Source organism: Argiope bruennichi, chromosome 6 (genome assembly GCF_947563725.1).
Source record: "Argiope bruennichi chromosome 6, qqArgBrue1.1, whole genome shotgun sequence".
Taxonomy (NCBI): Eukaryota; Metazoa; Arthropoda; class Arachnida; order Araneae; family Araneidae; genus Argiope; species Argiope bruennichi.
Genome location: NC_079156.1, coordinates 36,691,940 through 36,980,297, shown reverse-complemented (window position 1 = coordinate 36,980,297; position 288,358 = coordinate 36,691,940). Strand labels below are relative to the sequence as shown.

Sequence of the window (288,358 nt, the reverse complement as noted above, 5' to 3'; positions counted from 1 at the left end):
ATATTCCATGTCGCTTAGTCTGAAGATAAAAGCATTTCTATTTTATCTCATGAATCAAACGAACTCTTTATGTTTATCTGCACCTCTCAATATTTAATTGCTATTTAATTGCTTGATTTGAAATAAAAGATTATTGAATTTAAGCAACGGCAACTCTGAGGTGAATAAATGAATAAATAATTCGAAACACTTTAAAACTAAAACAAAGGATTTCATTTCATGTCGACATGAGGGAATATATTGAAGATTGTTGCCATTTCTGACTTTTATATATGCACGGATACAAATTACGGTTACGGCTGAGATATACGGTTACAGCTAATATATGGTTATGAAAGGTTACAGTTGGAATGCTGGTAAATAAAAGGTGGATAGTCAATGAGATTCGAATCTGTAGACTCCCACAATTCTGTTTACATATCCTACCAGTTCTATATCATTTTATTTGCAGAAGAAACTTATCCACCATTTTCTTTTTACTCTCAGCAAAAATCGCCGTTTGGCATAAAATTCTGAATTGTGTATTGAGTTTATCCATGTGGTTTCTATTCATATGTCTAATTTATTGTAGAGCGAAGTAAAAATGCGTCAACTGAGCTAAGCTTTTGCTTTATAAACAAGCACGTTTTACTGTTTAACAATAAAAGCTTGGAGTTTTCCTTTTTGCTATTAATCACTATCATGGTTACGAACTGTTGGATTTCTTTATTATATATTTAGAATAAACGTTTCATAAATTCCTGTTTGACACAATCTCACTAAATTCTGGAATAAATGCATGTGCTTCACATTATATAGTGATTGGTAAAATGCGAAATGTAATCCAGTTGTAGTGGAATTTTATAGCAAAGTTCGGTGGGGTCCAGGAAAGGAAATCAAAGAATTAAAAAAAAATCATTACGAAAACTTAAAAGCATTATTTCAACTAAAAACTTAAGCAAATCAGCCAAAAATTTAATAAATGAAAAATTAACTCAGTTAAGCTGCTATTTATGTCCTATGAAGTACAAGACATATGCCTTAAATACATGATCATGCACAATTTGAAGACCAATCAAAAGCTTAGAGTATAGATTATGACCTTATGCCTCAAGGAGTAGAAGCAATTTCTTAATTTGCACTAAGTTGTGCCAATTAAATTGACACAACGCACTTGGCGTGAACAGAAATGAACCTCATTTATAAATTATTTTTTAATATTAAAATAATTTGTTAAGGTATGTTACAGATATTTTTCGAAATTTCTGCAAAATTAAAGGAATAGCTAAATTTAGAAAATGTAATATACCAGAAGGAATGATAAAAAAATTGCAGCAGAAAAATTAAAAATTATATGTTTAGATATCGCATTAATTTACCATACTAGTTTGGGAAATGAGATTCATTACTTCTCAGGAATAAATTGGATATGTATATATATTGGACCTTAGCGACACAAAATACAAAGGAAAGGTTTAACGGCTTGCGGTACAACGATAGCCATTAGGCACTGTACACAATTATCCTGAAGGATTGAAAAAAATTGATACTTTTGCTTAGAATATTCCCCAGACATCGGAGTAAAATCGAAATAATACCAGAGATAGTACACAGTACCCAATTACCATTAATACGCTCAATGGTGTGTTTATGCAACGTTATACTGAGCTGAAATCGGAACAATATTTGATTGTAATTTGAATAAATTCGTGTAAGTGCATAAACTTCTGTAAATCAAATGACAGCACAAAATTAAATTATGCTGAAATTACATTCAAAACAATTTGAGGTCTCAGTTTCCCCCAAAATTGCAAAGGTCTAAATCTACTCTGCTTGATTGATAATATGACCGTATGAAGGTATGATTCGCTGACAGTACAAAGGCAACACTATATTTTTTCCCTCTAACAACTAAAGAGTGAGATAATTAAGTTACATAGGCAAATCTGAATTAAAATTGTTTCGAATTTCCTCCATTTGTGAAGCTGTATGAATATTTAGAAGATAAATTGAAAATCATTTTCTTATTTGAAAGACTATAGAATATTTTCAACAAATCAAAAATGTCTAGTATTTGTTCTTCCCAAAGCTTATTTGAAATGATTATTAGATAATGAATTTATGAATTCAAGTAAGATTGTTACTTGGATATCTTCGAGTTTAATTCCAAAGTAGTAATAACCTATAGCATTTTGAAGAACTGAAACATCCAATCGTTAAATGTGACTAAGTCGTCTAAAGTCAAATATTTGTTTAAGTCAAAATTTCCACTCCATTTAAGAGCTTAAAATGTGCTTTACATTTAGAGTAGGGAATTGTTTTCGGCGATTTGAGAACGTTTTTAGCTCCGTCGTGATAAAATATAAGATAAAGGCAAATTTTTTTTTCGAAAGGACATTTTTGACTTGTATAGTGCGGAAAGTTGGAGAGTAGATTTTTTTTTTTTTTTTGGAGGATCATGAAATTGCTAAATATATACGTGGTCATTTGCCAACTAACAGATCAGTAAAAGATCAAATGCTCTTGACTTTTGCTTTGAAATAAATGAAAAAAGCAACAAATTTTTAAAAAATTAAGGATACACACTTAATAATATAATAAAAAGAATTTTTTTTAATTTTAATTATTCTCTTTCATTCAGTTTTTTTTTATTAACTATTACTATTATAAATGTGAAGAAATCTTGGTATCATGTATTTCTCTAATTCATTACCAGAAAAAACTTGTCTTACGAAGTCAAAATTTTTTTTTAGTTTTATCTGTATACTCATAATTAAGCTCTAAAAATTATCAAAATGGTGATTTAACAGGAAATTGACACAATTTCGAAATTCTAATGCATCTTAAAGTGAGAAAAAAAATCATTTACAAAAGGAAACCAATAATAATTTTTTAAAAATTTATACTTGAATTGTGAATTTTAGTAACAATGGAAAAATAACAAAGAGATAAACAAATAATTATACCATTTTTCTGTACACAGAAATAATGCTACAAAATTTATGCTCAAGTTTCGACTTCGTCATCTGACAAGAGCCTCCAAAAATAGTCCTAATGTTATTTCAAAACGGACGTTAAATAACTATAAAGGTAAATTTATATTAAACTGCCACCGTCAATCCAATGAAAAAATGGGACCTTGGTGGCCTGACGGTAGGGCCCCGACTTCGGAGCTGCATGGTTTCAATTTCGACACCCGGTACCACCAAAGAACCATCGTGTGAACGGATCTGGTGCTCACCAATTTCGTCGGAGCCAAATGCCCTCCCTCTGGTGTGATGCGGAAGCTTGGAGAGAGCGTGGCATATTAGGTGTCGTCCTCGTCTTCTGATAGCGGTTCAAAATTACGAGGCCCTACCAAAACATCCCCCGTATTGCTTTAAAACGGCACGTTAATATAACTAACGCAAACAAGTAAAAACATGTATGAGCAGAAACAAAAACACGAGAAAAAATTATATATAACAACAAAAGAAATAGAAGCAATTTAAAAACATAGCATGTAAAATTAATTTACTAACCGCGCATATTATCAAATGCCTATTTTAAGTAACAAAAGCGAAAGGGAAGATGTCAATAGTTATTTAATAATAGCATAACGAAGGACAAATAAACATGAATTTTTTAATTCAATAAACAGAGAGTAACTGTTCCGTTTCATTTCACTTTTAAAAATTGATTAAAATACGGAGAGATAATGTGTACAGAAATAGCGCTGATTTCATTAAAAAGTAGAATTTTATATTTTAATATGATGCAAAAAAGATTTTTGTGCTGTAATATGTTTCGAAGCTGTGGCGAGAAAATTTTAAAATGCTTTTCCTCTATTTCACTCCTTTCGGAAGACATGGCTACATTTTAATAGCGTAGTTAATTCTTCTAAATGCTAGGCGGTGGCAGAATTTCAGATTAAATAGTCAAGGTAGATGTCTAGAACTGCGAAGCCGAGAGGAGGCCACAAGTAGTTCGGTTTAAAAAAAGACACTGTTTTTTTAGATACCAAATAAGTAACAGAAATTTTATGAATGATAAAGTATTAGAATAATGTTAATATTTTATTGAATACAATTGCTAAGTTTCCGATGCACTTCATTACGTTAGCTGTTAAAATAATGATAAACCTGAGCATTTGCTTCAAAAATAATTCGTATGAACGCGGATATCGGCCGCCTGTGGTCATAATAAATAAATTTAATGAAATAAAAAATGTTAACTTAAAATAAATCAGTAACATGTTAAAAATGCTCTGAAATTTGAAACTAAATTGACCATTTTATTAAAAATATAGGCCTTATAATATGCACTGCATAGGTTTGTAAAATGCCTATATCCACCACTGATACTTAGGAAATATTTATCAAATTTTACTTCACTCTCCAGACTTAAATCCCTGTGATTTCTGGTTAAAAAGATTCCTGAATAATTGTACCTGTATAGATGCCATAAAACTATCCTGAATTGAAAGAAGGAATAATAGGCTTCTGCAGTTTCTCAAGAAATACTTCACACGGCTGTTAGAAATGCTATAACTCGCTTTGAACATTTAATTGACACAAATTAAATACATATTTTACAAATTATAAAATAAAGAAAAGTTCTGTGTTCCAAATTTGTGCTTTTTTTTTCCTATCCGCAGCCTTTATCTGATAGAGGTTTAAATTATTAAATTTCTTTCTCCTTCGATCTAGTTAACCTATATACCAAATAAAATAATAGAATAAAATACGTTAACCAAAATGGTCCCTAAATAAGTGTGAATAAGATCACTTTAACTGTAACTACCTTGTATATATCGTCCCTGGATTACAAGTTTTGAAAAATACAAGTTTTATATTTGAAATGCTAATCTTCAACATTGAATGCAATAATATGTGAAAAAAATTCTTAGTAAATAATAGAATAAAAATGATTTAATTAATCCATATTTATCACTATTAAAAATCCAATTTATTCTTAGCTTTTTAAATGAAAACATATTTTTCCCATAAATGCGTGAAAGTAGAAACATCTCCATGAAAATTAAGAAAGTAGGATATTTAAGCAAAAAACCTTAATGCATAAATCTCCGTAATTTCCTTAAAATCTAATCCGGTGGCTTAATTGTATTCTTCCGCGAATTCATTTCGGCGAAACATTCTTTCCTGTTACATTTCCCGCCAAAAAACTTGAGTTAATAAAACGAAAAAGAATTCCAACTTAACCACTCGTGCAAGTAAACATAAATGCAATAACTGTGGTTAAAAAAAGCAGTTCTTTTATTGTTTTGGAACTCTTTTAACACTCTTTGCTGAAATGAAATTTCCCTTCAATTACAAAATAGTAAGTAAAGGTAAATTTGCATGATTGTTTTTCGGTTCTTTCGCTTAGATTGGAAAAGATTACAACAACCGAAAGTGGCAACGCATTTGAATTGAAAGCTGATTTAGAGAAAATGGGATATGTTTTATCATTTTTAGCGTTTGGAAAATTGCAGTTTTTATAGTCAGAGAAGCTGTTAAATACATCTTTGAAGCTTTAGATATTTTTAGAAATAATTGATTGAATATCCGCTGATAATGGAAGTATGGATGATATGTAAATAAATTAGGGACGCTTGGAGCTTTTTATGCTGCCAATTAGATTTCAGGTTCGTTGGAAAGGAAAGGAGAAGTGTATGGTTTGTTTAAGCAAGATAACAAGTTAATGTAACAAATGGAAATGTCATTAATAATAAATGTAAAGCGATATAATTAATTTGAAACATAGCATATATATATATATATATATATATATATATATATATATATATATATATATATATATATATATATATATATATATATATATATATATATATATATATATATATATATATATATATATATATATATATATATATATATATATATATATATATATATATATATATATGCTTTTTTTGGAGCAAGAATTCCCAAATTATGGATTATGACAATATCTTAATTGTATGTTTATCATTTCAAGGTCTGCAAATGGATGATGTTGGCTTAAATTCTTCGTCTCGTTATGCATTAGATTTTTTTTTTTTTTTTGAAAATAATATTCAATAATAAGAGTGTTTTTTTTTTTTTTTATAAAACCTTGTTTTTTGGTCCATAAAATGTCTTTTGGAAAAAACTTGTGTTGTTCTTTTCTAAAAACAATCAATGCACCAAAGGTTGAAGCAGGTTCAAAAACTAAAGGTTGAAGTAGGTCCAATGTTTAAATGTTTTAGAATCTTACTTTAGAGTATAATATGTGTACAAAGAAATAACGTTTTCATTTTAACGGCTTATTTCTATGTATTGATAATTAATTTATATATAAATTGTAAGAATAACTTATAAACGTCAAAATTTATTTATATTTTAGGTAGAAAATTTAGTCATGAAAACTGCGATCACAGTTAAAATCAACTGAAAATGAAGACATTTAAGTATCACTACAGGCCGAAACAATTTAGGTAAGTAACATATCATAACGTACATTTAAATAATCTGAACTGTAATTTTAAAGAACTGGATGATAAATTACATATTTATACAGAATATTGTAATAAACATTGTTAATCGATATTTTGTGAAATGATGTTACTCTGTTTCAAATTAAAATCGTTTAATTTCATGGAAATCATTCTAAGATTTTCAAAAGCAAATATCATTTTATTTACTCAATCTCACTGTGGTAATTTGACAACTTTAGTTGAGACTAACTGTTAAACTCTTTAATAGACAAAAAAAATTAAAGCCAAACTTAGAAGCAATCGCTTGACACTTGATTAGAAATCATAAATTGAGGCTTACGAAAAAAGGAATTATATTTTTTCCTATTTTTTAATTCCTTTCTTTTTGTTTCTATATTACTCATAAGAATTACTAAACTCATTACTGAAAGTCGAATTTCAGCAAAAAAATGCGTCATATGCATAATCAGCTCAAAAATTAGACTACAAAAAAAAGTCAGGGGTATCATCATGATTTTTCATGACTCTTAAGACGCATTTCTTTTAACTTACGTATTTATTTAATATTAGTTTAATTATAATTACGTCCCTTTTTTAAAGTACACTGGACTATTTCGAGACTGATTTCATAATTTATAACCGCTGCCAAATAGCGAGGACGATACCTGAGCTGGCACATCCTCTCTTGATACAGTATCGAGAACACTCCTGCTGTTTTTTCTTCCATATATTTTGAAACAAATTATCCCTCTAACAGTTAAAAAATCCTTATCGAAAAATTAATCAATAATTCCAAACTACGATTCGAAAGCTTACTTCAAAGAATGTTATGGATTCGAGCGAAAAAAATATTTGAAAAATCATTTTCTTTCCTGAAGTGATGAGCTAAATTCAGCTTCCATCATTAAAAATCATTTAAAGAAGCATCTATCAGGTTCCAAAAAATGATAAATAGATCATCAATTATTCATTCTGTTTTCTGTCCGTCAGTCTGATCATTTCTGTCCTAATATGCTATATTTAAAGATCATATTTATGAAAATTATCATATTTAATGTTTTTAAATATGCGACCACATTTTAGCTTTTTTATTTTTTTGCAAGGAAAAGCTTCAAAATATTTTTTGGGAAAATATCGGTAGAAGTATTAGTGTCATAAAATCCTTCCTTCATAATTTCTTAGTTTACAGCAATTAAATTCTTTGAAGTAACGGAGAATTTCAAAATATTTTTCTACTTTCTTTTTGTTTTATAATTTTTATTTTAGAAAATCATCTTGTCTTAGACAAAAAAAAAAGTCGTGATTAACGATTCCGTTATTTTTCATACTTAGAATTCTTGAAAATAAGCGAGAAAGAAATGAAAGTTGTTGATGTATCTAAAAGATATGCAACAGTAATAAAAATGGACTTCAGAGAATTTTCATGGAATAAGCGCTTTTGTACTGCAGTTTATATAACAAATTTGAAAGAGAAACACTCATTTGTTACATTAAATTATAATTTAATAAAATAAAGATGAATTTAAATTTAATTGTATCATGTTTTAATCGTTATGTGGATTTTAAATAATTAATTTTGAATAGTTCAGTAATTCATTAAGAAAATTATCTGGTTAATATGTTTTAACTTGAAGAAAGGAAAAGTGTTTTAATAAAATATATTTTTATTTTAACAAAAGTATTAAAATTGGGAGTAATTTTTTCCGGCATTCTTTAAATGTCTTTACACAGATTTAAGTATTATATTTATAAAAATATGATAGAATATTTAATAAAAATAAATCCGACAGCTTAGTGTTAAATATGCAAATATTTTGTTCTAATAAATGTTCTTAAATTTCTGTCCTATTTATCTATTCTCGAAATTATATTCCATAGCTTTATTCATCTTTTTAAATATTAGAGGGACTGCTAGAAACGAAAATGAGTTTTTTTAGTGCAAAATACTTCTTAAGAAGAGAAATATAAACAAAAATATATTTACTTAAAAAAGCAGCATTATTTATTTCCATAATCAATCCTTAATTTCATCTTAACAGAATAATTTTTCATCCTAAAATGATATTTGATATAAAATTTTCATTTTTCTATTGAAATAATTATTAATTGAAACAACGGTCAGAAATTACTACTAAATATTAAAATTTTTCAAATTTGAAGCAATTTTTGTTTTTATACTTTTATTTTAGAACCTATTTATTCTTAAAATAGCAAAACATTGTTTCCAGAATTGTAGATAAAGTTTTTATCCGTTTCCCAAGAATATTATTTTTAATTCATTTGAAATTTTATTAACATAATTTTTTTCCAAATTGTTTACAATGCTATAAAGTTACTTACACGAGAAATGTTTCCATTGATACAAAATGCATCCAGGAAAAACATTTCTTTTTTTTAAAGATTTTTCTATAAAATATTTCTCAAATTTGTCCAAAATAATTACCATGTTCTCTTCTAATTTAAATAAGCTACATTTTAGAAGCTAATTATTTGTCCAGATTAAAAAGAAAAACACACATTTTTGTTATTCTGTTTATTTTTCACGCAAACGACTTTCTTGGAATTTTTCCGATTGTTAGCGTGATTCGATATGGCAACGTGCCAAGTGCTTTAGCTGAGAAAGAATGAGATATTTTCATTAATTTTATTTATTTCATTTTGAATAGCAGAAGTTGTTTAATTTAGAGAAAATAGATTAATTTTATGTTATTTTTTCTATTTTTTTTTCTAAATATTTTTTATTTTTAGTGTAAGACCTCGATTCAATAAATTAAACTAAAAAAAATCAAATTCTTTATTTAGAAATTACTGTCGATTTATTCTTTTTATTTTAACAATCAAAATAACAATATTATTTAAAAGAAATAACAAATTATTACGTGTTAATTGGTTTTTTCCTTTGAACATTTTTACCACAGTCTCAAATAATAGCATTCGTAAAGTGATTAAATTCACCACTGGCAAATAGTAAAAGAAAACAAATTTATTTCATCTTAATATTGCTTTCAGATAATTTTGCTCTCTTATTTTTTGCATCAGGGTTTGATGTGCTTTAGGAAAGTGATTTTTAAAGTTAAAAAACAACCAAATAAACATGTAAAAGAATAAATACAATTTTCACACAGTTTCTCAAAATAAATATTTCTTTGTTATCTATTCAATAAAATAAATTTTTTTTTCAAGCTCAAAATCAAAAATAATTTGGTAAGCTGTGAAAGATATTCGAACAGATATTATTCATTATTTCAACGGCCCATGCATAATCTATCATTAGTCACGTGATTGTTTAAAACCGGTTTAAACTGGTTTTTCACAAAAAAAATATTCTGGCCTCGAGAAAAAATTTTTAGAGCTCTATCGTTTTTGAGATGGTTAAAAAACCATCGCTTTTCTAAATGTTGATGATTGCGAAACATGAGTCATGTGTAAACATGATGTTTTCTGTCGGATCGATACCACGTGATTTAAAAAAATAATGTTCTCACATGATAACTTAAACTTTGAGATAGCAGCTTTCAATTTTATTTATTTATTATCATAGGGGGTTTAAAAGCTCGAAATCGCGTAGGCAATGAATAAAGCATAAATGGCAATTTTCATCTTCATCATTTAATCGCATATATTTTTTTACTTGCTTTTACCGGTATTGCTTTATTATTACGTATGCTTCTTTGTCAGCAGATGCGTTTTAAAAGGTTGACGTAGAACTAAGACATCATAACTGTTATTTCATCTCAAAATCGGTCGAGCTTCAAAACTTGTTTACTAGCTAGAAAAATTGAAAATGAAAATTTAAAAAAATTATCATTATATATATAGAGAGAGAGAGGGAGGGATAGACACCGATCTCGTGATTGTTTCAAACCGGTTTAAACTGGTTAATGACTTAAATTAATTAAGACAATTAATGATTTAAAAATAATAATGTTCCCACATGATAACTTGAAATTTGCGATCGTAGATTTCATTTTTTTTTTTTTTTTTTTTTTTTTGTAATTGCACTTTTTTTTTTTTTTTTTTTTTTTTTGCACATCTCTAAATATAATAAAGCTATTAGAATACATTTTACTTTCTATTAAACTGCTGCTTAACATAAATAAAATCTGTGCATTTTTAATTTTAAATAATTAATATCTTATATCTTAAAAATTGTAGAATAGATACTAGAAGAAAAATTTTGAAGCGAATCGAAAAAAATGAATAAATAAAACGTAACTTAAACACCGTTGTGTAAAATTGCAGCAATTTTCATTCAGTAGTTCCAAGAATATACAACAAATTTTTCTAAAGCTCTCTGAATAGACCATTTTCCCTCTTTACCAGGAGCCATCATAATTTAATTTGTATACTGTCTGGTGGGGAGGGGGGCATTGAGACGTAGGGAAGGAAGTTTCTATGGATGCAGCCTGTACAGAGAACCATTCTTGGAAAAACGATTGCTAGTTTTGTAACATCGGGCCTTTTTGTAATATAAAATATATCTAATTTAATTATATATTTTTTTTTATTTGAAAGATATAATGCTGTAATGGTTTAGTATTATTCCGTTGCCTTTATGGGGAGTGTTCAGTCATATTTATTTTGAACTTTGAGATGTTCAAACAAGCAACCAGCCCTGGTTGATCATTGTTTCGTCCTTGTCACAACTATCATTCCTCTCAAGCCATTTAATGCAACAAAACGATATTTTTAATCCAAATACTTTTATAATAAAGTCGGTGTGGCAACGCTTAGATATCGTCCGTTCAATCATATTTATCGACTACAAGGTAAAAAACTACAACTCAATCTTTGCATTTCCCTTATCTGCGTAAACATGAGGCAGGCATATTTATTGTTATTTAGGACCCTTCTGCAAGCGGACGGACAATATCTGTCCATCACATAGCCTAAATTGTTACTGCGCCTATTATACCTCATTATGATAAACATTTTGTTGTGTTACTATTTATAATTTAAAAATTAATCAGATTTAAGTAACGGAGAATATACATCTGTAAGATGGTGAAGACATTTTTATGCTATTTTATGGTACTTCTCCCTTTTATCGAATCATGCTTCTCTTTATCTTCTATAGTTATTTCGGTAAACAGAATTTTGAGTTTGTAAAATAAATGTGTCCATATTATATTATTCTCATTAGATACTATAATATGGAGAAAATATTGTGATTATAAAGGAAAAAATTGTGAGAATGCATTAAGTGCATTAAGTTTTCGAAAACCATACAATACTAATTAATAATTATCTCGGATCTACAACGAATCAAGTACTAGACTTTAGCTTAGCCATTTAGCCAATTGAAAAAAAAATGTAGCTAATAACATCAATTTTGATAATGCAATTTTAAAATTTATAGTAGAGAAAGAAAGAAGAGATTCTAAGTAACATATCGAAGTGTACTTAGTTGGATTAGAGCTTAGAGAACGAAACTTGCAATCAGTAGAGTTCTCTTAAAATTATAATAGTAATAAAATAATGGCAATAATGACTAGGTACTATCACTATGAAAAAGAATTACTCACTTGACAAATTAAATTGGCTTATAAATTAAAAAAAGTATTTAGCAATTGTTTTTACTTTCATAAAAATTAGCTTTCAAAATACTTAGCATTACGTCCTCTTTCAATTATCAGTCTACATAAAAAAAAACTCAATTTTTACTGAAAATTATAAAATTATCAAATATTTGATCTAAAAACTTGTTATTTTAAATTATGAAAACCATTTTTATTTTTTATTAAGGATAATCAGAAATGAAATTAAAGCGTGCTTCATGATAAAAATATTAGAATGCGAAAAATGACATTCTTTGAAAGCAGGCTTATTGCAGGAACCCGTTTAGCCGGAGCCATGATTGTGAAGATAGCAGAACCCACTGGACTCTCAAGTAGTAGCTATTGCGAAGACGTTGGTAAAGTTGAAATCAGAACCCACAGTTCTTTTCCAATAGACGAAAATATGATTCGAACACAATCAACCAAAATTGTGACGATGGAAAAGGGTCTCTACAGTACTTCAATGGACAGAAACATTTGACCAATGTTTTTCCCAAACAATCTCAGTCGAAACTATTCACAAAGAATGGCAGAGGATAGGTTTACATAATCGTCGGCCTTTGGGGAAACCTTTCATTTCTACCCGGAATGTCACAATTCATTTGCAAGTGTCTGGGAAACCGAACCTGGATGTCAGAAAACTGGAAGCTGGTTATGTGGTGAGATGAGTTGCATTATACCTTGCTTTGCACCGATGGAAGTTGTTGAGTTTCATGAGAACCCTATGATCTTGCCTTGTTCTCACTGTGCAAGTGTCTGAAGGAAATCATGGAAGTAGCATGTTTTGCTGGTATGAAAGTGGTCCTATAATGTAATTGAGGGTAAATATACAGTTGTGCAATACCTGGACATACTGATAAATCAAATGCCTCCTGCGTTTTTTTTTTTTTTTTTACTCTCAAAGTAACGGATACTCTATGGACGAAAATGCCGCTATGCATCGGATTATAATAATTAGAGAATGGTGCAGTGAATATCAATCTGACCTTCCTTAATAGTCTCAAAGCTCAGATTTTAATTCATAGAAAATGTTTGGGACATATTGGAAAGATGCATCTGAGAGCAATCTCCTTATCCGTCCAATATACAGGATCTTAAGGTATGTGTTGAATTGTTGATTTTCCCTGGACACACATGCACTCCTAAAGCTTGTAGAATCAATAACCACACAAATAAAGGATCTGACCTATAGGACCTATCTGTGCATCAATATTTTGAAAAAAGGTCTTCTAATGTACTTGGATATTTTAACCATCAAAATAAGAAAAAATTATTCCGTCAATAAATTTTATTTTACATTTTGTTGGGTATAAAAGTGACAAATTAAAAGTTCTCATCGGGTGTTATCATACCCTGCTATACCATTGTTGAGGGGGGGGGGTATAATTTTAAAATGAGACAAAAAGTAGATTTTTGGATATTTTAAACGAATAATTTGGTATTAATAATGGTATACTGTGTGATATCCCGACTTTGCCAGAGGCCATGCTGGAAACTTGATAGGATCACCGAAGAGCAACCCCACCAAGCACGAAGAAACAGACTACACTTGATGACCTGGACCCTTGAAAACAATAAAAAACTCTCAAGAGAAAACGCATATTGGTACGGAAAAAGAATGGGAAAAAAGCATAATATTTTACATTTCATATTAAGTTGTAAAACATTAAAAATGCATAAAATACATTAAATGAGTGTTAACCTTTTTACATTAGAAGACAAAGAAGACATACAAAAGAATTGACAAAATGAAGACATACAAAAGAATTGACAAAATGAAGACATACAAAAGAATTGACAAAATGAAGACATACAAAAGAATTGACAAAATGGAGACATACAAAAGAATTGACAAAATGTCCTTAATAGAAGATTTAATGACTGAAATTTATATGAGCTCTTCGATTACAAGAGACATCCAATTTCTTGGCCGTCTGAGTCTGTATTCTCGTCATAGTGCACAGGCTTTGATCACGTGATTTATAGATCCTTTTTTTAATTTTTCTAATCCAAGATAATTATAATATAAAAAGCAGAGCAAAAACGAACGATTCATTCAATAAACCTTTTCAATTTATTAGCAATTAATTAAAATTGCTTTTACAGAAAAAAATGTAATAAAATGGCATAAATGATTTTACTGAAGGGCGCACGAATGAAGATACGTATACAATAATCGAAGTAAACCAGTTGGTCTAAGAATGAGAATGGTTTTTATCGAAGAGTGTTTTAGAAAAAAAGAAAATACAGAAACGCAACCTGAATTTCAAATTTCTGTGCGTTTTCTAATTTAACAAAAGAGAAAAGTTGCGATTCTGCTAGTAAACATGACAAAACAGCATAGAAAAGATGGATGCATACAATTCTTGATAAATTATTTGCCCGTAGAAGAAAATATTCAGAAAATGATGGATGCGCTACAGATGCTGTTTTCCTTCTACTCCTATCTAGAATTCTAGGTAAAAGGCTCGCAGGGGTATCGTTGGAGATACTCGGGCACGACCGACGTAAAGGAAATAGAACAAAGTAATAGCATGTTTTCTACATTAGGGAAAGGTAGAAGCGTTAATGGCATATTTATGTATCTTAACGCACTTGAGTATGTCTGTTGCAGAATTAAGAGCAAAATCTCGAACTGGAAAGGAGTAGAAATAGTTTTTGCTCTTAGAGAAGAGTATAGGAATGAATACCATGATATTCTTTTAACAGTAGATCTGTCAAAATCTAAGAAAAATAAGATTACGTACTTTTGCTTTTATCCATTTTAGACTATTAATTTCGAAATTGTTGCTCTAATGAGAAAACATTTAATTTTCAATTAGGATATTAAAATTTCTCATTCAAAATATTGACTAATTTATTAAGGAATTCATTAACATTGAGAATAGTTGTGCTCAGTGAATACGTAAAAAAAACCGAAGATATATTTAATTATCAAAGAAGGCATTTACTAATAAAAATCACTTTACTGATGCGATCAGAGAATATCATTTTTTCACCTAGTTACACTTCCTTTCATCAAATGGTAAACAGCAATATTTTATTAAATGCGTTAAAGGAAAATTCAATTTTAAATACTCATTATACTTTTTATACATAATATCAAGATAATCATTTTATATCAATCAATGTGAATGCTGTGAAACAGCTGATGGCAATTTGTTGCTATGACATTTGTTGCTATTCTTTCGCGAAATAGCAGATGTTTATACTATGTTCCGTATGATATACAAAACAAAAGGAAACATTGTTAAAAAAATCAGCAGGAAAAATTTTTCCGAAAATTTGTAGAATATTCTCTGGTTAAAATTTTGTTCTCCTTTGTAGACAGTAGGTAAGGCAGTGAAGCCAACAGATTTAGGCAGTACTCAGATTTTTATTTTCTGGGGCCAGCACATAAGCGTTCTGTTATCGTAGTATACTTAAGAAAACAGAATTTGAATTTTAGATGCTTTTATTCAATCATTTGGAACTAAAATTAGCAAAAAAACTACAACTCTGACAGTATAATCATAAACCAAATTTCCTTATTTCAAGATGTCGTATCTTTGAGTTAATTAATTATGCATGCATGCGATGGGCAGAAACTAAGCGAAATCATCAGAGGATTTAATTCAAATTTAGATATTTAGCCACATTTTTCTATTTCAGCTTTCATGTACATTATACATGCATAAAAATTTCGGTTACGTAAGTTGGTGCATTTTTAGCTATCGAATTTACATACGTGCTAAAGTATAGACATACAGACGATCAATCTCTTATCGGATTTAGTTCTAAATTTGATAAGAATCTACGCATTAGATGTCTTAAAATGTATGCCAAGGTTTTTCTATCGTGTTCTCTGTGTTTTCTAGATATTATGTTCAATTATAGTCAGATAAGCAGACAGACGAATTTTTGCTGAATAGATTTCGTTCAAATCTGTCCGGCTATTTACAAATATTGCGCAAAGATGCCTACCAAATCTCCTCCATCTAGCCTAAAGCGGTTACGATTGTCGTATTCGCGTATGATGATGTCGTCGAACGGACAAGTATAATTATAAGATTCGTTTTTCGAACTCAGGACATTTTGGAACTTGGAGATTGTCCAAATCTCGAGTCGGAATTTTTATACGCTTACAATATTTTCTCTTCGAATATTTCGTATACTAGAAAGTAAGAAAAAAAATAATTTGAAAGGTTTCTTTTTTTTTACTTTCGAAAGATGTAAAAACTTATCCTGATAGTTCAAATTGTTATGTTTTATAATTGTTATATTTTTTGTGCGAATGGGAAGATCAAGAGATTAAAATCATTGCTTAATACCTATACTCAAAATAGATCTTAATGCTCTGCCTTATAGAAAACTCTTATGATTTTCACATAAATATTGATCCAGTAATCTAATTGTAATTCATATATAAAAAACGTAAGCCATTTACACATATCTCAGTTCTATAGTAATTTTTCTCCAATATTCTAAATGCAATTCACACATATATACAGACAGCAAGTACAAAAATTGAAAATGCAAACTTATGCAATAAAATTAATTCATTATTAGCTTTAATAGAAAATTGCAACTCATCGTAAGGCGCATTTTAAGTTTAGATTTGGAGAAGATCCAAGCCTTTAGTTGACAGATAAATGTTCCTAACCTCGCTGCAAATTTGAACCACATTTAAATTTCCCTAAATTATTCCAAACATAAGTAACACTCATAGTGTTCCGCGCGTGATAATCATTCACTTGAATTAACTAACATCATTTTTGTCAACACTTTTCGCTTCACTAAAAAGAACGCTTTCTTTTAATTATCGCGTCACGGTTCCTTTCTTTCCCTTGTTTAAAACTTTCACTAACTGCTTTTTATTTCTTGAGAATTCTTTTTTCATATCTTTTACAAAATACGTTTAACAAAGAAATGTCACTCTTGATGTAAATAAAAACTCTTCTTACTTCTCTTATCTATGCAAGCTTAGGAATTATATTTAAATACAATTCAGTTGTAGAGGTGCAAGGTTTCGTTGAATCAGCTGCGGAATTTCAAAAAATGGTCTAGTAATTTTTTTTTCTTTTTATGTATAAGCGGATTAATATTAACTAAAAATGCGATCAATGTTTCTTTTCAGCTGAAGAATTTTGAAAAAAAAATGAGAACAATTTTATCCAGCTCTGAATTCTAATAGAATTCTTTGACCTTTTACAGAATTCGTGACTGAAATTGAAATTCGTGACATTTGGATTTTATAGTACTAAAAATGTGCCTTGTTAGAATATTGCAATTTATTAAAATTCTTATAGACTTTTAACCAGGAACTGATAGCTAACGTAAATACAGTAACAGGAAAAATGTTGTCTTCTATTTAATCTGTCATGTTTTTTTCCTAAACAAACATTTAGAAAGAGAAAGTAAAAAGAAAGTGACAACTTCTTGACAGCTTAATCTGACAGCAGATGTCAAATGCGTAGCATTGACTTCCGTATCAAAACAAATTTAATTGGAAATGTCAACATTATTTCGGAAATAGCACGATATTTTATTTATCTGCTCCAGTTTTCCTGATTTTCTGTCTCTGAAAATCCTTAACAAGTTACCATGCATCATTAATGTAGGAGTTTTAAGGAAAATATAATATCAATGACTTATCCTTGCCTGGTCTGTTTTAATTTTGTAATCAAACTGCTGGAAACATGTTTATTTCCCTTTTTATGCAAGTAACATTTTTAAATATTGTAAAAACAATATTAACTGGTTTTTACCCTTTTTAAAGGATTTCCGTATCAAAATATAATTCAGATGAAAATGTCAACCATTAACTACGATATGGCACAATATCCATATGCCACAATTTTTTTTTACTTTATTTTATACGTAATATGGAGAAAGTATAGTGTGGCGGATTGGTATAAGCGAGGATAAAACCTGGGACCTTGTGGTTCGCAGCCTAGTAACATGACCACAATACAAAAGTAATTGTTCGTGCCTCGTACCTGTTAACTGGCTTATAAGCTTCGGAGGTGAGACAAACGATGTGGATATTGAGTGGAGGTGTATTTATTTAGCTGTTGATTTTAATGTGCCTGTCCCCTTTTGAGTTGCGCCAAGCATTATTGCGAGCGTGTGTGTGGTTGCGGTTGCTGCATCAAGTGAGTCTGACGACTTCGTTTGCTATGGGTAGATGACGCTGAAATAGATGTACGAAGGTCGAAGGTTCATATCATGTCCGGGTCACCAGTATGGCGGATTGGGATGAGCAAGGATAGAACCTGGGACCTTGCGGTTCGCAGCCCAGTAACATGACCACAATACGAGAGCAATTGCTCGTGTAACGTAGCTGTTAACTGGCTTATAAGCTTTCACCACAATAGTAATCGTCAAAAAATTCAAACTCGAAATTTTGACCAATCTCTATGTTTTAGACCTCTCTGAGTTCGAAAAATAAATTTTTGGAACATTTACGTCTGTCTGTTTGTCAGTCTGTGACGAAGGTAACTCAAAAACGCTTTGAGATAGATGATTAAAATTTGGTATACGTCTTTGTATCAAATTTGCCGATTTCTCTCCAATTTTGAGTACAATCTGGTCAGAGGACGCCCATCTGTCCGGCTCTTCGAATATAAGTTAAAACGATATCTATAAAACGAAGAGAATTAGATATATGAAATTAGATATTCAGATTCAACCTCTATAGAGCAGAGATCTGTTAAATTTTGAGCCAAATCAAACAAAGAGTTGCTTCTTTATCAGTCTATTCTTTCAGAAACATAAAAGCGATAATTCAAAAACTCTATGACTAAAATATATCAAATTTGATATTTGATTTTGTGAATACAAGTGTAGTTTTGAGTCAAATGTTTCTTTCGGCCGGTTGGAAAAAATATATTTAAAACCCAAATTCAATTTTTGTATGCTATTAAATGCATGCCGGGGATTAATTTCCAAATAAGTCTCCAAGGTTGACAATATAGACTCTGTAAAGATCAACCATTCAGTAAAAATGCTAAAGTCTGACTAAAATTTAAAACGTCCTAACTATTGTACACTTATGCATATTGTCACGTAGGTTCTTTAGTGTGGAACTCAATGACACATACAAGAAGTAGAGCTAAATCAATTTATTAACTCAACTCTGAACTGAGAACACAGTGACTGACAGATATTCTGCTTTTATACTAGCAGGAAAAGTTCCAGAATACTTTTCTGGAGACAGTAAAAAAAAGTCCAGAACACTTGTCTGGTAAACTAAAGAAATGTCCAGAATCTTCTGGAACATGAAATAAAGGAAAACATAAAATAAAGGAATTTAATATTTACACAGCCTGTGATCGCAGTGTCTCGAGTGGGATTCGAACTTACGATCTCTTGATTAAGAGACCAGTGCTATGACCATTCGGCCATGGAGAGTTGACTGCCTTTTTTCAATGCGGCAATATAAGGCGCCGCCTAGCATGGCACGTTTATTAGAGTATGCGAGAAAGTTCTGCGGAGACCTCTCCCACTGTTTTCATTTTTGAATTAACGATGACACACGCAAATGGATGACAAACAAATTTCCTGTTGATGGATTTCATTATAGTGATTTATAGTTTTGGTGTTATAAACACAAATCAAATTTGATCCACTGCATTTGAATTATTGTGTTAGACCGACTTTATTACAAAAATATTTTTTTCTGGCTGACAAAGGTCTAAAATGCACAGATTTGTCAGACATTCCGATTGAATTTATTGAGAATTGAAATATTTTTCTTTTGTACATTTTATATATTATGAAGTAAAACAAAAAAAGTAGTTTTTAAATTATTTAACTCATTTTTTTTTTCACTATCTGAAAAGACATACAGGGCATTTGCCCTGCTTACTTTAACTATAGTTATACCACCAAAGTAAACTGAAAATGAGCAGGATTTTGATGAGGGGCTCCTAAGGATAGGGGCCCATTTACGGGAAATTGATCCGATCGTCGGTCCTTCATTAGGAGGGGAATTACGAAATTCCATCATTACAAAGATGAAACAAGTGAAGCTAAAGATCAGTGTTTAAAAGTAATTACAATATAAGTCTAATGTCTATGTGTCTCTGTTAGAAATCGTCATGGTTAAACCAGTTAAATTAATAATGTCATTTCTTTATTGACTTTTTGTACTTACAGAATGTAATGATAATTTCAAACAATCAAAACTAAATTCTACTTTTCCTTTCGAATCTTTACTTCAAGTGTCTTAAGAAATTGCAGGTTAAATGTCTCTTCTAAAGTTAATGGAAGAGTAAAAAGGAAGTAGCGTTGACTTTCGCTCTTTAAAGATTTCTAGAAGAAAAGATGGGAAAACATTGATTTCTAGTATCACGACAAATAAAAATCAATAACGAAAAGACTTCGGAATTATTTTGCTTTATCAACAGCGGTTCTGACGTATTATTTGCTGTCTAAAAAGGGATTGTCGTACAAAGTTTATTTTGTACATTTCTAAAAAGCACTGTAAAAATGTTCTCTATTACCTCTAAAAAATAATAAAATTTGATTTAAACTTAGAATTTTCTTCCTGTTTCAGGCCTTTTTTAGAGCTCTAAAATAAAAGGAAGTAAAAATTATAGAAACTTTCAAAAATTCATTTTTTATTTTGAGGAATAAAAAGATTAAAAAGCAAAAGATTCATACATTATATAAAACGAAAATTTCTTACAAAATTCCGATTCATTTATTGTTTGATTATAAAATCTCATATTCATCTACACTAATGTATACAAATCCAATAATAAGAAATCCACGTATGAAAAATGCGAAAAAGTATAACTTTTATAAAAATAGTTTTTAAAGGTAAAATTTTATTAGTCTGCAACATTTTTTTATTCACTTTCTCATATGCTTAGTATAGAGAAAGTATAATAATCGTCAAAAAATTTGAACTCGCAATTTGGAAATTTATCAAAAAATTTATTTGCAGATTTTTATCAAAGAATGAGCGAAACCCATTCCGAAGAAATATGCCTATCTGTCTGCTCGAGTGCAAGTGAGCCTCAGATTTATATGAAAGAGCTAGACGAATAAGATTTGGTGGTACAGTTTCAACATCTAAAATACAGATCCGTTTCGTGTTTTAAAACCAATCTCTTAATAGTTTGACCTGCTATCTGTCCATATATGCGCTTGTATGCAAATGCCGTAACTAAAAAAAAACAGCACACATATACGCCCACAAACGAATTAATAAATGAAATTTGGCATGTGTCCTTACTGCTAAAATTGCCTGAAAGAAATTTTTATTTTAATCAGTGAAAAAAATGTGTATTAATTGCGTTCATTCTCATGCAATGAATCCTAAAACTCTCATGTGCAGGACTCTAAAACTAAAAATTGAATATTCGTGACTTTTGCGAATCTTGGCCACAATTTTAAGAGGAGGAAGAAGGTTGGAGATGAAATTTTTATTAGATAATATGAGAGTTGGTTTCAGGGAGACCTCTTGAATGTTTTAACTATCACAACTGAATGCTTTTTTTAAGTATTGACTGTTGTAAAATTGTGATTCAAAACAATATAAAACAAAATTACATTATTAAATAAAGGAATATGTAGCTGCGCAAGATTAAAAATGGAATTCATTTATTTAAGCCTGATTTACAAATCAATGAATTCTTACTTTGCTATGGGAAGCAGAGCAAAGCAATGCCATAACCAGGCGATTTTCTACCTTATATACAACAGAATAGTTTAGGAATATGCCTCTTTTGAATAAATAAACCAATTTCTCCAATCGCATTTTCTGCGTTTCTTGTTATGAGAGAGGCTTGCTTGGAAGTGAGTTTTCACTACTGGAATTTAATGACTTTGTTTCTCAAAGTATTGGAGATCTCATCAAGCTTCGCTCAAATATATAGAGCAACGGATTTGTGTTTGAAGAAAAATTATTAAGCAATCTGTTTTCTTTCTCTTGAAGGAAAGAATATTAATTCTGCATTGTAAGTTTACTGTATACCTAAATATTTATGGAGTAGTTCTATTTAAAAATGAGTATTAGAATTATGGATAAATGATTTTTAAAATAATTTTATTTTAATGTTTTTCTAAGAAATAATATAGTATCTTATACAAAAATTACTATTTAAATACACAAAAATTTATATATATATATAGTTCTGATTTTCCTTATATATATATATATATATATATATATATATAAGGAAAATCAGAACTTCACTAGTTTAGAAATATGAAGGCTAAAACACAATATTTTTTAAGGCATCTACTAGGTAAAAAACTTGAATTGGAGGAAAATTCGCAGGTTTTTGTGTGTGTGTGTAATTTTAAAAAGTAAGTACGTTTCTGTTTCTATTAATATCTTTATTTTGTCTCCATGTCAATTAGAAGCCAAGTTATAACAAACTATTAATACACAAGTGATGCTTGTTTATAAGCATTTAAAACATTTTAATGTATTTTCGGAAGAACGAGTTTTTTCTTAATTCTACTGCACGAGTATCGTCATATCTCGAAAAAAATCAATATATCTTAATGGAATTTATAATTAGAGCTTGTTATGTTATGCAAAATGTAATGAATTGCTGATTTGATGTTGAATACTATAGAAGTGGAATTATGATTGCTTAATGCTAATATTCTTGAAAAAAATTCCAAAGCCATAGATAATTTCATATATTATACACAAAAATTTTATTTTTCAATATAATTCTTAGAAATCGTTAGATACACTCTAAGATATGCTGCACATATAATGTTACAAAGAAGAACAGAAAAATTGTGAAAACGTTTTTTTCTGTTGAACAATCCTAGTTTTTGTAAATAAATGCTAAAATTTATCGAAATAGACTTTTTCTTCAAAAGCTACATATATATTTAAATAATTTTTTGTATTCATCATTTTATCCTTATATTAATAAAGGAACATCATATAAGCATTAAAATATTTTCTTTAGAAAGACCTTATGAAAGGATGAAGTGAAAGGATACCTTAATAACGTACTTCTGCGAAAAAGAAATGCAGCTGTAGATGGAAAAAGATAACTTTTTTCTCCATTAGAAATTGATAATGTTAAAATTTTATAAAAATCTTGCTTTTGTATAAATTTCAAATGAATCACAAAAAATATACACGATACGTGAAAAGAGCTTTACACAATGAAGGTTTAAAAAACTTCCGTTTTATCTGTTAAGCGGAAAAATATTTACTTATTCAACGACTTTTCAGGAAAGACGTTACGTGACACATATAATTTATTACAAACTAATAATTCATATTAAGAAGTCATGCATTAATTTCGCGGTAAATGAAATCACCTTTTATCTAGGTTTAACTGTGCTAGAATAAACATTTAAAAAATAAGAAAGAAAAAGAGAATGGAACATAATAAGTCTTTTTATTTTCGGCTGTTAAAACTGGCTCTTTGATTCTTAGCAATAACGATGATTCGAGATTTGCTTTATATCCTAAATTCTTTTATGGAAAGATTCTTTGACAGCTCTGATGTTTGTAATAATAAATCAAATATATCAAAACCCCATAACGAATTAATGGCTGTGATTATAAAGAATCATACTGGCGTCCTAGCATAGGGGTAGCGCGCCTTCTTCCTGATCTGGGCGTCCTGGGTTCGAGTCCCGGTTCAGACGTGGTTGTTCATCTCTTCTATCTGTGAGCTGTGTGAATGTGCCTCTCTGTAAAAAGGGCTGTGCAAACGAATGTGATGCGTCAGTAGCTAATTTTCTTGGTCCTAGTTGGCGCTACTACAAGCCGAGAGGCGTACCCTCGGCTTAAAATCGCTGACTTCGTCAGCGAACTTGTCCATAGCAAGTGCAATTAGAAACAACAACAATAAAGGATCATGAAAAATTTAATAATATCAGCATTGTGTATTGTAAGGGCATAAACAGTGGTTAACAGCTCTGTGACACGCAAGGGCAGTATATATTGTTTGATTCTAAACAAAATCAGGGATGAAGCAACATTTTTAGAAGATGGTTCTCATATTTTTCCTGAGAAAATGATTGATCAATAATACACTCTATTAGCTCGGACGCGACAAAAACCATTTTGTTCCACAAAGTCTTGAATCAGGAATTTTCATGAAAAGTAATTTGCAACCTTTCTCTCATAAGGAAAAGTCAATTCTTTTTCTGTTTCTAATTCTGTTTTCGTGTACGAAAACATTCTAGAGAGTTTTGACAGTGGCTGAATAGACAGATGCCTAGAACCGCTAAACTGAAAGGGGATCGCAAACAAGTCGCTTAAAACTTTATTAAATTTTATTTTTCTAATTACCAAATAAGTTTGTAAAAAAATACAATATCTACGAAATATAAAATATCAAGATAATATTAGCACTTGTCAAGTATTATGACTGGTCCAGTTTCTAAGTGTTTCATTACGTTCTCATAGTTATTAGAATAATCATTAACATCAAAAATGTGCTACAGTGTGTAAACATGGATAACGAGATTTTGTCGGACAAAAATTGAAGAGATATTTCATCTCAAAATTTGAATTAATTCCGTTTACGTGTGGTATATTTGCATAATCCCTATGTGCATGCGCATTACAACCTCTCTGGTCTTCCTGAGTATTTTTTTTTCAGATCATGTACCGATGTACAGATTCTACATTGTATGACGTGTTTAATTTACATATATTAATCTAACAACAAAATTCTCACTAATTAAGTCAGATCAAATTTTAAGACCAAATATTTTTGCAAAAGTCAAACGTTTTGTTCCCCAATTCTATGTTCGTTAGGATGCTCGTATATTTTTACTAAATACAACTATAGAGAAAGGGAACCATACAAAAAGTTAAATTTCATTGTGTGTGTGTGTGTGTGTGTGTGTGTGTGTGTGTGTGTGTGTGTGTGTGTGTGTGTGTGTGTGTGTGTGTGTGTGTGTGTGCTTATCTCAAGTTAAAAGTTTTTGTGGCAAGACGTATATGTCTGTAATTGACGGATGCGAAAATATAAACCGAATAAAAACTATTACAATAAGCAGCACAAAATTGGAATGTTGTAACCAGTTAGTCTGATTATCCATATCGAACCTCCTTCAAATCGAAACTTAATTCTGTTATCGTTCCCTTAGGCTCAATTTAATGTTTAAAACTATTTATGTGAATAGTCACTGTGATTACAAATAAATTTATTTGAGAAACCGGCCATTTAAATAAAACTAGTTCATAGTTATTAGTTAATTAATTGATATTTCCCATTATTTTTTTTCTCTCTGAAAGAAGAACATAGAGTTATAACAGGACTAATAATTTAAAAAAAAACTCTTTTGAGATTTTTACGTTTACAAAATGATACATATATTAATTCCCATTACAAATCTCACGGAAAATAATTCCGCAATGAATATATCAGGTTAAAAAACAGAGAACAAAATATTTAGATTTTTAGTCATTTTAAACTTTTATTCTTTTCTCTCAACTTTCTATCAATTTTAACGACGTATATATATATTTTTTAAAAAATGGGTGTTTCCATCTATTTAAAAGCAAAATAATGTTGATATTTAAAATTAAAGTAAAAATTAGTTCAGTCATAATTTCAGTAAAAAATATATTAGTTAAACAAAAAGTAAATTAGAAAATTGATTTTTATTATTACAGACATTTGCAATTTTCCTTTATTAATTATAAATCCGACATGAAAGGATTTAAGAACTAGACGCCTTGGCTCAATAGGAATATCGGTTATGTTTACTTTCATTTAAGTCGGTTATGCATATCTTAACATTAATCCAACAAGAAATTATTTTTATATATCAAACTATGACAGACATCAAAGTTGTATTATTTTAATAGACTAATATCTGTTCTATTCATTGCATATAAGAACCATCCTATCAGAGTCAAATCCTATGGCATCATAGTGCTATTAAACAAATTATTATTATACTATTACTAAATTATCTAACTTTAAATTTTTGTTGCACTGTAACATTACTTTTTTATTTCTTACTAGTCGTCTTTGACGACCAGCAGTTTCACCAGGGAAATTGGTTATGTTTAATTTCAGTTAAATTATTTAGACGTAATTTAATATCAATGATACCATCAAATTGTTGGATATTAAATGCATATTATTTTAATAATTATACGTATGCCCTGTTCATTGTGCTCATGAACTTTTACCTATTGGAAATCTATCCCATGACATTATTACGTTATTAAATTAAAAACGCAATTGTCCGGTTTCTCTTTCTTCGAACCTTCGAGATATTTCTAATTCCTTTTTTATTCACCTCGTAAACCATACAAATATTAAACAAAATCTTTCATCTTTAGTTTTAATAACGAAAAGAAAATCAGCTGTTTAGATATTGATTAAAATAATAAAAACAGAAATTTCAGGGCAATAGCGCAATCTATCCCTAGAAATTAAATAAAAGTTACTTTTAAAAATTGCCAAAATTCAGGAAAAAAAATTTGCACGATTAGTTTCGATGTCATTGAAATGATCATATTTTGAATTTTAAAATGACAAAAAAAAATCAATTTTTGTGTAACATTTTCGGGAGTTATGATGGAAAAAATTGAAAATTTTGCTTAAATTTTAATTAACCAAAATTTTAAATAGAATTTTAAAACAAACCGCTTCGAAGTGCCCATTTTCATCCACCAAAGCATAGACGTGCCACGTAACTCTAACTAACTTTGTTGGTAAGTCAAACGATCTGGCCTGTAGAGCGCTAATACATGCACATTTATCTTTATTAATAATAACTATTCTTGCTGGAAAATTGTACATAATAGGATAGTTGAATCGATTATATTTTTACCTTTATCAAATTAATATTGAAAAAATCAAAAGATAAAATTACTTTTTACATTTTTTATTTGAAAAGAGAGAAAAGTCTGTAAAAAAATGTATCTTCATAACGGAAACGCCATTAAAAGTTTAGTTCAATTTTGTTAATTAAACATTAAAATCAAATATTATATAATGAATAATGCTTCAGATAATTTTTGAAAAATTAAAAAGCAGGGAATATATAATTAAACAAGTTTTTTTCTTGCCTCATTCACTTTAGATTGAAGGGCACTGCCTTGACTTAATGGTACGTTCGGCATTGGTATCACGATTTCGCTATCTCTCTATGCATGGACCTGCTTTCATTCGGCGCGAAACATCTATTAGTATTTCCAGAGAGGATATTTTCTTTGTTATAAAGTTTTATTTCAAACTTTCAATGATTATTCTCAAATAAACCTAATGAAATTTCAAAACAAGAAGACCGTGTAGTAATTAACACATTATTCTTGATTTCCAGACTAAGTATCAAGCAAAAAATAAACATTTAACAAGTATATTATTATCACAAATACATATATTAAATATTATAAAATAGAGATCAGCTGTTTACACAAAATCGGTTGTTTAAACTTTCAATTATTTTTTAAAAATCTTCTTACTCAAAGTAAAAGAGCTAAACTTAGACATTCCGTGCCAAATATACAATGAATGTATGGACACATGATAGCATGAAAATTACTGTGAAAAACTCAAAGTTAATTCCAATCCCCTTATGTTGACACAGATAGTGTAAGTGGTTAAAAGCAAGTAACGGACGATCAAATCAGCCATGTATTAATATAAAAAGCTGATAGGCTGGAAATAAAAACGGAAGAGATTAGGGTGAAAATTTTCTCCTAATGTATCATTAAGAAATAAAATTGTTGCACTAAAAATGATTAATTTGGGAAGTCAGAAACTGTGCATTCAGTTAAAAATGTACAACTGAATAGAGTGTTTGACATGAACTACATATAATCGTAATATCACCTACAAGTAAGTAGTTAAATGTAAAACATGAATGCCCAATACGGACACGAGTTAATATAACATCCTTTCGCTGAATTGGAGCATCAGAGTACATGCTAAGCATGGGTTTTAAGGAATATAATATGTTGTTTCTTTGCAAACCCCACTATTGTTGCCCCATTTTGTAAATGTGTTTTTTGACGTAGCATAATCAAGCGTATTCTACACACAAATCAAAGATATTCAATTGGCATTTGTAAATTTATTGCAAAATAAATGCCTTTGGCAACAGGTTGGTTCGTTAGGAATAATATTTCACTTTAACTTCAGTTAAATCTATTTTGCATGATTTGGTATTCTCTGTTCATTCTACAATATGATTTAAACTCAGTTGAATTAGACATTTAAGTCGTCTTATTTTAGTAGTTTCATACTTGTTCTGTATCTCTCCGAAGACATCATGGTTTCGTGAATGATAAGATTCCATATAGGTAACTAGGTTCTTGTTTCTCATGTGAATTTAGCAATAGTGTGAGGGCGAGTTACCTCCCTTTCAATGATAGAACAAACCTCCTGCGGCAGTAGTATGACTGCGACCCATTTTCGATTTTGATCCTCAGTTATGGATGGCGATGGTCATTCTAACTGCACGCGATATCTAGAAACGTGGGATAACTCCCTCATGGTTATACTATTCAGTTTATTGAGTTCATGGACCTTTTTAACAAAGTCAAGTTAAATGATATCACAGTCCCATGAATAAATATCATTTAATTCCCCGTTGTCTTTTAACTTCATTTTTCTTCTTTTTTTTTATCTGTCTCTCTCATGCAAAATACTCATTAGATTTCATTAAAATGATGTTGGTGGTAGTAGTAGTAGTCAGTAGATTCCATTAAAATGACTAACTGGTTTAAGATGGATAAATAGACTACTCGTAAGGATGTAAGGCCCTTGAACTGATTAAGAGAGGGGTCGAATTTAACAGTCCAAATTACTCCACTCAGATTTTTATCCTCGAGAATGATAATATTTAAACAAAGAAAAATGCAGAATAACATTTAATAATGAACAATACACCATAACCGCATAATTTTAAATAGTGATAAAACCAATTCGAAATATTTCAATATAACTCCTATTTCGTCGAATAAAATAATGCTAAGTCAAGATAGTTTTATGCATACTTTTATGTACAGGTATGCCCATGCATATTTCGAGAAGCCATACTCTCAGAATGGATGTGTCTGTACTAATGGTTGTCACTGCAAAGAGCAGAAGAAAGGCATCAATACAGACAATTAATAATTGTTTTAAATTCGCTAATAAAATTAATATGGATGATGTAATGCCTTAACTTGTTTTCCCAACTTTCCCATTTTTGCCTAAAATAGTTTAAGTTGGCTCTATCCTTAGCTAATGAGTTTAGTTATAAGTCCCCAATTATATCCAGTCCTCATTGGTAAAATGTGTCAGCGTTATTAAAATTTATTTTGGTACAATTTGTTTAACACATTTTTTTTTTCAATAAATTTTCAGTAATCTAGATATATGCAAATTTTACACAAAATCTTACTGAAAAAATCCAGGAAGATAAAAAAAATCATTATTATTTTCAAATCAAATGAAAATTTAAAAGCAATTCGTTAGAATGAATATTTTTTAAACGCGAATTTCTGTTTTTAAGTTGTTAAATCCCCGATTATTTTTATCTCCATTTTTTTTCATTTCTGTAAGAAATTATTACCTTTATTTCATTCCCAATTTCATAATTTTACCGTTTCTTTAGATAATGGAGTAATATATAGAGAAATTGACAATTTTTTGTTATGTGATTTGAGACTTTGTCGTTATTCATCTTCACAATTAATAATTTATTCACTATTCAAAAATTTAGATTATAAAACATTAATATGTTTTGAACATAAATAAATATAATAAAATAATTTTGCTGATTTTATTAATCATTACATCAGCACATTGTTTTATTTCTTATGAATATATTTAAAACTAATTTTTAATAACTATATATAAGTATCTCGGAAAAATATGATGAGAAGATATTTCAAAATCATTATACAGTTTTTATGAACAATCTGAGAAAAAATATTCTAAATTTTATACAAAAAAATACAGTTTTCTTAAAATGTTTACTTTCAAAGAAAATAAATTTATAATAATATATAAATAGTTTACAATCTAATTTTTAAAAGAAAATAAAACTTTTTCAATTATATATGATAAATATAATAATCATTTTTATTTGAAAATATTTGAAATGTATTCTTAAAAGAAAACCAAATTTTATCCAGAGTTAAATCAAGAAGTTAGACTATATATAGGATGGAGGACATGAATTTTCATCATCTGGAACGAATCCCCCCCCCCTTCATCGTCGATTAAATGTCATCAACTTCTAATAAATATTGAAAATATATACATACATTTACCGTGTAATCCAAACAATTCAAAATATCATTCCGTTCTTAATATATCGTCTGTTTTAATCCAACATCAGACGATGTTCTAAGCGAATCCGGAAAATACTTCATCCCACATCCACACAAACCCTTTTCTTGTCAAAACAAGTGGGCGCTACATACTCTCGAGCGAGGCCCTCTCCCACCACCCTTTCCTTTTGCCGGACCGGAAGTCAAAATCCCGGTGGCGTTCTATGGAAATGAAAACGACCTACCTTTTTAATCGCCGGCGAAGATGAAAAGGGGTCGGTCCGGTTAATCTCAGACGATAATGACCATGCTCTCTCTCACAGAGCCCCTCGACCTCCCCAAACAGCAGCACTCTGCCTCCCTTGGAACAAAAAATCGCAGGCCGTGCCTCCCATCGTTTTCCAGGGGCTGCTCTTGATGGGGCGCAGCGGCCACGGCGCAGCTTTGCCAGGAACACGCGCGCCAGAGATCCGGTGGCGGCGAAATGACACGTCGGATTCATTATGGGTGACCTCTCTGCGGAGGGGTTGATCTTAGAAGAAGAGCTGCAACGTCTTTTGCGCCCTTCGCCCTCTTATCTGACCCTATCTACCTCTTTATAAAAAAAAATATTTCTACACAGCTGAGATTTTCCTCTACGATCAATTAAATATTCTTTTGCGTTCGTTAAAAATATTCTACGCCATCCTCTTATTTGGAAGAGGAAAAAATGCATTGTCTTTTTAATGCGAATCTTTGCTCAAATTGTAACCCATCATATGCTAATATGAGCTCAGGTGGGCATGTATTTGGATCAGGAATTTATTTATAATTCTTATAAATTCGCTGAAAAACTCTAAAAATCTAACTTATTGTAAAATGGTGGATTAAGTGGTTGTAGTCAAAATTATCAATGGGATTAATATGCATTGTAAATATAGCTATTCTCTATATTAAAGAGTCACTATACGATGCTACGAACAACTTGCAATGTTGAACGCAACATAGTCTCTTGCACCGTGTGGAAGGGATTTGATCTATAAGGCTCCACTGTTATGCGTTGAGCATTGCAATTGCAAGATGTTATGGTAGTGTCGGACTTTTACATACAAATCAAATAAAATCTCGCGCATTCATAGCTAGACATCGTTTGTATGGGCTAAGCTGCATGGCACAAGTCATTTTACCATCATTAATAAAGTAAATATTTACTTTTTGTCTTTTTTGTTAAAAAAAAAAATAACTAATTTGAACAAGACAATAACATTGTAGTAACAGCCACTGTAACATCTTCTGCTACTAATCATCCATTCTCAAATTGTCAAAAGCTTTATCGATTAATTAATATCGTTCTGATAGTAAAATGAATTTACGTAGTATATACGCGTACTTTTCATTCTCCGCTTTCGCAGATTTTGATAATCAAGTCAATAGTTGATCCTTTTTTTTTTCATTAGACCAAGTGCTCATAAATCTATGTGTGATACATTTGCGGATTTCGCAACAATACGAATAAAAGATATTGGATTGATTAAATGCAAAAGCAAATCGATAGTTTTTCGTAAATATTACAATGATTTTCGTTTCTCTTTATTTCTTATTTTCTTTGTGAGACGTCCTACTACAACTGTATTTCTTATATTTATAGAATTTCTTTTATATTCCCTAAAACAAATTTAGATATTTTTCTTCTCCTTTACAGAGACTAAAAGAGAAAATGTGGAATTGTCTGGATATGTCCAATTTTCCATTTTTCAGCATATAAATACTTCTTATACAAAATTCTGCATAGACCTCTGCATTCACTGATATATCTGAGACCATAAAATCTATACTTTTCTGGCTTTTTAGAGTTTTAAAGCATTATTTATAATTTCATTTACTATAAAAATTAAGCAACTGAAGAACTTTGCATTGAATTTCAAATCCTTTTATATTTTAAATTTAAACATCCTACCATAGAAATGATTACTCCTTTTTTGGATAAAATTTTGAATTAAAAAAACTCTAAATTTTCCAAGCTTTCTTTTAAATATAACTATTATATTTATTCTGACTTCAGATTTTCTGATATCATCGTTTTTACGAAATTCTTGTTTAACAGTATAAGTCAAATTCAAGAAAAAAAATCAGCTATTCTAAAATTACAAACGCAATTTTAAAATGAAAGAAAATCTCATAATATGAGACGATAAATTGATGTCTGGAAAAATAATGCTGAAAAAATGAACTTGTTTTAAACCAAACGATTGCTTATATATTCCACGAATACGTTCAAGAAATGTGTAAATAGCTTCCGTGGATCTTTGGAATATATTCATAGATGATTTGGTATTTATTAATTGTTTTTCTTTTCGAATTCAAACTTGTTATTTTTTCGAATACAATTCTATAACGTTGATATTACTTACAACTGTTAACTTATAAGAAAGTTTAACTTTTAAGAAATCGTTTAACTCTATATTTCGGATTAATCTAACAGTTTCACTGCTTGCAGTATCAAATTTAAGAAGAAATTGGCAATAAATCTGATTCAGTCAATCTTCCGAGTTGTTGATAGTGGTCAAAGGAAAAAATTACATTTTTTTATGTTTTTTTCGGATAGCTTCCTGTGACAAATTTGATAGTTTCCGCTTATTTTCTTGTCTCATATTATTAAATAATTTGTAAAAAATTATTTTATTCGATAAATCGATGAAGATATCAGGACGTAAATCAAAGAGATAAATCAGTCATCTAAAATTTTTGTGACAAACTCCAGATAATAAATTGTTTCAATAATTTCTATCATGAAATAAACGGTATTTCTCGTTTTCAAGAACAATTCCATCGTTGGAGATATTTTTCACCCTAGAAAACTTTTGTATAATTCCTAGAAAAATCGTCCTGGACGAAGGCGGTATTACTTCTTTCATCTAGAATATATTTCGATATTTTCAGAATTTTGACGCTTGATTTGAAAGCGCAAAGTTGCTCTGCCGAAGATATATGAATGAGTTTAAAAGAAGCCGCCCGGGTCACGTTTTCAGCTTGCGAAAAAAATAGGGGATATTATAGAAGGTTCTTGAATCCAATATTTCACTGGCAAAAGAAGGAAATTCCCAATAGGGATTAAAATGTTTTATATTTTCTATTTGAAGCGGAATATTTCTTTTAAACTGTTTCCATCAGAATAGAAGAGTTTCAATTTTGTAGTTAAAATTATGAAAAACAAAATAAAATTTCAATCTGCTGAAAAATTAATTTTATAATTAATTGGAAAATGAAGCAAAAATAATGAAATTAAAAAAAATATTTAAAATATTCTGACGAAACAAGTACACATAGAACCGTAGCAACGTGAAAAAAGTGACTAATTATGCCAATTAACACCTAATTGTCAAACAGTATTTTCCAATAGTCGTGGTTGTACACAGTGTAAGCAATAATTAATTCCACTGGTAATTTAAGCAGTTTTGGATTACTGTCTTCTTTAAAAGATAAGAAAAATAAAGATATTTTTTTGGATATATATCATTACAAATCTGTGATGCTTCCCACCATGGTTGGTTCAATCACTGGAAAGACCGTTTAACAATCAGCTCTGTTGGATGCTGATCGGATACAGCAATCTCAGGGCTTGGCGACAAACTTGTTGACCATTTAGTGATTGGCGACGAATTTGGCGAGAAAATAGATGATACTGGAATCTTCCTGAATTTTAGAAATTGAGCCAGTAGGAACCGAGAAAAGTTTGATTGGTCCAGAATCTTCTCTGCCAGCCTCCTGGAACTATAAAAGGCCGGCAGTCTCAAGTCGTGTATTGAGTCGTGGAAAGAGATGGCGAATAGTTGGACCAGTCCAGCAAAGCGTAATAAGCGTTGTGTGGAGTTCAAGCGTTTGCTGTGTTCCGAGTTCCTGGTGTTTATGGTTGGTGTTACCACCTGGATTTTTCCAGCCGAGCCCCCCAGGAGCTCAAGTGTTTGCTGAATTGAGCTGTGTGCCGACTCCTGGTATTTATTGTTTAAGCAGCATCGAGTCGTGTGTGGAATAGTCAGTCTTGTAGTAGTGAGTCAGCAGTTGGATACAGCTAAAGCGAGAAGACAGGAGACAGTGGAGAATTGGAGGCGTTTGGAGAGACCATAGAGTGAAACTACAAAGATTTCCTCCTCCTGCTGAATTCTGTCTGACCGCTTTGTGTGCTGTGGTTGTTATTAAAGGACTGTGTATTTCATCAATCAACAAATTGTGAAAGAACCCCGGAATTTCCGTATATATATATATATATATATATATATATATATATATATATATATATATATATATATATATATATATATATATATATATATATATATATATATATATATATATATATATATATATATATATATATATATATATATATATATATATATATATATATATATATATATATATATATATATATATATATATATATATATATATATATATATTGCTTTGTGTGCTTTTTAAGGCCAATTCTGCTTCAGAATACTACTTCTCGTTCGCTTTTGTATCAAAGTATGTAATAAACACTGCAACTTTTTTTTTCTTATACACTTAGGGAAAATTATAAACGGTTTCGAAAACGAAAAAAAACTGGGATCTACAAAATAGAAGTCAAAAAAATTCGCGAAAGTGGTCCGAAACAGTTGTTTTCAATGTAATCTGATACCTTAGATAAAAAAAATTCGTCCTTAAAAAAACTTTTCCGTTTATAAAAGAATAAATTTGAGAGAAAAAAAGTTTCAAAGAACCTTTGAAATGAGGTGTCGAACGTTGTAATAATAGCGCAATTAGCTAAAGTGTATATTTAAAAAAAAGCAAGTTTTGATTTTTTTAGCGGAAATTTTGGAATTCTTCTTAAATATTTATTATAAAGAAGGGAAATAATTGGGGGAAAAGTTTTTGACCGATATCTGCATATTTTTTGAAAGTCCAATTTTATTGGATAAAAAAGGCAACCTCGGCTGAAAATAAAGTATTTTTTATCAAACAGAATTTAAGACCGAATAAGGAACTTATTCTAAAATTGTACAATCTCTACAATCTCAAACAGTATCTCTACTCTACAATCTCAAACAGCATCATAATAGTCGATTTAAAGTAAAATTGTAAAAATTAAATTTTAACTCAACAGTTTGTTATATTTATCAATTCCTTTTCCGTTTACCACTTTGCTCATGATTGCAACTTTTTTATTACTTTTCTTGAAAGAATTGGTACCAAGTAGGGCTTTTTTCTTTTTTAAATGTGATTTTTAATTCAATCATTATGATAGCATTTGAGATCATAAAATAACTATCATTGGAAAATGTTTTCAGGTTTAGCAATCAGACAAATATTAGCTTTGAAACATGCTAGAACAGATTATGAAATAATTTAGGTAGATTACTCACTCGAGTCTCCAAAGTATCCAAATTTATTTTGCGATATTTCATTTCCAATATTATGTTTTCATTTGATTTACAAAGCTCATGTATTCGTATGTATACATGATTCAAATTAAAATCAAATATCGTTCAAATTTCAGAACATTATTCTTTACCTTTTATCTTTTTTTACGCCATTACTTTTTAAGAACTTTACCTTTTTTTTTTTTTTTTAATGCTTTCAAATCTTGTTACAGATATGTATGGTCTAAATCTTTCCCGTTGGCTGACTGACTGACAAATCAAGAAAACAACCCTAGTAAGCTTTGCATTTGGATATTTAAAATAAGGTAAAATGTTTTATTATTATTTTGCTATTTTGTTTAAAATTACTTTTAGATTTTTTTTCACGAACCAACACTCCAGCCAATCTGATTTTTTAAAGATTACAAGCAAATGATTATTTTGTTCCCACAATTTGCCATAGTATTGATTTCTTAGAAACTGCTTAGATAAATAATAAATTCAATTCAATAAAAGAATTGGTTTTTGGAGAATAAGGGGTATTACCAAAGGATCCCAAAGGCTTTATTTCAGAATCCTAACAAGACATAATCCATTCCGACAAACACGTAAAATTGTCTTTTGCTTTTCTGTGCTATTTGAAAACAGGAATAATATCGTATTTCTATCATTTATCACGAAATTCAAAAGAAATTTGTGATCACAAAAGGATCACTCAAAGATCACTAAATTCAAAAGAAAGAATTATTCATGTTTCAAATAGCACGGAACATAATCCGTTGCGGCAAACATGTAGAATTTAATTTTGTTTTTCTGTGCAGTTTGAAAACAGGGATAATACCTTATTTCTAATTTTTTATCACGAAATTCAAAAGAAATTTGTGATCACAAAAGGATCACTCAAAGATCACTAAATTCAAAAGAAAGAATTATTCGTCTTTCAAATAGCACGGAACATAATCCGTTCCGGCAAACACGTAGAATTATATTTTGCCTTTCTGTGCAATTTGAAAAAAGAGATAATACCTTATTTCTAATTATTTATCATAAAATTCAAAAGAAATTTGTGATCACAAAAGGATCATTCAATGATCACAAAATTCAAAAGAAGGAATTATTCGTGTTGCAAATAGAACAGAACATAATCCATTCCGGCAAACCCGTAGAATTATATTTGGCTTTTCTGTGCAGTTTGAAAACAGGGATAATAGCTCATTTCTAATTTTTTATCACAAAATTCAAAAGAAAACCATATCTTATCGATACGAATATAAGAGCAAAAACATCTTATTTCATGCATACTATGTGACACTCTCTGGAGTTTATTAATATACTGGGTAGTCATAAAAAATTTTTACGATTACAAACAATTATTACAAAAAAAAAACTTTTGAATATAATATGTATAGCTTTCACTACGGTATAACGATATTTTATAATTCTTTTAGTCCAAAATACAGCGCAACTAAAGCGAAAATAGTGATTTTAAATTCCATTATTATTAAAATAACGTTATTGGTGGGAAAGGGTTTATGCGTTCTTTAATCCCACGAGTTCGAATCGGCCATTACAATTCAATGTTGGCTTGGATTATATAAAGGACACAACTTTTGTAACGTCAGCTGAAAATATTGATACACTCAAAGTTAGGATCGCAGATACTGTGTCTAGATTGAAAACCAAGATTTCATGCAACACATGTCGAGAACTGGAATACCACCTTAACATTCTTCGAATTGCCTAAGATACTCGCATTGAAATTTATTTTCGTAATTGATTGTATTAAAAACTCTATAAACGTCTTATAATATATCGGAACATATCCCAAATTATAATCATTTTATTTCAATGAAGATTATTTTCCCTTTTTTAAGATATAAAACGATACGATGATGATCATGTAAAGCCACCCCCTTCCCAATGATATATAAATATTTGAATATGAGCTTAACGAGCTTTCCTTTAAATAGGTGTGGTTATTAAATCTCAAAAATATAATGGTATTTACCATTTTGCTTTGATAACCTTATCTCAGAATTTGCTCTCATGCTATGGAAAAAAATTGTTTTCTGTGAGTTCTCTTACATTTGAACAGCATCTGTAAAAATTTTTAAATCTAGATGATAAATTTTTTTTAAAAAATAACTCAAATTTTTTCCCAAATGCAATTAAATGATTCCTACGTTTTGTTCTCTGTGGTGCCCAGACTATTTGCTCTGCTTGCTTCACTCATCCTTTTTACGTTACCAGTCAGATGTCAATGACAGAACCATAATGGAAGAAAAGCGCATACAATTCACAACTTTAAAAAAGCTTGAAATCCGACCAGAAAATGAGAGAATTCCAAAGTTTCTATTTCTTTCATGCCTGAAGGACAAACGTCCGATGAACAAACGGCAATTTCTTTTGACAGACAAGCCCCTCACCTTTGTGGTACCTCCAGGCAGTTGACTATTCAATCAATTTTGCCTAAAATCGATACTAATAGGATCTATAAAGCGATATTTTTAATATAACTAACTTCAAAACCTTCAAAGCATTATAATAGTGAGAAAATGTATTTTACAGTGCAAATCATGTAGGTTATTATCTGTATGGATATTCTATGTTCCGTCATAATATCATACATACACGAAAGATTTCAAAGTCTTTTACATATCCTCCAATATTGGATTTTGATAATGTCTCTAGAATTTCAGTTACATCTAGACTACAATCGCCTTTAGAGTAGTAATATATTTAATTCAAAGTATAGCACGAGTTCCATAATTAAACAAATAATAATAGAAAAAACGGCTATTTTTGTATAAGATCCATAATAGGGTTTATACAAAAACCGACTTTTAGAAAAACCGGTTTTCGAATTCCCTATTTCCAAAAAAAAAACGGTTTTAGCCGGTTTTCGAATTTTTGTCAAAAAAATAGAATATGGAAAAATATTTTCTCTAAGTTATATAGGATAACAAAAAACGAAATCAATATCAAATTCAATGAAGTTAAAGATTACATATACATATTATTTACACAAAATAACGAAAACTTAAACAAAAATTTTGAATATTATTTGTATTGTTGTCACTAATTTTAATTTCTCGTAAGAAAATAGGATTTTAAAAAACATAAAATGTCGACTGACGGTGACTAAATTTTAAAGCTAAGTCTAATTTTGGACACAATATTTCCTGAAATTGAAAATACTCGTTCATTAACTACAGAGATCGGTTTTATGGTTTTCATGGCATCAAATAACAAATTTAAGATTTTTGTTCTTTTATTGGTTGCCTCAAATAATGAAAATTCAGCTTTCGGTGTCTTTGGACTTGCAGGTTTTGCTTCAGGGTCTTCAAGAAACCTATGAATTGATTTTTCCATGGCTTCTTTTAAAAAAGCATTACTCTGACGAATAGTTTCTAAGATTTTCTCTTTATCAGAATCGGTTTCCACATGAGAATTTGGAAAAAATCTAGAAAATATCTTTCCAGATAACTTAATAACTTTTGAAACTAAAGAAAGTACACTAGATTTCTCCGCTGAACTAGAAGTGTGCGAATACAGCTAAAAGAGTCGCTAATTCTACTTTCTTGAATTCGTTCTTCTAAAGCATATAATAATTTGAAACTTATTTCAGTGTTCAATTTTTTTAGTTCATTTAACAGAAATTCAAATATACCTACATTTGATAATAAATTCGCATTTCATCGCTTTAAGCCCCCAGCTGCTAGACAAATCAGTTCCAACCATTTTTTTTTTTTTTTTTTTTTTGAAAAATTGGAATATCCAGGCGTTCTGGAAAACCGGTTTTCTTACTTTATAAACCGGTTTTCGAATGTGACAAATTTACTTAAAAAACCGGTTTTTTTTAAAACCGGGTTTGAAAAACCGTCAAACCCTAATCCATAAGTTTAAAAATAAGCAATCTAGTTAGTAAACTACGGTTCAGATTCTCATTCACTGCTTGCAGCTCATTATATGCCTTCACAAAAAGGATGTTCAAGATTAACCCTTATCGTGGCAAGATTGCTTTTTTGAAGAAAAGCAAAAAAAACAATGTATATAGGTAGCTTCTTTAAGCTATAAAAAAACATCAAAAAATAAATTTTAAAAAAATCGCGTAATAAAAATCGTTTAATAAAACTAAGTTAATAATTATTTTATAGTGGTAGTATATTTTTATAAAGTTGTATGTATGGTATACTAGATAAAATGAACATAATGGTTTAGAAAAACTATGTTCTTTCCTATATTTAGTTTGAAATATGAATCATAACTTTTTAACCATTCTCATTTCGCATATTTGATGCTTGTATGAACGAAAATTTTTAGTCGCTTTTTCAGTCATTTTCTCATATAATAGTATTCTAAAATTTTGTATGTTCATGATCTCGCGATGAAATGTATTAATAATTTTATTTTTTTTCATTTAATATATTAATTTAATTAATTGCAGAAAGAGAGAACCACTTGGATATTAATTTGGGAAATGTCATTTTTAGATTTAATAATATTAAAGACCATGAGTTAGGAAATCTATTAAAAGCTAACAGAAAATAATAAAAAGAAAATAAAAAGGCTAATTCATATCGGTTTTCTTCAAAAATCAAACAATACTACAGAGAAAATAAAATATACTCATAAGAAAGAAATTCTTAAATATTCATTTTCATTTGAAATATAGATACGATTTTAATCTCAATCAGACCATTTCTATCAGAATTTCGTACTTTTATGAGCCAGCGTTCTGACCTAGGGATACCGCATCTTCCCTGTGATCTGTGCGGAGCGGGTTCGAGTCCCGAACATGGTTGTTCATCTGTGTTCTATCTGTCAGGTGTGTGAATGGTACCATTGTAAAAAAGGGGTTGTGCAAGCGAATGTGACGCATGAAGTAACTGAGTCGTACTCTTGGCCCTAAAACAAGAGACGCTCGCTCAGCTTAAATCGCTGACAGGTAACTGTCATCGGACTTATAAAATGCCAAAAGTCACAACAACATGCTTTTATGATTTTATTCTGACATTCATAATTTTAATAAAAAATTTATCGAGTTAAGAAGTTAAAAACATTATTAAAAAGGAACAAGATTGTGTAGATCAGTTATGAAATAATCTTTTTCTATAAATAAATTATATAATATTATTTACTTGGTTTATTCTCAACTTCATTTGACAGTGGAATAACATGCGAGATTATTAAGCATTACCTATAGCTTGGATGGATTGTATGAACCTATATTCTTTGAGAATTCTATGATTGATGTTTTTTACCTGAATTCATAAGAATGCGTTGAGCCATACCTTCAAGAGATATTTAAAAATCAAAAAAGAAATTTTCAAAATAGTGGGGCTCATTCGCGCCATTATTGTGTGTGGTGCTTATCTTAATCTTCTGATTCCCAACCGTCTCAAAATTATAAAAGGGAGAAAATTTCGTTTTAAAAGCAAGAGAAAAATACAAGCTGTCACTACAGGCAAAGACGTAGTGACAGCTAGAGCTCCTAAAAAATGAAGCTACCAAAAAACAGAAATTAACCTATAGTTCTTGTACAGATTTGTCTAATAACCATCTGCTAATCAAGAAAATGGGTTGCGCTCTTCTTTCTTTCGATATGCGTCATTCCGAAAAAAAATTCTTTTGAAATCAATATAAAATATATTTGATTTTGAAAGAGGAAAGATAGTTCCTGAATTTTCTTTTGACTAAGGGCCTTAATCCACCCTTATTTAGAATCATGTTAATATATATATATATATATATATATGAACATGCAATTTGGAGTCTCTGTTGTTTGAGCTAATTTAACTACTAGATGTTATTTAAGTTTAGAAAAATCTCTAAAGCTATACAAATCACCTTGAGAATAATCAAAGTACATATCGATATTCGTCAGTGCAATATTTTTTGTTTTAATAATCTCATGTCGGAGTCCAGGCCTAGGGGTAGCGCGTCTTCCCCGTGATCTGGACGTCCCGGATTCGAGTCCCGGTTCGGACATGGTTGTTCTTCACCCTATGTTCTATTTGTGAGGTGTATGAATGAGCCCCCCTGTGGAAAGGGGTTGTGCAAGCGAGTGTGTGAGTGTCATGTTCATATTACCTAGAAATCAGATTTCTATCCTTGGGTGCTCAGGATCTTTACCCTCAGAAGCTCTGCACCCCCCTCCCCTTTCCCTGGTAATGCGGACACGACATCATCATAATTTCGTTTAATATATATATGGTTTGTTCTGCCAAATAAAAATTCCAGTGTTAAGTTTTATGGACATTGAAAACAATATATGAATTGAGAACAAAATAGATTTGCTTTAAAGAAAAGAATTCTAATAAGAAATAGCTTCATATTTTAAAAAGTTTTTTTTTCAATTTAAAACGCCGGCGTCCTGGTTTAGGGGTAGCGCGTCTTCCCTGTGATCTGGGCGTCCCGGATTCGAATTCCGGTTCGGGAATGATTGTTCTTCAACCTGTGTTCTATCTGTGAGGTGTGTGAAAGAGTCCCCCCCGTAAAAAGGGGTTGTGCAAGCGAGTGTGTGAGTGTCATGTTCATATGAGCTAGAAGTCCGGTGCAGAAGCTACTGCACCCCCCCCCTTTCCCTGGTAACGTGAACACGACATTAATAATCTCATCATTTCTACATATTTAAATAAATCAAAGAGGTATATCTTATAACAGTTTTAATCAAGTGTTGCATAATGTTTTAGCAATTAAAATCAGAAATCTAGGCATTAATTATATCCTCCCCATCATGAAATTTGATTAATTATACTGAAATTCTGTTCTGTATACTGTTCTATTAGCAGTAACTTCAAAAGTGGAACTGTTTACACACGAATGAATAGCTTCAGTTTAATAATGCATCTTCAAATATCCAATTAGATGTTTGCAATAATCATGTTGGAATTAATAAAGGTTCTATCAGTGGATTACAATTTTGCATGCCATCTACACGAGCAATTAAATCCAATATAGGAAATTTCATCGTTTCAATGTTTAGGTTATTTCTGGTAGTAATTCTAATTTCTATTGAGTTCTAATGTAAAATTCCAGAGCAATATAAATTTGAATTAAATGAAAAGAATATTGATAAGAAAATGTGTCATATTATTTAACTGATATTCCTCTTCTAAGCATGCATTTAGACTTTATCAATAACATTTCGTCATTTGATTTATGTACTTGTATATGTATTTCGAAATTCATATTTTCATTAAACTGTAAAATATCTACCCTGCGCAATAAGTCTTCTAGTAAGAAAGAAAGTTTCAAAGATTGTTTTAACGTATATTGAATGGATATTAGGTCCTCGGCCTTGGCGACGAATTTGTCGACAAAAATGAAGACTCTCGAAACCATTTGAACCTTGACAATATCTTTATTACGACACTTGATTTAGAGCATTCGAGTCCTTGTTAAGGGAGCTATAAAAGCAGAGGTGCAGAGTTAGCAGTCGAGTTGATAAGTTCAACTCGAGCGAGTTCTCTCTTGCGGTTGTATAATAATGATTTGTTGTTTATGTATTCCTGATTTCTGTTTTCCATTCTTGTTTTCGTATAGAATATAATATTCTTATCTGTTATTGAGCCTGTTGAACTTTTCATTATATACCTATTGGATAGATTCTTTTCATAACAATGTATTTATCTAATTAACATTTATCAAAACAAAAACTTAACAATATCTTCCTTTTTTTCTTTCCATACTTTTTTTTTTCGCTTTCATTCTTTTCACACTTCATAGAGATCAAGACAAATGAGAAAAGAAAGAGATTTCTTTTCCATTTGAAAACATGGTGCTTAATATTTAAGTTTTTGAAGATATTCTTTCTGATTTAAAATTCTAGTTTGGATTTCTATACAAGCTGAATCAACGCCTATAAAGAAAGTAGATATCGGATCTCGATGGATAAGAAATTGAGGTGGAATTCTTGCATTCAGGCTAACATATCCGCCCCCATGACTCACAACTTTTATGCGGAACTTCTGTCTAAATTGATTACCGGTTTTGTACTATCCTTAGCTAGAAGAGGAAGTAGAGAAAGAGTGATCTAATTAGATAGTAGACGTGAATCACAGGTGTCAATAAAATGGTGTCAGTGGCAGCCATTGTGCTAAAAATAATTGATGGAAGCCTTGAACAGAGTGCGCAAAAAATAAGATAGCTGCAGATTATTTGAAGCATTTTATCCCTTTTTCATGCATCCATAAACTATGATAACTATGGTTTAGGTAGGTAATATGTATTTTTTAATAAAAAGCAAATATAGTAACTCCGATTCTATCAGTTCACTATAATTTTTTATATTTGCTTCAAATTAAGAAAATTCTCCGTATAGACTAGCTTTTACTTGTAAGTAAGTATTTCACATTCAAACAATTCAAATAAAGATAACCTTGCTTCTGACACATTTTATATAATTTTATTGTTTTTATGTGTACTGTTAAAAATTAAATTTTTTTTATTTATATTCATATATAAAATTTTATTACTCAGGAAAATCAAATTAACTTAAAACTTTTACAGACGTTTGGCGTCAGATGTTCCAAATTAGAGGATATAACTCATTTCTTTATTGTTTTTAAACATCGACCCCCCAACATATAGCGCCATAGAATAAGGATCCCATTTATCCCTCCCTATGTGTAGATCGCCATGGAAAATAAATATCAGAAATTTGTTTGCTTTTCCATTGATATCTTTTCTCTGAATATTGAATATTTCATTTCACGCGAAAATATAGGCCCCCACATAATATCCAAACACAAGCAATAAACCCCCAAATTGTAATGGGATTCAATCTGCCTTTGTTATTGTTTTTGAGCAGCGATAATTCTCTTCTCAAATTACCAATTAACAACTGAGTCTTCATTTTTCTGTATTTTCTGCAACATTTAATCAGAACAGAATAGAGTCGTAATAATGCATTATTCATGTTGTTAAATTACGATTGACATTCCTTATGAAGATGAAGCACAGTTACAACAGTTACAGTACCATATATTTGCTATCCATAATATTAGTTGGCATAAATAACTTATTTGCAGAGCATGATTATTCATTTTCTGAATGGCATCAAATTGTTTCTGTTCTTTCGCATTCTGCATACAAAAAGAGAAAATGCTTCTATTTTATTTCACCTGTTTCCCTAAAATAATCCCTAGGAACATGTGTTGAATTTTTAGCATGATTGTATTTATTGCCCGTCTTTAATAAAAATTCTAATGGAAATTGAGGTTGAGATATGTTATAAAATTATTAAATAAATGAATAAATGGAAGTTGTGGCATAATTTTCAAAAACATAAAAATAATTAATTTCAATAATAATAAAATATTTGCAACAAAATAATGCTTATCTGAAGTAATGTGTAATTAAATGGCAATTTAATATTTCGGATTTATTGTCACACTTTCAAAAAAACTGGACAAATTCGTTTAGATCAAACGTTGTGTCTCGTAATGCATGAATAACAGAAATAATACATTCTATTGTTAACAAAGATGTAATTGAATTAGTTTATTAAGCAAATGCTTGATATTCAAAAATGTTATCTGGGTTATTGGTTATACTTAATATTATTTAAATATAATTTCACGGCCATGCTTCCATCAAATTGTCTGACATTAAAGCCGTATTGTTTCAATTGACATTCCAATAAAACAAAATGATTCTGCTTATTTTGTACAGGAACTTTTAAAAACATAATTTTCTGACCGAGACATTTAAAACTCTCTTTTAAATGTCTCGGTTTTTCTAAACTTACTTTTTATTCGTTTTATAAACAACGCAAATATTAAATCCAATTCTTCCTCCTCAAAAAACATAGAAACTTTCTTCCTTAGCGCTCAACAATGGAAGAATATCACGTGATTAAATATTTGATGAAACAATGAAAACGGTTTGAATGTCACGTCAACAATGTAATCTATTGGAAATTATGCAAGATATTATTTTTAAAACTGCCAAAAATAAGGAAACTTTTCACAACTGCAAAATTGATATCATAAAAGATTGAATTTTTCATATTTTAAAAGGGTGTATAAAACTAGGTTTCGTTTTTTGAAACAGTATTTTCGGTAATTATCATTTTAAAGAATGTGTAAATTGTGCTTAATTTTTGATTAATTAAAATGAATTGAATTGATTGTTTAAAATTAATTGAATTGATTAAAATTAATTTAATTGAATTTATTAATGAAAATTCTAAGATGCCAAAGACATCATTCTGAGATGAGATTCCTCCCCCCTCAAAGTATTTATATGCCAAATTAAATAGCCGTAGGTCAAACGGCTGACCTGTAAAGCTTCAATACTTAAATACACAGATACACACATATTCATCTTTATTATTAGTAGAAATAGAGATGTTAGAGCTAAGCTATCCAAATCCAAATAGCACAAGACTCTTTAGAATATTGCTACGATATCTTAATGATATCATACACTGTGTAGAATATCGCAAAATACTATAAAAATACTGTATTCTTTGTATTAAAAGGGGAAACAACATCCTATTATATGAGGAAATCACGCATTATATTAATGTTACCATTTCATTACTGAAGAGGAAACTCGTTTAAATTTCCTTGCATGTTGCACATGTTCAAAGTGAGCTCTATTAGTAACTTTAAAAACATCCAAAAAATTTGACAAATATTCAGTAGCATTTGGGACTTTAAAAAATCCTCTTAATGCAGAAATACATTGTTTCAAATCTTCCAAACATTGAGTATTATATGTATTAATTTCTAGGAATATTTTAGTGAATCTTCAAATATTTAGTGTTATATGCATTAATTTCTAGAAATATTTTAATGAATGCCTAAATTGAAGTTCAGCGACGACATAACCTTACATATGTGAGGTCAGATTGTCGCCATGTGATGACTAAAAAAAGTGAATCGAACAGCTGTCGATAGAGCGAATACATATCTTGATAGAAAAATTTAAAAAGAAATAAAAAATAAACTCGGCGAAAACATTTTCTTGTCGTCTGCGTAGCTCTCTCATTGTCAGCCATATATGAATCTTACATCTAAACGAATACATTTTATTCGGACATGGTGCTTTAAGTTCATATAAGTTCATGGTGATATCAAGATAATTGCCGAGGATTTGTCATATGAATTCGCGTTTTGATAAAATGTGAGAAATTTGAATTAGTTTGCTATAATTGGGAAAAAATAAAGCGAGAAAATAAAAATCAATTTTTATGATGTTTGTTTCCCTACTTAAGTGACTTGAAACAAATATTGTATAAGTAGTAAATGATATAAAAAGTTCATAGCCATCACAAAGACTGCAACTAAGAATAACGTATAAAATATATTTTCCTTGAGGTTCTATTTGACTTTCTGAAGTAAAAATATTTCGTAAGATTCAAGCGAAACCATCGGGAAATCAGTGCAGAAACATTTCAACTCTGCTAGTCCATGTTATTGCCCTCTAGGGAGGTTTTTTTAGAGTAGGGGTAAGGACCATTGCTGGTCGGTGCATGCTGATATACGGAAAGATTTCCTTCGAATGGAAACGGAAACAGAACTGTAGAAATACAAATCATTCTAAGGAAATGCGTTCGTTTTTTATTTAAAAACATTTTTTTAGCTTTAATTTGTGTCTTTTTTATTTTTTTAGAAAATAAATACCAAACGAGTAACAGATTCCTTTCACTATTTCCCAGTATCTCTGAACAGTCCCAATTTCTTAAATTTAAAACTCATTTAGAACTATAAATTTCGATTGTTATTTATGTTGCAAATACATGAGCGTATTCTTTAATAATTTTTGTCACTGCTCTGATAGTAGTAAAGTTTGACAACATTAATGAAAACCCTAAAAAAATGAAAGTTCGGTTTGAATTTGACAGCATATTTGTTGACTATTGATAATTTCTTACCAGATTTTACTGTAATAGATGGTTTCAAGAAGCAATATCTTCTTTTTACTTTTTGCCGATAACTATAATAAAAGGGATTTTTATACAATAATTTCAGAACTATTTAGGCATGTATAACATTAGCAAGAAACTGGAAGAAAATTTTAGCTCATCTGCTAGCTGTCGGTTCAAGGACATAATGAATTTCCAATTCGTCATATTCAGAAATAATTTTTGGATAAATTCCAGGACATACTTTTATTGTAGCCATTACTATATTTTTTTTAAAAAAAAATTATATTAAACGTGTAACAGAATTTTCTACTATGTCATATTGAAAACATACTTTTTATTTAAAAAAAAATGTTTTAAACACATAATACTAGTTTTTTAATAATCTTCTTTTATCTAGTGCACAATATCAAGAGAGAAAAAAATATTACATTCCTGAAAATAACATCAAACATACAGAATATATTTTTCAGAAAATTAGTTTAATATTACATTCAGTATCGCTTAATTAATTTTTTAATGTTAATAGCTCTTTTTAAAAGTGTACATTTATTAATCTTCTTTCAAATTTTTTCAAAATTTTCATTTAAAAACTAATAATTTCCGAAAAATAATTTCTAATTATGAAGATCATACTTCTAAATGGATTTAAAAAAATTTTTAAAAATATTAATTGGCAACAGTTAAATAGGCTTAAAATAAATATTGCATGTAAATGAGAACACTTATATTTTACATGCGTTTTATTGTAAACAAACATATTTATACAAAAAGTTGTAAACAAAACATATTTATACAAAAAATTCTGAATGGATAACTTAATAAATAAACATTACCGGTGCATAAATAGATTGAAATCTGTTAATTTTGATAAAAAAATCAAGTTCATTTTCTAATTTTAAAATTGGCAGAATTTTTCTTGAGTTTACTTAAATATCATGCACGCATTAAAATAGTATTTAAATAATAAATGTCAGTTCGATGTGAAATTATTAAAACTATTATTAAATGCCAAGCTTAGTTGTAATCAAAATTCTATTAAGTTCCACAAATTCCTTTTTGATAAAAAAAAATTGCTTTGAAACAAATTTTGAATTTTGAAATAGTAGGAGTGAATTTCGAAGGATTTAATGAATTCAAAAAAAGCCTGTGTAATTGTAAAATGGTTTGTTTATAGTTTTTTATATTTCTCTGCTTTATTTATTTATTTATTTTTTGTAAGTTTTCAATACTTCATACCCTATACATTCCAAACTCCAAATGATTATTTATGTTTTTGTTTTCTTCTGCGTTTTGCTCTTGTGTAGATTACAGAATGATCACGTGTTTTTATACAGTCAATAATATTACATAAAAAAATCCAATCTTTTTAAAAATTTAAGTCAGTCTTATTAACGTGAAATTCTAACTGCAATAGGAAAATTTTGAAAAAAAAAGTAATAGAAAAATTTTATATTTTTTTAAAAGCATGCTATAAAAAGAAACGCCTATTCTTTACGGGAAAAATTTGAAACAAATATTCAAATCTTGACAATCAACAATGGAAAAAAAGTTCAATAAAATATCTACATAAACTTGATTTTTACTAAAAGTTGATGTAATACTTTATGAAAAATACTGTGTCAACTTTTCATAAAGTATTTTAAAACAATACTTTGTTTTAAAGTATTTAAAAATATTAATATAGTAATGTCTTAAAATTAGAGAAAAAAGTAAGGCAACTAAATTATTATCATTAAAGAAAGAGTGTTTTTGTATTTTATATGGGTTTATATAACATTCTACTAATCTTGCACTAGTCATTTAGAAATCCTCACGACAGTTTTAAAATTTTGCCTAATTTTTAATTACGTAAATTTTTTCTTAAAACTTGTCGAAAAATATCCAAGACGGACGTTTCTTTCTTCAAAGTATTTTCTCCTAAATTTGGTATATTTATGTTAAACGATTTGTTCAGCAGCGAACCAGCAGACTGACAGACATGATTTTGCATTTATTATTAGTACAGATTTTCTAGATTCCGTTATTCTACGGCACATTTTAATGTAAATTCTTTTCACATTTAACATTCATCATCTAGTTATTGATTTAGAATAGACATTGAGGAAACAGATTCAATATGAATTGTGACATTCATTTAAAGAAATCTTTTATTGCCTCTCTAAGCTGCTATCAAATAAAATAAAAAATAAAAAATCGGCCTCGGATCCTTTTTATTAGATATCTCATCAAACAAATCGAAGATCCTTCAAGAAAATTCTAGTAATTCCTTACAACCCAAAGAAAGAAAAATAAAAAAAAAATAACTGAATCAAAGGTTATGGTTAATAGATATCCCTAATACATTATTCTTTGAAAACTGCTTTTAATGGTCTAAAGAGAAACTCGTATTCTTCAGATGATGAATCGGAAAGAAAGAACATAATTGTACCAGAACAGAACAAATGTCTCGTATAGTTCGAATGAAAAGAAATACTTCAAAAGAAAGATGTACTACCTCGATATCGATAAAAATAATATTTGTAAGAGCAGAGAGAAGAAATTTGTTACAAATCTTTTATTTATCGAGACCCCATCAATTGCACTTTTACAATTAAAAAAATTAATTTCAATGGCATATGTATTGTTTGAATGTTTTAGTTTCTTTTTAATATGACGCTGTTTGTCAGCTTGCATTCTATTTGTAAATTAGAAAATCTTTATCTACCAAATGCATTCTTTATTTGAACCTAGAGTACCAGATTGAGTGGGTAGCTATCTACAGAATAAGAAGGGGTTTTCTTTCTTACTTGTAGTTAGATACTAAGTAATTAAAAATGGATTGAAATTTTAACGCTTTTTTTAACTAACGTCGGAGAACATTATAACGCAGATATCAACTTTACATTCCTTTAAAATTCACCAAATTCATTTCTATATACTATTTTTCTTCGATTTTAATCAATTTTTCAAAATTTATTTTAAGTGAGATTCATTTATATATAATATTTTTCTTCGATTTTAATCAATTATTCGAAATTCATTTTAAACTAAATTTGTAAAAACAGTTTTTATTGTTATAAGCAAATCAATTTTATTGTTTCGTTGAATCTTCAATTACGAAGTTTGTCAATGTTAACATTATAATAAAAAAAAAATTGATTTCTTTGAACATTAATTTTAAAGCAGAATTTTCACTTTCGCTTCTATGAAAATGATAATGCTTTTAATTTGGCATTATTTCTATTAATTACGTATTTGTTAAAACCGTTCACTCAGAAAGCAATGACTCATGCAATCAAGCCAGAGGAAGAAAAGGTAAATAAATCAAACCTTACATATTATCACGGTACGATGTTTTCGATTGAATTTCCGTTGGTTTTGCTGTATTTTTTAATCACTAGAATTATTGATGTTAATGCAAGCAATCCGGTTGAAATTATTCAAAAGTGATAAATAATAGAAAATCAAAAATGCCTTAAAAAAGATATATAACTAGAGATATATAGTTCAAACATGATTATTTTCTTCTTCCTTGTTATCTAAAATGTCATTTATCTATAAGACTTAAAGCTGAGGGATTGTAAATGTACATTTCTTTTTAATAAAAAATTCTTTCTAATCTTTTACAGCTAGTTCCAACTTTAAAATTTAATTTTTATGGGCGTCTTTTTGACAGAGGTTTTATAACATAAGAAAATCCATCGTCAAATAAAATCTGAATAATGGAGTTATTTATATGATTCAACAGAAATAAATTTGACCTTCATAGAACGCTTATATTGAAACTTTTTTTACAAAATCAAAAACATTTAAATCAGGAAGTTATACTATTTAAACTAATCGCAGTACTCGCGATTTCGCCTACGTCTATTCGTTCTATATGGATGTAAGAAAAATCTAATTACATCTAAGTTAATCTATGCAGATCTAAGTTAACGCACAGAAAAATTCCGCTGATTTCTTCAATTTTCATTCGTTGCAAAATTGGATTACTTTAAACCATCTCTCCTTTAGTAAATATTTATTTATTTAGAAATTTTCAGAAATCTTATTGGAAGTTGTGTAATGTTTAACGCAAGTACATGTAATCAATTTATATCGTATTAACTATAAGTGATGTAAATATGTTCTCCTTTATATACAAATAATTGTTTAAACTTATTATTTTGTTGCCAAAAAATCTTTAAAATAATTTTCATTTTATTCAAAAAGGAAAAATTTTCGGTAATTAATGATTATTTTTGGTAAGTTACATTTTTTTTATTTTCTTATATATTAAATAAAGAAAGAGAAAGTATTGCCATTGTTAAAAACAATTCTTAATCGGGAATTTAATAAATTTTAGCATTTTAAACCTCTCTGAGTCGGAAATACACATTTTTTTTTAATTATGCTTTTCTGTGAACACGATAAAACAAAAATGCTTTTAATCAGAAAGATGAAATTTGGTATGTGATCTATTTTTAGATTTATGATAAATTTTGAACGAAATTCATTTATAGTAAGTCTGTCTGTCTATTTGAGAACGAGTAAACACGATAGTTATAAAAAAATTGAGTTTGATCAAATTAAGATCGATAAAATGTAATATTGATTACTGATACACTGATACAATACACTGATTTAGTATTTAAATTATGAAATCGTAAAAATATTTCTAACCAAATCAATCGATGAATCGACCATGTGTCGATTTATGCATATAAATCCAAGAGCTCAATAACTTGGATAAATCAAATTTGGTACGTATTCATGTAACAAAAATAGAATTTTTGTGCCAAATTTTGGAATGAATCGGTTACAAAAATGTACTAAAATTCATATTCGGTTCTCTTCATTATATTACGAAGCACAAAATGCTCATAAAAAAAATCTGAGCACTCATGGGTTTTGACCGAAGCCCTTCCATCCTCCTTAAGTGCTTTCTCCAAAGTCCTTTCTTTTATGTAAGAGCTGAGGGAACGTAGAACTTTTATTAAGAAGTATGCGAGAAAGTTTCGGAAAGACTACTTCCGTTGGTTATTAATAAGTTTTTTCAAGTAGAATTAAATGTATATATCTTTCTTCGCACAGATTGTCATTTCTGAGAATACGTTCATACAGGAGATGGTTGTGAGGGCAGAATGTTGTTATTAAAATAAACAGTAAAAAATAGACAATTCACAAAAAGGTACAAAATTTATCCGTACCATTTTTCTTCGACACTATATCTCCTTGATTTCAAAAGCATATTTAGATTGGTAGTTAATACTTTATTAACGAAATCTAATTTGGTTGTTCTAACTCTTAACGTTTATAAAAGCCAAAAGTAATACAATTTATTTCCAAATGATCAGGAATATTGTGGGAAATTCTATATAGCCATACTGATAACATTCGGCCGCAATTATAGTGTTTTTGCCTAAGAATATCAGTAAATATAAAAGAACAAAACGATAGATATAAAAGAGAAATACTTTAAAACTGGCATCTAAAAAGTTAATGATGGGAATTTTACAATTTTCATTTGTCTTAATACTATTATAAATAGCTGAAATAGATTCCACAAACTTTCTTGCATATTCTCTAATAAAGATATTATCTCCCTTCCTCTCGCATAAAATTTTACTCAGATTTTGTGTCAGTAGTGCTCAGATTTTAATTCTCAAGAGTCCTACACATAAGAGCTGTATGTTTCTTAGTAGAGTAAAGAAAACCGGCACTTGGCATTGGTGAACAACAGTTACGAAAGATCGATCTTTAACTTGAGTCTGGTATATGATCTTTGGCATTTTTTTTTAATTTATAAGCAAAAACTTCGATTTTTAGGAAATATGAATATTATATTCATTTAAAACAGAATCGGTATTTTCTTTAAGCAGCAAATACTGTTTTGATGATGCCACAGAGATGGGCTTTTTTTCCGATAGTTAAACTATATTAATTAAATCATATATAAGCACGGGATCATATACATATCAGGACAAAATATCCAGTAAGATTTTTACGATATCTTCATGATATTGTTTAGTATTTAAAATAGAAAACAACCTTATGGATAAAATCTTACAAAATCTTATACTAAGAACTGTAATAATTCCATGATTTTATTCGCCATTCTGAATTTTGTACAATTTTATGAAAATATCGAAACAGTACAGACGGGCAGTTTATGCGAGTAGAGGTTCAACAAATATTTCGAAAAAATACTATTTCAGAAATAAAATTACATGGTCTTTTTTTGTAGTTCTTACACAATAATTAAATTTATCTATATGTCAATTACGCGTTAAATTAAATATCATTATGCCTTTCGATTTATGTCTTCATATTAAAATTCCCATTTAGGGAAAAATCTGGATAAAAATTTTGTCCCTATTTCTTCACCATATACCTGCAGATTTATAAAAAAATAGAATTTTGTAATTTGTTTTCCATTCACTTTCTAATGAGCTATATTTTTCCAAATTTTTAATACTTTTGTAGTTTATTAAATTTACAATATTGTTAAATAAAGATGAGTTTCAAATCACAATTTATCTCTATTAGAAAAGATAATACATAATATTTTCTCATTGTTGTTCGGTTTTTAGAAGATAAGAGAAGATAAGCAATTCGTAAAGATAGGGAACTACTGCAACAATCTTTCACAGCAACACAGATTTGATAAAAGCTAAACAAAGAGCAGTTTTCTAAAATTCCAAAACTCTTGTCCAAAACGTAGTTCCGTGATAATGTTTAAGACTTGATTCTCCTGTTTTGTCTCCGTATGGCTTGCCCGAATCTATTTTAACATCCTTCAGTTTTCAGAAAGAATGGTAGCTTAAAATTATTATCATTTTCATAAAATGAAAGGAAAAATTTCGAAGTTAATGCCAAAAGAAAATAATTCCTTTTTTTTATTACTATTCTTGGTATTCCTCGATTTGATTTTTAAAAAATGGCTAGAACTTCATTGTAGCAGTAAGTAGCAATATTACAAATTGTGTTTAAAATTTTGAAAAGTTTATTACATTTTTAAACAAGCAGAAGTGGTCTCCGCAAAACTTTCTCGCATACTCTCTAATAGTTGATATCCCAGAAAACATCTTGTGGAGCCTTGTCGTAAAAATATTTACAAAATATTAAATTTTGGCGGGAATTTAGCATTTTTACTGAATCTGTCGAGTCATCCTTGGCGAGATTTTTTGGCAATTAATTTCTGGTATGTAGTTAATAGCATCCGAAAACCGATTTTGTGTTTTAGGCATGTTTTCCTCAACCGATTAAAACAAATTTGGCACAAAACTACACTTTTAGTCACAAAATCTCATACCTGAATTAATATATTTAAGTCCTTGTTTTTTTGAATTATCGTACTTACGACATGTTTCTGAAAGTACAGAGAAACAGACAAATAACTGTTGTTGGATTTGGCATAAAATTTTACAGGTGTCTATACTATACGGAGATGTAAAATCCGTATACCGAATCTTATCCATTTAGCTCTCTTCTTTTTATAGTTATCCTGTTAATATATATTCGAACAGTTGGACAGACGAACTTCCTCTGAACAGATTTTATTCAAAATTTGATAGAAACTGCAGATTTGGTGTAATGTGCAATAGCTATGAAATATTAAACTTTGGCTTGGATTTAGCATTTTTACTGATTCTATCGTGCCATCCTTGGCGAGTTTTACGGCGATTTATCCCTGACAAGTGGTTAATAGTTAATAGTTGAGTTATCGTTTTTAGAAGTAGAAACCGATAGACAGTCAATCCTTGTTGAATTAGGTTCAAAATTTGATAGATATCTACAGTATAAATGTTAAATCTGTGTACATAATTTTATCTGCCTAACTCTCTTCGTTTTGTAATTATCGTGTTAACTTATATTCGAACAGTAGGACAGATGAACTTCTTCTGAACAGATTTTATTCAAAATTTGATAGAAACTGCAGACTTGGTGTAGAATATATCAAATTTTAACCATCTATTTCAAAGCGTTTTTGAATTATCTTTGTCACAGACAGATTGAAGGAAATTTTCCAAAATTCTGTTTTTCGAACTGAGGGAGATATGTCTAAGCGTGAAGATTCTTCAAAATCTCGAGTTTGAATTTTTGAAAGTTTAGAATGCTTTCTTTACTACATATACGATAAAGTAAAAATTATTTAGAAATGAAATTGTTGAATTTTAGAATGACGTGAAAATGATTTTAAATCTCGATTCTTTTTTTAATTACTTAGAAATTTAACTAAAATTTTTAAAATTCTTCTTTTACAAATGTAACTAACTACACACTAATTCTTGTAGCTCACTTCAATATAATATTGCAGTGGAATTGTACAAAATGATTTTATTACATCGCAATTTGCAGATAAAATGTCTCTCTACAAACGTTATTTTAAAATTACCAGTGAAAGGGGTTTCCCCATAACTTTCTCGCGTCTCTCTAACAAAGATGTTATCCCAATGAAAGCTTTGCATGGCGTTGACATACAAAAATTATGAAATATTGACCTTTGGTGTGAATTTACCACTTTTATTAATCTATAGTGCGATTCTTGGCGAGTGTTTTTTGGCGGTTAATCCCTGATATGAGATCAAAATTCGAATCTAATTTCGGTTTCAAACGTGTTCTTCCAAACCAAATGAAACAAATATTTGACATAAAATCGCGCTTAAAGAGACAACATCACTCACCAAATTCGATATATTTAGGTCAATGCGTTTTTCAGCTATCGCTTTTACTTATTTCAGAAAGTACAGACCGACAGACGGTCAACCCTTTCTTGGACTTCGCTCAAAACTTGACATACGTCTATACTTGTTTGTTGTTTGTTTGTTTCTTATGGCACTTGCCACTGACAAGCCCGCTGTTACGAAGACAGCGATTTAAGCCTGAGGAGGAACGTCTCTTATTTTTTATAGCAGCGCCAACTAGGGCCAAGAGTACGACTTTGCCACTCACGCATCATTCATTCGCTTGCACAACCCCTTTTTACAGGAGGGCACATTCACACATCTCACAGATAGAACAACAGAAGAACAACCATGCCCAAACCGGGACACGAACCCGGGACGCCCAGATCACGGGGAAGACGCGCTACCCCTATGCCATGACGCCGGCACGTCTATACTAAAGACTTTAAATCTCTGTACCGAATTTTATCTATCTAGCTCTCTTCGTTGTGTAGTTATCAGGTTAACGTAGGCGATCAGGCAGACAGACAGACTTCCTCTGATCGATTTTTGCTCAAAATTTGTCAAATATCTACAAATTTGGTCAGAAGATAGTATACCAAATTTCATCCGTCTAGCTCAAAGCATTTTTGAGTTATCTTTGTCACAGACTGACTGACGGACAATTTCCTAAAATTTCACGAACTCCGAGAAATCGTAAATGTGAAGATTCGTCAAAATCCCGAGTTCTAATTTTTTGCCGATTATTATACTTTCTATATATTTCGTATACGAGAGAGTAGAAAACTAAGAAATACAAAAAAATCAGTATATCATCACGATTAATTTTTCTAACTGCAAAAGGACTATTGCGCAGACGGTCGATAATCTAATAGATTTCTAACAATTTTCTTGCTCTGTTCTTATAAACTCATTTTATCAATATCGAGATAGTATATCTTTCTTTTGAAGTATATTTCTTTCAGGCGAAATATATGAGCAATTTGTTCTATTTTGGCGAAATTATGTTCTTTCTTTCCCCATTCATCATCTGGAGAATACGAGTTTCTCTTTAGACCATTAAGCAGTTTTCAGAGAATAATATATTAGAAATATCTATTAATAATAAGCTTTGATTCGCTTTTTTATCTTTTTATTTTAGTTATAAGAAATTCCTGGAACTTTCTTGAAAGGTCTTCGCTTTGTTTGATTAAATATCAAATAAAAAGGATAAGTAGTCTTTTTTTGTGATCACAGCATAATTGCGTAATAAAATATTTCATTAAATGAACATTGTAATTCATTCTGTTTCTTCAGTGGTCAACGTAATTAATTAATGGTACAAATATCGAAAAAGAACGTGATTAATTAATAGTATAATTCAAAAAAGAAAGTTATTAATTAATAGTATAAAAATCGAAAAAAGAACATGATTAGAAATCAATGACTAAATAATGAAGGTGAGAATTGAAAAGAATGGAAATATGCCGTAATATATAAAATCTATACTAATAATAGATGTGAAGACGTATCTGTTTACTGATATGCTGCAAAGAGATACGCCTAAGAGATACGTTGTAAATGAATACTTTAAGGAATAGAATGTGCATTTAGGAGAAATTTTTGTCCAATTTTAACAAAAATTTTAATTTAAAAAACTTTAATTGTTTACCATAATTTCCGAAAATTATAGTACCAAATAAGCCATTTAAAAAATTTTAAAAGATCATCTTATTACTGACACTAGTTTAGTTGCCTTATATTTTTTTCTTTGATTTTAATAATTTTTAAAATATTTTTTTTATATTTTACAACATATTATTCATTATTTTAATGAAATTCAAATAATAGTTATTACTGATATTGATATTTTATTCGATTTTTCTTCTATAGTTGTTGCCCAAGTTTTAAATTCGGCTCTTTTTCTCAAATAGGTTTCTTTGTTAAAAAATATGCTTTTAATAAAATTTTATTTATTTATTTATTTAATTTTGTAATAATTTTAGAAGCTTGAAGTAATCAGAAATGTAAAATTTTTAAAGTTAGCTATAGCCCAAATAGCCAAACATTTACTTTTATCGGTAATGTAATTGATTATGTAAAAAACATATACTCTTTAGCTTAAAATTCCTTTTTATTCTAGTACACTGAATTTTTATTTTATTTGAATAGATCAGATGTAAAAATTCTAAAATACTATGAGTTCGATGCCTTTTAAAAGTTTGAAAATTCTTTGCTGAAGAACGTCTAAAAAACTCTACACGAAAAAGATTGTTGACTCAGAAATTTTATTAGTTACTATATATTGTTCCATACAAGTATATATAATCAATATGTAATCAGTTTATGTCAAAGAACGTGTTAGCTATAAGAAATATAAGGATTTTCTCATTTACATATAATATTTGTTTCAAACCTATTCAGCTTTTGCCAACAGATATCTTTAAAACAATTCTCAATCCATTTAGAAGAAAGATTTTAATGATTACCGATCATTTTTCATAAGTTAAAAGGTTTTAAATGAAAACCGAAAAATCAAAATTAGATTTTTAAAAATATTTTCAGAATTAAAAAATGAAATATACTAATTTTGAGGATAAACATTTTTTCGTATGTATGATATTGTTTTGAGGTGCCTGGTGTTTTTGTCTTTTTTACTTTCTCGTATATGTAGTATAGAGAAAGTATAGTAATCATCAGAAAATTTGAATATCCATGTTTTAGACTTCCTTGAGCTCGAAAAATACATTTTTAGGAAATGTCTGTCTGTCTGTGACAAAGAAAACTCAAAAACGTTTTCAACTACATGGTTGAAATTTGGTATACAGTCTGTTACACGAAATTTGCAGATCTCTATCAGATTTTCAGCATTCAGAGAAAGTCCGTCTGTCCGACTGTTCCAATATAAGTTAACATGATAATTACAAAACGAAGAGAGCTAAATAGATAAAATTCCGTACACAGATTTAATATTTATACTGTAGATATCTATCAAATTTTGAACCTAATTCAACAAGGGTTAACTGTCTATCGGTTTCTACTTTCAGAAACGATAACTCAACTATTAACTGCTTGTCAGGGATAAATCGCCGTAAAACTCGCCAAGGATGGCACGAAAGAATCAGTAAAAACGCTAAATTCACGCCAAAGTTTAATACTGCATAGCTATTGCACATCAATGCATATGCCTGCAAAGCGTTCTCAGGAGTAACACATCTATCAGAGAGTTTGTGAGAAAGCTGTGAGGGACCTCTGCTTCTGCCTTGATTTACTGTAGTAAGCCGAAAATTGGAATTATGTACCTGAAATATGCTTTTCAGTGAGGCCTAACAAAAATTCTATTACTTATTACCTTATAAGTTCTCTTAATATTTAATAACATTTTTAAAGCAACGTGCATCGAAATTTATCTGAAAAATTATTGCTGAGTATGACGAATTCGAAATTCACTAGCTCTTTCATCAAACCAAAGTTTTCTCCAAATTTCTTGCCAATCATTATCATATAAAAATCCACCATTTTTTTATTATACAGTGCCCGAAAAAATTATAAGGACACGCGAAAAATCGCCAAATCTAGAAGCCTTGTTTACAGAATCGTATGCAAATTTTTGCAGCAAAAATAGAAGTAAAACTAAAATATTTTATGCTTAAAGTAATAAATTTTTTCAATTTTAAATCTGCTAAAATTTAAATTTTTATTTTTAAACCTAAATGAAAACGGAATAGACATTGCTTTTTCTCCAGTAATTATTTAAAAATTTGCATATTTGAAAGCATAAAATGACAATTCCGAGTTAAAAGATTCATTTGAGAAAAGAATTTCCCACTCGGAGACTTTCAGTGATAATTTTTAAACGATGCCCAAAGGAACTCAACTTTCTGACTCTGAAAAAGGAAAAATTGTTGCTTTTCGAGATTTTGTGGATGGGAAATTTCAAAAAGAATCAAGAGATCTAAAACGGTGATTTATAATTTTCTAAAAAATCCTGGGATGTATGGTATAAAAAAGCGAACTGGGAGACCAGAAATTCTCACTCGTCGACAAAAAAGAATGATTGTAAGGAGAGCTTGCGAGAAAAGAGAAACAGCAAATGAAGTTACACAAAATTTGAGTTTACCATGCTCAACAAGGACTGTTCAAAATGTTTTGAGTAAACATCCTCAAGTTTCTTATGGGAAATTAGTGTCACGCCCCCCTCTTACAAATCATCATAAGAAAAGAAGAGTTTACTTTGCCAAAAAATACATTTCTCTTGGTCAAAAGTGGGCTGATGTAATTTTTTCGGACGAAAAAAAGTTCAATCTTGATGGACCTGAAGGTTTTCGTTATTTTTGGTAGATCTGCGAAAGACCAAGGAAGTGTTTTCCAGCCGTCAATATGATGGTGGCTCGGTTATGGTATGGGGCGCTTTTGCGGCAAATGGAACCACTCCAATTGTATATATCAACCGTAAAATGAATTCGGACAGGTATGTTGATATGTTAGGAGAAAGTTTGTTACCTGAAGCTCCACTAATTACTTCAGGGGACTATATTTTCCAGCAGGATAATGCTTCGATACACGTTTCTACGAGTGCAAAACTCTGGTTTGAAGCTAATTCTGTAAATTTACTTGATTGGCAGGCGAGAAGTCCCGATCTTAATCCAATCGAAAACTTATGGGGACTTCTAGCCCGAGAAGTTTATAAAAACGGCACACAGTATCAATGTACACAAGATCTTGTCGTCGCTATCAAAGACGGTTGGGAAAAAATATCTGTGAACATTTTAAAAGATCTTTCAGGATCTATGACCTCTCGGCTTATTCAAGTGATTGAAAAAAAGGTAGTTTTCTTGATTATTGAAACATTTTTTTAAGTTATTTACAACATGTTCTTATATTTTTTTCCGTATTTCCTTTAATATTAAATTTTGTAAAATCAATATTTTGAAGCTAAATTATGTTTTTTATGTGGTATAAGTGTTATCACAAAATTATGCAGCAGAAGTAAGAAATATAAAAAGTTCATTTAGGTGAAATGGAAATAAAGCATATTTTCATGCAATTACATGTTGTCCTTACACTTTTTTCGCGCACTGTAGCTCTTAGACAGGAATAGAAAGATGACAACGATACTTGATGCCATCTATTACAGTAAAATTTTGTAAGAAATTGTCACTAGTCATCAAATATGTTGCCAAATTCGACTAAACCTCACTGAGGCTTTCATTAGCGTTGTCATAAATTTTACTATTACTATTATAAGGATAAAAAGTATTAAAGAATACGATCATTAATGTTCAACAGAAATAGCATTTGAAATTTATAGTATCAAGGAAACTTTAACCATTTCACTAATGACCCAGCCCAACCTGCATGCAAATTCTTTACTGGCGAACCAGTTTCTATTTTAAAAGAGGAGTACAGGATGTAAAAAAGCTATCAACGCGAATGTCCTCGTTTTACATCCCTGCAATTCTCATCTCAAACAGACAATGACCAGTCAGTCAAGAATTATCACGGTCGATTGGGCCAGGATAGTAATGAGAGGGTTAAATTTAAGAAATTGTAGTGTTAAGAGATACTGAAAAGTAGCGAAAAAATCTGTTATTCATCTGAAATTTGTTTTCTAAAAATTAACAGACTAAAAAAAATAAATCCAAGTTAAGAAGTATCTTTAAATAAAAAACAAGCGCATCCCTTTAGAACGCTTTGCATTTCTCGAGTTCCACTTTAATTTGAAGAAAATCTTTCCGTATGTCAGCCTGCTACAATCAAGCATAGCCCCCCAACCCCTATTCGTAATCCTCCAGAGAGCAATAATGTAGACTAGTAGAGTTGAAATGTTTCTGCACTGATTTCCCGACGGTTTCTCTTGGATCTTAGAAAATGTTTTTTACTTGAAAGAAGTCAAATAGAATGTTAAGTAGTATATATTTTACAAGTATTTCACAGCTGCATGTCTTTGTTCTTTTGAGGGTCCATGAACTTTTAATATCCTTCACTGAATATACAATATTTGTTTTAAATCACTTAAATAAGGGGAAAAAAGTCTAAATAGTTTTTTCTCTCTCCGTATTGTTCTTGATATTAGCAAATTATTTCAACTTTTCTGCATTGAATATCGAAAATAAATTCTTACGATAAATACTCTACAATTATTTTTATACTCTTGATATCTCCCTGAGATTATCTCTATTAATAATAAAGAAGTGCGTGTGTGTGTGTGTGTGTGTGTGTGTGTGTGTGTGTGTGTGTGTGTGTGTGTGTGTGTGTGTGTGTGTGTGTGTGCGTGTGTGTGTGTGCGTACGTGCGTGCGTGCGTGTTATCCTAAAGCTAACAAACTTGGCTCATATACGTTGGACAAAGGAAACATGTACCTCAAAGCGATTTTTTTTTATTTTAATTAGAATCTCAGTTAATTAAAAGTTAAGCGAAATATCGTTTTCCTTCCATAAATACTGGAAATATTGCAATACAAAATTGATTGTCACATCATCTTAAAATTCAAAATATTATCTTTTCAATTACATCAATTTTTCATTGTATTATTTTTTCAATTTTTAAAAATATTCTAAGCACATTTTACAACAATGAATTTTATTGTTAAAGTGAAATTCAAATCGTTTTCATTGTTGCTACTAAGATTTGAGGGAGAGAATAACACCATTATTGAAGAATATGCCAGGAAATTTTTGGAGACCTCTCCCGCTGTTTTTACGTTGTTGTACAACATTTTGCATCATGTATTATATCATCAAAATATCTTGGTGATATTCCAGATAGTATTTGTGAGATTTGGTTTATTTCTCCTGAATACCCTATATTTATAGCTTCTTAGTGGCATAATTAAATTACGCCCTCGTCATGGCTTATGGGTACCGCGTCTTCCACGTGATCTGGGTGTCCCGGGTTCGAGTCTCGGTTTGGGCATGATTAACTGTGAAGTGTGTAAAAGTGCCTCCTTATAGAAAGAGGTCGAGTAAGCGAATGCGTGAATGTCATTTTCTTATGAGCTAAAATCTGACTTCCGCCCTCGGGTGCTCAGGGGCCTTTACCTTTAGAGGCTACTGCACTCCCCTTTTCCCCGATCTCTTACTTGGTTTGAATTGGAGTTTAATAAAAGGAGGATAAGCAACAACAGCAATATAAATAAATCACATGTCGAATAATGAAACAATGAAAATTCTGATAACGTCAGGAGTTTATCTTCTATTGTTTGTTTCCTACAAGATACGCCGTTTGATCCAAAGTTAACACATTTTTTTAAAAAAGCTTTTCAATATATACCATTAAACTAGATTTTCAAAATTTTAAATTGAAATTTAGTTAATTATAATTTTAATATATTATAACAGATTTGTATTATTTTTGGAAATATTTTATTATTGTTGATATTTTCTTTCTTAAATGTATAACAACGTTGCGACAATTTCCAATTAATCTTTCAGAATAATATGAGGCCGAAATAATAAATCTTTAATTTTTTTTATATTATTATTATTTAAATTATTATATAAATTATAATTTTATTATAATTGAATTTTTTATTATTATTATTTAATGCATATTTATTTATTTATTATTATTAATTATTTTTCTTTAAATTAACATCTTAATCTCCTTTATATTATGATTTTTATTTAGAGATAAGCAGGAAATACATTCATAAGGAAATTAAATGCTGAAATATATTCCTAGAGATTATTTAATTTATTATTATTTAATTTATTAATATAAATTATAATTTTATTTTATTTATTATTATTTAATGTATATTTATTTATTATTATTATTTTATTTTATTTATTATTATCCTTTAATTTAAGATCTCAACCTCATTTCCATTATGATTTTTATTTCGAGATAAACCGGAAATACATTCATAATGAAAATACAGCTTAGGTATGTTCTTAGGGATTATTTTCGGAGACAAAAGAAACGTGAAATAAATCAGAAGCACAAACTCTTTTTGCGTGCAGAATAGAAAAGAACACAAATTAATTGATGCAGCTTGGAATATGAATAATTATGCTCTGCAAATAATTTATTTATGCTAACTCATATCATGGATGGCATACCTACGGTACTATAACTGTAACTGTGCTTCGTCTTCATAAACGATGTCATCCTAATTTAACAGCGTGATTAATGCATCGCTGCGGCTCTGCTTCGTTCTTGATTAAATACTGCAGGAAATAAAGAAAAACGAGAATTCATTTCCTAAATAGTAATCTGAGTAATAGGTGCTTAGAAAAAAAATGCAAAAGTAGATTGAATTACATTAAAATGGAGTCTCTTTTGTTTTTATTTTCGATATCCTGTGGAGGCAAGTTTTCCTTGCGATATAAAATATTCAAAATTAAGTAAAAAAATCATTTAATGAATTTTATTCCAGCGCTCTATATATTGAGGTAGATGTTGGAAGTGTATTAATATTTTTATTCATTTGTTTTTATAATGGCAACGTTATTTAAGAAATGTTTTTAAGCTGTCTCGTTTTGCTAATGGCAACTTGTAGTTCAATTTTAAGATGGAATAAATCAGTTGAATGTATTTCCGGTGGGAATTGTTTTTCTTTTTTAATTTCGAACGAAAGGAAACGATGATTTTCCTTAGGCAGCTTTAATATTAGGGCAAAAAGGAGGTCAGTACAAAAATATGAGGCAAATATTGAATTGTCCTCGCTAATTAGAAACGTTTGACAATGACAACGTTGACGTCAAATGACACTGAAGCCTTAGCGTTAAATTGATTTTCCTAAGTAATGGAATTGAGTTTTATACATGAATCATCCAATATAAATTAACAAACATTTCTGAAAATAAACACATGCTTTTTAGAGAACATTTAGTAATAAATTAAAAACTCAATTAAAATTTTTTAATGAATTTAATGCTTTTGAAATATTTATTCACAGGTAAAAACTAGTCAAACAGGGACATGTTCTTAATCAAGAGTATATAAAAATTTTGAAGAATTAATATTTATTAGTGATATTATATTTAGGTTTTAAGAAAAAGTATATATACCCGTCCAATCGTTCGAGAATTATCTCTGCTCTGAGGTTGGGTGTATGCTGTGGCGTTCTATCTGTGAAGAAGTGATGAAATGTTTCAAGTAATGTAAAGTAATTTCAGTAATGGATTCTATGTCCCAGGCAAGCATTTCTTTTCAAATCTTTTAATATTTAGGAAAAAGCCACAAAAAACGGTAAAAAATTTCTTTATAAAGATGAAATGTATTAAAAAGTACCAATTTGTATCGCTGCGCATGCATAATAACAAGAGCTTCCACTTCTCAATTTATTAAGCAATGAAGATATTTCTCCGAATGTAACATCTTCTTCCCTTTTAGAGATATTAAAAGTGGAATTTTTAAGATCTTTTTATGCTGCAAAAAGTTTTATTTATGTCTAAAATTTGAATATAAATTTAAAAAATGAAGTAATTATTAATATATAAAAATTGAATAGAAATATTATACTGCTAACGTTTTTCGTAAAAATACGAAAGTAACAACAATATTTGTATATTTATTTTAACCATACAGTTTAATTATATTTTTACTTTCTCCTATACGTAGTATAGAGAAAGTATAGAAGTCGTCTAAAATTTTGAATTCGAAATTTTGACGAATCTCCATGTTTTAGACCTCCCTGATTTCAAAAAATACATTTTAGGTAAATTTTCGTCTGTCCGTCTGTCTGTCAGTGGCAAATATAATTCAAAAACGCTTTGAGATAGACTGGTAAAATTTGGTATACGTCATTACACAAATGTGTAGATTTCTGTCAAATTTAGAACAAAATTCGTTCTGAGAAAGTCTGTCTGTCCAGCTGTTTGAACGTAAGCTAACACTACAAAGCTAGAACTAGAAAACAGATAAATGGATTAAATTCGCAGAATTCAACAAGGATTCAGATATATGGAAACACAAACAATACTTTTGATGCGTTGTGTAGGATTGTAGGCCAACTCATATGCCGCCCTCGTCATCTGACCACGGTTTAAAATTACAAGGTCCATCTCAAAATAGCCCTAGTGTTCCTTTAAACCAGTACGTTAATATAACTAAACTAAACTCTGTCAAAAATAAACATTTAAATGTAACCTTTGCTGTTTTTACTTTTCTCTTAAGCACAAAATGCTCATGCGTGGATTCTGAAGAAAATCAGATCTCTCTTGGAATTCACAATTTTTCCCAAGGGCAAAAGTTTTTGGCAGGGTGGTAACACAATTATTACAGAGAATGCGAAAAGATTTTGGGAGAGTCCTCCAGCTAGTTAACATAAAAAGAAATAATATTTTCTTTCAGTGTAGAAATTCTTTCATTTTCAAGATAGAATATACTTTTAGGCTCGGTCTATTTTGATCTATTTTAAAAAGAAACCTAAAGGTTAATACAATTAACAAAGTAACTCATTAAAAAAAAACCTTGAAAAACGGATGGACAAATTAATGTAATTCTAATAACGAATACAATCTAAATTAATATATTCCGAATATGCTTAAATATTTTTAACACACCAACTATTGTTGGCGCTATTTTACTCACGCATGTGATTCATACTGATTACCTCATTAGATGATCTCTTCTAATAAGAGACAATGCAGAACAGGTAGTCTAATTAGAGAGAAATCCGGCGTGAATTATGACAGCGAACATGTAATGCAAGAATCAAAACCTTACTTTTTATTCATGCATATCTGTGAATGCTTTTTTTTTATAATCTTTCTTTCAAACCAGCCTTCAGTTTTAAATCAAAAGAATATCTTTTTTCGTTCAGAAACTCGTATATTAACCATCATGCTTTTAAAGTTGAAAAATATATATCGTTACTTTTATATATATATTTCTTTTAGTCTCCATGGGATGTGGAAAAAAAGAAAACGGAGAAAGATTGCATAATGAACTAAAGAAAGGAAATGCTAACTTTCCATTTTTATGCATGTTAAAGAGGTAAGTAATTTGCATTTTGAGATACATATACAAATAGTCAAACCTTATGGCGAAATATTTTTAATAAAAACGATATACACTTTTAGGGAGGATTTCAAAACTTGATGATGAAATCGTGTCCGCGTTACAATGGAAAGGGGTTGCAGTAGCTCCTAAGAGTAAAGACCTCTGAGCACCCGAGGGCAGAGTTCTGACTTCGAGCTCATATGAGGATGACGACCCCATTTTATTGGGGGGGGGGGACTCTTTCACATACCTCACATATAGAACACAGAGGGAAGAACAACCATGCCTGAACCAGGACTCGAACCCGGGATACCTAGATCACAGGAAAGACGAGCTACCCCTAGGGCAGAACGCCGGCGTTTTAAATTTTTTTTAAAACTTTTTTTAAATATGAAACAATTTCTTATTAAAATTCTTTTCTTTAAAGCAAATTTTTTTTGTTCTTAATTCAAAACGAAGTAGAAAAAAAAATCTGATTGAAGCTACCGAATTATTAAAGGAAGTGAATTTCATATATTGGATTTAATTGAGTTTATATCTAACACGCAAAGCCGCAATATACTGACGGTACCTTTATAATTGCCTTTATTAATTCCACCATGATTAGTGCACACATCTAATTATATATACAAGGACGCATTATTAAATTGAAATTATCCATTCTCATATAATTAATTCCACCTTTGAAGTTGCAGTTAATTGACCTACCTACGGAATAGGCTAAGATTCTAGAATAATTAATCTAAACTCATGCCTAGATGACACGTGTACAGTAATTTCTAGCTTCATTCGATAAATAACTGGAAGACCGAATTTTGCTTGACAAGGTTTTGAGGGGGGGGATTGTGTTTTTCGGAGAAAATATTTAGATATTCATATGTTATCATATCACATACTGATTACATATGAATATTTTTCAGTCTTACCTACATATGAATTAGTCATTTAAATAAAAAAAATAATAATAATGAATACATTATTGCTATCGGATGTGAGTAGAACATATTCATATTCGGATAATGTCATACAGCGCCATCTCACAAAATGTTAAGGTACTAGTAGTTTATCATGCTATGGCAACATCGCAAGTACCACAAAAATTTACGAGATGGCGCTTTATGACATTGTCAACATGAGAGCAGATAGAAAAAGGCTCTAATAATCAGTTATAAGAAAGTTGGATTTTTTTTGTGTATAAAATCCCTTTTGTTCAGAAAAACACCTATATAGATAAACCTTATCTAAATATAAAAATTGATCCAAATCGTTAGAGCCGTTTCCGAGATACTTGGCTCTAAAATTGTTGAAAATACTATTCAAAATATGGGGAAGTACATTGCACGAAAAAAACAAAACTTAGTTCCAGAAACAACAATAGATGGCGCTGTACAACAAAAAATATGGAATTATCCAACTATTCCACCGTTAACTCGCTGTGCAGTTCTAAACCTCTCGACGATTGTCTTCAACTTAGACTGCCGGCCTTTCATAATTCCAGAAGCTGGGCAGAGAGGGTTCTGGAAAATCAGGCATATCTCGGTTCCCATTGGCTCTATCGCCATAATTTTGAAAGATTCCAGTATTATCTATTCTATCAATAAATTCGTGTCGTAAATGATCGTCAAACTCTGGGATCACTGATTCGGCATTCGATCAGCATCCGACAGAGCTCGCCGTAAAACGGTCTTTCCAGTGATTGAACTAACCATGTTGGGAAGCAACATTACAGATTTGAAACAATATGCTACCAGCAAAATATGAAATTTGGGATTCTATAGAATGCCTCGGCATTGTATATAATGCCTGAACCTAACCAGCAGTATATGAAACGATTCATATTTCACATATTTCCTAGCATTTTATAGAATGCCAAATGAAAAACCGTATGAATCGGAGAAGTATGAATTACATCTCCGATTCGTTTCTAAAATCGCATGGCAAGGCACGTGATTTTTAATGCTCACCTCAAGCATCTCCAATTGAAAGTAAAATACATTCCAAAATCCATCTGGAAATACAAACCAAAAATGGATGATGAATTCGGAAGAAAAAAAAATTCCCACTGTCTCTTTGGGACAGTGGGAAATTTCGTTGCCCCTTGGTCGTTGACAAGAGCGAAGTGATTCGCGCGATATATTGGAAGTTGTAATGAGTGTGACAGAGAATAGTTTCTACCGAACTTCTGAAGGAATTTTAAAACAAGTATATATGAGATCAAAATTCATTTTATACTCTAAAAACTTGCTTAGAATTGAAAATATTCCGGACCACGAAATTCCTCTTCGGCCAGTTACAATTGCTCAGTCCAGTGGAAGCAGCCGAGGGCTTGTCAAATGTACGTATAAAACAAAGTGCCAAAACATGAAATGTCTTTGCTTGAAAAATATAATTCAACATGTCATTCAAGCCTACTTTGTTACCACAAGTAGGTTAGTTTTAATTTCTTAATTATTTTATATGAAAATTTTGTTTTGTATAACTTTTATTTTTCTTTACGTATTGTGAATACAAAAAATTTTTAACGGTACCCTCAGTATTTTTTTTTTCAGAATAACATTTGTATTTTTGAGGAATGCATGCCATTTATATAGATTACCTTAACGGGACTTTTATATATATATATATATATATATATATATATATATATATATACACTTGCTTAAATATCATTTGTCATTCTATAAAATGCCTGAATATTATATCTAATACCTATAGAAAGTATGTAATCATTTTTCATATTTCATACTTTGCCTAAAAACGTCCCGCATTATATACAATGCCTAGGCATTCTATAGAATGATGGCGTTTCATTCTTTGCCAATAATATATCTAATATATAAAAATCTCATGTCACGGTGTTTGTGTTCGTACTCCTCCGAAACGGCTCGACCGATTTTCATGAAATTTTTTATGTGTATTTGGTAGGTATGAGAATAGATCGTAAAGTATATTTCATAACCATAGGTAATTAGGTGTTCCTATCCACGTTCACCGTACGTTGATGAGATCAACGCTTGCTTGAAATCATCGCCACTGTGACGTAACGTTGAAAAAGTCCAACTAAAAATAAACACGCGCGTCCAAATGCTACAAGATCCATTTGCTGACACATTCTCGCACCAATTGTTAGATATCGGAGAGGGAAAATTTGCTGCCTATGAAAATACTGGATGCATAAAATTGCCCACTAATTTCTGCACTGTCTTTGATTCGCAAAATGCTCTCATTGACCGCATATTTCCCGATGTACGCAAACAATACATAAATCATCCGTGGCTGGCAGAAAGAGCCATTTGGCAGCAAAAAATGTGGACGCCGATGGTTTAAACTTCAAGATACAGCAGTCGTTGCCAGGCGACTTGGTATCATACAAATTGATCGATACAGTTTGCGATGCTAATGAAGCTGTAAATTATCCAACAGTGTTTTTGAGCTCACTGGATTTGCCAGGCATGTCAGCACACCTTCTACGACTGAAAGTTGGATCTCCGGTCATTTTACTTCGGAATTTGAACTCCCCCCCCCCATGGCTGTGCAATGACACACGATTGGTCATTTAAAAATTGATGAAAAACGCTATCGAAGCCACCATTTTAAATGGCAAATTCCGAGCCGAAAATGTTTTGCTACCACGAATTCCAATGATTTTCACAGACGCGCCAATCGAATTCAAACGTTTTCAATTTCCTATTAGATTCGGATTCGCAGTGACATTCAATAAGTCGCAAGGCCAAACGATGTCTGTTTGCGGCTTAGTTTGGGCACATCATGTTTTTCACACGTGGCATGTTCTCGCGGGGGCAAACTATCGAGCTTATTTGTGTTGGCTAAAGACGGACTGAGAAAAAATATCGTACACTCAATTGCTCTTCGAAAGGAATATTGATTTTCTTTATTTCATTTTTATACTTAAGGACAAAAAATATATTTCTTTTTTCACTTTACGTTTAACTTTTAAGAGATCAAACAATGTATATGTTCGTTATGTTAATGAAATACATTGTATTGAGAAAATGAATGGTTGGTGTTTTTTGTTTTTATCGGCGATCATCGTCTACAGTGCTCCATTCCTCTTTCTGTCATAGATCCCATCCCCACACACTTACAATGCATTCGTTAACAACCAAAATATTCAATAGAAATAATTTATAAGGCAGAACAACGTTTGCCGGGTCAGCTAGTATATTATATAATATTTAAAGGCAAATCATCTTTAAGTGAACTGACTTCTTTATCTATGGTATCATAAAGTATAAATTTAAAAGTCCTTTTTTAAAAGTCCTTCAATCTATACATAGTATAAAATTAAATCTCCTGAAAGCGTCCGTATATTTAAAAGAGAGAAACTCGAGAAATACTTAACGGATATTGGAGATATTTGTACCATTTTGTAGGGCATTTATTGGGAAAGGTTTTAGTATATTGAAGTAATATCAAAACAAGAAAAAAAAGCTTTATAATTGCGATTTTAATTATTTTCCTATTACGATTTGCGCATGCGTAAAACAGCAGTATCTGTACTCTGCTGTTGTCCGCGCATATGCGAAAACCTCAAACTGCGCATGTGGAACTAGCAAGAGATGTGGTATACATATGCGATACATTTCTTTTTACAAACTTTTTATTTATAATCGAGTGCCATTACACTGCATCAGGAAGAAAAACAGCCAATTTAGATTATAAAGAAATATTACGAAGCAAGCTGAATTTTATTTTCATATCAGATTATACAGAGTTGGTAAACAAATGTGGAACAGTGGGTACAATGACTTATTTTTATATTTTTAAATTTTAAAACGCCTTTTCTATTGTATATTTTTAGTGAATTGTTTTGTCTATAAACATATCATATTTTTACCTTTTAAACAATCTAAATATTTCTAAATGTGTGATATAAAAAATTATTTTGTTGTTATTTTTGATGATTTCTACATATATTTTTATGTTGGTTTGATGTTACTTGACATGCCTATGTCATATCGGGTGGAGGCTGGACTTATGTTTAAACCTATTTTTTCCTCTTGGATTCCACAGGCAACTAGGGATGACGAATATTTTACGAGCAGTTATTACGTAACCAATATCATAAAGTCCCAAATACCAGTGATCAATACTTTTCAAAAAAGGGTGTGATTTAGAGATGCATAATCCACGATTTTTTGAATAACAAATTATTTTGCTATTCTTATTTTTAAATATGCGTTCCAAATATCTGTTATTTCAATCATATTATTAATTAAAAATTATTACTTAATATTAAATATAAAATTTATTAATTGTAATTAATACTTAATTTACTAATTTAAGTAACGTGTGATTGAATTAATTTATCTGTTTCAGCTTACTTCTTAAATTTTTTTTCAAAACTATTTATTTAATTTATTTATTAGAGTGAACCATTTTCTGGAAAAGGTGAGTTAAAAATATATGTCATTTCTTTAAAATGTTTACTTTAGTCCTATATTCTACCAACAGATGGCGCCATCAGCAAACAGAATACATGTAATCAAAGTCAATCCTGTCACGAGCAATTAAAAATGATCTGTATGGAATAGTACATCATCAAATACGAATATCGGTCACTCCCGTAAAGTGGAGCGGTGACTTCGCACTTTCCAGTGAAGCCTTGCACTTTCCGGTGAAATCACCGCTCCGATAAATTTCAGTGATATGCAATTCAATGATATGATACGATAATTCCAATAACCGGTCCGTTCACTTTTCAATCCAATCACAGATTTCTTTCGAGAGCTTCCATTGGACAGATCGTATCGATTGTTACTTTCTATCGTGATCCAAAACCTGTAATCGAAATATCATCAGTAAGATCGTATCAAGGATTGAATCACACTCCTCTTTGAAAAGTATTGATCACTTGTATTTGTGACTTTTTGATATTGGTTACGTAATAACCGCTCTTAAAATATTCGTCATCCCTAGTGTGATTCAAATCCTTGATACGATCTTACTGGTGATATTTCGATTACAGGTTTTGGATCACGATAGAAAGTAACAATCGATACGATCTGTCCAATGGATGCTCTCGAACAAAACAGAAAAAGAGAAATCTGTGAATGGGTTGAAAAGTGAACGGGACCGGTTATTCTTGGCATTATAGTATCAATGAATCGCATATCACTGAAATTTATCGGAGCGGAGACTTCACTGGAAAGTGTGAAGCCGCCGCTCCACTTCATGATAGCGACCTTGACTTTCCAATATTCGCATTTGATTATGCGCTATTCCATACAAATCATTTTTAATTGCTTGTGACATGACTTTGCATAAATTCTGTTTACTGCTGGCGCATTCCATTGGTAGAATATAGAACTAAAGTAAACATTTTAAAGAAATGACATATATATTTATTTCAAATTTTTCAGAAAATGGTTTACTCCAATAACGAAATCAAATAAATAATTTTGAAAAAAAATCAAATTTAAGAAGTTAGCTGAAATAGATAAATTAATTCAATCACACGTTACTTAAATTAGTAAATTAAGTATTAATTACAATTAATAAATTTTATATTTAATACTAAGTAATGATTTTTAATTAATAATATGATTGAAATAACAGATATTTGAAACAAATATTTAAAAATAACAATAGCAAAATTATTTGTTATTCAAAAAATCGTGGATTATGCATCTCTGCGGGCAACGCTGTGCGGGTACTGCTAGTTTGTAATAATATTTCTCATTTATACATTTCATATATCAAATTTTGTGCGGCAAAGATTAACTATTTTGGCTGTTGTCATTTTTTTATTCATTTTAATAATTATTAGCTTTTTATTTTTCCTTCATGTTTTTCTTCCAAACGATGAATTATAGTTTTCATTTTTCGCATCAATAAATCACATCACATGTTATATTATTGATAGTCTTCTAAGCTTTGTTCAATAAATGTCACCAAATTTAAACAAAAGGATAAAAAAATATAAAACGTTTTAACACATTTAAAATGTTTAAACACAAAGTGTACTAGCACTACTCACTTCTGAAATGATCAGCCATTAAAAAAAAAAAAAAATACACTCCACTGTCCTGCAGACGATGTGAAAGCTTGAAAATGAACTTCAAATACAAGGTGTTCATTAATTATTGTCGGGGTTTCCGTACTCATAACTTTCGAATAAAAAATATTACGCAAAAACCGATTACGTATTCGTAAATTACAACTCAAAGAATTTTATTAATGATATTAAAGTGTAAAGCTTGCACAATTTGCACTTTATAGGCATTCAGTTGAAGGCGATTATGTATTCGTAAATTACAATTCAAAGAATTATGAATACGTAAATTACAACTCAAAGAATTATATATTCGTAAATTACAACTCAAAGAATTATATATACGTAAATTACAACTCAAAGAATTATATATTCGTAAATTAAAACTCAAAGAATTATATATTCGTAAATTACAACTCAAAGAATTATGAATACGTAAATTACAACTCAAAGAATCGCCTTCAGCTGAATACCTACAAAGTGCACATTGTGCAAGCTTTACACTTTAACCCTCTAAGGGTTCCACACGTATTTCGACGTAGCCCCATAGATGTCTTTAAAGTGCACCGCACGGATTTTAACGTAGGGTAACGAACGATGCATATTCGTTTTACACTGAAAATCACGTAGGGGTGTTACTGCACCGCAGATGGTGTCGACGTATTTTAACGTATTTCTTTCCCCCTACCAGTTTCGACATCTTGATGAATTGGAGGGGAGACAACACAATGAAGTTTTACGGCCATTTAAGGAAGTCACAGGATCTGAGAGCCCGAAGATTCCTTTAGGCATAGGGCATTGTGATGGTGCCGGCGTTATGGAGGAATGAGGGGTGAAAAAGGAAAGGGCTCGCCCAAGAAAAGAGGAACAGGAATTTTTCCCCAATTGTGTCTCCCATAATGGCTCTATGTGGACTTAAATTTAAATTGCATTTTGTTTCAATAGTTTTTGTTTGATATCGATAGGGATAGGATTTCTTTGATCTAAGCGTTGCCTCAAAATTCCATTGAGTTATTTTTTTCTTAATGCAGTTTTATGCTTACTTGTGATTAAACATCACATTGAAGTACTAGCAACTCGAAAGGGATATATTTGAAAAATTGCCATCAATATATAGTTAAAATATTAAATATATTTTTCATTCTTAGCTCAACTGTTATTATGATTCAAATTTATATTTTTATGCTAATCTATACCTCCAATTATTTTTCACGAAGTAAACAGATGCAAATAATTTTGCGTTTTTAAGCAGTCTAAATTTCACAGAATATAATAAAATATATTATTATATTGTTTCTCTTATCTTGTAAAAATTTGGAATAATGTGTCGTTTTTTATAATGCGACTCCTTTTCAAAGTTTTTTTTTAAAGAACTGAATAGAATAATTTCATTCAAATTCATAAAAGAAACAAAAACATTTTTTTAAGAATTATGTCTATTCAGAAAATTATTAATATTTAGTCTTAATATACCTTGATGTAGATGAAAGCAAATAGTAAAATAAATTTAATTCAGGGTTTGATTTATTTTGTTAGGAATATTAAGAAACGAATCGCATTGTAAAAGTCTTAACATTGTAAACTATCTGAAGATATTTTTTCAACAGTTTATCAAAGAAGATATATTTCTTAGATAAAATTATAGATCTCTAAAACACTTCTAAAAAAATAAGTAGGTAGTTCAAAAATTCTGTTCTTATTTTACAGGTCTTTGAAGCAGTATTTTTTTTTTTTTTTTTGTAGATAAGTTAATGAGCATTCTTCAATATAGAATAAAATCTGAGTGGATAAATGAGATAACTTTTGGTGAATCTTGTGCTAAGTACAGAATGAGTTTTAACTATACGTTTTTAAGGATGTTCTAATACAAAATGGTGCAGATAAATTCCTGAATGGTGCATGGATAATAAATTATTTTTGAATATTCAAAAGCTTAGCATTCATAGTTATGCCTTGAAATCACAACCTCCTATTTTCTCCTATCAAATAAATGACTTTGCATTACTTTATTCAGATTTTGTTACTGATGCTGGTGTTACTTATGGAAGAAAACTTCATAAGCTGCACACTAATGCAGGATCGACCTTAAAGGTTGCTGGGCCAAACAGGAAAACAATTATTATTATTATTATTATTAAAAGCAATCCAAGGTTTACAATCAAGGTAAAGATCAATGGTAGCATCAGCATTCTTACTTTTTTCTATTCATCTGCTTATGCAGTGTAGCGCTATCCATATTTCTTAGCACATTTTGAATAGAATCAAGTATGAATTTGGTGCGTCTTCCTATCCTTTCAAACTGGAGCAAAAATTCGACACATTCGCAATAACGATATCAAACCAACTTACCAAACTTCATTTATCTATTTTGTATGTGTGCGTGTGATTTCAAATAATTATTTAAACACTCATGTGTAATAAATCCTTTGTCAGAATACATTTAAAAAAATTAATACAAATCTACATTTTGATAAAATTGCATGATACATTTAATTTATCTCGATGTTTCCGTTTTGGGATATCATGTACATGCATACATGACTTTTACATACAGATTTCTCATCAGTCAGTTTATCTAATATTTGAAGATAAGATTACATATAAATTAATTACAATTAATTATAGAAAGGTTGCTATATGTTGATTTACGATAAAGAAAGAAATCGTTTCTCAAATTCTTTGACTGGAATGATTCCTAGTGAATGTTCAGCCTTTTTAACCTAAGCTATTGAATGGGGAGGTTAAAAAAAAGTTAATAAAGGGTTTTAAAGGGTTGAAAAAAGGGATTAAGCCATATCCAGTATGCTATATTAAACTGAAATTTAAGAAACAATTGTTTATTTTTTAAACCAATTATATAAATAATATTGTCAATCATATATTAATTTTCCTTTTATATGAGGGCTAATGACTATTTATATATCATCAATGATCACCTATCATATATATATATATATATATATATATATATATATATATATATATATATATATATATATATATATATATATATATATATATATATATATATATATATATATATATATATATATATATATATATATATATATATATATATATATATATATATATATATATATATATATATATATATATATATATATATATATATATATATATATATATATATATATATATATATATATATATATATATATATAATATCTTCTCAGTATATTCAGTTGATACGTCTATGGCGGAATTACTTCCAAAACCTTTTGGTATTCTACTTGCCCCAGTCATTCGACCAAATCTGTCAATTTATATTTCATAATAAAACCATTGGCCATTAGATATATCATCAATGATCGTCTGCTCTATATAATTTTTCAATTTCGAAAGAAGAAAAAAACGCCTTTTTTTAATGTATTTTCATTTTGAAATAAATAATTTCTTTCCACTATTTGGCTGCATGATTCATCAACAATTCAATCAAGTTTATTAATTTTTTCTACCGCTTGGAGATATATTTGATAAATTATAAAAATAAAGTATCAAGCGTTGTGGATGGGTACAATTTGTTTCAAACATTTTTTTTTTTTTTTTTTTTTGTAACCATGTTTCTCTGCGCGCTGGGGAACGTGAATACAGAATTTCTGCGAAACATGCGAATAACTTTGTATAATAAATATTACGAAAACCAGTTCTGTGATACTTGAAGTTTATAAATATTTTACTGAAGCAGATATGTATTGTAATGCTTAAAACTAGTTAAATGAATATTATAATTCGGTATAACTATACTGCATAATATTTTAATTATTCTAATAATTTATATATTAAAAATTTTCTGTTCTTTATATAATATATATTATAAAGTGACGAAAGAAAGCGACAGGAATTTGAGGTTGAGTTTTGAGGTTGAAATGGATTTCTCTTCATGATTCCTCTATGAGCTTATACTGCGGCCATGAATTTATACTTTTGTTCCTTTTGCTTGGCTCCTTTTTAGTATTGGTTTCTATATATGTATTTCCTCTTAAAAAAATTAAAATTACTGAATTTGTGTATTTTAGTAATGCGTTTATTATTCTTGTTGTCACGTGAAGTATTTCCTTTTAAAATATTTTCATTCTATTACTTTTTTTAATGGATTTTGTCGTTGAATTCTGTTCATAATTATCCTTATTGTGCGGATATAGAAACAACGCAAGAATAAGCAACACATTGAAAATATTTAAAAAGTATATCAACTTTTTTTTATTGAAATGGCTGTTATTTAATTATATAATGTTTTTATAAAGTAAAATGCGTTTTCCTGTATTAAATCCAACATCCTACACAACTGTGAAAAAGATTTCAATTTTTGGTTAGTTCTTTTGGAAGTTATCAAGAAGTACAGTAAGTAAAATGTTCTGTTGAGTAAAATGTTCGGTCTGTAGAAAAACGGCGGCCCAAACTCATAGCGACACGGGTGGCATTTGAATCCGTATAGTGTGAGACGAGCCTTAGGGCCACGCGGATGGTTAATCGCGAGATGGTCTTTCTGATTTAAAGGGGGGGGGATCCATAAATCAATGGAATAGCTTACAAATTAGAAAGTAACTGCTTTATAAAGGCTTTTTTTTATCAAGATTTAATTTGATAAGTTTGTGAAATTAAGTCAGTAGATGTAATCGTTTAAACACTATTATTAATTTTCGACAAAAAATATCATTAAAAACTAAAATCAACTTTTGATAATATGACGTGATGTTCTAAGACTGGGCATATTTTGTAAGTATCAAATTTCGAGAATCTGTGAATTATTCTTTTCAATAAGGAAATACAAAGAGTGATTATTTAGTTATGGTAAAAGATAGCTTCATACTTAATGAACTAAGGTATGCGATTAATATATTCCTTCTAATATTGAATGTGTTTATTTACTAAATGCGATCTTCAGATTTATTTTGAATTGCTCTGAATAATCATATCATAAATCACCATAGCACTCATGACATAAATCATCATAAAACAGATTTCAAAACAAACATCATAATATTGATTTATTTAGAGGAAAGAACAGGAGATGTAAATGTTATTTATGATTTTCAGGTATGTTAATTGTTGTAATATAATTTAGAATACGGTTTATTAAGTTATAATCAAAATAAGAAGTGTTTACGTCCTACGCGAAACTACTAAACCTTTTTTTACTAATTAAAAAAAAAAGAAAGAAAAGAAAAAAACTTTATTTTTGTGTATTTCAAAACCGATTCAAGGCTAATGTCAATGATTCTGGATACAACAAGGCTACTTTCATAAATGAAAGTAATTGCTTACACCGGTAATTACTTCTAAATAAGGAACCAGTTACCTCTTACGCTGGTTTTCGAGAGTTTTCAAACTATGCTGTCAAATATTTGTAAAATTTATACATCCCAATTTCACTGAAATACGAATATCACTATTTCTTCACTAAATCCATTTACTTATACAGTTTGATAATTTTACAATGTCTATGGAGGTAATCAACAAAAGTAAAAACTTTTCTAGTAAGCAATTAAAACTTCCAAACTTTGTTTCAAATACAGTTCTAAGACATAAAATTTCTTAATTCAATTGTGGAATTGTTGCGGTTCCTACCAAAGCAAGACGCTTATTCTTTTATTGAATCCATCGTCATGAATTATTGTTAAAAAAAATGTTTTCGGTGATTGTTATCTTCACTCCTAGCGATCATTAGAAAGAGAAAGAAAATGGAATGTTGCAAAGATACGTTAATGCAACATATGCGTTACAAGTTTAATTTTACATATTTAAATCATCAATTACTTTTCCACAGTAAATTTTATAAAAATATGTAAGCACAATTGAAACTTTTGTCATTTAAATTTTTTTTGGATAAAACTAGCAGAAATAGCAATGAATAAATAGTGTTTTCTTTTTTAGAATGTACGAAAATTAGAAAATTATTACGTCCATTGTATTTTTTTAAACAACATCATAAATGTATCGAAATTTACGAGGAATGATATACTCCTGTATAATATTTTAAAAGAATCATTTGCTTGTTCCTTTGAATATTTTTGAAGATAGCAATTTCTTTGAATATGCACACAAAATAGTGACAAAAGGTGGGAAAAAATAGCAAAAAAAGTCGATAATTTTAATAAATTTCTAAAACATTTTAAAATCAATAGAACAGTCTATAATTTCAAAAATAAATTTTAAATAAGGTCATTTAATCTGCATTTACCCTGATATATTTGATGAGGTTTTAATTGAAATTTTCATTATTTTGAAACATTTAAAAGCGAATATGCCATTATTTTTCAATAAAAAAATGATTAAAAAAAGTATTGAATTTTAAAAAAATTGATGTGATATATTTTAGAGCCTGGGTCATTAATACATAAGTAGCAAATCATATGGCTCTAGATTTTTATATTTTTTAAGCTACTCAATCAATTTGCTGATTTGCATATTTTATTATAATAGAAGATAATGCTATTTTAATGATAAATCGGTTATATATTGTTATTTATACACATCTGATTGACATAACTATTTGTGATTAGTCCTAATTTTAGACAAATGCTATTCAAATATTGATTACTCAGTAAAAAATATTACAATGATTTATTTGAAAGAATAATAAAGGAATATGAATGGAATTTGAATCCTCATTAATTACTAATTTTATATATATATATATATATATATATAGTGAGACCGATGAGAGTTTCTGTGCTTAAAATACCTAGCAAAAATTAAGAGAAAACCCTTCTGTTTATATTTGCTCTGTACAACTTTTTACAGAGCGATATTATCTACTATCGGGGTTAAAAAGCAACAAAACTGGATCCCCATACACTATTCCTAGAAACCATCTGACTTTTCTAGCCATAAACGAAAGCTATAAGATCTGACATGAATGAGCGGTAATTTGCGTATACCCCAGGGTATGTAGACCACCCGTGAAGAAGAAGAGGGGAAAGAAAAAAGTGCTCGCGCTTGCTGTACATTTCTTTAGGAAAACCGAAACGATTGTGAGAGAGAATACTAGTCAAGTTTAGTTCCCTTTTTAGAGGTTTCAGACGTAGAATGAAAACGCTCAGAGGGTTAATATCATTAATAAAATTCTTTGAGTTGTAATTTACGAATACGTAATCGGTTTTTGCGTAATATTTTTTATTCGAAAGTTATGAGGTACGGAAATCCCGACAATAATTAATGAACACCCTGTATAATGTTCCGAAATGTAAATGAGATTTTAAATTAAATCTTAGTTACTGAATGATATTTTAAGGCAATTGAATGAAATGTGTATTAATAAATGCATGTCGTATTTAATGACGTCAATCAAATCAAACATTAAAGAACTTAAGGACATATTAAGATCATTCAATACATTTTACTATGAATTAGAAACAGATAATTGATTGATGTTTTCTATTGTTTAGTGATTTAGAAAGTAAATATTCTGTTTTTTTTAATAACGCATAATAACCAAGAAGCAGTAATTAGTAACAGTTTGTTTTAAATTATAAAACATTTTAGTTAAATAATTCATAAGCTTATAAGTATTATATATATTGTAAAGATTAAAATAATCTCTGCCAAATCAGTTTTGATAATAACACTTTTATAGCAGTCCCGCCCTCGTACATAGAACTAAATTCTTTAAGCTCAGAACAAAATTCCAAATTTAGAGCACGCAACTGTGGACAATTTTGCACAATCAATTTCACTGTGGAAATAGTTACTGCTGTCGTATTTAAATTCAAGCTGGTTATATTTGATAATTCACCATTTGAAATAATTGTCTGAAATATATCATTCAGAAATATATCAGTTATATTTGAAACGTCAAGCACTTTTAAACTGTGAGATCAATTTTGTATAATTTCAATACAGCATGAAAAGTTATATATTACTCCGAAAGAAGTATTAAGATTTTCTATAGGTGCATATTTAACAGAATGCAAACAACTGGTTTTTATAAATGCACACCTACTAATATCAAGTTTTTTTAATTTTTGAGAGTCAAAGATAATTAAATCAATAGGACAATGTACAAATAAATAATTTAAATGACTTAGATTTCTAAAAATTTCTAAGTTTTTAAAACCGGTACTTTTAACACCTAAATCACACCCAAAGTTACTTATAGTAACAGGAAATCGCAAACATAATATTCTCAATTTTGGACAGTTTGTCTGTATATGAGCAGTAGGAAATGATATTCTGTTAACGTGACTTATTTTCTCAAATTTTAATATTTCTAAATTTGGACATGAATAACCAATTGCCCAAAATAATTCTACAGTTGCTAGGAAATATATATTTGAGAAAACCGAACTCACTAAATCTGCTCCACGCACTTTTAAGAAATCTTTAAGCAATCTACACCTATGAATGGGCAAACAAACTATCTGCTGTCTTATTTTGTATTTATGCAACTTATCATTGAGGGCAATTTCCTGCAATTTTGGTCATTTGCTAGCTAATCATCAAAAAAATAATCTTCGCTTTTTATGCCCATGATATTTGAAAAATTTATAGAATTTCTTTGGGGCAAATTACCATACACTGTTTCTATATCTTGAGTAGTAGCAAAATTTCTCATTTTGCCAAATACAAGAGTTTTGCAATGTTTGAATATCCCCTTATCAAAATATTCTTTCCATACTTCAAATGGCAAAGTCCCATCGAATTCTTTCCACAATGAAGGCTCTTCACACAGTTTTTGCCAGTTTCTACAGACCTTTGATACACAATTGATAAAATCGCATGGCGTTTCCGTTTGTAAATATACTCGGAAAATTTCTAATAGAATATCTCCAGGAAGATGGCTAATATGGGCCATTGTTGAAACTTCAGAATTTTAATATTACTATCTTTTTATTTGAATTATAATTTTCCATTAGTACAGATTAATTAAAATAATGATTCGAAAATATACTAGCCTCATTTAACCTTATAGAATTCATTGGCGCTAAACCGTAAGCAAAACAAAACATCGCGTGCCGGGATAGCCTGGTTGGTAGGGCGCTCGATTCGCGTCCCTTGGGTTGCGAGATCGAACCCCGCCGACCGAAGACTCTCCGTGTGTGTAGTGGCTGGTGCACTTAAATCTGTCGTGGTCACAGAGCCTCTATGTCGAGAGTAATACCACTGGGGGTACTGGATAAGGAGTGATCGTTCTCTGATTCAGATCTAAATTACGATCTGTGAATGAAAGACATGAATGAAGTCCGCACCGTAAAAAGGGTTGTGACGTGGGTGTAGCTAAATCGTACTCTTGGCCCTAGATGGCGCTACGAAAAAAACAAGAGCTGCACCCTTGGATTATAAATCGCTGACTTCTAAAGTGAGTCAACAACAACAAAACATCGCCAATGGAGGTTCTATGAGTACAAATAATTATGTAAAGCAAAGTATTCGAAAGAAATCGAGTAATTCCAGAGACAAAAACATTATTCAAGTACTTTGATGTACCTAGATTCTTTATAATGAACAAATAAATGAAAGTTCAAGAAATTTATTTTACTTGAAGAATTGGGAATAAACATTAAAATAATTTTTTTTAATGATAGGGAATAAAGATAGTTCGTGCGAAGTAAGAGTTAAAAAATTCATTTTTTAATTGGTACTTTTTTTATATCTGAGATGAAAGCTTCAAAAACTATGAATTGAAATGACAAGAATCAAAGTATTTAAATTTAAAAAAAATGTCAGTACTTAAATGAATACTATATTATAGTATTTAATGTTTAAAAAAATGAAAATTCGTCTGAAAGTAGATCTGGATTTGTACGATTTGTTTTGAAATTTTTATGAATACATAGAAGTATAATATTTTAATTATTTGAATGCTTTAGTTAGAAAAATGCAAACTCCTTTCATATTTTTTCGACAAAATTACTCTTAATTTAAAATTAATTTGCTATGAACGGTGGTTTACCCTAATATTTTTTTCGATCTATTTGATGCCACAGAAAAAGTATTCAAGTGATCTTTTTTGACCAATAGGAAAGCACAAGTCATAGATACCTTGCTTTCTCTAGTGTAACTCGTGTTTATCAATAAACAAACATGGCTGGAATAGAAGCCGGTAATAGTGGATTTTTAGGTTATTTTGCTGATTTGCTAGGCGCTCCAGAGCCTGCTCTGAGATTATTATTTACTGTTCTTATTGGTGAGATTGTTTTCTTAATCATTAAATTTCTTAATGAGATTAAAATTTCCGTCTAAGCATTATCCTACCCGTGTCCTGAATTTTTATCATACTAGCAGTTGTATCTTTTAAAAGTATAATTTATGTCTGTTAGAATTTGATATAAATTATTTTCTCTACAGTGAACCTCTGTTTGTTGTATTTTTTAGGAAAATAATGTGAAATTTACTATCTTAGTTATTGTTTATCTTTTATAATGCATATTTAACGAAACTCATAATTTTATATTCTTTTCCAAAGTGATTTTAGTATTTACTATCGATTTCTGCAAAGGTGAGAAGTTTTGCCATAGAGTGCACCTCCATTATTATTTTGAAAATTTTGAAGGTTAAAACTTTTAAGTCATAAATTCGAAAACGGACTTTGGAATTTGCTAACCATTGATAAGGTTTTATTGCGTAGAACATTTATATTTTAAATTATTATATCATACGTTATTCCTTTTAGTTTGTTTGAAATATTATTTCTTATGTATTAATTTATAAGTCAATTTAATGAACTATCATTTTTTAGAAATCTTAACCAGTTTTCATTAATTTTTTGTGTGTGAATTGAAAGTGTAATTTTAGATTATATATTTGTCTTTAAATAGGACATCAGTGTTTACTAATCTTAATAATTTATCTAAATAAAAATTATTCACCATAAAAGATTTGTGAAATTACATATAACTTCATGTCAAAATCTTGCTTTTACATATTTTGACTTATGTCCCTGTAAAAGTATACCATTTTATATATCTGGATGATATTTTAAGATTTATTCCTGTCAATGTTCATTTGTAGCATTCAAGTGTCACATCAAAATAGGTATTCAAAATTTGTATAGTATTTTTATTGTTAAGTTTTATTATAAATTTTTTCTATCATTTACTATGATTTGTTGGTCCCCTTTGATTAAAGTGAATACTAAATATTTAAGTAATTAATGTAATTAGTTTCTTATCATTTATTTCTCTTCAATTTATACCATTATTTCTCTTATAGTGTAAAAAATATAGAAGTGGGATATCAGATATGCAATTATGAAGTGAACACTTTTTTTTTAATTTCAACAATAGATCCTCTAAATATTTTGACAAGAGAATGAACCTAAGATTAATTATTAGAAATCAGAACTTCTATGACTAGTGTACAATATCTGATTACTGTATCATAGGTAGTAATAATAGTATAAGACTAAACATTTTAAAAAGCTTTTACTATAAATTATTTATTAATAAAAGAATGTGTTTTTGAGGACTGAAACTTATAACTATTTTATCAGAGAAGAAACTTATAACTATGTTATGAAGAGAGAAAAAAATAAGTTTTAGTCTCATTTTATTTTGAGAGTAGCAGCCAAACGTTAAAAACTTTTAAACTTCATTTTTTCTTCTAACAGCAATATATCTAAATTATTTTTATATCTCTAGCATAAATTTTTATAAGAATTTGTATAAATCACCCTGAAAAGCATAGCAAAAAATTTTAAAAACAAATTTTCTCTCTCTTTGTTTTACTTGTTATATTTACATATAATAGGACTAATAAATATATATGTTTCTAAGAGGAAGGAAACTGCATACTTTTACACACACACACTTTTAGACCCCATATTATTGTGAGTTCTGTTCAGACTGGCATTTATAAAATTTAGATAACAATCATAAAAAATAATAAATCATGCAATTCTCAAAATATTATTCTAAAAACTGCTCTTGAAATGTATGTTAATTTTCATACATAACTTTTGACTTCCTTTTCACATTTTTTTTTTTTTTTTTTTTTTTTTCACCTAAAGAATTCCTTGTTGCTTCTTGCAATCTTATTTAACGCCACTGTTAAATTAGGTATAAATATATTAAAAATAAAAGAAAGGTTTTCTTTCATTATTACTCATCAAATAAATTATTTAGACAAATTATTATGTATATATTCATTTATGGTTTTTTTTTTTTTTTTTATTAGGATATCCACTAGCATTATTTCATCGGCATGTTCTTTTTGGAACAGCTCCTATTATACAACACTTATTCTTTATTATATCTGGAATAATATTAGGATTTTACAATTATGGTATGTATCTATTTAAATTTTCTAACTTGGAAATTAATTACAAATAGTATTTTTAAAAATATTTTTAATTACTTAAATAAAAGCTATTTTATTTTTACAAAATAAAAAATATATATATTTTTATTTAGATACGTTTGAAAATATTCTTATTGTATTTTCATAAAACCTTCAATATTCATTTTTATAGGTTTTGATATGTTTCATTCTATACTGTGTCTGTTTATTATGTACCTCATTCTTGTTACTATTGGAGGTAAATTCAGCTCAGTTGTCATATCTTTCCTTTTTTTCATGGCAAGTAGACTTTTTCCCACTTTTTTATAAATTTTTTATTGATAAGAATACAATTTTTGTAACATATTACTTATTAAAAGTACTGAAATGAGAAGTATAGATAACTGTAGTCTTCATTATTTGTTATGATTTTTTCATCGTATCATATTTCTTTTATTGTTTAATATGTAATTTACATTTTGTTTCTATAGATGGCCAGTGTGTTTATTTACAATTTTTTTAAATATATTTGTAACTTTTAATAATTTTACTATCCTTCAAAACAAATTTATAAACAAATTGGTTAAAATGCCAGTATCGCTCAAATGAAATTTTTGTAATTTTTTTACTATTCAAAAATTTACTTTATAATTAATGGAAACAAAATTTTTATTTAAATATAGTTTATACTTCATTGTATGCAAGTGAAATTTAGTTACATGTAAAAAAGTAACAATTTATTTTATATTAGCTCTTGAAAGAATCTCAATATGTCTGCAAGCAAATGCTTTTTAATAATTCAGTAAAAAAATTATATAAAGTATTATAGTACACAAAATCTTTCTGTTGGCCATATTTCAAGCATTACAATTATTTTAAAAACGTTAAAGAATGTTGCCAAAAATATTTAAAATAAAATAGAAATAACAAAAATAAAGGTAGATTAAGTTATTATTGTATGTAATACAATATTTATAAATTTCCTAATTTTAAACCTGTCTGTACCTATTTAAGTATTTATTAAATTTAATGCTTATAACAATAAAAGTTTTTAAACTTTAAAAAAATCATGTAAAGAAACTCGGTATTTTTTTTTTGGAGATAAAATTATGAATTTTAAAATGATATAAGAAGTTTTCTGGTGTAATTAATTTTTGCACTTTGAAAAGTAGACAGTATTCTTTCTCGTGTTTCAATAATAAATGAGCAAAGTTTGATTCATTCAATTCAGTTGTTTAGGAGAACATGTGAAACATTTATATCCAAAATTATTTTTATTAAGTTAAGATAAATATGTTTTGTATATAATATTATTAAATGGCTTCAATAATGTATGGGCCAAGAAAATATTTTCGAAAATTATTCCTATTTATGTTTTTTTATTTTTTTTTTTAAAAACAATTTCTACAATGCTTTGAACATTTATTTAAATTCTTTCAAATTATATCATAAGAAGTTAAAATATTTGTCAAATTAAATTTAACCAAGACCATTAATTGTCAGTATAAAATTATTAATTATATTACCATTTGTTTTTCTGTGTTTCCAGTAACAGTTGTATTATTTGATTGAATATTTTCCATTACATGATTTCAATCAAATTAAATTAAGGTAGTGATAGTTTGCTGTAAATTCCTTTTATGAATAAAAATTTGAACTTTATAACTGTATTGAAACTTTCAAACCATCAGGGTCCTCATTTTCATTGAAAGCTCAAAGGTAATGTCTTTTCTTAATGTATGATGTGTGCTTTATCTGTGTTCATGTAATGATTTTAATTATATGGTAGATTATATAATGCAAAAATCTCCTGATTTTTCCCTCCATGTAAATGTAGTTTCTGTGTAATTTATAATATTGGCTATCATCTAAAATTATATTGAGGAGCCATCTTTAATTATTAAAAAAAATATGTCTCATAGCAAATTAAAGCATTATAATAAATTTTTAAATTGTGCTTTGGTGCCAAAATGAAATATAAATTATTAGAAGATAAAACATTGCAAAGGAATTTGAAAATAATTTGAAAATCTTTTGGACTAATTATATTTTTATGCTATTTTAAAATATTTTTTAATGAATTGTACACATAAATTTCAGAAATTGAAGTAGTATTATCAGAAATTTAAATTTATGTCTGGTTTGCTTTGCTTATTATTTTGTTATTGAATAAAAATTTTAATTTTAATTATTAAGCTCTCATTATTTAAATTTCACAAATGTTAAAGAGAAAAATGTTAACATTATCATAGTTATCAAAAAAAATTTCGTATATTTTGAACATTAGTTCTCATAAGTTTTAAAATATTATTTAATGATTTTAATTATATAAATAAGTGAAATCAATTTTCTGTTTGTTGGATAATTAAAATTCATTCAAAGAAATGTAAACAATTGTAATACATTAATTTGCATTATGTTTTTATTCTCATTTTTAATTGCTTTAAATTTTATTATTAATAGCTTTTTTTATTGGTGTTTAATAAAGTTGAATTTTTCAATTTTATATAGGGATACCTTTTGATAGGATATTATTATACGGGTACTGATGAATATGATATAAAATGGACTATGCCACAATGTGTTTTAACTTTACGTTTAATAGGTATGTAAGATTGTATTTTTTATACATTCCATCATAATATTTTGCATGGTTTGTTTTTTATGTTTATATATATCTTGTAGGACTTGCTTGGGATGTTTACGACGGACAGAAATCAGAGGTGAGGTGACAACAAAATATTTAACTATTTAAGAACTATTTTTAAATGCTAATTTTGTTATGAATACATATATTCAGATTTCTTATTGAAATGGATTTTATTTCTTAATTATCACTAAATATTTGCCGCTGATTAAGATTAACTATGTATTTTTTAAAATAAAAATGCTAAGCTGTAATTCTTTTGAAAAAAATGTTTGTTTATAAAATAGTTTTTATCATACTGTTATGGAAAAATTTGTCCATTAGACATGAAAGCACAAAGCACAGGTAAGAAAACTTAGATGAAGGGTATGCAAAATAGTAATTGCAAAAATCAACTCCGTACAAGCAGTAAATCGTTATTAAACAATCACAAAGCACTCGGAGAGAACTTACAAGAGATCCACAGTTCAAAGATAGAATTTACTCAACTATTCACTTTCTTGATTCAACTTCTCCTCTCAACTGTATTCCTCTTCTTTTATAGCTCCCCTAATAGGGCATTAAATAAAGTGGAACTCTTGTCCTAAAAGAATTGACAAAATTTGGGAACCTTTATTTTTGCCACCATGGTGAGGGAGGGGGCATTAACCTGGCCTCCATGCAATAGCCATTAAAGTATCTATCAAACTCTTTTTTTTATCATGAAACCATCTGTGCAGGAAAACAATATTACAAATTCGTAATAATAGTATTATTACAAATATTTTTTTATTATTATTATTTATTTGCTTCATTAAAAATTACACACTGAATTCAATGGAAAAATAAATTTGAATTTCAACAGTCCAAAGATATTGGATATATTTAAAGAAAGTTTAAATAAAAGATATTTTGGATTGCAAACTTATCTGAAAATAAATTTTAAATATTAAAAATTAATTTGTTTATACATTTGAAATGAAAATCTAGAATATTAATTTCTATGTTACAAACTTTAATTTCATCGGAAATAGAATTGTATTATCTCTGGAATCATCCTATATTTATACTATTAATATTTTTGTTTTTGGCTAAATTCAAAAGAAAATATAACTTTGAACAGGAAAAAAATAATAAAATAACTTGTATAAAATATTATCCAAAGTAAAATAACACTCTGTAAATTAAATTGAAGTAGTAAGATTATTTTATTATTATTATTTATTTTTTTAATCTTCATAAAGTCATCTCTCCAATGAAATAACATTTTTTTAAAATTAAGTTGTTAGAAAATCAAAGTCACAATAGACAGTGCAAATTAATGGCACTGAAAAAAACAGTGAATAGCCTCATCTTTGATTAATTATCTAAATATATGTTTTTCTTTTGTCTTTTAGTCATAAAAAGACCAAAATAATATTGTAAAGAATTGTTAGAAAGGACTAATTCTAAAAATTGTTTCATTTTAAGTACAAAGTTTGATTAATTATAATCATATATTGCATAATTTACCATTTACTGTCAGTGAAATCATTTACTCTAATCAAAGCAGCAATTTGGAAAAAAAAAAGCAACAAATGTAAAAAAGAAACCTTCCGATTGTTTTATTTTATGTATTTATATCAAATGTGCTATTTTTGACACTTTTATTTTTTGCTGTTGGAAAAGGGACAAAAAGGTCTATAATTAAGTATTTCATTATCTTTTTATGAATGTTAAATTTTTATAAATGTAAAATTATTCTTTTAAAAGAAATTTTATGTTTCTTATTGTCAAAGGCACCCATATACATATTACTTTTATAAGAGCTTTAAATGTGTACTATTTTTGATGATTGACTGAAATGAAATCATCAAAATTGGCAGTATTTCAAAATTTACTCCATATCGTAAGCACTTCAATATTCAGTGATTCTGAATTGTATTGATATGTAATGTAGAGAACTTAAATTATGAAATTTAAATAACTCTGTTTTATTAATTAACTCCAGCTTTTAGAATCATCTATACAAAAACTGTTTCTGTAATATATTTAGAATTTTTGAATGATAAGTATATTTTTATGGCTTTAATTTGTCTTTTATCCACATCTTTTAATTTTTTATATAAATTTGAAAAGTTCAGTTGTTATATATGGAGAGTGGAGTTATTTAAGATTCTTGCTGTTTCTCTATATCTTTGTGTGTGTGAAATCGTTGGACTCCATCGTTTTGCTTGGTAGTTAGCTGTAAATTAAATGTAATATTACAGTTTATCTCAGATTTTGAGTTTTTTAGGAAAAATTGTCTGAAGAGCAAAAGAAAACTGCTCTAAAAAGGTGCCCCTCTTTGTTAGAAATTGGTGGACATATGTACTTCTTTGGTGGATTCATGGTTGGACCTCAGGTAACCATGGCTTTTTCTTTCTTTTTTTATATATATACTATTTTTGATGATTGATAAGATATTATATATATATATATATATAATATCCTGTTAAATTATTGAAATATTTTCCCATAATGTTACCAAAGCTTTAGCAGTCATTCAAATCAAAACAGCCATTAATATGGACTAGACATTCATCTTGATTGTTTGGGTTGATACCATTCTGTGCAATGAAATGTCTTTGAAAATAACTTTTGCCCCAAAACCAATAAATCTATTATATATACTCATGAATATTAAATAAATATATGGTTATATTTTATCGTCACAGATTCAGCGTCTTAATGACATTATTCGTTACTTGATTTAAATTGTTTAGTAATAATGTATGGATCATTGCATCATAAAGGTTATTATAAATACTTATTAAAAATAAATAATTTCTTATTGTAATTGATGAAATAAGCATCACTTGTATTAAATAGCATTAGGCAATTAGCAACAACAATAATTTTTGCAATAACTGTTCTCTTTAAAGTATATAAAATTATTTGTAAATACTTCTAGAAAGTTTTATCACTGAATTTCCTACCTATTTTATGTATGTATTACAAAGTTTTCTCAAGATATTTAATGAATATAATTTTTTTAAATTGTATATAGTAAAATTTAATAATTTATGAATAATATTATTATATTTTACTACATGGGATGTGTTGGATAATTTTTTTCTTATGCCTAAATCAATTCCTTTTCCAAAGAAATGTGTGATTAAAAATTTATGCCTGTAAAACATGTTCTTTATTTGATTAGAAATTGTATTATAGGTAGCCAATAAATATTCACAAATTGAATTTTAGATCTCTTGTATTTATAAATTAAATAAAACAACTAATTTGAAAACTGTTCTGTTTGATTCTTCATTTTTTACTAAACCTGAAAGTTCATCTCCCTCTCTCTTTCTCTAATATAAAGCATTTTTATTTATCTTCTATTTCATCCTAGTTTCCTATGAAGAGATATCTAAATTTTGTGGATGGAACATTCAAAGAAAAGATTTTTGATGGAAATCCATCATGGTAATTGTATTTTTCATATCCCTTCATTTAATATTAGATAAATATTTTCTGTTAAACATACAATTGCATAGAATAAACTTTAAAGATATGATAAATTATTTTAAGGTTTTTACTTTTTAAAATTTTCCTGTGTTTTCTAAATAAATTTTATGAATGCAAAAATATTTGACCTAAAAACACTTAGCAATTTTAATGTATTTTAGATATGAGGCACTAGAACATTACTGCAATTATAAAAATGTTTTATAAAATATGAAATGCCTTTCTTTATTAACAAGAGCATGAAATGAAAAAATGCAATTATTTTTTTTCATTGTGACTTTTATCTTTTATATGCAATATATAAACTATATTCAATGTAGTTTATATAACAGTTATTGAAAAGTAAGACTTCTTAAATCAAACTAAATTAAAGCCACAAATGATTTAATTTATTAATTTTTTTTCTAGACAGTAGAAATAAATTATTGCACAATGCAAATAAAATATTGTTTTAAGGCAGTTTTAATTTCTATTTTTTACCCCTAAAAAAGGAATTTAGTAAAATTATATATTGTTTTTGTGATATTTTTAAATTTTATTTTTTTATATTAATTTTTTGTAATTAATTTTAATTTGTGTATTATTTTTAATTTAATTTTAATTTTTAAAAAATATCCTTTTGCGTATTTTTAGTATTACTACTGGTCTAAAGAGCTTGTCTCAAGGTATTCTCATTTTATCTCTTCAACAATTAGGAAGCATTTTTGTTCCTGAAAAGATTTTCTTTACTGATGATTTTGTGGTAAATATTGTATTTCTTTATTGAGTTTCTTTATAAATTTTGAGAAATCTTATCAAATATTTCAAAGCTATTAAAATTTTTCTATTTGCACTGTTATTACTAATTGGTTTCTTTAAATATACTGTGAAAATACTGTGTAGAAAATCACATAAAGTAAATATATAGGTAGAAACAAAAAGTGAATTAAGGCTTTTGTTTCTACCAAATATTAATTATTCACTATTTGTCAGGTGATGAAATCATTGTAGACTATAAAAGAGTTATGGCAATTTGGGCTCTGAGTATTGAACAATTAAGTGAAAAGAATTGTATAAAGATATAAGATATTGCTAAGTTTTACCCTCTGTGCATTTATTAAGAGATTCTTATAGGGAATTCTTTGACATGTGTCAATTCAGGAAAGAGAATTTTAGACACCTTTTGAAGAAATGCTGTTGATGTTAAGGAATTTTATCTTTGCTCTTGCACTATGAGAACTTGTGATTTTTATCCTTGCTCTTGCACTGTATTGTCATAAACTTTTTAGAGTGTGTGTTAGAAATAGTCAAATAAAAAAGCGAGATTTGGATCAGGAAATGTGTGTAAATTTTAGAATTAAGTAATGGCTATTATTCATATGACAATGCATAATGAAAGCTTTTTATTTCATAATCAAAGCATGCAAAAATCCTTAAAAAGTTGCAAAAGATGTGTTTTTATAAAATTTTGTCCTTGCACCACCTCAAGATATACTCTAATATTTTTATAATTTTTACTTATCTATACCAAAAGGCATTTTTTCCTCGCTATTACAGATTAATAATCAAAAGTTGATTATTTCATTAAAAAAAACTTTAAAATGTAGCAAAAATTTCTATTTTATAAAATTTTAATGTCCTTGTGGCAATTTAAGACCCTCCAATATTTTTCATATTTATAATTTATTTTTTCTACATCAAAAGGCAACTTTTCCACACTATTACAAATTAAAAATCAAAAAATGATTTTTTTCATTCCACCCTAATGTACATTGTCATCAATACATTAAAGCTAATAAAATTGAATTCCAATTATTTTAAACAATGAATCACAATTTTTTTCCAATTGAACAACACTGTGAGGGTGTGTGTATTGTATCACAGGACATCTTATTGAGAATCGAAATTGTTTATATGATTATATTGTATTTTATAAATAAAAAAGAGCTATTCAATTGAATAAAACAAAGCCTAATATGGTTCATCTTTTTTTTTCATACCGCACATTAAATACTTTCTATTATTTATTTTATATTTGATAACTCATTACTAATAATTCATATTGGTTCTAAAGCATTTTAAACTTTATTACTTATAGTTTCTATTATTTTAAATCAACATCATTTAGAGTATCTGATTTATTTTCAGATTTTATCGATAACACAAATGAATATTGCTTCAAATACTTATTAAGTTTTACATGTAATGATTATTGTATTATTACCATTATAAATGTATTATTTATTTTATGTTTTACCAGGAATTTCCATATTGGAAAAAGCTTCTAATCATGGGTGTGTGGAGCAAGTTGGTTTTATACAAATATATTGCAATCTGGTTAATAGCAGTAAGTGGTAGAATTATATTTAAATCATTTTCAAAAAATCTTGCACATGTGCAGCTTATTTCACAGAACATTATGAAAAGATCATTCGTTAAGGGTGTTTTCTTCAACTTGTAGGAAGGCAGCTGTATTTTAACTGGCATGACTTACAATGGAACAGATAAAAATGGAAAAGATCTTTGGGATGGATGCACTAATGTGAAATTATGGTATTTCACTGTGACTACAACTTTCCAAGGAGGAATTAGGTCATTCAACCATAATACCAATTTGTGGCTAGGACAGTAAGTTTTATTCTCTCAAAAGTTAATTTTTAAATGGAAATTAATTGGTTAAAAATAAAATTTGTTAGAGATTCAATCTTTTAGACTGAAATATTGTGGCATGATAATAGTCCAGATTTGATTTCTGTATCTTATTTTAGTTTTTTAAATGTGTTCTTAAACACATGGAAATAATTTGTATGCAAAAATATATGTATGTGTGTGTGTTTAATATTGTGAAAGTGTATAAATAAAATAGTAATTAGTGTTAATCTAATTATTAATACATTAAAAAAATAATGTAAAACATTTTTTAAATGTTATTAAATTTAGCAGACATGACACATTTCTATAAAAATAGGAATTTCTGCATTTTTTAAAAAATTTATAAATTAATTATGCATTTTGTTAAATTATGAAGAATAAATTCTTCAATTATGCATGTTTATTTACTTAATATTTATTTCATCTTTGGTTCAGTTCATGATTCCTGAAGTTCAGGTTCTTTTCATTTCTAGCCACTGGCATGCTTGAATTAGGGGGAAAAAATATGGACATAAAATTGGCATCACTGAAAAGTTTTTATTTATTTATTTTAAAATGGTCTAAAAAAGAATGTTGTACAATAATATTCTGTGAAATTATTGAAGAAATATAGGGGAACTAGAGGGGTTGCTGAAGCTCATCTGCCCCTAGAGGATTGTATTACAATTCTCCAAGGTTTATTTACTATGCAAAAATTATTCATTTTATTCTAGAAAAATTACTCCTCATAAAGATGCTGCATCCTAGCATAGATATTCTTAAAAAAAATAAAGCTTATTCATATGCTTATAATGCCTTAATTCAAATGAGAATTGATTTAAATTTATTGGCCATGAAAAGGGTCTTTTTTTTTTTTCCCCTATTTTTGTACAGATTTATAGAAAAAGAATAAAATAACAATAAAAATTATGAAAGTGCAAAAGGTGGGAAATAAAAATTTCATCTAAAGAGTTCCTTAAAAAACCACATATTTAGATTTAACAATAAAGAACTTATTGTGCAACATCATATCATAATTATTTGGAAAAAAAAGACAATTTAGAGAATTACATACATTTTTTACTAAAACTAAATTTTAATTATTTCAAATTGCACAAACTGTTAAGATTAACTTTACGTGAATTATCATAAACTAAATCTATTTTCCAAAATTAATACTAGACAGTTATACATGTAATTGTTAGAAAGCTAAAATATTTATTCGGAGATTTTAAAAAGCAAAATATTTTTTTTTCCCTATCTTAATAAGCTGTATTTCATAAAAATTATACTGCCAACTGAGACAACCAAAAGTTAGCATTATATTAATAATTGCCAAAAACTGAGAATATTAATAATATTTATTTTTTCATGCCAATCAACCATGATGAATATATCTTTATCATAAAAAGATACTCTGTATTTAATGTATTTAAGAATAATGAAAAAGCATTGTAAGCGGTTAGCTTTAAAATGGTGAAATTAATTGGTAGCAAAAATTGATAACGCTTCTGTAGTTTGAAAATTTATTCTTTAAAATAAATTAATTTATTTCATTAATTGCAACTATATCTTATGAATGCATGCTTCTATAAGTACCTTCTGTGCAAGAAGTAATTGCATCCCAAGTTTGGTAGCTCTGAATCTGCTGCATTTATACTGTTTTCAATTATTTTTTCATCAACATATCATGTGATGCTATGTACCGATTGTAACATAACTTTAAATACTATCATATTAACATTATTTTCACGTATGGAAACTTGGAGATAACATATAATATTAAAAATAATAGTTATATTATCATATAACTTATTTTCTCTTTGGGAATTTTATCTATAAAGTTCGATAATTTGTTCATTTAGCAAAATATCACTATGGATGGTATTTCATCCAGTTGGGCTGCCGAACCCCTTGAAATTATTTCATAAGGATGTTGCCTCATTTTTAATTTTGTTCCTTTTTTTTTTTTTTTTTTTTTTCATTGACTGTGAAGCATGAAAATAAAATAAGCCTATAAGTTGGGGTTGCTTGAAAGTTAGCCTTAGAAAACATTAATATTTGAGTACAATGCAATAAATATGCATTAGCAGAAGATAAGAATCAATTATTCCAGAAGATAAGAATCAGTTATTCCAGAAGATAAGAATCAGTTATTCCAGAATATAAGAATCAGTTATTCCAGAAGATAAGAATCAATTATTCCAGAAGATAAGAATCAATTATTCCAGAAGATAAGAATCAATTATGCCCATTGTATTTGACAATGGTCAGCTGCTCTAATGGCATCTGAGGTTTGACACAAGATCGACTGTGTGTTACTTCTCCCTCTTCCCCTCAGCTCATTCCCACAAATGTTTTATCGTTGCTCTTGATTTGATTTTCTTCATTTTTTTCATTGGTTATTATTTCGTTCTGATTTCATCTTCATGTTTTTTCTACAAAAATTTATGTACTTTAATATAAATTTTTCTTTTATTGGATGTTGTTCATCAAAAAAGATGCATTGATAAATTTCTAAACTGTAATTAAATAAATTACAATTTTATGAGTAATTTTATTTTATAAATAAAGCTATTAAAAAATCCTATTTTTTTTTAAAAACATTTTTTGTAGCATTGCTAATTTTGGAACTAATGATCTACCACCGATTGCTACATACATTTCTTAATATATTTATATGCACAATGTGACTTTATATATATATATAATTTGCAAATATATCTTTTGTGTTATATAAAACATATGTTAAAAAACATTCATTATTCTTGAAAACAATATTCGGATATAATGTACTTGAATTTTGGAAAGTATTCCATATTTTAAACCTTATAAGTTTTTTCTTTGTTCTTACAAAAGGCAATTATGAACAAGGTGCTAAAAATGAATGTACATATTTTCTTTTATTGTTATTTAACTCTTTTTATTGTTTGTTCATAAAATTTTTTACTTTAAAACAGGAAAATAAAGTTTATTGTTGTCTGTTTCTTTTAATTTTCAAAGGTATGTGTACAAAAGATTGAAGTTCCTTGGTAATCGCTACATTTCACAAGCTGCAGCTCTTCTTTTCCTTGCAGCATGGCATGGTTTGCACTCAGGATATTATATATGTTTCTTGAACGAATTCATTGTTATGTACTTTGAAAAAGATGTAAGTCACTTCTTTAATTCAGTTTGATTTCAAATTTTTTGCTATTATATTTTTCATGAAAATCAGACTAAATGTTTTAAAGAGTTTCTTTTAATTTTTTCATTATAAAACTTGCTATTAAATAGGCAAATTAAAATCAGGAGCAAAAAGAAATGCATTCAATAAATTTAAAATGGGCTTAAGAATTATAAATAGTCCTGACTTAAGGGTAATGTCTATTAAAGCAATTAGCATCCAAAGTTAATTTTTTGGGAGCAATTCTGTAATAAATGCAATGACAACTTGACAACTTTTTATCTGCATGTCTTATTTTAAGAAAATACAATATTAGTGCACTAATTGTTAGCTTGGTATCTGTAAAACACAATCCATATGTTCTGAAGATTTACATAATAACTATATAATTTTCAGTAGATTTACATCTTTGCACCATGGACAAATGTGAATTATATGCTATTTATCTTTATTTCTATAAGAAGGCTGTAAAATTGAAATCAAAACTGGGAATTTTTTATCAATTTTATATAAATTTTTAAGTGGGAAAACTTACAATTAACAAATTTATATCTAAGGTTTAAATTCTTATGATTTTATTTACTTTTTATGTGCAAAATATTTTTTCTAAATATAGTGATTTAATGTTTATTCACTTTAATTGACTTGACCTGAAATAATTAATCAAATCTTTAATTTTTCTTCTTAGCTTGGTTGCCATATCAGCTATCATAACCTCATAATTTGAAAATACTTATTGCTTAACTGATAACTAAATTCACACTTTGATTTAATTTTATTTCGATTAAATGTTTGGATCAAGCCATAAATGAAATCAAAGATTTAGAAATTTTTATGATTCTGAGTCTTTCTTAAATTATGGTATTTTTAAACTAGCATTTTCTTTTCAAACTACTGTATTATACTGTCTCTAAAATAGTTGGCCCATGCTCTTGCTTAATGTGCATCAGAATACTTACCTAGTTAATCTTTAAATTGTACATGTAGAGTGATCAGGTAGCAGTTAATTTCTTGCCAATACGTAGTTATTTTTAAGACTTTCTGAAATTTATAAGTGCAACTGCAGAATAAAATAACTACCGATTATTGATTTAAGTTTGATTAAATATTCAGACACATTATATTTTTATTATAAAATTAAAATTCTGCTCAAAACTACAGCCCAAGAAATTTTTTAATAGGACTTAAAACACTGTAGTCATAGAAACTTTACATAAAGTATTTCGTTCTTTAAAAAAGGGGGAAAAAAAACTGCCAACTGATTATTTTTGAGAAAGTTGAATTTATGCATTTCAGTTTGAATCATTCCTTACTACTCGCTTCCCGAAAGTGAAAGAGATGTTGCTGCAAAGTGCCTTGAAGTATCCTGTGCGTATCTTCATGAAAGTTTACATGGATGTAATAATGGGTTGGTGCCTTGTGCCCTTCGTCTTCCTATCCTGGTCTCGTTACATGCAGGTATGATAATTTTTTTTATTTTTTTCTTTCTCTACACTTCTTCTCTTTGTTCCATTTTGTTATATTTTCATTTATTTTAACTCATTGCTGTACATCATAATTTTTTTATATTTCATTTAAAAATTTTAGTGTGTACTAATTATATTTCATTATTTTAAAATACATAAATTTTTAGGCCCACATACAAATAATGTTTAAATGTGAAATTAATTAATTTCAAATTATAAAACTTTTAAACCTCAAGGAGCCTTATATTTCCGAAGAAATATTCTAGAAATTTATCAAATAATTTCAGTATTATCTGATAAAGTTATTTTCATTATTACAATGACCAAGTAAAAAGAAAAATGAATTAATATGTCCTCATTGTTTTAGAATGTAATCTCTGAAAAAGTATTGCATATATTTTATGCTGATGTTATGTTGATGTTCTAGATTTATTCTCCTAATGAATTGACATTTTAAAACACCACGAATACATGAACTCAATTTTATTTTTTTATTTTATTTGTTCACTTTTATTTGTACACTGATGCTTGTGTTTAAAATGTTATTTAGATTCAAACTAATTTTCTGAAGCAATGTATTAAAACTCATATTAATTGTTACCTTTCATGTGGTCATTTCCTCAAGTGATATGAAAATTCTGGCAAAATTTTCTTCTCTGTTTTTATCTTTTGAAGGGGGAAGGGAGAAATTTTCACCAAATGCATTTTATTAAATCTGAATAAATAAATATATTGAGTTAAATTTTCTTTATATTATCATTAACTTATTCATTTTCAAATTTGGAGTTGAAAAAAAAAAATCAAAATGGGGTCAGGAGTTTAGGAAATCTTTTAGAGAAAAGCCATGTTTTGTTTGATGTAGTAGGGATATTATTATAAGCAGTATTAGTTTGTGCTTTTCTCTTCTATTCTTGGAATGTAAAAGTCAGAAAAGAACTTTTAAAGTGAGTTTTCAAACCTTTCCATGATTTAAATTGTACAATTATTTTAAGAATGAGAAGTATTTTGCTTGAAGAGTTATTTATTATTAAAATCTGTTTCTGCATATTTACAGGATTAAAATTTTATTGTGCTCATGAGAAAGCAATATTCAGTGTATTTTGCAAATATAATTGATAATTATGTAAAACTTAAAAGCAGATAAACCACAGTATGAGTCTCTGTATTTACATTTATAAATTTCTGCTAATATTCACAAACCTTTTCATAATTATTAGTATATTGTGTACAAAATGAGTGCATAACGATAAATTTTTCAACTTAAGAAACATATGTTAAGAAAACTGCTTACATATTTATTTAAATAAAAAAAAAAAAGCAAAATGATGGGATAAGAGTATAGAATTTGATTTTCTATATGAAAATATTTGGTTTATTTTAAAATTTAAAAGAAGTAAAAATTTAGTTTTTGAAATTTACATTTTGTTATATATTATTTCAAACCATCCCTAAATGTAAAATATAATTGCAAACTATGCTTTAACCATATTAGCATTTTTTTTTTTTTTTTTTTTTTTTTAGTCCTTAGTTTATCTTGTGCCTAATAATATGTCATGTTAAGGTTTTATAGTATGCCTTTCAGAGAAAACCATTGGAATATTTATTGCTTTATATATTATGTCCTGGTTTTGCTTTAAAATTGCATTATCATTAGCCAACAAGTTTTGTAAGAACTTATATCCAAAATTTAAAAAAAAAAAAAAAAAAAAAAAAATTATAATAAAATCTCTTGCATTTTTCAGGCATACAGATCAGTGTATTTCATTGGCTTCATTATATATTTTGGATGGCCTTTGGTGTCTCCAATTTTAAGAGCATTGATTCCAAAAGCAAAAGTTGAAAAGGCTGAATAATTAAGTATCTGATTAAAAGCTGATCCGGTGTAGTTGAGTATTAATTTTAAAATGAAAAAAAAAAAATGATTATATATGTATTTATTAAATTATTCTTTTCTTTGATATTAAGTTTTTAAAAAGTTTATTATGTTATGTACCATAATATTATTTCAGTATTATTTATTTAAATTCATGGGAAAATATTCCTTCTTGTTACTCTATAATTCTGAATTTTTATTTTATGTTATGTGATATAAAATTGTAAATATGTTGTAGCAACATATACCTCATCTTATTTGTTTATTTTGCCATTTTTATTTTTATTTTTTTAGTGATTATTGCGTTTGAACTATATTGTTAAATGCATAATTCACCTGTGAATGTTAAGCCTAATTTTCATGCCCTTGCATGAATTGCAAATCTTGATTGATGATTGCTTTTGTAACTTTCAGATGCAAATATATCAAAGTTAATATATTCTATTATTCAGATGCTGTGCTGAGTTCAAATTTAATCATGAGTACAAACACTATTTATTTCTGTAAGCTTCTATAATTTTATGTCCTTTCTATTTTAAACATAAGTATTTTAATGCCCATTAAAAGCAATAAAGCCTGTAGCAGAGAAAAAAAAAAGCACCCTAAAATTTTTCATAGCTTGCAGATTCTTTTTATCTGGATTTATAGAAAAAATTAATTTATTAAATATCCTTTTAGACATTCAAAAATGCCATAATAGTTGAATTCCTCTATTTGCTGGTTTTATAAGACTAACCCTGTAGAATATATTAATTTAGTCATATTTTTTCTAGAAATATTAAATCTTGCCTTATATATCTTTGGCAGAATTATATAAATAACTGCCAAAGATCGATAGATTAAATTTCTTTAGAAGCAATTTTGTAAAAAAAATTCGTTATTGAATAAATATTTCTTAATAGCAATAATTATACATAAATAGAATCTTACCATAATTGTCAGATAATAGCTAAAAATATCGGTGCATTACTTTGCTGATTAATCTAATAGATTATGATAATTTACTGTTTTGCAGTGTCAACATAGTAAACTTATAAAGATTTTATACTTGGAATTAGTATTCACAAATGAATATATATATCATGAATTTTTAATTGTTTGTTAATTTTAACTTTTAATGTAAAAACACAATTTCTTTTTCAAGTGCTGCCTAATGTCTATTGATATCTAGATTTTAATGTTTCATGAAATGCCACTTAATAGCTTCAGTTCTTAACGTTTTGACCTTACCCCATCCTATTGTATTACTAGACTTGATAATTTACATCATCAATGTTCAAGATTGATGTTCAGCATTCATAATTGACATTTAGATGAAGTGGACAGTTAATCTGATATACTGTCATGCTTTCAAGAAGATAAAAGTTGTCAAGAGAGGAAAGAGTATTATTTACATTGCATTGAAAAAATAATATACATTTAAGTTTCTGGCATTATTAAATATGTGATTGATGTTAATCTATTGTACCTTGATGGTTCAAAAAAATCAATGAAAGTGTTTCCTCTCTTTGTATATAGTTCTTAGGCAGAGAAATATTATGAAATTTTGAAGAAAGTTTTGGTTTTAAAATTACTAAGTTTAATGAAAACAGTTAGACCTCCTTCCCTCACCGACATACCTTGTTGAAATACTTATACTGAATTATCAAAATGAATATCTTTGGGTGTAAAATGTATTTTATTACTATCTAATTTATATTTGTAAGTTATTAATGCATTGTTTATTCTTAAACATTTTTCTATAGACAACAATAAACAAAAGACATTTACTTTATGGGCTTATTGTTTAAGCATTTTGGAGGGGGCAGGAGGGGATTTTATTTTATTATATTCACTAGCAAATAGATAAAAAAAAAACTTTTTAATTATAACTGGAAAAAAAAACTCAGTCTTAAAAATTAGTGGTGTAATTTAAAATAATAAGTAATTTAAGGTAAAAATGAAGTAGCAATTACAATTAATGACTCTCTTCTTTAGTATGATCAATATCTTTTACTAGCCATTACCAGTGTTTTAAACAGCATACTTGCAAAATTATATTACTAAGTACCATTTTGCTATAGTGTGTTTAAGTGGAGCTTGCCACTGACTAATATTTGTTATTATAAACACGATACCTAAATTTACCACCTGATTGCAATGAAATAATTTAAATGATAATTTCCTTGATTACTTTTTTTGAATAGCTAAGATTCACGTACTTTTGAATTGAACAAAAACAAATCTCATTAATCATGGCATATTTTCTAAATATTTTGCAACTTTATTTTTTTTTTACTCAACTTTTGAGATCTTAGATTTTTCTCTTTTTTTGTGTAAAAATAAAATATGCTTTTCTTGTAATTGTGACTCTGTCAAAACTGCAAATAGGGAATTTAAACTACTTGTTCTTCAATCCTGTCTAAGAGATACGAATAAATTTCAATTTTTTTTATTCAATTAATCTATTTAATTTTTTTTTCAGCTAATTTAGAATAATAGTGTATAAAGAGTAAAGAAATCTAATTTTCCTCAATGAGAAATTATTTTGAACTAATTAATATATCCATTATTATTTGGGATGAATGTATTTAAATATATTTTCCATGTAAAAAGCTTTATATTCTCATTATTTGAAACATTTTTAAAAAATTAAAATGAAAACATCCATTAACAAAAGCAATTTTTCAAAGCATTCAAAAGTAATTTTCTTCATTAATTATTAATAATTTGTAAAAAATATATAATTTAATTAATTGTCCTTTCCTGCATAGAATATCAATTTCTTAAAAAAAAATTTTAAAAACTGTACACCAGTTTATTGAGGATAAAATAAATTGTTGAACCCTGGGATTAAACAGAGAGTTTGCATCTTTATGTTGTCCCAATTAAGCTATTTTGGCATATTAGTGTTTTGTTCTCTTAGTAAGGTTTCATTGTGGGCAGAAAACATCAGATGACAGCAGTGTCATTGGATATTTTGATGGATAATTATATATTGATGTCTTGTTAATCAAAAAAAATTAAATATTTGTCATGAACCTTTATAAAAAGCTTCTCTATATTTCATAATATTTGTGCACAAAATTTGAAGAAAATCTATTAATTTAGTATCCTAGATCATATAAATTATTTATGCATTTCACTTTTTCTCATATAGATTATAAAAGGTTTAGGGTTTAATTTAAATGCTCTGAATGTAAAAAACTTGGAAACTTTGGTATGAACTTCAAAATAAATGTTATTGATAACAGATCTATTTATAATCATGCACACTTATGAATTAATGTTAATCCTTAACAAGTTTTGATGAGTCAAAATCATGTATTAAATTTCTGTATTTCTGCCTACAAACTAAAATTAAATTACTCATAGAAGTTATTAGCTAAATTATTTGGAATCCTAAGAGCTTTGAATATCTCGTAGATTCTTTACAGAATTAAATCAAAATATCAATATATTTCCTAAAAAAAGTGTTATCTAATTAGACAAGAAATAAAAATGAACTGTTAAAGTATTCGACTTCTTTAAAATTTATTTTTTAAAAGATGGCTCATTGTTCTGTGAAATATAAAAGGTGCTAAGATATTTAGTGCTGTAATGGAATGAGGCCTAACAGTACCTAGATTTTATTTGTTACGAAAAGGAAAGGCTTTGAATGGAATATATTTGTAATTCTCATTTAGCAATAATATTTTATAAAAAAAAAAAGTCATATGTGCTGTTTAGCATTTTTACCGTCCTCTGTACCATACTGTGTGCTAAATTTATTGATTATTGTATGCATTTTGTTTTCATAATTTCTTTTAATTTCAAGTTAACTCGTATTTTAAAATGTTCGTAAAATATTTATTATGTGTGACATGATTATCTACGTTACATTATCATTTTAATGCACGTGTATACTAAAGAATTATGTTCAAAGGGAAGATCTTATATTTATCGTTTATTGTATTAAACTGTTATTTCATGTTAAAATTCTTTAGCAACCAAGTTCTAAATGTTCATTTTTTTTCTCTTGCCAAATAATGTATTGTATATTTATGATATAAATATATCTCAACACCTGCTAGGTTGCATTAGATAGCTTATTTAAAATGTAAGATATCTTATTCGATTTCTATGAGGAAATTTAGTAATAGTATAATGAAATTAGTTATCTAATGTTACAATAGCTGATATTTAGTATGTTGCTGAATATTCCTTAAATTATGCTTTCTTTATGGCGATTTTAAAGATAAATAGGAGAGCATTTTAACATGCATTGCATTTTGAAATGATATTTTCATTCAGTGTTTGAAACAGCTGCAAGATTGAAGTAATATGTAAATATTTCATACTTAAGAAGATTTAAACTCTTTCGATGGTAGTTAACAACAAAGAAGAAAGATTTACTATATACTTTCTAGGTATTATGAAATTTGTAATTAAATATCATGCTAGACAGTTAGTTCCTCTATCAATAAAGAAAGAAGAGATATTGGGGGGGGGGGGGTTGAGAAAAAAACTTTTACATTTTAATGGTCAGACATACCAGATTGTAAAAGTGCATTAGATTTTAAATAAAATAGAGGAATGGTCCCATTATTGTTTTATTAATATATAATTCATATATAAGAAGATGAATTATATTAATTTTTTTAAAAAATTATCTTCAGAAGAATTTTTTCGAATTTTTACTTAGAAAGTGCAGATGATTCACTCATAAGAAGAAATAAAAATAAAATATTTGTTTCTTTTTATTAATTTGTATATATCAAATATGACACAGGCTTAGAACAAAACAAAAAAAAACTGAATTTTATAAAGTAATAAATTGTGCCAAACATAATCACTGAAATTTAAATAAGTATGATTAATTGAACAATAAAATTTTAAAAATTATCAAAAGTAATTAAGATATTGAAAGTATCTTAGAATTATTACATCAATAAATTAATCTCAAAAATGATGAAATTTGATTCCGAAAATGCTGGAATCTGAAGCAAAATAATTCCAGGAAAGAGAAAAAAGAAATTTAATTTCTGATTTCAACAGCCATTTACTGCTTTATATGAAAACTATTTTCTTCTTGTTAGAGAAAATAATTTATATATGATTGTAATTAAGTATTATTAGGATATAAAAGGCTAAATGAAATATTACATTAGCATCTTTGAATATAATTTAATGCAACCTTTTTATTTATTTAGCAGATAATTCCGACATTTCCGTCCATACATAGCAATCAATTAATACATTGCCAAGATCATTATTTTATGAGAGCACTCTAATCATGGCTCAGTAGCTAGTGTTAAACCATTAGAAACAGTATGTACTTCTAATTTAAAAAAAAAATATGTGTCTATAAATATACTGCCAAAAAAAATGTTTACATTTTTATGCAGCCTTTGATTCCATTTAGTTAAGTATAATGTACTCTCCTGGTATCCAGTCTAATGTGGCGGAAAGACAGGAGTTCTATAATCTCATTTCTTTGACCGCTAAAAACCGGAAGACAAAGTTTTTATACCAAAACGTAGTTATAATACCTATTTTCTCACCTCTTATTGAGTACTAAGCCCTCCGTTTACCTCAAGCCACATAGAATATGAATGCGACCTGGTGAATTATAGAAGCAGTTGCTGGTAATGTGTTCAGTTAAAATGAAAGGCTCTGCATATCTCTCTTATATGCTGCAATATACATTTCAAGAGTTTATTAGAGAAAAAGAAAGTTAAAGGATATAAACTGTTTACATTTTAACATAAGTTCTCTAATGCCTAACTTAATTGCAGGAAACGTAAACAAAACATTAATGTAAATCATAGGTCTAATTGTTCAAAAAAAAAATTGATTCAAACTGATTTTATTTTTTACTGATAAATGATTACACAGATATGAAAAAGCAACCCTAAGATTAGAGTCAAAACTTCCAGTTTTTAGTTCTTGAACAGTCCTTACTGCTACTGCATTTCAGCCCTCTTGCAATGCCTTGCCTTCCTCATTTAATTATGATAAAAGAATTATCTGCTTCATTGGCTGAGAAAGATCCGCCAATGAAGCAGGATAGTCGTGAATCAGATACTCGAGGGTATACTGTATTATCAGCACATTAACGTTTTACATAATGAAAATTGCACTCTTCTGGTATCAAAACTGATTAAATGATGAAATTTTAAATTTCTTTGTTTTAAACCAGTTACCTGCTGTTTCATTGGCAGGTCTTTGAAATTGCCTCGTAATAATTTTGCGAATTATAGTCAAATTTTTATATATGTGTTTAAAAGTATTTTACCAAAATTTTATCGACTCAAACAATATTAAAAAATTGTTTGCTTTGTTTAAAGCTCTTTCCCAATACATTTAGCTATTGGGCCATAATTAGAGTAGGCACCCTATATATTTGATTTTTCTGAAAATATAAATAAAGCTTGGAGTTTTAATATTCAGTCGGATGTTAAATTTAAATTAAAGGTATTTGCGAATAAAAAAAAACCTTGCCATTCATTCCAGTCCACATACAATATCCAGACTCAGGAAAGTTATAGTAAAAAAAGCAAAATCGTTTTGGTTTGAGCTCAATATATCATGGTGATGACATGAATTAAAATAATTTCGAAATGTAATGTGTTAAACGAAAGCATAATATCACTTGATCTCAATCTAAAGAATGGGTATTTTTGATAGTCCTTTGTAATGATTTTATAGAAAAGTATAGACATTTTTTTATATTTCAACCTGTTTGCTCATTACTTGTTATTGTTATTATAACTCTTGCATTGTTAGTATCTTTCTGCTTCTAAATTTCGCTCTGAATTTCTAGATTTTCAGACAATCGTATAATTCGGTATCTTCAAGAAATATTAACAGTATTGTAATTAAAATATATTTTTGTTGTTTAATAAAGTTATATGACAGCAAATGTTTTCCTTTCTTTTGTACCATCAAAATATGTTGCATAATTAGTTTTTCAAATAAATGATAAAATTGGAAGATTTATAAGAAATGATAAATTACATTATCATAGCATTATATTTTATGTATTCAAAATTATCTCATTGTGTAGAATATTTATTAAACGTTCAGTAAAATGTGTTCTACTGTCCATCAATGCACTCTCCATTACTTGATTGGAGGAGAAGGGAATCGTATTGCTTTCAAGCATTGAATTATTCTGGGTATTCCTTTAAAAAAAAAAAGTAACAATTATCCGTTTTCTTAAATATTGTAATTTCTATTTGTAAAGTTTCATCAAATAAGGTATCAAAATGCATGGAAATGCCTTAGCATCTTTAGAAAGTGATAAGAAGTTACAAAAATAAAATTTCTAAATGAATAAAGAGCAAAAAGTGTCAAATGAGAAAAATTTCTTACACTTATTTAATTAATTGAGCTAATGACTCTTTTGGATGTAAAAATTAAGATGACTGCATTTATTGTCATGGTAAGGGGAGGCTTTTAGGAGCCAGTTGAGATCTTGGTCATAAATTACTCTGCACTCAATCTAGAAGAATTAGATAGAAATTATTAACACACAATGTGAATTTCTAGCAGGTTCTTGCAAAAAAATGATTACCAAATTGTTTTTAAATACAAAAATAAAACTTCAAAACGTATTCTTCACGTTTATTTATAGAATGGCATTGTTGGTGTGATTGCAAACAAAACTTTCAATAGCAGTATTTTATTGTAATCAATTTATATATTTAAAAGGAAAAGAAACTTAAAGGGATTTTTTTTCAGAGGAATAGTTTATTTGTATAATACAAAGTGGTTCAACAGTCACAGTTATTTTACAAGACCAATAAATACTTTTTGATGATTCCAACTTCAATAAATAGTGTTTTATATGCAAAATATACAAGTAAAATGTTTAGCAACACCAGTTTTCAAGGTATATTTTTTAAAGATATCACAGACACAATGTTTCAATGTTTTAAATGCTTTCAGTAAATCCATTCATGCTTTTTGCTTGAAAATATTAACAGTAAATACAATTTCACAAAAAATAATCAGCAGTTAATTAGTATACATTAATTGTCATTTCAATTTCATAAACAGGTCATTTAATTGATACAAAGTTTCTAATAAATAACAAAATAGCTGAAAAGTATTATCACAGTAATTTTTTTAATTGTAAAAAAAAAAGTGCTATGATTCTTTGGTAAGCATGATCACATAGAAATTTTAACAGATATCTCAAAAAAAAAATTCAAGTTTTATATAAATTTTACTGGATAATTAAATGTATTTCAAATTTATACTTGCAGTGATGAAAAAATTATGCTAAAATATTTTATAAAATGTAATTTTACATCAGATTTTTTGTATTATTATTTTGTTACTACTACTACTACTACTACTACTACAACAACAACAATTGAATAAAAAATAATACAGTTAAAATGTAAAACATATATGACATGATACAGATTATAAATTGTTAAGTATTCTTCAGATAGCTTAAGGAGTTAGAGAATAGAAATTTAAAATTATAAATTTAATTTAAATATGCTGAAATGTATTTTAAAAATAGATTAATGTATATTCTTTTTAATACAAATTACTGACTGCATAAGCCATGCATTTTATCTTTGAAGCAATATTTTAACTAATAACAGTTTATTAACACAATAGCACTTAATATGTTCGGCTATTCATAAAATCAAAAGAATTTCAAACATTTCTGATTAATTTTTTATTGTAATTTTAAAATATTTGTATAGTTAAATAGTTTACAGTTATTGCATCATATATCTCAATAATTCATTATTAAAATATCCAAGTATCATGGCACTTTATTTTCAATATAACTTTCAATTATGTATTAAAACTTGGAGAGAAAATATTTTAAAACCAGCATTTCAATAATTAATTACTTTATGGACAAAATTACTTAAGCATAGTAGATTTACTATCTATCATTGGCACTAACAATAAAAAGTGTTTGGGGATGGTTTTAAATTATGAAAATCATTTGAGAAAATGTCTAAGTAGCACAAAGGGGGGGGGGTCTTTTTGTTGTTTGATTATTTTTTAAATCTACAACTACTACAGGGTTATTCTCTTTTTAAATAAGTGCAAATGATTTTGGTAATTTCCAAGAGAAATTGTTTCAGAACAAGAATACAATTATTCAAATGAAAACTCATGTCCATGTATGAATTTTACCGAAGTAAATGATTTAAGCAACACGTACTTTTTAAAAAGAATGGAAAAAATTTCATTTAACTGCTAAACTTGCAGAAAACTACAGAATATTTAAAAATTGTCATGAATGGATAATAAATTTAAAAAATCACCATCATAAACACATCAACATCTAAAAAAAAAAAAAAAAAAAAAAATCAAAGCCTAAGACATTAAGAACAATAAAAACATGTTCAACATTCTAAAATAACTAATTCACAGGGTCATAATTGAGATGAAATTTTTCAGCATCACAAACACAAAAAACATTAAGATACAGTTTTCAAGAAAATGAAACACTTTTTTTTTTTTCTTTTTTTACAAATAGAACATGGATGAAAGCCCATTGATGAGAAGTCTTCTCATATGAGCCGGGAGTTCTTGAGGTATTCAATGAGCACACTGTACACAAATTTGTACTGAGCCAAAGTCTGCACAGTCAGCATACGTTGGAAGCGGAGATGGGTCAAAGCTTTGGGCAAATCTACAGGCTAAAGAAATAGAAATAATATTTATTATTTCAGTATGTTTTACCACTCTAGAAAACTTACTAATTAAAAAGGATATGATTCTCTATTTCACATATCCTGAAAGCAGTCACAAAATGAAAACCGATAAAATTCCAAAAGATGCAAAATATAATTAAAATATATACACATAATTATGGATACATATTTCTAAAAAATTTAACAAAAAAATCTGTTTTTAAAACTTAAAAAAATTAGTTTTCACAACATCATTTCACAAAATTTATATCAATTAAAAAAATCAATCATCATTAATTACAGCAACAACAACATTTTCAAAAATTGATTGTGGCTGCTTGCTTATTTTGTAGGAATGAGATGCTCAAAATGGATACCCATATATTCTTCTTTCCTATCAATTAAGAGTTTAGTATTATTAATGATGCAACATAATAAAATAATGGCTTTTCACTTAGCCCTTCTAATATTAAATTAAAATCCCAAATATATATATTTAAAATGTTGCAGATGAGAAAAGAATAGTTCACTGCATGTAGATAATTTCATTTGGTAGCCAAATAATTCAATGAATTATCTTTAAAAGATTACCATCTTGCTAAAATTTACCAGAAAAAAAAAAAGCCATTAAAAATAATAAATATCTTCAGAAATAATAACCAAAATTAGGAATTCAATATTTGAAATTCTATCATAAAGAGGAACATTAATTGGCATAGGAGTAAGATTTGCTTTGTTGAAGATGATAATCAGATTGAAAAAATTGCTTAGTAAAAAATAGTTTGCATTATCTGTATGTTAGTTTGTCCATGACTTTCTTTTCTTTTATATGGTTACTTATTGCATCAAATCTTTTACCATAGCAAATAAAGTCACTTCAAAGAATACACAATACATTTCCACTGACATTAATTTCATAGCATATATGTTTTTTAATAGATAAATATTATATAATAGATATTATTTTTCACCCAAGCTAATTTTTTTTTTCTGCTCAGCGCACAGCATTTTTAATTTATTTATTCATTTTTATCAGTCTTACAATTTCGCTATCCTGATGCAAGGGGGCAAAACATATTAAGAATGAAATTGAAATAACTAACAAAAACATTAAATTAAAAAGATTCCAAAAATAAAAAACTTGTCTTCACTGAGATTTACCACTCATTTCTTTTATGTTCAAAATTGCTAGCAGTTGCATCCCTTCAAAGACAAGAAATAAAAGAATGCAGCCTTTAGGTATTCTTCACAATAATGAAATATGATCTCGAAATGGGATCAAACCCCCAAGTATCACTCAAACTCAGAATAGCTTTTGGCAGAACTGCAAAGCTATTCTTGCACTATATTCTACAAAATCAAAACTCATCTACTTTAGAAAATCTGTTTGCTTTGGGATTTTGAAAGTAATATTTTCACACAATTTAATTAAGCAGAGGGATGATATATAGTAAAATATCTATGCTTCTGAAATTATTTCTTAAGCCCTGTCCTTGATTTTTGTCCATTAATTGCATTCTTCCATCTCATCCCTATTTTGAGCAAAATAAACAGTAGGAGAGAGGAAATTCCATATCTGAGAATTAATAGTAAAATGTGCAAATAGCACATAGTTTTTGTACTCCTCTCAAACATATAACAAAAATTTAATTCAGATTTGCGTTGCTCACAATAATAATAAATTCTGATCCCGAAAAAATGAGAATTTGTGTTTTCATGGAAAAGTTTCATGTCTGATTAACATAAAGATTCTCCATCATTCCATAAAGAATTTCCCAAAGGAAATGTTGAAACTTTCAAAATCAATTATCAATAATTTAGTAAAAAGCAATGAATCATGGGTCATCTTTATTTATATAAAATTTCATGCTGGAAACATGCAATTAAATTTATTATATATTAAATTAATAGTATATATGCAATATTGCAGGAAATCAATTAAAAAACATTATATTCTATATTAATTAGTGTTTATAAAAATTTCACTACTTTATAGGAATACTATTATGCTAATGAACTAGATGGGGGGGGAATGTTATAAGGGGAGGTTAATATCTTTTTACATTTCATTATATTCATACAAATGGTACCATAGTACAGAACTCACCAGATTATGGTCTAAGCAAAACAGCATGATGTCAGTAAGAATGACAGCTCCTGAACGTCCTACCCCTGCACTGCAATGCACAACCACTGGAGACACTTCCTGGACACTCAGGCTGTGTCGACGGACGGCATCCACTTCATTCATGAAAGCTGCAATTTAACAAAAAGCAAATTAATAAAATATATCATAAATTCAAAATTCTTAAGAAATACTAATATACAAACTTTCAACAATTAATAAGTGCTTAACCCAAAAATATTTTAATTCAAAAATATTTCATTCAAATATTTTAATATTTTATATTATTTTAATTTTAGTTTCAAATATTTTAATATTTTATTTCACAAATATTTCAATGCAAGCATTTTGCATACTTATTTATTTCCTCATTTTAACAAAGCAACAATTAATTAATAATAATAATAGAAAAAAGTCACAGAAATAGAATATAAAAATACAAAATTATAATAATAAAAATACAAAAATTAAATGCAGATTTCCATAAATTAAAAAAAATCTTAAAATTGCATTTTTTCAAATTACTTCTCATAACTCTGTTTAATAAACATTTACACTTTCCACATAGAGAAACATCAAATTTACAAATATATTCATTTCATCAACAGCATAATGACTAAAACACACCTATAAAATTCTACATGACAATTGAAATATTAGTTATGATTGATTCTTAAATACATCAAAAAGTGTAAGAAAACCCGATATGAATAAATCTTGATTTGATCTTTAAATATGCTCTATATTCATGACAGATCTTCAGTATAATTTAGGCTCAAATGTGTTACTCTCTTAATCCTCAAGCAAAGACTTTACTGTAGCTTTAAAATGAAGAATTTCACAAATTAAAACAAATCATTTCATCAGAAGTTAAAAAATACTCACCAATAAACCCCTGAGTATCTTGTGGGCAGCTGTGATCAGGCCAATCAGTATACTGAATATGCCACAGAGAACGTTGTTGCTGGGAGGGGACATGGCATAAAGTCAGTGAACATGTAACATATGTGGCTGAGCTCATGCTGAAGTTACGTACAAGCTGGAACTAAAATAGAAAAATATAACTAATAATATGTATTTTAAATTATTTATAGATTTGTAGTAATTTATAAATTGATTTTTTGCTTTAATAATGTTAAATATCAAACAAATATATTGTTAATATCGCCAATTATGGCAACCATTCTTATGTATAGATTCTGTTTTTTGCTCTTTATGATTCTTGTTCGTCTCGTTGCGTGATTGGCATTCTATGGCGAGCGTTCAGTCATGAATAGTATTGAACAGTTAATTAAATATTGTTGATTACAAATTAGTTTCATCATTTAAGAAACGAACCATCACTCGTCGAAACTTTATAGAAAAAGTGATGCATACAGTCCATTTAGTAATCTACATTTAATATTCTACAAATAATATTGGTTATGGGGGGGGGGGGTGTAAAATGCATTTTGTAGTTTCTTTATTATTACATAGGTGTTTGTTTTACTAAATGTAAAAAATTATTAAATGTAAAAAAGAGGAGAAAAAAAAAGATATGTCTTTTTTCTTTATATACTTTATGTATACATACTCTGTATATGAGAAAATAAAAAGCAGTTGCTACAAATCAGTCATTTTAAAATAATATATCCTTATTTAATAGAAAATCTTCATTATTTTTCCAATGTTTTACAATGAAATTATAACACATTGATTCCAGTATAAAGGCTCCAAACATATCTTCACATATTTTTAAATGAGAATGAATAACGGTAATGTAAGTGAAAAAAAAATTACTTTTAACAAAGCATCCTAAATTTTAATAAGAAGTTCAAAAAGTATTAGAAAAATAAAAACTTACTTCTCCAATTTGCAATTTGCTTCCATTTTCCTGGGGCCAATATGGAAAACATTTGTCTCGCCCCTGTTCCTATACAAAGAATAAAGCATTTTTTTAAAATGATTTTTTTTAATGTATGCAAAAAAAGTATCAGTTTAACGATAAATGTTATAAATTATGTAGTACATAATAAAAATAACATTTTATTATCAAATAAGACAATTAGCTTAATAAATCATCTTTTTTATAAAGTCGATTTCCACTGGAATCTTTCTTTCTTTTTGGATTTAATATTATTTACATATTAAAAATAAAAAAATTACAATTAAAATAATATTTTTGAGAACATATATTATTCAAAAATAGTGCATATTTGAGTAATTACAAAGAAAAAAAAATAAGTAACTGAAAAATTTGTAAAAAAACTTGATCAACAAACTAAATTACAATGCACTATAATTCATATTTGCATCTCTATTACTGTGTTGGGCTTTTTTTTCCAATGAATATTAAATATTTCAAAGATTTTCCAGACAAATTATTACATATTTTTTAACTTGGAAAATAGAAAGCCTTAAAGCAAAGAAATTCCATTAAAAGATTAAATTTTTCATTTTTAATTTAAATTCAGAATTACAATTTTGATTATTTTTTCTTGAACTCTTCAAATCCATAAATATAGATTTACATAATAAAAACTAAAATGTAAAAACAAAGAAAGAAAGATGTAATGTAGAGTTAGAAATGATATCATGTAATGCAATATTATTAGGCTATTCATAGAGCAAGTATTCCATTTTAATAATAGATACCAGAATGTGAAAAGCAAAGGTGCATACTTTATACAGTTTGGAATATAATATACAAATATGTAACAATTTTCACTATATGATGCACAATACTATTGCACAGCCTTGCCTCAAAAAAAAAAAAAAAAAAAAAAAAAAAATGCTAGATTGTATTTCTTCTTCTACAGACAGTTTGATTAGATATGTGATAAAACATTTTGTACACTCAAACACAAAATCAAACACTTGGTATCAATGCTGATATTTCAGCAAAAATAATGAAAATCACATCAATATATAATGAAGCATTGATTTTTTTTTCCAGGGAAGAATGCAGAAGTTAGTATATATCCATTCATATAAACAACTTTTATTCTAGTTTCACTTATTTGACAAGTCTCTAATCAAAGATTATGAAAGAAGATTTTACTTTATTACTGGATTATTTTTATTTAAATTAGTGTTGCAATTCTAACATGTGTTATAAGTCTAAGTGTAGTAATTGAAGAAATATCTAGAATAAAACTTTGTTTTATGATGATAGGAAGTTGCTCCATTACATTAAGTTTGATCTTCCTCTAAATAATTGTTACTATCGACAATTATGGCGACTATCGTGGCTTTTCAGTAAACAAGCTAAAGCAATTACATATGAAACAAAACGGGAACTGGAATTTGCCATACAGAAGCCTGATGATTTTTATAAACTAATGAACCATGTAAACACAAATGATCAAGTTTAGACTATGGATTTTAAAATGTTCGTATTATGTTACCCGAGTATCTGCAGAAACTGCATTGAGATACCATAGTTTAGGCAGACAGATGCAAAGAAAGTTAGTAATAATAATAAAATTTTATTTTCTTTCATGAAAACAGCAAATCACTCTATTGCAATAGATTCTATCTTCTTTTAAATAACTGCTATATTCATGATTGCAATACTGTTTATGTAGCAAAAATTCATGTAGGGCAAAAAAATTAAGCAAAATGAATCGATGCCAATTTGATACATGAAAATCTCTTTGAAAGAAAGCGATATTGCTCTTTGATTTTCAGGTTACAGTTTGAATAATGAACTCATCAATTAAATATTGAAATTATGAAACTTCAATTAAATACTGATGGTTATGCAGAACAAAAGGCACAAGATGCACATTAGATGTTACAAATGCACTGCTGATCCATAAAATACCAATATGCAATTGATCTACAAAATCCAGGTAGGTTCTTAACCCTCCTGCCGGGGGCTTTCAGATTGCTATCCTTACCGAAAGCGGCACGCCGGAATAACAGGTTCAACCTTAAAAATGTCGCGGTTTGGTCAAAAGGATTGCTTTCCCCTTTTGCGGTCAGTTCAGCGCTGCAGGTGGGAAGTGATTAGCAAATTTCATGCTGTGAGTAGCTGGTGTTTCTTATCATAGTCTTTCGATTTCTAAGAGCATTTTTCTTTCAGTGCTTAGGAAGGGATTGACAATAACATCGATTGAAAATGCGAAAATGTGATTGGTTTTTTTAGAGGTTTTTCGATTATTTTATAAAACAATACATAAAATTTATGTTAGGAATAAGTTATTATCATGTTTATTTTGATACTAGTCTAGTTTTTATAAATTGAAAGTCCTCGTCTAATATTTTTTTCATTGCAATATGTTTCGCAAATTATTTAAATTATTTTATTCCGTAGTACTGTGAAATTATTTCTCGACATTACCTGCAAGTGATTTAATTTTTTAAAAAAACCATTTCAGCGCATTGCCAATTTATTTATAAATTGAAAGTCCTCGTCTAATATTTTTTTCATTGCAATATGTTTCGCAAATTATTTTATTCCGTAGTACTGTGAAATTATTTCTCGACATTACCTGCAAGTGAATTAATTTTTTAAAAAAGCCCTTTCAGCGCATTGCCAATTTATTTTAATATTTTAAAATGCGTGTTTAAAACATTAATTGCGATAAGTAACACTACGTTATAACTTTGTTTCTTCAGTATTCAAAAAAAATAATTGTGTAATTAGGGAATTTCATGTGATGTTTTACTTTCAAATATATCGATTTTCAGTATTTATCTGCATGATTAAAATTTAATAATTAAATATACTTTACAATATTTAATTGGCAAAGCTAATTGGCCAGTTATTCAGTAATGCTGAAATAACTGGTCGATGCGCCTTATGACTGCAACAAATAAAAATAATTGTCAAAATATTTCTTTGTAATATTCATGATACAAATTTGGCCTGGAAAAATGACTCAAATAATGCAGATTATTTAGACTCATAATTAACCATTTGCAACTGGAATTTTTTGAATACCTTCAAATCAAGTTCCTACAGAATATTAAGTACTGTTTTAAAATAAATTACAATTTTTGAAAAATCTCAGTTTTAAGTTTTTCGGGTTAGAATCAAAGCTCTTACTATTTTGCAATCGGATAATAACAAACCGTGGGGTAAACGAATCATTAAAAAGAAAAATCTGAATTTAAAAGCTTTGCAAATACAATTGCATTGATCTTTTTTACTTATTACTTTTACATTATTTATTGCTTTCGGTGATCAGCACATGTGTTACGTCGAGGTTACTAGCCAATATAAAATTTTTAATTAAATGTTTTCTTCAGCAAAACATCTTGAAATTTCAAATTTTGATAGTCATATAATTCATACTATTGCAGACTCATTGTACCATTCTGTATTGCAGATTTTTTGAATTTTCTGTCAGCTCCTTGACAGTAATTCTTTAATTTAAAACGGGAGTGAATAAACTTCAATTAATGCAAAACCTGTTTTGTTGAAACCAATCAGGCTTATTAAATTTCTAAATACAGGGAATAGAATCATTCAGCAATAAAGTTTTATGTATATACTGAATATTTCTTTTTAATTTTTGAAATGACTCAGATGATTTCTCATATCTCTTATTCAATAAAAATTTCCAAAAATTCCTTCTTATTCTGTAATAATATTGAAAGTTATGATGGAATACACTTCAAAATCTCATTTTATTTTTAATTCATAATTTTTAAAAATTTTCAGAAAAAAAAACATTTTACACATTTTTATTTTCTAAGATGCATATTCCATTAAGATATATATGGAAGCTCTAATAGACGCCACGCACAAACATTCGTCTAAGTTAATAATAAAGATGGACAAGTGTATGTGTCATTATTTGTCTGGTTGTATTGGTACTTTTCAGACCAGACAGTTTGAAATAGAATTACCAAAATCTGCACCTACATACTTTGGACAGTGGGAATCATTTCTTTAAAATTTTAATTAACCCTTTCAAGAGACAAGGGAAGTATGCTCATCACCAAATTCAACAATTTTTGAATAAAGTTATGTAAGTTGGCATAAATTCTTACGAATTTTTCAATAAGGTTTCAATTGTAGGTTAGAGGTTTCAATTGTTTATCTCAAATAAAATTAAGTGTCTTGATTTATTTCTTAGTTATTAATTGGAAAAATTAATTAATAAATCAGATTAAATTGATCTAATAAGCTGAATGAATTACTTTTCCTAGGCCAATCTTAATTTTAAAAACATTTTACTCCAACATGACTAGGAAAAAAAGGCCCTTTAAAGGGTTAATAAAAATTATTAAAATTTTAAAGTCCATTCAAAAATATCACAAGTAGAAAAATAATTTGTACATTAATTGTGAATTCAAATTTTTTTCCCACTTTTAATTAAATTAAAAATATTTTAGCATATTTTAAAAATATATTTTATTTTTGAATTGAAACTAAACGTTTTCATTGTTACCCTTATATTTCATTCCGGCTTTTTACCCATTGATGATGATTTGGTTAAAAGGTTAAAAAGATCTAAGCTAAAAGCAAAGGGGTAAAAATTTCTTTACTGAAATACAAATAAACCATGTGGCTGAAGAGAATGCTCCATAATTAGCATCTCAATAAATAAGACACTAAAAGTTCAAGATCTTAATTTTACCTCAAAGAATGAATTTTCTTGGTGATACATTCAAATGTATAAATGACACATTGTATAAATTATATTAGAATAATTTCGTATTTTATCGCTACTAAATGGTAAAAATTTAAATAATTTTTAATTAACAGAAGTTTTAATTAAAATTTTGAAAATTTCCTCTCGAGGTGAACATTAACAGTTTTCTAATTATTTAATGGCGAAGTGTGTTCACTCTAAGTCAAACAGTTTGATCTGGAGATCGCCAATACAAACATTCATATTCATTATAATTAGAGATATTCGCTACTTTAATAGAAATATTTGCAAGCGACCTTCATGTCTGACACCCTTGTTCAAACTAGTTCTGTTTTTAAAAAATGAAAATGTGAGGCTAAAGCTTATTAAGAATAAAGTATTTCAAATTACATGGAAGTGGGTGTTTCCGAATTTTTTTTACTCTCGTGATCAAAAATAAAATAAAACAAAGATCATATCCCGCCTTGTTTGTTAAAAATCACATCCAGTGAACTCGAACTGACCAAACAGGAGAAGAAAATAGTCTAAATGCCAGTTGTACGCATTAAAAAAATTTTAAATGCTAACATACGAGATAAAATTAGATCAAGGAGTTAAAATAATGGCAACAATTTTAAAATTATTAATTCTCACATTTAACTCACACATTCACTCACTTTCAAGTGGATTAAAATTCGTAGATTAAATTACTCAGCATTAAGAGTAAAAATGTCAATATAAACCAGTTTCATATAAACAGAATCGTGCGATGTATATATAAGATTGTACAGTGAAATAAGATTAATATTTCGATACAAAAAATAGAACTTTTAAAAACTGCGCTTATATTAACTTTGAAAATATTATTAAAAACCAGAGGAAAAATATAAAAACAATGAAACTTATACCTCTACAATGCTTACATTTTTGTTCGAATTCGTCAAAGAGTGTGAAATTCTATAAGGTTTAAAGAATGAAACAAATATTTAATTTTCATATATAGTTTATTACGTTATAAAAATAAGGATTTAATGTAACGAATACTAATCTTTCCGAAAAATCGCACTTTAATATGTTGGTTCTATATATCTCCCCGTTTTGAAATACACTTATTAATGAATACTAAAAAAAATAATTCATTAAAAGTTTAAAAGTTGCGTTTATTAAGTAAATTCTGTAAATAAGTTTAGTGTCTTATTTTCAAAAATAAGTTGCATAAGCAATGTCAATTCTAAAATCCTTAAATGAAAGCACGCTATAAAAAAGAAACTTGTCAAATTTTAATATTATATTTTTTATTTATTTTTTACATTAACTATTTTCTTATGCTAGAAAGCTTTAAAATCTTATGTTTTAAATTATTAATAATAATACGTTTATGTATGTATTCATTCCAGGTATATATTTTCATACGTTCAATTTTATTCTCGTTATTTAAATTTCATTTTCGATACGTAATTATTATCAAAATCTCAAAAGTAACGCCTCAGAATGTAAGCGAGATTTTAAAATGCTTAAAAGGGCGCGAGCAACAAGTCATCAATCATATCGTCCACTGATAACGATTCACTTTTCCTTATCTCACATTTCCTTCTCATTATCTCACAGCTTGGGATTGGGGGTAGGGAAAAACTGGAACCCGTAAAAATACGGGCAGTGACAGTTTTAAGGGAGTTTTTGTTTCCGTCTATAGACGGGTCCGCCGTTTTGAAGGGAGAAAAGATTCCGTCTTTTTCCGGGGTTGCCGCTTGGAGGGTTAATAAGGGGCCCTATAGCTCCCATCATGCTTTCAGTAATTAATGTTAACATCTCTCAAATAACTCTTTTAAATCAGCATCAGCAAGTAATGAAGAGGTGCTGATAGTTGTCATACATTAATTTCTATCCCAGGTGATAGGTTTCTGTGACATAAGAATAAGAAACTTGGTCTCAAATTTTGAGAAGTGCAATGGAACATATTTGGACGGACAACTCAAAAAAAAATGAACATGTTCAAACAAGTGTTCAGATTTCACAATGCACTCTTCTTTCTTATTCTGTTTACTGCTCAAGAGAAACTTACATACTGGATAACTTTTCATATATTAATTGTCATCAGATATTGTCTTATTACAGACAAGGGTTAAGAAAAAAGGCTCACCTGTACTTCCGTCAGCATGACAATAACCAATACATTATGTTCCCATATCATCTGCCAAAAACTATATAACGTGTTTGGAAGAGGTCCTTGAGCTGCAATGTAAAACCTCTGGCTGGTTCCCAAGGATATCTGGAAAGAAAAATTTGATTAGTAATTAATATTTTTATTATATATTATATTAGTAAAAAATAGTTGCAAGAATACTAACAGAATTGACAGCTAAAATCATATGAAATATCACTTTTAAATAATTTAGAGGTCACCAACTTTAAGGACTACAACCTCAACTAAGAAGTGAATGAAAAACCATGCTTTTTATAGAGTTGCTAGGGCACACATCCATACCTCGAGTGCTGCCAAACTAATGGGAAATTATTTTCTCCTCTTGCCAGAATGAATATAAATGGAAAGACATTCCTTATGCTTTATCAAAATACAGAGAGGTTTAAAATAGCTTCCATATTACAAAGGATACCTCACTTTTGGAGACTGATATGTAATAGATACTCTTGCAGGAAGAGGAATTTTACAATTTCTATATTCATTTATTAATACTTATATTTTTGCAGCAGCATAAAAAGTAAGATACATTAAAATTTCTTCAATCCTTGATTGATCTCGGTTTACATAAAAATATTTATTGCATGCAATCCCATCAGAGGTATCAAACAAAACAAACCTTACTTTTACAACTATTATGATTATGCATATATAGACACTTATAAATGCAGAAATATAACTTATGATTTGAAATAAATTACATCTTAATTTGTCTATTTTATTAAAAGAATCAAATGAAGCAATTTTTATTACATATTACTGTCCTCTTTATCAGTGCTCATACATTTAGTACTATCATTTGTAATAGGTATACATATTATAATATAAATTGTAAAATTTAGAAATAAATGTGACTTTCAACTATTGAAATTATTTTTAACACAATGATTACAGTAGAAATAATAAGAAATCATATTAGCTTTTTTTTAATTTACATTTTAAATAAAAATCTTTCAGAAAGTTTTAAATAATAATATAAAAAGATTTCAAAACAATTACTCTATTTATAAAATACTAAGAGAATAAGTACATTATAAGGTTTATTATTATTATAACAGAAAAGTAATTTCTGGTTCAGATATTTCCAAAATAATAACTATAGCTACAAAAAAAAATAGTTTTTATATGTAAACAAACACCTATTTTTATTAAAAATAAAGATTTTATAACAGTGCAGAGTGTCATTCACATTTATAAAATTTTGCTATCATAATCGAATATTTTTTTAATTTCAGATATTTAAATCAGGTAATATCAAAACATCAAATGACTCACACTGAGATGAGATGCATTTATATATCCAGTTCTGTTTTCTGAAGTAGGTGTCAGTCGAACTCTGTTTTCCTCATAGGGAAAGACATCTTTAAAGCGGTTGCGAGATGCATTTTCAGGTAGAAGGGCAGTAGAGAAATCTGCATTTGGCTTCCTCTTGGGTATTCTTTCAAACTCAAGAAACACTTGGCCCTCTGCCAACCGACTCTCCAGAGCATGGATCTGTCAATACGTAGAGAATTATTATTATCTAATATTCTACAGAAATAATTTCACAAGTGTCTTTTTTATGCCTACCATTGGAATAAGCAACATACATCCTCTGCTATCAAATAAAGTATTTTTATAAATTAATTAGTAATAGAAGTATGATCATTCATCTTATGCTCAATTCTGTCCTCAGACACAATGTCTTCATCAGTAGAAGTATTCATTATAATGAAGTTTTATTATAAACCATAAAGGAAACCTTCCCTTAAAACATTTCTGACTTTCAAGGTGAATAAGGAAATGGACTAAATATGTTACTAAGCTTGTTCTTACCTTTTTATCTGCTTATAAAATAGTCTAGCACTTGAATCAATATACATACCCTCTGATTCTTCATTAAGAATCTGTTATTTATATTCACTTGAATAGCTATAATTATTCAAACTCGATTTTTCTTCATTAATCCGGATTTGTGCTTTATGAAAAATGTAGTATTAACAGGAAACATGCAGTACCAAACTTGAATTGCATTAAACAAGTTGGAAAATAAAGTATTTCTGGTATGTGTGTATGCATGTATCTGCACATATTGCAGCTAAGATAAAGGACTGAGACAAAAATACTTTATTATTTGATATAATAATATATTAAAAATAGAAGGGATTATGTGTAAATGCCTATTAGTGCTTGACTTTACAGCTTGTTAAATTTAAAGATACCAAACATAGCTTGACTTCAGATCAAAAATAAGGTGATTTTTCCTTTTATTATATTTTTTTAAATTTTTTAAATTGAATATTCATTACAATTGCTAAGTATTTGAAGAAGAGTTCAGCATAAATTAGATGTGAAACGAATTTGTATGAATGATAAATTAGTTGGCTGATATCCATAATCATAAACAATAAAAATGTGTTACCATTCAAGTAAAAATTTTTAAGTTAATTAAAGATACAAGTAAGGATTTTAAATTTACTAAGTAAATATAACTAATTTATTTCATTTTTCTTCATTAAAATGTTTAAATGAATTTATAAAGAAATATGCATACTTGCACCATCTTAAAAAATAAATTATGTTTCAAATTTAATATTTTTCTGAATTTGTCAATTATTCATGACTATTATCATTTATTATTTATATTATCATCTATCATTCATATTTTATTATTATTTATATTTTAATTAATGCAGTTAATAAATATGTCAGATTAATAAACAAAACATTATATATGGCTTAAAAATTTGTCCTTACTCTAGTATCATTAGGAATCTGCGTCTCTTCTGCTTGTGTTGCAAATACACTCGGTCTGGACAAACTCAATCCATTCATGGCAGCTATCAACATAGGCCCCATCAGATGACTATCTTCTGACTTCTTGCTAATTAAAGCCTCTGCTTTAGATGAGAGTGATTCTGTTGGTGGAGAATGATACATTCCATGAGATAGGGCTACATTTGGCTCAACAGTGGGTTGTAGAGACTCTACAGGGGGAGATGAGTACATCACTGGGGGCAGGGGTTGGTTACCACCAATTGGATGCGAAGCTGCCAATAAAGGATTGTAATTTTCATAAGAGTGAGTTGGAAGGCTGGTATGGGAATGAACTCTTTGAGAAGAGGCAATAGTCTGATGTTGAATAGGATTGGAAGTTACAATCTTGGCACCACTGATGGGAACTGGCTCATATGAGATTGTGGGATTTATATCGGATTGTCTCCTAGGACTAGCAGCAGTTGAGGCTTGAGGATTGGCAGCCTAGTAAAAGAAATGGTTAAATATATTAAGGTAGCATAATTATTATTTATACAATTATCTTTGATATAAATACTATTTAGAATTAAAGTATTTCAATTAAAAAATGTAGAGGAGGGGGAGGCAGAGAAAAGTAGAATTAAAAAAGCATGTTTTAAACATACATATTTCAGAACAAAGAGAAATGAATAATATAAACATAAACAGAGCAAAACATTTATTAAAAATAGCTTTTTTTTAATTTTATATGTATTGATTAAATAACAAAATGTTATGATAATTACTAGCATATGTTACATCCTATACAACACACAATTCATTACTTAATATATAACAAAACTATGAAAATGGCTTATTCAAAAATGATGATAGAGCAATATTTACATCTTTACTATTATCTTTTATTATTTCTTTTTGGGATGTTTCATATTTCCTTCCCTATATTTTCAAATGCATGCTATAAAAAAAAAATTACACTTATAATATATTATTTTCCTTTCTTTTTTTTTTTGTCTAATTTATTTTTTGTCTCTTCTATTCTTAAAACAAATATTCACATTTTAACCATTTGTATTTATTCTTCCAATAGCTTCAAAAGAGAAAAACACAAAAAATCAACACCTTAATAACATATGTAAAGATTAAAAATTGCATTCAATAAAACAAATACTTGAAAATATTTATTACAAATCAACACACTAAAACTGTAGTTAATTACAATTTACTTCTACAATTAAAAATATTTATAGGTTTACAAAACATGAAAATTTCAAATTATATTATTTAAATTATTTCTATTAAGTTCAAGAATTTCAGCTATTTACAATCTACAAATAATTTCTGTTCAATAATTAATATTTCAACTTATAAAACTTTATGAGTCATAAGCTGCTTCAAGCAAAAGTTACATAAAAAAAAAAAAAAAGGATAGCATGAAAACAAACATATGGTTTTAAAACTAAAAAGGTCCTATCTCCTAAAATTTACTTATTAAGAATCTTACTTACAAAAATTTACTTATTATAATTCATTACATATCTGTTTAAAATTCCAAATTTAAGGAGCTATCATCAATTGACAACAACTGAGGAATTCAAAGAGATCATTAATTATGAAATTTATATATAATCACAAGAAAACTATATTGTCACTAGAAAAGTAGATTTTAAAGACTAAACTGCACAGAATAATTATGATTTGATAAAAAAAAAAAAAATCTTTCTGACACCCATACTTACACAGGAATTGCGTGTTAAATCTGGAGTACTGGAACTGGAACGTTGTTTATAAGGGTAAGGAGGGGGAGGCTTAAAATGATACAGCACCTGTTGCTCCACTACACCTCCAGTTGGGGAGTGTAAATCTGGGGTACTATATGTATGAACAAATTCAGGACATCTGCAATAATAATATTCTATAATGATATAGAAATAATATATTCCATAATACAATAATAACAGCTGAATCAAAATGCTGTAATGACCTATTTAATAGTCATGATTTTAACACTAAACATATCAACACTTAAAACATTTCTAACATAGCCAGTCAAATGACTGGACTTTATGTTTCTGATTGAGGCCCTGACAGAATGTATGAAATATGAATGTTACAAAGGAAATAAATCAACTTCATTATAATTGAACAAAATTGTATATTATCAATTTCTATGTATTACAAACACAAAGAATAAGAATTTTTAATTCATTATTGCTTGTTGCATTTCTTACATATAAAGAGTGTTTCAATTGTACATTTTCCACAAACATATTTTTCACATTTAGAACAAATTTTGATGGTTTTATTTTTGTTGCAATATCCTATTCAACATGTCTTAAGTTAATAAGAATATGTAATCGATTTAGGCATCAATCATTTTGTATTTGTTCTATATTTTCGCTCTCCATGGGCTTCTTGAAAATTGGAATGCAAGTTCTACTGCTAACAGGAGTAAAAAATCTTGTCAAGATATTTTCGTCTGCCATTTGCTTATACAAAATCCAGGCATTTATGACAGCTAAATCAGGAATATGGAAAAATACTTAGGGAGGCCATATGTAAGACTTATATTTTGTGGTATATTTCCTCGCCATTTGATCGGTCATGTCTACCCCAAATTTAGTTTTATTGTAATATGAAACGGTCTCAGGTAAAAGTTTATCATTTTTTTTTTCAATTTTTGCAAATTTATATTTTGAACTAAGTATTTTTTTTTTTGGTTTACTTTTATAAATTGTAAGAGTACAATTATTTGTTGTGAATATTTTCGATGAAAAGCATTCCACATCATATTTCTTTTGATTCGCAATTACTGGCAATTCTCTTTCATTTGAGCAAATAGATCCAACTACAGTAGTTTTTTTTTTTTTTTTTTTTTTTTTTGCTAGGAGTTGTGTTGCTAGGGATTTGCTTGTGAAAATGTTGTCTGTGGTTAATAAATTGTTCTCCCAGTCAAGTGACCGGTTGTGGTAGACAACGGCATACGACAAGTATTACTCAAAATAAACAAAATACAAATAAAAATAATAATAGAATATTAATTGTATATAGAATAGAATTCTAGAATATTAATAGAATATTCTTAGAAAAAGTCATGAAGTCAATTTGTGCAATAGCGATACGATGATATGCGCATTTGCAATGAAAAAGTTCACAATCGGTCATTTGACCGGTTATAGTATGTTTAGTGTTAAGACATTTGAATCAATATGTATTTTTAGAGAATTCAAGAATGATACACAGTTAATATTTCTACAATATATTAAACTCTTGTAATTTTTTTCAATGTGTAATAACACCTAAACATTCAAGAAATATTTCTCAAAGCTCAGAGAACATCTATACACAAAAAAACTAAAAATTTAAATAAAATGCTGAATCATGACAAATTATACTTATGTTATGACAATGTTTATACTTATTTTTAAGAAGTTTCAATCAATTTCAATAAAGAAAAAAATTATCAAAAAAGCAAAGGAAAAGAAAAATATGATAAATATCATCAGATGCAAAAAACCATACACATAGGTTAAGTAACAAATAATTTCTAATAATCAAAATTTGATTTTAAAAAAAAATATCTGTAATTTATAAATTGAAAAAATCCAAAAAAATTCTGAATTACTTAAAAAATATTTACTTTCATATAATAAATGTTTCCAAATATAAGTTTGATGAAATTTCACACAGCAATAAATCTGAAGATCAAATAAGATTACCTAAGTAAGATATTAGGATTGGCTACATTTTGATTAGTGCTTTCAAGATGGGAGAGGTCAGCATAGTTCTTGTACTGGCTATATGACTGGTGTTGGTCAGTAGGCATTTCTGCCTGACTTCCATTGCCAACAAGAGACTGAAGTAAATGACTAGTTGACATGTCTCCTGTACTGCAACTGAAAACAGAACATTGAAGAATTTAATGTATATTCAAAATAACTATATAATTTGAAAGTTAATTTGATAAGAAAATTTAATCAAACTATACTGAACAATAAATTTAATCAATAAAAAATTATACTCAGTCTTCATATTATCCTTAATAACTTGGACAGAAAAAATAACACCAGATATTTAATTTTTAAAAAATACAAATTATTTTCTAAAAGTTAATGGAATATGATATGTATGCATATATACAAATAATAAAACTATACAATAAATACTGTATAATATAGAGTTAAAGGTTGTTGTCAAGTCCAAAGAAGATGAAAAATTTTTAGGTATAATGGTTTTATTTTTATTTGCCTCACTTTTTAATTGGAAATTTTCCATGTCTATTTAAAGTATCTTTAAGATCTATCTACCAGCATTTTGAAATAGGGTGCAAAGTATATATATATAAGTCCTACCTCAACTGAAAATAAAAGAAGCAGAATCTTGCTCATAATGTATGAGAAAAAAACAATATAGAATAGAGCATTGAGTCTTATTTCTTTTAATCAACATATTCTCAGAAACAAATTACGATAGTCTTGCCAGAAAAATGCTAATTATGTAATATTATACAAAGGACAGATCCAGATAGAGTATCTATCATAACCATAAGGGAATATATTAGAGAATGCAAATTTCATTGCAGATGATTTCTGGTTAGTTGAACTGATTCTGAAACTGAATTAATGCCTTAAAATGAACTAAAACATGAACTAGAAGCAATTAGGGAAATGTTTCAAGATACTGTATATATGATATATGAAAAACTTGTAAAACAAACACCATAATCCTAAAATCTTCTCTTGTACAGCATGCATTATAAAATTTCTACATTAAAAAACTAAGTTACCCAAATGAATAGTGGACGTTGAATGAAAAGAGTATCTTTATTGGAAATCAAAAGAAATTATCATGGGCATTGTAATACAGATCCCAATGTTTATGTAGCAGGTCTATGTCTTTGCTTGAGAAAAATGGTGGTTGATTCTTGAGGAAGTCCTGCACAGCTTCCTTCACTTCGTCATCCAAACGGAAGCATGTCCGCTGTAATACTCTCTTAAATGGCCCAAAGATGTGGAAGTCACAGTGTGTGTTCCAACACTTCCCAACAGTTTTTTAAGGTTCACGAAAGACGTGTGGGCGGGCATTGTCATGGAGAAGGATCACTTGTTGTGTGAGAAGGCCTGGCCATTTGCTTTTGATTGCTTTCCATAGTTTCATTAAAGTACTGCAATAATGTGTAGAATTTATAGTGCTTTCTTGGGGCAGGAAATCAAACTAGAGTGATTCATGGCATTAAAAAAATCAGAAACCGTACTATCACGCATTGTTCCGATCTGGATGCATCCATGTATAGCATGACTTTACTTTCAATCAATTTCCTTTACCATGAACAGCTTTCAAAGTTGAATGCCCTAAGAATACACACCTCCCACCACCCAGTCATCTGATGCAATCACAAGAGTCCACTTTTCATTCAGGCAATCTGATATTATTTCCTTACCTTTGAATACCATATTTGAGCCTGACAGCTGTGTCGTAATCCGGAGCTTGTCTGTACATGGGCAACACAGCACCAATTGGCTTGGTGTCCTGACCTCCTCCCTCTTGCACACTAACTTGGCTCCTATGGAGGGAAGTGTCAGAAGAGGATGTGCGACGCAGCGATGGGACGGAAGTACAATCCTGTGCGAAAATTGGCTGGTTGAGCACATTTTGTGAAGAAGTGGAAATACATAAGTTGCTTGTGTGAGGGGAGGAAAGACTTGTAGAGGGGAGATCCTTCTGACTTCCCTCTAGCAACTGGCTGCCACTTCTTGGAGTTGTAATTCTCTCACTGTAACGACCATCAGTGTAATACACACCCAGGCCATCTATAAGAAAAAAAGATATTTGATACAATTTTGCTGATTCAGTATACCAACAAGTCAACAATAATAAAGAATCTATTGAAGAGATATTAGAATAACTCTTATTTAGAATACTTTTTTTTTTTCTTTCTTATTAACAACTAAATCCCCAGCTCCCTATTTCAGACTCTTATGCAATAAAACATATACTAATAGTCATTTTTGTAATTTATATAGTCTATGCACAACAGTGAGCATGTTATATTGAAGTTCAGAGAAAAAACTTGAAAGATAATTTGCTTGGTAAATAGGAAATAAATTCCTCAAAAATATATTCTTTATAATAACTTAATATGTGTGCAGTTGGTTCATCTTAACTAACTACCATCTCATTTAAAAAATTTGAAAGAGATACTTTAGGATCAAATTTATAATTTTGAATGTTAAATATAGATTATGCTCAATCTTAAGTTTTATTAAATTTAATTAGACTACACTCAAGCTGGTAACTTTCGTAAAACTTCAACACCACATCTGCAAGAGGGAATTCAATCCAATAAATTTAGCATATAGCCCATGTTCAGCCTTGCCTTAATGAGACTCTAAATGGCTTCAATATCAAGCTATTGCTGCATCAACTAAATCAGCAAATGTGAAAATTCATTTTCTCTTACCTAATGAATCCTGGCTTTCTTGCATAGTATGCTGGGATCTTGTTTCCATCTAAAGACCAAAAATACAGTAAATTCAAAAGAATTTTTTAAAAAATAAAAAATTAACAATATATATGTAAAGACACTTACTTTAGCTACAGATGGTTTGCGAGGGGGCACATTTGGAGTTCTGTAAAATATTACAAATAAATTAAAATATATAAAAATTATACTTAACAAAAATAATTGATACTACACGTAGATGAAAGAAAGAAAAGGAAAAATATACTTACAAATTTGGAGGTCTGGTCTCAGGTAATTGTTCTGGAGATGAACTAGAATTGAATCATATTTCATTGTATTTTAATATTCCATGTAAGTTTTTACATTTAAATACAAATGTTAGTAAAAATATGTTAAACAATATGGAATTAAAATGCATTTTCAAAAGAGAAAATATCTTTGACTTTTGTTTAAAAGATTATTATTTTGGCAACTTAATATTACAAAATAATATCCAAAGTAACATACAAGTAATTCTATTTTCCAAGTCCAAAAAAAAAAAAAAATAACCACTTGTAATTAAATAATCTAACTATTCAAACTTATACAAAAAATAAAAATGTTTGGAAAAAATTTAAATTCAGTATAACAAAAATATTTTTGAACAATTTTTACATCTACAGGGTCTAATTGAACTGAACACAGAATTCAAAGTCGGTGGTGATTTTAAAGATATTAAAGAGAGAGAGAAAGAAAGAAATGGGCAAACAAAAAAATCAATGAAATTTACTTGCATACCTTATGAGACCTTCATTCTTTGTATAGAAACTGTGCTGCTGAATGCATGTTTTCCAAACATATTTTGCAAGATGGGCATCTTCCTGAAAGAAACCCATTCATTAATATAAAAGAAAATAAACAGTAATTTATTTTATGAGTTACTAAAACTTATATAGAAAGGATCAAGGCAATTTCAAAAATAACCAGTGGGAATGGTCGCCCTAAAACTTTCTTGCATATTCTCTAATACAGATGCTTGTTCAATAACTGCAAATGATAGTTTTAAAACTAAACTACTGTTACTGCATTAGTTACAAAATAACACTTATTGCAATTAACAAACAAGTTGCAAAAGGTCACTTTTTACTGTCTATCTAGCAATTTTACTGAAACTAGCACGTCATTTTGTGTAATACTGCAATAATATCTCATTATCCACACTAAATGTAGTGTGAAAATAGTGATTTTTCATCCATTTTAATACTTTCCCTATTTTCAAGAAAAAAAGGAAGTCATCAAATAAAACTAAATCTGGTGAATAGAATGGAAATGGAATAACTACTTATTGCTCACAGAACAAGACTTGGGGGACTAGGATCCAGAGGCATTTGATAAATAGTCTGTTTCAAACCAATGCAGACATTTATGTTAATAATCTGGCTCTAATGATAAATTTGCTGTTAAAAAAGAATTGAAAATTTGTTGAACATAATCTCTTAATGTTTTTGCAGAACTGAAATACTGCATATCACTAATCAGCAAAACCTGTTCAATATCTCTGTGTCTAGTTTAAGGAAAATTTCTATTTCATTCAATGTCTACTTAAGATCATATCATTATCATAAACTACCACAGATTCAAGATCATACATATATAACAAAAAAAAATGCTACTATACTAACTCCCAATGTTAATCTAAAAGATCACTTTGGGGCTGCTTAATCCAGTGCTACTGCAATTATTACTGTTCTAAACAGGATTCTCAGAGTTAACTTTCTACAGAATTAGTATAGCAGCTTTTTGATATACCTATATATACTTATCTCAAATGTAGAAACATGATTTTAAAAAACTAACAGTATTCTACAACCACTACTTCCATTTGCTTATACTTAAATGCTATAAAAATTATCTTGAAAGACAGTCATGCTTGTAGATAGTTAATCATGTTAGGATAACAAGATACTAAATATGTATACAACATGTATTTTGTAAATAACTATAGATAAAATGCATAAATGACATAGTGGTGGAGTCCCAAGAATAGAATAGTTATAACATTTATGAGTAGGTTAATGCTGAAATTCTCAACATAAAATATAGTTTGATGAAAATAAGGTCAATTTAGTACCTTCGGAAAAAGATATATTAACTAATCTCATAGATGGCAGTTCATATAAAATTCATGAATATCTGGAATATTCAACTAGAGCTACAGATTAAGAAAAAAGTTTTTATTCATCGACAATTGAAATGATTTGAATTTCTAATCTTTTCACAGGAATGTGAAGTTTTATACACTTATTGTATAGGAAACAATGTATAGTTGAAGTCAGAATACATGAAGAGAAAAAACTATTATATTTACTAATTGTGACTGTAAAACTTTTCTGCTGTTCCTGTGTTCTATTCCAAAATATCGCTTATGGTGCACCAAGTTAAGAATTTGATCCCAACTAAAAAGAGTACAATGCAAGTAAGTAAATCAAAAAAAATAATTTAAGCTTCATAATCATTTTACACTTGTGAAAAAAATAAGAGATATTCAATAATTCTATCCTGAGTTTGGAAAGAATATAGTTGGAAAAAAAGCTAAGATGAATATAACAAATAATTTAAAATCTAATATTAATTCTTGTAATACTTGTCTCAAAACATTAAAAACTAAAGCTATTTACAACAAATTTCATAAGAGAATCATTAATAAAAATCGCTTATGTAATAAATTCATTAATAAAATCTTAACACAAATTTTGGACATGATAGGAAATTCTTCTGTATTTGCTGTAGCTTCCTAACACTGTTTTAAAGAAGCTAAATTAATTCTTCTCAAACATAAGATGAAATTTCATAAAATAATACGATTTTTAAGACAAAATTATCAAATACTTAAAAATAAAAATCAAAAAGTTCTGAAAATGCATAATGCAAAATTTTTAAAGACAAAAAAAAATATCCCAGCAACATTCAGAAACAGAAAAGGAAACTGTCTGAAAATGTTGCAGGTGAATTCATTATGAAAAATAAAAATATACTTACAGCTAAATACACAATACTTACGGAAAATAAACGACTGGCTGATTGTTTAAATACCATATATAGATTCCCATTAATGACACACCAAGAATGATTGCACTGCCAGAACTGTCCTGAATAAAACAAATAAATCAAATGATTAAGACTTTACAAAAGAAGATAAGTAATTATAAACACTTAATTTGTTAGATTGCAGAATGCTCTGTTAATTTGAACACATTAGATAAAAATGCTGATATAATTGTAAGAAATGAAGAATTACATCATAACTTCGAATGCTTTTTTCAATATGTTAACTAGTTGTACTTTCAGTATTTAAACTTGTTAATGCTTAATATTTAATTTCATTTAAATAACCCAAATGTATTCCATAGTTGTTGCTTTCCCCCCCCCCTTTGTTTTGTCTATAAAATCAATAAGCATCTGCGAACTCTTAACAAATTTCCAAATGGTAAATGCAGTTATTAGTCAGATTTTAAAGCCAAAGCACTTTTTTTTTGCTTCATTTTTGTGCTAATGTAAAAAGTCCAAAAAATAATCATTATGTTTAAAATGCAATCCTAAATTCTTTCATTAAAATAAGCAGATAGAGTGTACCTAAAATACAGGCTTCTGGAAAATAAGCCTACTTAAAATAGAGGCACTATTCTTGCTCAAGTAAAGGATTAACATTTTAGAAATTTTTAAATGTTAAACTCATGATCAGGAATTTCAGAAATATATATACCAAACACAGCAAACTGGAAGACAGACAAAGAAACAATATGAAAGCATTTGATTTATATACATCAAAGGTGGGCATTTTACTGAAATCTAGCTGAATAAGCATTTATTTTTAAAAAAATGATTTTTACATGATATTGACCGAATGATCCAATGATAAACTATTAAAGTTACAGAAATTAGACTGTGAGAAGAGAAGGAAAATCAGAACTCAGTAGTTGAATTCAAGCTTTGCTTCAATATAATTGATGTAAGTTTGAATTCAAATAGTTAGAAAATAATTATTTTTGAAACATGGATAAACTGAATTTATTACATATACATAATATTTTTTAAATTTTAAACTCGCTTCTTAATTTATTTTTTTTAATTCAGAATTTAATTTTACTACCTAATAATATTAATGTTTCAAACACAATTTAAAAGAAATTTGCTGAAATCTATACTTTAAGTTTACAATTATCAAATTAATACTATAAAAATTACATTACATGGATTAAATATAAATATAGCACCAATCAGTTTTAACAAAAATGAAAACATTTTCATCAGAATTTGTATATTAAGAATACAAAGTAACTTCATTTCCATACATAAAATTAATAGTAATGAAAATATGAAATTTAGAAAAAAGAAAATTACAATTTATGCAAAAAAAACAAAAACATTATAATTAAAATAAGTAAATAATAAACATCTCAAGTGCATACAAAAACAAACTCAGATAGTCTGTTTTGATTAGAAGTTCATTTTGATTAGAATATGCTGAACATATTAATTGTAATATGATGATCAGTATAAATGAACATAATTATTAAATCTATTGTTTATGTCCAACAGAAAAGTACTCCTTTTAAGAACTATTTTATCAGTATTCATAATAGGGTTAGAAATAATTCTAGATAATCATTAAAAAAATAAAACAGTAATGTATATTCAAAAATTTTTATTCAATCTTATAATATTAGAAATAATTTTAAATTCTTTGCATAATGAATTAAAATGTCATTTGTTAATTAAAATGTCACTTACAGATAAATGCTAACCTACCTTTGCAGCAAAACATTCGAGTCCATATCCGTTAAGTTTTTGTGCTTCCATGATATAGTATACTTCTGCTAACGATTGGGACATGCCCTGCAAACTGCGATGGCTATGAATCACACGTTCCAGAATGGCCTCTTGGTTTTCTTTACCTTGAACCATTGCCTACAAATATAATATTTGACATCATTATTCAATACTAAATACACTACTATGCCATCACAATCAATCACTTCCTTTAAATATAGAGGTTCATTTAATATTATCTTCCAGTTACTTTAATGATACTTTCTATTTCGTTAGATTCTGCAAGCCATCTGACATTATCCAACAAGTTCGTATTAATGGGTTTCTCTATATTTAGATCCTAGTTCATATCCAAAGACAATATTATTCATTTCTATCAGCAAAGTATATCTTGTTTATTATTATGAGTCAGTTCATTATATGTTTAATATACTTCTATTTAATAAAATACTATGTATATGGTGTACCCTGGTTTTTCAAGAAAGTTAAAAAAAAAAAAAAAATGCCTAAATACATGAACCCAAAACAAGGATTGTGTATTTTAAAATATTTCTTAAGCTGTCATTATTACACATCAAAAAAGAAATTGGAATATATTAGAAGTAAAAAATTATAGTCTGTAAATTTTTAACATAAGAAAATAAAACAAAATATACTTTTATTGTTTTTTTTCCCAAAGCTTTAGATCCTTTGCAGAAATTAAAGACTTAAGGTATGATTTTTTTTTCAATATTTTTTGATTGATTACTATATTAACACACAATTTTATGCCATATTGAAATTTGATACAGCCATATTGAAATTTGATACACACACAAAAATCTTTACATCATCCTAATGTATATAGAAACTTTTTGACAATAAAAGATAATACCATAAGAAATAATATGCTGATGCCATATAGCAAGCTTTCAATAGAATAATAAAAAATATATCATTAAAAATAAATTTGAGAAAAGTCTATAAACACATGAATACATAACAATTACATAAATCATGAATACAAAACAATTACACAAATCAGGCTGACCAAGTAATTAATAATACCTAATCTCAGATATTTAATTCTTCATTCAATTTCATTATTAATTAGATTATTTTATTTTTTAAATAAAAATTGATGATACTTCATTTATTCTCACCTCAGGTAATAAACCAAAATTTGTCAAATATTCTGTGGTGTGCCTTTCTGGATCATGATCACCAAATTCAGCTAAAAATAAAAATACAGTTTAATGAAATAGCAGTACATCTGAAAACAAATACAAAATAATAATAATTAATTGCTCTTGTTTCATTTAAATCTCTTATGAATAACTCAATTTTCAAAATTCGCTAAACAGAATAATGTTAAACATCAATTTGTGATAGATATTTAATTTGTGTAAGTTAATTGCCCAACCAAACCAAGTTAATAACATTTCTTTTTATTCATTTGAATGACATTAAAAGAACACTGAATTAAATTATACTTACTCACTTATTATTAAAATATACTGCCAAAGAATACTACATCTACTCTGAAAATCTATAAACAGGTTATGCAACATATATGTAATATTAAGAATCTATAATGTTTTCAGTGGAGTTAGTTCTATCATAAGAAAGACTATTTTACAGTCAGTTCTGAAACTGAACGAAAGATGGATTTATGCCCTGCGACTTGACAACAAATCAGAAGATGAGGAATCTCCAGGCATTTTAGTGATGGGTCCATTAGATCATGATTTATGATGATCTTTCTATAACTTTAAAAAAGTTCTCTTCGGAAGTTATAAAAAGACTAAAGACTGAGCTGGAGTCAGTTAATCAAAATGCAAATGCTGAGTGGGGATAGCAAGATTGAACAAGTTCATATATCTTAATAAATTGAAGATTGAACCATAAGCCAAATCTCGGAGTTAAATATGGAAGCAGTATACAGTTATATAGTTAAGTCAGTAATGAGTTGGCAATTAAATGTGGTTAAAGCGAGGAAACAGTGGAGAATAGCAAATATTTCAGGGACGTGAATAAATGTGTGAAGTTTCAGTACCTTCTAAGTTGTGTGCCCTTTATTGTTGTTTACTATCAATTAGTGTACTGCAGTTTATTGTAAGTACACTATCAATCAAGTGCTGTTCTTGCATACATGATGTCTATGTGTTTGTGCCTCTATAAATTAAACATCATGCTTTGTTATTGAGCAATTTGACAGTTTCACCATATGCCCCCTACAAGAGACCCTTCATTTTGTGGCAATTTCCACAACAATATTTTCACCAACTAAGGTGATTACAGAAAAATAAGTAAAAAATTTTTCACTTATACCTAAAGCTTAGTAATATTCTGGCTGTAATGAAATTCTGATTACACTATAATAAATATATTAGCACTCAGGATGGTTCTATACTTTAATTCAATGTACTTTAATTTTAGGCATGAACATTCCCATCAGAAGCAAAAATGAGCTTGAGATGCCATACAACTCCCACCCCAGCCTACATTCTCTGGAAATACAGTTTTTTTTTTTTTTTTTTCTTAATGTCTAGAAGAACAAAGCATTATGCAAATAAATTATGAAAAGACTGAGTTTTTTTTAGATTAGAGTTAAAAAATTATTATTAAAATATATTATTATTTTTTTTAAAATATTTAGAGTGATGTGTTTGATTTAATAAACCAGAGAAGTTTCTTAACAGATTTGTGGTCAGAATAATAATATTCTGATCATAATATATAAATCTATAATTACCTTGCAGGCTGTAGCTTGCAAAAAGAATTGTCTGCTCTTCATTGCAGCCTAGTTTACCCTTGAGAATATCTGACTTCAGCTGAAGAAAATAGTGGTACCTGAAAAAGGATTGAAATGTAAATAACAATATCAGTGAATATTATGTTCTATAGAATGGATTAATAAGAAACAATCAAAATTATTATCTTTTACTCAGTGATTTGTTTTCAGTTCTTTCCAAAGAAATTTAAAAAAAAAAAAAAAAAAAAAAGTAAACTTAAACATTAAAATGGCTGCATTGCATCACAAAAAAGAAAAAAAGAATGAATTCTGTATGAAGTTAAAAATGTATAAATACAAAATAATTTCAATATGAATACCATTGTGATTTTGATAATGATTTGTTATTAACAGCTAGATGAAGAATTGAAATAAAATCATGATATGAATTCAGCATATTCTTCAATTTGATTTTCATCTTTCTACTTCTCAAATTCAATTGCCATATTGCTTTTAAAATACAAAAAAATTATCAGAATTCCACACCCCAAATGTCAAAGATTTTTAAAAATTATATATAATTAATAAAAAGAAAGCTACTTTATTTATGCACACAAAATTGTAAAATTTTATATTAATTTTTTCTCAAATATTTAGTATTTAACATAGGATTCATTATTATAAACTATAAATGTGCCCAACTAAAAAAGCAATTATCCTTCTCAATATCTGATACAATTGTTACAAATTAACTAACTAAAGTTGTAACAGAAAATCTTATCGACATTGGCTTAATACTTAAGAAATAAAAAAAAAATTATTTGTAGCACATTTTAAATATAAATATACAGTAATGTAAAAAATTTTATTTCTTTATGGTGGCATATTCTTGATTCATAATGTTCACAAACACCTCAAATAAAAATAACCATTAAAATTTATTTGAAACAAATAATGATCCACAAACAAAATGAAATGAAACATGAAATAAAAATACAATATTGAAAAAAAAAAGTTGAACATTATAAAATATAATCTACAAACATAAACACTAAGAAGTATAATAAGTATAATTCAACGAACAATAAAAATTAATAAATTTTATAAAGATATTAAAAATATCATAGAATTATTCAAAATACAAAATAAATCAACCTCAAGAATGATAAAATAGAGTGACAGAATTGAATTCCAAAAATGTTGTAACCTGTGCTTCCACAAATACAATGTCAAATATAAATACTGCTGAAAGAAAATACTAGCAATAACTTCCAACTGAAATGAGAATATTGTTACAAATCTATAATGTTGCTTCCCAGCATGATTAGTTCAATCACTGGAAAGACCGTTTTGCAATCAACTTTCTTTTATGCTGATCAGATATTGAATCGGTGATCTCTGGGCTTCTCGACAAAATAGATATTACTGGAAACTCCCAGAATTTCAGCGATTGAACCAATAGGAAACAAGATATGCCTGATTGTTCCAGGATCTTCTCTGCCCGCCTCCAGGAACTATAAAAGGAATTTCATGCCAAAGACTGTCGTGCATCAAATTATGGAACTAATTAATGGCGAATAGCTGGATCAGTCCAGCGAAAAGCAAGTGTTGTGTGAAGCTCAAGTAATTGTTGAATTAAGATGTGTATCAAGTCCTGACATTTATTGCACAAGCAGCATCGAGTTGTGCGAGGTGTAACTAGTCTTGAGTCGGCAGTTGGATACAGCTAAAGCAAGGAGATAGTGGAGAATTACAAGCATTGGGAGAGATCATAGAGTAAAACTACAAAGATTCCCTTCTTCAACTGAATTATAACTGGCCACTTTGTGTGCTGTGTTATTACTACTGATTACTATTTGTGGACTACTGTTTGCTGTAGCATGCTGCTGTGTGTTTGTGTTCATTTCGGCCGTGTTTCTGTTGTATGCATATTCTCATCTTCGTGTTTAATAAAAGTCATTGTTCATTATTAAGGCCTGTTGATTGTTTTCACACCATGCAGCTACTACGAGTGAACTTGGTGACTTTACGGACTTAGTGGAATTGAAGTTCCGTAACAATATTATAAATTCTTTACAAAAATAAAATGTAACTTTTTTTCTGTCAGAATGATAAAGTAAATTATTTTGTAATTAATGCCCATAAAAAAAATGTTTAATTCAGAATTCTAACCTGGTAACCTCGTCATGCAGAATATTGACATCAGACACAAAAAACATGACCCCAAGATAAAGATTATAGCTGTCTTGGGCATATTTATCCAGCTGCCTTTTGAGAGGACGTTGAAGCTCCACCCACCAATATGTTCCTTTCTTGGACAGGAATCGAAGTCCAAAATACTGAGGCTATTGTAAAGAAGGAAGAGATTAGCAAACAAGATCACTGACAGTCTTAAAACTTATTAAATGCTGAAATTCATTAAATAAAATTTTAGAAACATGGCATCTTTAATATTAGATACTTTAAAATAAAAATTCAATTATTATCAAAGCATCTACTGCTTTTAAATGTATACTGTAGATGAACATTTAAAGCACCAATTTTCTATAGAATATTTTAGGAATTTGATATATTTATTCTTCAGATCCCATAAAAATTATATGAATTTTTTTATGAAGATTTTTTTAATTTTAGAGCAGTTTTCACAGAAAAAAAAAAAGTTTAAGAGAACATTTTTTTTTTTTTTGGGGGGGGGGGTAATTGCTGACACGTGGTTTATATACAAATAACTATGCTTTATATAGCTATTTAATTTACAGCTTTAATTCGTTTAATATATGTATTACTCATGTTTAAAATTTAAAAGTAGCTTGAAAAATATTTAGAATTAAAAAATTTTTAATACAGTAGCCTTCAACTTCAGCTGGAAATTCTAATTGTGCAATTTATTATACTGGATTTATGTAAAAATATAAAATTATAAATAACAAACTATCTTGTCTATATTAATCCTGGTCCCACTTCACAGCAGTTTGCATCAGTAATGAAACTTTATTAGCTGTCAGTCAAAACAACAGAAATACATGAGAGAAAGAAATGAATTAATCGCTATAAATCCCATGATATTTATAAATGCAATGGGTTGTCATTTACAGTTAAGAAATGCTAATATTTTTTATAAATAGCTTATAATTCAAACCAAAAATCAATTCATGTAAATATATTACATATCTTCATAAATAAACATATAGTACACTTTATATATGTTCAAAAAAATAATTTTAGCTTTTCACAAAGTTTGCATTTTCTAACCTGCATCAGCCCCAACCTTTGACAGACATTATTAAGGCATTCCTGGCCCAAACTCTGTGCTGAGAGAGTACATTCCACTGTTGTATTATCCAGAAGCTCAACTGAAAGCACAAAGAGATTCTTGGAAGAAACATTGTATTGCCGGCTCTTTTTCAGCTTTAGCTTGAAAGGCATTGCTCAGTCAAAATCCATTGGCACCTGATCAAAAATAAAAGTTACTCTTCAAATGAAAATCAACATACTAATCACCAACATGTACTAGAACATCTATATAAAAAAATTCAAATCCTCATTTTTAAAAAAAAAATTTTTTTGCACTTTTGCTATTTTGATAACAAATGAAATACAGCCAAGTAATGAAATTTTAAATGGTAAACTCAAACCTTCTTGCATAATCATACACATTATAATAATAATAGAAATTTTGTACCAATTCTGCTAAAAGAAAAATTGCATTGCATACCAAAATTTATGTTCAATAACAATCAGTGCTATGAAATCTTGTAAATAAATACCATATTATGCTATGGTTGTGAACTCACAGCTATTAGAACATTCTAGCATTCAACTAATCAGCAACTAAACATCATAAAAAAAACATCAACATTGTAAACTACTAATTATTTTAATTTATAAAAATAATTTATGAAAATGTTGATAAGAAGAATAATGTTATAAAGTCATTTCATAAGAAATATCATGGCAGAGCATGTTATCAGAAATCAGTTTAACAGGTTTTTGTTTTTAGAAAAGTAATAATCTTTCATACTTGATATATACTTTTACGACAGATGTACAATAAAGACGGAAAAGTCATAAAAATGTATTTTAAACTTTCAACAGGTTGAAATACAGAAAATCCTCTTAATGAATCTCTCCAATAATGGTTGGAACATAGAAAATCATTCTTTCTACATTCTAGAGGAATCATTTTAAGAAGATTCAAAAGCTGGATAATCGATGGTCAAAGAGTTCATAATAAAACTGATCAAGACTTTATAGATTCCTGCGATGAATTAAAATGGATAAATACAAAATTTTATTAAACTTTTTTAATTATTTGCAGAAAAAACACTTTTGTCTCGCTACCCACACAGATCTCTACTTATACTTGAAAATTTATGTTCTCTCAAAACTATTTGATGGCCAAAAACAACTTCAATGTAAAAATCATATTAAAATCTGTGAATAATGGTGTAACTGAATCAAGAAGCAAATATTATTGTCAATTCTGTAATTAAATCAATTTTTAAAAACTAATAAAAACCAATATGCAATGTCACATCAAAAACATCATAGCTTAGGAAAACAGGAAAAAAAGACATTAATGAGAAAGGCATTTTTATGCATACAAGTAGCATAAAGGTAGGGAATGCATAAGGCAAACAAATACAAATATTAAAAAAAAGGAGAGATCACAATTAAGATTATGCAATGTAAAAATAAAATTTCTGTGAAGCTCAATTAAATGAATGTATAAACTTGGTAGGATGTGCTCTTAGTGTACAAATAATGTTTTTCATTTCAAATCTTCTTTTAAATATTATTCAAAACTATGCATTTTCAATATAATTTAATTAAAAAGCTGTGTATAACCTTGAAGTTATATTTTTTAATCAATTATAAATAAGTGCAAATAAAAAAATTATAAATTTCATCTGGTATCTCTTTTTTAATTTCTTGTTAAAAACAGAACTATATATTTTAAATTATAAATTAAATAAATAAAAATACTAAAGCTTAACTTTATTTTCGTATTTTTCATTTTGACCAACATTTTCAAGATCCTAATCACAAATATACAAAGAATACCAATAGATGGAGCCACACCAAATGCAACATAAATAAAAACATTGAATAAACTCTATATTTAGAAGAAGAAAAAATTATACTATTTACTAAGTTTTCTCAGTCAGAAAAATATTATTTTTAAATATAGTAATGTTAAAATTTACAAGTAAAAAAATAATGTGTAATTACGTACACAAAATAATGAAAAACAGATGCTTAAATCGGAAAGAAAACTTTAGTTTCGGACGAATTTAATGCAAACCCATTAATTTTAAGAATTTAACATTGTATTATCATAACATCGATCTCATAGTTAAAATAAAATAAATGGTAAACTATTTTAATTAATTTAGTTGTATGAACAAGAAAAGTTCCATTTTCTCTTAAAAGACTTATAAATAACAATGTCATTAAAATTGAATTCATAAACAAAATTTTAAATTAACAACAAAAAATAGTTTAATTATTAACCTTTACTTAAAAGTTTTTTAAAACTTACATTTGAAGGGGTCTAAAAACAAAATTTTAAATCCCATTACAATTTATTTTATACCGTTGCTTCCATGTTGTTTACAAAGCTTAACATCTGTTGCCATCCAAGAAATTATGAATTGAAATATTATCGTGTAATTACCATAATAATCGGGAAGAAAATAGTTCCTCATCGTTGACAGAAGCATTTGCACTTACAGCATTCTATAATTAAGATTTTTTTCCCCATTGCTTGTAGGATTATTTAATCCACAATTTTCAACACAATAAACATCTTTTTACAATTATTATTTTAAATATCTGTTCTAAATAGCTGCTATATCACTCACAATTTTTATTGCGTTTCATCAAGGGTTCATAAAATGATTTGAAACAATTAAAATAAAAATAAAATTGAAATTTCTTGTTCTAATTCTTTCTTCAAAACTCGTATCTTTACTTCGCATACTGTCCACTAAAATTTATTTTCGGGTGATTAGCAATCCGACAGTTCTAAGTCAAAGTCAGGACCTTTCACTTCGCTGCTCCGGATCAATGGTTCTAATTCCTGCTGCGGACCCAGATTGCAAATTTGTTTCAAGTTTCGAATCCAAAACCTAAATGAAATTATTGCCCAAGTTCACTTTAATAATAAAGAGCTTACTATTGAACTTGTAATAATTATCATATGAATAATTTAATATATTATTATTATTAATAATACACTTTTCATAAAGTTAATTATATCATTGTTTCTATCAATTAATTTCATTTGTTAATTTTAATAAAAATACAAATGAGTAAGAATTTTCTTAAAAATCCTATTATACTTTTGAGTATTTCGATGCAGACATAGGATGTAAGTACTGCTTTTCTATAAATTTGCTTTTATTTGTTGGGAACAATTTATTTACTGAGGCATTCAGTAATGAGCTTACACTTCAAACTACAAATGAAATTTCCATTCTTCACTCTCCATGCTGTACAAAATGATTTACTCTTCATCAAGGAACTTTAAACAACATTTTGCATTATTAGAGATCAAGAGCTCATATTAAAAGATTTTAATTTGTTAAAAGCTCCGTCGATTTTTTTTATCTGTCTGGTTGTCAGTTAATCAAATTTAAATCTAAAGCAAAGTATGTAGTTTATTCGAATATATACTAACATATCGCGTCATAAACAATGTGTTTGGGAAAGTAATAGATTAGCAATAGATTCATCGCAGGTTAGCTGGGTCATTGACCTTCAGCCCGTCATATCAATCGGAAATTGCAGAGTTCTGAGAATGATTTGAAATGGTGTTTAAAATACTCACTTGTTGTTGTTGTTTTGTTAGGAAGATTCGCTGCCTGCTAAGGCCTTATTACTAATATATTATGTTAATGATATTTGTTATTTTAATTGTGGGAGGCATCAATATAGTTTTCAGTCTGACTCAGTATTTGGAGTTACTATGATGAGCAGATAAAAACTGAGCCATTTCATTTTATAATTTATGAAAGGTTAATGTAATAATTCTAAAACTTTAAAAGTGACAACTGAAAGGAATATCTATATATCAGAGGATTATTTCTTCTACAAAATTTCTGTGTGGTTTTACTTCATCAGAATAATAATCAGACCCATTCAAAAAAAATAAGAAATTCATTGTGTTTCAGAAAATAAATTATATTTTATGATATATTAGACGTTTTTAGTGACCAGTGGGTTCACCAGGAGCAGCGGTTGCTGAAGCGAATTTCCAATTATAATAGACATATAATACGATTACCATCTTTTCATATTTTTTTTAACGTTCTTCTTCCTGAGATTCCACGATGGAAAAAATATAGTTGTAAAATATTCTTAAAACTATCATTAAAAGTTAATTAAATTTAGATTAAAGAATTTTACAGCAATTGAACTTGTATCATTAAAAAGTTATTTTTTAACTATAAAACTGAATAAAAATTATTATTATATAGGAATGTATTCGGAAAGTAAAGTAAAAAAGCTGGAATTTCGTTAAATTTTTATTTAATTAAAATTTTCAAAACAAAACACCCAAGATGCATATTCCCACACTTCAAAGTATATTTGCACAGGATTAAGTGGCTGTGACTCAAGTAACATGGCTTGTATACGCACAAACATTTCCTATATTATTACTAGAGATTTCTACTACTAATGAAGATGAATGTAAGCATTTGTGTGTATTTGCAATCTAGAGTATAGAGCATTTCACTTACAATTACCAAATCAAGCTCATATACAGTCGCTCCAAGCCAAACTGAGATACCAAACAAAAGGTACTAATATAACTAGAATTTTTAAACAAAAAATGACAAGCAATATAGTTAAATGAATTTTCAATAGTATATTTATTGCAATTATAAAAACAAATAACAAGAATTATAAACTAATTCATTTTAGCCAGAAATTATGTCAAAAAAACAAAACAAAACAAAGAATAAAGCACAACCCAAACTCGGATGGATAAGAAGATTTTGAAAACTAAATGAATATTTTGAATGCAAGCTCTTGTTTTTTATAAATAATTTAAGATGTTTAGGCATTGATTACATCAATTTTGCACAAAAATTAGGTTTAATATTTTTCCATTAATGCAATAATACTCTTTTCAATTCATCCTTACTGGAAACGGCGTGTTCTCGGACGTTTTTCTTAAGGCATACATCATAAATTTTCAATGGGATTTATATAGAGGCTTTGAGGTAGCGTGTCCACGACGTTAGGGAAATTATATAAGAGCCAGGAGTGCACCCGATAAACTTCATGTTTCGGATCATTGTTCTAATAAAATCGCCAGTCGTTGCAGAGAGAGAGTTTCTGTACGCTTTCTGGCAAATTTTTTCTTTAAAATATGGAGGTATATACTCTTATCTATTCTCATATTAATAAAAGACGGGGTTCCGGGCCGTAGTTGAAAACGACCCCCCAGACCATTACTGATTTGCAGCCATGTTTCATAGTTGCTTTTTTTGGGGGGGGGGCACAATTCCTTGTCCATTTTTCCCCAGATATAAGGCTTGTTCTTCGGATCCAAAAATATCGAATTTGCTCTCATCAGGAAATAAGACTTTTTTTTTTGAATAAGAAAAGTCCTTGCTTTCACAATCCTTGCGAATTTAAATCTCTATTTTGGGAATTTAAATCATAGAACTTATTTCGCTTATTTATGAAAGGCCTTTGTTTGGCTTTTCTTCCTTTGAGATATGCTTTATGGACCACATTTTTTATTGTTATAAGGCTGACTTTTTTTCCTTAATTCCTTTTCAACAATAATAGCTAGCTTTGCTGTATTAAGGAACGGATTTGCTTTCATTTCTCTTATTAAATATTACAGATGTACTTCAGTGAAAGTTTTAGTTTGGGCTGCCTTAAACTTATTTTCCGCATGAGCTTGAAGCGTTTTATGGTGTCATGAACCGTTGAAAGGCTTTTGTCAACAAGCTCTGATATTTCTGGTACAGACTTTCCATTTTCTGTATGCTTAATAACCAATTTTTTTTAACTTAAGGCTCATTTGACAACTTTGCCTTGACATTTTAATTCAATTAATGTTTAATTTCACAATAAAAGAAAATAACATTATTGGTAAATCCCCTTGAACAACTAGAATGTTAAACATAAAATTGGCAGTAATTCTCAGCCAAAGTTTTAGTTATTACGTACTGAATTCCGAATTTGGCTTATGAGTTCTTATTCTCAAGTTTTACTTTTATGTCTAAATTGTTAATTATAATTTATGAATTAGTGTTATTTAGTTTTGTTTTTAATTCTACAATGAATTCAATGTAAAAAAAAGCCTTTTCGTGTTTTTCTAATTCATTTTAATTTAAATATTTTTGTAGAACAAGTTTTTTTCGTTACGGTGTTCGAATATGGCTTGTAACGACTGTATATCTTGGAGAGAGAAAAATGTGAATCTAGGAGTGATATTTAAAAAAATTAATTCGATATTTAATTAATTATACTTAAGTGAAACTTTGTCGTTTTTCTGCCATAACTCCAGTACACATAAGAAGAAAAAAGTATTTTGCATCGTTTCAAAATTTAAGAAAACACATTTTAATTATTTCAATTTACTGACGTACAAAGTTTTCTTGAATTTTGGCAATTCTTTTTAAAAATATTTTTTTACTTAATAATCAATAATATATTACATTATTGCTTTAAAATTCAAACTGTATCCATTGTTTTAATAAATATTTGATCACGTGAATTTCTTCCATTGCTGAAAGCTAAAAAAGAAGGATTATGTCTAATGTCTCAATATTGTACAAAAAGAATAAAAAAGTGAAGTTACAATATCGTAAAATTTAGAGTATGGATGAACGGCAAATTTACTTCTAAATAACATCATGATATCATAGAACCGGTCTCCATTACAAAGGTTCACACTTCACTAACATGGTTCTGTAAAAGTGAATTTATAATAAAGATTTTATAATATATTTTTTTTCTTTTTCATTGTTTTTCTCATATTATTTTTGAGAATACATACAATATTATTATTCATTTTCCCTCGTTAATTATCTTTTTGAGTTTGTAAAGGTATTGAATACTTATGAGATAATTAAATTAATATGTCACTCCTCTCAACAATAGTAAAGTTACGGAGATTAGAAACCATGGAATTCGCTCGCTCCTTTTATTTTCTTGCACATCGGTTGTGATTAAAGGAACTCTGTCAGGATTTCTCCCACAGAGAATGTGTAGTGCAATATTATTTGAGAGTTTTCTCGAAAATGAACGGTGACTGAGAGCGGAACACCATCGATGATGAGTCTAAACGTTAATTTTCATATGAAATGAAAATCGGCGAAATTGGTAGAATTGTAGCTGGGCGACTGATTATTTAATTTTGCCGAGAATTTTAAACATATTGTTACAAACTTGTAAAGTTACTTCTCAGCATGGTTAGTTGAATCACTGGAAAAATCGTTTTATGATCAGCCCTGTGGGTGCTGATCGGGTTCCGCGTCAGTAATCTCAAATCTTGGCAACAAACTTGGCGATTATTTGGCGACTTGACAGCGAATTTGGTGGCTCTGGAGACAAAATATATATTATTGGAAACTTCGAGAATTTTAGCAACTGAGCCAATAGAAATCGAGATATTCCTGATTGGTCCAAAAACTTCTCGGCCCACTTCCAGAAAACTATAAAAGGCCGGCAGTCTCAAGCCCAAATAAATCGTGTCCAGAATCGGAGTTGGAGTCGTGAAACCAGTCATCGAGAGGATAACGAAGCAACGGCGGAAGAACGAAGTCCGACGAAGAACAAGCATGTTGTGGAGCCCAGGCTATTGCTGAACTGAGCTGTCTGCCGAGTCCAGGTGTCTATTGTGGAAGCAGCATCGAGTCCTGTGAGGAGTAGCCAGTCGTGTAGTAGTATATCGGCAGCTGAATACAGCTAAAGTGAGAAAACAGTGGATATATTTGTCGGACAGAGGATATATTTGTTTGTAAATTTCAGCCGCTTGGAGAGACCGTAGAGCGAAGCTCCGAGGATTCCCTCTCATGCTGAATTCTGTCTGGCCGCTTTGTGTGCTGTGGCTGTTATTATTACCGTTTACGACTTGTAAGCTACTGTTGGTTGTATTGTGCTGCCTGCTGTCAGTTGCCTATCTTCGTCTCGGCTGTATATATTTGTCACCTTTGTGTACGCGTGTCCTTTGTGTTAATAAACGTCGTCTTTCTTTTCTACTAAAGGACTGTTTATTTCTGCATCGACCATCAAATCAAGAACCCTTCGCCGGAAGTAGAAAATCCGTAGCAATATATTTTTACGGAAAGCTGGTAATCGTAAGCGGGTAGTAATTTAAAAGATATAGCTTAGCACACGAAAAATATAATAAATTATAGCCTTGAAACAAGTATAGGTAAAGAAAATATGAATAGAAATGGATTTTAGCATTAAAAAATATACTTTTAATGATATAAGTGATGTAGGATGCAAGCATTTATAGCGCTCCATCATATCTCACCTTTTTGTTATCTCGTCTATCCTTTCGATAGCAAATTAATAGAAAATCTCTTTATGTATATATATAATTTGTTATGAGATATACATTTTAATTTTATTATTCATAAAAGTTAAATATAGTATAAAATATTTGGAACTATGACAAAAATAAATAAGAAAACATTTTGTAAAAAAAAAAAATCATAATTTATATGAAAAAATGTTGAAAATCAGGTCCCCTCCCCCTTTCCCGTATATGACATACATAAAGAGGAAGTATTGTAATTTTCTTCAATAAATTTGAATATGAGACTGCCAAATCTCCACGTTTCATCTGCACTTCTAGGTATAGTTCCAAAAATCATATTTTTGGAATAATGTCTGTGAACCTTCTAACCAGAAAATACTTTGAGCTAGACGGATGAAAATTGGTATGTGTTCTTTATTCTTAACCTGTAGATTTCTAAAATTTTTGAATGGAAACCATTTAGAGGAAGTTTGTGTGTCTGGCTCTCTTAGTGCAAGCAAAACACGATACGGTACAAAACTTAAAACTGTCTTTAAAAGTCATTTGGTACATAATTTTAGTATCCAAATTGTAGATCCTTATCAAATTTTAAATTTAATCTATCAAAAGGTTAACCATCTGTCGATTTTTCACTTTTGCATACATATAAACGCGATATCTCATAAGCATAACAACTTGGACAAATGAAATTTGTGCACAGTTTTATGATCAAAAGTGCAGATTTTATCAAATCTTCAATCAAATCCATCAAAGGAATGACCGTTTATTGATCATGTTTGTTGGTCTTTTGCATACATGTAAACGCGATAGCTTAAAACTACAAAAATTTAGATAAATGAAATTTGATATGAGATTTCGTTACTAAAATTGTAATTCTATGTCCAATTTTTGTTTCTGTCAATCAGCAGAAAAGTTTCTGAAACGAGGGTTTCTTCATTATAAAGCGCATCCCCAAATAGAATGTATGGATTATTAAAAATAAAAATCGGAGCAATTGTAGAGCACACAATTTTCTTAAGTTCGAAATTTTTTATATCATATTGAGGATGAGATTACACGTTTTAAGGGAGTATGCGAAAAAATTTGGGGGAGACCATTTCACATTGTTTTATTAGCAAAATTATGTTTTACATATATAATGACTGTTATTGTATTATTTACAATTAATAAATGAATTGCAGTATTTTTAACCAAAGAAAAAACTTATTTTAATTAAAAAAATTAGGTGCAATTCTTAAAAATCTACAATTTAAAATTCATATTGGTAACTTATGTCTCCTTAAGAAGTATTAAATAATTATAACTCTAATCAGCGGGAATGGTCCCACTGAAATATTCTAGGATACTCTACAATAAAATGTATTGTTCACAGAATGCACTGACCATTTGCGAGAATTAATTAAGATCTTACAATCATTGGTTATAATCACTGAGATTGGTTTAATATAGAACTAACTGCCAGACAATCGAATGTGTATTTTGGAAACCCTTTTTCAACCAAATGAAATCAAAATTTGACAAATCACATACTAAATGTGATTCCTGGCGAGTTTTTTTTGGCAATTAATCCTTACCATGCTGTTAAAAGTATCTGATAATCGAATTTGGGTTTTAAACGCGTTTTTAACAACCGATTGAAACTAATTTTGTGAATACAGTTGTAGTCACAAATATGTCACATTCAGAAAATTGACTTATCTAAGTCAAATGTTTTAGAAGTACTGCGTGTATATGTTCAATGTTTTAGAGTTATTGTGTTTATATGCGTGTTCAACTCTTTATTGGATTTGGCATAAACTTTGATAAGTATTTATACTATGGATGTTGAATTTTTGTACTGAATCTTATCCATTTAGGTTTCTTCATTTTATAATCATCGTGTCAAATTATATTTGAACAGTAGTTTAATTTATTTTCATTCAGCAGATAGACTTATTCTGAATAGATTTCGCACAGAATTTGGTAGAAATCAACAAATTTGGTGTAAAATCCATATACCAAATCGCATCCATCTAACTAAAAATGTTTTTGGGTTATCTTTATCGCAGACAGAAATTTTCCAAAAATGCGTTTTTCGAACTGAAGGAGGTCTAAAGCGTGGGGATTCAGCAAAATATTGAGTTCGGATTTATTGACGATTACAGATTTTTCTTTATACTTTATAAACAAAAAAAAAGTTTAAAAAAAAGGCTTATTTGGGATAGTAAACGAATGGTTTTGATACCAAATTGCTGATATGTATCAAATTCCAACCCTATAAACTACAGGGAAGAAATATAAAATGCATATTCGATTTTTTCCACAATATGACGAGGCAAAACACTAAACGCGGCATGTAATAAGAGAATACATAACGTGAAAAGAAGAATTTAAAAAGAAAACTTAAAATAATTTTTCTTTTTCTTTTCTGAATATTTATTTATTTTCATGCTTCTTAATCCCACACCTTAAGAATCCCGGTACTCCTGAAGCCATTACACTGTGTTTTATAAAAATATCAGCAGATCAAAATGTAGCTTTACGTAAATCAAAACGCAAGAAAAAGTAAAGCACTCCTCATGTACAAATGTTGCAATACGCGGCGAATTGCACGCATTCCATAATTTAATTCGAATACGAAACGCATAAGGCATGAAGTACGAATATGCTGAATTTGCTCTCGCTTTCTGATCTGCATAAGCGAAACGCTCTCCAAGGCCAACTCCTACAAACAAAACCGCAACGTTCCGTAGAAATATTTCAAACAAGAAGCAGCAAGAGTGGAATCGATACAAATTTAAATAATGTAAGTGTGATATTTATTTTAATCGCTGCTATACCATGTCTGATTACATATTAAATTTAATGTAGCTACGCCATTTCGTTTCAGGAATCCATTATTTGTTATACCTTGTAGCTCATGATAGTCTGCAAAAAAATTATTTACTTATTTGTTATTATTATTATTTAATTTGAAATAAGAATATTATTTTTATATAATTGTTTGATTATATGTTTTAGTGCATATAAATCTGGTAGATTTTTATTTTTTACAATTTGTTAACTCTTAATTTATTTAAGTCCATTTCGTTCGAGTCCTTGTAGCTCGCTAAGATATTTAACTAAGTATGTCATGTTTTAATACTAATGGTATTAAAAACGTTTTTGAATTTTTAATATATCAAGTTAGGTTTATTTAAAGTATTATTCAGAATATCTATTATTTTTATATCTTCGATATGATATCCAAATGCGTCAAATTTACTAAAATATTTTATTGATGAAAAACTCTTATATGTTGAGTAAATCTGTTCTCAAATTGTTATATGTGGTGCTTGGATGTTGTATGTAGTCTCAAAATGCTGTATGTTGCTAGTCTCTAATGTAAATATTTACATCAAAATTTGTTATGTTTTACCTTGTTTTTGGTATAACAACGATTATATGCTGGTTAACAAATATAGACACCAGAGGGTTTGTTTTAAAGAACATAATATAAATCATGATGAATTTCTTAAAATCGTTCATTCGAATATATATATTCCCTTATTTTAATAATAGAAGAAAATTTAACAATAACTTGGGGAATGTTTTCGTAAGATAACCACCTTACCCTTCCTCTATATATTAGTAAAAGCTGATCAGTTACAAATTTTTTGACTCAATCAATGCGAGTGGTCTTCCCCAAATTTTCTCGCATACTTTCTAATAATGTATTGTCCCTTCCCTCCCCTCTAAGCATGAAACTATGAACCTTGGTCAAGCCATGAATATCGTGAATGTCACAAGTACTCTGACATATATTTTCAGAATTCCACAAATGGGAGTTTTGTACTTCGTAATAAAGTGAATAAAATTGAATATGCATTTTGGACGGCTTTTGCATTCATCTAACGATATATATATATATATATATATATATATATATATATATATATATATATATATATATATATATATATATATATATATATATATATATATATATATATATATATATATATCGTTATGTTTTCGGATTATTGCATTTAGATGCTTGCAAAAGTACACACCGGCAGACGGTCAACCTTTTGACAGATTTGTTTCAAAATTTGAAAAGAGTCTTCATTTTATATCCAAAAGTAGTACGAGATTTCATTTATTTTAGTTCTTGCGATTTTGAGTGACCGCATTTAAGTATATCCCAAAATATACAGATGGTTAATGATAAACGGTCAAGACGGTCAGTCACTTGAGAGATTTAGTTCAAAATTCAATACCGATTTACATTTTAAATATTTAATTTGTGTATCATTTTTTTTATTTAGCATTTTATAGTTATCGTATTTTCTTCCATTCGGACAGACAAATTTCCTAAGAGAGTAATTCGCTCAAAATTTGAAAGAGATTGACATATTTGGTGTTAACAGCATTTACTAAATTTCATTCTTTAAGCTCAAGGAGTTAATGATGCTCTCATATAGACAGATATAATTCCAAAATTGCGTTCGGGTTTTGGGTAATTTAAATTGGGTAGATTCGACAAAATCTTGAGGTCGAACCTTTTAATGATTACAATATTTTCTCTTTATATACTTAATATTACCCACAGGGGGCACCTCGAAAAGAGGATGAGAGGCTTCCGGTGTGATGGTTGGATCTCACCACCCTCGAAGGTAAACAAAAAGGTGAGGGATCTGGCTCCTCCCATCGATGACGGGAAGTACTTCCTTCGTGAAGGGTTGTACCGTGGCCGGTGATGGCCCTTAGGACTCAACCACAGTTCCCGTCAATGTTGCTGATGCGGCGGTCCGGTCATGCGGTTTTCTTTATCCGTCGGCCTTCGGGCGGGTTGGAGAGTCAGTGATATGACTTATATACTTCATATATGAGAAAGCAGAAAACGTATTTAAAATGCAAGCAATTCACCTTAAGGTTCTTGTTACAGGCCCATGCGGCATTAAATTATGTTCTTTGACGGCAAATGCAATTACACTTGTCATGTAATTCGCATGAATTGATTTTTTTTTTAGATTGAACTCTAAATAAACATTTTGTTCCAGACGGTAAGCCCTTTCAACACAAATTTCAAAATTTCATATTTTATTTGCCTCATCAGATCTATTCACCTGTGTACTTCTTGCGATGTTTTTCATGCAGTTGTGCTATTGTTATTTTGTAAGTCATCAAATGTGTTTAGTGCAATTTTTCCGATGTGCCCTTTTCTTTTACTTAATTTAACAACAAAGAGAGAGCAGTCGCTCCTCTCTGTTTGAGTTTTCATCTCCATTTTCTTTTGCAAAAATGGCTTGCTACTCTGCTCCTGATAAACCCTAAAATTTTGCCAACCATCTTCTGGGACAAATTTCAGAATCCAAAATATGTTTCTGTACACATTATCAATCAAATATTCCCGATTAGCAGTTAAAAAAATGTCCATCAAGAAGGCATGCTATTATCGATATCCGAAGATAGTTTCGGAAATATTTTCCCGAAAAAAATATTTTTTTTAATGCTAACTTAAAAGTTGAAAGAAAAAATCGATTCAATAACGTATTTATATTAGATCATTTTAAATATATATTAGATTATAAGTTTAAAAAAATATTTTTATTATATCTAGTGACAATATCACTCATAAATATATATATGGATATATATGTGAAATATTAATAATTCCCTTGCACGAATGGCAATATGCTAGTTAATATATTGTAGTTTAAAATTAATACAATTTTATTAATATGTTAAGCACATATTAAAAAATTCTTAATCAATAAGGTGTTTTTTCGTGTAACTTTTCCTTTTATATTACATAAAAATCGAGAATGTGTTGTGAGTAATAATCGAATGCATTTCTTTCCATTCACGGACTTTGACTGAAAAATTTAGTACAAATCTAACATTTTTGGTGTATCGACAAAATATAGCATTTCATCACCCAGCTAACATGTTCATATCCACTGTGGAAAGCGCCCAGCCAAACATAATAATAATTCAAGAAATAATTCTTTTAATATTCGAATAAAATGTAAAAAGTTGAAATAATTCATCAAAATCTTGCGATCGCATTTCTTGCATTTTATAATACTTTTTTGTCTGCTTCATATTAAAAGTGAGAAAACATTGAAAGTGATCTATCTGAACAAAAAGATTGTTTAAATATTCCTGAGGCTATATTCCCTATGCTAAAAGAAGATCTATTTATGCAATATGACCTTTTTCCAAGGATAATTTTGCATCCTTATCAAGGAACAAAGAAAGGCAAAAGATTAAATCTCGATTCTGCGTATTAAAAATATCAGTTAAGGCATGCGGAGGAAACCAAAAGAATCATTTTCCTTGTTTATAAAATGCTAAAAACAGGAAGAAATATATTCTTGAGCGGAAACAATATGTTATATATTTTATTGCTGTTCTACAAGAAATATCGTTAGCACAGGAACCAATGCGGAACTAAAATCCGAACAAGATTCATTATTATGCAAGGGTGTTCGTACTGCAGCAAATTTATTAAAAGTTTAAAATACAGTAATATCGTAGTCTCCATTAAATAAGACAGCTTTCTGCAAAATCAATGGGCATAAACAAAGTAAAAAGGTTCAGAAAAAAAAAAACTTTTTTTTTGAATGAATGAAGTATAAAAGGAGAAAGTTTTTTTGTCGTGTGACTATTTTAAGCCAAATTTTTGCGCAGTAGCTTCTGAGGGTAAAGACCCCTGAGCACCCGAGGGCAGAAGTCTGACTTCTAGCTCCAATGAAGATAACACACACACACTCGCTTGCACAACCCCTTTTTACAGGGCGGCTCATTCACGCACCTCACAGAGAGAACACAAGTAAGAGAACAACCATGTCCGAACCAGGACTCGAACTCGGGACGCCTAGATAACGGGGAAGACGCGCCACCCCTGGCCAGGACGCCGGCGGAGAAAGTATTGTAATCATTAAAAAGATTTCAGACCTCCCTCAGGCCAATAAACACATTTTTGAAATTATGCCCGTCTGAGCACGATAACTCAAAAGCGCATTGATCTAATTAGATGAAATTTGGTATCTGATCTGCAAACCAAATTTGTACATTTTTATAAAATTTTGTCTATCTGTTCAAGTTGAAGTAAACACGCCAAAGAAGCACAAGGGACGATATAAATAATATTTGGTATACAGTTTTAATATATAAAGATGAGGCCTATATCAAAATTTTGAATAAAATCCATCAATAGATTGTTAATTCGTTATTCTGTCCATTCGTACGCATTCGAAGCTAGATAACTAAAAAAAGGTGCACCTTAGATAAATGTCATTTTGTCTGCGATCTTGTTACAAAAATTGCAGTAGTGTAGAATATTTTGTTTTCTAGAGCTTTCTTCGATGTTATAGCATTTGGTAAAGCCTATTTCTTTGAAGAAGAAGTTTCATATTGTTTAGATTCTTCTCAAGTCTATTTCTCGCCCAAGAATCAATGAAATTACTGGCGAATTTTTCGAAACCCCCAAATCCCCAGATCTGTCCAATGGTTGCAACTTATGTCATGTGTGGGGCGAACTTTTATGTTTCTTGGTTTAAAAAAAAAATCCTTCTTTATTTTTTTTATTTATTATTTTTTTTTTTTTTTGACAAAGTTCAGAATTAGTAAATCGAAATGTCACTGATGGTTATCCAGAAGAAATAAGACAACCCCTTCCTCGGTGGCTTTGATTTATTTTACAAAATGTGTCTGGAAACTTTAAAACTCCTGTCCTAATATCATTCACAAATGTTTTCGTTGAATCTGACTTTTTTCAAGTGCGTTTGAAAGAAAATAATATTTTTAATTTTTCCTAGAAATAAATAAGAAGGATGTAGGGAACTGAGCTGCCATTAATTATAAGAACAAGATCCATTCTTAACAAAAGACTTTCCTTTGATTATGTCATCTTGTTTGATATCTTTTTTGGTAATTATATTTCTTGGCTTCTGAATTTTTTTTCTTCTCAGTCTCGTCAGCGTTATAAATATGTTGACAATAGAATTTGAATTTGATGAATACTGATTTATTTTACTCACGCTGACCACCTGCATAAGGTGTAAGAAAACTTAAGCTTTATCCATTAGAAAAGCTGACAGTCACTCACTTGAAGAACTTTATTTGATATTTTAGTTGCGTATTGTTATACCAAAGTTTATATTTCTTAAGTAGGAAGGTCAAAATCTATTTCTAAAGTATTTTATACGTACTATTGAAGTTCGTTTTCTTTATATTCGTTAAAGTTTTTTTTAAATAGATAACGTTAGATACAATTGATTTTGGATCTGAAATAAAACCGCCTCATGAAGGTAATTTATATGCATTGCCTAATTGCCTACAAGAAATATCTGTAAAAAAATCAATAAAATTTATCAATATTGTTTAATTAATTAATTGAATTGAATTATCGTTAAAGTAGTTCAATTTTTTTAAAAATGATATTGATTAGAATTACAATTTATCATTACTTTCATTATATATTATTTTATTGTAGCATCTCTAGAATGTCATGAAATTAATTCCACATAAACCAATTGCATTTTGCAGTGAACAATCAGTTATTATTCTCCTGTTGCTTCCGGAAATATTTCTTGCACGAATTTATCTCTCTCCGTCTTTTCTTTTATATTTACTTATATCAAATTTAAAAAGAAAACGTACGCTATAAAATTAAAATTTACTCATGGAAAGTGGTAACAATGTAACGGCTTATCTCAACAGAATTATCACAAATTGTCTTTTGTGGCGTCATTTTTTTATCTTGCTATGTATGAATGATATAAAACAGTTGAACAAAACTTTTAAATATGACATCACTTTCCTAAAATCCAGACTTTCTTGTGGTACAGGCTTTACACAAATACCTCCAAAGGTTCCGACACAAATAAAAAATATTTAAACAAAAGAAAAATTACAAAATAAGTACATAATTAATTTGGTCCCAAACACTTTTTTTTCCATTAAAGGCAGGCCATCCAAAAATCGCCAGAGAAGCCATATGAATTAGAACTATCACTAAGCAATTATAAAAAGTGAATTTAAACAACGGTTAATTTAAAATTCGAATATAACACTTATAGCTAGCCGCTATCTCCTGTCTATTACTATTCGCTTGGCGACCTCTATTTTTCAAAAAGCGGGTGAATATGTTTGTTTTCATTAAAATCTTTTATGCACAATTTATTGTTCACGAATTCATCAAAAAATATTCTTAAGTATCGAATTGTGACACACACATCAAAGATATATCAATAACCTTAAACCTGCTCTGTTTATTGAGCATATGAACCATCTTAATAGAGTCAAGTCCCATGATATCATAGAACTATTAAAAACGCAACTGCCCGGGTTATTTGTATTCTAACTTTTACTGAACTGTAACTTCCCTTTCTTTTTCTTTATGTAACAAATATTTAACAAAATCTTCCTTCCTAAACTTTCAGTAAGGGCAAAAAATGATGCGATTAAATATTTGATAGAGCAATGAAGATGGTTTTGTTCAATAAAAACTTTCCTCCACAGTGATACAATGTTTATATATTTTTTAAATTGTCAAAAATTAGTAAAAATTTGGGTGACGCTTGAAATGGGATCACTGAAAAAATAATTTTTAAATTCCCAAATAGTGTAAAAATTAAATTTTTGCAATAATATTTTTGGTGTTATCACAAAAAAGTTCCAAATATCGCTTAATTTTTAATTTAGATTCTAATTAACATTTGAAAAAGATTGCTCGGAGCATATTCCGATTCTCCAAATTTGTCAATTCTAGGTCAAATAGCTGCCCTCAGCACCAACACACACACATTCTTTTTTATTATTAGTAGCGATTGTAAAATGAGTCATAAAAATGCAAGTACATTTAAAACAAAATACAATGTTCTATTCTATTATTTTTGTTGCAAATATAAACATAGAAATCATGAATTTTCAACAAACACAAGGTATTTTTGCGCATGTATGAAACTGTCAAAATCAAGGAGAGGAAACATCCTTAAAAACTGTACAAAATTCGGTTTTATCATTTACGAGGAAGGGACAATAAATCACTTTCCTTCCCGAATTCTGCAAGCTCAGATGTGATGTAACTGAAGATTACAAAAAGCGGTGTTTATCACAATTTAGCAGTCCTAAATTTAAACGAAGTCACTAGGTAAATAGTGCCCTTTAATGCGGAAATAGTGAATGCAATTTCATGTTAGTTTGGCTTTAAATTCTTAGTTTATGCGCCAAATTTTTTTTTCTTCATATTTTAACTGCTTTAAACCTGCTTCTTTTATAATGTAGAGGAATTTTATAGATTTATCTAAAAGGATACAAATGAAAGGTCAGTAATTCTAATGGCTTGTGTGTGTGAAAATTTCCTTTCTTCCTTTTCAAGGCCCGCAGAGATGAGATGATCAGCAGCAAATCATGTTGTCTCTCTTTTTTATCGTCTGCTGTATATGTTGGTGGGGAACAGCTGCGTCTTGGGATTATCCGGCCCCCAGAGACGGTCCTTACTTATCCACATATGATTCTCAGGTATTTCTGATTTTTATTGTTGTTCCTAAAAGAGATAATTAACAATTTAACAAAAGAGATATTTAACAATTAAAGTGTGTGTAAGAAAGCGTTGAAATTTGGAATACGAGTAGATTAAGTTGGGAATAAATCTTATTTCAGAATCTTTACCCGTTCTTTAAATAAATAATTATCTGATTTAAGTTACTTTAGATTTTGTTTCGTAGTCTTGTTAATAAATCGATGATAAATAGAGTGGATGTAATAATAAAAAATAACTGAATTTCGGGAGTTTGATTCATTTTGATAGTGAAGAGCTCCATTTCTAAAATAAAGCATTTTCATAAATATGTTGTTATTCTTTTGCTTGTGTGTCAGTGAATATAACACGTCAAAAAGTAAATGAAACTAGATTAATGAACTTTGGTTTATATGACAGAATCTCAGAAATGCATGCAATTTTGAACCAAATACATCAGTAGGAGGATATTCTTTTCTAAGATATACCCAGTTTCCTTCATTGTATTATGAAATAAAAAAAATTAGGAAATTATATAAAATTAGAAAAAAATATAGCATGCCAATCAAAGTGACATCATTGAATATACAATTCCCTCATTTTTTTTTCAATGAAGGAACTCTCTCATTTCCTCTCAGTATTTCCCTCATTTTCTTAGAACAATAATATTCAAAACAATTGTCGGTAAACATCTAGATTATAAAGTCCTAAATTAGCAATGACGCTCTTTTATTGAAAGGGCGCTTTCTGCCTACTTTTCGATTATCTTTAAGTAAATAATATAGAGATTTTGCTTTTTGAGAAAAGAGAGTTTAAAAACTAAATGGGAAACACAACGTATTTTTCTTTTCTTTTAATATTTACTAGACTTTTTTTACTAGACCATGCAACAAAATAATTAAAATACGTTTTTGTATGATAGTTTTTAAACTTTTAACATCATATTGTTTAAAAGATATATAACTATCTGTAAACTGTGTAATATGGTATGAATAGAATAAAAAGCAACCAAAATGCTTTATAGAGTAAACCTAAGTTATCAAATTTGGCATATAGCTATTTCTCAAACTACAGAAGCTCAATAAGTATAAAAATATATTTTAAAAATTTTGATTTTAATTTTAATTAAAAACGAATCAAAATATTAAGGTTTCTCTTGGTCATTTTAGAACATATTAATGGACCAAAAATAATTTTACATCATTTTGAAAGTAAAAATGAAATTAGTCTTACAGTAATACGAATTACATTTTCATGTATTTTTTAAAAATTTGAACTAGGAATTTCCAAAAATATTTTAAGTAAAGTTTAAAACAATACTTTTCATTTGCTTATTTAATATATTTACGCATACGAGCGTTGCAGCAATATTAAAAATATTTTTATATGCATTGTTATCGTTTGCATCATTAAGGATTTTTTTAAATAATTTAAAAATATACAAATCAAGATTAAAACGTTATTATGCTACAATATTTCGGACAAGAGATTCAAGTATATCTAAAATTTTTAGATTTCAATCTTTCTTAGCTAAATCTCGATTTTCCATGATCTTCGATGAAAAAATAATCCATCAAGTTTTTTTCCTTACAAAATAGAATTTTTTTGCATAAATTGAGTAAAAAATAAATAAAACACATATTTATTAAACCAAAAATTTTGAACAGATTTTGATAAATATAATATTTATTGGGATAAATGTGTCAGTTAATCGTTACACATTTTCTTAAAATGGACATTACTTACTGGACTTAAAATGGGTACTACCAGTATTTCCTTTTTCCTCTTGTTTATGTGCAATGTTTACTTTCTAATATAAGAAAAATGTAAAAGAAAATACTGAAATCAGGAAAAAAAATCCAATTTTGAGAATTTGACGAATTTTTGTTTCAGACCTACTTGAATCCGAAAAACACATTTTAAAATGCATGTCTCTCTGCTTGAATGGTCAACAAATTGACAACTCAATAATGCATGGAGCTAAACTGATGAAATTCGGCATGTGGTCTTATTATAAAATTTGCAGATTTTTCGACAAATTTTGAATGAAATCCATTCAGAAAAAGTTGAACACGGTAATCATAAAACGCAAATAGCTGGGAAAGATAAATTTTTATAAGCTCATTTAAAAAGTAGATTCATAGTAAATTTGGACCAAATCTGTCAAGAGATCGAACGTCAGTCGGTAAATACAATAACTCAGAAACATTGCACTTTACATATATGTAATTTAATATTACTAAATATAAAATTTATATAAAATTCTTTTATATAATTTTGGTTCCAATCGGTCGAAAAAGTGGTGCTCCAAAGGAATATTCTATTTTCTTCACTACACTACGAAGCCCAAAATGCTCATGTGTGGACTCTGAAAATAAAAATTCGCACATGCGTGGCATTATCTGCCTTGCCCAAAGCCTACAATTTTATATGAGGGGAGGACGAAAACACTTTTTTTAAGAGTATGCGGAAAAGTCTCCTTGAGATCACTCATTCTGGTTTCGTCCAGTTCTGCATAATATAAATACATTGAAAAATGATGTATAGAAGACATATGTGCATTGCATCTTATGTTAGGAGTGTCTTTCATTTGACACAAAAGTCACATTAATTTATTTTATTTTCCCTGCATATTTGAACACGTTATAGGATCAAGTTCCTTAAGATAATAAATATTAGATTATTTTAGGTAATATTGTTCAATAGGGATCGTTAAATACTTGTAAAAAATGTCCAATGCTTTTACAATTCCAATTCTTTCACTAGAAATTGTGATATATGAACTGAAAGGCAATACATAAAAGTTTCCTTTTTAAAGACCTTGACGGGGGAAAAAAAACCTCTTTTTGTATGTAAATTAAATGTATTCAACCGTCGTAAGATGGAACGATGTTACGAATTACTTTTTTTATTACATTTCATTATTGAGTGTCCTTCTAGATCCCATTCTTTGCAACAAAGTGTTTTTGAAATGTCCACAATAGCCTAGAAATTTTGATACTTTCCCAAGGTATTTATTAATCTGAAAAGACGTTTCCTGCCTTCTGCCAGCTTTTAAAAATATATTCCAGTACTATTTTATGAAATTGATGTATTATATATTTATTACAATTCGTCTTTGGTTACAAGCTTGTTTGCCGGGAATATTGGTTATATTTAATGTCAGTTAAGTCGTTTAGATATAATTCCAAGTCCATGATACCGTCAAATTGCGTGACATTCAAGTTATGTTATTTTAATTGTCTTGCATATGTTCAGTTTATTGTGCGCATGATTCTTTTTAATATAATCATCAATCTTCTAAAATTCGCGGTACTGTAACTTCACATTTTTTCTCGTCTTGTAAACTACCAGATAGTAAATTGAATCCTTTTTCTTTAATTTTCAATAGGGCAAGAAAGGCGATCAAATATTTGGTGAAATAATTAATGTGGTTTTGGATTTTAGATCAACAATGCGATCTATTTTTGAAAATCAGGCAAAAAATAATATTTTTCTTAATTCAGGAATTTTTTTTATGATTATTACATTGATATCTTTAAGAAGACAATTTTTTAAACTTTGAATCGATATAAAATTCATTTTCAGTGCAACTATATTTTCAAAAATTATCGAGAGAAATAATCACAATTCAACAACATTTTTAATTAAATAAAATAGAAAAAGACGCTCCGTACCGCACATTTACACTTTCTATGGTATATATGTGTCATATTTCGTAACTGTAGGTCAAATGGTCTAGAGCGTCAAAACACGCGCAGTCATCTTTATTATTAGTGGAGTTTAGAATTATGATAATCATACTATTTATTTGAAAAATTTGCTACAGTAATTAAATCTTAACTTTAGAATTCATATATAATACAGTAAGTAAACCTTAAGCACAGAATTTTAACCTTAATATACCAATATCTGCGAGCAAAGTGCATTTTCTTTAAAATTCAATGTGCAGGTACTCATTAAAATAGAACTAAAGAGCTTATTCATAAGCTGTTAGAAATAAGCATATATTTCCATCAATTGGAAAAAGATGCTTTAAATCCCAAAGAATTGTTTTATGTCGTTTGTTAATATATAAACTGCTGAAAAAAAACTACGAAATTTAAGTTTTTATCCAGTGCCCATGTCCTTTTAAACAGATTTATCAAATGCTGACCGAATTATGAAGTTTTAAATATCAATACTTTAGACGCAGTTTTACATCATTTCAACGATCGCCTCATAGAAATATCTATAAATAAGTAGCTTACTTGATTATTGGTTTAAAATAATGAAAATAAAAGCTTCATAACTGTATCAATTTTGGTCGCAAAATTGGGGATTTTTTTTTGCTTGAAATTTAAGTGTAACCAAGAATACTTTATTACATATTATTAATAAAGTTGAATTTATTTATCTATTTTCTGCATTGTGTAATTCAGTCTGTATTAAATGTATATTTGTTATTTTCTACCTGAAAAAAAATTGCCAAACTTTTTAAACCAAATTATGAAGTTTGTTTACAAAATTATGAGTGTTGTTTCTCTTCGCTAATAAGAATGCTTTCTTTCAGGTGAAACCGAACAGCACTCTGCCGCCGGATGGTTCGTTCCTGTCCGGTGTGTTGAGTGCCCTGACGGTGACCGCCGTGTCCGAAGTGGGTGACAAAACTTTCTTCATAGCTCTGGTGCTAGCTCTGACTCACCCACCAGCCATCGTCTATGCTGGAGCACTAACAGCTCTAGCGTTTATGACCATACTTTCAGGTAAGATACAATTCAAGTTTCAGAAGGGTTCAAAAATCAAATGTGTTTTAATAAGATAGCAGAACTAAACATTTATTCACTTTTAACACTTATACATGTATTCTTGCATGTTATAAATGTAAAAACAATAGACTACTACAGATTTACTTGCTTGTTCACACAGCAAGTGAAAGCTTCAAAATGTTACACCGCAAATCGATTTAGATACTTGTCATCTCGGTCAAAATAACAATGATCGGTCAGTCATAGTTATTCAATGAAACTGCATCAGTAGCAGCTTTTATAACTTTCGGAATACTTCGAAATTTTCTGGAAAATAGAAGAAATTTCACAATGCCAAACATATCTCCATATCTGTCACTAATTTGCCAAATTGGCCGTCAAACATTGAAAAGCCAAAATACACTCCACTTTCAGAATTTGTAATAATATAATCAAGCTAAATAGTTGATTGGATTTATTGGCATAAGAACTAATGGTATCATGACCAAATTGCATCAAGTTAGGAAGATATATACTGACATACAGGGAGCTTATTCAAGACACCTGTTTTGAGATGGTAGATAAGACTGAAACACAGTTTTTCTTGCTGGTGTATGAAATATAGAAGATATTGTAATAGTTAAAAGAATTCTGCTTCAAAATTCAGAAGAATCGCCATGTTTTGATAAAAAGAAAAGAATCAAGAACTATTTAAGAACATGATGACTAAAGAAAAAATGCAATAAGCTATGCAAATGAAATTTAGTATGCGTTTGTAGCACCAAAATTGTATATTGCAAGGATAAACTTTGAACGAAATACCTTAATGATAAGTTTATCTGTTTCTCCACCCATATGTATAATAAGAACTCGACGATCTAGCTTAATAAAAATTTCATATAATTTTATCTTTAGAATTATACAGGGTGTTTATAAAGTCCCGGACCCATTTTGATGTTTAATAACTCATAAAATAATAAAGATATAAACACACTTATGACATTTATTGATGGAATAACTCATATATTTTCCTTTTCAGGTTTGAATATTTTTACTTTTGTAAATATCGTCTGCGCGTGTGGTTAATTTCAGATAATTTCATTTTCCAGTCTAAATATCTGTACTTTTCTAAATATCGTCTGCTTATTAATTGCATTTTTCTCTCTTTTGTTTTTGTCAACTATTGCAATGTTATGTTTACTTTTGATGTGTTTGTTCTATGTAGTACTTTTGTATGTGATGTTTTATTCGAGCGGATATTAAGGAGAATGCATACACCACAAGAGAAAGCACAGATTTTATGGTGGTTCATAGAAATGAAATCGATAGTGCAAGCACAGAGAAATTTCAGAAGAATTTACCCAAAAGATCCTCCATCCAAAAACAGCATCTTGCGGTGGAAAAAGAATTTTCTAGAAATTGGAAGTATCGAAGAGAAGAAACGTTCCATACGTCCTTGCACAAGTGATTTTGATGTTGAGCGTGTCAGAGAGACATTTTTACACAATCCTAGAATATCTGTGAGATCAGCGGCAACAGAATTGGATATGCCAATTTCGACGGTGTACAAGGTTATTAAGAAAAAATTATGACTGCATGCATACAAAGTTCAAATTATTCAAGTTTTGGAACCGAACGATAGACTTAGGAGGATGGCCTTTGCAACAGATATGCTAAGGAGGATAGAAGATGCTGCTGATTTTCTGAAGAGCATAATGTTCTCCGATGAAGCATCCTTTCATGTTTCTGGCATTGTTAATCGCCATAATGTGCGCAAATGGCTCTGTGGATGCCGACATGCTTGTCGCTACCTGGCGTGAAATTGACTATCTACTTGATATTCTCCGTGCGACGAAGGGGGCACACGTGGAAGTTCATTGACAAGGGTCATGAAACTTTTTGAGTCTATTTAACCATTTATGTTATTAATTTAAATCTATCTTTATTATTTTATGAGTTATTAAACATCAAAATGGGTCCGGGACTTTATAAACACCCTGTATATCTGCGCCAAATTTTGGATTAAATCCGGTAAAGCATTGACCCTCTCTCATTCTGTATATCCTTATATATATTAACGTAACATCTCAAAAGTACGACGAGCTAGATGAAAGAATTACATTATATAATCTTGCGAACAAAATTGCACATTTTGGATATATTTAATTGAAAAGAAGTTATGCAATATGGAGGAACGAAAACAGTGCATGATGCAAGTTGAATTCCTGTATATCATAAATACTGCTTTTGTAACTTTAATTTGTTCAGATGCAAAAACTATTTTTTCGTTGCGTTGCGTTAAACTTGGTGTTTAACATTATAATAAAAGTTTCTAAAAGTTTTAAATAAATCTGAAGATTAAAAAGAATCTAAAGATTATATTTAAAAAACGAAGCTATAAAGGTAAAAACACAGCCAAAAGGGACAGGAGGGGAGCCGAAGTAGTATTCCGAAACTTTCTTCCAATTGAATGTATTTTCCTGCCTCCCTACCGTACAACGTTTGGGAACTTCTGTTTATGTACAGCCGACCATCCTGCCACCACTGAACAAAGCAGTATCGACAGGATTTGTTGAGGCCGATGACTGCTGAAAATTTGGCGACTTTGGGCAAAGCCGTGAACTTGATTTATGAAATTACCCATGAAAATTGATTTATTTATGTCCTGTTTTTGAGTTACTGCTAAACGGTATGAAATGCTAAAACGGTATGAAAATTTTATTTATCTACCTTTTTTCGTTTATAGTTATTCCATTTCAATCGAACAGACTTTCTGTGAATGAATCCCGTTCAAAATGTTATATAAATCTACAAATTCAGTGCAAAAACGGAATACCAAATTTCATTTGTCTTACTCAAGACGTTTCTGAGTTATCGTGTTTACTGATAGACATACATACATAATTCTAAAAATGTGTTGGGGCCGCGGTGGCCTGGTGGTAAGGTCTCGGCTTCGGAAACGGAGGGTTTTAGGTTCGAGACCCGATTCCACAGAAGAACACTCGTGTAAAGGGAGCTGTTGCACGCTAAATCCGTCCTGACCAAACGTCCTCCCGCTGGTGTGGTGTGGAGAGGGGGTTTCCAGGTCAGGTGTCGTCCTCGTCATCTGACCGCGGTTCAAAATTACGAGGTCCGTCCCAAAATAGCCCTATTGTTGCTTCAAACGGGACGTTAATATAACTAAACTAACTAAAAATGTGTTTTTCGGACACAAGGAAGTTTGGAATGCGAAGATTCGTCAAATTCTCGAGTTTCGAATTTGTTGAAGATTACGATTTGTAGAATTCGTGCAAAAGATTATAAAAACAAATCAGTAAAAGAAAAATGAAAAGATTCTTAGATACTGACATGAATAATTTTTACTGGTGAATTTGAAGAGGTTTTCTTACGACGAAAGAAATGGAAGACTTATATATATTGATAAGTTCCTATATTCTTAAGAAAACTAAAAAAAGGTGTTTGCATGAAAAATGTAGTTGGAAAAATCAGTCAAAAGAGGATTAAACACCAGAAAATTTTTTTTTTTTTTGACATTATGAAGCTAAGTACAGACTGACATGGGAGAAAGTATAAACCGATGCAGAGCAATTACAAACTGTACACCTAAGGCAAGTCCATAAGCAAAGTTATCTCATAAGCAAAGTAGGCAATTTTTTAGAAACATTTTGAGCATGCGAGAGTCCTTTTAATCCCAGAGTAATTTAATTCTATTCCTTCATTTGTTGAGAAGAATTTTTGCCCTTGATTTTATATAAATTAAATAAAAATATCGTTTAAATTTAGAATATAATATTTTTTTTTCATACTGTCGAATTTGCTTGTAGATTATTGTAATCAATTTTTCTTTTCTGTAATTGGATGATATACATTATGTATGATATGTATTAAAAAGTTTACTTCACCCTTGGTACTTTGGTAAGAGTCCCGGTTGGTGTCACCGTCTGAATATCTCTAGAAAACAACAAAGGCTCTCTCTCTCGTTTTTTGAGTGGAGATACCAAATCCCTCACCTTCCAACACGGACGGAGGATATTTGCTGAATGTCCTTGGTGCAAGGCAGATCAAGCTTCCCCAAATCATATTCTTAAATGCTTAAATTTTACGATGAGATTTTTGAAATTTTAAGGGATCCGCTATTGTTTTTGAACTTTTTAGTGATATTTGGTTTCATGGAGGTGGTAGCGCAGCTATACCACCTCGGATCAGAAACAACTACAAAAAGTTTACAATCTTGGCAAATTTTACATTAAAGTTATATGATTGTGTGAAAAAAGTTTTTTTTTCGATTTTGCTTTTTTATACCAAATTATTTTAAATTTAAATTAGAAATTTTTTTAATAACATTAAATAAACCCGCTTTAAAAAAATATACCAGTTAAATATTTTATTGCACTTCAGTTGTTCGTAGCATTCATTACTTAAAAACTGCTTTTATAGAAATTAAACTAAAATCGATGAAAATTACCTTGTTTTGTTCTTATGAAAAATATCTTAGAAAGCAGAAAAGAGAACTCTCGAAACTCACGTCAATTAAGAGACCTTGCAAAGCTTAATATAATTTTGTACCTAGGTGCGGGGTCTTCTATCAGCCAACTTATTATGATATATAGTACAACTTATGGTGATACAAACTTATAGAAACTCTTTGCTTCTATAAATATGATTATTAAAAATATTCCGTAGTGTAAATTTTGCCCTTGTAAATATTTCATTGTGACATGGATGCAGATATTTAATTGAAAGCTTAAAAATTTTTCGTTTATGTTCATATCGTTAAAATTTTTACTTTACTATCTGCAATGAAGAAAATATTTTGATGAATGTATTGAGAAAAATATAATACAAATAATAAACACGAAATTTTCTTTATATTCTCTTAGCAAGCTTAGGTCTGGTGTTTTCATACCTTTCTTCGCTATGGGTGCACTACTTGTCAGCACTTCTATTCTTGCTTTTTGGCCTCAAAATGCTGAAAGATGGTATGTATGTTGCTAATTGTCTTAAATCGGTTCTTTCTCCATCCTTGTTAGATTAACATCCTCTGAAGTTACATCTTCAGATATAAATCTTATTCTTTAAATATAGAATGGTAATGAGAACTTTACTTGAGATAACATATGAAACTCTGATATCGAATCAACATGAAAAATGTTTAAATATGCAGAGATATAAAGTGTAACTATTCCTTCCATTAATAAACCTGTAATCTGCTTGCATTATGTTCTTATTGCGGAGCTCAAATTCTTCATAAGAATAAGCTTAGATTCGTGTAAATACTTGAGAATGAAATTCACAATAATTAGCTCAGAATTTCATTCATAGCCTTTAATCAATGACAATTTAAAAAGGTGGAACACAGAAAACTGTAAGTGCCGGATCAATTTTGATGGATCCACGCATTTTTAGATCAAAGAAAGTGCCCTGTAAAATTTCAATTTAAAAAGGTGTATAGGTAATAATTGGCAAAACCAAACAAAAAGTCCAATAACCTAGATCCTCCGCTTGATTTTAATAAATTTTTTTTGATATGAACATTTCTGTAGCTCAGATACGTCGTCGTAGCCACTTGCTCTTCATCAACTTTCATTTTCGAAAAGAATCTCAAAAACTAGTATTTCATTGTATATTCTCTGTTTGGGAAAACTTGACACCCTCCCCCTTTCAACCTCAAAACCGAATTTGGTGCATTTTATTTCATATGAAAGATAAATTTAATCTCTGGATATATTTATTAATGGTCGTCTCCTACCTACCTCCATTTGTGAGAAATATCAGAAAATAAAACTTCGACAGAACCCCTAGCTTGAACTTCTGGATCAATATTATGGCTAGGGGTTAGGGCCATATTTCGACATAGTTTATTTCGACACGTTTTAAACATAGCTAGTTAATCAGAATACTCTATGTTTATTGCGTAAATATAATTTTTAAATAGTTAGCACCTTTTTTAGTTGTAATAAGACATAATTCGTCAAAGTTCATCAATATGATTAAATTAACACTATTAATAAGTTAAGCAAATAGATCGTTGTCGAAGACAGTTAATTGTATTTCTTTATACAGAATGTATGTTACATATGTTAAAAACTCATTTCTGATCAATACAATAATTGCTTTTAATTATTTTAAGATCATCTTTAGAACTATTCGACTAAGCAAAATGATATATTACGTAGTTTTTTTATGAATTGCCTTTGGTTAAAATATCAACAGCAAAAGTCTATTGTTTTTTTTTTATTAAATTTTTATTAGAAACATTATCATTTCATTTTTTAGATTAAAATCATTACACAGTCACAATTTTTGTTTATAAAAGATAAAGATAAAATATTAGTTGATCATATTACTCAGAATTAAAATTATTTTAATATTTTTAGCTTAGAAGCTACTTTTAAATACAGTGTTATAATATACAAAACCTTTTCATTTTCTGAAACCTTTATCATCTGCTTTTACTTAAAAATAGAATATCAATTGAAATCAAACAATTTTTAAATATTATTAATAGCTAGTTCTCTCCATAAGTTATTGATATTTGTTACATTAGTATTGCAAATTTTGTTAACAAATGCCGAAGTATAAGAAAGGTAATCTTTGTTTGAGCCATTGCCAAAAGTTCAGTGTTAAATGTCTATTTAAAGATTTAAAAAAAAAAGCATTGTTAAAAGGCATATCGAAATAAGAAGAAAAAATATTTCAAAAATTGTAGCAGAATAGTCCAAAGTTTTTGCTCATTTTTGATTAATTTAATATTTAACTGGTATTTGTACTTTAAAAAGTTGTCAGTATTTTTTTTTTCACATCTTGTATAATAAGAGTTTGGTTAAATTCGGTTGAGTTGTATAGGAGAACATGTGAAACATACAAATGCACATACATAGTCAGAAAGACTTTTATTAATATTAAGATGAAAGCAATTAATATATTTAAAATGATATTATATACTTAATCTTTCATGTGATATAAAATCTTGTTTAAATAACTCTGATAATTTTTGTGTGGGCTTCTATTAAATTCTCGTTTCATCGTGAAACCAGCTCAGACGACACAAAGTTAGTTCTCAAGAACCCTTTTTCTATGCCCATAAATCGGGAAGACACTCTGTCAACGATTTTGTGATGAAAAAAATAAACAATATGAAACAGAAACAAATAAAAAATAGCACTTCTCATGCCAACTGAAAAAAAAAAATTCATAAAATGTTCATTTAAAAAAGAATTTTGTTTTCTAGTTTGTCTTTTTTTTTCATCTTCTTCTTCTTCTTCGTTCGATTTTTAATTTAAAAAAAATGATTTAATTTTTTTTTTTTTTTTTTTTTTTCTTTTTCAATCAAGCCTTTTCTCCAGATCAAAAACCTCGTTGAGTGATCACGTGTTGCTGTTTCCTTGATGAAACAACACTTGCGTTCTTTTATTATTTTTTTCAGTCTGCCTTTTATCTAATTTAACTTTGTCAACTTGAATTACAATGATTTCAGTTCATAAGATTTTTTTTAATCTTTTCTAAATTAACTTTAATTTTCTCACTCCTTTTGTGAAACAGGTCTCACCATGAGCAATAACGCAGCCAAAGAAGAATTAGAGGAAGTTCAAAAGACCGTCGAGACTAAAATTACTGTAAGTTCTTTACTTCTTATTTATATTCAAGGACTTACACCGAGCAATAGTACCGGCAATACCGGCTTACTTTTAAACTAATATAAATTCATTACATTCATCAAGCATAAATTCATACACACAAAACATAAAAATGTGCTTTAATTTCTACCAATTAATTAAGATATTCTTATCTGGGATTGTGGATATGTCATTTTTTGTGTCAGAGGTCTTAATGGTTATAATTTTCGCTATGTAATGGTGCCTTTCTTAATGCAAATACGAATTTGATGCAGTGAGAAATTTATGCAATGTATTTTTTTTTTTTTTCAGAATGGATTAAAATTTTCAAAAAAGTTTACATGCAGACGTACACAGGGGTGGATACAAGGGTTCATGCCCGTCCCCTCCTGAAATCTTTGACCATACGATATATAAGATATAATATATATAAGACATAAATATATATTTTTTTCTATGAAAAAAATTGATCGCAATCGGTTAGGTACAATAAATAAATAAATTGATTTATTTTTATAATTCATCATTTTGTGGTCATCCAATCTCCATAAAAAATAACAAAACTTCTAATCTTCCTTCTAAAATCATTGTTATAAATACTAGGCATGAGGCATTCTGTATAGTAGAGTCAAGCGGGCGTATCCATAAAAAAGTATTATACGTTATACATTGAGTGGTCAAATTATTACGACCACCCCCTCAATACAGCGTTGGACCACCTTTAGTCCGTAATACTGCTGCTCTTGAACACTTCACAAGAACAGCCGTTTTGCTGATACTGGTTCCGACGCTTCGAGCGCCTACAATCATCCCGCGTTCAAACTCAGGTAAGTCACGTTTTTTGCCCATATCTCCGCTCGTAACATAGCGTTCACTTGTCTTGCATTCCCTTTTTGTAGCTATCTCGCCCTCTAGCGGTAACATTGTGACGCAATAGCTCATTTTGCATAAAACTGTCAGATGGTCATAATAATTTGGTCACTCATTGTATATTATCAAAGAATTTGTAATATATTCTGTAAATTATATATAACATATTATTACAGTAGACTCCCGATTATCCGCGCCTACCGCACAAAGTTTTTTTTTTTTTTTTTGACTGATTTCTTCAAAAAGATGTAGTTTTACAGTTATGCTTTTGTAATTACATAAAACATTACAGTATTAAAACAGTACATAAATATTAATTTTTTTGTGTATCCTTGACGCCTCTCGTAAGTACAAAGCACTTTTCTGTTTTCATTAACAAAATGCATTTTAGGTTAGTTTTGAGTGATATACTAAAATAGTAAGCGTTAGTTAAACACTTCCTGCCGTTTATTTTACGTTTTATTGTACACTAGCCGCCTTTGGCGACCAGCCGGTTCGCCAATCTTAATGCTCGTTAAAATTTTAATAATTAACTATTTTATGTAATTCCTACTTTAATAGCTTCTTCATCAAATATTTTAAAGCTTCAAATTTTGATAGTCATGTAATTCACTCATAATAATATAAAGTCCTTCAGCCATAACATAATATGTATCTCTCTTAATTTTCTGTTAGTTCCGGTAGAATTTATGCTTAAAATTAAAATGGAAATGACTAAACTGCAATTAATATAATAATATTTTTTACTGAAACAAAGCATTTTTTTAATAATATGATTACTGATAACAGAGTCACTGAGCGTTTAAACTTTATGGGCACTAAAGAATATCTTTCTTAAGCTATGTAATGCCTCAAGAATTTGTCAACAAAATTTTCTCAGATTCATCATGAACAGATCGATTAATTAACAATGTTTAATTTTAAATGCATAAAACATTAAGAAAATAAACAGAATCGTTTGAAATAATCCGCCGAAAAATGTTAACCCTAGCTTCATTACTGTTGGGAGGAAAAAAATTGAAGCCTTACTCATTTGGCGGTGGGGAAAATGGAAGATTTTTTTGGCGAAAAAGTTGGCGGTGGGGAAAATGGAAGATTTTTTTGGCGGGAAAGTTAGTTTTTAATTAATAATTAAAATTTCAAAAAAAGGGACCCCAGGTGCACATTCCCGACCTCTAAGGTATACATGTACCAAATTTGATAGCTATATGTCAAATGACCTGGCCTGTAGAGCGCCAACACACACACACACACATTGAGCTTTATTATAAGTATAGATAAAGCAATTTTTCAAAGTTGAAATGACTGTTTTCTCGCTTGCTATACCCGTTTTTAGCTTTTTTTCGGATTATCCGCGATTTTTGTTATCCGCGGCGGCAGCGCCACCCAATTCCGTGGATAATCAGGAGTGTACTGTATATATAATTCAAAGTTTTGGGTGAATTTCATGTTCATTTCATTTTTATTTATAAATAAAAATAAAGATAAAGATGGTAGTACATTTTTTTCAAATATCCTTTAACTTTTGCACTACTGCATATTGTCGCATCTTCAGTTATAAAGATTCCGTAAAGCTGGGAATAATTATATATTGAAACGTAAAAAAAAAGAAAAAATACTAACGCCATTTGAAAAAATATTAGAAAAATGAACTTACTGAGGATTTCAACAAATATATACAGAATACTAAAAACAATACTTGATTATAAAATAAAATCATACAATAGTAGGTATAAAAAGCAAGGAAAAAGAAAGCAAAACAAAACTGTCCCCCCCCAAATAAATCAGAGTTAAATGGAGTAGTTAAGTGTTAAAAAAAATTTCAAAATCACATTCTGAAAATTTTAAAGGAAACAAATATAGTTATATTCTTTGAAAAATCTAGAATTAGAAAGGAATAAAAATATCGTCTGTTGGAAAAAAAAATTGTTTATGACAAAATTTGATAAGTTATACCCTTTTAGCACATGGTAAGGTCTAATATTCCCACTACGTTGTTCGATATTTAGAATTCATACGTTATCGTGAAGACTTCGGAACCATATCATAGGCCGCTTTGTGCTACTTAAGTAGAAATAAATAACACGCATTTTTCTATTTGTTCATTTTCCTATCTTTTACAGCACAAAGGATCTTTGGATTTGGAATCTGGTATGCGCAGGCTGTCCGTCCGGTGGGTTTTCGTGGAATCCTTTACCATGACCTTCGTATCTGAATGGGGAGATCGATCCCAGATCGCTACTGTTATCCTCGCAGCAAAGCACGTGAGTTCGAATCAGATATTCTCTATCGAACCAGTGAAAACATTCAAATTTCGATAATATATATATTATAGATTTCAAATTCAGTGAAATTTTGTATCTCAAAGAAAGACATTTCATTCGAGGAACCCACGAAAGTCCGCATTGAAATATCGGATTCATGATACGTTTCTGAGTTCCGAAATTTTCAACCATAAATAATTAAATCAGTATCATTTAGAAAGTAATTATTCGACTCGTAGACTACGGATTAAAAGCAAGAACATTTTTATATTTCTTTCATTGATTTGAAGCAGATTAGCGGAATTTATAATAATTATCATAATATTTCAATTAAAAAATAGAAAAATAAAATTTTGTATTTACATTCTTAGAAGTATGATCTTCGCAAAAAAAACCTTGCAATCTTTACATATGCACTTTGTTACTCCGCTTTCATAGACTTTCTGGGGTCGCGGTGGCCTGGTGGTAAGGTCACGGCTGGGGAACGGGAGGGTTTCAGGTTCGAGACTCAAGTTCATCTAACAAGTGTAAGCGGGTCTGGTGCACGTTAAACCGTTCAGGCCAAACGTCCTCCCGCGGGTGTGGTGTGGAGAGGGGGTGCCAGCTCAGGTGTCGTCCTCGTCATCTGACCGAGGGTCAAAATTACGAGGTTCGTCCCAAACTAGTGTTGCTTTAAAACGGGACGTTAATATAACTAAAGTAAACAAACTTCATGGACAAAAAGTACAAATTTTACGTCTAATGTTTTCTAAAATCCATCTTTTATAAAAAAAAAAAAAAAAAAAAAAAAAAATTAATAGAAGTGAAATGTACGGAAAACGCAAAATTACTTACAGCAATGAAAACTTTTTTACACTGTCACTAAACACACTAAAGTTAGAAGACGATTACAGCTAATTTCGAAAAGTAAGAACATTACAGATGTGCTTATTACCTTCAGATAATTCATTTCACTAGGCATAATGATATAAAGGTATTGTGAGTGAGAAATTATCAGCACAGAAGGAACAACTCGAATTCACAAAACTGGTAGGGATCGGGTGTCTTTTAGAAAAATGTTTAGTTATCTAGGGTTAAATATTTTCCAAATATAAAAGAATTGTATTATTTCTCGAAGAAAAAGTGAAAAATATTTTGTAACTGATTAGAGAGAACAGGTTTTATTCATTTCAAATATGTACAGTGTATGCATGTCATTTACGATTACAGGCATTCAAAACTTCCCATCGTGGGGATAATCAAGCCGTATGTGCTTTATCATGTCGCTGGTTCATAGTTCCCACCTGATGTCTAATTGTCCGTAAAATTATCACAGCCCGTTACTTCTATAACCTGCGTATTGGTTTGACCTCTTCTCATGTGATTTTTTCCCCGGATGTAAAACTTTTGTAAAGAGCAACAATTCTCAAGTTCCGAAGAAGTAAAGCAACCCTGGACCTGAGATAGCAAAAATAGATTCGTAATTCTCATCTGTATTTATGTCCATGTCTATATCTCATTTATATCTTTGTATTATAGCGATAGCAAATATTATAGATCGCACAAGATAATTTACTTTAAAGGAAATATGAAATAAACAAGTTCTTTCTATTTGTGTTCATTTTTATAAAATTAGTATCGTTGTAACAAATAAAAATTCTCAAACGATAATATTCTTGGAATGATAATATTCTTTAGGTATTTGAAATTTCTATGAAAAGTATTTATTTACTTATTTATCTGCACCCTTTATCTGTTCTAAGATGGGGGGAAATAAGTCCGCTCTAACCACGATGAGTTTCGGAGTGTCCGCTCTGACCATGAAATCTTATGTGTCCGCTATAGCCACACCACCGTAAAGGTATATATATATTTAATTTTCCTCAGTCCAGAGGTTATACAAGTAGAAATGTTTTACCTCTTTGTGCGGGCATGGCTGGTATAGGTAATGTACAGTTTAACAATTAGGATTTTACTTTCTTCTTAGAACTAATTTATCTGTCATTTTTGTCACATTGTGGGTAATTTTACTCAACTATCCTACTGTGTCACCTATTGTGTGCTGACTTAATTTATTGCTAAAGAGGAAGGACAAGAATAGGTTACTTCAAGAGCACTTGGAAGGTATTACAGATCTCATTCTTCAATAATAAGAAAAAGAGGAAGTATTTTATCATTTCACTTCAAATATTTCCATTTTAATTGGATTTATATATGTAAAGAGTTAACGTACGTAACACAGAAATCGTACTCATTACTTATTGTTGGATGGCAACGAATATTTTCATACTCTCAACACTTCATTTAACTAATTTATGGGGCTGTAAAATATTATTAGAAATGCTCTGGTGAAAAACTCAGCATGTCATCAAAAACTTCATTCTGTCAGAGGACAAAATATTCAAAAGAAATCAAGAAATAGGTGTCAAACAGAAAAAATGTAATCGAATTCGAAAATAAACTTAGCCGTCGCCAGAGAGTGACACACCTATGGAAATATATGATCATATCATCCAAAACTAATATCTTACAAAAATAATTTCTGCATTATTTTAAACTCGAAAAATTGTCTTTTTAATTATATCAACTTTATTTCTGTGCAATTTTTATCTGTATTTTTAATATTTTTTTAAAGCAACACAGTCCGTAATAATGTTCTTAATTATATATTGAAATTGAAACTCATTCATGAAAATATTCAATCGCGTACTTTTGCCAAATTCAAACAAAGATTAAAAAAAAAAAAATTATTTTATGTGAACATTAACTCCGAAATATTATTTTTACTTTTATTTCATATTATAGAATATACATTTTTTAATTTTGTCCCAAAATAATTTATAGGAGAAGGATTCAATGAAATCCATGTTTTAGGTCGTATTAAATAATATCCAGATGAATTTTTTTAAATGCATTCTATGTTAATGGTTTAACAGCCTAAAAATCAATGATCTTTGCAAACAAACTAGTCCTTCAAGGTGGCTAGTAATTTTAAAAATTCGTGATCAAAATTTCGTCAGAAGTTCGCCTGTTTTTAGTTTCTTGAAATAAATTAAATAACATTGAACAGAACTCTACACACGTAAAGACATCTAATCAGTGATTCTTTTTCTTAAGAAGTATATTTAGATTAGACGGAATTAGCTTAGATTAGATGATGCTTTGCTTTTTTAAGTAACAAAAGGATTAATTTCAGATGGCCGTTGTAATTTTGAAAAGTAGTCAGACTGCGATGATGACTCTGCGGCTTTAAGCCGTGTTCCGACAACCTGTGCCCACTTTGAGTCTGGCACATTTTGAACTCTTTCCCCTCTCTTATGGTTTTCTGGGGTTCTTTGACGTCTGTTCATTTTACCGACAAATTTCGGGAAGCTCCGGACTAACGTCCATAGGCGGGAGTGGTTCAACAATGGGTCAATTGGCAGATTTATGACCAAATCCGTAAGGCCACGGGTCGTCGGAAAACGGCTTAATTCCCTTTCCATATTTCCGGATCTCAGAAGTGGGCTAGTGTTTGTCTCTTGAGAATCATATTAACATATATTAAATCCCATAAAAGGTGGATGACAGGTGTTCGAATTTCGAATTCTTCATTTGGAAGACGAAACCTTGCCATCGTGGCCTGACGTTAGTCAGCATATATTTAAATTGAATCGCTTTGTAGAATTATTTAGGTGCACGAAAAAAAAATCACATCGAGAGAAATATAAAGGCCATTTTTTTGGTGCAATGTCTATAGTTGACCATTTTCTGTTTCAGAGCGTCATGGGAGTGGTGCTAGGTTCGATACTGGGACATGCTGCTTGCACTTTGGGTGCTGTGCTTGGAGGCAAGCTCATAGCCGATTGGATATCAGTTCGAACAGGTGAATGATGTTCTCTCTTAAACGTATATAAATAAATAAATTATATCTGGATGGTTAATTTTAAATTCGATTGCTCTCCGAAAGAATTTTTTGCTTTCTTTCTCAATATGAAGGTTTTTTTTTTTTTTTTTTTTTTTTTTTTTTGCTGAAATTCAACATTTATTAAAAAGGGTCGAATGCTCATTTCGGATCCCTGCCTTTTGTGCGACTGAGTCTTAAATTTTATCGAGATCTATAATTTGTGTGCTAAAAATACATATTAAATTCCATTTATCTATCATGCTTTATGTGCGCACGTGCGGGTTGACGGATTTTTTTTTTGTTGTTGTTGAGGAATATTGTTCAAAATTTGTAAAATATCGACAGTTTCGGTATCAAGATATAAAAGTTGGAATCCAAAACATTAACGTTGCCTTCAAAATATTTTGAAAAACTTAATAATAATAAATGAAAAAGAGAGTGAGCTTGGTCTGCCCGAAACTTTCTTACATACTCTCACTCCGTTTTTTGAATTATCGCGTTTACATTCATAAAAATATACAAATCAACAAACGATCGATTACTTTCCTTATTTGATATAAATTTGCCTTTTAGATGTTAAACTGATTATAAAAGTTTATTTATCTAGCACTTTGTGATTTGGAAATTGCATTGCATTCATTCACTTGCATGCCGATGTAAAAATAAACTTTTTATGAATGGATTTCGTTAAAAACTTGATAGAAAACTACATATGTGATGTAAAAACCGCATACTCAATTTCATCTGCCTAGCTCATTGTGTTTTCTAAATGTCTTGTGCACATACAGACAACCATAATTTCGATTTTTTGTTGTTGGTTTTGGGGAGGTTTGCAATCTAGAGATTTATTAAAATCTAGAATTTGAAGATTTGAAGATTTCAGTACTTTTATTTCGTGTACGAGAAAATAAATTACTAGTCGCTCCGAAAACTTAGTCGCACATACTCCAACAAAGGAACATAAAATAGTGGACCTTGGTAAGGTTACAGATTCCTTGCATGACATTGACGGACAATTGTTAAATATTGATCTTTGGCGTGAATATTGGCCTTTGGCGCGAATCTAGCACTTTTACTGAATCTATCATGCAAATGTGTATTTTGAACACTTTTTGAATACTGAAACTGAAATTTGATCTAGAACTACAACTGGAATCCCAAAATCACATACCAAATTTCATGTCAATGCATTTTTAACTTATCATGTGCACATGCTTTTGAGAATACAGACCACAGTCGGTCAAACCCATAACGAAATTTAGTTCAAAGATTTATAAATCTACATTTTAGATTTTAATACTGTGTTCCAAACTTTATTTGTCTGGATAACTAAAAAATCTTATACTTACAAAATTTGAAAAACTAGGTAAATAAAAATTTCCTACACAATTTAATATCTAACGTATATATTTGTATAAAATTTTGAACTACATTCCTCAACAGGTTGACATTTTTTCGAGCTGTCCATTTGCATGTATATAAATGAAATAACTCCAATACGCAATAATTTCGATATATTGTTACAAACCTGTAGTTTTGCTTCCCAGTACGACTAGTGTCATCGTAAGAAAGACAGGATGTACGATCTGTACTGTGGGTGCTGAGCGTCAATGAATTCAGTGCTTGGCGACCATTTGGCGACTTGGCGATAAATTTGGTGAATTTGGCGACAAAATGGACCATACTAGAAAGTTCGAGAAGTTTCGCGATCCATCCAGTAGGAACCGAGATACACCCAGAGACGTCCTGATTGGTCTGGAAGATTTTAGACCCCCCCCCCCCACAACTATAAAAGACAGGCACTCTCTCTACTGTGTTCGTCTCTGCTGTACATGGTTGTCGTCTGTGTGTACTCGTCGTTTTTGTGCTGCCCTGCCTTCGTGTAAATAAACGTCATTGTTTCTTTTTCTACTGCTGATTGAGCGTTCTCGACACCATATCACTTCCACTATCCAAACGAACCCGGAAATTTCGTAACAATATTTAAAATTTGGAGTGTGATCTGGTTACTAAAATTGTAATTGTGTGTATAATAACGCAATAATGTCGATATATTTAAAATTTGGAGTGGATCTGGTTACTAAAATTGTAGTTGTGTGTATAATTTTAGTCTAAATTGATTCGAAGAAAGATGTCTAATATGCATTCTTGATTTTCTTTCCTGTACTATGAATTATCAAATGTTGAAATTAAAAATTTGAGCACTCGTTACATTCAAGGCCTAACCCAAGATCTTTATGCGAGGGGGAAGGGGGATGACATCATTATTAGGGAGTATAGGTATCGAAGGTACGGAGAAACTACTCCCGCTGATTGGTTTAAGTTATTCAAAACATGGGAATCTAGTTTTCTTTATATACTCAACTACTTGGAATCAATTTTTTTTAAATGCAATTTTAATTTTGCTCTTTTTTTGCAGTGACTCTTTTGGGAGGAATTTTATTTCTCGCCTTCGCCTTCATGTCTCTTGTGGGAGCTCTGAACGATTCATTCGAAAATATCAATTCCTGACAGAAGCTGTTCAAGCTCAAGACTTTCATTATCGCAACTACTGATCGTGAGAAACCACGCATATTTATGCCCAGGCACTATTGGAGTTGCATCCATTTCCAAGTGGAGAAAATTGTTTGTTGAGAATTTATTGATTATAAGAGAAATAAAACATAGATTTATAATGAACATAGTATTTTTATGCAATTGATATTCTCACGAATATTATTGATAATTACGTTCCGTGTTAAGAGAGCAATTTAAAATTTGTATGTTTGGTTCAAACATTCTATTCTGTTAATTTAAAAGTGCTAGAATGACTATTTCTCGTTAATCAAGCCACCATTTGCGCTCGAAAAGAGTACAAGATAATGCTCACAGACTCACACTCTGAATCGCTTCGCCATTGGCTCCAGTAATCTCTCCAGAATCCAACACTTGATTTGACTTCCCCGTTCCTCTGCTTTTATCCACCTCTGAATGCTGCAAACATCTTTGTCCATCTATTATTCTGCTTAAATTACTTTTCGCAATGCACTAAATATTAGTTTAACTTAGATTCTCCTGTATAATATAATAGTAATAACTATTATTCTCCAAGCTGAAATTGCTACCAAAAATGTTTTCTATGTTCAAGGAAAGTACCAAAAAAAATGGCAATTTAAAATAATGCATTTATATATCATGCAATTATTTAAAAATGAAATTACAAAAAATTCTGTGTGTACCGAAAAAACCCCACAAAAATTTTTATGTGATGATTTACAAACTTTTTTATTTCTACAATAAGGACTGAATAGCAAAAACAAATATGTAAAAATTCCAACAATATCGAATACTCAGAAATTCATTCTGTAATTAATTGGTAAAGAAAATGATTAATATCGCATGAATTTATTTTGCTAAAAGCCCTTGAATGATATTCCAAATGAATAGCTTAATGAATTCTCAAAGTATTTATTTAAGATTTAGAAGCATTAATGAAAAAACAGAAGCATAAGAGGACAAACTGCAACCTTCACTGCAACCACCACTACTTACAACCAAGATGCAACAAGCTTCAGAAATTTCTTTGCCTGCTTTACGAATAAGTGTTTAGTCAATCCGGCTATCTAATGTAAATTTTAATCGAAACATTTGCCGTTCAAAATGTGAATATAAATATCTGTTATTGAAACCAGAACAAGTAGATTGTCACAAGGAATATTGAATCCCAAATTATGAATTAAAAAAATATCAGCCAGAAAGTCATTTATCTGTATCCCAGTTACACTACAAAAGATACAAGTTCTCTGTGAGAGGCTCTCATATTCATCCATTATCTTCGTAATTTTTATCACTCATTTAGAGTCTTAACAAGACGAAGCTGCGCCTTTGGCAGAATTTCCATAACTGCACCTCATTTTACTTACTACATTATTTTTGTTTACATTTATTACATTACATTTATTAAGTTTTTTTTTTTTTTTTTTTTTTTTTTTTTTTTTTTTTTATCTTCTCTGTAATCCTCTGCTGAAAATTGTCTTCCTATATTTCCAAAGAATAATAAATTTTGTAATTTTTTTAAGTAAGTTTAATAAAAAAGAAATACTTTTGGAAAATGATACCTTTTTGAAGTATATTGATGAAAAACTATGTAAACAACATATTAAACACCTCACTACTGTAAATAAATAGTATTATATGCATTTCTTGAAAGTTTTTTTTTACTTAGCAATAATTTTTATAAAGTCACAAAATTCTTATTCTTAAATTCTTCTTATTTAGGCATAAAAATGCACTAATCTGATTCTCAGATTTTATCAGTGACCCTTTTTGCTCCCTTTCTCATCGTCTGCGCATTTGGCAGGAGCCAAGCTCATCCGCTTCATGGTACGGCTGAGCCATTGGTATTGTCGCGAATCAATAAGTGCTTAACCTTTTAAGGTAAATGTTCTTTCATAAGTGTGGTGTGAAAATCTGATCACATGCCAGTAGTTTTTCTCATCATGTTTGAACATTTCGGACGCGTCAAAATATTATTCTTGTAAATTCGAAACAAGTTACTTTTAAATTTAGATAATCGAACTCAGTTTTTTTTTCTCCTCACTTCTAATTCACGCATGGAAAGAAGCGCGAAACATAGCTTATAGTAATTTTTTCCAAGATTTTTACGGGTAACTCGGTAAAATGAACAAATTATTGGCTTGCAGACTCTAATTTATAGATTGCTTAATTGTAAACAAATTAAGAAAAAAATCAATGGCTTGCATTAGATTTAATAACACTTTAATTAAAAAAGCTTCCAAAATGTTGTTTTACCACACAACAGCAATTTCCATTATTTTCCATTCTTTAATCTTATGATACATTATTTTTTTAAACTCACTACCAAATTTTGTTACTGGTACGAAATAAAAAATTAATTTAATTAAGGATAAACTGATGATATCATTTTGAAAATTACGTCTTTTGAAATTGAAGCACATTGGGAAGTGAGTGTAAAATCGATTACAAAATTTTCTTTTTACAAATATGAAATTAATCAAGCTAAATAAAAGTGTTTTAAAATACAAAAAACTAAATCTATAAACATATATTTTAACTTTTATTCGAATTTAACAATTTCGAATAAAAGTTAAAATATATGTTTTCCAGACAATAATTAATCTACTTCAAGAAAATACTCGCCGCAGAAATTGCAATTGCAGTGTTGCTTGGCACTGAATAAATATCAATTACACAAGGATTTGAAAAGTTTTAAATATCTAACTTTAAAGGACATCAGTCTTTAAAAAGCTTGTTTAAAAATTCTTAAAATTTATGTAAAAGTACGAAAAGTTTCTAAACAATTACATTTCACTTCTTTATAAATATATTCGGCTGCACATTTCGTTTCTAAATGAACAAGTTGCCATGTTCCCTAATCATTACATCCCCTAACATACTAAATAATAATCCGCGCATGACATATAAAAAATATTCCCGAAAGAATTATCAAAAAATACCAGTAAAGGAAAAAAAATAGACGTCTTATTTAAACAAGGGTCATAATATCTAGGAGACGCGGAAAAAATCGCAGTATGTCATATTTCATTGTTTCGTATACTATTGATTTTTTTTTTTTTTTTTTTTTTTTTGCGATGTATTAGAGGAAATGGAAATACATTTGTATCCTATCAAATGATTTATTATTTTTTTACAAAGTATGTAAGCATAAATGGGAAAAGCATCAGCTCTTGGACAAAGTAAAATATATAAACATATATCTTAAAATATAAAAACATATATCTTTTTTTTTTTTTGCAGTGTATTAGAGGAAATGGAAATTCATTTGTACTCTAGAAATGATTTATTACTTTTTACAAAGTATGTAAGCATAAATGAAAAAAGAATCAGCTTTTGAACAAAGTAAAATATATAAACATATATCTTAATAAAAAGATAATCATTCGGCATACCTTTCATACTGAAGTCACATCACGAAAAAATGGAATTTTACAGGAGAAGCATTTGAAGTTTGGTTACTTAAGGCCTATTTAGAATAACAATATTGTTGGCTGTGCAATAAGCCTGCTATAACCAGCAATATATGCTGAGGCTGAAGTTTTGGCATTCTGTTTCAAAGGAATATAAGACAAAAAGCGGGGGTTACGATGTTATTTATCTTCTAAGTGAGTAATTAATATAACGTTAATTAATATATGCTAAAAAGCTCCATTTTTGATTTATAGCGCTTTACATGCACAGACCGACGGACCAGGGATTCGTTGATCGAATTTATTACTTTTTGTACAGATTTGTACTTTATATGCTGAAGTTGTGTAACAAATTATATTTATCTATCTCTTTGCTTCCCACCACAGATGCTATAAACTATTAAGCGTTCAACAATGCAGATGATCATAGCATTGTGTATTGTCGGTTTAAGCCGCTTTTATATTTAAAATTAGGAGAGTATAAGATTATATATTAAATATTGTTCTGATTTGAAACATGTGTTTTTTGTAATGGACGTATATAACTACAAAGAATATTAAAGAATTACTTTTATAACTTTAACAAATTATAATTTCTGCGGCATTAAATCAAAACGGAACAAAGAGAACAAAACATTTAACGCACTCTGAACGGTGTGTGGAAAAATTCGTGCTGTTTGAGGTGGTATATATATAATTCTAAGACACGTGGCGTACCTTTAGTTCTTATTACAAATTACCGAATGGCAATAGTCAAACGTGTTAAAAAAAAAATTCTTTAGGTGCATTTCAAATTGCTTCATTGAACAGTTTTACAGTTGCACTTAATTCAATGCTAATTAATGGAATTGCGAAATATTATTAGAAATATTCTGGATATGACTCACCAAAAACTATTCCATCAGGGAAAACAAAATGTTACAAAAAAATCGGTATCAAAGTTTAATCGAACTCGAAAATAGGCTTAACCATTGCCAGATAGGTAATTACTCTACTGGAGTTACTACTGGAAATACTAGATGACTATACCTTTTGAAACTATTATCCTTCAAATTTCATTATCTTAAAATTTAAGAACAATTTACCTTTTCAGAGATATCACTTTAATCTCTGTATAATGTTTTCTTTATTTTTAATACTTTTTAAATGCAATATACAATTTATAATAATTCATTTTGTGATGAAATTCGAACTTATCCAACAAACTATTCAATTGCATATTTTTACCACCGTTAAAATTAAGACTTTTTTTTTGAAGTTATTAACAAACATTAATTCTGAAGTAGGATTTTCATTTCCATTTTTATTTTGAAGTCTATACAATTTTTGATATGAGCGCGCTAAAATTTTTGATTTATTCAGTTCATTTTTTACCTGAACAAATAACAAAGTGAAGATAAAACGTTTTACCAAGTAACAAAATAAGGTAAAAACCTTTTTAAAAAAATAAATATTCCACATTAATAATTTTAATAGTTAAAAAAATGAATAATCTGGAACATGTAGTATGGGGCATTATTTAAGATTGTTAAATTATACAGTTTGAAGAGCAATTGCAATTTTTTGTACTGAGCTATAAGAACTCATCTTGTCAGATTGTTCTGCTTTAAAAATATTGACTGGTGTATACTCCTTTATTATTTCGTAATTTCCATCCAATTTTCATATTAGTTTATTAAAAAGTACATTTTCAGTTCTTGTGAAAGTGAAACCAACTTAAAAAGTTCTTAATCACATAATGAAACCAGTTTAAAGCTGCACAATGACGATGCTATGTTTTCTCTTTTTGGAATTTCTGACGAAATCGAAATGAATTGATAAGAACGAAAGATGTCTGTCTTAAATTTTTTTGTTAATATTATGAAAGGAGGAGATAAGCTCTAGTTCGAAAGAGAGTTAACGTACTTACCTTGGCAACGAACTTATTCGCAAATCAGCAAGATTGTTCTTGTTTGCATACATTTTTAAACAAATCAATTTGATCGATATTATCACATTCGAAAAAGGATCTAACTACTCGATATTGTTTGGGATTTTCATCCCGATTGATAAGGATGCATTTATAAATGAAATGTTCAATGACCAAATTTACTCAAATGAAAAAATGGCTCCAGTCAGAAGTGTGATTGCCCTTTTGTTCTTCTGTTGTGTTTTCAAATACACAGGTGAGAATTTTTATTTAGTCAAACTTGCAAACGATTTTTTTCCGCTGAATTTTACTTTCCAAAAGTTTGGTTAAAATTTTTGCTTTTAGATTTTAATGCAAAATAAATAAATATAAGAAATCAAAAAAAAATCTATTCAAATTTTCCATTTTGAAGAAGTGAAATAACTACGATTTAAAAAAATCGTTTATTTTTTTGAATAGTATTTTTTAATTTTACTTTCATCATTTTAATTCCATTCAATTTTCAATTTGAGAAAAGTTTTTACAAATTCGAATTGTTTATTATGATTAGAATATTGATTGATTTCCATTAATCCATTTATTATATTTTATTGTATAGAAATATTTTTTCAAAAACAAGAGAAGAATATAATAATCGAATTTGTTTCATTGAACGTTGCATTCAACGTATATTTTCATCTTGAGCTACTTCAAGTTTAAATATAGTAGCTTAATCTGTATTCTTGTTATTTCGGAAATCTGTTTTCAACAATTAAAACGATGTAAATTCTATCGATACATCTATGGGTAATATGGCTAATGCTAATTTGGCAATTTCAGACATAATTTATATGTTTACACTTTTGACAAAAAAAAAAGAAAGAGAGAGAGAGAGAGATTCCTATATCTTTAAAGAAAGCTAATTAAATGATTCAGCAGCAGATTGATATGGACTAGTCAAATAACTTTTCTTGTGGATGAAAAATTTTTGTTAGTTTCAGAGTAACCGCTTTTATTTTTATCTCGCATGTTTATTCCTTTTTCCATATACTTATGAATTGGGAAAAAATGTAATATATCATTAAATCTGATATGATCTTTAATGCTTTTCAAAAACATACGACGAATTTTTTCAAAATATTCAGGATTCTCACATTAATTGCAAGAGATTTCACAAACTTGACAATAAATAAATGAAGCCACTAATGGCCGAAGTACCTGGGCACTGTTATTCCTTCAATATTCGGGATTTTTTTTTATTTAAAACTTTATACTACCCATTTTATATGCGTTTTAGAACTTTTTTTATCTTTTAAATTTTTAATAACACTTTAAAAAGGTTTTGATTTCTGAAATTTTTTCATTCTCGAATTATTCTTAATTAAATAAGTCATTAAAAATAATTAAAATTATATATTTTTATATTTTGTTTAAGAAAGTGAAATATAATTCAGAAATGAACATATCGAGAAAAATAGGAAAATAGGTCAATTATCTTTTCTAGAATTATTACATTAAAAAAAGGATTTCTGCGAAATTTTAAATCAGAAAATGAAAAAAAAAAAGTATTTTAAAAACTTGAATAGAACAGATTGCACTAATAACCCTGTGCTATTTATTCTACTTAAAAAATTTTTTCTATATTATCACGGTATTTTTTCAATTTTAATTCCAAATAAGACTGCTGTATATTTTCTTCAAATATATCTCAAATATATCTCAATCATTTCACAATAATGGATTATCTTGTACTGCTCGTATATTATTTAAGCATAATGGGCCTTAACTCATATATGCTGTTGTAAAGATTATTGAAAATGTTTAAGAATTTCTATTTAAAAGTTATAGGAAGGTCAAGAAAGAAAAAAAATATTTTAACTACAACAGTCGTTGGCATACTTAGGAATTTTGGAATAATTTTAGCTGTCTTAATTTCTATTCAAATCTCTAAAAATCTGGACCTTGATTTAAAGTATAGGACAAATTCAATTATTACTAATAATAAGAGCGAATGTGAAAGTGTTTTCTTTTGGCTCTCGTCTGAGCCGATAACTGGGTATTTATACAAAAAAGTATACCACTATAAGATATACAAAAAAGAAATCAAACAAAAATAATATAGCACGAAAAAACTAAAAAAGGCACACTCATTCCAAAATTCTATAAATATTATGTTGATATAAATTGGTCGCACAATTCTACAAGTGTGAATTCTAAAAGTATTCACACCTTAAAACAACTATTGCAAATTCATTTATCAAGGTCATAATTAATTACAAACATAGCTTTAAAAAGACAGCTTTAAAAAATGTAATTTTCTCTTCTTACCGAACACTGAATAAAATTGACTTTAACGGACAAGGTTTCATTTTTCCTGGCCTTCACAGTTGAGTAACTTTAGTTAATGCTTCACTTGTTTAATGCTCGCTTATTTAATTATTTTTTATAGAAAACATAAAAATAAGAATTAAGAACAATCTAATTCTTTCGTAAACTAAAATTCAGTGGGATGTGATTTTAAAGTAATTATTCTTATTATTTTAGTTTTGGTTTTGAAATGATTTTGAAGGTGAACGCCTAAGCTTATGCATGCTTTTTGATTCACTTAAAACTGAATCTTAAAAAACGATTCGCCTTTCAGGTAATAAGATTCTGCTAAAACACTTCGAATATTATAGCTAGAATGGTGCACAGTAGGTATATTGTCACAACCGTGAAGGAAAGACGGTATTAAGGAATATAAAGGTCACTTATTTCAACAAAGCATCGAATATTGGGAGAATGAAGAAAATGAAGACATAATATCGGAACATCTATTTTCTTTTTCAGAAACCAAATATGAAGAGTAGGACGATGGGAAAAAAAAAGAGATTGGAATCCTTATTTACGAAAGTTGTAACATGATGTTTTAGGATCGAATCGCCTTTCTTGTCTTCTTTGCATTCTGTGCATAGTATAATTTTTTTTAAAAATGTCAGTTAAAAAGCTAATCAAGTCAAAAAAGTATTCAGTTTTTGATGTATGTCAAAATATTAGTTAGAAATAAATGTAAGAATCTAATGTTTATTCTTGTTTAGTTATATGAAAGATTTTAAGATATCCATAAAGAAAAAGGATCATTACAAAAATGTGTGTTAAACTAATTAAAAAATAATTAAAGTGAAAAATGCATTAACAAAACTACTATGAGCGTAATTTTTTTTTTTAATTTTAAAGTGATATCAAAATGGCTTTTGCTCGATAGTGTGCTTTGAAGAAATTAAAATTAATAATTTTTAATTAATAAAAATCTAATTAAATTTTTTAAAACTGTTTCTTAATAAGCATCAATTACCTAAAAAGCTATTACATACTAAATTTTGTAGCTTTAGATCCAAAAGACTGCTCATTAGAGTATTTTGAGCAATTTTTATGCTGCCTAATTTACCGATAGTATTCAAACTATAAATACTATCATTTTAATAAAAGAAAGCCTAGAGAAACTTTTATCATACCTGTGCTATGGTCTCGGCACAGCGAACTAAACGAAATAATGTGACCTAACTAATATTATGTTCTGTATTCTTCCATAGTATTTTACCTTTCCGTAGGAACGATTTAGATAAAGTAGAACAACAATTAAAAAGAGATTTAAAAAAAAATTCTAGCAAAATGGAATAGAAAGAACATTGTTAATATGCACATATATACTTCAAAAATAATGTCAATTAAAATTAAACAAGTTTTTTATTTGTGAATAAACTTGATAATAACGTTAAAAATATTACCATGAAATAGTCAACATTTTCTTATGAATTTTTAACAAGTGGTCTATTATGCTCAGTATCGCCCTCAGAGGAAACTAACTAGAAAAACTATAATTAGAGACCCCGTCTCAATTACAGTATAAAGATAGCAAAGAAACTGTCATCTGAATAGCTAAATCAGTGATTCCTAACCCGTAATTTTTTACGGCCCACAGCCATTCCCGACTTGGTGGGGAAGAACGTATTTTCCAAGAGAATATGGAATGCCCTCAAACAAAAGGGTGTTCAAGGAAAATTTTTTGGAAATTAGATTCTTAAAAAGTGCGTTTCGAGGCACTTTTTTAGTGAATTTACTTGTTATATGCTTTTTTATATATATTCTCCCACTGACCGTTTCCGAGCTATCTGTTGGGAGCCTTTGAGAAAGAAAGATATTTCGAATCTCATGTGTGAGTCGTGACAGCGAATATTTATACTGATGAATGTATTCTAGAAAATCTTTTACGATTTGCTGATATTTTTGACAGCTTTCTGATAATATAGCAACAGATAAAAATTCTTGCCCATTCCTGAGAAAAACTTTACTTTCACATCTCTTTAAATGAAAAAAATACAGCAAATTGTTAAATCCAGGGATTGATGGCTTGAATGTAATTATGGAGCTAGTAGTTTCGTCTAAGTCGAAGATAAATATCAAGCAGTTATATCAAATTTTATTCTTACGTCAAACCATCTTCACCAGGATTACCCTCAGAGGATATAATTAGTGGTTTATAATAGACCAACTAATATATTCGCATTTAAAAAAGATTGTTTTAAAAAATTATTTTGAAGCTTAAGAATTCATAATACTTTAAACTTTATAAAATGGTTTTTCACTGCAGCTTCTATCGTTCATTTTTGAGGTGGCCCGATGGCTATCAGACTTCCGTTTTCCAATATAATGATTGCTTTCGTTTCCCCTGGTTTATCAGGAATAAAAATATACTAAAAGATTTAGAACTAACAACAATAGAAGAACATTTTAAAAAACTAGCCATCAAATACTACCAAAAACTTGATAGCAATAGCAATGAAGCAATAAAAGAAATACCTGTATACGACCCCAAAAGTAACAGAAACAGAAGACCTCGGACGCAACTCCATTAAAAGACCCACCCCCTCACCTCGTCAGCTTGAAAGTTCCCTGCCATTGTCCAATGCATCTATTCATAGATATTAATAACGTTAGGTAAATTGATATTAGTTAATAATTAATAAATTTTTCTCTTTATTTTTTTCTCTTTCTTTTTTCACTACATTCTACTCATTTCTTTTTTAAATTAATATAATTAAAATAATAATAATACAGCTTTTAAAATTACGTTCAACATATATTGTCTGGTACTTATCCATCAAATTAGCCGAATAGAAGATGAAAGGCCATCGAGCCTAGGAGCTTCTCAAAACCCACATATCATTGGTCGCTCATTCTCTCCCGGCTCGTCTGACTTCTCATCTAGCAACTAAATCTTCCTCTTCTTACATCATCTGTAGGGATTTCGGGTAGGGATCAATGGGATTTTATTATTATTTTTTTTTCTCCTTTTCCTGCTTTGGTGATAACAGAAGCTTCGTTTATTTACACAACTGGAAATAACCCCTCCCTCCCCTCTTTTTTTTGCTGTTTGTTTGTTTGACAACAAAAACACCGCGCATTGTATCTTTTTTTTTTTTTTTTTTTTTTTTTTCTGTCTAGGTCCAATTTCTCATGTAAGGACGGGACTCGATAACCGATAATAATTTTGCGCATTGATGAGAACATTTAACAATTCCCGAAAATAAAATGAAACATCTCATAATACCCGAATTGACATCACTGGATTGTTATTTGTGCATATTAAATGGAATGCCAGTTACGAAATAAAAGCGGATGTAAAAATCCTGTCTTAAAATTTATGTGTAAAATAGATAATAATTTTATCACAACTTTCCAATTGCGAAACCGTGCGCCTGAAAGATTTGATGAGACAATGAAATTGAATCGAACTTCAATTCGACAAAATAAGCATTGTTACAAATTGCATTTAAAATTAATTTTAAAATATTTATTAAAATTAAGAAAATTATTTATTTGGTATCATTAAAAAAAAGATATAATTTATTTGGCATAATTTAAAAGGATAACTATTTATCATTTAAGATTATATATAAAAATTTTCATGCTATAATCATTAAAAAATTATTGTCGAAATCTAAACAAGAACAACGAAACTTGGATTAATTTTTGTATTTAATTAAATATTTTGAGAAGTAATTATTTTGAAAGCTTTAAATAAGACAGTTGTTTTTAAAACCTTATAATGACGTTGACAAATTTCACGTCGCTACTGTTTGACATTTCATAGGAGCTCTTAGAATAGACATGCATTTTCCGCTTTATATTTTAGTTGCATAAACATGTTGCAACAAATAAAAGTCATTAAATAATTACAAATTTTTGATTAATTGAAATGCTTATTTAACACTATTAATAAAATTGTCTTCATATTATTTTAAATTTATTGATTGAACACAAGATATTGAGCACATTATTAGCACAAGATATTGTATGTTATTTCCAAAATGTTATTCGATATTCTGAATGGCGTATACTGTAGTGAGAATAACAATATTGTTGGTCATTTTATGCTGTTAGAGTACATGATTACAGTTGCATCAGCATTTAATATCGACAAAATACTATGAACAGAACTTCTCTAACCAAAATGCTGGAACAGCAGATTCTTTTAATCTGTAAAATTGATAAGGAACTATGCTTGTGTGACAACAAAAAACGCTCACAGTTGTAAGAAAAGAATTTTAATGTAACTTATATTTACAAAAAGGGTTCGGAAGAGTATCGTTTGCGTTTTTTCCAGAAATCATTAAGTTGAGTTGTTTAAATTAAATCGCGTACGCGACAATTATACTATAACATGAGACAAAAATATTTATTAAAAAAATCCTTTTCCATTCCACCAGAGCCAGCACCTCAATACGATGATTACGTGTATTCAGACGAAGATCAAACGCCTGTATGCGACGAGAGTAATTGCAAGCTACCACAATGCAGCTGCTTTTTAGCCCAACCTAAAGTGTCTGTACCGGACAGGCCACAGTTCTTGATGATAACTTTCGACGACGCCATTACTGTCGCCAACATAGAAACTTACAAGAAGATTGCCGCCAAAAAAGTTCCTATGACATTCTTCGTGTGCCACGAGTACAACGATTACAGCCTCACTCAAAAACTTTACAACGAGGGGCACGAGATAGCGGTGCATTCCATCAGGTAAGATATTTGATTAACGGCACCTAAAATTTCAAACGTCATTTTTTAAAACTATCCGCCCTTTCCACCCAGCTAATCGCCTACCATATTAATTTAGTTAGAGCTTATGAAAACCAATAACTTTCATGCACGCATTATATACACAACATGACATGCTTAAAAACCTACACCATAAAGAGAAAAATAATGTAATACATGTAAATTATTAAAATAATTTCTTATACAGGAATTTCTCGTAAATTATTGAAACATATTTATTTGATTATGCTGCTCTAAGTTGGTGAAAACGTGAAAATTATGTAAAGATATGTTTAAAACAATTGGTAAAAGTTCAATACAAAAGTGTAATATTATTTCGCACTTATCATGGTTTGGTAAAATACTCTAAAGGAAAATCGAATCCTGCCTATGGGTTTACAGTAAACATTTCAACAGGATGAAAAACAAATAATGATGCTTTACTCTGCACGAAAAAACAATGCACATGTAACAAAACAATGCACACAAAATTCGAAAACGAAGCGTTTACAAAACAACACTTGCAATAAACAGTAACACACAAGATAACGATTCTAAACAATCGTAACAGCGCAAAGCGCTCAAAGAAGAGAATAAAGCTCCAAAGAGGACTTCGCTTAACAACTCGATTTAGCTCAACTCATTTGATTACTATTCTCCATTCGACAGACTCACTGTATCCCTGAACTCCGCTTTTTATAGCTCCCGTGACAGGGCATCGAGTGTTCTATAGTTTGACAACGGATTTTAAAACACTCCGCGCTTTTGCGCACATGTTAGGATTGGTTTGATTCATCAAAATAGAGGAGAGAGGAAAAATGAAAGGAGGGTATGTTTACATTTAACAATAAAATAAATTCAGTCTACTCGCAGACTGAATTAAAATAATCCGGTCAGAAACGAAACGATATTCATATACAAATGGGGAAAAAATTGAGCAAAAAGGTACTTAATAGAGCGAAAATCAAGATCAAAGAATGACGAAGAATTCTGGAAATGTGCTCATCTTTCTGCGTCTCACCCTTTTATGAGATAGAATCGCCGAAAAATGGTCCTGAAACTCGAGTCCTAATGGAGCTATCTTCAAACTTCTGAAACATTCTGGTATTTTATTTTTGACGCCAAATTCATCGTCGTCAAGTTTGTCGCTAAAGCTGAGGTGAGGTCACTGACAAGTTACTATATCTGCAATCCTTATCTTCTTGCCTGGGTATTTATTGTGCAGGGAAACAATATTACAAATTCATAAAAATACTTATCATGAACAAGGTATAAAATAATCTAAAAATGATGTTTAGATTTAAGAATAAAATTGAAGAAGTTTCAGAAGTTTGAAAATATAAGCATTAGAGTATTTATCAATCAATGTTACCATTGCCACTGCATTCAGGTTAAAAACGCGCAAATGGATTTTAAAATTTGGAAATTAAATATGGATACATTTAATTGATATAGCGCATTTACATTATGTTGTATTGACGAAGAACTGCAGTGGCATTTAGTCCTCCTAGCAGCAGATTATGGATAAATTTCTTTTCAATCGAACATCTGGTTAAAATGATATGTTTTCATTTGTAATATCACGGCAGCAATAACCCTTTTTGGTCACTTTCTTATTACGATTTAACTAAGAATTATTATTGAGTAAAAATAGATTATTTATGCCATATAAATCCTTGAGTATCAACCAGTTCACTCCCTGTTTGAAACTTTTCACAGCCACGAGAGCAACACGGATTTATGGCGAGATGGTAACGAAACCAAGTGGAAGCAAGAGACGGCTGGCATGAGGACCATGTTGGTGACCTTCAGTGGCCTCCCGCATGGTGAATTGGTTGGGCATCGAGCACCCTTCTTACAGACAGCTGGAGACACTACTTTCTCTGTCCTGAAGAAAGAAAGATTCCTCTATGACTCCAGTATGCCCAGCAGGAGCTATATGGATCCGCCCATATGGCCGTATACCTTGGATCATGGATATGGTCAGGTAAAAAAACTTTTTTAGACTTACTTTTTATGTTTTAATGCGCACCTTTAAAAATCATTTTGAAAAATTCTGAATTTCAATAACTGAAAGAAGGATCTCGCAGTAAGCAACAAAAATACAAGTAACCTTTGGTGTTTGGAAGATAGTTTTAGTGACTTCTGCTGATTTCCTGCTTCAAAAACTTCTCCTGCTTTCAAAAATGGAAGCGATTAAAAAAATTATATCATTTGTGAAAAAAAAACACAAAAGATAAGACAATTTAAGTATTTCAACAAAAGGCTTTTAATTTTGATGGAATTGCAGTTTCCAGATAACAGATCAAATAATGGAGTTTCTACTGAACAGCGAGGATTTCCGTGCAAGAACTATAAACGTTATGAGGAAACTCATCAGATATAATTAAAAAGAAATCAAATCCTATTAATTTCTCTAAAAAGTTGTACTTCTTCAGTTTAATAATATTTCGAGAAAAGGATAAAGTTATGAAATCAAAATAAGAGCAATTGGTCTAGAAGGCAAGCAAATGCAACATCTTCATCCACAGGAGAATTTACAGGTGTAATTTAGCTCAATTTAGAATCTTTTCTAGGTAGAACAGCCAAAATATTAGAGAATGGATACTGGTAAAATTTAAGTAATGCTACGACTACTAAGTAGTCGTATTAATAACCTAGACATCCTCAAATACCATATATTACTTTTTATTTTCAAATCATTTGAGAATTTTTTTTTTTAATTGAAGAATTTTCTTCGGTTTTTGAAGATTCTAAAACCGAAATAGTTTGGTTGTTTTGACACCAAAATATTACAATTTCTTAAAGCTGAAAAAAAACAAACTTGGGCAATTAGATGGGAGGGAATCATAAAGAATTACAACTACTACATTTTTTGATAAATTTATCTTTTTAAATATAATAAACATTTAACCGTAAAATGCGACAGTATTTGCATATTTATCTGGTGACTAGATTTACAAAATAGTGCACTTAATACTAGAAAATTCACTGCATTCCTTGTTGTTTTTTTCTCAATATCCTATCGTATTTACATGTTCATTACCTTTTTATAAATTTTCCTCACAAAATTTATTTTCAGGACTGCCAGATAGAGCCTTGCCCTAAAGGAAATTTTGAGGGTTTGTGGGAGGTTCCAATGATACAGTACCATCGGTGGTCCAAAGAAGGAGGAGATTTCTTTTGTTCTATGCTGGACGCTTGCACACCACAACCCGATACTGCAGCAGACACCAAAGATTTTCTCATGAAGAATTTCCTCAGACATTACAAATCGAACAAGGTGAGTCTTTATCCTTGACACTACCCTATTAGCACAAAATACCCAACGAATATCGCCACGATATATTCGCAACAATATACGGCATTTATCATATCGAATGACACCGTGGGAATATTGTAGTAATATCTTGTGCTATTAGGATTTCGTTATTATTATTATTATTATTATTTTATTTATTTATTTTAATGAAGCATATTAGAGTGATTCTAAAACACCTGGCGTAAATTTAAAAGCACATAGAATGGATTGAAAGCAAATACTTTATAACACAATGTATGCGCAGAAATGGTCCATTCAAACAATAGAAGGCGTTGCTGTAATTCGTATCATTCCCTAAAGGATTATAAGCAACATGCATATCAAGACGAAGGTGCAATCCATTGATATGTATTTATATGAGAGATTATGCAGGTCGTAATAGTAGTTCAAAGAGTGATAGAAAACGCCTCCCAAAGTAAATATCTATGCAATCGCTAAAAGCTCTTTCTTATTCACCGAGAGCTGAGGGAAGCTAGAACGTTCAGTATTTACAGAATATAAGATGTGATCAAAGAATTGCAACAAAATTCTTTTAATTAAATATTAAACAAGCATTTGAAGATAAACTAGCTACAAGCATAACAGTTTTCTTTGGCCTCTTCGATCACCAAATTTAACACTTTTTTGCTTTCCTTTGAAAGTTTAATAATGCTTCTAAATATGATATTGACATTCCTTGTTTGTAAAATCAGTGTGAAATATCTTTGTATCCATACAGGAGAAAAATATGAAAAGTATTATGTTAAAAATATAAAATTATTTAAAATTTCATACTTTATTCTCCTTATAACATATCCCAGGATAGTTTAAATCTAAAATTACTCAACTTATTGCGTTAACAAGATAACATGAACAAAATTTTATATACATACACACACAAGGTGATCGATGAAGTCTTAAGTCATTTTAACACATTTAAATTCAAAATAGTGTTTCGTATAGCCAAGGAAGTAAAGTTTATCTATGGTAAAGTGAATGCACTGAATTTATTGGGACAAAATACAGCACTCATAGTGGCGAAATAAAGCTATACAAAATAACTAAAAAAAATAAGGGAAATCCATCCAAAAAAGCACAATTAGAAAAATGTATAAGCTATATCATAATAAAAACACATGGAAAAATTTAATGGAGCTATCTATAAAACTGGCAGAGAAATTTAGCGGTTAAAATTATTAACTCACCGTGACTTGAAAAAGGGTTCGTCTTAAATGGAAAAATGTAATATCTGATATTCAAGCGAGTGCATCTTTCAGATTATTATTATTATTATAATTATTATTTACTTTCTTCGTTGATTAAATTTCATTTTTTCATTACTTAATTCGGAAACATTCTATGATGTTAAATACAGTGTGTGCCAAAATATATAGTATTTAAATGAAAAGAAGAACAAAATTGCATTATTGTCATCTGTGAGTCTATTTTTCCACAAAAGAAATTAACATACATACATACTTACACACTATTAGCGTATTGATTTACTACGGTATGCGTAATGTAAGTGCTCAAAGTGTGCCACTGTCTCGCTGTAGACAGCGTTCATATCGTTCAAGCAGCTTCTCAAACATATCATGAAACAAAGGTTGCAACAGACTCCTGCAAAAAGAGATGATTTTCTAAGTAATGCAAGCACTGGTGGATTTTCACAGTTGAACACACTCTCCTTTAACATTCCCCACAAGAAGGTATCCCCTTCCGTTGACACAGTACACTACCAGAACGGCGAAAATTCGTAACAATAGACAGCATAATTTTGTTACTTGGTGCTGTCTTATTAAACTTCTCTTGGAATTGTTCCGCCATCTTTTTTTAACTCGGTCCACCTTCACAACCATTTCCGTATGGACGGAAATCATGCTGAATTATAAATACTGTTACGAATCTGTGATGCTGCTTCCCAGTATAGTTGGTTCCATCATCAGAAAGACTGTTTTACAGTCATCTGTATTGGACAGAGTACGGGTGTCGCGTTGGAGGTCCCAGAGCTTGGCGACGAATTTGGCGACTTTGACGCCAACATAGATTATACCTGACACATCGAGAATTTTCCCGATCCATCCATTGGGAACCGAGATACGCCTCAAAAGTTCCCGATTGGTTGAGAGGCTTCTAGCCCCGCCTCCTGAGACCTATAAAAGGAGGCAGTCTGCAGCTGCCGTAGTTGTAGTCGGAATCGACGGTAAACAACGGGTCTTCCAGAGATTAGAAGAGCAGCGACGGAGTCAAGCTAGTGCTGAACTAAGCTGTGCGCTACTGTCTGCAGTAGAGTCTTGTTGTGCGCTGCTGTGTGCACGTCTCGGCTGAAGATAATTGTCTTCTCTATGCTGTATATAGTTGTCGTCTTTGTGCCGTAGTGTCAATAAACGTGTTGTGTGTTCGTCTACTGAAAGGACTGATCATTGTGTTGTGTTATCTTCATACCATACACAACCACTAAATACACACAAGTAAACGAACCCGTTGGATTGATAGTGATAGAGGGAAATCCGTAACAATACTTTTTCCTCTGTCGAGACGCGCATTTCCAACAACAAATGCACAACAAAACTTCCTTTTCACTACTGCGAACACGTGTAGCTGGAGCAATGTCTCGTTGATAAACGCAACCACGTGTTCGAGATGCACGAGTTTCAGTACTGTATATTTTGGAGCATACTGTATTTATCTCTTTAATTTATCTCTTCTTTTTTAAAATTTAAATAAGTACGTAATTAGACAGTTCGTTCTTCAATTAAAAATAAATAAATAAACTTTACTTTCAGGCTCCATTTCCCATCTTCCTACATGAGGCATGGCTACGTAATAATGCTCGACTACAAGGATTCTTGCAGTTCCTAGACGAAGTATTGAAAAATCCAGATGTGATCGCAGCCACACTCCGGGATGTAGTGGAATACATTCGGAACCCCACTACGTACAGGGAGTTTAAACCCTATAAACACTCACCACCGAAGTCTTGTAACAAAGTCGAAATTTGCAACTACAAGGAACTTTCACGTTTTATGAAAAGTTGCGTCATGTGCCCCAAGTATTACCCGTGGGTGGGCTCACCCTTGGGTAAAGTACCACCAAAGAATTTCCCCAACTTCGAAAGTCTCTTTTAGTAAACGCACTCAATGTCGTATCTTTCTGAAAGTCATTATTAATAATTAATAAGTTCGCTTTTACTGAATTGCATTTTTAATTGCTATAAAAGAATGTCAAACTAGAAACTTGAAGTGACTTAACCTTCATGCTTTTCAGCACCTTGCACGATCAGAGCACAGTGTACTGAACTTGGCATTTGCAAGAGCTTGAGCTTTCACCCAATATAAGAAATGCATTAGTTCTTATGTGAATAACAATTTATCTTGATGTTTCTTTTTATTAATTGCATTCATTCAGCCATATTCTTTTAAAAATATTTTACAAGCTGTTGTAAACCTGTTTTAAATAAATATTTGATGCATTTATTGTCGATGTTTTTCTTTTAAAATTTCAAAATCATATTCATTTTCTTTTCAATGATAAAATAAAGTTTACCTCATAGTCTAGATGTTAATACAATAACAAGTTATTTTAATAAAATTGAATTAAAATTTTACATTATGGACCGTTTACAGTGATTTTTTTTGGTGGGAGGGTGACAAAAAATGTTGTCCTAAACTGTTTCAGTATGCATCATACAGCCAAGAATTTTATAAAACCCCATATAATAACAAAATGTCATCAATATCTTGCAGATAAATTGCCATGTTCATTTTGCAAACAAAAAGAATTTGACCAGTAGTGCTTGACGATAACTCAAAGATCAGTCGACTTCTTTTATTACCAATGGCAACAGCGGCTCCAATAACCACTCCCTCTAGTTATATTTGGTTATCACCAGCGGGAGTGGTCTCTCCACAACTTTCTCGTATATTCTCTAATTAACTTATCATACCACAGAACCTTACCTGGCATCGGCGTACAATAGTTACGAGATATTAACTTTTAAGTGAATTTAGCATTTTTACTGAATCTATCGTGTCATCTTTGGCGATTAATATCTGGTATGCGGTTAATAGTATCCTAAAATCGAATTTGTATTTAGACGCACTTTTTTCAACCAATTGAAACAAAAATGTGACACAAAACTACACTTGTAGTCACAAAATCCCATACCAAATTTGACGTATTTAAGTCATTGCGTTTTTGAACTATTGCGTTTACATATTTCCGAAAGCTCAAACCGGCAATCCATCGAAGGATTTAGCTCAAAATTTGATAGGTGCCTATATTATAGATATTAAATCTGTGTACAGCATTTTATCTATCCTACTCTCTTCGTTTTGTAAGTAACTATTGTGTAAACTTATATTCAAATAGTCTGACCTTCTCTGAACAGATTTTACTCAAGTTTGATATAAATATAAAAATTTGGTATTGGTGTAAACACCCTATACCACATTTCAACCATCTAGCTCAAAGCGTTTTTAAGTTAACTTTGCCACAGACAGACGGACTCAGATAAATTGCCGAATTCGAATTTTCGAACTCAGAGTGGTCTAAAACAAGGAGATTCATCAAAATGTCGAGTTCGAATTTTTTGACGATTACTATATTTTCTCTATAATACGTACATGAGAAAGTAACAAGTGAGCTTGTTTAAGTTTCGTCCTTAATACGAATGGATTAATGATGTTGAGACAATAAATTTGCGAGCTTTGAAAAAGGAAAATGGCGTATCATCGAAATTTTGCATCCTTTACTTTGCCTTTAAATTATTCTATATCCTTAATTTAAGATTACAAAGGAGTAAGAACTACAATGAATAAATGAGAAACATAAACGGTATATGGTATGAGTGTACATACATATAAAAAATTTCGTTACATAGAATAAACAGTCTAAACGAACTGGCAAATAATAAAGGAGAAAATGCGCTTGCTGACATTCTATAGCCCAACTCGTTTGACCCATATCAATGGGCAAAACCATATTGAAGTGATTTTATTATCATATAATTTTGAAATTATAATTAAAAATTACATGACTTCAGGAAATATTACAGTATGATAACTTCCCAATTTTTTTACATCAGTTTTAAAAAAAATGTCTAAAGATAACATTTTAATAAATGGGATATCATACGTGCAGAAAATGACTCGTGCAGTAAATAAATTGTTTCTTGGGTTGTATGACATGTGACACCAACTTTAATTGGTAGGAAATTGTGAATTGCACCAGCCAAATTTTCATTACTTTTAAAATATTGCTCAACTATGAAAATGTGTTGTTCTTTTATGAAGCTATCTATTTTTAATACGCCTAAACTGTCAGTTGTTCATGATACCTTCCCCCCCCCATTGGTAATACTCAAAATTCAAAGCTTCTGGGATACCCTGTACAATGGATAAAAACTTGTATAATGCTACTCACTAAACATTTATAAACAACTATTTGTTCCTTTACTATATACTATGAACTTCAGTTATTAACTAATGATAGAGTTTTGTATTATAAAGATAAACATAATGAGAATTTATCAATAATACATTAAGCAAATTTTATTTTGTCAAAAGACTAGACTTAAAACATCCAATTTTTTAAAAGCAAACAGACATCACACATTAGAATAAAAGGCTTTATTCTTTTACTATAACAACCTTTACACAAATATAAATAGAGCACCAGAAAATAACTATATTTATGATACAATTTTTACAAGTTGATCTATATTACATAAGAAATAAGAAAACTTTCAATATAATTAATAAACTAAAATTAAATGACTTACATTTAATATAGTGCTTTTTTTCCTGAAAGTTTTCTTTGTGTCTTAAAAAAATAAAAGGATCTTATTCACAGTAGTATCTACAATATCTATTAAAAAATATCACATCATAAATGTTATGATTTCCTGCACAGAAGAGATTTCAATTTTTAAATTATATTTGAAATCAAATCTTTAACCAAATTTTTGAAAGTTAAAAAATGAAACTGTCAAAGCAAAAATAAATATTCTGAAATTTATCAATCTTTTTCATAAGTTAAAAATTAGTAAAATGAGAGGGAAAAAAAAGATTCATAGATGAAAAAAATTTCGATGTATTTTAAAATTATTATCTACAGTTAAATGCATTTAAATAGGAAACTCTTCAGTTACCATAAATATTTAATTTACTTTAAAATAAGTCAAATTTCATTAAATTTATTTTAATACAATACAAAATTTTAAAATGATTGGTAAAATTCTTTAAAAATTAAATATAGTAATTAAATTACAATGTCTGATAATGAAGAATAATTTAAATATGCGCATATATGGGAAAAATTTTAAATAATCATCCAGTCAAAAGGTATAAAATATACCTCACTATTAAAATTAATTGATTCGCATGCAATTTATAATCAAATATACATTGAACATAAAATATTAATTTTGTCAATAATCAAGATTTTAGTTACCAAACTTTCTAGGATATTTTAAACTCAAAAAAAGACGTCATCATATTACATATATATACATTTCTTTTTTCATTAAATTAACATACAGAAAATCCATGTTGTCATTACCATAACAACACAAATTATAACAAAATTGAAAACACAAAAATTTCTATAAGATCACAGATGGGAATGTTTGGTTTAGAGGAATCAAAGTATTTCCTGCTGTTTTTGCTTGTTCTAACAAAAACTGATTAATGACTTCACACAAACACATAATTATTAATGCAGGTAAGATATTAGATTTCAATTTATGATGTTAATTATATGATTTTTAAAAAATTTCAATAATAAGATAAAATAAAACATACACATAAGTGTCTTGTTAGAGATATAAAATCAGTATTCAAATCATATCTTTCAATAAAAATTCCAAAAACTAATACGCAGTATTTCAATGTGATACAAAAGCATTAATTTAGAGAAAGAAATTGACAGAAGGCTCCTGTGTTATTAGAGGTACATATAATCAGAGCTGGGATTTATTATATTTCTTAAAATCTGATGTCTTTTAATTTCTAAGAAATCTTTCATTGATATAATGTGCTCCTAATTATTTAAAAGCAACTGTGACCAAAACAGTCATATATCTATTAATTAAAATAAAAGCATAGGTTTACTATTTATCAAATGGCTTATATTAAAAACCAAGCAAAAATCTTCTTTAATGTACACACACTCACTATTATGTCATTGCATAGAGTTTTTGCATAATCTTCACATGTAGATTTAGTTAATCTACATTCATTCAATATTTTAAAAAATACATCCTATAAGATGTACAGAAAAGTACATGATATCAAAAATTGTAATTGCCCCTATTTAGACATTAATTCTACAATTTCACTTATAACAGTGTAAGTACCAATTACACTACCAAAAATACCAAATATCACAATAAAAATATCTTTCATAAGAACCAGCCTGAACTTTCTGGGACCTAAAATAAAGAAAATAAAATTACCCTCTAAATCAATTAATTCTACTAAATTTGAGAATCTGGAAATTAAATTTTAAAAAGTGAATTTATATTCTTTGGATTTTATAACTCTATATCAAAATATTTGTTTGTACTAACTTCTTTTATGAAAGAGTGTTGTAACTAAAATTTCAGAGTTAAGACCATTTTCTTATGAAATCTGAAGGATAACACTAAATAAAACATTAAAATGCCAAAATTGTCAAATGTTAATTTCATTGTTAAATTGGAGAATAAATTCTAAATGCATTTATCTTTTAATATAACGATTATCAGATAGAAAAAAGTAGTATTTTAGTATGTTGAGCATGCAGGTAAAATTAGATACAGAAAGCAGAAATTTGGCCCACCAATCTGCTTTCCAAATATTATACTAAATTTTTAAGTCTGACTTCATAACATATTCAGTGAGGGTGTATATTCAGGTTATTGATATGTAGCAAATTTGAAATTATTAAAGATATATAAATCCTTCAAAAATGTCTACTGCAATCATTAATTGGTTTAATTCTATTGAATTCATTTTCACTTTTGTCTACTTTTCACACTGATATAATTTTATAATTGAATTCAAGTAAGCAGATTTCAATGCATTTAGAAGTAGATCAAAAAAAGACTAAACTTTTATTAGAATCTTATCAAAGCATAAAATAAATCAATATATTTAAAGAGTAAAACCTAAAAACATTCAAAGACTAATAACAATTGTTCATTGTGCAAGAAACCCAGTAAAGGTACAAATTTACAGAGTTTAATCTAATGATTTGTCAGTTTTAATCTGTCATTTAAATTGAATGTCAAAAATTAATATTGTTCCAGAAATTTTCAATACAAGGAAAAAAAAAAAAATAGTGTTCATGATGCACAAATAATTCGAATGCAAAATTTGAACATTCAGTATATTCTTAGAATACATAGTAAAATGAAACAAAACTTTTGGCCATCACAAAGGTTGTAGATCATTTTAATGTTTTGTCAATATTTTCATCTCTCCCCTCCATCCTCCCCTACATAAATTGATTTTTCTTGGCTTCTTGATTCAAAATTATCATTCTCTGCCACTTAAAAAAGCAGAATTAATAATACAAAATTTTAAAATTTGATGTTTATTTTCTTTTTGTATGAAATAAATATATACACCTTAAATCCTTGCACTTTTTTATTGTGCTTTAAGATTAACTGGAAAAGGAGAGCAGAAAGCTGATATGTAACAGAATACTCATACCAGCATATAGCAAAGATCATTTTGTACCATAAAATTAACTTAAATATAAAATATTGTTCATTTAATTGAGTTAAAATTTAAATTAATAAAAGCTGAAATAGCACTATTATGACATAAATAGAATAGATAAACGATTAAAGAAAAAGTCTTACTCATGTTGCTATTCCATACAGTACAAAGCTCAATTATTGGGGGAAAGATAAGGGCCAATGAACTGCTAGCCAGTGCTCCAACCAGTGAAATTAGCAAATCCAAATTGGGAATAGCAATAGCCATAAGAACTGCAATTATAAATGTTTACATTAGAAAGAACTAAAATAAAAGAAATATCTACAAATTCCCCACATGGTTATTTATGTCAGATCATAGTTGTTTTCTATAAATTATATATAAATAAATTATTATGCACCCAAATTTTTCATTTCACATACTTAATTTTAGACTTCAAATTTATGACATAAAGTTGCAATTTTTTTTCTCTTTCTATAGTATTAGGCTTTTATGACAATCAGGGATTAATCACCTCATTACTTTTTCAGTCATCCTTAATTGTTCATTGAGTATTGAATTCGAATTTTCCTGATATATATTTTACTGAAAAACATTTGATTTGTATTTTTTATATAATCAAGTTAATGATCAAATGCTTCATTACTTTAATGTATTTATTTAGCATTCGATTATATTTCAGATTCATTAGTCTAATCTAATAAATAATTGGCATTCAATGATACTGAAAAAATTTACAACAGAAAGAATATTACAAATCATAGAATAGAAACTTTCATAAATTTGAAACTATGTTTTATCTCTTTGCAAGTCAATTAAAATAAATTTTGATCTGAAATAATTTTTTCACGTTATTTTTTTAAAATTTTATAAAATTAAAGATTGTAGCATTTAATCAAGAAATCTCTAATCTACTGAATATTTGATATTGATTTTTTTAATTTCAATAAATTCAATTTGCTTATAAACAAAATAGTTTAAATTATAATCTTTTAACTAACTTTAAACTAATAGTTTTCTTCTGTTTATAAAATAAAATGAGATTTAGTAGAATTATATATTATATAGAACAGTGAAGAATTTGCACAAAGGAAAAAACAAGTTAAAGCAAATCTACCAAATGGAAAAAAATTCTGCAAAATTTTTCAATAGAAATCTTTAATACTTTTAAATATAAATTCAATAATCAATCTTATTTTTAGGGTAAATAAAGCTGCAAATGTTTTAGGATCCTCCATTAAACTGATATATATTAAACAGTACAAACATTTTGAATTATTCAGAGTGCTAGAATACTGTGCATAGAATTTCTATAATTAAAAAAAAAAAAAAATTCTTGGAAGAATGAAATAAATACTATTAAATAAATTATGTAAGATGATTTACAAATCGGGATATTAAAATACAAATACTTTTTTAAAAAAATCCTTGAAGCAGCCAAGAAGGGAAAATGAAATTCAAGAATCTGCATTATGGCCATTCTAGAAATGACTTTTCTTTTACAGTGACAGTTAACAATATTTTTTTAGTTATACCTGTCATAGGCAAATCTAAAATGAATTAAAATTGTTATGAATTCATAAAAAACATAAGCTCAGAGCTTCTAAAGGCTCATTAAAAGCCAGCATGCTGAACTGAAACTTTTTCATTTAAGTGTTTAAAAAAAGGTTACTCACATGTGATGAAAACAAGCACACTTCGAAGTAAATATTCCATGATGAGTTGATCTTTGTTTGTATACCTCTCTAAATTAAACTTTTTCTTCAAATAAGGCCAGATAATTGATATAGGTACATACAGCTGAAGGGCATAGGACAAGAAAATAGCTAGAGCAAACATCAAACGAATCAGCTCACTCACCCTGAAACATAGAATAAAATATTATTTAGGACTAAAAGGAAGAAAATCTAAAGTTGTAATTGTTCAATCACCTATCATGAATCTAAAGGACAACAAGCAAATATCATATTTATCACTACCAATTAGTTTATTACTTCATCATACTTTTTAATTTAAATACTTGTGATATTTACAAAAATGGATATTATTTATATATGAAATGTAAAAAAATAATTTATTCTTATGTCTAAGATTAGCTAAAAAGATTCATATAACTTTTTTTTTATTACAGTATACTAACATTATATTTATAATTTAAGACTGAAGTTGTTTCGTTTATATCTTTAACCTTCATGGGAAAAACTGTGTTTTCATTTAATGAAAGTGTCAAAATTATCATTTCATAGGAAAAAAGTTTAATAAAACATTATTACCAAATTCACCAAGTCTAAAAAAAATATATAAAAAGTTATTACTTTATTACTGTGAGTTCCACAGTTAAAAATATAAATGCAAAAAACACAAGAAAAGGTTTTTGAATAGAATATATGTTTGTATAATTCATGTATGTTCAATCTTATGCATTAAGCTATAACATTTAAACCCTTTTTTGGTCATTGTTCAGATTATCAGCAGAATTTTTTATCCACACTTATTGCGTCATCTAATTCTACAGATAATTAGGAGATTATTGTATATTCTTCAAATCGTATCTGAATTTCTAATGATTAAATATATTAAATGAAATAAAGAAGTGCAAAGCTAGTAGCCTGTTCAAATGACTACAAAATGAATTTTTTTATTTTTAATAAATAATTGATCCAATGTTTCGTTTAAGAAAACATTAAAGAGTATTAAAAAAAATGTAACTTACGCTCTTGAAGGAAGATTAAAAGTGATACTGGGTCTAACATCATCTCCATATTTCAGGTACCCATAAAAACCTACAGCTGTATATAAGCAGGCTACAACAACCATCCCTGTGTTGAGTACTCCATTGAGGCCCCCAAAGTCTTCTGGAGTTGCCATGGCATTCTCCAAAGGGAGAACCTGAAAGAAAAGAAAACATATAGTACATTTCAAAATGACATATTTAATTCCATAATCTGAATGTGCCCTGAATTTTTTATACAGTGAATATATATTCTTTTTTACATGAATTGGTAGAGGCGTAGAAACCTTTTACAACAATTATACTGACTTGAATTCAAAAATCAGTTTATTGTTGTGTTCACATATTTCTTTAATACATATATTCTTAATTTTGTTGGAGATAGTTAGTAAATATCAAACAAATGACCATTAGAAATATTGTATACGAAGTGATAATAACGATAGAGAAGATTCCATGTAGTAAGCGAAATTGAAAATATGCTCACATCTTTTATATTTATCCTGACAAAAGTATTAATTCTGCAAATTTATAGTTTTTCCAATACTATCAGATATGAAAACTGAAAATCAAGACAGGAAAAGTTACAATAAATAGGTTTTCAGGAGCATTGGAAAAATTGTGTTCACTTTTAACAAATATATACTTCTAAAAAGAATTCTTGCATCCATGTATCATTACTACAAATAGTTTTTACATTCATAACTTGCTTTACAATGCATTTAAACATAAAATAATAGGAATGATAATAATCATTATTGCCATTTGATTAAAAACAAATAAACAATTTATGTTTCAATTAAATAACTTGATAATTTCAATTCTAAATATCTCAAACTTTTTCTATGCTTATTAAATGCCCATCAGTAAATCAAAAGTCAGAATTAATACAATTTTGTTTTTATTCTCATATAGATGAAATTGATCTTTTCTTTTTTTGTAAGCACAAAGAATTCCAGTGATACGAGAATGATATAAATATGATGTAAAAATCTTCAACAAAGCAATTTATAAAACAAAAATATTTGAATAGCTCAAGAATTTATTTTAAGCAGTACAAGAGTAATTTTTACAGAAATAATGAAAACAATGAAAAATTATACCACTTATTTAAATAATCTAAAAGCTATGTAATTAAGAAGCATTCTTCACATAAAATGACATATTCTTCCTAATAGCTATATTATATTATATATCATAAAGCAGTAATAAAATTAGAAAATATGAAAGGAATCTATAAAATTAAACTACATGAGTAGAATCATACCCATTCTTTGAGGAACACATAAATGCATATTATAATTTTTTTTAGTCTCAACGCAACATTTCCAAATTATATAAATATATTTTGAATAATTTTTATTGAAATAGAAATCAAGAATATAATTCCAACTACAACTGTAATTTATTATTAGTATTATTATGCTTTCATCAATCATAAAATATTTATGTTCCTTATTTGAAAATTTGATTCACTATTACCTACTATTGTTATTATAAACTCAAAGACCAAAAACAGAGTTTGGTCTTTCAACTCTGTTTTCTAGAAATGGAACAAATTCAGAGAATTGGTATATATAACTTTGAATGTGTCTTACAGGTAAAATATAGTAAAATTCTTGCAAAAAAAAAAAATCAGAAGGAAGGGGGGTGGGGTGGACTAAGTTTCCTTGAATTGCGTGTGTATTATAACTAAATGTGAAATTGCAATTTATCTGTTGAAAGAGTTTGAAATCCTAAATCATCTTGATTTTATTTCTATTTGGCATCATTTTATAAAGAAATTATCATTTATAGTACGTACATAAAAAAAAAATTGCAGAGTCCACTAATGATCACTGCAGAGGAAAGAACAAAAAGACACATTTAAGAGTGTAATAAACACAGGAATATTCCTATTTGATGAAATTTAATATCAAGTTTAATTTACTGTTTTAATATTCTAAAAGATGCTCATGGTGAAGTTCTAAACCATATGATAACTATTAGACATACAGAATAATCAGGAAAATGAAATCAGACTGAATTAAACCTGCAAATATCTCGGGTAAAAAAAAAGAATCAGTTTCTGATTCTTTTTTCCTCAACAAGCAATATTTTATGCTTATGTACTGAAAAACATTTTTAAAAAATTCTACATTTGCATGCTGTAAAGTTTTATTGCCTTCCTGATTGTTCAGAGCGGATTTCATGTTTGATTCCTTAGTAATTTAATAAATTTTTTTCAGTTGACAGCTTTAACATTCTGAACTCATTGTGCTTGCAAGGCAACTTAGGTCGGTGAAATGAATGGTGATTTACTCACTTCTTTGAGATATCTTGTTCCTAAGTTCTGTAAAAGTTTAGTATTTCTGTCAACATTTCTTAGCATGTCTTTGTAGAATGTTAATTTAAATTCTAATCATATCAGCTATTAATCTTCAAATATAGCGAGAAAAACATAATAAAAATAATGAAAGTTTTTTTTTTTTTTTTTCATAAATAAGTTTACTTACTTCCAAAATAAAAAAAATTCTTAAATTAATTTAAGTACTGTACACTAGATGAATTTCTCTTCAACAGAAAAGATTAAAATAGAGTTATAAATGAATCATGAATTAGAAATAAATATTGTATTAATTAAAAATAATTTATCACATTTTTTCACTTTGAAGACAATATTTTTATTTACATATCTATATTCTACAGTTATAAAAAATAATAAAACAAAGACTAACCACTCCTATGCCTTCAAAAGCATACATGGCAGTGCCAAAATAAAGAGGAAGTTTTTTGAGGTTTGCTGTGTATGGGTTGAGATGACCAGTGCGAGGTCCTGTCATTAGAAAATACAGGACCATTATAAGTCCTGCAGATTGAAGAACATTAGCAATGGAAGAGAAAGGTGAGAGTCTCCGCAGACTGCGGATGAAGTTAAACAATATCATGATGGGAAGTACAATGGCCATATAAGCATGAGGAGATAAGGGAGATGAACCATGAAGATTTCTCACCACCTGAAAGAGGTAAGATATGATAACGTTAACACTTATTTTTCATTGATAGTACATTATGTCAAGACAAATAATTGCAGAAAGATTCATAAAATATAAAAGCAGCATTAACTTACAACAAATCTAATATCCAAACAATTATTTTTCCTAAACTGTACTTTTGACATTTATTATAAATGGGTTTTATTATAACACTATATAATGGAAAATTTTAAGTTACTGGTTTTAAAAAGAAGTTGCAACAGCATTTTAATAAAAAAATAAAGAAACAACAGCTAGTTCGCAGAGTCCTTATTAAAGACAATTGCAGATCCTATAGATCTTTAAAAAGTTTACCAAAAATATTTTTAATAAGTTAATATTGTTAGCATTAAAGTATGTAAAAAATGAAATTACAAAAAATGAAGCACTGAACAGCTATCGCATGTTGTCATTGAGCCAATAATCAGAGGAAGCAGATTGTTTAGAGTAATGCAATGGAATATCATGAACAGCAGCAGTCAAAACAATATGCTCAAGACTGCAATTCATCAAATTATGAACAAATGAAACTAATAATTCAATGTCACAATTTAAAAAGTATTGCAGTGATTTTTAAATTACTAAATATGCATTAAAAATGATGATTAAAATCAATGCACAATTTGAAAATTTTACTATATTATGTATACTTAATTCTAACTGTAAATAATGACATCTTGATATTTGATTTATAAAACTGAAATTGGACTACAGTTTTCTTAGAACTTATAAGTATTCTAAATTTATTAAAACTAATGTAACTGTAGTTTCTATTTTAAGATAGAAAAAATATGCCAAATAATTATTACGAGATAAAATAAACCAAAATAATATTTAACTATTTTATTTAATCTTGATGACATCATATAGGTAAGATGTTATTTTGTTAATAGGCTAGAAATTCAATCTTAAAATTCACTGTTTTGAAAAAGTAGTATGAAGTAGATATTTCAAAGCCAAAGATTACCTGATCACTGCTAAAAATCTGGAAAGGGGAAACTATTTTTAAAAGGGTAAACACTTTTTAATTCCAAATATTTGGGAAAAGTACAAAATAGTTTTGACTATTTTACACATAAAATTAAAATTAGTGAAATTGTTAGTACCATGTGCTTACCTCATATATACTAGTTGATACAAAAAGAAAATAAACACAACAAAATCCAAACTGTGTCAGCATTAACATAGTATTTACACAAAACCTAAAAGAAAATCATATATCTTTAAAAAAAAAAAAACATAAGTATCTTATATAAAACTATTTTATTTTTAGTCATTTTATTAATCATTTTATTAAGAGTACAAATCCCAGTTTTAACTAGCATTAAATATTTTTCATTATTACAATTCACTAAACGTAAGCAAATTGGCTAAAAATAAAAGGTATAAAATTTCTACTAACAATATATCTCCTTCATTGCAATTTTAATTAAAAAAATCTTCATTGATGTTCATTAGATGTAAAAACATATTTATTTAATTCAAATAAATGCTTTATATTTGTAATAAAAAACTAACAACTACAAAATGAATTTATTTACAACTGTTAAGCAGCACACTGGCAAAAACAGAACAATGGATAATTGACCTCCTGTTCATAAACAAAATGATACTGTCTCAATTTAAATACCATTCTTTCCTCCGTCAAATTATTTCAAAATACTATATTTACATTAAACAGAAAGAGAGCTTATTCCAGATATTTTTGATGTATGAAAAACGTTTATATACATAATATCAACAAAACAAAATGATTTGTAGAAAGGATATGCAATTCTAAAAATTTTCAGAACATCAACAGCAATCAAGAAAAAAGAAAAAAAATGAACCAAGAAACAAAAGGAAAGTGAATAACTCAGAAAATTTAAAACAAGTTTAGGTTTTTTTTAAATTAAAAATTATTTCTATTATACAGTTAAATTTTTAATTAACTATTCATATACAAGTTTCAATACTCCCTGATTTTTTACTGAAATCAAGAACTTTAAATTCTTTGCACCATAAAGCAAGAAGGGGATTTAAAGAAAAAAGGTAACTTGTAAGAAATTATTTAAACTAACTGAATGAAGTATTTGAAAATGTCTTAATATAAATGGGAGAATATATCATGAAAAAAAAAATCTAGTCAACATGTCATTCAATAATGAATGACAATTAAAAAATATTAATTTGTTTCATTTTGTAACAACAAAGGCCCAATTATGAAATAATTTTACAATATATATTTAGCTATGATATAGAATAAAAATAGTTCTAACAATAGAAGTAAAACTCACCTAGCAAAAGAAGCAAGACTTTGTACTTTTGCTGGTCCCAATTTGAATGCTAATTCAGCAGTTGATGAATAATCAAGAGATGTAACACCTACCCTAAAAATTATCAGATAAAGTGTTTAAAAAAAAATTATTCTAAACATTTTTAAAAATTGCCTATAAATTGGGTCACAGTCAACAAAAAATTTCAGAGTGACAGAGCAAATGTTTAACAACTCATTTTAAATCAAAATTAAATTTGATACAATTAATTAAAATAAAAACTATACGACCACAAAAAATGTCATCATGAAACACTTTATTCATTATCAGTCTAAAACTTAATTAACTGCTTGGCCATTAATAAATGAATATGAAACTACTAATCAGAAAACAATTTATATGCATGCTAAGCAAATAAAATTATTAACCATCATTAAAAGAAACGAAGTTTCTGCTTTGATTTTTGATTCATGCAGTATCAAATTCAGTCTTTTTACTACTTTATTCAGAAACAGTGGTGACAGTTTCATTTTATTTTCACCGGTTTAAAATCACATATCATAAGTTATTTAAATATAGAAAATAGTAAAAATCGGAACAAATTAAATTATCACTGAAAATTGTAGCTTATATAATACACATTACATATTCGTCTATGCTTAAAACATTGGAATGACATTACATTTTAAAATAATAACATGGCCTATTAGAAGCATGTCCTGGAATTCAATCTGTAATCACAAATAAAGAATTTCAACTCATCTTTATTTATTCCTTTCTCTCTCTTTTGCCCAATTATTGTACAAACTTTCATGAGACACTAGTAAAAATGTTCCAATTATACAAGTCGCAGATGGACAATGATTATTCATGGTAACATATAAAACATTTTCATTAAAAAAAATGTTCAAGTCTTTTCAAATTTTTAAACCACCGATATAAGATGACTTAAGCTATACTTTCAAAATATTTGTATGCAGAATTTAAGTAATTCTAAAATTTTATAAAAATGAATAACATTTAAATAAAATGATCATCAATAACTATGTACAAATAAAATGTTATATAATTAAATTTCAATATAATATTAATCTGTCATATTGTTCTTATTAATATGGACTAAATTTAAAAATGTATATTAATTTTTCAAAATACTCAATATATAAATTTCAAGTAAATTAAAAATCATAGTGCTTTTGAACATTAATAAATTTAAATCAAGTTTACATTTAGAAAATCTTAGCATATCAAATGGATAATGATACAACAATTTTGAAGAATACACATATTACCTATTGCATGAGAATTTTTTTTTCTCCTATTTAAAATTAAAAAAATTGCATTGCTTAGTACCCAATAATTAAAAAAATTTTCAATTCAGATAATTATTTGTTTTAAAAGAACACAAATGAAAAAAACAAATTTTTTTACAATTTTTTAAATCATTCTTTTAATTAAAGGCTTTTGTGTAGTTTTAATATAAATACTGAAGTTGATATCTATTATAGTATATTGACATTACACCTGTTGCAAGAATCTGGATGGAGCTTTAAAATTTTGAAAAATTGCACCATAATTTTTTTTAAAAACTTTTAATTTTTTTTTTTTATAAATCGATTTCAAATTTCAAAAACAAAATGATATTGTGAAAAAATATTCCTTCAACATGAAAGAAATCTATAAAAACACTAATTAATTATTCCTTCAATATGGAAGAGATCTATTAATATTAAATTTCATATCATGGTGTTTTTATCTTCATCGAAACTGGTGTAAGTTATGTACACATTTTAGTACCATCAAATTATCACATAAAATTCTCTTTCAAATTTTAAGTTAGAAAAAAAAAAATACTGGGCAAAATAGCAACATATTTAAATTAAGGAAATTACTTTCTGGCTAAGGTTTTGCTACTGATGACTAACAAATGCATGCAGTGGACACAAATTATACCTAGAACAGGAATTCCAGCACTGCCAACCTAAAAAATAAGATAAAACCATATATATGTTTTAAAACATATTAACTATTTTAAATTATCCGCTATCATTAAACCTGCTTTTATACAAACATGATGGATGATAAAGTAAAATATTTAAATTTATTATGATAATAAATACATTAAAAATATTCTTTCAAAAGAATTTTCACATTAAAAAAATTATTTTGCATATGTGATCGTTGAAATTAACTGTAATACTGATAACTGAAGCAGAAATTTATTACCAGCAAATTAAATAAATTTGACAATGTAAGATTTTTCTGGAAAATTAATGGAAAGTCTGGAATAGAATCCCCAATGGAAGAAATGGGATTATTGCAAATAAGTAACTTCCTATATCCTGAACAAATTCGATAACTATGAAGGTTAATTATCGAGTTCCTTCTAAATTCATTAATATTAAAAACTAATATCTAGGTAAGAATGCATTTCAATGCTGAAAATAGCTATGCATCATGTTAACTATTTGATTTTATAAATATGGGCTATCATATAGTTAGCCCATATTTATAATCAAATACTATTAGCATTAACTACAAACAGAAGGAACTATTTAGAATTGGACCAGTCAGCTCTAAATTTCAGATGGCTTCTTCACACTGATATTTACTAATTTGTTCAATTATTTATGATCCTGTTTATAATATCATTTTTATGCATATGAAAATCATCTCTTATATGCAAACTTTTCAAATATTTTCTATCACAAAACTGTTCTATATACAATCATATATATCAGATAATGAAAAGAGTTTTTTTCCCTTAATATTGTTTGCATTAATTTCAAAATACTCTAAAGAATGAATGTAGTTATGAACATACCAAAAGACCAGCATTTGACACTGCATTTGGCATAGCTAGAATTCCAGTACCAATATTTCCTTTCAATAAGTGCATTAAAGTAGCAAAATTGCTGTGGGAATACAAAATTTATACAAGTATTAAAAAAACATTAATATTATGCATACACAATTGATAATAAAAATAAATCGTAAGAAAAAAGGACATTTAGAAAGAATTAGGAAATAAAATAATTTCTAATTACAAATTAAGCATTTATATTAAAATACTTGGTATGTATCAAGAAATGATAAAATAAGCTAAATCCATGCCTTGCATTAATTTAAAAGTTAAATTTATATTATTTTTAAAGTTAAACATTAGTTTTTATTCAAAATTTAAAATAAAGAGACTTGCAAATCTAAAATCTTGTTTAAAACATATTACTTTATAACTACAAAATAAACTTACCTGTAAATGATCTGATTCAGAAAAATCATAATTTTATTTTAAAGTAACTTTTATCTACCCTGGACACCCAAAACTAGTTAACTACAATATTGACTCTACAAAAATCAATAACAATTAAGATACAAATTTAATTTTAAAATAATATAATTGATTAGATCTTTCAAATCATTGTTACTTTATTCATAAATATTAATAAAATATAAAGCCATTTTAGTGTTTACCACCTTAGGCCAAGAATAATAATAGTTATAATATGTCAAAATTTTTATCAATTCACATAAATTCCTTATTAGCATTGTGTTCATGATATCATAGATTAAAAGTTTCCTCAAACCTTGTTTAAAAAAAATTAAAATATTAAAGAAAATTTTAAATTAAAAATTTCATATTTCAAAAGTCAGTTCTAATTTAAATAAGTTCTTTTTTAAGTTAAAACAAGAAATTCCTTTGAATTAATTTAATTTATATTTACTGCCAATATTCAGGTTTTATAATTATTATAAAAATTTCCTCAATACAAATAATACAATATAAAAAAATTCTTGACATGTATAAAAATTTTGAGTACAAAAATTGGTTAATAAACATCCTAAAGCAGTACCTATATTATGCGAAGAAGAATTCCTTATAAATTATTAAGTAATTTTTTTAAAAGTGTCCCTCCCTACTACATTCAAGACAGGGATTTGCAAATTAAAACATTATTACATTTTTGCCCTTTATTTTCACTTTCAAATAACTAATAATTAGGAGATATAAAAATATGAATTAAAATACTGATGTAGAGTTCTTTATTTATAATTTCTTTCAAAAGATATCAAACAAAGGATTGCAGAACAATGAAAATGGCTGTTCATTTATCATAGCATATTTTGTCAAGCATCCATATAAAAAAATATTCTGTAGTAAGCATTTTTGAAAATTATTTCTATATACTCAGAAAGTTGTCGCACTTTTAAAATACATATTATCATAATTTTAAATTGATTGCAGAGATAAAACATTACAGAGCATAATTACTAAAAAAGATAGGAACTATGCTTTTTAAGATTTTAAAAAACTCACGAAGTCCGTTGAGAATGAGTAGTTTGTTGTGCTGATTCCAACTCCGACTCCACCACATTTCCAAGCTTATTTGGCTGAAGTGTGTCTCTCTCTCTTGCCAAGAGATGCGCTTCTTCGTCATAGCTTGGTAGGCTGACATTTTTCTGAAAATTTTAGCTTTTCTGTATTACTTTGAATCACTTTAAAGATATTAAGTAATAGTTTGAAATTGTATAATATTTCATGATAGTACGAAAACTGTTTAAACACAAAGCTATGATCAAAATTAATTGCACAATCATTACATGAAAATGATTTAAATAAAGAATCAATAAAAATTACTATTTTCCAATAATTAAAGCATTAAATTAAAAAAAATAGTATGACTCAAAACTTATTAACAGATAAAAACTGATTCAACCAGCCTGTTTTTTTTTTTTTTTTTTGTTTTTTTAAAACTTGTATTGCATTTCTATAAAATAGGATGTCAGCAGGAAGTCTATTCTATTGTTTTAAATTATGTCTAGTCTTGAATAGGCAATATTATATATATATATATATATTCCTTATGATATGAAATCAGTACCACTTGAAACTGGTCCTGCTTTAAAATGAAATATTAATATAAAATCATTTAAAATATCTTTCACTGCCATCATAAAATATAATAAAATGAAAATCTACAAGCGAGACCAGCTTAACATATGATGTTATAAAACTCAAAAAAGATTTATCTTCTTTTTATACATTTAATCGAATAAATAATACGATACAACATCACACTTTGTATTTATAAAATCATGGATATCTTTTTAAGCAGAAAGTTTCACTCAACAAAGTTGTTGCTCAATTCTTTCAAAAGTCCTTTTAAACAAATCAAAATATTTCTATTCTGTGTTTGACAGTTATAAAACAAGATGTATCAGAATAAATGTTTTAAATTACGAGCTTAAAACTTTTTAGAAATCACGTTGTAATTCCTTAAAGAAATTGTATTAACTAACTCACCATAACGGTGCATTCATTCACTATAGTACAGTACAATCTGGAGCAAAAGTTAGCAGACCACGGCAACTGCCACGACCCCCGTTAGAGAAGGCCGGAAAACCTACGTCACAGAAAGTAATGACGTAGCTCCGAGAGGTTACACGAGTGGGTGCGAATTGGGGGACCGAGGGAGGAATTTCACCCTCTTCAAGTTTACTGATAAGAAACGAACTCTTTTCCACCCACGACATGTTTTAGCCAGTGGCCCTCCTGTGTTTGAGTAGACAGGAAGCGCCATTTCTTACTTGCAAAAAAAATCATTTGGATTACTAAAAATAAGGAATAGAAATGCCTTTGATCTGTTGTGTTCCAAACTGTAATGGGAATTACAGGAATGGCCCAAGAGTAAGTGTTTTTGCCTTTCCTAAAAATGAAGAGCTTAAAAAGAAGTGGTTAAGTGCCATACATCGTGAAGGATTTTATCCGACGCAGCATAGTAGGGTAAGCTTATTTAATTATTTTAAACTAATGCTTAACGTTTCTAAATGAAAAATCATTTATTCTCACATTAGAAATTTAACAGTAATACAGCTCAGTAATATCTATTATTCGTGCTTTTAATCAAGTGCATTATGAAAAGAATTATTTTATAAAATGCTGTAATACAGGTAATAATGTCTGTAATTATTGTCAATAATAATTATAATATTTGCCGTAATTATGTTTACACGTTTTATTTACTATTATATCTATAATTACGTTTATATAGTTAAATTTTATTATATAACATAACGATAAAAGCATGAGAGTAAACAATAATAATTATATATTGTTTTATGTTGTATATTTCTTACTGTATTTAAATTAAACATTAAAGGAAGTCAATAGTTACGAATAATTTCCTTTACTGTAGGTCTGTGAATTACATTTAAAAAAAAATGATATTGAAAGAGAAACGAGTCTATTTGATTCGAAGTCAGGAAAATTATTAAGTGCCCCTCTTAAATATCCGAGACTAGTGATTGGAGCAATTCCATCTCAGATGCCAAATTGTGCCGCTTGCATGTCATCTTCAACATTTCATAGGGAAAATTATATTTACATTCTTTGTTTACTATTATATCTATAATTACGTTTATATAGTTAAATTTTATTATATAACATAACGATAAAAGCATGAGAGTAAACAATAATAATTATATATTGTTTTATATTGTATATTTCTTACTGTATTTAAATTAAACATTAAAGGAAGTCAATATTTACGAATAATTTCCTTTACTGTAGGTCTGTGAATTACATTTTAAAAAAAATGATATTGAAAGAGAAACGAGTCTATTCGATTCGAAGTCAGGAAAATTATTAAGTGCCCCTCTTAAATATCCGAGACTAGTGATTGGAGCAATTCCATCTCAGATGCCAAATTGTGCCGCTTACATGTCATCTTCAACATTTCATAGGGAAAATCCAGAAATAAAAAAGATGAAATTGGAACAACAATATGTAGAGAAAGCTCTCCAGGAAAGCATAATAGAAAAAAAGAAATACGATGAGACAAGAGAATTTAAAAATTTGGAAGAACTAAAACAGCGCATTTCTTTAGTAAATTTGAAAAATTTCTGGAATGTCATTCATAAAGAAAACAAAATTTTATTCGTGAATATTGAAGTAAGTTCTGGTCCTGAAATTGCCTTGTCTGTTGTAATAAATGATGTATTAGAGGTGTCAGCTTTTGTTGGAAAAACAAGCTTGTCAAATATTCCAAACATTTGTTCTTTACCTATAAAAATCAATAATATCAACACTTTAAATGAAATATTAGAGCATCTGCCAGAAATGAAGAGAAATAAATCATTGCTGAATTCTGATATTGTTTCCCAGATTCATAGTTTCATGGATAATTTAAATATAACCCAAGAAAATTTAACCAATGTTGTAGCATTTATTAAAGAGCAATCTGCCTTGATTATTCAAAATGAGCACAGTAAAATTTACTCCACTGAAATGATGATATTCTGCTCATTATTTTATTCAATGGCTCCGCATGCATATAAATTTGTCAGAAAGTCTGGCTATATTTTGTTACCTCATCCTGTAACTTTGAGAAATATATGCATACCTATCAACACTTGCCCTCAGTCAGAGCAGACCGAATTGCATTTCTTAAGGTACATTAAGCAGAAATTACAATTCATAGTATCTGCAGATAAAAATGTGATTCTTCAAATAGATGAGATGCACGTCAAACCCTACTTTGATTACAAAGGGGGAAATATATCAGGTTTCAGTTACAATTCAGAAAATGCCGCCACAAGTGTTGTGACTTTCATGATAAATAGTATTTCATCGTCATATAAAGATGTTGTTCACATTCTTCCTGTAAATAAAATAGCAGCAGACGTTTTACATGCATTCATTAAAAAAATTATTATTGGGTTAGAAAACATTGGTTTTAAAGTGATATGTGTAGTAACAGACAACAATTCAGTCAATCAAAAAGCAATGTCTCAGTTCGCTTCTCCTTCACAGTCATATTCAATTCTTTATCCTCATCCGGTAAATAAAGAACGACCTCTTTTTTTCATGATCGATACTGTCCATTTATTGAAGAATATTCGCAATAACTGGATCAATCAAAAGAATGTTGATAAATGTATGTTTTACCCTAATTTTAAAGAAACAACCTCAGAAAAAAATTCACAACAAGATTGTATTAAAAATTCTCTGGAAACTAATGATAATGTTATTCACTCTAATGGTGAAATAATTCAGAGATCTAGTAGTAAATCTGACAATAAAGTAGATTTTAATACAGCATCCTTCAAAACATTAAAATTATTGTATGAAACTGAAAAGAATAACATCGTAAAATATGCATACAATTTATCTTTAAAAGCATTGGAACCCAATAATTTAGAAAAACAAAATGTCAAATTAGTACTCAAAATTTTCAATAAATTTATACCTGAAAGTCTCATGAATTTGGGAGAGAAATATGAGTTTCCACACTACAAAGAAACAGCAGAATATATAAGAATAATAAATAGGTGGTGGGATATTGTTAATGTAAAAACTCCATTCACAGGAATCCGTGAAAATAATGTATATAAAAAACCACTGACATCATCTGAAACCGACAAAAGATACAAGTTTTTAGATGTATTTTTGAACTGGTTGGAAGACTGGAAAAATATGAAATGTGATACCGGCATGCTAACAAAAGAAACTTATTCTGCTCTTTTCATGACTACATATGCTTTAAAAGAAATAACTAAATATTGTCAGGAAGAATTCGAAATGAAGTACATTCTCCCAGGAAAATTTCAGACCGACAATTTAGAGGCACGCTTTGGTTTATATAGACAAATGGCAGGAGCACAATATCATGTTTCACTCAGACAGGTATTTGAAAGTGAAAACAAACTAAGAATGCATAGTATTTTAAAAATTTGTTTAAAATCAAACAAACATGGAAATCTCGAACTTTTTCAGGAAGCAGTTGGCGAAAATTGGGAAGAATTTGAAAAATCTATTTCTGAAAAATTACCTGTATTTAACATTTTGCTTACAGAAGAAGATTTTAAAAAATCAGAAGATGTTTTACCAGTGTTAGTTTATTTAGGAGGTTACTGTGTCCACACAGTCCTTAAAAAGTTGAAATGCAGCATTTGCAAAAAGTTTTTAACAAATGAAAAAGAACTGGACTGCTCAACTTCTTTAATTCAGAATTTAAGTCGAGGAAAACTTTTATACCCCAAAAAATGCATTGTAAATGTAATATTATATTCTTACATTATAATTCAGAAATTATGTACCATACATGAAGAGGAATTTTTGAAATTTTCCAATCAAAAGTATTTAGCAGCAGAGATAATTTTCAATAGTTTAGTGAATGAGGAACAAATACATGATTATGGTGAATGCATTTCAGGACATAAACCAGAAAATGTCTATAGAATGATAATTTGGTCTGCAGTCAATTCATTACTGAATAATTATTGTAAAAAATTAAATGATAGTTTGAGAAGCTCTTCTAAAACTGGAAAGAAAAGAAAACTAGATAAATTTAGTAAAGTTGTTTCTAACAAAGTAATGATAAAATATATAGTTAAATAAGAAAGCTCTTCTAATGTTTCAAAGATTTATTGGATATTTTTTCGAATAGAATACTGTTTCGTGAAATATTGTTTTTATTGCTTTCTTGGAGTTGACGCGACGGCAAATATTCATAAAACCCTTATTGTATGGAATTGTTTTGAAATTAATCAACAAGAGCATTGCAAATGTATTTTTTATATTATAATTTAAAAATTTATGAACCATATATGAAGAAGAAATTTTGAAATTTCCTAATCAAAAATATTTTGCAACAGATATAATTTTGAATGATGTAGTGAATGAAGAAGAAGTACATGATTATGGCAAAGGCATTTCAGGGCACAAACCGGAAAATGTTTATAGATTGGCAATCTGGTCTGCAGTCAATGCATTAGTGAATAATTACATGATAGTTTGAAAAGCTCTTCTAAAACAGGAAAGGAAAGAAAATTTGATAAATTTAGTAAAGATATTTCTAACAAAGTAATGATAAAATATATAGTTAAATAAGAAAGCTCTTCTAATGTTTCAAAGATTTATTGGATATTTTTTCGAATAGAATACTGTTTCGTGAAATATTGTTTTTATTGCTTTCTTGGAGTTGACGCGACGGCAAATATTCATAAAACCCTTATTGTATGGAATTGTTTTGAAATTAATCAACAAGAGCATTGCAAATGTATTTTTTATATTATAATTTAAAAATTTATGAACCATATATGAAGAAGAAATTTTGAAATTTCCTAATCAAAAATATTTTGCAACAGATATAATTTTGAATGATGTAGTGAATGAAGATAATAGTTTTAAATCTAGGGGAGATACACCTACTGGGAAACCTGCCCTGCACTTAATGCAAAAAAGGTAATGCATACCAAGCACCGTACCTCCAGGGTGATGTGGAAAGCGGCTGCATTTTAATTATTAATGACTTCTACAATATATGTGTGTTGAATTGCATGATATGGAAGTATATGAAATGATATTAACAAGTGAAAAGTAATTTCTTTTCACTCTCTAGCGCGCAGAGACTTTAGGGAATGGAGTGGAGTGTACCGTCTCGTTGTGACGTCACGGAAAGCCGCAGAGGCCTTGTCTATCGGGGGTTGTGCAACTGCCCGATTGAATGGGAATAACCATTCTCCCATCAAGTTTTGTTTACTAAGGTTGAGATGAACATCACCTGAGTCACGTGCAAAACAACGCGGAATGAACAGAAAAAAAAAATATCTCGCGTAACACATTACTTAATCAAAACAAGAGCAAACTTTCAAGATAACCCAGTACGATGTCATTTACAAATAGCTACTGAAGCTTATTTTTGGGTTCTAGAAAGTTTTGAATGGTGAAATAATAAAAGTAAAACGAATTCTTGTGAAGATTTTTCACCCTTTTTCAGTGCTGATTTACGTATACATTCTCTTTCATTCATTCACATTTTGGAATTACAAATTGTTAAAAAATCTGTTTTGTTTTGTGATATGTTGAAAAGTATGTTCACTTACATAACAAATTTTATTTATTAGTATTACTGAACAAATACAGCATTGTAAAATGCATGAACAATATGATTCCTTTATTCATTCTTGCCCTAATTACGCATTTCATGACTTATTTTATGGGGTTAAAAATAACGTAACAACATTTTAATTTGATATTTTACTCTCATATTAAGATTTTTTTTTTTTATTTAAAGATGAAAAATCGATGTCTCGCCTTCCGCTCCACCCTTATCGGTAACATATCCATGTGCAAAATTTGAGACCTGATTTGAATAAATAAATGAATAAAATTGCTATTATGCTTTTTTTCCCCCAGAAAATGCAATTTGGCTAAACGAAAGATCATATATTAAGCTGCGTTAAGTTGTGGTTTGTATTAGTTGACTTATATAGCTGTATTAATTATATAGTTAAGATATTATAATATAAGAGTTATTCAAAGTGTGTACACGTTTGGAACTTCCTGATTAACAAATTTTTTCAAACCATTTTTCTAAATAAGTATGACTAGATAAATTTTGATTGTAGTTACTTAACAAACAATTTTTTTTAATTTATTGCAGGAATTTTTGAAATTTAAATCCGAATATCCCGTATTAGCATTTAAAATTCTATATTTTTTTGTTTCAATCAATTTTTCAAAGTAAGATGTATTTATTAAGAATAGGGAATGAATGAATTTTAAATAACTACTTTAAAATTTAGATATTTTAGCTTAGATATCTAAAAATGTTAAGTATTTTGAGCATATATCTTATAATTTTCCTTTTTTATTTTTTAAAATTCCCTTTTCTTATTTTCAGGCGCTGGTGATGTAATATTATTTTGCAACCAAATATTCGCCTTGGCGGTTAGTTACTTCGATGAGATTATTCCTCGCTAAAATTTTCAATACCATATTTTTTCAAAATATATTTTCTATATTTTTTCAATTTTATAAATTTTTTCAAAAATTCTATTCTATATTTTTTTAATTTTATATATTTTTTCAAAAATTCTAATCTATATATATTTTTTTAATTTTATATATTTTTTCAAAAATTCTATTCTATATATTTTTTTTCAATTTTATATATTTTTTCGAAAATTCTATTCTATATTTTTTGTAACTTATTCTTTCTTCAGCAAAATATTTTTGAAGTTCAAATTTTGATAGTCATATAACTTACAGTATATAAGCTATATCCGTTCTGTATACTGTATTATGTATCTCTAGTTTTCTATTGGCTAAAATTCGAACTTTTAATTCAATCGGAAGTGATTAAATTTCAACCAATGCAAATACTTCGTTGCTGAAACTGATTATGTTTTTTTTTGCACAACAGAATATTTTTTTTTTTCTTATAACTTATTCAATGTCACAAAATCTGACTTATCGCAAAATTCAGTTTTAATTTCAAAAATAATTAATGACATAAATTGAAGTGATGTAAATAATAATATTTTATTTGCTTCATTCAATAAACCGACTTATGAAAAAATTATAAAGTTTAAATTTTATACATTCCTTTGGTACTGCACGGAATTATATTCAGTGAAGTATTTTTAACACTCCCAACTTTTAAATAAAAAAAATCTTTCTGCGACTAAATTTGACCGAGTTATGAAATTTTGAATATCATTATTTTAGGATATTAATAATTTCACAATTTTGAGCTGATCTACCTTGGGGAACTTCAATGCACTTTCATAGAGATAGTCAAGAGAGTGATCTAAAATTGCGCGTTTTTATTAGATAGTAATATCAAAATTTTCATAACTCACTTCATAACTTTTCATAAGTGATAGTTACTTTCCTGTTAGATGTATACGCCTAACGTTTACTATTTGCAAATTAGCTGATGAACTCCAACTAAAGTGAATATAATATATATCTCAAACATGTTTTCCATAGACAATACAGTATTATTGAATCAATCATCTAGTTATTTTCAAAAAGTAACAGAAGACTGTTTCTTATTTACAAAAAAACCTATTTTTCCAGAAATTATGGAAAAAAATTATTACTGAAATGGAAAATTTGGAATTTTTAATTGCGAAAGCTGTTATCCCTTAATGCCAGAGAACCATAGTTAATAAATATGAAGAAACTTCAGTGAACGAAGAAAAATTTGAAGAAAGCGCTTATGAAAAACAATTTTTTGGATAAGAATTTTAAGAGACGAAATTTCTTAGTGATTGAAAGTGATCTTGTTCCAAAGGTATTTCTTCGAGTTGAATACTTCAAACAGCGCACAAGTTTATGATAAACGTCATTTTCTTGGTCACAATCAAGCCAGTCAGGATTGTTATAAGTCCAAATTAATGCAGTAGAGCTGGGGTGATAATCATCTGGGTACCAAAAAATATTATGCTTCATATTCAATTCAATTTATAGGAACACGTATTGGAAATTAAATTTTTCTTAGTTTGCAGTGTAAGCTAATTTAATATTTTAATTATATCTTTTGTCAACGCGATGGCAACAAGTTGATAAAATATGTTCGCACAATGTGCTCGTGCGAGTTGAATTTTATTTTTATTTTACATGAAATAAATTAAAAGAAAATGCACTTTAAATTTCTATTTTTAATCAATTTAAAAAAAATTATATGTTAAAAAATTGGTATAACTGAAAAGAAAATGTTTTGAATTTTAAGACGATATAAAAATCATTTTTGTACTGTAACATTTTCGGACATTATCTAGAAAAACACCAAACATTTCACAATTTTCATTTAATTAAAAATTAACAACTAAAAAAATCGCTGCATTCCCACCCTCCAAAATATATATGTAACAAGTTTAGTCTTTCTAGATCAAACAATCTGCCCCGTAGAACGGCAATACAAACACATGTTCATCTTTATTAAATGTAGATATAAAGAGAATCGATTTCATGCTGCAGAGAAAAATCTTGGGAATTTAAAATTCTAATTTTCTTCAAGAAACATTCAAACATTTCGAAAAAAAATGTATTTCTAATGACACAGCCGAATAAAACTAATTGTTATGACTCAATGCAAATTCTCCTTTCGTTTTAAATATATTTATTTTCACAACACGACACAGAGATAATGAGGCTATTTACAGTAGAGAAAGTTATTCTGCATAGAATACGTGCATAATATTGATGAAAACTTATATAAATACTATTAAAAAGCGTAACTTAACGTAATCACACCATTCTTATTTCAATTTTTTTCCGTAACCTAAACTAAAAAGAAGTTGCCAGATTCCAAGTTAGAATAAGCTAAGAGTAGAATTAAAGAAACAGGAAATACAAAACTTAATAATGAGTGGCAACACTAATATTGTTAAATGAGAAAAAAATTAAGTCTTTCTTTAAAAGATTGGCATTTAAATCATAACGAAAAAAAATCGATTAATGCAAAGATTATGCTCAAAAATACATATAAAAGTCGCACACCGCAATTTTGGCTCGGCTGCCCGAGTCAATAAAAAAAAAAAAATCATTTGACTATTACCATAAATTGGAAAAAAAAAAAAAAAACCCATCGTAATAATATCTCCACGATATTGTCAGGCACTTAAAATATCGAACATCTTGGAAATATCGCGCAATATCTTGTTCAGCGGAAAACTTATTGAAATAATAGGGTGGGTGGAGGGGTGGGGGGAACTAATGCTCACTCAACATTTGAAAATTTCTAGAAAATGTTAACTGTCTCCGAAATCATAACATTTAAATAATAAATGTTAAATTCTGGTTACGTGACATATTTAAATTGTCATAATTGTAAATGGATCTTTATTTCATACTTTTGGCTATAAAAAAAATAAATATACTAAGGTGTATGTATACACTTGAAGCTTCGAAAATCGTTCACAATATCGAATATTTTTTTATTGCTTAATAATGTTCTCTGATCCTTTAGCTTTCAAACGATACCAAAATGTTGTCAATATTCGGAATATTTCTCGAGTTATAATTATTTTTCTTGAGGTGCTTTCATTAAAAACCCTAATTACGGTGTTTTTAAAACTCATTTTATGAAGAATGATATTTTTTCACTATGTTGCTTCATTCAAACAATCATAACTCAACAAGAAATGAACCAAATACAGTTATTGATATATCAAAATAATCTGTATGAAATAGCGGACGTATTGTGCCTCAATCAAAGTTATATTCATAGAAATAAATTTTTAATAGCCGTTTAAAAGTTAAAATGACAGAAAAAATCTCGCCTTTTCAAAAATTGTTTAAAAAAAAACTATACATTTTTATAACTTGTTTGAGGCAGACAACATCAAGACTAATATTAGGCATAATTTCCAACTAGAATTGTGTGTCTCTACAAATTAGAATTTAGGGATATCATGTTTCAAAAAATAGGCTAATTAGCTCATTAAATATTAATTAATTAATAATTACTGCAATAAGGTTTTTTCTCACTGAAATGAGTTTAAACATATATTAATAACCTACTATGAAAAAACTGGAATTTTAAAGTTAAAATTTAAAAAAAAATCTTCAAGTGTGTACGTACACCTTTAATTATATATTTTCTTACAGTTTTAAACATGGAAATATTTTTATATAATTTTAATTCCGAAAACAAATTTCCATCATTGTCAATGTTCTTTTACCAAACTCTCAGTTTCAAATACAGGTGCGCTTTCTTTAATTTATGAAATTTGAAACTAACGGAACCCTTTGAATCGTTTCATTTTTCTCATTTAAATTTATATAATAAGGTAGAGGAAGTAACGATAATTTTAGCGGTATTCAAGAAATCATGTAAAACCAGAGGGGGTAGTTTCTCCAAACCTTTCTCGCTTACTAATTAATAAAGATGATATTTTGTTGTTGTTGTTTTTATTTATCGATTTCTTTTTAACTGAATAAAACTGAAATTTTATATACAACTGCAATTTTATTAACAAGATCCCATACCAAATTTTATGTAAGTAAATTTTATCAAGTAAAAGAAGGGTCACCAATTGTTGTGTTCGTGTGTCAACAAAAATGGAATGCAGACAAACTTACTATTAAACGAAATCTTACTACATTATAAATAATATTACAAAATTAACATCACCTTAATTTCATCCAAATTCTAGTATCTTTTTAAACAACAAACTCAAAAATAACATAACATATCATGAATTAACAACTATTTACAAAAAGATATTTATAATTATTAAACTACTCGTGAGTTACTTTTAAATGAAATATTTATAATTTATGTCGCAAAAATATGTTCACGATACAGTCCATTTGCAGCATAGGGAAAATCGTAGAGATTTCATACAAACTTTTGTGCGAATAAAAATAGACTTCATTTTTTATTAATCCGTTCTGCATTTTGCATTGTAGGCTTCTTATAACTAACAATATCAAAAAGCAATTTTTCAAGTGACACGAATTTGTGATCATGAAATTTGAGGGGCTACTTCTTCACTTTCAGTGATTATTACACCAGCGAGAGTTGTCTCTTCTGAACTTTCCTGTATATTCTCTAATAAATTTTTGAATGTCACTGTAAATTTGTAAATGTATATTGAGTGTGTTGCGACTTTCTACTGAACAACACGGTTTTTAAATACAATATTTTTAATCTGCACAAACACAGCTGCACTACAAAATTTACAAAAGACACACAGTATGGTGGAGGGATTCCACCGTTTCCAACCGAAAGCATTCAGTGTTAGTGCAAGGGTTGCGCATAGAAAAAAACCCGACCTCAGGATGCAGATCTCCCTTTCATCTGCTTGTCTGTAAACGCCACAAGGGGCTTCTGTAAAACACCAAGAGAGGGCGCTCTCTGCTCAAGGGGGAAAAGAGGTGCTACAAATGTAATAAATGTACATTTAGAAAAAAAAAGACAGTTAAAAAAAAAGACAGTTGGCAGTTAAACGCTATGATGCGTTTAATACGCATGCGCCAGGTAACTGAATATGTATTTTGGCCTTTTTTGTGTGTCCCATTAAACCAAAATTCAATACAGAACCAAAATTTTATGTATTTATGTCATTATGTTTTTGAATTATCGGGTTTACAGCTTTAATGTAAGAACAGTTCAAGAGACGATCAATTTCTTGCCAAATTTGATAAATATCTAGATATTATATCTGTGCACCAAGTTTTATCTATCTACTTCTCTTCATTAATTAGTGTATTTGTTGTTACTTTTCAATAAATCTCAGCATGGTTCTTGAAGACAACACATTTATTAGACATATAAAACGAAAAGAAAAAAACACAGATATTGACAATTACGCACACAGCATCGTGTTGAACAGTTCGCGGGAGGAATGCGCTGGAACGAAGCAGAAGCGTAATCACACAAATATTCCTACGCGAGAAAAATAGTCCGATCGCTTCATCCCAAAGTATTATATCCGGGCAGCCGGTCATACTTCAAATGAATGCATTTCGATCAACATTTCAAAGAAATCTACAAATCTGGAGCAGATGTATAAAAATATACCGAATTTCACCTTTCTAACTCGATGGGCAGATGGACATAATCCCAAAAATATGTTTTTCAGACTCAAGGAGGAATGAAAGGTAGGCTTTTCTGAAAATCTCGAATCCGAATTTTTTGACGATAACGATACTTTATTTTCGTGTACGAGAAAGTAAAAATCAGAGAACAACTCGAGCATATCTACTCGTCCAAAACTGCTTCACTTGCTCACAGCGAGGGGGAAAAACACTAAGATGGAATGCTTAGAACTTGTGATGGTTTCAGAGCTTTTTTAAGTCTGTGCATGAAAAACTTAATCAACTGGCATATTCTTCACTCAATGCTAATCAGCTGTTGATTTATTACGGCATAATCTCGATTTTATATAATACGAAACATATTAAATGAGGAATGAATACATTAAAAAAAACAGCATGAGTAGTCTCCCCAAAACTTTCTCGCATATTCTCTAATAAACTTGTCATGTCAGAGAACGCCTTACATGGCATTGGCGAACAATAATTACGAAATATGAACTTTTTGCGTGACATTAGCATTTGAACTGAATCTATCTTATCATCCTTGGCGAGTTATTTGGCGATTATTCTCTGGCATGAGGTTAATACTATCCGAAAATTAAATTTGTATCTTAAACAAGTCTTTCTCAAGCAATTGAAACAAACATCTGGCACAAAACTGCATATGTAATCACAAAATCCCATACCAAATTTGATATATTTAATCTTTGAATTATCTGAAAGTGCAGACACACAGACAGTCAACACGCAGTTGGATATAGCTCAAAATTTGACAGGAATCTATACTATAGATATTAAATGTGTGTACCGAATTTCATCTATATAGCTCTCTTCATTTTGTAATTATCGTGTTACTTTTTATTAGAACAGCTGGATAGATGGACTTCCTCGGATTTACTCAGAATTTGATAGAAACCTACACATTTGATGTAAACATCGTATGCCAAATTTCAAACGTCTAGCTCAAAGCGCTTTTGAGTTATTTTTGTCACAGACAGATGGATGGACATTTTCCAAAAGTGTGTTTTTCGAATTCCGGGAAGTCTAAAACATGGATATTCGAATTTTTTGACGATTACTATACTTACACCATACTACGTATACGAAAAAGTAAAATAGACCGAAAAGATTTAATATCCATAACTACTCGATAAATCATGCGAAAATATATAACAATTCTGGAAGGTTTCAGTTAATTTCTCGTGGTATCGAATAAACAAAGGATATGTTCGTTTATTCAATCCGTTTCATGTATGGGACTATGTTCAAAATGAAATTCTGTGCTAAAATTTCTATAAAATATTTTTATTTTTGAATTTTTGCATAAAACTGAATGAAAAAAATTTAGAAAATAAAAATATATAAGTTCAAAGCAAAAAGAACTTTGAAACCTGGAAGAAAGGTGTGGATTTCCCCCCCTTTCTAACAAGTGTTATAAAGCAAAAAAACCATCTACTTTCAAGTTTTTATCATATTATTTGTTCGAAACCGTTTAAAATACGAAATATATTACACATTCCAAATTAGAAAATAATTTGGATTTATATCTTATATTTAAATATTGGGATTCGAGTGATAAATAATAAGAAATTCTTATTTTTTTTATATTATAAAGCAATAAAACAACAATAAGAATAATTTTAAATGAATATATTGTTTATGCTATAGTTCCAGAAGTGCAACCCATTTTGAGAAATAACTAGATCAAATTTGAAAAAAGATGTCTATTAGATTTCAATTTATGAATTTTCTTCAAAAAAGCATTTCATCAAAATCCAGAATTTGAAAAATAGCATTTCAAGATATAAAATAGCATTAAAACATATGTTATGCAAATGTAAAAGTTATAATAACTTCGAAAAGATTAAATGTAAAAACAAAATTCAAACGAATTTTTAAAATGAACTGTTCAAAAAGTAAGAATAAGAAATTCAGAACTTTAAAAACAGCATTTAAAGCCGTAAAAAAGCAAAATTCAAACGATTTTATAAACTGAACTGTTCAAAAAGTATGATAAGCAGTATTAAAACGTGTGTTACACAAATATAAAAGTGATAGTAACTTCGAAAAGAATATTCGTAAAAACCAACTTTAAACGGTTTTATAAAGTGAACTGTTCAAAAATTAAGAATATTGAATTAAAAATTTCTATATTTTCGCTAGAAAATCAAATTTCTAACATAATCACCTACCTAAAATTTAAAAATTAAAAGGGGGGAGGGGATGAAAATTGCCCACTGACCTTTGCTTCGGAAGCGAAGTTGCTGAGGGATAGGTCACTGATTTTTCTGAGGGCCACTTCGATGGGCTCCTGCGACTGCTCTTCTTTCGACATCCTCCCTTACTTTGAGACGCCCCCCATGAACGACGGAAAGCACCTTTGTTTCTTTATCAGACGATAACAAAAGAACCCAAATTTTTCGCTCTCACATCAATGGGTCGGCTGATAATTTATTACGAGTGATATAATTGTTCTGACACCTTGGTTAGACAATCAATCAGCGGCGAGTATTACGGTAATGCGCATCATTTGAACAATACTGATTTCAAATGCCAATTGTGTAATACTTCCGATTTCATTCAAATATTGTTAATCTTTTCAGTATAATATTTACGTGGAACTCTCTTAAAGTTATTCAGTTTGAAACATATCACAACTTTCTTATGACGAAGAGAATAAATCTGTTTTTAACCCATTAGCTGCTATGACTCCTATTCGGGATTTTGGAATTTTACGTACGCTATCCAGCGCCAAAAATATATTTGTTGAAAGTTTAGTTTCATTCTATATATACATATTTATATATGTAAACATATTTTAGCAGTTGCAGGGTTCAATAGAAGAAACTTTTGAAATTTTAAAACTTCGAGCACGGGAGGCATAATTTACGTATAAATATCAAGTGGTAAGAAATACGTCAGTCTACATCGCAATACAAGAGCGGAAGAGACCAAAAATTTTCCCTTCAATGATTTTACTACGAGATTTTGGTAGGGATTTTTCTGACATGAGTCGATTTAGGAAAGGAAAATTTGGGTATCTCTAAAAGAATGTTGTAAGCATTAGAGATTTTTTATTTCTTCGTTCGAAGCGTAAGAAAATGTCTGTCATCAGTTTTCTAGCGCGCGTATTAAAAATAGCCAAATAAAAAGAGGGAATTGGATCAGGAATAAAAAAAAAACATTTTAGAAGGAAGTTAATATGGGCTAAATTGAGATAAAATTTACTAAATTAATTAAGATTTAAATTAGATTAAGAGATATAATTACATATATATGCAAATATATACTGATATCTCTAAATCTAAATTAAATGCTAATTAATTTCTTTATTTTTATCTTAATTTAGCCCATATTAACTTCATTCTAAAATGTTCTCTTATTTCCTGATCCAATTCCACCTTTTTTTATTCAATTAAGACAATAGAAGTTCTGTAATATTGCTGAAATCGACAAGTTCCCACACTCCGAGTGAAGGGATAAAAATTTGATATCTAAACATATTCTTTTAAAAGATCCCTATAATTCCCTTACCTAAATTGACACGTGTAAAGAAGTGCCTATCAGAATCTCAGAATATCTAATCATGGGGGAAAAAATTTCTTCCGCTTTTTTCTCTTTTCATTTTTGTATTGTTCTGTGAATTGACACTCGTCGCTAGTTGCTTGTACATAAATAATGTCTCCCAGGATGGAATAAAATAACATTTAAAATTCGAAAGTGTCTTCTCTCTCTTCGGCCATGAAACTGCTGAAAAATTATAAATTTTCATTACAAGTCATTACTTGTGTAGCAGAAAGTATGTATTCTGTGCTAAGTCTCTTTACAATAAGCGAACAAATTTGAAATTCGTCTGTAAGTTGGACGGAACAGAATTATCATAATTGAAGCGTTATTTTTTGGTTTGGTTTTTATATTAAATACCAAATAATAAATATATAATTGAGAGTCTATAGTAAGGATCTTTTACTTATTCTGTCTTTTGTTTTCTATTGAAATGATTTGATGGATCATTTTATAACGATATCCTTTCTCAAATATATCAAACATTTTCAGAACAAAACATAATTTGAATATAATTATACCACTACACAATTTTTTGAGTGCATATAAAATTAATCCGTCCAAAAATATTTTTGAAAAAATGGCAGTTAATGGATTAGAAAAAAGTTGTTAAACCAGTTCGTTTTTACTTTCTCGTGCAAGAACACGTATTATCGTTAATTAATTCGAACTCGACATTTAGACAAATCTCATTTCATATTTCCCTCAGTCTAAAACATATATTTTTGGAATTCAGTTTGTCTTTTAACACGATAATTCAAAAATTATTTGAAATAGACTTATGAAATTTGATATGTGGTCTTAATAAGAAATCTGTAGATTTTTATAAAATTTTGAACAAAATTTATTCAAAGAAAACTCGTTTATCTGTCTGTACGAGTACAAGCGAATATGATAAAGACAAAGAGCTAGAATGATAAAATTTGGTACACAGTTTTACTGCCTAAAGTTTAAAATCGAATTAAATTTTGAATCAAATTCATCGAATAAGTTGACCATTAGCAAACATTTAAATGTTTCAAACGCTTAAACATTTTCAAAAATGCAACAACTTAGGTAATAAAATCACAGACCAAATTTCAATTATAACAATTGTAGTTCTGCACCAAATCTCAATTATAACAATTGTAGTTCTGCACCAAATCTCAATTATAACAATTGTAGTTCTGCACCAAATCTCAACTATAACAATTGTAGTTCTGCACCAAATCTCAACTATAACAATTGTAGTTCTGCACCAAATCTCAACTATAACAATTGTAGTTCTGCACCAAATCTCAACTATAACAATTGTAGTTCTGCACCAAATTTTGGAGTAAAATATGGCATAAATGTACATTCAGTCTTCTTCACTATACTACAACACAAAACACTTATAGGTGTGGGACTGTAAAAATAAAAATTTGAGCTCTCATGGCGTCTATACCTTTATTCAGAGGTCATAATTTTTATGCAAAGGGGGGGACATTTATTAGGTATTATGTTAGGTATGTTAGGTGAGAAAGTTCGGAGAAAATCATTTTCGCCGCTTTGTATTCGTGTTATCGCTGCTATGAAATTAAAAGCAAAGTTTAAAGTTTAAATAAGATAAACTAATCAAGCTTAAATATTATTATGTTTTGCTGTTTCGTTCAATAGGTTCATATATCAATTTGTTGTTCTTTTTGTTATTATTACATACTTTTTTTTGTACATTTGAGTACAGGTGTGCTTTTCCTCCTACAGTAAAGACAATTTTATGAAAAAAGATAAATAACTGAATTCTATATTTTCACAGCAGCAAAGTAGATTTTAATAAATAAAAATTATTAACCATTTTTCAACGAAAGACACTTTTATACATTTTTTGTTACTCTATTCCATTATACCTTAAATCATAGATTCAAAAACTAGTGAAGAAAAATGAATAAATAAAAACTTCAAGGAATATAGGTTTAACATGTCGAATAAGGCCCTTAATCACCATGAATTTCCATTCAATGAAATTATTGTCTGCAGTTCGGACACATACATGCCTGCTGCCATAATCAATGAAGCCAATTCATCTCCACCCCATATTAATCAAATGAACATCTGTTTAATGTTGCCTGTCGCAAGAGGAAAAACAAGGTGATGTCGTAATAAAGGGTCAAACAATAAGCTGTTCGATTCGAAATGCCATGAACAGTATACGTTTTGCACATGATAGTTACATCACGTAAATTGATGTCATTACCAAGAACAGAACATGTAACGATTAGTTTTATCTAAATTACGAGGCCCAACAATCTAGTTAAAGAATTGGATGCATTTTTTATTTTTTTTAATCTAAAAATCCTTTAAAATTACATACAATTTGAGCTATTAATTAAAAACATCTATAACCTATTCCATCAAATTCTTTTTCTTGAGAAATTATATAATCAATGACTTAAAAAAATATGTTTACACGGTTTGAAATGAAAAAATATATTACGATACATTTCGAAATTTCGAGAAGATTACTCATTATGTTTTCATTTCCAAACTTTATTTGGTTGTTTTCTTCTCCGAAAATTCGAGAAAATTATGAATCATCTTGACATTCTCGATTTTTATTTGGTTGTTTTCTATTAATACCGGTCATTAATAAGTTATTATAAAGCGTCCACTTTTGCAACATGTATAATAAGAAGGGAAGAAGAAATGCCTTAAAATCAAATATTTGGACAATGCAGCAAAACTTAATCAAAAACTTAGTTTTTTGTATCTTTGATGAGGTAATGCTTATAAGCTGATGCACCATTTTTAAATTGTATGATGCAAAAAGCATCCTAATTGCTTTACAAGGCGACTAGTACAACAAAATTTTGAGGTTATTTACTTCTGATAATTGTTTTTATTAAGGAAGTTTTTTTATAATTAAAAATATATCAAAATTTTAATGACTTCCGAGTTTGTTAATGCACGAATAGTTTTACACCTTTAAAATTAAAAAAAAAAAAGACGTCTTTTAGTGATACTGTAACATATTCATTATAGGAATTAGTCAAGTAATAATTCAAAAAGAAATTTTAATTAACTAATTCTATAAAAATTACATCCTTTAAGTAAACATGGGTTCCTCATATGCAAGCAAGGGAACCGCACACAGACTGAAGAAAAACTCCGGAAATACTCTGTTTCCGGTGTCAGGGGTTGCCAGAATGTGCGCGTAAGGCAGAGATCTTTCATCCCATCCGGTGACGCATTACAGTTCTGGTGCTACATCATGCAATTTTTTCCCCCTAAAAGCTAAAAAAATGTAGCATACCAACCGATTTCAGCGACGAACTTGTTCACTCAGATTATTTTTTAAAGTTTTTAAACAATTAATATAAAATGCTTTTAGAAAAAAATTAAACTTGTCGTTTGCTATGACTGAAAAACGTGAATTTAATTATTTCAGTCAATAACAAATTACCTCAAGAATGCGTAAAAATTAAAAAAGTATATATACAATGAAATAAAAGCGGAAATGAAAATCCTAGTTCGGAATGAATACTCGAAGAAAAAAAAAATTAATCTTAATATTAACATTTGCAAAAGCATTGAATGCTCTGATGGAGGAGCTTGAATTTCATCATAAGATTAAAAATATTGCTATCGATTGCATATCAGATTAAATTTTGAAAAATGTGTTAAAAAGAAAAACTGGTAGTAAAAAAGGAAATTAATAGAATTAAAAAGGTAATTTTTAAAATTTTAAGACAATTCGAAAATCCTTCATGTGAGATAATAGTTTCTGAATGAACTTTAGCATTTATAATACATTTCCAAATTCATTATACTCACAATTAACGTTTCACTTCAGAATCAGAAAGTAGTGCAAAATATTTAATATGCTTTGATCTTTTAAATATTGTTGTCTTTCCTGTAATACAATTAAATGCATGAAGATACAGACAGAAAATTGAGAAAGTTATAGCATAATGATCAGAATGATGTAAGGTTTCTATCAAAATTAAAAATATTTTGCTAAGAAAATCATTTAAATCAAATCATATAAAATATTTAATTGAAATTTTTAGCAGGCATTAATCCCTGTGAACCATTTGATTGCCAACAGTGGCTAATTAGAGATAAAATAAACTGCAACCAGCTGGAGTGGTCTCCTGCAAACTTTCTCGCATACTCTCTAATAAACTTGTTATGCCAGAGAACGCTTTACATGATATTGGCGTACAATGGTTATGAAATATTAACTTTTGGCACGACTTTAGAATTTTAATTGAATTTATCGTATCATCTTTGGCGAATTATTTGGTGATTAATCTATGGCATGCTTTAATAGTAGCCAAAAATAGTATTTGAGGTTTAGACACGTTTTTCCTAACCAATTGAAACAAACATTTGACACAAAATTGCAATTGTAGCCACAAAATCCCATATTGAATTTCATATATTTAAGTCCCTGTGTTTATATATTTCTGAAAATGTAAACCCATCGGCAGTCAATCCGTTGTTAGAAATATCTCTTAATTTGACAAGTGTCTATATTATAATCTGTGTACCAAATTTAATCTATCTAGCTCTCTTTGTTTTGTAATTATTGTGTTAACTTATATTCGCACTGCCAGATAGACAGATTTTATTCATCATTTGACAGAAATCTGCAAATTGGGTGTAAAGATCATATACAAATGTCAACCATCTAGCTGGAAGTGTTTTTGAGTTATCTTTGTCACAGACAGACAGACAGATGGACATTTTTCAGCAATGTTTTTTTCGAGCTCAGGAAGTTATAAAACGTGGAGATTCATCAAAATCTCGAGTTCGAATTTTTTAAAAATTACAATATTTTCTATATGCTTCGTATAGGAGGAAGTGAAAACGGAGAATATTCACATCTTGAAATGAAGTAGAAGATTTTAATACCTTCTCAAAATTCAAATTTATTATACTTTTTAATGATGTTGCCTGATATCCCAAGTTGCCCGGGATATTTTAAAAAGAAATAGGGTTATTTCATATATTATTTTTAACATTATTAAATCGCAAAGTATAGGTAAGATTTTTCAGCATTTGCTTCAAATACAATGTATTGATACGAAATTTCCAGGTTCGTTTGGATAGTGGGAGTTGTATGGTGTAAAGAACTCTCAATCACCAGGCGGCAGTAGAAAATAAAACAACGACGTTTATTTACACGAAGACACACAGGACAGCACAAAGACGACAACTATATACAGCACAGAAGGCGATTATCTTCAGCCGAGACGTACAGCATACAACAGTATGCACAGCAGCTCTACTCCGTGGCTGCTCCGCTAGTCCCTGGAAGACGACTTCTTCACCGTCGCTTCCGACTACTCTTCGACTCCACTGGTCCACGACTCAATTCACGACCACCCCCTGGCAGCTGCGGGGGCTTCCTTTTATAGGTCTCAGGAGGCGGGGCTAGAGGCCTCTCAACCAATCAGGAACGTTCGGGGCGTATCTCCGTTCCTACTGGACGGATCGGGAAAATTCTCGATGTTTAGGGTATAATCTATTTTGGCGCCAAAGTCGCCAAATGCTCGCCAAGTTTGTCGCCAAGCTTTGGGACTTCCTATGGAACCCACTATGCTGGGAAGCCGCATCACAGGTTCGTAACAGTATTTTTACTATTTAATAGAAGTGAAACTGATTTGGGAAAATTTTTATTAACTTCGTCTTTTCTTTCTTGAAAATTAGTATTCCTTAATCCGGTTAAATTATTCGATTCAGTAATCAATTAAATATCTTCATATTTATCAGGAAGTTTTTTAAAAAATATTTATATCAAAATAAACGTCTGTATAAAGGGTCGTTAACATTATAGCCAGCATATTTACAATTTTTTTAGAAATAAAAATTATATTTGAAAAAAAAAAGCAACCTTTGACTTCATCAACCATTGCATGTATCGATGAGATAATGAAAGATAATCGACTCCTTTATTGGAGGCTTGTTTTTATTCGCTTGTGAATTATATTGATAAAAATACTATGATATTTTTATTATTCTTCTAGATAGATCGTTCCAGTAATAAGTTTTATGGTTTATTTTTATCGTTCTTCACTTTCGTAGCAATTCTATTTCCCAATGTAATCAAAGAGGTTGGGTTTTAAGTCCTAATTTTGTTTAAGGATTTTCTCGTATATAAAGCGAAAGTACCGTTATCCTTAAAAAAATTCGAATTCAAGATTTTGGTGAATAGTGTGGCGAGAAATGCTATCGCCAATTTGCGCCAAAGCGTTCTTTGCATTCTGCGCATGCGCCAAACTTCCTCAGTTGGAAAAGTATATTTTTGGAACAATGTATGTCTGTGAAACAACAATTCAAGAGATAGATGGATGGATGCTATTTGGTACATGGTTGTTGCACCATATTTTAAATTTCTCTCAAAGTTTGAATGAAATCCGTTTGCAGAAAGTTTATCTGTTTCTATAATGCAAATGAACATGAAAACAACAAAACACACACACAAAAAAAAAAAGAAGAAAAAAAAAAAAAAAAAAAGAAAAGAAAATGGATAAAATTTATTTCCCAATTTCATCATCTGAAATACTGATATGAAATTTGTAACCAAATCCATCAGTGAATTGATGTCTGCCTGTCTGTACATTTGCATGCATGTAAACCCAATATCTCAAAAACGCAACGAATTAGATAAATGAAATTTGGTATAAAATACAAAATATATTTATATTCAGTGTCAATAGAAACTTTAACGAGGATTGCAAGTGCTTCTCCAACATATCTAGTTTAAAAAGTTAACACTTAATTCAATATTTTCCTCGCCAAAGTGAACGATTACAATGTACGATTTTTTTATGCATATATATGTAAAAATAACTTTGCAGATATGTGCCCCCCCCCCAAAAAAAAATAACGATTTATTTTATCCTGGGAGATTTATTTCAATTTGTACAAAGAAGAAATGGTTTTCGCAATAAAAGACCAAAGGAACAGAATTTTTCCCCTTTAGTGGTTTTATTAAGAAATACCTATAGGTATTTATTTGACACGTGCGGACTTAGGAAAGGTAATTTTAGATATCTTTAAAAAACCTGCAGAGGCGCTAGGGATTCTTATCCTTTTGATCGCGGCGAGGGAAAATAAAGACAAAGGAATTTTTTTTATACCACGTGTTGCCATTTTTTAAAAAAAATAAGATTCGAAATAGGAAATGGGAGAACATTTTAGAATAAAGTAATATGGGCTAATTTAAAATATACAAAAAAGTAGGAACTTAATTAAAAATTAAATTAAATAAAAGAGATATCATATATATATATATATATACAATTTACATTGTCACAGCAGCATTTTAAGTCAATGTGATACATAGTAGTTTTAAATGAAACCAGAAGTAATGATCCCTAATAATGGTATTAAGGGTTCTCTCTTCCTTGCACACAAACTGTGGACTTTGTACAAGGCTGTGAACGTCACATAATTGCTCAGATTTTTATTTTCAGAGCTTCATACATGAGCAGTCCGTGTTTCGTAATATATTGAAGAAAACTGATTATACATTTTAGAAATTTCGAAGCCTTTTGTTACACTGAATGAAACCAAAATTTCACACAGAGCTGTGATTTTAGGAAAAACGAAACTAAATTTTATTTATCTAAATTTTTATGTTTCCCACTTATCGGCTCAAACAAATAAAGTGATCGACAGATAGCCAACCGTTTGAGGTTTTAATTAAAAATCTAGCTTTAGAATTTAAAATTGTACACTAAATTTTATCGATTTACATTTTTTACGTTTTGTATATACCATGTTCAGTTGCATTCAAAGAGACAGAGAAGTTTCTAAAGAATGTAATTCGTTCAAAATTGGATAGAAATATGCAAATTTGGCGTCAAAATCACATACCAAATTTCATCCGTCTACCTTAAAGCGGGAAGATTTACCAAGCTTTCGAGTTCGTTGATGGTTATAATATTTTTTTGTTTTCTCGAATACGAAATTTAAAAAAAGAATAGTAATCGCAAAATAATTCGAAATCGAGAGTTTGACAAATCGCCACATTTTAGACATCCCTAAGTTCGAAAAACGCATGTTTGGAAAATGTTTGTGTTTGACAAAGATAATTCAAAACCGCCTGACGGATGAAATCTGTATATGGTCCTCACAAATTTACAAATTTTAATCAGATTTTAAACAAAATCTATTTAAAGAAAACGTGTTGCTCTGGCTGTCCGAATATAAGATAAGACGATATCAAAATGGATAAAATTCAATACCTAGATTTATCATTTATAGTGTCAGCACCTTGCAATCTTTGAGCTGAACCCAGTAATGGGTTAACTATCTATCAGTTTGTGGGCCGCGGTGGCCTGGTGGTAAGGTTTCGGCTTCGGAACAGGAGGGTTTCAGGTTCGAGACCTGATTCCACCCAAGAATTTTCGTGTAAGGGGGTCTGTTGCACGTTAAATCCATCATGACCAAACGTCCTCCAGCTGGTGTGGTGCGGTGTGGAGAAGGGGGTGCCAGCTCAGGTGTCGTCCCCGTCATCTGACCACGGTTCAAAATTTCAAGGTCCATCCCAAAATAGCCCTAGTGTAGCTTCAAACGGGACGTTAATATAACTAAACCAAACCATCTATCAGTTTGTACTTTCAGAAGCATGTAAACGCGTTAACTCAAAAACACAATGGCTTTAATACTCGTATATTAAATTTAATATAAGATTTTCGGACTACAACTGTAGTTTTTTTTTTTGTCAAATTTTAATTCCATTTGTTGGGAAAAACACATTTAAAACTCAAATTCGATTTTCGGATACTATTAACCGCATGCCAGGGATTAATCGCCAAACAATTCGCCAAAGAATGACAAGACAGATTAAGTAAAAATGCTGAATTCATGCCAAAAATAAATATATTGCAACTATTGTACGCCAGTGCTGGCAAGGCGTTCTCTACCGTCACATGATTCGAAATTTTTTGTGTGTGGGGAGTAACACCTTATTAGAAAGAATGTGAAAAATTTTAGCGAGACTACTTCCGCCGGTTCTTTGTATACTTTATATACAAGACAGTTGAAAAAAAAATGTAGATTTATTACGATACATGAATTTTGATTTTAACATGCAAGTGATGACTTTTAAATCATATCGCAGTAAACTTGGCATACTTTCTCGGTTATCGACTTTAGAAAAGCATTTCGAAACGCGAGAAATCATGTGTTCCACTTAACGACGAGGCGATTCTGTTTAACATTTGCTCTTTCATCTAGAAGGAGATACTTCTAGTCGGAATGTGTGAAGGTGTGTTTATTGAAGTCGAAAAAAAAGTTCTTTTGATAAATTCGAAAATATAATGATGATCTTGCGCAAGTTCCATCAGCAATCGATAAGAGATTCTCTTCCCTCCCTCCCTCGACCCAGAAGCTAATCTTAAATATCGTTTGTCTTTTCATTTTTTTATAGAAAAAAATTGTTACTATTTTATGTAGGATGCCCTAAATCTCGTTTACATTTTAAAACAACTGTAAAAGAAGTAATTATATGTGATAGGAGGAATTTTTAAAGGAATTATTTTTAAAAGTTCCTGTATCTAATTTTCTTTTAGAAATTAAAGATTGTTTTCTTCGTTGATTTTTCTAGAGCATATAGATAGTGTATACTTTTATGGGCTGAATTTGAACTAACCAATGTTATCAAAAAATATTTAGAACAAAATTAAGACACCATTCTGAAACTACATATTCAGAGGAATAAAGTCAAATATAATACAACAGATTTTGTGAAAGAGGCGATTCTAAAACCTACATAATTCTTAAGTTAAATATTTAAGTAAAAGAATTTCTAAGGGAAAAAGAACAGATAAAACAATTTCTGAACTCTTAATACAGATTCATGAAAACACATACTATTCAAATTACAGCTATTTGAAACTGTGCATACGTTTCACTCTACATATTTGTACATCATTTCATTTTTTGTGACATTTTTCAAATTTAAAACGTTTGAATTACATTTGTTAAGAAATAGGATGTCGAAAATTGCATTACGTTATATTACAACAGAGCTTTTGTAACTTTTTGCTCTTTTCAATAAAAGATAAATAATGCCTATCAAACGATTTTTGGATCACTAATTTACGATATGAAAATTTTACAACTCCTTAAATATTCTCCCAAGGAAATTATTGTAATGCCGTATTTTCTAATTCCACATTTTGAGATAGTGATCCACAATTTAAATTCTAGATCCCGTTTTTAAACTTTTACTTTCGTGGTCTTTTTTTTTTCCTCGAAGGGGAATGATTCTATTTTTCACGCGCCAAATTTTAATATAAATAAGAATATGAGCTACTTATTTTGTTAATGGAAAAAATTACAATTTAATGAGTTAACAGACTGTCAACCATTTGACAGACGCGGTTTCAAATTTCATTCAAATCTGAACTTTAAATCTATGCAATAAATTTTAATAACAGTTCTCTTCGTTTTGAAATTATACTACATTCGTACATCTAGATTTCTTTTAATTGGACTCCGTTCGCAATCTGAAAGCAATTTACAAATTTGGAGTAGAGATCATATTCTAAATTTCATCCAATTAGCTCAAAGAGCTTTTTTGAGTTATGTTCACAGACATAATTCCAAAAATATCTTTATCGAAATACGAGACCTGAAAAACTGAGATGCGTTAAAATCTCGAGTTCGAATTGTTTGACGATTATTATATTTTCTCTTTATCAATGATAGTTTAATTATAGCTACCCTGTATATAAATAATAGAAGATCTTAAAAAGATAAGATATAATCAGACATTGAATGTTAAGCTGGGAATGGAGAAAAATGTTTATTCCCAGCTTCTTTCCTACTTCACAGCACGGTATATTGTTGTGGAAGTTCTGTAAATATTTGTAAGCCTTTGTTTGTATTCGTTTGGCAAATATTTTCTTCAAATTTTAGATTCTTTGTTTTAAATTATCGTCTGCTTATAATCAAATGCAAACTTTTACGTTTATGTGAACGCTGATCACGTGTGGTAAAAGATCAACTTAGCTGATTCGTGAATTAATTGAAGTTGTTTGGTATGCAAAGAATTCAAATAGGCATTTATCACGTGATAAATGCCATATTTCAGTTCGTCTAACATACAATTGAACAGTATTTTAGGCTTGGCTGTTATCTGAGGTACTTTTTTAGCCAGAAATTTGAATAATGTATTCCAAAATTAAATCGGTTGCCTTATTGACAATATTTTATTTATTTATATTCGAGATTTCGATGTTAAGCCTCTTATAAAGAAAAAAATCCTTCTCTAGTTCTTATAGAACTTTATACATCAAACTTTAATATTAAAGTCTAAAATTATTTTATAGCCGAAACTGTGAAATGTAAGAAATTATGCTTGAGTGAGTGTACAGAGATTTATCCATCTAACAACCAGCATATTTGTCTCCTTAAAACTTTTCCGTATACTCTTTAATAAAGGCTAATTGCTGTTCAGTAATTACAAAATACTAACCTTCGGCGTTAATATAGTACTTTTACTGAACCTATCGCATAACCCTTGGCGAGTTATCTGGCTATTAACCGTGTCAGGTGGCAAATAGTATCCGAAAATCCAGTTTGTATTTTAGAAGCGTTTTCCCTCAACCGATTGAAACAAACATTTGACACAAAGCTACACTTGTCACAAATCTCATACCTAATTCGATATATTTATGTCATTGCGTCTTTCAGATATCAAGTTTACATAATTCTAAAAGTACAAACTGACAGACGCTCAATCTTTTGTTGGATTTGGAAAATTTGGAAGGTGTCTAGACTATAGATGTTAATTCCGTGCATCAAATTTTATTTACTTAGCTCTCTTTGTTTTCTAGTTTTGGTATTAAATTATATTCAAACAGCAGACAGACAGACAGACAGCCTTCGTCTGAACGGAATTTGCTCAAAATTTGATAGAAACCTACAAATTTGGTGTAAAGGCCATATAACAAATTTCATCCATCTAGCTAAACGCGTTTTTGAGTTATCTTTGTTAAAGACAGAAAGATGGATGGACCGACGGATATTTTCCAAAAATGTGTTTTTCGAATTCTGGGAGGTCTAAAATGTGGAGATCCGACGCAATCTCGAGTTCGAATTTTTGGACGATTACTATACTTTCTCTATGATGATGATGTCGTGTCCGCGTTACCACGGAGAGGGGTTGCAGTAGCTTCTGAGTTTAGTTTAGTTTAGTTTAGTTATATTAACGTCCCGTTGTAAAGCAACACTAGGGCTATTTTGGGACGGACCTCGTCATTTTGAACCGCGGTCGGATGACGAGGACGACACCTGAGCTGGCACCCCCCTCTCCACACCACACCACACCAGCGGGAGGACGTTTGGCATGACGGATTTAACGTGCAACAGACCCCCTTACACGACGGTTCTTCGGTGGAATCGGGTCTCGAACCTGAAACCCTACGGCTCATAAGCCGAGACCTTCCCAACAGGCCACCGCGGCCCAGTAGCTTCTGAGGGTAAAGACCCCTGAGCACCCAAGGGCAGAAGTCTGACCTTTAGCTCATATGAAGATGAAACTCCCACACATTCGCTTGCACAACCCCGTTTTACAGGGGGGGCACATTCACACACCTCACAGATAGAACACAGAACAACCATGCCCGAACCGGGATTCGAACCCAGGACGCCCAGATCACGAGGAAGACGCGCTACCCCTATGCCAGGACGCCGGCATATACTTTCTCTATATTATGTATATGGGAAAGCAAAAAAGACTGAATATTCATTGAATCATTAATAGCTTCTAAAGCAAATCAAATGACGCCTCATCAGAGCTTTGCAGGTCTTGCAAGACGTACTTGAGAAGCGGCCGAATATAGATGACAGAGTCGCCCTCAACAAAACGTAGGTTTGAAATAGGGTTCATATTTCCCGTCCAGTGTGTCAGCAAATAGGAAAAAATGTGCAAGTCGCAGCACATGAATAGTAGTAATTCAAGAATAAAGCACTCAAATTTAAAGCTTTCTCAGCATTCAGTGTTTGTTTCTAAAAATCTTCATTGACATCTATATTAAATTCCTATTGTCCTTTTTTAAAAAAATTACAACTAATTTTATATTATTTATTTATTTAACCCTTTAATTTTTTGCCATTGTTTTCTAGTCATATTATGTTAAAATATTTTTAGGTTTGAAATTAGAAAAAAAAGGGATTCATTTAGCTTATTAGATAAATTTAATTTGATTAATTAATTTGGTTAATTAATAATTAAGTAACAAATCAAGCACATCATTTTGATTGAGATAAAGAACTAAAGCATCTAAGTTTCTGTCTTTCTAAAAAAATGTATCAGAACTTATGCCAACCTACATAATTTCATACAAAGATTGAAAAATTTGGTGGGAAGCATACTTCCCACGGCCCTAGAAAGGGTTAATTATATCTGTCTCCAATTAATTAAATGAACGAATCAAATTTACTTTGCCTACGAAGAAATTTTGATTATTTTTTAACTATTACTTTAAGTATGCACATCGGTCTACATGTCTTTATATGGTTACTCAAAAACGCTTTGAGTTAGATTAATGAAATTTGGTATGAGGTATTTACAATGAATTTGTAAAATTTGTATCAGACTTGAACCAAAATCAATTCTCAATAAGTGTGTCTGTCTATATGAGAGTAAATGAGCAGGATGGCTACAAAACAAAGAAACATTGATAAAATTTTGCATATGGTTTGAGTTTCTAAAATGTAGATCGCATCAAATTTAGTCAGATCAGACTGATAGACGATCAAAGAGTTGAGCGTTTATTGGTCTGTATATAAATATCATCAAAGTTATTTAAAAAAATATTCGCATATTAAAATTGTCTTGAAATGTCAAAATAAACTAACTAGTTATTAAAATAGAGGCTTTATAAAATTTGTTGTTTAGGGACGCAAAATGTCTAAATCAGCCAATATAAATTCACGTTGTACGTGAGTGCAAATACTAAGTCCATTGTATTGGTACTTTTCTATTATTACATGTATTTCTCAAATGTTTATCTGTTATCACGGGAATTGTGATCATTTTCGAAAGTGTGTTTATATATGCTTCATTTTCTGTCCTTTGGCCTATTTATGAAATGTATGGCACAAAAATTTTAATGGATAAAAAAAAGTTTATTTGGATTACCTACTGATCTTTTGCATTTTGACATTTAGGCCATTTTGTAATCAGATCTGATTGATCAGCAATCGTTTAATATTATTTGAAACTATGACATATAGTTTTATTGCTTCTATTTATTTGGGTTACTCAATGGATATATCGGAATAATATGAATGATGTTACCAAAGTGCGTTTTAACATGATAACATTTATTGGTGGATATTAACTGTTAAATGAAACATGTTTGATACAAAAATCGTTGAAACCACTGGACAGGATAGACTGTTGGACTTCGAATTACCAAATTTGGGACATGAATTTTACATTATTTCTCAAGTAGTAGGTGATAATAAGAAACTATTTTCGAAATCTTACATTTTTAATTAAAAATTTATCGAACTTGAAATTACTGAGGGAAAACATTTACGAGTATATTATCACAATTGCACACCACCTCAATGCACACACACCACACCACATTATGAGACCTCTCTTTTAAAAAACTGATAAGTTTAGTTTTATATTTACAGCACCAAAATATTAATGATTTATTTTAGATTCATTTTTTTATTTTAGTAACTTCGTGAAATAGTATGTTTCTATTTATTATGACTCACGACTTATGTTGATATGTCATCATGTTATGTTGTGTCACGCAAACATCAACACATATTCATCTTCGTTATAAATAAAGATAAAAATGACTCATAACTTCGCGACATCTACGTTTGTACACAATAATGTTTTAGCAGATGCTTCAATGGCTATAAATATCATACTAACTCAAGGTGTGTGTTGAAACACAGAAAAAAGACAGACAAAGATATAAATGATAAAGTTTTAACACAATTCTAATACATTATAAGTCAATTCTTTTCTTTTTAATTTTTATATATAAAACATACAACATTTTTGGGTATTAATATCTTTTTAATCGATTTAACAAGGGCCCTATTTTCGATTTCAATTGTTTTGAATAGATGCCATGTTGAAAGCTCACCACTTATTAAAATTCCTTTTAAGAGAACAATCAAGCTAAATCAAAAGCATATATTATGAAAGGTTATTTATCTTTTTTTTTAAAAAAATTTCGTTTGTTATTTAATAATTATTAATTTAGTGAACAAGTGTAAAATTTATTAATTGCATCTGCACTGGTATAAAATGCGACTACAAAAAATATCTCAATAATTTAGTCTAGCTCACCTTTTTGTAGGAATTTGAAAAAAATTGGATAAAGGTTTATTAGCAATTCTTGACACACTGATGTCATCTCACATTTACTAGTATCGTTGTTATTATTAACAATATATAATTATTATTGCAGCATAGCATGGAAATATATTTGATCAACGCTTTCAATTCGATTCTATCAGAAGTTTTTGGTAATAACTTTTTCTGTCCATTCAACTTCACAAGACCTATGCCTAGATACAGTTAATGGGATCAAGGTTGCGATTACACATCACTGACACGGGATTTTTTTTATTATTACGTAAATGGAATTTTTTCATAACAGCCGGCTGGACTTGCTGTCAAGGTCGACTCTATGGCGCTCACAAGGTTTGTGGAAATATTAAAAGAAACTTTTACCTTGACCACGAAGTGCAAAAAGCAATTCCCTTGAAAGATAAAAATTTCAAGATCGAAAGATTTGTTTTTATTCGATCTATTATCGTCATGTTTTATTTAGTAGGAGCCAAACGATATTTACGTCAACGGATTATAATTAAAATTTATTTGTTGAAGTAAATTATACAGTTAGAATGTTCCATCTGCTAATTTATTTGAGATTGCATTATACCTCTAATTATAAAACCATCCACACTGAATCATAACAATCCACACATACTATATATAATTCTTGAAATCAGCGCTATATTAAGAAAACCACAAAACAAAAAAAGAGAAACCCTTCTATAAATCTCATATTTTTTAGTGTAGAAATTTTCTTGGCCCCATTTTCATAAGAAAATTTTGCCTGGATATCAAAATTTGAATTAAACAAAAAATTGCTGAATTAATTAATAACAATCATAAAGGATTCATTTAACTTTAAATTCTTTCCCATCCAAGAACTGATTAGAAGTTTAAAATTCTTCGTTGGGCACATTTGTTGCTTAAATTTCTTAAAAGACAATGCAATTACTTTGATCAACAACCAAAATTAGTTGTTGTAAACTCAATAAAGGCCTGTTTACATTGTTTGAATAAAAAAAAAATTACCACATGCGTTTTAAACTTAAAATATGTATACAGACAGTAGTATCTATTATGTAATAATAATTTGGCAATAATTATTTTAATGTATTACGAAAAATGGCACAACACAACTCAATATAGAACAATTAACAAATTTGATCAAAATGCAATTTTTAATTCAGTATTAAGCTTGTACGAACAAAAATAAAAATTATTCTTATCTTTGAGAGTAATTTCTCAGTAGAAATGTGGCAGCTTTCAAATATATTACCAGTGTTCGTATACAATTCGTTCGTTCGTATACACCAGTATACAAACCAGTGTTCTCATAGCAATGATTGTAGACTTCTAAAAGTTACTACAGCTATTTTTGCGCGCGATTAATGTATTCTTTGAATACGAATGCCACTTTTTATGCAATTTTTGCTTATAAAAATGCTAGGAAATTTGAAAGTAAAGAAGATTCTTTATTCTGTAAAGTTTACTTCTGTTTCACACTATTTCTTTTTCGGCAGAATTACGAGGGCCGCTTTTCCGCTTCAAGCTCCGATGGGCCATAAAAAAGACAAGAGTGGAGAACAAAATATATTTATTACTAAAAGTTATGAGCAATCTTGGTTACTTTTAGACATAATCATCTGAATCTAATATATAAAAATCTTCTGTCACGGTGTTTGTGTTCGTACTCCTCCGAAACGGCTCGACCGATTTTTATAAAATTTGTTATGTGTATTTAGTAGGTTATGAGAATAGGTCGTAAAGTATATTTCATAACGCTTGGTAATTAGGGTGTCCCTATCCCGTCATTCCCCGTTCAACATACGCTGATGAGATCAACGCTTGCTTGAAATCATCGCCACCGTGGCGTAATATTGAAAAAGTCCAGCTGAAAATAAACATGCGCGTGCAAATGCTACAAGATCCATTTGCTGACGCATACTCGGACCAATTGTTAGATATCGGCGATGAAAAAGTTGCTGTCTATGAAAATATTTGATGCATAAAATTGCCCACTAATTTCTGCACTGTCTTGATTTGCAAAATGTTCTCATTGACCGCATATTTCCCGATGTAAGCACACAATACATAAATCATCCGTGGCTGGCAGAAAAAGCCATTTTGACAGCAAAAAATGAGGACGTCGACGATTTAAACTTCAAGATACAGCAGTCGTTGCCAGGCGACTTGGTATCATACAAATCGATCGATACAGTTTGCGATGCTAACGAAGCTGTAAATTATCCAACAGAGTTTTTGAACTCATTGGATTTGCCAGGTATGTCACCACACCTTCTACGACTGAAAGCTGGATCTCCTGTTATTTTACTTTCGGAATTTGAACCCACCACGTCTGTGCAATGGCACGTGATTGGTCGTTAAAAAATTGATGAAAAACGTTATCAAAGCCACCATTTTGAATGGCAAATTCCGAGCCGAAAATGTTTTTCTGCCACGAATTCCAATGATTCTCACAAACGTACCAATTGAGTTCAAACGCGTTCAATTTCCTATTAGATTGGTATTCGCAATTACAGTCAATAAGTCGCAAGGCGAAACGATGTCTGTTTGCGGCTTAGATTTGGGCACACCATGTTTTTCACACGGACAATTATACGTGGCATATTCTTGAGTGGGAAAACCATCGAGCTTATTTGTACTGGCTAAAGAAGAACTGACAAAAAATATCGTACACTCAATTGCTCTTCGAAATGAATATTGACTTTCTTTATTTCATTTTTATACTTAGAATAAAAAAATATATTACTTTTTTCACTTTACGTTTAACTTCAGAGTTCAAACAATGTATATGTTCGTTACGTTAATGAAATACATTGTATTAAGACAATGAATGGATGGTGTGTTTTTTTCTTTTGTTTTTATCGGCGATCATCGTCTACAGCGTTCCATTCCTCTTTCTATCATAGATTCCATCCCCACGCACTTTAAATACATTTTTATTTTGAATTATTTATATTTTACATTATTATTTATATATATTTTTTATTAACCACCAAAATATTCACTAGAAATAATTTATATGGCAGAACAACGTTTGCCGGGTCAACTACTATTTATATATTTGTCATATCCGTGGACTAGGTTTCTTATCTTTTCTTCGAAAAACGCTGCCATCATTGATGTCAGATGGGCCTTTTATGTTCCTATAAAGCTTCTCGTTAGTCAAGAATTATTATTTTTTTAGTCTAGCCAATTCTTCACGGAAGAGACAAAAATCACTTGGCTCTAAAGCTCCGATCCCATCGCCCGTTGCCTTTTACAGATATGGTTGTAAATCTGCCATCTGATCCATTTTGGGACAACTCTCGCCTGTGAATGTTGGTCGGGAGCTTCCAGCAAACTGTCAGTAAAATGAACAGATGTCAAAGGTCCGCTGATAACCACAAATGAGGGGAAAGAGGGAAAAATGTGCCGGATTCAAGGCACACACTGATCATGGGAACGGGGTATAAGCCGTATTCTTCATTAAGAGAGACAACTAGCAACAGGTTTTGTTCGATGAGCTGATCAAATTGTTCGAAAGAAAGCAGATGATGTTGTAAAGAACTGGGCAATCAGCATGTTAAAATTATAACTGAGGAGGGTGAAAGCAGGTGCTCTGGATCCATGTTCTTTATTTAAAAGAGTATTCAAAGAACTTACAAACAAATAAGAAGATTTAAAGAAATGTTAGGGTCAATCTAATATTATTGACACCGTTATTCGAAGGGGAGATCAGAAACAAATGTCCGACTCTTCACTGCGATTATGTCGAAAAGTAACCATGTTTATACGTAACTATGGATGATAAATTCATTTAGTACCCTACATGATGTTTTTTTACGATCCGTTGGAGCTTCGACGAAAAAAAGGATCCTGATGTTTCTTTTAAAAGAAATGGCGAATGCTTGAATGCTCAAGACAAATATGGCAGCACCAATAATTGCATATTGATGAATTCTCTCCAATTCTTATTTTATACGATTATTTATGTCCAAAGATATAAAGAACTAATAGGGATGTGAGAAATATATTAGGCATTCGAATACTTTAAACGTAGAAGACACTCCAGTCATGCAAATAAAGCAATGAAATAACTGAGTTGCTGAATTATTTGTTATAATAATATGCTATTTTGTAAAGCTATTAGATTGGAATCATGTAGTTTTGAATTGCATTCAAAGGACGAACCTATCCTATAAAAAGGTCGATCATGCTCCTAGTATCTATATCAGCGGAACATTATGCAGAGAAAGATTCGAATTTGTAAGACTTAAGGACATTGACAAGTATCTACAAGTAAGTGCAGTCAGTATTCAATCTTTCATTTGCTACACTCTAAGGAAAGAATCATCTCTATAAAGGGAATAGTATTGATCCAAATAGTAGGTATAATGCCACTATTTTGCAAATTTAGTATAATCGTGTGAATTTTATAAGAGTTTGAAGCATCTTTATAAAAATTTTATTCAAGAGGCTGTTAAGTTTCAACAAATCACATGACCATAAACGTAGGATCGCCAGTATATTATTTGTAATTATTCACTTTCAGTAAGTGAAGGTATGAAATAATCAAACGAGCATTAGATAATTTTCCCGGGCACCTCATGTGTGTTCACCCCAGATGGTCTAAAAGGCTATGGTGGCCTGGTGGTAAGGTCTCGGCTTATGAGCCGTAGGGTTTCAGGTTCGAGACCCGATTCCACCGAAGAACCGTCGTGTAAGGGGTTCTGTTACACGTTAAATCCGTCATGCCAAACGTCCTCCCGCTAGTATGGGGGGGGTGCCAGCTCAGGTGTCGTCCTCGTCATCTGACCGCGGTTCAAAATGACGAGGTCCGTCCCAAAACAGCCCTAGTGTTGCTTTACAACGGAACGTTAATATAACTAAACTAAACCCAGGTGGTCTAATCCTGTAAGGTATTTTGAACGATTTTCGCATCATGAGATTTATTTATTATTTGTCCAACTAAAATGCTTTATGTCCATTCCGTGGTGTTTTATTCCCATGCATTCAATTTATTCATTCAAACATCAATCAATAAATCCTTGTATGTCATTAAATTATCAAATCCCCGCAGTGAATGCATTTTTAAATCTCATATAATGAATTCTATATGTAGCAGACATGATTCCATTTATAATAAAAACGAGTATTGCCACGTGAAAACCTATTCAATTTTATTTATTTAAAAGAATTTTTTATATTAAAAAACGACAAATAGGGAATGTATGCAATGCATTGTAAAATGAGATTGACCTATTATTTCAAAGTCTGTACTTAATACTGAATCAGAAATGTCCGACTGTGATTCCATTTGTTCTATCTTTCAACAAATCCACGCCAAGTTGCAGGAATTTTTGACAGAAACGATGAAGTCGCGTAACACATTTTGCAATAGAAACGCAGGCGAGAATGGAAATTAGTTTGAAAAGATATATGATATATTCATACTTATCAGTTTTAACATGGTTCACTTTCCTTTAAACTTGAAAAATGTTAGCAATGAATAATGATTTTGCATACCTTGTTTTATCTACTTAGATTACTGCAATTTAAGTTCAGATGCATTTTGAAATCGTCCTTCAGAATTCGATTTTCCTCATATCACAGTGACCGTTGGACTTGACAAAGAAAGAAAAAACCATTGACATTTTTCTTCGATGACTGAAACTAGTTTTAAGGTAATCTTATCCAAGGCCGTGTTATCGAAATTATGCGAATACGTAGATTGCAGAAATTGCTTCTAAATTAAGCATCAACCAGACAATCATAGAACCATCATACTTAACAGTGGTGTCGGGTTTCCGATTAAGAAGATTGCACAGCTGTCTAGGGCAGCTGGACTGAAAAGAGGCTGCAGACAACTTGATAAAAAAATTTTCATTAACTTAGCTGTCAAATAAATTTGTAAGAGATACAAATTTTTAATTGTAAAATAATAGAAATATCGTATAAGGACGTAATTAATCATTAAAATCATTAATTAAAGTATAAGTAATTACTTTTTATAGCGCATTGGGATATTATTCATTACATTCGTTGCCATGATTGAAGGCTACAATACGGATCACTATATAATTAGATGACCCACCATTTTTTTTTGAATTATAAAAATTGTCAACTCTTAATTGATTATCACTTGTATATCGTTTGGAAACGAAAGTGTAATTAATTGTACTTTATTCTATTTCGCAGATCTTGTAAAATAAAAAAATTTATATTTGTTTGAAATTCATTATTTTTTAAATATCTTTCATAACAAATAAATGCTTGTATTTATAAGCAAGACAATCATTAATTAATTACATTCATTCATTGCTCAATTATTTTAATGCTTTAATTATTTTTAACATGAGATATTTACTAAAGCCAGTGAGAGTAGTCACTCCAAAACTTTTTCGGATATTCTTTAATAAAGGCGTTATATCGGAGAACGCCTTATATGGCACTGCGTATAACAGTTATAAAATACTAACTTTTGGCGTGAATTTAGCATTTTTGCTGAATCTATCGTGCCATGCTTGGCGAGTTTTTTGGCGATTAATCCCTGGCATGCGGTGAATATTATCCGAAAATCTAATTTGTGCTTTAGACGCGTTTTTCTAAATCGATTGAAATAAAAATTTGATACAAAATTGCATTTCTACTCACAAAATCTCATTATTAATCTGATATATTTAAGCCATTGCGTTTTTGTATTATGGCTTTACATGTTTCTGAAAGCAAAGATCGACAGACAATCAATCCGTTGTTGGTTTTGACTCACACTTTGACAGGTGTCTACACTATGTTAAATCTGTGTACCGAATTTCATTTATCTAGCTCTCTTCATTTTCCAGTTAGCGTGTTAACGTATTTTCGAACGGCCGGAAAGATACATTTTTCTGTAACAAATTTTAAGCAAAATATTATATAAATCGGCAAATTTAGTCTAAAGGCCATTTTAACTATTTCGTAACACATTTCAACTATCTAGTTCAAATGTTTGTCACAGACAGACATTTTCCAAAAATGTGTTTTTCGAACTTGGAGAGGTTAAAAACAAAGATTCGTCAAAATCTCGAGTTCGAATTTTTCTGACAATTAGTACTTTATCTATACAACATACAGGAGAAAGTAAAAAGAAATAAAGATATATTTTCTACAGCCAATACGATTAAACATTTACTTTTAACAATAATCGTTAATTACCCATACTAACTTAACTTTTAAATAATTATCATTTCTATTCATAATAAACGTGAATACATATTTGGTTTGGTTTGGTTATATTAACGTCCCGTTTGAAGCAACACTAGAGCTATTTTGGGACGGACCTCGTCATTTTGAACCGCGGTCAGATGACGAGGACGACACCTGAGCTGGCACCCCCCTCTCCACACCACACCAGCGGGAGGACGCTTGGTCATGACGGATTTAACGTGCAACAGACCCCCTTACACGACGGTTCTTCGGTGGAATCGGGTCACGAACCTGAAACTCTCCGGTTCCGAAGCCGAGACCTTACCACCAGGCCACCGCGACCTTGATTTGTATACATGGGTATGTGTGTTGGGGAGGGGATATGCCTCTATGGACCACACACCTTGAAATCTAGTTAGCAAATTTGTATATTTTATTTTAGGTAGAAATGTACACTTAGAAGCGATTTTCTTGAAATTTTAATTTAAATTTATTAATTAAAAATTAAGTTGTATTTTTTTACGATTCTTCTGAAAATATTATTACACAAAAATAAATATTACACCACTTCAAAAATTTTTTAATTGTTTTTTTGCTAATTCTGTCAATTTTATAGTCGTACAAACATTTCCCGAGTTTCGGCAAATCTAAAAAAATAATTTTTTGCCTCATTTCCTACAATAGATTACATTGTTGTCTTGAAATTCAAACGGCTTCCATTGTTTCATCAAAAATGTAATTACATGATTTCTTCCATTGTTGAAAGCGATAGACGAAAGATTCTGTTTAATATTCTCATATAATAGTTATAATATCATAGTTTAAAATAAAAGATGAATAAGAAAGAAAATTTATAATACGAAATTTATAATTACGAAATTAAAAAGACAAACTAACCGGATATTACGTTTTTAATAGAACTATGATGTCATGGTCTCCATTAGAAAGGTTTATGCACAAAATGAATATAACATATTATTATAGATATTAAATAATACGCCGATCAGTAACTATTTGATGGAATCATTTACATAGCTATATCTAAACTATTTAAATGAAATTAAATATAACCAATATCCCTGTGAGCCAATTGGTTGCTATGGGCGACTAGTTAATAACTGTCGCCCGTAGTATTAATAATAACCAATTAATTACATTGACAGTAACATATATAGTTTTACGAAGTTGTAAAAAAAATCATTAGTATGACAAGTTAAAATTATAAAACTGAATTGGCCGTTTGTTAAAAAAGAATCCTAACAATGTGCATTGACTAAGGTCGCAAAATATCTACATCCAACACTTCTTAACAGTATACTAAATCAAATGATTTACTTACCAGTTTTATACAAATGCCGTCTAAAATACATTTAATTCTTGTAAGTGATAAGTTGTCTTTTATATCGATATTTCATAAAAATTTCGCTCTATATTTAGATGCTTATGTATTGTAAAGCAGGAGCAAGCAAATAAAATTTTCGCAAATTTTAAATCAAACTCTACACAATTACTTCAATACTCATTAACTACTTTCTACAATACATGTAAAATAAAAATAGAGAAGGTTTGGTTACGTTAAATCCTGTTATTTCAAACTGCGTCAATCACCAGTCAACCATCTTTTTCGAATCAAAAAAATTTATTTAAAAAAAAATTTAGAAACTAGAGAAATTCTACAGAATAAGAAAATTTTCACGGTAGTCTTGTATATATCAAACAAATACATTAAATTATTAAAATTCAAAAATTTACCTAAATTTCACGCTGATTTGAGACGAACGGTTGAATGGTGGCTAAGATATTACCTCTATTTTCTAATCGAGATCTAGACAAGTTTTTATCTGTCCAATTTAAAAATTTTTTAAAAAATGGAGCCTTTTTGAAATTAGTTTTGATTTTCCCAAGTTTGATTTGTTAAATTAATGCACCGTTTAAGTGCTGCACAGAAACGTTGGAGACAGTCCTTGGACCGTAGTCAAATGACGGGAAGACACTAGAGATGGGATTTTACTCCCTAGATTTCTACAGCACATCCACTTGAAGGCATTTGAAACATAAGGTGAGGTTTAATGTCTACCAAGACGAAAAATATCTTCTGCTGACTAGATGTGGAAGTTGTGGCCTTCATACTCAAAAATAGTTCATGTAATCACTCCAAAAACCCCAATCCTAAATTTTATATATAAATTGAAAGTAGAATGAAGTTGTCGTTATATTTTTAGCATCTATATAAAATATATTTATTTTAAAGTACGTATTTTTTTATCACTAATATATCGGTGAAATATAAGACAAAAAGGGCAGAAATGATCATCATGTACAGACAAAAGACACAACACATACACACACAAAAAAAAGTCTCCCCAAAACTTTCTTGCATACTAACAAAAGTGTTATATCGGATAATGCTTTGCATGGCATCGCTGTACAATAGTTATGTAATATTAATCTTTGAAGCGAATTTAAATTTTTACTAAATCTATGTGATCCTTGAGCTTTTCTTTAAAAAAATTAATCCCGACGAAATTATACGAAAATCGAATTTGTGTTTTAGACACATTTTTCTCAATCGATTAAAACAAAAAATTGACATAGAACTACATTTGTGGTCACGTTGTTGTTTCTTATGGCACTTAGACAAGCCCGCTGTTACGAAGACAGCTATTTAAGCCAATAGGGGGTTCGTTCTCTTATTTTAGTAGCGCCAACTAGGGCCAAGAGTATGACTTTACCACTCTTGCATCACTCATTCGCTTGCACAACCTCTTTTTACAGGAAGGCACATTCACACAACTCGCAGATAGAACAGAGGAAGAACAACCATGCCCGAACCGGGACTCGAACCCAGAACGCCCAGATCACGGGGAAGGCGCGCTACTCCAATGCCAGAACGCCGGCATTTGTGGTCATAAAATCACCTACTAATTTCGCATTTTTAACTCATTGCATTTTTGAGAATACTTCGTGTTTACATGTTACTGAAAAAGAGGTCGACAAACAATTAGCCTTAGTTGGATTTGGGTCAAAATTTGATAAATATCTTTATTATAGATGTTAAATCTACGCACGAATTTTATCTATTTAACTCCCTTCATTTTGTAATTCTTGTGTTATATTCGGAAAGTCGGACAGACAGACTTTCTCTGCACGGATTTTGCTCAAAATTTGATAGAAATCTACAAATTTGGTATAAAGACCGCATACCAAATTTCATTAGTTTAGTTCAAATCATTTTTTCAGTTATCTTTGTTACAGACGGACAGACAGACAAACATAATGCCAAAAACGTATTTTTTGAGCTCAGAAATGGAAGATTCGTCAAAACATCGAATTTTTGACGATAACAATACACTTCATACACGAAAAGTAAAAAACGAATTAATGTGTTCTTGTTGTTTTGAAACTCCATCTCAGAAACAGAGAAATATTTGTTATAAATTTGCTGTATATATATTGTATTGTAAATATATATAGAGACGGGCATTATATATCTCATTACACTTGTCATCTTTCAAAACGAGAAACATACATACATTAATTTTCTTTTCGATATTTTTAGCTCTAAACTGAATATGTTCATTTCTTAAATGTTATGATTATTGACATACAGTTTAATTTTCTTATAAGATGAGATAATTCATTCGAATATCACGATATCAAGTACTGCTTTTATCAAGGTTTATTATACCGCTACTTGATAAATACGACTACAGATCAAACGGATGCACACTAACAATGTATGTGGAATTGTACGGTTAATCGCATTACCGGATATAAGCTTGATGGAGCTGTAAGCTATTTAGATACAGGGCTCTTCAAAAGATCATTTAAGTAGTAACCATACACTATGCTTACTTGGATAATTTTTGGTAGAACCCCTAAGAAAATGTGGGCCCTTTGTAATTTATAGGAACTAAGATGTTCTTAACAATACAAATTGTCAGAATTTCAGTTTATATAGAAGGGATTTTTTTCGCAGTATTTAATATCCAATCGAATATCTTAGGACATATGGAACGAATGATTTACTTTAATTATAAAATAGTAAAAAAAAAATTTATTTCTTAAAATATTTATTTTTAATGGCAAATCGAATATGTGTTGTGATGCAATAGTTTTCAAACTCATAACAAGAAGTCGGTGCGCCCAGAAAACTGAGTAAAATCACTTAAAAAGTATTAAAAATATGAACATAGATTTAATAATTATTGTCAATTTGTTTTCATTTAAATATATCAGCAATAAAAATTTCAAAAAAATAATTAATGCCTGCGTAATTTGAAAATTATTATTATTATTTGCAAAATAAATAGCCTCTAAAGATTAATACTATTGTGCAGAAACAAATAAAAATATGTTTACAAATGCATAATGTTTATAAATATTGTTATATTAAATTTCATACGATTATAATGAATAGCTTTTTATATATACCGAAATTTATTAAAAATGTGTTTCGAGTAAAAGGCAAAAAATTTAATGTTTCAATTAGGGCCTGTTCGATTCATTTTTAAATGATAATTTATAAAGTTTCGACTTTTAAAACTCTACAAATTATACATTTCTGTAATAAATGAAATGCGCCCAATTTTTTTAGACTAAAATTGAAATATCAATTTTTTGAAGGTACAAATGTTCCCAATTCCCTTATGCGTAGAGCCAGCTGTCGTTATTAAGAAATTATCAGCATCTTTTGGTCAGGATTTGTAATTATCCATATTTCTTACCCTAAAGAAATTAAAAAAAAGGAACTAACTAACGAATCGAAATAAAAATATTCCTGGTGTACTCTAAAAATTTTGACAGATTTGTCAGGGAATATTTATTTTATGCAAATATGGAAGAAGTGAAGATAAAGAAGTCGTAATCATCATGCCATTCAGAATAGATTTTTTGATCGTGGTTCAACATCATGGGAATCATCTCCATGTGGAGAGGGCATTTGGAGAGAGGATGCTGGCTCATGTGTCGTCCTCATCATCTGATCAAGATTTACAATTATGAACTTCTTCCCAAAATATCTTTTCATATCACGGTTATGCTTCAAAAGATAAAAATAAATTGAACACGTCGATCGATCGATTCATCGATTCGGTAAGAATATTGTGGATTAATTAAGCAGATTAATTAATTTTCCAAATTAAGATATTTTATACTAATTTTTTAAACCTTCGTTTGTGTTATGAAATTATAGGAAAGAGTTATATTCAAGAAATATTATTTTTTATTTTTATTATTATTAATGCAAAAGGAATCACTTTGAAACTAGAATACAAGTAAGAACTTGGAGTTGCAACAGCAAAATCACTTTTTTTTTATCATAAATGATGTCATATCTCTTTAATTCTAAAACTGAATAATTTCTTTCAACCGTCTACTTTTCGAATGGCGGTGGTGAACTTGTGTTCAAGTCTCACTTATTGAAATGAAGCAGAGTGGTTCAAGATTTAATTTCCCAGAAAACCGGCCAATGTGGAACTAGCTACATGTTTTTATGTTCGTGTGGCGTGAAAGTTTGGAGAGTTTAAAGTTCCTTAACCTGTAAATCTTCTCTTAGGCGCTAGAGGGTGAGAATCGGGTCAGGTATTAGCTGCATCACTTGAGAGAGGTTTAAAATTATAGTATAAAAATCGCCCTTGTGTTGAATCAGTATTGAAGAATAGCTAAATAAAGCAATTACTCGCATTTGCTAGTATGAAAAATAATTACTAATTTTTAAATAAAAATAATTAAAAAAATGTTTATTTACTAAATTTTATTCATTAAAAACTTATCAATTCAAAATGCAATATTTAACTTATTTCAATAATTAACGTCTTTGTCATCATGCCTTGTACATCATACAACCATTGAATTGTAGATTCTCGAATTTACATGGTGAAATTAAATCATTCAACGACACTATAATGCAATACATAAATAATACATAATCCATAAATACTTCGATTACTCTATGGATTTTTAATTGAATCAATAAAATAGCACATTCCCAAATCGAAAATCTAATCAGATTATGAAAAAAAAATAATAATAAAGCGAAAGAGTTAGAGAGTTAATATAATCAAAAATATTCCCTAACCCTTTCTAGGGCAGTGGGAAGTATGCTTCCCACCAAATTTATCAATCTTTGTATCAATTTATGCAGGTTGGCATAAGTTCTGACAAATTGTTTTAGAAAGACAGAAACTTAGATGCTTTAGTTCTTTATCTCAGACAAAATGATGCGTCTTGATTTGTTACTTAATTATTAATGAACCAAATTAATTAATGAATCAAATAAAATTTATCTAATAAACTAAATGAATCCCTTTTCTTATTCTAATTTCAAGCCTAAAAATATTTTAACATAATATGACTAGAAAAAAATGGCCCTTTAAAGGGTTAAACTAGCGGCAATGATCGTCTCCAAAAAACTTCTCGAATATACTCTCTAATAAAGGTGTTACTCCCTGCCCCTTTCCTGCAAAAAATTGTGGACTTTAGAAAATGCGGAGAATGATTTAAATGGCATTGGCGCACAATAGTTACGAAATATTAACCTTTGGCATGAATTTAGCATTTTTCCTGAATCTGTTGTGCCAGCCTTGGCGAGTTCATTGGCGATTAATCCCTGGCATTTAATTAATAATATCCGAAAATCGCATTTGTGTTTTAGACACGTTAAAGAATTTCTTCCTAATGGAATAAGCTCAAAATGTTATAAAAATCAAAAAAAAAAAATTGTATTAGAATCATATTTCAAATTCCATCCGTCTAGTTCAAAACGTTTTTGAGTTTTGCTACAGACAGAAAGACGGACAGACATAACACCAAAAATGTGTTTTTCGAACCCAGGGAGCTCTAAAGCATGGAGATTCGTCACAATCTCGCGTTCGAATTTTTTGACGATTACAATTCTCTTCTCTATACTCCTTATAAGAGGATATAAAAAAATGAAAAACACTTAATGGGTTAATGTAATTAAAATTAATCTTTAAAGAACAAAATTACTATAGATGCATTTACAAATCACTGCATTATTTTAAGATTAAACAGAGCATGAAATGTCTAAACAATCCTTAATACCATCAAAACGACGCATCCTTTTTGCCCTGTTATTTTTCAACCTCCTTCTGTCTTTTTATTAACTGTCAGATTATGCTTCGTTGACGGAGTATCCCGACTTCTTTACTTGATGAGTTAATTATCACTCTTCCTGCTGTGACTGATGAAAATTGCCCTGGCTTTTCCCTCGACATCAACGCCATTTTTTTAATGTTAAAGTGTCTTTGACCCGTTGTTCTTTTACGCTGAAAAGATATTTAATTTCCTGATGTTTGATTAATTTACTCGTTGTTTAAATATGCACATTATTCGTATTTTAATAACATTATTCGTATTTAATACACATTAAATACAAATTTTGATACACATTATTCGTATTTAATTGTGAAAATTTAGAGAAATATATTATTTTTCATTAATTTTGTTTTTATTATCTAATCATGCTGCAAAATTAAAAAGTTTATTTTCAATAACATTTTAGTTTAGTTTAATTCAGTTTAATTATATTAACGGCCCGCTTTAAAGCAACACTAGGGCTATTTTGGAACAGACCTCGTAATTTTGACGAGGGCGACACCTGAGCTGCCTGCTCCCTCTCCAAACTTCCTCACCACACCAGCGGGAGGGGTTTGGGCCCGACGGATTTAACGTGCACCAGACCCGTTATACGACGGTTCTTCGGTGGAATCGGGTCTCGAACCTGAAGCCCTCCGATTTCGAATATTTTTTTTTATAACAAAACAACAAAGAGTGTAGCAAAATTTAAAAGTTAACTTGAAAGGAATCAACGCGAGAAGATCCATCACTAATATTTTATCCCGCAGTTTCGATGAAGATTAAAATAGTAATAATAATTCTTACAATAAAATTTGCTTTTCCTCCGATTACGATGTTTTTGTTTTAATTATGTTCAAAATTAAGTTTAATTTATTGATAGTAGCGTCCCGTTTTAAAGCAAAACTAGGACTATTTTAGGATGGACTTCGTAATTCTGAACAGTGGTCAGATGACGAGGGCAACATCTGATCTGGAAAAGCCCTCCTCCAAAACTTCCGGACCACATTAGCGGGAGGACGGATTTAACGTGAACCAGACCCGCTTACACAACGATTCTTCAGTGGGATTGGGACTCAAACATGGAAGCCTTTAATCCCGTAGACCTCACCTTCAGATCACCGAGGCTTTAAGCAAAACTAAAGTTATCAAGGACATATTACATTCCGGAGATGGATTCTCGTGACTATTGGCTTTTACCTTCAAGGAGACAACATTTTTTTTTTTTTTCAGAATAGACGTCATGCAAAATGCGAGACTAATACCGCATGGGTCTCCCTGAAGTCTTCTCGCATATTTTGTTGTTCCCGCCCCCACATAAATTTTTGAAACATGGGAAAAGCCATAAACAACGCGAGTGTTCAGATGTTTATTTTCAGAATTCCGCACATGAATTTTGTGTGCTTTGTAATGTAATAAAGAAAAGCAAATGTTTCAGTTTGGGCGTCTTTTATTCGAAAGACTGAAAATAAAACATGACACTGAACTACAATTTTAGTACCAAGACACATACCAAAATCCATTGATTTTAAGTTGTTGCGTCTTTGAGTTATCATGTTCTACATGCATGCAAACCGGATTAGGTTCAAAATCTGGTACATTTCTATACTCAAGATTCTAATTCTGCTCACCAAATTTTATTCATCTAGCTCTTTAGGTTTATGCAATTATCATGTTCGCTTCCTCACAATGGATTTCTAGGAAATTTTGATAAAAATCTATAAATTTGGTGATAAGTCCACAAACCAAATTTTATTCGTCTAGCTCAAAGCCTTTTTCATCGTATTCAGAGACAGATATAATTTCAAGAATGTGCTTTTCGGGCTGAGCGTTTGATTTGGTTTAGTTTGGTTATATTAACGTCCCGTTTGAAGCAACACTAGGGCTATTTTGGGACGACCTCGTAATTTTGAACCGCGGTCAGATGACGAGGACGACACCTGAGCTGGCACCCCCCTCACCACACCACACCACACCACACCAGCGGGTTTCGGGCTGAGAGAGTTTTGAAAGTAGGAAATACATCAAAATTACATCAAAAGTTCGATTTTTTTTTAAATAATTGCCCTATTTTCTCTTTGTATACTGCGTATACTAGAAATTAACCAGCAGGAGAGTCTCTCCGAAACTTTCTCATATATTGTGCAATTAAGGTCTTAATCTCCCCCCTCCCCGCCACATAAAATTATGGACCTTGCATATGAAGGTCGGGTAAGATCAGAAATGCGTTGTATGGCGCGAGTGACCAATAATTACGAAATTTAGATCTTTGTCTATCTAATAGTTTAGCTGAATCTATCGTGCAAATATGTATTTTGAATGCCTTTTCGCTGGCCAAATGAAATCAAAATTTGACACCAAGCTACAGCTGTAGTCAAAAAATAATATACGGAATTTCATTAATTTAAGTCATTCCGTTTATGAGTTATTGCGCTTACATGCATGTGAAATTACAGATCGACAGATGGTCAACCGTTTGATAAATTTGAATCAAAATTTGGTTCAAATTTATACTTAAAGATGTTTGATTCTGTGTAAGAAATTTTATCAATCAAATCCTTTGCAATTTAAAATTATCAAGTTCATCTGCAATCGAACAGATCGACATCCTTTAAATGGATTTCATTCCAAATTTGTCAGAAATATACAAATTTGGTTCGTAAATCTATATGCCAAATTTCATCCGTCTAGCTCAAAGTGTTTTTAAATTATCGTGTTTAGACAGATATAATTTTAAAACTGTGTTTTTCTGATTCAAAAAGATCCGAAATACAAAGATTTGACAAATTTCAAATTTGAATTCGATCCCCCCCCCCCTATTTCAATGCACCCTCTATTCTTCGTATACGAGAAATTAGAAATATTTTTTTCCTTCATTTCATTTCTTCATTTAAAGTTATCAAGTTCATTTTCAATCGAACAGACCGGCATCCTTTAAATGGATTTCATTCCAAATTCGTCAGAAATCTACAAATTTGGTTCGTAAATCTATATGCCGAATTTCATATATCTAGCTCAAAGCGTTTTTAAATTATCGTGTTTAGGCAGATATAATTTAAAAACTGTGTTTTTCAGATTCAAAAAGATCCGAAATACAAAGATTTGACAAATTTCAAATTTGAATTCGATCCCCCTCCCCTATTTCAATGCACCCTCTATTCTTCGTATACGAGAAATTAGAAATATTTTTTTCCTTCATTTCATTTCTTCATTTAAAGTTATCAAGTTCATTTTCAATCGAACAGACCGGCATCCTTTAAATGGATTTCATTCCAAATTCGTCAGAAATCTACAAATTTGGTTCGTAAATCTATATGCCGAATTTCATATATCTAGCTCAAAGCGTTTTTAAATTATCGTGTTTAGGCAGATATAATTTAAAAACTGTGTTTTTCTGATTCAAAAAGATCCGAAATACAAAGATTTGACAAATTTCAAATTTGAATTCGATCCCCCTCCCCTATTTCAATGCACCCTCTATTCTTCGTATACGAGAAATTAGAAATATTTTTTTCCTTCATTTCATTTCTTCATTTAAAGTTATCAAGTTCATTTTCAATCGAACAGACCGGCATCCTTTAAATGGATTTCATTCCAAATTCGTCAGAAATCTACAAATTTGGTTCGTAAATCTATATGCCGAATTTCATATATCTAGCTCAAAGCGTTTTTAAATTATCGTGTTTAGGCAGATATAATTTTAAAACTGTGTTTTTCTGATTCAAAAAGATCCGAAATACAAAGATTTGACAAATTTCAAATTTGAATTCGATCCCCCTCCCCTATTTCAATGCACCCTCTATTCTTCGTATACGAGAAATTAGAAATATTTTTTTCCTTCATTTCATTTCTTCATTTAAAGTTATCAAGTTCATTTTCAATCGAACAGACCGGCATCCTTTAAATGGATTTCATTCCAAATTCGTCAGAAATCTACAAATTTGGTTCGTAAATCTATATGCCGAATTTCATATATCTAGCTCAAAGCGTTTTTAAATTATCGTGTTTAGGCAGATATAATTTAAAAACTGTGTTTTTCAGATTCAAAAAGATCCGAAATACAAAGATTTGACAAATTTCGAATTCGAATTCGATTCCCCCCCCCCTATTTCAATGCACCTTCTATTCTTCGTATACGAGAAATTAGAAATATTTTTCTTCCTTCATTTTATTTCTTCATGCATTTTGTTGATCCTTTATTAATATCTTTTCTATCGTATTAGGTTTTCCTAGTATTCGCTGATACATGTACACCTACTCCTACGCTTTGATGCTTAGGAAATGCTTATCAGTAGTTTCTTTGTCGGAATTGCTGTCAGTTTGATTTACTCAAGGGTTCAAGCTTGTTTGCCTTACATAATGCTTTTAATCACAAATTTTAAATAAACTGAATGATTATATCTGGGTTGTTGATATAGGGCTACCAAATTTGGCAAACAGTTGCTTCTTGGGCAGTCGGTCCTGATTAAGAAAATGTTTGTAAAAATAATTATTAGTTCTAATTTATTAAAATTAATCAAAGTTTTATCGGTTTTTATATAACATAAGATTATTATATTTGTAATAGCAATATAAATTTGAAATAATTATAAGATAAATTAACAATGTTACTTCTTGTTAATGTTATGTTTGGAATGTTTTTTCCGTGAATAATTTTTTTAAATTTTTTTTATTATCCTGCTTTGCTGTTTAATAACAAAGTCTTTAAGGGAAATAAAATTTCGTTAAGATAATTTTCAAATGAGTTTTTAAGAATTAAAAATATTTAAGCAGAATTTCAATTGATACTATTATTTTCGTGAGCTAACAAAATATTTCTAAACCAGAAACAATGCCATTGATAGGGACAATAATCGATTTCTTTTTTCATTTATTAAATCCTAAATAAGACAAAAATATTTTTAAAAACATTTATTCCTTTAGGTTTACAATTATAATCTGTGTTTCAAATGCATTACCATAGTAACAACATTAAAAGTCATTAATCATCATTAACATCAAAATCGTAAGATCATTCGAGACTCTTTATCCTTACACCAAAAAAAAAATGTAACTAGATCCAGGCGATGCGGCAAATAACTATTGCGATAAGTTGTAAAATTCAACCCTACTAAGCATTTTAATTATTTAGACAATTTTTTTTCTACTACATAGCTGCATAAACATCTTTTTCCCTTACTTATCTTCACCAGAAAAATTTTATCACAACATTTTGCTGAAAAATAATGAAAACAAGTATTAACTATTGATAGCTAAAAGGTAATTTTAAAAATAATAATTTTATACATATTAATAAATCCTTTAAATTAATATTAATATACAAGTCTTAATTATTTTTGTTGACAAATGTTGTAAAAATCATAGAAAGAAGAACTAGAGAAAATTTTCACAACACATAGTTAAAGAATTCTTGCTCAAAACGTATAAAAAAATGAATCCTCGGGTATATTTTCTCAATAAAAAATTATGAAAAATAAGCATTTGCAGACGATAATGAATGTTGATTTAAAAAATATCTTTTGCTTTGTTACGTTTCTTTGTATATTTTTTTTTAAAAACCGAAGATCTAAATTTTCATATTTTATTGTACACAATAAAATCTCATTCATACACAAACCTGAAAACCATCTGGGGTCTTTTCGGTCGAAGATTTCGAAATTGATGCTTTCTGAACAACAACCATGTTCAAAACCATCTGTCACAGGAAATCGAGACTGAATCAAGTTTTTTGCAGTCTGCAAATATTAGCATTGAAACCATTCACTCAACAACTTTATGTTTCCCCAAACTGGCTTGGAAAAAACAATGTTTAGAAAACGTGAATAATCTACAATGATAAAAGAATAAAAGTAATCCACAGGTTGTCGCACCTGTACTTCCAGATTAATCACGTGTCTAAGATAGGGATTGAAGGGTGCAGAGAGGGGGAAGGGGAGAAGAGATAGAACGAAGTTCCACGTCATCTCTTACCTCATCGCTATCGCTGCTGTCCGCGTGTTCGGTTTCTTGGGAGTCTTCATCCGGCGGCTGGCCATTAATAGGGACGGAGGACATTTCAAAGGGTTCCCACATAGCTGACCGGACATGGCAGTGGCGTAGAGATTTTTTTTCTCGCTCCCTTCTTCATACGCCACTTGGCCTTCAATTAAAACAGCTGAGCATACGGTACGGATCAGCGGATGTCCGAATACGCCACCTAGCGGATGGCCGTTCTTTTTTCGTTCCCAGTTTCGAAACTAAAAATTGCTCCGCGTTCATGCGTGCGAAGAAATTCGACCAGCGCGGAAAGACTATCGTATGTCTCCAAATATGGCCAATCATTTAGAGTGGTATAAATCACGTTTGCATTAAAAATTGAAAAAAGAAAAATGAAAGAGGTTATGATGCTCTTAGCCGAAATGTTTAGATAAAAAATTCATCGTAATTGAAGAAATAGAAATTGAATGTCACAAAGCAAGGACTTATACATTCCATGTACAAAAATATTCATTCCAAATTTAAAAAGAGAGGGAAAAAAAACCATATTGTGCTTCCAAGTGTTGAAGTACATAGCAAAACGAAATAAGAAAATAAACCATCCATGCACAAAGAAATTTAATTAAATGTGTTGTTTTTAAAAAGTTGTATAGATCTAACTGTATAGGTATAATACTTATCTTTTTAACTGTATAGATATAATTTTTTTCTTAATATTTTCACTATCCTATATAGTCAAAGGAGCTATGTTATAAAGTAACTCGAATCTTTTTTCCCCAGTCCCCCCTTTATAATTTCAAAACTTTTTATTTAAAAAATGTATGGAGATGATATTTATTTTGGGTTAACTATTTCCTATTTTTTTTCTAATAATATATGGCATTGACATGTAATAACTATCTTATCTTTAATCCCAATTATTCATTGTTTACTAGTCGCTTCAGGCGACCAACTGGTTCTCAAAGAATATTACTTCTATTTTATCTCAGATAAGTTGATACTGTGGTGAATAGCATATAATCCAGTTAACAACTACGCTACACGAGCGTCCGCTTTTGTATCCTGGTTATGTTACTGGACTGCGAACCACACGGTCCCAGGTTCCATCCTCGCTTATACCATATCACTAAAATTGGTGACCCGGACGTGATTTGAACGATTTTTGTTTGTAAGTTTTTCATGTTCATCATTCTGCCAAATTGTCTGACATTAAGGTCGGTTTATTTTAATTGACTTACTTTACTTTTATTTATGGCGTACATGAGCTTTTCTAATGGAATCACTCTCATAACATCATAGCACTGTAAAAATATAACTAACTGAATCATCTATCTTACTACTTTCTCTTATACGCAGTAAGGAGAAAGTGTAGAAATCGTCAAAAACTTCGAGCTTCAAATTTTGAAGAGTCTTCACGTTTCAGACCGCATTGAGTTCAAAAAACACATTTTTGAAAAATATCCGTCTTTCTGTCTATCTGTAACAAAGATAACTTAAAAAACGCTTTGAGCTGAACGGATAACATTTGGTTAGTTAGTTATATTAACGTCCCGTTGTAAAGCAACACTAGGGCTGTTTTGGGACGGACCTCGTCATTTTGAACCACGGTCAGATGACGAGGACGACACCTGAGCTGGCACCCCCCTCTCCACGCCACACCACACCAGAGGACGTTTGGCATGACGGATTTAACGTGCAATAGACCCCCTTACACGACGGTTCTTCGGTGGAATCGGGTCTCGAACCTGAAGCCCTACTGCTCACAAGCCGAGACCTTACCACCAGGCCACCGCGGCACGGATAACATTTGGTATTCGGTCTTTACAACAAATTTGGAGATTTCTATTAAATTTTGTGTAAAATCTGTTCAAAGGAAGTTCATCTGTCCGGCTGTTCGAATATAAATTAACACAACGAGTACAAAACGAAGAGACCTAGATGAATAAAATTCGGTATATAGAATTTAACATCCATAATGTAGACACCTGCCAAATGGAGCCAAATCCAAGAAGGGATTGCAATGAAATTCAAAAATGCAGTGGCTTAAATATATCTGATTTGGTATGGGATTTTATGACTGCAAGTGTAGTGTGTCGAAATTTTATCTAGATTGGCATCATAGATCCAGTAAAATTGCTAAATCGCGCCAAATAGTAATAATTCATAGCTATTGTACTCCAGTTACCTGGAAGGAATTTTCTGGGATAACACCCTTATTAAAGAGCATGCGAGAAAGGTTTGAGGAGACCACTCCCGATGGTAAATTCACGGCATTACAGTGAGGCTTAACATTTTGACTCTGTTTTATCTGTCTCGTAAACTACGGAGATAAGAAAATGAATCCATATTTTTTTAAATTTCAACAATAGAAGAAAATCAAGCAATCAGAGTTTTCATTAAACAATGACAACTGTTCAAATTTCTGGGCAACAATATTATCTATTGCTGGAAATTAGATTAAAAAAACTATTTCCAAAAAATTGGCAAAATTCTGGAAAAATTTGTTCTACTATTACATTAAAAAGGCAAAAGGTATCTTTTTAAATTTTGAAACTTTAAAATTCATTTTTGTGTAATAATATTTTTAGAAAAATGTCGCGTTTCGCGTTCACATGTATGCGACAGTTCAGATCTACAGATTGCTAACACTTTTACGCATGTCTTTCAAAACCAGAAGGTGGCAATGTCGCGGTGGTCTGGTGGTAAGGTCTCGGCCGCGGAATCGGAGGGTTTCAGGCTCGAGACCCGATTCCACCGAAGAACCGTCGTGTAAGGGGGTCTGTTGCACGTTAAATCAATCATGCCAAACGTCCTCCCGCTGATATGGTGTGGTGTGGAGAGGGGGGTACCAGCTCAGGTGTCGTCCTCGTCATCTGACCACAGTTCAAAATGACAAGGTCCGTCCCAAAATAGCCCTAGTGTTGCTTCAAACGAGACGTTAATATAACTAAACCAAACCAAACCAAGCCAAGATTCAATTTAAAATTAATCAAAATTCTAATCAACATTTAAAAAAATCACTCCGATGTGCACATTCCTATATTCAAAGATACATTTGTGCCATATTTGGTAGCAGTAGATCAAATGATATTACCCGTAGAGCATCGACATATATACAAGCACATTCATCGTTATTAATAGTAGAAATTTGAATAGATTTAGATTTTTTAAAAAAGTTTCATAATACTTTTTTTTATTTTGTTTAAAATTATCTTTATATTTAAATTTTTTTATATACTGGATGCTGAAAACAATTCTTTTGGACTGAATTGCAATTAAATGCTTATTATTTTAGTTCATAACATTTATTATTTAAGAACAGTTTACAGAAATATTAAATTAAAACCAATAAAACATGTGGTTTTAAAAACTGAGGGAGGAAAAAAAAAAAAAAAAAAGATCCTCGAAATTTTCATTACCTTAGAGACTTTACAATATTTATTCCGGTCCTAAATGGGGAGGGGGGACCCTCAAGTATTTTGAGAAAAGTAGTTTGACTTCTTCACAGGTGTTTTAAGTTGGTCAAATAACATTTCATTCATTTCGATACTTGAAAAATTGAATAAATTATCGACAGAACACGACTGCTAAAATATATCTCACCCAATTTTCCCCATAACTTCCAACATATTACTCAAAAGGATGAATTCTCATTAAAGAATTTCTTATTTATTTTTCTTACCTACCTGCCTATCATCGAGTCTTATGTCTTCTGTAATTAAAATTCCTACAAGCATCCGTTTCAACTGAAATTAGGCCATCCTAAAATGTTATATTTGCGTACACAAAAGAAAAACTCGATCACACGACCCTCATTTGAAAGAAAGGAAACTTTCTTCGAAAAGAGTAGACGAACTTTATATCATCATGTAAAAATTTCACGATTATTATTCAAGATGATGCAACAAAAAATGAAGACACGTGTTTAGAAATTTCGCATTCCTTTCTTCTCATTTTAGGTGTATAATGTTCGGACGCAAACGGAATGCATAAGCAATAAAATGTTGCAGGAACTCAAGTTGTTTATTCAGCTTTGTCACGATTTTGAATGAGTGAGAGATAGGAAGTCAGCATAAAAGTGTTTGAGTATTGTTACTGAAAAGATCCAAAATCCTTTCGTGTGTCATATGGGGAAATTTTCAACTGGCTCTGTATTAAATAACGACGCTTTATTCCACACAAATTTACAATATCAAAACACTGATAAAATGTACACAAAACAGCACATGCAGTAAAAAACAGAATACAAGCAATAAATCGATAGTAAGACATTATAACATCACAGAGCGCTCAGAAAGAATTTACAGAGGAACAACATTCCAAAGAGGGACTTCGCTCTACTATTCTTTCTCAACTCGACTTCTCCTTGAGTTTAGCTCGACTGACTCCTAGTCTCTCTCTCTCTCTCTAATGTTTATAGTTTCCAGGAAACGGCAAGGAAGCGTCTAGAACAATTGTCGGAAATCCAGTGTTAATGAAGTTATTACCAAGATTCTCGAATATTCTGGATTCTTAATTTTTATCGTCAAAGTCACTAAGTCAGTAGATCATTGACTTGGCATCCACTCAGCAGTTATTACCATACCTGTAAAACTATCTTACCTAACAAGATACGGACGGCGCATCGAAGAAAAATTTCAAATTCATAATACTATTTTCGATAAATTAAATTTTTTTACTTTTTTATAGCTTTATTCTAATAATAACACAATAATTTTTATTTTCTCTTATATGAAGTAAAGGAAAATTCTGTAATTATCAAAAAATTCGAATTCGAGATTTTGAAAAGTCTCCACGTTTCAAATTTCCTTGAGTTCAACAAACAAAACACTTTTTTTTTTGCATTGTGTTCATTAGTTTGTATGTCTGTGAAATCAATAATTCAAAAACTCTTTGATCTAGACTGACGAAATTTGGTAAATGAACTTTAAATCGAATTTGTAGGTTTCTGTTAAATTTTGTATTAAATCCATTCAGAGTAACTCTGTCTATCTGTCTATCTATTCGAAAACAAATGAGTCCATTTAAAGGGAATTTCTTTGTATGGATGTTCGAGTATAAGTAAACTCGATGACTTCAAAGTGCAATGGACAAGATAGATTAAATTTTGTACACAGATGTGGCATCTAGTCCATGGAAAACTTCTCAAAGTTTGAACTATATTTGTCTAGCAGTTGACCGTCTATTGGTCTGTACTTACGCATGCATGTAAATATAAATAACATAATGCTTAAATCAATGAAATTCCTTAAGTTTATCTAGTAACTATAACTGTAATTCCGCGTCGAATTTTGATTTCAATCGGTCTGAGAGAAAGAGTTCCAATTAATATTCGCATGATGAATTCAGCAAAAAAGCATTTCTAAATTTCATATTGTTCGCTAATGTGATGAAAGACTGTGGTGGTAACGTCAAAAGCCAGATAATAACCTCCGGGAAGGAGTGTACGCTGTTGCCCAGTGGCTTTGTTACTCGTCTATGAACCCTAACGTTGCGAGTTCTAACCTCAAACTTGCACATTGATAACCCTGGTTCTGAACAACCGCATCCTTCGTTCAGCTGTCGTGGCTCCATCTACCGGCAGCAACCACACAATCTCGGCGTCGCCCACCTCAACACTTGGCGCGATAACAACGTTCGTCGCTCGCCATAATTGGCGCGATAAACTCCACCGATTCAGTGGTGGGGGAGTTTTGTGGCGGTAACGTCATAAGCCAGATAACAACCTCCGCAAAGGAGTGTACATTTTCTGTCTATTGGCTTTGTTACTCGGCTATGAAGCCTAACATAGCGAGTTCGAACCTCAAACTTGCACAAGACAGTCGATCCTTACACATAGTGCACAATTTTATGTAGGAGGAAGAGGATAAGATCTTTAGTAGAGTGTATGCAAGAAAGTTTCGGGAAGACCACTCCAATTGATTTGTTATTCATGATGCGTAATTTAGCGCAATTTATGATACGTGCTTAATTTGGAAGAATAAAATGGTATTTAGTATATATTTAACCTTTTATATAATTCAGTATAACTATTCGACAAATGAAATTTAAAAGGTATCAATTTGTAGAAAATCCTTTTTTATTTGGCTACTCTTAGAGAACAACTGAAACTAAGCTATTTGAAATGCCGATAAGGAATTTCAAAGGTATTCAAGTGAAATCTTTACGAAATATCCTTTTTGTAAAGATTTCTATTCGTAAAAATATGGTCTATTTTGTGCATCAGCAGTTTTTTAAAAAAATTATATTTCGTCGAATATCTATGGAATTCATTTCAGATTTTAATATTAAGCTTTAATAATACTTTGTCACATGTTACTACCTTTTATGTAATTTGAATAAAAATTCTACGCTACATTAACAAAAATATTGATGAAAAAATTTGAGATTTAAAAAAATGATATAACATTTTCCCGAATTTTAATGCTGTTAAAATACAAGTATTTCACAAAGCAAATAAAATTATTATTTGGCCGGCGTTCTGGCATAGGGGCAGCGCGTCTTCACCGTGAACTGGACGTCCTGGGTTTGAGTCCCGGTTTCGGCATGGTTGTTCTATCTGTGAATGTGCCCTCCTGTAAAAAGGGGTTGTGCAAGCGAATAAGTGATGCGTGAGTAACAAAGGCGTACTCTTGGCCCTAATTGGCGCTATTATAAAAACAAGAGACAAACAAAGTGAGAGAAAACTCACCGGCTTAAAATCGCCGTCTTTGTAACAGCGGGCTTGTTCATGGCAAGTGACATAAGAAACAACAACTATTGTTGGAACTTGGTGGACAAATCATTGTCTACTTTCTGCGAAATGGGATGAGCTCAAATCCTTTATTCCTCAGAATACCCCTAAATGTTCTCCGTGATCGAATCTTCATGGCAAAATATGAATACAAGTTCATCAAAGTTAAGAAATTCGTCCTCTCGCATTACATAAAATTACTATTTTAGAATATGTTTGTGCAATAAACATAGAGCACTCTGATTGATTTGCCACTACGCGAAATGGCAAAACTGATTGGCGAAATCGGACCTGTTTTTGAAGTTGGAGATTGTATCAAATTTTTACATCGAGATATCTCCCGAATATGAAATTGAAGACGACTGTTGATGACGTATCCAGACATCACGAGCTTTCAAATGAAACGAAATTGAGGAAATCGGAATGATAGTTGGAGTAGGGGAACTCGGTCGTGGTTTCTCCTTCATGTAGAATGTATATTGTAATAGTGTCTTTTCGATATCTGTCAAAAATAGAGAGCAATAAAAAACTGGCGACCGTTAATGCATATCTAAAGGTTCATGAGTTTTCATATAGAACAAAATTTGGCGAAATTAAATCAGCGATCGAGGCTGATGATTGTTTTTTTTATTTCTTTATTTTTTTAACTATAATGTTACGAATCTGTGATTCTGCTTCCCAGCATAGTTGGTTCCATCATCAGAAAGACTGTTTTACAGTCATTGGTATTAGACGGAGTCCGGTGTCGCGTCGGAGGTCCCAGAACTTGGCTACAAACTTGGCGACGAATTTGGCGACTTTGGCGCCAAAATAGATCATACCCGAAACATCGAGAATTTTCCCGATCCGCCCATTAGGAACGGAGATACGCCTCGAACGTTCCTGATTGGTTGAGAGGCTTCTAGCCCCGCATCCTGAGACCTATAAAAGGAGGCACTCTGCAGCTGCCGGGGTAGTAGGAATCGACGGTAAAGAGCGAGTCTTCCATAGATTAGCAGTGCAGGTACGGAGTCAAGTAGTGCTGAACTAAGCTGTGCGCTACTGTCTGCAGTAGAGTCTTGTTGTGTGTGCACGTCTCGCGGCTGAAGATAATTGTCTTAGTTGTCCTCTTTGTGCTGTCCTGTGTGTCTTCGTGTAAATAAATGTCGTTGTTTCTTTTTCTACTGCCGCCTGCTGATTGAGCGTTCTCCACACCATATAACTTCCACTATCCAAACGAATCCGGGAAATTTCGTAACAATATATAAGTTATTAAAAATAAATTATATGCGTGTAAGCAACATGTAAATTCTAAACATTTGTATTTGATTTGTTTCGTGTTTGTAAAGATGGAATTTTGAAATCGAATTGTTACTCATTTCCTGATACACTGAAGTTCGGCATTATATATATATATATATATATATATATATATATATATTTGTATTCTCGATAACAGTATACTATTTTAATATTTTCAAAACTCAATTGTTCATGAATCTATTTATTCATATAATTTCCAGTCGAGTAGAGCCATCTAACGGTGTATTTGAAAAAAAATTGTTTAACAGTTCCATAATATTTATAAAATTAAATTATGAATTGAAGTCTAAAAATAGTTAAATAAAATTTAAAAATCTATTTATTTTTATTCCTTTAATAAAAATATGTTTCTAAAAACTGTCCTTATTATTATTACCATTATATTTTAATTATTTATTTATTCGAAAAACTAAAATCCCTAAATGGGGAAAAATTAAATCAAAAGAAGAAGAGGGAAGTATTTAAAATTTAAGTGAATAGCTGAAAAACAAACATTAGAAAATTGAAAACGATTGGTGCAGAATTTTTCCAATCTAATAAATGTACAAAAAAGCGAGAGCCGAGAAGGCATTACATACTTAAATTAAGAGTATTTGACTTTTTTTACCACATGACGGCCGGCCTAACCGAAAGGCTGTGAAACGTATAAGACCATCCGAGATAGTTTAAGAAGAGTTTGATCTAGGGATTGCATATCGTTTTTATAACCCATAATTGGTCAGTAGAAAATTTTGCTTATCATAATGAGATAATAATTCATCTAATTTGAGTTTCGTTGCTATTTTTATATAGCCGCTGTTGGCAACCAGTTGTTTCACCGGAATTATTGATTATGTAAGATTTCATTTGAATTTTTTTACATGCAGCTGAGTCTTAATGGATTCTTCATGAAATATTTTAAAACTTCAAATTTCGATGGTCGTGTAATGCATACATTTTAGAAACTTTATACCGTTAGGTTCATAAGTGCCATATGTCTCATTTTCCTATATTTCATCTAAAATTTGATATTTAATTTTGAAAAGGCAAGATTCATTTTCAGTGAATTCAGTAACATGTTTGTTGAATCGAAGCTCGTTCGTAAAAAAATATAAAAACAGAAAAGAATCCTACAATATTGAAGTTTTGTACTACAGAATTATTTCATGATTTACGTAATATATTAAAGAATTATTAAATAAAAAATTATTTAATTTAAATAAATTTAATAAATTGTCTAATTAATTAAACTTAAAAATTTATTTAAATAATAAAATTTATTATTTTTAAATAAAAAAACTTTTGTTTAAAATTGCTTAAAAATGAAGTATTATTATTTATTATTATTGCTTACTTTAGAAGTTAAACATTACTTACTATATTATGCAGTAATTTTATTAAAAGCATGTTTTAAACAGAAACCTACTCAGTATATAAAATATACGCATTTTACATCTTAATAATCAAAAATGGAGAAAAATGTCAGAATGAAATATTAATAGATGCGATGAAAACGATCTGAGTTTCTTTTCAACAATATATTGTTGCAACTGTATCATTGTTGTAAAATGCATTCAAATTTTTTTTTAAAAAAAAAATTATTAAAGTTAGAAAAAAATATACGGCAAAAAAATTGACATCATTAAAAAGGATAATATTTTGAAGGAGTGTAAAAATAAGTTTTATGTTTATGGGAATTATCGCAGAAAAATGTAAAAATTCCGCTAATTTTTTAATGAAATAAAATTCTAAAAATAATAATAATAATAACTCCGAAATGCATATCCCTACCTTCCAAAGTACATCTTAATAAAATTTGATTGCTCTAACTCGGCAGGAACTTTTCAGTCTCCCTAGAACTTATCATTCGCCAGCTATATAAACTTCCGAAGGTAAACTGTAAATTAATATTGCTGCATTTTTTCGAATATGTATTCTCAGTAATCCGGGTTGAAATCTTCTTTAATGTGCTCTTTAAGTTTGTCGCCAATATAGTAACCCAAATAAGAAGACAGAGCCATTTTGATTCTTGATTTTTTTCAACTGACAACCTCAGTGATGTTAAAAGGCATCTTGTTGCAGCTTTCAAATGTATGTAACGTATTTCGATTTAGGAAGGCAAATTCTATAGAGTTATTTCAGAGTCAGTGCTACTAGGGGAAAAGATTATGTGCCCCTTATAACATAATTAAATACAAACAAATTTCTTATTAAAATTTCTTATTTTTTAATTTATGATGCAAATAAATTATATTAAAAGAAAAATCAATTTTCAACGATATTTATTAATTCTCATTTTAAACACCAATAATTCATTTGCATTCTTACTAAAACATTTACAATTTGAATCAAACATAAATTATGGCTCAATATTTCTAGCCGATTTTGGCTACCATCTAGTTCGCTAGGTATGCCGATTGTGTTTACTTTCAAATAAAGCACTTTTAAATAATCTAATGCTCACGATTTCGCCAAGAAAGTGGACCACGATGCCTGGTAGTAAGATCTCGACTTCGGAACCGGAGTGTTTCAAGATCGAGACCCGATTCCACCGAAGAAACGTTGTGCAAGCGGGTCTGATGTACGTTAAATCCGTCGGGGCCAAACGTCCTCGAGCTAGTGTGGTGTGGAAATTTGGAAAGGGGTGCTGGCACAGGTGTCGTCCTCATCATTTGACCGGGATTCAAAATTACGAGGTCTATTCAAAAATAACCCTAGTATTGCTTTAAAACGGGACGTTACTCTAATTAAGCTAAACTAAACTTCAACAATGGAAGAAAACAACGCAATTTTCATCTGATGAAGCAATGAAAAATGTTTGAATTTCAATGCAACAATGTATTTTGTTGTTGAAAATTAAGTAATGAAATTTTTTTTTGAAATTACTAATATTTAGGAAAAACATGCATGGTTCTTAAATTGGTATATTTATTTATTTATTTGAACTAAGCGCACTACAGAGATTTACTCCATTTACAGAGAGCATTGATCAAAAACACACAGGGAAAACAAGATACAGAGCAAATTATATATATATATATATATATATATAATGTAAATAGGTAACGAGGGTCAAAAAGTAAAACACACATAAGCACAATACCAACACAGAAAGTATAGTTAAAACTAATATGTAGTTGAGCATTCAAAAAATAATTAAGTCAATAAAAAAGAAGTAAGTGAAGTAGTTAATAGATGACAATAAGTTTGCTTTAGAAAAAACTCTAGGAGTCGTATGATGAATGTCAAGTTCCTCATATATATAGAGTTAAAAGTCTTATAAAATTTACACAAAGTGAACCTTTCATATATATAGTTAAATTTAGAATGAACATTTGGAAAAGTGCCCTTGTTTCTTTAAAGATCTTACTCAGAACTCAGAATATCAGTGCAATCGATCAAACCATTGATAACCTTATAAAAGATAAGAAATATTTCATTTACAATACAAACTAGGCAAATTAAACATATCACGTAAGCAAGAAGATATATCTTTAAAGAAAAATCCATTTTTCTTGTAAAAAAATGTGCAGATGTTGTAATATATATATATATATAAAATTATGCCTCCCTCCATCCAGGGAGGCATAATTTATATACAAGCGACGAGGTACGTCAATCTACAGCGCGACGCAAGAGAGAGAAATATTTTTTCCCCGATCATTATATAATATTAAATTCTGATAGGGATTTCTTTACAAGTATCGATTTAGGCAACTGGAATATGGATTTCTTTTAAAAGAATTTGCAATTGATTATAAGAATTTTATCCTTCACTCGTAGCTTGGGAATTGCCTATTTCAGCAATTTTACAGAGCTCGAGTTAATTAAATAAAAAAAGGTGGAATTGGATCAGGAAATAAGAGAACATTTTAGAATGTATTTAATATGTACTAAATGAAAATTAAAATTAAGAAATTAATTAGTATTTAATTTAGATTTAGAGATATTATTACACACACGCACACAAATATATATATATATATATATATATATATATATATATATATATATAATTTTTTTAAATGATGTCAAAATAGATGTAATAATATCTCGCTTCAAATCTCTAAAAAATCTCTCCGAAATGCATATTCTCATCCTCCAAAATACATCTGTGCTAAATTTGGTATCTCTATATCAAGCAGTGCGCTTTGTAGAGTGCCAACACTCATATTTTCCACATTTATTAATAGAGATAAAGATAAGAGCCGGAAATTCTTTTAAGCAATCATTGAGCTGTTAACTTTTATTACCTATCAGTTAGGCAATATTTTTCGATGCTGACCTCGAAATTCACAAAATGTCAGATGCTTCTTTATTGTATAATTAACTTCAAAACTCACTTCAAAATAGCTACGCCAATTTGACTTTGGAATTCATGTGAACATCGAGCACTAATTCTTCCGTTTATCGCAGTAGTCAACTATGTCATAAGATAGCTTAAGACGGAATGCAGTAAATGTGAAATGAACGGTGAAGTTGATTTGATGACTATGATGCATTCATTATACATAACAATTTCAATTTAATAAAATTCTTATTACTAAAATTTACAGACGTCATAACAATTTGGGAACATTATAATTATCAATAAAGAAGCGTATTTACACTGAGATAATATAACATTGAGATTTTTTATAACACAAAGAAATACATGACTTACATTGCATTTTCTTTTTCAGGAAGTAGTTAAATTTCAGAATAAGAAAAATAAGCAGTGTTAACTTGCCTTCAGATCATTCCGTATCGAACTAAAGAATACGAATTCCGGGGGTTTTAGTTCAGAAAGAGAACCGGACCAAACCAGCCAGGGGCAGAAAAATCCAATCTAACGATCCTGAACAGAAGATGATTGCTGCATATCTTCTTTGTTTTGAGATAAAGATAACAATCGAATCAAAAACCGAAATTACTTTTACAACAACAATTCCCTTTCGTATGAAAAATTCTAATTGTGAAAAATAAATTGATGGAATTTAGATAGAAAAGTATGTGTTGAAAGCTGTAATAACAAAGTCAAAAATATAATTAAAATCATTAAAATCCAGCAGGAATGGTCCCCACAAAACTTTCTCGCATACTCTCTAATAAACTTGTCACGCCAGAGGGCGCCCTACTGGCGTATAATAGTTACGAAATATTAAATTTTGGACTGAATTTAATACTTTTGCTGAATCCGTTGTGTGATCTTTAGCGACATTTTAGAGCGATTAAACCCTGGCATGCAGTTAATAGTAGTATCCGAAAATCGAATTCCAGTTTAAGACATGTTTTTCTCAACCGATTGAAATGAAAATTTGACATAAAACTGCACTTGTAGTCACAAAGTCTCAAACCAAATTTGATATATTTAAGTCACTACGTTTTTGAGTCATCGCATTTATTTATTTCTGAAAGTACAGACCGATAAACAGTTTACCAGTAGTAGGTTTTGGCTTAAAATTTGGCAGGTATCTATATCATATATGAAAATCTGTGCGTCGAATTATATCTATCGAGTTCTCTTCGTTTTGTAGTTATTGTGTTAGCTTATATTAGAACAGCCGAACAGATCGGCTACATTTGAATAGATTTTACTCAAAATTTGACGGAAATCTGCAAATTTGTTGTAAAGTTCATATACCAAATTTAAACTGTCTTGCCCAAATCGTTTATAAGTTATTTTTATCACAGACAGACATTTTCCAAAAATGTGTTTTTCGAACTCAAGGAGATTTTAAACTCCTGAGTTCGAAAACGATTAGGTTTTAAACTCGGAGATTCGTCAAAATCTCGAGTTCGAATTTTTTAACGATTACTATACTTTAAAATACGTTTAGGAGAAAGTAAAAATCACGAGAGAAAAAGAAATATATATATATTTGAATAGGTTAACTTTCTATAACTTTATTACTTGCTCGTATAATAAGAATATAAAGAGAATATGTTCTAATTGTCGTGGGTTTGACGATCTCCACATTTCAAATGTACCTGAATTCGGAAAATACATTTTTGCAATTATGTCTGTCAGTCTGTGAATACAATAACTCAAAAAAAAAAAAATCCTCTAGACGGTTGAAATTTGCCATTTGCTCTTCATACAAAATTCAAATCTGGATCTAATCTGGTACATAGATTAAAAATCTGAAGTGTAGATTTTCATACAAATTTTGAACCTAGCCTGTCAAGAGGTTGATCGTCTGTTGGTCTGTACTTTTATATGTACGTAAAGCGATAGTTATATATATATATATATATATATATATATATAGATAGATATATATATATATATATATATATATATATATAGATAGATATATATATATATATATATAAATATATAAAAATTACGTGTCACGTTGTTTGTCCGCGATGGACTCCTAAACTACTTAACCAATTTTAATAAAATTTGCACTCCGTGTGCAGTTTGATCTAACTTAAAAGATAGGATAGCCATTTTTTTGAATTTTTAATTAAAATTTTAATTATTAATTAAAAACTAACTTTCCCGCCAAAAAAATCCTTTCATTTTCCCCACCGCCAAATGAGTAAGGCTTCAGGTTTTTTTTTTTTTTTTTTTTTTTCCAACAGCAATGAGGCTAAGGCTAAAATTTTTCGGCCGATTATTTCAAACGATTCTGTTTATTTTCTTAATGTTTGATGCATTTAAAATGAAACATTGTTAATTAATCGATCTTTCAGATTCATTCTGAAGTACTTTTGAATTAAAATAAAACAGATTAAAGGAAATTAAAAATTTCTAATCTACATAGCGTTACCCCAACTGGCGTAGAAAAATTCACGTATGTGCGTTACCGTAATTGGCGTTGAAAATTCACGCATGCGCATTGTATTTTGATTGTTTACACTTCAACGGAAGCGAACTCGATTTAAATTATTTTTAGGTTAGTTGTATGCTTTTGTAATTAAATTGTATTTATGTTAGTTTAAGTTCATCGTTTTTTTAAGTAATTTTTTTTACATGTTTTCGACCGATTATTTTAAACGATTCTGTTTATTTTCTTAGTGTTTGAGGCATTTAAAATTAAACATTGTTAATTAATATACCTGCGCAAGATGAATCTGAAAAAATTTTGTTGACAAATTCTTGAGATATTACATAAATTAAGAAAGATATTCTTTAGTGTCCATAAGGTTTAAATGTTCAGTGACTCTGTTTTCAGTAAGCATATTACAAAAAAAAAATGCTTTGTTTCAGTAAAAAATATTATTATATTAATTGCAGATTAATCATTTCCACTTTAATTTAAAATTTAAAGCATAAATTCTACGGGAGCTAACAGAAAATTGGAGAGATACAGATTACGTCATGACTGAAGGCCTTTATAATATTCTGAGTGAATTGAAATTTGAAGTTTTAAAATATTTTAATAAAGAAGCTATTAAATTAGGAATTACATAAAATAGTTAATTATTAAAATTTTAACGAGCATTAAGATTGGCGTACCGGCTGGTCGCCAAAGGCGGCTAGTATATATATATATATATATATATATATATATATATATATATATATAACCAATCTAAAGTAAGAAAAAGTTTGAAAACGAAACTAAAATGAAAACGAAACAAAACAGTTTCGAAATCGCAACTAAAATTTATTACCTATTTAAACTAAAACCAAAAAGGAACTTCATAGTATTTAGAGAGCGCAATTGCAGCTACTTCTAAAACACAGATGAATTGATACTAAAGTATTAGAATCAAGTTAATATGAAAAACAAAAAGCAAATAAAAATTAAACCAAAAAAATTATTAAAAAAATATTAAAAAAGAATCCGGCCTGAAGACTTTTTCAAGGGTCACCCTCAGGCAGGGATTCAAATAAAGGGATTTTTTCTGTGAGGACATACAGACATAAGTCTAATAATGATTCCTCGTGACCCGAAAATCCCCTGAAATTATGCTCAAGAGATATACCATTTTAACAGAAAGGAAATACAAAATAACAAATTAGAAAAAAATAACCACAAAGTAAAAATACAATAAAAACAAAAACAGCATTAAAATTAAAATTAAAATTAAAAACGAAAAGGCCAGAACATACCATCCAACAGTGAAGGAAACTTTAAACAATCGTTTGTGATTTCCTGTTTTAAAAAAAGTTAACGGTAAATTATGTAAACAGAGGTAGGCACCCAGCGCCATCTATTGAGTGATCCAATATGCAAGTAAAGTTCTATTTTTATTTAAGCCAAAAGATTAATCCCAAACTATACCTTGTTTAATTAAAAAATTGACATTACAGTAATTTCTAGGAAAATCATTTTTAATTAAATTTTTAAGGAGGATATTTGATGCTTCAATATAAGAATTTTTATTATTGCAAACCCTTTTGATCCTGTTAACTTGTGAGAAAATTAGATTTTTGAAAATTTTAGAGTTTAGATTGGAATGGTAGTTACATAGTTTTGTTATTTTAAAGTTGAAATCATCCCTTTTATCGTATATACCAACTATTGTTTTATCATTAGCAATTTCGATTTTTAAATCCAGAAAGGTAGCCTCAAGTTGATTTTTATTTGTATCTTTTAGAATTAAATCTTTTGGATAGCAATTAGTAATAATATTAGTATTGTCGAAGTTAATCAAAAGTAGGTCATCAATATATCTCCACCCGTTTATTAAATTATATTTAATTATTTTTTTCTCATAGTAATGCAGGAAAATATTAGCTAAAGCACTTGAGAAAGCTGTCCCCATTGGAATGCCCTTGACTTGTTTATAAAAATTAATACCATTAAACACGTAATTTTCAGTAATATTAAAATTACATAACTCAAGCCAGTTATTTTTAGGAATGATATTTTCATTTAAATATTCGTCATATATAAAAGTGCAGACCTTTATTAATTT

General features: G+C 29.3%; 6 protein-coding genes across 18 annotated transcripts in view; 3 read left to right on the top strand and 3 right to left on the bottom strand.

Moving 5' to 3' along the window:
- Window positions 1-30,564, bottom strand: part of LOC129971156 (coiled-coil domain-containing protein AGAP005037-like) — a 383,974-nt gene extending 353,410 nt beyond the window's left edge. For all 8 annotated transcript variants that reach the window (XM_056084662.1, XM_056084663.1, XM_056084666.1 and 5 more), the window contains exon 1: window positions 30,448-30,564. The gene's annotated coding sequence lies outside the window, so the exon portion shown is untranslated. The remainder of the gene's footprint in view (window positions 1-30,447) is intronic.
- Window positions 30,565-84,088: 53,524 nt separating this feature from the next.
- Window positions 84,089-108,387, top strand: LOC129971411 (lysophospholipid acyltransferase 5-like). The gene is made up of 13 exons (XM_056085164.1): window positions 84,089-84,197; window positions 86,186-86,293; window positions 86,481-86,587; window positions 88,799-88,892; window positions 88,973-89,010; window positions 91,189-91,296; window positions 92,284-92,357; window positions 93,033-93,141; window positions 94,639-94,725; window positions 94,840-95,006; window positions 98,013-98,160; window positions 99,472-99,633; window positions 101,384-108,387. The coding sequence occupies exons 1-13, from the start codon at window positions 84,095-84,097 to the stop codon at window positions 101,492-101,494; spliced, it is 1,416 nt and encodes a 471-aa protein (XP_055941139.1). The 5' UTR covers window positions 84,089-84,094; the 3' UTR covers window positions 101,495-108,387.
- Window positions 108,388-109,207: 820 nt separating this feature from the next.
- LOC129972368 (tyrosine-protein phosphatase non-receptor type 21-like) lies at window positions 109,208-144,395 on the bottom strand. The gene is made up of 22 exons (XM_056086488.1): window positions 144,304-144,395; window positions 142,014-142,211; window positions 140,934-141,106; window positions 138,783-138,880; window positions 137,191-137,261; window positions 136,028-136,186; window positions 134,279-134,367; window positions 133,587-133,674; window positions 132,017-132,099; window positions 131,509-131,550; window positions 131,366-131,405; window positions 131,237-131,285; window positions 130,217-130,586; window positions 128,496-128,672; window positions 126,516-126,675; window positions 124,777-125,280; window positions 123,316-123,534; window positions 121,981-122,109; window positions 115,118-115,186; window positions 114,160-114,319; window positions 113,257-113,405; window positions 109,208-111,155 (listed from the first exon to the last, which is right to left on the bottom strand). Exons 2-22 carry the CDS (start codon window positions 142,185-142,187, stop codon window positions 111,027-111,029), a joined length of 3,132 nt encoding a protein of 1,043 aa, XP_055942463.1. The 5' UTR covers window positions 142,188-142,211; window positions 144,304-144,395; the 3' UTR covers window positions 109,208-111,026.
- Window positions 144,396-152,976: 8,581 nt separating this feature from the next.
- On the top strand, window positions 152,977-184,047 carry LOC129972204 (GDT1-like protein sll0615). Of its 2 annotated transcripts, none has more exons than XM_056086240.1 (8): window positions 152,977-153,061; window positions 160,625-160,767; window positions 165,318-165,510; window positions 170,373-170,471; window positions 173,035-173,108; window positions 176,102-176,242; window positions 179,981-180,086; window positions 182,527-184,047. In XM_056086240.1, exons 2-8 carry the CDS (start codon window positions 160,657-160,659, stop codon window positions 182,616-182,618), a joined length of 816 nt encoding a protein of 271 aa, XP_055942215.1. In that variant the 5' UTR covers window positions 152,977-153,061; window positions 160,625-160,656; the 3' UTR covers window positions 182,619-184,047. The 2 variants fall into 2 exon arrangements, with proteins under 2 accessions (XP_055942215.1, XP_055942214.1); XM_056086239.1 differs by lacking the exon at window positions 152,977-153,061 and adding an exon at window positions 160,338-160,440.
- A 3,914-nt stretch (window positions 184,048-187,961) lies between these two features.
- On the top strand, window positions 187,962-201,797 carry LOC129972935 (chitin deacetylase 8-like). Its single transcript, XM_056087258.1, has 5 exons — window positions 187,962-188,220; window positions 194,693-195,002; window positions 196,740-197,007; window positions 198,103-198,303; window positions 201,108-201,797. Exons 1-5 carry the CDS (start codon window positions 188,127-188,129, stop codon window positions 201,447-201,449), a joined length of 1,215 nt encoding a protein of 404 aa, XP_055943233.1. The 5' UTR covers window positions 187,962-188,126; the 3' UTR covers window positions 201,450-201,797.
- A 2,308-nt stretch (window positions 201,798-204,105) lies between these two features.
- Window positions 204,106-284,251, bottom strand: LOC129971532 (proton-coupled amino acid transporter 1-like). 5 transcript variants are annotated; one of them, XM_056085398.1, is made up of 11 exons: window positions 271,130-271,324; window positions 219,345-219,487; window positions 217,851-217,941; window positions 216,919-217,007; window positions 215,048-215,140; window positions 213,889-213,973; window positions 212,475-212,753; window positions 209,740-209,915; window positions 208,703-208,887; window positions 207,170-207,298; window positions 204,106-205,753 (listed from the first exon to the last, which is right to left on the bottom strand). In XM_056085398.1, exons 1-11 carry the CDS (start codon window positions 271,205-271,207, stop codon window positions 205,632-205,634), a joined length of 1,470 nt encoding a protein of 489 aa, XP_055941373.1. In that variant the 5' UTR covers window positions 271,208-271,324; the 3' UTR covers window positions 204,106-205,631. The 5 variants fall into 5 exon arrangements, with proteins under 5 accessions (XP_055941373.1, XP_055941371.1, XP_055941375.1 ...); XM_056085396.1 differs by lacking the exon at window positions 271,130-271,324 and adding an exon at window positions 271,483-271,679 and having other exon boundaries at window positions 204,107-205,753; XM_056085400.1 differs by lacking the exon at window positions 271,130-271,324 and adding an exon at window positions 284,166-284,251 and having other exon boundaries at window positions 204,108-205,753.
- Window positions 284,252-288,358: the final 4,107 nt, after the last annotated feature.

What these genes read in the sequence shown, in the direction of transcription:
- LOC129971532 (XM_056085396.1), bottom strand. Translation starts at nt 271,584, where the DNA reads ATGTGGGAACCCTTTGAAATGTCCTCCGTCCCTATTAATGGCCAGCCG. An exon ending in ACTCATTCTCAACGGACTTC is followed by an intron (nt 217,942 to 219,344) that starts GTGAGTTTTTTA and finishes GTATTCCCACAG; the next exon opens with CAATTTTGCTACTTTAATGC. An exon ending in CTTTTGAAGGCATAGGAGTG is followed by an intron (nt 209,916 to 212,474) that starts GTTAGTCTTTGT and finishes CTTTTCTTTCAG; the next exon opens with GTTCTCCCTTTGGAGAATGC.
- LOC129972935 (XM_056087258.1), top strand. Translation starts at nt 188,127, where the DNA reads ATGTTCAATGACCAAATTTACTCAAATGAAAAAATGGCTCCAGTCAGA. An exon ending in TTGTGTTTTCAAATACACAG is followed by an intron (nt 188,221 to 194,692) that starts GTGAGAATTTTT and finishes CCATTCCACCAG; the next exon opens with AGCCAGCACCTCAATACGAT. An exon ending in TGGATCATGGATATGGTCAG is followed by an intron (nt 197,008 to 198,102) that starts GTAAAAAAACTT and finishes ATTTATTTTCAG; the next exon opens with GACTGCCAGATAGAGCCTTG.
- LOC129971411 (XM_056085164.1), top strand. Translation starts at nt 84,095, where the DNA reads ATGGCTGGAATAGAAGCCGGTAATAGTGGATTTTTAGGTTATTTTGCT. An exon ending in ATTAGGATTTTACAATTATG is followed by an intron (nt 86,294 to 86,480) that starts GTATGTATCTAT and finishes TCATTTTTATAG; the next exon opens with GTTTTGATATGTTTCATTCT. An exon ending in ACGACGGACAGAAATCAGAG is followed by an intron (nt 89,011 to 91,188) that starts GTGAGGTGACAA and finishes TGAGTTTTTTAG; the next exon opens with GAAAAATTGTCTGAAGAGCA.
- LOC129972204 (XM_056086240.1), top strand. Translation starts at nt 160,657, where the DNA reads ATGTTGTCTCTCTTTTTTATCGTCTGCTGTATATGTTGGTGGGGAACA. An exon ending in CCTCAAAATGCTGAAAGATG is followed by an intron (nt 170,472 to 173,034) that starts GTATGTATGTTG and finishes TTTGTGAAACAG; the next exon opens with GTCTCACCATGAGCAATAAC. An exon ending in TTATCCTCGCAGCAAAGCAC is followed by an intron (nt 176,243 to 179,980) that starts GTGAGTTCGAAT and finishes TTTCTGTTTCAG; the next exon opens with AGCGTCATGGGAGTGGTGCT.
- LOC129972368 (XM_056086488.1), bottom strand. Translation starts at nt 142,187, where the DNA reads ATGCCTTTCAAGCTAAAGCTGAAAAAGAGCCGGCAATACAATGTTTCT. An exon ending in CAGCCAGTCGTTTATTTTCC is followed by an intron (nt 133,675 to 134,278) that starts GTAAGTATTGTG and finishes TACTCTTTTTAG; the next exon opens with TTGGGATCAAATTCTTAACT. An exon ending in TCATGCTGACGGAAGTACAG is followed by an intron (nt 115,187 to 121,980) that starts GTGAGCCTTTTT and finishes TTCTTTGTATAG; the next exon opens with GAACAGGGGCGAGACAAATG.